General features: G+C 35.6%; 1 protein-coding gene and 1 pseudogene across 20 annotated transcripts; both read left to right on the top strand.

Moving 5' to 3' along the window:
- Positions 1–3,347: 3,347 nt before the first annotated feature.
- Positions 3,348–5,115, top strand: LOC108407691 (dynein regulatory complex protein 8 pseudogene; annotated as a pseudogene).
- A 36,904-nt stretch (positions 5,116–42,019) lies between these two features.
- Positions 42,020–248,925, top strand: MBNL1 (muscleblind like splicing regulator 1). 20 transcript variants are annotated; one of them, XR_005058489.2, is made up of 12 exons: positions 63,507–63,694; positions 94,380–95,366; positions 203,348–203,518; positions 212,090–212,290; positions 228,882–229,139; positions 230,303–230,356; positions 231,218–231,371; positions 239,133–239,168; positions 239,840–239,934; positions 241,737–241,800; positions 242,863–242,937; positions 245,527–248,925. XR_005058489.2 is itself a non-coding variant. In XM_017677209.3 (11 exons), the coding sequence occupies exons 2-10, from the start codon at positions 95,193–95,195 to the stop codon at positions 242,917–242,919; spliced, it is 1,200 nt and encodes a 399-aa protein (XP_017532698.1). In that variant the 5' UTR covers positions 42,020–42,115; positions 94,380–95,192; the 3' UTR covers positions 242,920–242,937; positions 245,527–248,925. The 20 variants fall into 20 exon arrangements, 18 of the variants coding, with proteins under 18 accessions (XP_017532698.1, XP_017532713.1, XP_017532697.1 ...); XM_017677209.3 differs by lacking the exons at positions 63,507–63,694; positions 241,737–241,800 and adding an exon at positions 42,020–42,115; XR_005058490.2 differs by lacking the exon at positions 239,133–239,168.
- Positions 248,926–269,661: the final 20,736 nt, after the last annotated feature.

The following is a 269,661-nucleotide window of genomic DNA, read 5'->3' as shown; positions in this document are numbered from 1 at the left end:
AGAAAAGGAGTCAGCTTTTGGTGGAATTCTCCTGTAAAGGAACACATTATTTGTTTACAATCTGCCACACGTACACAGCTGGGGGCCAGGAGGTGTGGTCAGAGTAGTGACTGCGATTAGCGAAGGATCCCTTCAGACACGACTGTGAGCAGTGCGGCTTCTATTCTTCACTCCTGTTTGAAAGATCGCTCAGCGTTTTTTAAGGAATATGTAGAAACATGTTGGAGGTGTAGCATGTTCTCTTGTTTTGTTGATAAAGAGTCTCTGGCATTAGCCAAACAGACTTCTTGGAACAGTGTCTATTTTTAATGGCAAGCTACCATGTCCGCTAACAGAAACCGTCCCTTCACATTTTCTCCTTAGCAGTTTGCTTATTTCCCTGTTATGTTTACTTCTTTCTTCAGAAAAACCTAACAAAAAAAAGCCTTGCATTTTGGCAAAGTGAACTAATTTCATTTTTTTGGCTTCTAAATTATTTAAAACAAATAAACATTGACTGCTTACACTTTCATTTTCATATCAATCAATATGCCTGATCTTTTCAGAGGCACTAATGTTTCTGAAGGTGCACAAGGGCCACCATTTCAGTAATAAAAAAAATAATAAAGCATGACTATTCATTATTTTCAACTACCAAAATTTGTAGCAAAGAATCAAAATGTGCATATATCCAACCTGAAAAATAGCTGCAGTTAAAATATAAGCTGTTTAACATTAACTTTCAATGTTAGCAACCTTGCAGATGCCTTCTCTAAAAGCCAGGGCCTTGCCAAAAGCCATAAAAGGGAAGGAATATAATTTTGTTTGCTGGCACTTACTGAAAAGCTAAAATAGAATAGTAACAGATATCATATTTGCCAGCTCTAACTGAAGGAGTTGTGAAACATCATCTCAGAAGATTCTAAGTTATTGTAAAAATGTTGTAGTTACCATGTTATTGACTATGTTTTATAGGAGTTGAAACTTCTGTCTAGCCAAAAATTATTCAGAGCAACAAACAGCAAGTAAGTAGCATAGAAAGATCTAACTATATTTTGCAAAGTATATTCTACCCAGTGATGTGGAACATTTTATAATTTAGCTCTAAGTTGAAATATGATAATCCATATTTTGCTCCCTGATGGGAATTAGTGTTTTTGTAACAAGAGTTTGCAGTATGGTAATATGGTTTTCAAGTAATATCTTTGATAGCATTTACTTCTTTTTACAGTTGATGGGCTGGCAGGACAATAAAACTGTAAGTTGTTTATTTCATAAATTCTGAATTTTTAAAGCAAATTTTGGCATGCAAAAGTTAGCAGAAGCACGCTTGTACTAAGAAATGGTTTGATTCTAACTATGAATTATTCCTTTTTAAAAAGTTGATCATTGGCTATGGCTTCAGTAACATAACCCTTTAAAGTACATGTATGTGTTTACAGAAATTGAACATATTTTGGAAAATTCATAAGCTTTAAGTTATAGGTTTGTGTATTGAATTGTGAAACACATAGGGAAAGTTTGAATAACATGCTACTTTGACAACTCTAAAAAATCAGTGCTATCTCTGGGGTCTTTTTGCTGATGTTACAATAACACACACTTCAGTTCACCTTAAAAAATGGCTCCCTATTGACTACTGGATTATATCATTATATTTTTGTGTGGATTTTCAAGTGTGTGAGAACTTTACAGAATTATTTTTCATTCCTTTTTTAATTACAATTTTTCAATCTATGTAGTATCCAAGAGAAAATAACAGGAATGTAAGTCAATTTTTAACTCTGTGGGTTTTTTTAATAAAAAGAATAACTAAAATTTTCTGACATTTTTTTCTGAGATTGCTTTCTTACTCTGTCTGAAAAACAAATTTATCTTAAAATTTGAATTCAAATATGAAGTCCCTTGCCAAGATACGCATTTAGCATTTTTTTCTTTCAAAGAATTTTGTTTCCTATAAGGACAATTTCTATTATTTGCAGCTCTAAGTCCCAAAATAATTTTAAAGTGGAAAAAGTGGCTTTTAAGGAACCTAAATACTCATTTTTGTGTCTTAACTGAGTTTACTAAAGCCTGTCCTCTTCCTTCCACTGCATTCATTCACATGTACTTCAAGGATCGCACCAGTCAAAGAATCCGCACACTCTTTCCTCCCTAGATCAAATGCTTTGCAGGTGCCTGTGGGTTGTCCAGGGTCTCAAATGTTATGCAGATGAGTCCCTGGGATACTTGTTAATAAAAGGTATACATACAGTGTAATGCTATGCACTAGCTGGCTTCTTAGTCTCCAAATACTGAGCTATGACAGGTTTGCAGAATAGATTTAGGCAATAGATGAAGTTACATATAGATCCATGCTCTGTAGGGAAATATAGTTGCTTCAGAATCAGCAAGGCAATGCCTGGCTCTTCTAGAGCTAGAAGAGAAAATCTTGACCCTGCCTATTTCCTTATTTTACCGGTTTGGCTAATCAAAGGCAAACACCCTCAAACTATTTGGTGAAATAACTTCTTTTACCAGTTTGGGGACTTCTCTAGACTTTTCTTTTATGTGCTCTCCACCTCTAAGATGCCACATTTCCTGGTGTCTTCCAACACCTGAAAAGGCACTTCTCTGCTTTCAGTTCTATGTTAGCTTTTTGTCACACTAGGAATTATCTCTCAAGGTCAGCTGCCATAGGTTTTTTTCTTTCTTTCCTTGGTTTTCCACCCATGATATTCCTTAACTTAATTTACCACTTTGAATTTCTATATGATGACCATTCATTTCCTATATATTTCTTTCCCTCCTCACTCTTCACTTTATCTGTCACTGTATCTGATGCCTACTATTCTTAAAAGGATGAGGGAATAAGATATATAAAGCTCTTATTTTATAAGTAGAAATTGAGAGGTTATTTTAAATCTCAAACAAGAAAATAACTGACCCAGCTGGTATGAATGTATACACTCAAGTATTCAAGAAATTACATATTATTTATGATCATAATTTAAAAAATTTAATTCTGACTCTGTGACCCTTTCCCACTGGGATAACAGGAAACTCAAACCCAGCCATCCTCAGTACTCCTTACCGCCCCTCCCAGAACTGTATTAGGGGACAGAAATCAAATGAGATGCAAAGGCAGTAACAGTTGGTGCCTTTCAAGAATTTGCTCCCCCCTCACTTAAGACCATCTAATTATTGATCCTGCCTCAACATCTCTTCTGTGTTTGCAACAGAAGCCATAAATCTTAATTTTTATGTGAATTCTCCCAAATTGTAAATGTTTTTATTTAAATAGTGAAGTTTAAATAGAATACAGCTTCGAGCCAATTCAGACTAATGACCACTACTTCACATCTTCTGTTTTGGACTTGATAAGTGTCATGAGGCACTGGACATCAGGATGCTTCTGCTTCCTGCGCTGCCTGAAGGCAGGTAGGTGGTCAGTCTGGTTATCTGTTTCTAAATTTTTCTGGGTCAAGGGTCTCAGTAGAAATATTCACTTACATAACCTCCACTCTAACCTTTGGTGATTATTATTTATTACAAACACTTTGTGCTTCTGGATTTTTCTGATGCTAAAGCATATACATATAGGCACAACAATAATGAATTAACTCTATTAAGTAATAGGCATTTCATGAATTCTTAAATTAAAAAGTATAAATGAAACAGAGTTAAACCATGCTAACAGTGATGGCATTTGTTTTGCTATCAAAGTTCTAAAAATGGAGCACTGCCCCAAAGCTATTTGCAAGTATTTCCAGTAGTTCAGCAGTAAATCACAAATTTCAGTGGCTTCTAGGTTCAGATTGATCTACACCATGTTCATTTTGAAGGAATTAACTTGGTTTATTTTGGGTAGTAGGAATACTGTTTTCACAGAAGAGATACCAGGGGTAAACAGATACCTGGTTATGCAGGTGACTTCCAAAAAAGGGATTAGCCTATCCAGCGTGTTTAGGGACAAAAATTACCAAATTAAAGTTGAAGTAGGAGATTCAGGAGAGGGAGACCCTGGCACATACAGATAGGACATTGTGTTAGTATTAATGGGGAATTGTGCAAATGTAAAATAAGCCAGTACAGTTTCTCTGAGACAGTAGTTGCTCAACAAAGATTTGGTAAAAGGAAAGAAAAAACTTCATATCAGGTGGAACCAGGTAAGTGTTTGCCATATTTGTTTATTCTTTGCAAAGATTCCATAATTTCAACACTATGGAGAATATATTAGTAAAAAGAGACACATTAGAAGCTGGGACCCCAACACATGATGTGTTTCAAAAGTCCAGCCAAGAACTATCAGGTGATGTTTGAATCTCAACACGGAGGAACGGAAGACCAAGTTGCAAGACATAATGCAGAATAAAATGTATAGGATTTGGTACCAAGACACAGAGAGTGACTGGGGAGAGCTGACGAGATACAGATGTCTGACTAGATATAGATGTTTAAGTTTTAAAGACTGAATGGTTAGGAGGACGAAGCTTCCCTTCATCAAAATTTTGGTAAATGAATAGTTAGTTTCAGAGGATCTATAATCTGTTCTATTTTGGACTAATCATATCATGAAGCTCTACTTCTTAAAGGTCTCTATTGGGTGTCCCGGGGCTGGAGGCATCAAGGACACCACTACGGGCTAAGATGGGCTCCCCTAGGAGGCCGGCCCCGCAACGAGGTGGGGACGGATGAAGAAAGGGAAGGCGCAGAGGTAGCAGTAGCAAAATTTCACAAAAAAGTCAAAGATGCTTTTGAAGTGTTTGACCATGAGTCGAGCAACACAGTGAATGTGAGAGAGAGTGGAACAATTCCAGGTCACTAGGATGGAGAGGGGCATGATCTGCAGACAGGAAGAAGAGAACCCACTGGATACACTGGGTACAAGAAGCTTCTTCCAGTCATGACCGAAATACTACAGGGAAGAAGATACAGACCAATTCAAGAAGATAGCCTCCTTCGAGTTTTTGAGGTATTAGATCAGTCTAAATATAGGTTTCTTTCTAAGGAAGAACTCATCAAGTATATGACAGAAAAAGGTAAGCCTTTTTCTCTGGAAGAAATGGAAGAAATGTTGCTGCTGCAATTGATCCAGAATCAAATTCAGTTCATTACAGGGACTATATAATAATGATGGTGAAAGATGATAATTAAATGCTCCAAAGACTTAACCACTAATTGAAAGGATAATTTTTTTAAAAAAGTCTCTGTTGGCTTCCTAGTACAAATGGACAGATTTTAACCTCTAATACTTGGTCTCAAAAGTCCTTTAATATATGACCTCAAACTGCCTCTCTAGTCCCTAAAGCACACACTGAATGCACTAAACCTTTTTACTAAAAATTTTGGTGTTTCCAAAATACAGCAGGCAAGTACCCCAGGTCTGTTGTCTCTGCAATGCCTGCCTTTCTCTTCTCCAGCTAGCAGAGCTGATCACTCCTTCTTCCCTCTGCTATAATAACTCGTGTTCATAACTTCAGTTGTGTATTCCATCTCTAATCCATGGGTTTCTTAAGGAAAGGGACCATAGAATATTTATCTTTGTATTACATGTAATAATAGTTTAAACATATTTTTTAAAAAGATGATTTGGATACTTGAGGAGAGTGATCTGCAGTATTAGAGTAAAAATTGAGTAGTTTAGGGGAAGACATAAATATGGGGATGTGTGTGGTTATCTGGGAGAAAACTGTTCCAACCGACCACGGAAGGAAGTCTAGACTCTGAGTTGAAGAGAGAGAATGCCAGGGAAGGAACAGGGAGCAGAAAGAACAAACTGCCTTCTAAAGAAGTCTGCTGTGAAGTGAGAGGGAAAGAAGAGGGAGGGCTTCTTAGGTTGAAAGCAGTAATGAGAAAACTGCTCAGTTTGGTGACAATTTGGGCCTCTCTTTTTGAAGGAAAAGAGAGACAGACTGAAGAATGAAAGTGAAGGGAATTAAAGGAACTGGAAACAGTGTGTTCAGGAATTGGAAAGAATTGGGCTCAAAAATCTGTGGTAAGGTTTCACAAGGAAAATGGAGAGATCTCTTTTATTCTGAAACAAGAGCAGAAAGAAAAGGATAGTTGGGATGAGGTCCTTTGATGTTACAGGAGAGAAGTGAAGAATTCATATTAAATGGCCTAACTCATCTAAATTTAGGGGTGTAAAGGTCACCTGCTGAGAGGGAGAGAGTAGGAAGTAAATTCTAGGTAGATATCAAGCAATAGTGAAGTCAGTAGAAAGTAAATAAACCAGTAAAATAAAAAAAATATTACTGAGAAACAGTGAGAACCCAGCTGAAATTTGTAATCCCTGCAGTCCCCATCACTAAATGAAGTCTTGAGCAATATGCAGCCATGGAAGAGGAGACAGTAGATTGTGGAATGTGTTCAGGATTGGGGATAGAGTGAAGGTACTAATCAGAGCAAAGCTGAGGCGGTTGACTATGCGATCCTTTACTGGGTAGTGAGGCCGAGAAGGAGGAGCACTTTCTCATACCGGAGGACAATCCTGAGCGTGAGAAACCAAGAGCCATGACAGGAGCAAAGCACCAGATCCCACAGGAGCCCACGAGGTGAGGGGGAGGGTACTGTGGACTGAGGGCAGGTTTCAGAATTTGGTATCTTGAGGGGCCAGTTCTGAGTAATGACCAGGGTATGTCTGCCAGAGTTGAACAATTGGGCTGAGAGGGTTGGAAGGACCACCAATGATCAGGCTGGTCGGAGATGGAATGAAAAGAGCTGGAGTTCAACCTAGGTGATGAAGCTGTAGAACTCAAGTCTCTGGGAGGCTGGTAAAAAAAGCTTTATGGATTTGGGTCTGGGAGGCTGGTAAATGGCAGCTGTAAGGAGAACAGTAGTGACGTAGGGGTTTCAAAGGAGAAGGGCTCCACAGCAAGGCCTGCAGAGCCATGCAGCCTGAATGGGAGTGGGAGGCATGAATAGCATCTCGTCCTTTGGGGGAGTAAGACAGGTGTCATGAAGGCAGAAGGGAAGTGGTGTCATGAAGGGAAACCAGTCAAGCTAAAAAGGAAGAGGGATAGTGTTTTAGCAAAGTTTATGTATATGAATTAGTTGTTCACAATGAACACACATTAAATATGTACTAAGGTTAATATAACTAAGACTAAAAAAAATAATTTCCCATTCAGAGGTTTCCAGTTTAAGACATAAAATGTTTGCAAACACAGGAATTTGTGGCTGCATATTTTGTTGATAATCATAGAACACTTTAAAATAAACTTACATCCCAAAGTGTCCTGTAACTAATAGTCGTAGACTGGGACTCATTTGATTATCAATTCATGCTTTATTTTAGATCATAATTTGTGGATGCTTAAACTGCTTAGAAGTCCTCAAATAGACAAGATAAAATAATTCACAGTTGTTTACTAAATTTAGTAGTTTGCTAAATTTTACGAAGTATATAAAATATATACGTGGTACTGTTCCGTGGACTGACGATGTTGTCAGTGAGAGGAGTATGCAGGATCTACTTCCTTTTTTTAAGAATGCTGAGGTTTTGAACTATTTTTTATTTAGTATAAGTATGCAATAATATTTGAATATAATCAAAATTTGGTGACATTTAAAAAATAGATTATTTTGAACTTTAACCTTATTTTAATATATTTACATGGTTCAAACAAAAACAGGATTAAGATTACAGTGCTACTTTAGAACATTAAAATATAATGAAATTATAGTGAAATTCTGTCACATCAAACTCTTGAATGTAAAGCATTTCATCCTGAATGTACTTATGCTCTGAGAAGATTTGGAAAATCTAGGTTTAGGTCTGTCCTATTTGTAATTATTACTGTTTTTTTATAATCTATATAAACATTCAGAAATTTGTTTGTTTGGGTATAAAGTAGAACAAACCACTGTCTTATATGAAACTTCTGAAATATTTGTGATTTTTATATCATCAGAAGATTTCATATATTTTCAGCTTCCAGGATAGTCTAAGGTGAAAAACAAAGTCACTGAACCACCAAAAAAACCCAGTTTTGAAATACAATTCTTATGGTGGATATGGAAAGCAATCTTTTGCTTATCATATAATTGTCCTATTGGGCAAAAAGCAGCAAAACTATTTCATGAACCACATCTTCTTTATCCGTTCATCTACTGATGGACACTTTGGTTGCTTCCATTTCTTGGCTATTGTAAATAGTGCTGCAATAAACATAGGGGTGCATCTGTCTTTTTCAAATTGGGCAGCTGCATTCTTAGGGTAAATTCATGGAGTATAAGAGCAAAGAAAAAAACAGAAGGAACCAAACAGCAGCAGACTCACAGAACCCAAGAATGGACTCACAGTTACCAAAGGGAAAGGGACTGGGGAGGGTGGGAGGGAAGGGAGGGAGAAGGGGGGAAAAAAAGGGCATTACTATTAGCAGACATAATGTGGAGGGGGAGCATGGGGAGGGCTGTACAATGTAACACAGAGAAGACAAGTAGTGATTCTACAGCATCTTACTATGCTGATGGACAGTGACTGTAAAAGGGTATGTTGGGGGGACTTGGTGATGGGGGAGTCTAGTAAACATAATGTTCTGGGTAGTGAGGCCATTTGGTACATTAATGATACCAAAATTAATTAATTAATTAATTTTAAAAAAACTATTTCATAATTAAACAGTGACCAAACAGCTGTTTGCCCTTTCCTATCTTTCTGGAAAGTCACAGGTATATGGCTGCCAGATCACAAAGAGCCACAGAAAGGTATAGACAGGACCAGTGGGGAAGGACTGTGAGGAATGCTAAGGAAGCTGTTTTCATTATTATGCTGGTCGCTGCCTCTCTCAACTGGGTCACTGTAAATTAAATCCACCATGTTTACAAGTTTTGTTATAGACAGCAATATTTCTCCACATGCTACAAGAAGGCTGAACTATAATGTTCATTTTTCACTTTCCATGATTATTTTACCCCCAAAGCTCTCTACTTCCAGGTATGCTTTGTGACATCGGCATAATGAGTCTATTCAGATGGGTTAGTGTGTGCCCAGGACGCTCTGGGTTTTAACTCTTGCCAGGACATCCCCCATCCAGGTCCTTTGAAAACAACTTGAGGTTGTGCGCACAATTTTTTGTCATTTGACAAGGCCTTTTTTTAGGCTGATAACTGAATCCAAGGGAAATGAAAATTCTCTACTACATTTTTACTAGTGGAGTGGCTTTGAACTAAACCTCTTTTAATAATAATTTAGAAAGATCGGGATCCTTATTTCAAGCATTAAATGAGACTACGTTTATATAGTAGATGCTCAGTATATGTTAGAGTCCAATTAACTAGTTCACTATTGGCCAAAAGATTTGAGGCCACAAAAGTACAGGGCATTGAAAGGTGGAAGAAAAAAAGGAAAAAGGAAAGTACAAATAGTTTGTCTGTCCAAGAAAGTTTCTTTCAATGCCTTTGACTCAGAAACTTGCCAGGCTTTTCTCAGAATATTTAAAACATGTATTTGTTAATTTAGCAAGTGCTGGGAGTATATATTTATTTAATAAAATACTACTTTAATGGAAGAATTTGGATAGCTTTATGGATTTGGGTCTCATATTCTATTGTATTAGAAAGCTTTTTTAGAAAGTGTTTCTCTTTGTCAAAAGTCACTCCTAATACTGTATTTCTGCACAAAGTAAACTTCCTGACAACAGATAGGATCAGGGAAGTGGGCTATAAACATGCTTGAGGATATACTTTATATTTCTGTGCTTCCCAAAAGATTTCTCAACGGTGAACTATGATAGCCATTTTTTTTTTTTTCTCAATGGCAGTTACCTGCATTTTGAGAAATAGGAGAGAATAAGTTTGTCCTGGAAACAACCCTGTACTCTGACACAGGGAAGAAAGGAGACAGTCTCTGTCTCCCTTTGTCAGGATTTCAGCCTTAGTCCCACCCTGTATTTGCTGACCAGCTGTTCCTTGTCCTGCAGCTCAGTGCTGATGCTTACCTAACAGTTCATTGCTAGATGCATCTTGGTTCTCACGCTCATATCTGGTTTTAACTTGACTGAGACCTGCCATATTCTATTCTCCTTTCCCCAAAGATATCGCATGCTCACTTCCAGCTAATGGCTGTCTTGTGCCCAAAGTCATCTGCCACCTATTCAAGCTTCCCCACCTCAACTCTGTCTGGAGAATCGGATTCACAAATCCTCCCACACATGCCTTTACCACTATCTACTGTGCAACCCCTCATTCTTTCCACAAAACTGGACACTCATAAGAAGAGTATTTTAGGAAAGATTGTTGATGGCTAAGACAAGTTCAAAGATATCCCTTGCCTCAACGTAGGACTTAATTTAAATAATCTCAACCAGACTAAGCACCTCTCTCCCTCTCCATCTTTCTCCCACAACCCACACCACTAAAAATCATGTCTAAAAGTGATAGTGATTAGTGATGCAGCTCTTACAGTAAGGTGGGCATTTGTAGTCACAAGATATAGGGTTTAATCGGTTAAGTCTTTGTACCAAAAAAGACCTTGGAATGAGAAGGTGCTTACATGTGCAAATAGGTCAAGATGAAGCTCTTCAAAGGGTCTGTCAGGAGGAAGCATCTAACAGCAGAGGTTGTTAATGAAGGTGGTTCATTTGTTCCCGCCCTTCTCTTGTCCTATCACTCGACAGAAAGGTTCAGAGAAAAAAGTCACACAGCTTTCACTGTAATTCATTCCAGTGACTCTCCTAGCCCTGTGGCTAAGAGAGTGTAGTTTTTTGAAATGTCCATCTCCTTTCTTCCTACAGCCATTAGTGTCCATTTACCGTTTTGCTGAATTCATGGCAGCTGTTCAGTCTCCCACTACTTCTGCTTAATCATCTTCGATAGTGTTTGATGTGTTCATTATGTCTAGCTTATATCAATCCTGTTTCTTCTGCTTGCTTCCTTAGACACAGTCTCAAAGTTTTCATCATTGTTCAACTTTCAAGATCTCCATTGTAGTTACCTGTGTACTTGATGTATCAATTAAGGACTTAGACTGCAGATATTCAGAGTCTTAGAAGGAGATAACTTTTTTTCTCATGTAACAAGACATCTGCAGATAGTTACTGATACTGGTCCATCCGCTCAAAAATGTGAGGACTTAAGTCTCTCTGGTCCTCTTGACATTTGTGATACAGGATGTCTGCTCTAACTTTAGTCCTCAGATCCAGGCAGGACAGAGGAGGCCAGCGAAGGGACCAGGGGGCCGCATGCCAGCTGAATCAGCTTGTCTCTTTAAAGAGTTTCCCAAAGCTTCGCCCTATCACTCTGCTTAGATTTCGCTGGCCAACAATAATTTACTCTTTTAGATAGGTTCATTGGTCTTCACACAAAAATCATATGTGTTAGGAAGAGGAGAATTAGGATTAGGTAAGCAACAAGCAGCACATGCTACACTGTTCCTGCTGTGCTCCCGGATACTAAATAAACCCTCATTCACAACAGACAGAGCACAGCACTTGGGATTAAGAACCCTGAGTGTGATGGTTAACTTTATGTGTCAACTTGGCTAGAGCACAATACCCAGACATTTGGTTAAATGCCAGTCTGATGTCACTGTTAAGGTACTTTCAAGATGCAATTAACATTTAAATCAGTAGACTTTGAACAAAGCAGTTTACTCTCTGCAATATGGGCGGGCCTCATCCAGTTGGGTGAAGGCCTTTTAATAGAAAAAGACTGAAATCCTCCAAGGAAAAGGGAATTCTCCCTTCAGGCTCCAGCTGCAAAATGAACAGTTCCCTGGGTCTTCAGCCGACCAGCATGCCTTACAAATTTCACACTTGCCAGCCCCCAGTCGTTTGAGCCAATTTCTTAAAATAAATCTTTCTCTCTGTCTCTCTCTCTCTCTCTCTCTCTCTGTCTCTCTCTCTCTCTCCCTCTGTCCACATACACACACACACACACACACACACACACACACCCTTTTGCACTATTGGTTCTGTTTTTCTGGAGAACATCGACTAATACACTAGGCTTGAGTTTGGGGTCCCAGACTTATTAGTTGGGTGACTTTGGGCAAAGTACTTGGGACTCAGGATTAGTTGGAATGAATCTGGGATGTTAAAGCTGTGCTCTAAAGGTTTATGGGGCTGGGGAGTGAGGGGAGGAATCTTGGACCTTCTATTTCTGTACTCTTGATTCAACTTCACCTTCATTTCTATTTAGTTGTAGGTTTTTTAAATTGATCTTCCCCATTAAATTCCACTTGAGGAAGTAAATTTACTGATTAAAATAACATGCCACGTGATCTTTAAGTTTCATTCTAGTTCTAACAAGTTTCATAATTAAATGGATTCAGCTCAAGACATGCTGAGATCCTCAGCAGGTGAGGCCAGTTGGGACTTTGGCTGAGGGAACGGATCCCCAAAGTAGATGAGCTCGTCCAGAAGTATACAGTGCCTCCAAATAACAGTGCCCTGAGAGGAGCTGCAAGCCTAGTCTAGATTAGTATAAATATACAGGGGGTTCAGTCTAGTGTATAAGGAACAGCAGTGAGAGTTTGCAGACAGTGGTGACGGTTAAAATCAGAAAGGTTAAGGTGCCATGGGTTAAAGCCATTGTGGAGTTTGATCTGAAGCTAACAAATAATTTGCTACCTCTCTGCCTGATATACTTGCTCCTGATCAGCTTGCTTTAGGAACAAACGGTTAATCATGATATGCAAATCCCCGTTATCACGGGAAGCCTGGCTAGAGCAAGTAAGATCTGACACTAGCCCACATGACCCTTTTATTGTCTGAGACCCCTTGCTCTCAGAAGATACTCAGTAAAACTATGTTAAATAAATAAATCCTCAGCAAAGGACACCATCAGCAGAACAAAAAGGCATCCTCCAGTATGGGAGAATATAATCATATATGACAAATCTGACAAGGGGTTAACATCCAAAATATATAAAGAACTCACATGTCTCAACACCCAAAAAACAAATAACCCAGTTAAAAAATGGGCAGAGGATATGAACAGACACTTCTCCAAAGAAGAAATTCACATGGCAACAGGCACAGGAAAAGATGCTCCACATTGCTAATTTTCAGGGAAATGCAAATTAAAACCAAAATGAGATGTCACCTCACACCAGTTCGGATGGTCAACATCCAAAAGACAAGTAACAACAAATTCTGGTGAGGATGCAGAGAAAGGGGAACTCTCCTACACTGTTGGTAAGAATGTAAATTAGTTCAACCATTGTGGAAAGCAATATGGAGGTTCCTCAAAAAACTAAAAATAGAACTACCATTTGACCCAGGAATTCCACTACTTGGAATTTACCCTAAGAATGCAGGAGTCCAGTTTGAAAAAGACAGATGCACCCCTATGTTTATCGCAGCACTATTTACAATAGCCAAGAAATGGAAGCAACCTAAGTGTCCATCACTAGCTGAATGGATAAAGAAGATGTGGTACATATACACAATGGAATATTATTCAGTCATAAGAAGAAAATAAATCCTACCATTTGCAAAAACATGGATGGAGCTACAGGGTATTATGCTCAGTGAAATAAGCCAGGCGGAGAAAGACAAATACCAGATGATTTCATTCATTTGTAGAGTATAACAACAAAGAAAAACTTAAGGGACAAAACAGCAGCAGACTCATAGAACCCAAGAATGGACTAATAGTTACAAAAGGAAAAGGTGAGTAGGGAGGGAGGGAGAAGGGATTAAGGGGCATTATGATTAGCACACATAATGTAGGGGGGCCATGGGGAAGGCAGTACAGCATGGAGAAGACAAGAATTACTCTATAGCATCTTACTATGCTGATGGACACAGTGGCTGCAACATGGTTGAGGGGGGGACTTGATAATTGGGTAAATGTAGTAACCACAATGTTGCTTATGTGAAACCTTCAAAAGATTGTAAAGCAACGACGCCTTAATATAAATCAATCAATCAGTCAATCCTCTGTAACACTGCAGCTCCAAATATGAGCCCAAAGATCAGCACAGTATTTGAATGTAAAAATATCATTTCCATGTTCTTAAGGAAAAGTTTTCATTAAAGATTAGATTATTCCCCCCCAAAAAACAAGTCCTTATTTTTCTAGTGGTAAGAACATTTTTGGAGAAAGACTTTAAGTTAACAGGAGAATTGGTATATGGTGCTTTAGACCATCTTGCCAGGCTGTATGAAAAGATTTCTACAAGGAGAAAAAAATTTTTTAATCATAATATGGTGTAATATAATACAAGCTAAGCTGATTGTTGGAACTGACTCTGTTACTGACCCCAAACCAATCCTCTGTGAAATTTGACTGATCTGCTTTTTGAATTTCATTCATTTTGTTCTGTAATCAGAATAAGGTCTGCTTCCACTTTAATTTTGTGCAAAAGAGCATCAGATATGGTTTGAAATTAATAACTGAAAAATCTGTGCTAGTATAAGCAATTAAAGAGCTTTTTTTTTTAGCATCTGATTTCAAGTCCAGAGTCTGAAAAGCTATGTGACCTTGGACAATTACTTTGTCTGTGTAAATCTCACTTGTTAAATAAGGATAATAATAATAGTACCTACTACATGATCAATACTGATTTTGATGATTAAATGAGGAATTTGTGTAAAATACTTAACCAGTGCCTGGTACATAATACAAATTGGAAAAGTGCTAGGTATAATTTTTCCATTTTGAAAAAAAGTGATGGCTAGGTTTAATAAATATAAATCACCTCTAATTTCTAAACAGAAGTGAAATCTTGTAAGTAGGTAGTAATTGCAATGATCTATTTACAGGGTTTCTTGTTCAAACATTTAAAATATTGTCTTGATAGTATCATGGCCTAAAGTGGTCTGCTCACTCTGACTTATGAAATGAAATGAAAAGTCATGCTTCAGATTAATCAACATAGGATCAGACAGCAGAGGAGGTGGGAAAATCACCCTGAAGGATAAGGAGTGGGGAGGGATGGGGAAGAGAGCGAAGAAGGATGGTAGAGAGAGAGGGAGAGAGAGAGAGGGAGTTGCTTTGTGAACAGTGTAAGCAACTGGTTTCTGGGTAATTGGAACTGAACCATCAGCACTGGGGCTGATTAACAATTGCACCTCAGCTCCCCCTCCCCAGAGACCTTCTCCACAGGGCGTTGCTACTGTTCAGGCTCTCTTTGTCCTAGTAGTACCCATGGGGTTGTCTCAAGGTAATAGCACATGAGCTACTTTCAAAATACCTGGAGGTTAATAAATCACAGCCACTGCTATTTTATTACTTACAATTAAACAATTCAAATGTTATAGAGTCACAGTCAATTGAGAAATGGGAGAGGTAGAATTAACAAAAGATATTAAACTTTCTTAGGAACAACCAAGTGAAATTTAATTCAACAGCCTGTGGATAAGTTTTGAATTGCTAAGTACTATGAAATGAGGCAACTAGTTTTTAGCCAGAATCAAAAGGCTTAAAGCTAGGACCAAAATCAGAAAGACTGCCTTCTGGAAAGAGAAGTCACGAACAGGACTGGTCAAGGAGACCTGGTTGCATTTGTGAAGAGGAAGTCGATTTCAAGAAGACTCGTAATGTTGGCATTCCTTCAAGCCCAGAGGCAGGCTGTGGCACAAGCTAGGATTCAGAATCTCATCTATACTTCAAGAGCATCTTGATCAATACTTCTAATCCATTCTGCTATTCTTTCTCTGTTTGATTATTTAGCTTTCACTACTCAATTATCAATACCAAAGTTGCTCATAAGTCTATATTTAAGTAACATTTCCTGTGTATTTTTTCTCTTCCTTCTTATTCTACTATCAGAAGCAGCATAAGCGTTAAGTTCACATCTATAACTAAGGATACAGCATTTCTATTTTTCAGTTTTTTCCTTTTGTTGTCACTTGTTCTGGTGCAAGCTTGTCATCTCACCCAGAAAGAGGGAAATGTTCAGTGACTGAGGAAGGCAGCTTTCAGTCCAAGTGGGTGTTTTATCTTGGAAAACCCTTAAGCAAGAATTTTGTAACATACATGAAAAAGTCTCAAACTCTGTGTATTGAATACTAACATTTGAAGCTTCTTACATTATGTATGCCATTGCTATTGTTATTTTCCTTATTTCCATTCTGAGTGATAGTGTGATGAACTGGAAAGAACATTAACTCCTGGACCACACAGACAATGTTTGAATCCTGATTGTCCCACTTATTCTAGTTGTAACCTTGGGCAAATGTCTTCATCTCTTGGAATATCAATTTTTCTTGTGTAAAAGTGAGATACTGCCTATTTTGGAGAATTGTTAGAATGAGATGAGATACATGGAAAGATCTAGTGAGTAATAAACATTCAATAAATTGTTGTTTTTATCATCCTTGTTATCATTAATCATATTTTCCTCAACTGTCAAATCACCCTAAAATATTGGTGTTTTGCATATTTTCTATGAAATTATCATACCTTATGTGACTTAGTCATTAGAACACATTTGTCACTAGATAAGTCTCCTGAAAAAGGAGCACTTCTACAGCACAGGATTTATAGACTTTACGTAGTTGTGATGGTGATCTTTACTTTCAGAATCTTTGTACTGAATTCTTCTCTTTAAAAACGTGATCACCTAACAAATGCAAAGAAAAATACAATTTCTGTCCTCAGGAAATATAAACAGTATAGAGTATGGATGAAACACAGGGGAGAAAAATCCAATGGATGCTGTAAACATGACCCAGAGTAAAGAGAAAGTTAGGTAGATAGACCAGAAAGGGCTTTGATGGCAGAGAAATAATTTAACATGGGCACATGAGGAATGGGATGAAAAGCAGGGAATTTCTGGTGAGGAAATCAGCATGATAGTCAATAGAGAAAGTTGTGGGATGTTTTGTGATAAAAGTGTAGCATGTTGTAAAGGAGCTTTTCCCAAATTCTTTTAGTAGATCAGAATCTTTTACAAATAAAATTTTATGCAGAGCCATAATGTGTAAAATATTTCAAAGTAATGATTAGTTGAAAATATTCTGTAAGTTTAAATTTAGCACAATTACTCCTGTGATTCTTGCTGATCTAATAACATGTAGAAATTTGAACCCCAGGGCAATAGGCAATCATGTCAGTCTCAGCATCCATTGCATTTGAACCAAAATTTTATGTAACTTCTGAAGCACCTCTTTAGATCATTAGGATTCCAGAGAATTCATTCGAAAAACCACTGGGATAGAGGGATTTAGAATACTGCCTGACAGATTTGTCTGAATTCAATTAAAAATGGGATCCTTTGAAGGTTTCTTAGTGTAGGAAAAATATAGGGTGGCACTACTCAAGAAAGACTAATCGTATAAAATGAATAGGATAAGCAGGAATAAAAAAATAGAGGCAAGGATATCTTTTAATTATCAAGCTGCTGAAATAGTGTAAAAGGGGTTGAACCAGGGCCCAAAATTAGGGTAGAGTGTGAATGAGGTATTCATTAACATTCTAGTTTAAATTGGAGCTTGATTTTCTACTAAGAGAACACTATTTTAATTTCACAGTCTGAATGGTATTATTGCTATTATTTCTTCTACAGTAAACAAACAAATTTTGTTGTTTTCTAAAAGTTCAGTTCTTTGGAAATTACCTGTCATGTAGGAAATGGAAACTTTTATAATTACTCTAGGGGCTAGATTTTTGAATACTGTTTGGTTGAAAATGCTGATCTATAGATTTTTCCCTTTCTTTTTTTTTGTATTTTGTTCCTTGAGGGTTTTAGCTCTTAGTTCAATCTTTCCAGTGTGAGATTAAATTAGATATAAATCATGTCACTGTTTAAATGTGTAATATTTTTAAGAACTTGGTTTAAATGAATCCAAACCCTTTAATTTCTATTTTTAATTTTTGTTAACATGAATTCAACAAAACAGGATCTTAATTTTCCTTCAAATTTTTCCTAAAGAGTAAGCTTTTCACGAGACTGGAATCAGAGTTTAGAGAGAAAAGTTTATAATAGCTTTATTGCAAGGCTTTATAAATCAGAGGTGAATATATTGAGGATATAGATATGATGTCTTAAGTTTGTAAAATGCCTCATTTATCAATCATCATTTAAAAAAGTAATATTCCATAGAATTGAAATTGTTATCCTGATAAGTTAATTTTAGATCCATGGTAAAGACAGAAAATTGAGTTTCAGAGAGGTTATGTACAATGTCCAAGCGCACAAAAGAGAATGTAGATCCAGGATCAAAGCCAGGTTTATTCTCTCCTTTGGTGCTGCAAACAGCATCCTCATGTTCCCTGGTCTCACCTTACATTGCAAAGAAGTCAACATTTTCAGAAGCAGCTGGGCATTTTCCTGAAAGCCCCCCCTGACAAACTCTGCCCTCTCTAGTTACCAAAGCCTTTTTCTTCCAGGTTCTGTAAACCTAGGAGGATTAAAGTATTAGGTTACAATAGCTATATATGGAAACCAGATTGATACACAGCAGCCAGGAATTTGCGTTTCAGTAATGAACTTCGGAAACACTAAAAATTTTCAGGAGCATGCTGGGGTTTCAAGTGCTATGACCAAAATCTTGGAAATTATTTGGGGACAAGGATATTTACTGGAGACCCATCAAAGGCAGAGAGCTGTTTCCTGAAGTTTGTGTTATCCAATCTTTTCTAGTCATTGAATGACAATTTATAGTTAATATTAGTGGGAGTGGAAGAGTTGTTTTATTTAGCATGGATGAAAGATATGGATAGAAATTGTTGATGTCTCTGTATTTAACGTGCAAACTGAACAGGAAGATAAACCATAAGAAGTAGAATGCAGACAGGAGGATATGACAATTGAAAGAAATGTCAGAAGAAAAACAAACGGGATAGATTTTCTTTTCACAGAATAAGTTTCCTTACAATAACAAGAGACAGAGGGAAAGTAAGATTTCATGCCTATAGATGACAAGCAATTTTCTTCAATTTTCAGTATTTCACTAGTGTAGGGCTGTCCAGGAGAATTTCTGTAATGATGGGAATGTTTTTTTTATCTCAGCTGTCTAATGAAGTATCCACTAGCCACATATGGCTACTGTGCACTTGAATTGTAACTGGTGCTACTGACTGATCTTTTAAACTTTTAATTAAGTTAAATTGAAAAGCCTCATGTGGCTGTGGCTACCATATTGGACTGAGCAACAGGCAAAATAGAGATTGAAACCATTTTTCCACTTTTCATTCCTGTCAGATTAAATAAGATGACTTTTGTTAAGTTTTTATGTTTTCTAAGTATAATGAAGGATTTGAGGTTATATTGCTGGTAGTACAACTTAGTTTTTACCTGTGAGAAATCTGAAGTGAGATGTCTCAGATTTCCAAGCTTAGGTCCATAATTTCAGCTATCACAAATAGTGTTATTAAAATCAAAGTAATTAGACAAATATATGTTAGTAATATCTATCCAGAAACAGGGCATGAAACTCAATTACATAAAATAGCATAGAATTTTAAGGAGTTAAAGTGAAAAATATTCAAGATCATAGTTCCCTTGTGAAGAACGTGCAGTCTAGGAAAACATCAGCCAGTGACCCAAAAGTCCTTCCTGTGTGGTTACACATTGAGAGGAAAGGAGGAAGGAGTAAAAAGAAAGGTGAGAGTATAATACAGGTTTTGCAAACTAAAGCATCTACAGGGCAAATCATGTAAATATGTTCTGTGCAAAGCCATGCGAAGGGAGAAGCAGAGTGCTGCATCTCCGCTTCCAAAGGTGTCTTACTATTACACTAAGGTGCCACCTGTTTGCCCAGTGTGCCCCCAAACTGCCACCACTCTGCCAGTCCTCTCGGAGCAGCCATCTGGCCTCTTTCCAGCAAGTTTAAGCACCACTGCTCAGCTGATATCTGCTTGATGATTTTTAACATTTCAGTTCTAGCACCCTTTGATTCTAGGATTATCAATCCAGTATTTTCAGTGGGGGAAAAAGTGAGTCTTGTTTTAATCGAAATGCTGTATATTGGATTTTTGATGCATAAAGATAAATTTATAGCTAACACAAACATTTCAGGGGTACAGATTTGGAGATTATTGCATGAAAAAATTTTTCATATGTAAACTACTATTTACTGTTTATTTGCACACCAATTGAGAGCCTCCAAATTAGGGGACTGCTGTGAACATAACCTAACTAGTAATATATGTGCCTTATAGATTTTGCAAAACACCATCATATGTCCACCCACCAACAAGTCTAGGAACATAATAAGTGCTCAAGGAATGTTTAAGAATGTATGAAGCAGAGATTCCTATAAATGAACATTAATTTTTTTCAAAAGAGTAATTACCCAACATCTTGATACTGAAACATTTCTAAATTCTTTGATTGTGTCAGTTCCTGACATCACAGTGCTCATTTCAGTATGTGCTTTTGATGTAGTTTATGGTTCATTATGTAGTGGCTTGATTGCTTCTCTTTCAAAAGGTCCTTGGGTTCCTATTTGAATGCTCTAAAATAAAAATTAAAAGAAGATACTTTAAAAATGTAAAATTTGAAAATCTTCATGAGCCAGGTAAACATACTCAGTAATTTGAAAATATGCATATTTAGTGGTCCACAATTAACAAATATCACCAGGAATTTATTGGTGTATATGGGGAGTGGTAGGCATTACACCTTTTTAGAAATAAATATTCCTGAAACACACTAATCATAATTGTCACTAATATCTCAGAATTACTGAGTTGATTAGGTCCTCTCCTCTAAGAAGAGAGAGAAAATGGACAAAGAGACAAAACAGATTATTCTGTAAATGTAAATTCAGGGATGAAATCTGAAAAGAAAAAAATTGCTAGCAGGGTGGGAGTTAGGCAAGGCTGATAACATCCTTTCCTTCTAGTTTTCCTAGGGCTTGTGCTGCATATGTGCAAAGAAGAAATCAGGACAAAAAAGGAAATTAGAAATTATATATGCATTACAGTTATGTGAATACTACAGTGGGACAAAATAGAACCAGATTCCCTATCTTCCTTGGACAATCTTAACAAGTAACATACCTTTAGTATTTATAATAATGCCACCAGAAGAATGAGTGGTTGATTTACTTCTAAACTCCCAAGTGATTTCTAGCAATGGTTGGAAGTTACATTAGATACAAGTACATTTGGTATTTTATATTTCATCTTAATATACCGAGAATAATCCTGAAGCAGTGGAGGAAAGCCTAGGATTTTAGATAAAGAGTACAAATAAAAAGTGGTAAGTAAATAGCTCTTATTCATTATTAAACATCATGTTTTGAAAGTTTTGAAACACAGATATTGATGATACTATTTTTTAGATTTGTGAAATTAATTAGAAATTATTTTTAAGTTCAAAACTTATTAGAGCTGTTGATGATCTTAGAAATAATTAGTCTCAATCCCAACTTTTTGTAAGTGGAGGAATTAAGCCTCAGAGGTTTGAAGTTGACATGGCTGGTTGATGGCAGAAACCAACATAAAGGTCACTTGGCCAGCTCCTCCATCCAGAGCTCATTCCACACCATGTGAAGCCTCAGCCACAGTTACTACTCCAAGAGGTCTCATCAGCGTCTGAGATGACAATGTTAAGTATACTCACGTGGACAATCAGACCATATGTTGAACACATGGGAATATGTAAACCTCTGAGCTCTTTTCCTTTGCAGCACATGATCTTTTCAAGTTCCTATATTGAAATATGTCTTATCTTAAATGTACTGCCCAGCTCCCAGCTATATGTCTCTTTAGAAAACATGCCCTACCCCTACCAAGAAGTAAGCATCTCCCACCAAGTTTGAGTGGGGTGAGAACGCTACAGTTAGATAGAAGAAATGACATCTATCAGTGATACTCATTTCTCAAATGATTATATTGTTATAAAACTTCTCTGTATTCCATTTTTTTAAAAAACTGTAAGTTACATAAAACACTTTAGATGAAATAGTTTTACATAACTAGTTCAAACTTATGGTTAATTTTAGTTATTTCACAATAATATTTTATCAAAGATGTGCTGAGCTACTTAAAACCTCTAGAATATGGATTATTTCAACCATGATATTATTCATTTAATTTGAATATTTTGACTAAACTACACTACAACTACACTAAAACAGTAAACTTCCTTTTTCTGTAAACATACCAGGTCACTGGAGTTCTAGTGATAGCTCCTGCTGAGTCCATGGCTCATGAACAGTTAGTCCTTTATCTTGTTGTTGAGACCTTGTGGCCTTCACTTGCTGACATAACCCCCTGTCTTCCCCACTCTTCGTTACAACAGACCCTCTAAGTCTCTGCCACCTCCAGACTTAACCCCTAGCCTGTCCACCGTGAGAGTCTAGTCCTTCCTCATCTCTTGCCAGTGTTCTTATGGCTAGTCTTCCATCACCCCAAGGCAAAAACCTTGGGATTTGTGCCTGCCACTTGTCACTGAGGGAAGCTTTGGATATGTAACTCAAGATATCGCTGCTCACTTAAACCACAGTCCAACAGTATGAATAGCATCTAAATGGACTAAGCTATCCTTTGGTGGCCTGTAGCTTCTCTCATCAACCCTGGGAAATCAGGCCACAGTCTTTTATTCTGTGAGATCTTTCCTACTACCCGAACATTTTTATGTTTTCATGGAACTCCTACCTCCAACTCTGGGGCACAGCCAGAGTCTGAACCTGAGGGTTCTCCTCTTCGTATCTCTCCCTGATTAAGTTATACCTCCTTGAAGTTCTGTTGCTTGTCTTTCCTGGTGGGTGGAATTTCATATGCCCCCTTTTCTTTTCTCCAGCATTATGCCATATCCTTAGTAAAGAACATATGAGAAGAAAGAGAAGTGAAATACAGAGTAACACATCTAAGTGAGAGACTTTGATTATGTGAAAGAACACAGCATTATTCTGCATATACAAGGAATACTCTCCTGACGTGGTAGCTCAAAACTATAGTAAATGACAAATGATCTATAGCTTGCCTCCATCCCACTCTCTGCTCTTTCTCACAATCTCCTTATATCCTCAATAAACAGCTTTGGCTGTGTGTAGTATATAGATTTTTCTCAACTGTATGTTAAGTAGCCTCAATTTTGTTCATTTTTAATGGCAGACAAAAATAAATTATGCCAACAATGAAAGTCAGTGTTAAGAGTTTTACCTTCCTGTTGTAAATTCTCAGAGAGTGGCAGTGAAATGCTTCAGTAATCTGGGGCTTAGCTCAGTCCTAACCCTAACTTCATCTCCTTAACTACCTCTGTATTCATCTCCACTCTCAGACATCAATTTTTAGTAATTTGCTTATATTATATGTTGGGATAGTCTTCTCTGTGTTTATTTTGTTTAAGGATTGTGAGCTTCATGGATCTGAAGGTTTATAGTTTTCAACAAAAAGGGGAACTTCATCTATTATTTCTGTTCCCTGCTCAAACCTTTCATTCTGGGGTCCAATTACCTGTAAACTAGACTGCTTGATATTTTCCAACACATCCCTAGAGCCTTGTTTATGTTTTTCAGTCTTTGTTTTTTCTGTATTTCATTTGGATAGCTTCTTTCGCTGTGTCTTTACACTTACTCTTCTTTCATTTACATTTTACATTTCTTTTCTTCTGAAATGAATATACTGCTATTAATTTTATCCTGTGACTTTCTCATTTCAGACATTTTAATTTTCTTCGCTACAAGTTCCATTTGTTTCTTTCATATCTTATATTTGTATCTTCATTATGTTCATGTTTTCCTTTATGTCCTTGAGGATGGGGAGCATATTTATAACAGATATCTTAAAGTCCTTATCAACAATTTCATCATTTATTTAATTTCTGGGATTATTTCTACTGACTGATTTTTCTTTGGGTCACAAATTAAATTTTTATTCTTCATATGTCTAGTAATTTTTTTTATCAGGTGGAAGACCTATAATTTTAAGGTTGCTAAGGGTGAATTTTATTTTATTTCTTTAAAGATGGTTAAATGTGGCCCACATTTTAGAACTTTGATCCTTTGAATCTTCTTTTAAGTCATTGTAGGGGAAACCTAAAATAAAATTTACTCTGGGTTGCTTTAGCCCCACTTCTAAGATACAGGTTCTTTCTGTGGACTCTACTGGATGTTTTGTGCATTCAATGAGGCATCTCTATTCTTGCTGATGGGAACTTGAATAACTCCCAGCTCTGTGAGAGTATTGGGAATTGTTCTTCTTAAAGCTCCAGCATAATTTTTCTTTCCCTGGAATAAGTTCCTAGTTTGGACTCATGAGGTTTCATATTACTTATGTGTATTTGTTATTCAACCACAGACTCATAGGGCTCCCTAGTCAGATTGTTGGAGCTCTTTATCTATAGGGTTCCTTTATCTCAGATACTTTGTCCTGCTAATTCTAATTGCTGCATCCTCCTCAAATTGGGATATCTATCTCCCTAACTCAGTGAGAATGCCAGGCTCATTTTGGTTTTCCCATTCTTATATGACAGAAATTACCTCCAAGCAAGAAGCTCAGCTCATTTATTTCTTTTCTCAGGGGCCATTAGCTACACTGCCTATGGTCCAGTTTTTTTAAATAAAATTTTAAAATATTTTGCCCAGTTTTCTGATTGTTTATGGGTGAAGGCTAATTCTAGACTCTGTTACTCTATCAGGTCCAAAAGCAGAAATACACTGCTTTTCAAGAATGACTTTCCTTTTATGCTTGTGATTTCATTTCAGTTGCTTTTGACATACAATATCGTCTCACCACTGTGCATTTTATGTGTACAAAATGGCATGTTCCTGGAGTAGTGATTGTTTTCTCTTAGATTGTTGTCCTTCTATCTTCTCAAAAGTTTCTAAAATATTTTCTGATTTAAATTTTTGACTGAATATATGAAACTACTTTGGGACAAGAGGCATTTGAACACTAGATGGAGAATCAGATGGAGATGTATGGGAAGACAGAATTGGTCCTGTTCACTCTTGACTCCAGTATCAGTAGTGGTGCCTGGAGGTACAGGCTGCCATTAAGAATGAATTTTAAACCTCAGTGAAAATAAAAGTTATGTCACATAGATTTTTATTGTAATTAATTTATTGTAAGATACCTAAGAGAGGAAATTTTCCCTTGATTATTGACTTTTATTTTCTATTCTAGGTGTTATATGAACCTCTAGGTTTTCAGTGAAACTCAAGATGATATGACAAAGTTTTTGTATGAAACATTTTTGAAACCTGGTTTTGAATGTAATTGTGAAGTTAGGCGATTGCTATTCATTCCAAATCAGGAAGAGGAAGTTGCTGCAGATCTAGATAGACAGAAATCATCATATTTTTTACTCTAGGAGATGAGAAATATAGAACTATTACCAAAATTGATCTTACAAAATTGTCATCATAAAGCATTAGTGAACATATAACAATAACTTCATTCCATTTGAATCAGAAAATTCACAGGTTTTATGGGTTTCAAATGGTACAAGGATTATATGGTACCAGTGCTTTTATATTGTTATTCATAGCTCTGTAATATAATTCAACTGAAAAATGATTTTAGGTGCAGAATTAAGGTATACTATGGGCCTAGAGGGAGAATAATAGTAAAATGAGTTTTGCTATTGACCTAAACCTTTATTCAAGGATATTCATAGTTTAATAATAATGTTAAGTAGTATAAATCTTGTAAATACATAGAATCACATTTTTGTGCATAAAAGCCATCCCACATAAAATTACTGATTTATCCAGGTAAACAACAGAGACCTTTTTGCAACATATTTCAGAGTGCAATAATCCTGTGATTTTTTTAAACTTCAAACATTCAGCAACATAAACAATGGTAAGTTTGTTTGAGACAATTTGGAAAATTGCCTGGACAGTCAGGGTACTGCAAATTATTTTATCCAACATGAAATCTATGAATTGGAGAGCTGTAAAGCGCTGTGCACATGGGTACCACCATTCCCATCTCCCTTACATTTTGTTACAGGACTTCCCTGTAATAATACCCCTTTCAAATAGAACTATTATAATGTATAATAGTTTACTGATTCAATCACATTTCTGGTCTTTTGTAGTACATTTCAAGATTTTATTGTTTTCGTGACTAAAATAAAACAGATGCAAGTAAATGAGAAAAAGATGTGAATTTGGCATATGACTAGTCAGACAGTAGAATGATTGTTTCTTCCATGTTTAGTTAAGTGATGTTAAACATACTCTGTTATGGTGAACAAGGGGCTATGCTTTTAGTAGCAAAAACTGTTCAGTTTGCCAATTCTGAAATTTGTAATAAAATTGAGCAGTAGAAAAAATACAAGAGAAATGGACAGAAACATACCAAAATCTTGGAAATAAACAATAAGAAGACCTACTGGTCTCAACTTAAAGTATCAAGTGCTAATGACCATATTAATTCAAAAATATTATTACATGGGAACCTTATCCTTTAGCTTTGAGCAATTTTAAAGTTAACAGGATGGCTCATTCATTAAATCAGCCATTCAACAATATCTATTGAATGTGTATGTGTGTGTGTGTGTGTGTGTGTGTGTGTGTGTGTGTGTGTGTATGTGTGTGTGTGTGTGTGTATGGTGTGTATTTCTACATATATACATATAATTGCAAATAATGTTGTGCTAAGCAATGTGGGGGATGCAAATTGCATTTAGTCAAAATGTAGCCATCTTAATTTTCATTCTGAAGTGAAAGCAAAACACCATCCAGTACATGACAAAGCAGAATTTATTTTTAACTCTCAATACATTTACATTTGTATTTTATAAGAAAAAAGAATAATTTTAAAATGTACCAAAATGATCAATGTTCATAAAATTAATGTATGCATAAGGTCAGATGTTTTCAAGGGAGACAAAGTTTTAGTCAAAGACAATATAGCCAGTTGATGTTTAAGTTTATGGACTGTGATGTTCTTGCTTATCCAGAAAATCTACATATAGTACAAAGGCAAACTGGAAAGATACTTGATTAGTTATTGAGCATCTATGAGAGTTTAGATGGGACACAAATACCATTTTAATTCTAAGAATGGAATTTCTTTAAAAAATGTATTCTGAACAAATCTTTCAATATTGATATTCTATGCAAAACTTTACCGGGATATATGAAATCTTATTATATCAATTTTGCTTTTATTCTTAACCAGGTATTTCTTTATATGTTAGTAAAATTTGAACATTAGATAATTTTCTTCATTTTTTTCTTTCAACACAATTTCAAGTGGAAAATTATGATGCATAGATTAGATGTATGATGATGTTTAATACAGTTTTCTGATATGAATAGATTGATAAAGGAGAGACAGAATATCAAAATTATTCATGAAGAAATTGATTAATATTTACAATATAAGCAGGGAATCATTTAAGAAATATTTGTTTAAAGTTTTCTTTCTAACTGAAGGAAAATGTCTTGTTTGTTATTTTTCCAAATAATTTTTTATGTCACCATGGAGAAAGACTGATTCATCAACAATTCAGTACGTTTTATTAGGGCTCTGTGTAACATTTATGAAATTTTCAAATAATACAGCTGAAATTCTTACATTTAAAATATACTTTAAAATATTTCTATCCTCAATATTAGTATCTAATAGTAAAATAGTAAATGTAACTTGACAAATTACAATTTTTAACCAATACTCATCAATTGAGAGTAGTTAATTTTTCCTGTTTACTACATGTTAAAGAACCAAGGGATTTAATCTGTTGAATGAAAAATTAAAATCGTTTCTTTAAGATCAAATAGTAGACAATAATCGATTTAAAATTTAAATAATATTTCCTATGTACAAATTTTCTACAGTTTTTGAAAATTTTCCACAATAGTTGGCAGGGAGTCACTGACGAATTTCTATTTTCTTAAAAATATAGCGTCAATAGATACCTTTATGTATACATGTACATATATTTGATGGATATATGTATATATATACATCTTAACCATTAACTATTATTCTCAAAGTGGGAATAAATCGGGCTACTTTATTTAAAAGTTGGAAAGTATCCAAGTGTTTTAGTGCAATTCCATCAACAAATCAAAAAACCAAAACCAATTATGTTGAAGGCAGTGGACTACATGCTATTTACAAAATTGTTTTAAATTACCTGCCCATGTTATCAGCATCACATTTTTTATCCTTCTAATCTGTTTTATTAAATTCTTGAATTATTCAACTGTTGTCCTTTTACCTGTTTACATGTAATTGAAGAACAGTCAGGAACTTAAGACATGGTGTCTTCTAAACCCTCTCATTTACAGATATAGAAACAAAAGTCAAGAAAGACTATGTGGGTTTTTTTTCATTATATTTGAAAGTTTAAATGTATAGAAAAGTTGAAAGAATAGTACAATAAACACTGTAACTGTACTATTTTTACAATTGTAATTGATGTAATCTTCATCATTGTCAACATTTGACTAACTTGTTTATTCTCTCTCCATACACACATACATATGTATATGTTATGTGTATGTATGTATGTATGTATGTATATACATACCTGCTGTTAAATGTGACACTCCTGATTAGGACATTCTCCTATAAAAACACGCTACAGTTATTACCCTCAAGATTATTTTTAGTAATTCAATTAAAACATCTATTGTACCATTCAATTCAGATTTTTTCTCCAACATGTCTTTTATAACTTATTTTTTTCAAACCAAGATCCAATCAAAGCTCACTTATTGCATTCATTTATGTCTCAGTAGAATCTTTTAATCTAAAACAATCCTTATCCTCTTTAGTTTTGTTTTTAATGCACTGAATTTTGTGGGAGTTCAAGCCAATTGTCTAGTAAAATGTTACATATTTCAGTTGGGTTATTATTTCCTTATGATCATTTTCAAATTAAGTGTTTTGGGAAAAATTTTGCATAAGTAATAGTAGATGTCATTCCATTAATTAGGATTCACATAAAGCTAGATTGTCTCACTATTGGTGATCTTAAATTAGATAGTTCTGTTTAGATAGTAATCACAAGACCTCTCCATTATAAAGATCCCTCTGTAATTGAAGGAAGGCTATCTGCAGGTTGATAGTTTATATTTTTGTAAGATGTTACAGAATCATTAACTGTATTCTCTTAGTGCGTATTTTTTTAACTAAATTTTTCTTTTAATTAAGGTATTGATATACAATTTTATGAAGGTTTCACATGAACAACGTTGTGGTTTCATGTAGGGTGATATTTTAAAACTGAGTGAATATTGTGTTCTCTAACAAACTTTTACCAAGTGATTTGCATATCTGTGATATCCTTGCCTAAATTTCATGTTACATTGGGGACTACATAATGGTGATTTGCTAATTCTGTAACTCCTTCTACATTTATGCTAACTCTCTTCTGTCTGGAAGACAATTCTTATTTTTCAGGTCTCCTTATTTCCTTGCCCCTTCCAACTATTGTAAAGGATCATTTGATTACAGTCATTCCTTGGCCACAGAGCTCTGTCTCATACTCCTCATCTTCAGCATGGCAAATGCTCTAGTTCATATCTGTGCAATAACATCTACCATCCTGGCCATCCCAGATATGCCTGGAGAGCCACTCAATCCCAATTTCCTTCAGGGCTCTAAAGGGGTGAGGAATGACTAGATAAGGGATACAGAATAAAGAAAGGACCTAGGATATAACTTTATATTCAGCAAGATTACACCTTAATGACATCCAAAGTTGGGTCTCAAGATTAAGGCCAAGGGACATATTATTTATTTATTTAAATTTTTAGTGTACATTTTCAAACATAATAGAATCAGAAAGGATAGTAGAACTAACCCCTAAATCTACAACATTCAGTTCCGATAACTCTTTTTTATTTTTTTTATTTTTGGTATCATTAATATACACTTGCATAAGCAACATTGTGGTTACTAGATTCCCCCCATTATCAAGCCCCCACCACATACCCCATTACAGTCACTGTCCATCAGTGTAGTAAGATGCTATAGAGTCACTACTTGTCTTCTCTGTGCTATACTGCCTTCCCATGACTCCTCCCACATTATGTGTGCTAATCATAATGCCCCCTTTTCCCCTTATCCCTCCCTTCTCACCCATCCTCCCCAGTCCCTTTCCCTTTTGTAACTGTTAGTCCATTCTTGGGTGCTGCTGTTTTGTTCCTTTGGTTTTTTCTTTGTTGTTATACTCCACAGATGAGTGAAATCATTTGATACTTGTCTTTCTCTGCCTGGTTTATTTCACTGAGCATAATACCCTCTAGCTCCATCCATGTTTTTGCAAACATGGGATTTGTTTTCTTCTTATGACTGAATAATATTCCATTGTGTATATGTACCACATCTTCTTTATCCATTCATCTATTGATGGACACTTAGGTTGCTTCCACTTCTTGGCTATTGTAAATAGTGCTGCGATAAACATAGGGGTGCATATATCTTTTTCAAAGTGGGCTCTTGCATTCTTAGGGTAAATTCCTAGGAGTGGAATACCTGAGTCAAATGTTATTTCTATTTTTAGGTTTCTTAGTAACCTCCATCCTGCTTTCCACAATGGTTGAACTAGTTTACATTCCCACCAGCAGTGTAGGAGGGTTCCCCTTTCTCCACATCCTCGCCAACATTTGTTGTTGTCTTTTGAATGTTGGCCATCCTAACTGGTGTGAGGTGACATCTCATTGTGGTTTTAATTTTCATTTCCCTGATGATTAATGATGTGGAGCATCTGTTCGTGTGCCTGTTGGCCATCTGAATTTCTTCTTTGGAGAAGTGTCTGTTCAGCTCCTCTGCCCATTTTTTAATTGGATTATTTGCTTTTTGTTTGTTGAGGTGCATGAGCTCTTTGTATATTTTGGATGTCAACCCCTTATTGAATATGTCATTTATGAATATATTCTCCCATACTGTAGGATGCCTTTTTGTTCTACTGATGGTTTCCTTTGATGTACAGAAGCTTTTTAGTTTGATATAGTCCCACTTGCTCATTTTTACTTTTGTTTCCCTTGACCATGGAGATACGTTCATTAAGAAGTTTTTCATATTTATATTCAAGAGAGTTTTGCCTTTGTTTTCTTCTAAGAGTTTTATGGTTTCATGACTTACATTCAGATCTTTGTTTCAAGTTTACTTTTGTGTATGTAGTTAGACAGTCACTCATTTTCATTCACTTAAACGTAGCTGTCCAGTTTTACCAATACCAGTTTCGACAACTCTTAATATTTTACAACTTTGACTGCATCTATTTCTCAGTGTATTTTTTGTTAAATTATTTCAGAATGCAGGCATCTTGTCCCTTTATCCTTACATATATCAGTATGTATCATTAACTGATAGGCTTTCTGGTAGACAGAATTCTAAGATGATCCCCCTAGATTCTTGGGCCCTAATGTACATACATCTTTTTTTCAGTTATTCAAACACTAACCTAGGCACTACTCTAAAGGATTTTATTTTGCAAAAGCAATTACGATCCTAAGTCAGTTCACCTTAAAATAGAAAGATTCTTCCCTGGTGGGCCTGGCCTAATCACATAGAGCCCTTTAAATCTAGGTCTAGAATCAGAACAGAGGAAGTCAGAAATTCAACCCACAGGAAGGTTCTGACATGTAAGATATTCTCTATCACTAGCTTGAAGGTAGAAAAGGCCGAGTGGCAAAGAATGTGGTCTTCAGAAGCAGAGTGTAGCTTCTGGCTAACAGCAAGTAAGAAAATAGGGACCACCAGGAGGTGAATTCTGCCTACAGCTAGTGTGAGCTTAGACCCTATGCCTCAGATGAGAATAGCAACCTAGAATGTCACCTTGATTTCAGCAGTTTGAGACTATGCTGTGTCAGATTCCTGATTCATAGAAACTGTGAAATAGTAAATTTAAATTGTTTTAAGCTGTTAAATTTGAGGTAATTTGTTATGTAGCCATAAAAATTAATCTTTTCTTTTTCTAAATATAACCACCGTAATATTATTGCACCTAATAATCACTACTTACTGTGTATGATGTATGAGGGGTCTTAAAGGAGCCAGGGACCTTGGCTGTCATGCTATATGTTAAGTAGGCTTTTATGAACCATTCAGGAAAACTAACAACAAAGTATAATCTTACAGCTGTCAGGGAACAAATTCAAACAACTAAGATACAAATACACTTTTGGATCACATCCCAATAAAACTTAGAGTCTGGCTATATATCTGAAATTAATCAGTTAAAGAGCTGTAATCAAATGACTGTGGAAACTAAATTACTTAGTACATGTTAAATCATGTCATAGTTAACCTTCCCTCCTTGATGAGTCTCTGCAATTTTAAATAATTCCAATGAGTCATTTTTCTTAAAGTTTTTTTGAGTGTGTGTCATTTGCATTACATATGAGTTATTTCTCTCAAAGGTCTTTTCCCTTTCCACTCTCTCTTATAACATCTCCAGTACTTTACTCAGCCACTCCTTGTACTTTAAGGCTTGGTTTTTAAGTATATAGGAACTATATAAAGAAGGAAATACCTAACAAAGAGATATCCAGGTGATAAAAAATTTTTCTTTCTAAATACTCCTTCTGCTGCTTCTGACATAAATTCTTTTGTGAATTTTGATCTCCTGATCATCCTCCAGAATGTAATACTCTACAGGTTATTTCTTTGAGATTTTGGCTATAGATCTCCCCAAAGTCCCTATGTGTCCAACTGACTTCCTTAAAGTATTATCACTCTTTATTAAAAGGCCTCCTCCAGATCTTATCTCTTTTCTGAAGTTTTCCTAGAGTTTTGGAAAGAAATTATTGATGCATCTCACTCACCTTTAGCATAAAAACCACTAAATACTTAATTCCTGAAGTCACATAATTACATAATCAGATAGGCTGATTCCCAAGCTTGTCTCTTGCAAGTCAAGGCCTATTCTGTTTTGTAGCAAATATTCCACGTATGTTTGTTGATAACAATAGAAGCTATGGTAATTAGAACTGCTTTGAATGTAGAGCAATCTACACAGCCATGAAAGCTTGGCTTGTTATAAGATTTTAGTTGGTGGTTCTCAATGTTTGAAACATATTTTTTAATGAAAGGTCTCTAACTCATGCATCCACAGTTTTCTCAGTAGCCTGGATATATATATTTTGCAAGAATATGTGCAACTATCGTTCAAATGTATGTAGGTGATATTATGAATAAGAAGTGTTATTGAATTTGTAGTAGCATTGTCATTATATATTTTTTCCTAGTCTGAAAACAATAAAAATTGAAATATTTGTAGGATTCTGCCATATTTTTATGTAATCCATTTCTTTAAAAAGTATATATATGAATATGGAGGTTGTATATAAAAACTAAATACTAATAATCCCCAGCTGATGGAAATAAAGAGTGATCCTTATTGTCTTCCTTATAGTTTTATGATAATCTCATATTGTTTCTATATCTCCCATCCATCCCTCCAAAAAACTGATTTATATACATATATCTCCAAAAAAAAGTATTTCCAGGAGACAAAAGTGCATCATCATGTCTTGTCACTCAAAAAACATCACAAACCACTGATTTAGTTGAGAACACAGAATAAGGGATTGAGCTCTAGTATTTTTGTGAATTTTCAGTCATTGTTAAACATAATTGACTTCTTTTGAAACCTTCTAAAAGCTGTGTAAATGCTGGTAAAATTGACTTTTAGAAAGAACAGAGTGCATTAAAGCTCATGTAACTGTTTTATAACAAAACAGCACATTGTAAAGCTTTTCAGTATGACCACCAAGGGCTCAATCAGTAGTAGCCAAAAGGATATCCAAACTTGCTATCAGCTGTCAGAACTGGTCTTCAAAAGTCAAAAACAGTTAACTCTGTTGACAAAGACAGCTGCCACCAAAGAGCAGAGATTAAATCCCCCTCACCCCAAAAAATAACACTTCTCTTTTTGATTCTTACAATCTCACGAACTGTGAAGTCCCACAACATTATTAAATAGGTATCTCATCAGTGCTTCAAACAATCAAAAAGCAAATTAGTGAAGCAAATGTGTAATTTTATGGGCAATTCCAACATTCTATAACACCATTGTTCCCTGGAAGTTTTGTTCTAAAGGCAGTCACAGCTCTGCCACAGGCACTGTGATTTGCTGTGGCTGACCCCAATGGCTGTTGCTTTGCCATCTCCAGGTTGAGGGCCAGCCAGTCCTCAGCAACTGTGCTCTTTCTTCTTGACCTGATCCTTATTTTGAAGCCTGTTCCTCTGTTGCAGCAGTTGTGTGCTGTTGAAGGAGAACATATCCTTTCTTTGTTTCACCATGGAAATAACAAACATGGCCCTCAGGTGTCAGAAACAAGGTGTTTCACTAATCACCTGAAATGCCTGTGCCCAGGAACTTAAAGCGTTCTTACAGAAAAAGGGTATTTCTTACACAACAAAATGTTTTGTTAAGCAATTCATTTGCTAGGATTTTTAGAATTCATATAATCATTTGATTCAAATTGCAATGAATGTTCCAAGAATGAAAAATATGATATTTTTAAGTCGTTACGTTTATGGAAAGTGGAAAGAAAATGTAGTGGTGATCAGAAATTTAATCAAGAAGTTATTCAAATATGCTAAATAGGTTAAAAATTGGAAACTATCTGTAAAATGTTCTTTTTATTTTATATTATTTATCCAAGAAGAATTGGAGGATTATTATTTGTATTTTTTAATTCATTAGTTTCATTAAACAAATATAGTTTTTTTACAACCTACTACCAGCAAGAACTAGGATGGGACAAAAACAAAGTAAAGTATATTTTCCGCTTCTAGAACTGAGAGAATATAGTATGCTTTCTTTGCTCTAAGATTCATATTATTTCCCCATTTGATAGATCTCAAATCAGGACTGGCCTTTTAGTTAATTCACACATTATGGAAAAAAGTGTTTTAATCATTTCTGCATCTAACATTTGACTCTATCAATCCACTCTACCTGGTAGTCTACAGGAGAAATCAGAAGTTGGCATACCACTTAATGCCATGGGAATGCTCCAACTCTCACTAGGGACAAAGGAATACATAGGCAAGTTCTTGAGAGAATCCTGCTCAACAGCTGATTATTTTTCTGGCTGCCTTTCTCAAAATGGATAAATGTTTCTGCCCCTAGGGAATTTGGTGTGTGACTTTATGACTCCATGCAAGAGGATTATAGAGAAAGGCATCATTAATTTGACTGGCAAATCAGAAAAGCTTTAAGGGTGCCATAACTTACAGATTATTTTTTACTGAAGCATTATTTTGCTTACGTCATTTCTCTGTTCAAAAATATTAAACATTTCCCCATTCTAAGGCCTCGAATTTGACTACAGCCTCAATTTCAACTGCACTTCTATTGATTCCTGGATCTTAGTCTGGGACTGTGCCATCCAATACTATTGATTACTTGAACTGTGGTTGGTGTGACTGAGGACTGATTTTTTAATTGCATTTAATTTTAATTAATCTAAGTGTAATCTAAAAATTAAACAGGTTACAATTTTCTATATTGATTACATGTTGAAATTCTAGTATTTCTTTATACTGAGTTAAAATTCTTTATTAAAATTGATTTCACCTGTTTCTCTTTGATGTAGTAACTAGAAAGTTTTAAATGATTGTGCAGCCTGTATTGTATTTTTCCTGGACAGTGCTGGTTCAGGGACAATGAAAAAGCTTCTTTTCTTTTTATTTTATACTTAAAATAAAACATGCCTCCTCCTCCAGAGTTTCCTTCATGATGTAAAGACTATTGTGGTTGCATATGATATAAATCTAAAATTTTATTGGTTAAATAAATGAAAAGAACAGAGATAAAGTTCCAGGTATAGTTGGAGTCAGGGACTTTGATGATGTTATCAAAACTCAGTGTCATAGCTAGCCAATCCCAGCAAAAGCAGAGTTTAAAATTCTAGAAATAAGTCTCATTGGCTGGCTTGAATCACATGCCTGTCTGAATCAATTACCGTGGCAAAGGAAAAGGATTAAACTTATTAGCTAGACATTGGTCACATGCATTACAAACATTAAGAGTAAGAGTAAGGCCTGTTCCTCAGAGAAAAACCATAAAACCTGTTACCAGAAGAAAGAAAATCAGTAATGGGGATAAAAAATACACACCCCCCAAACCGTAATTACCCACACTGAAGGGTTTCGTATTAGTGTTTTCTTCTCTTTCTCCTTCTCCTTCCTTCTTTCTTTTCTTCTCCCCCCTCCTCCTCCCCTCTCCCCTTCTCCTTCATCCTTCTCCTACCCCTCTCCCTCCCCTTCCCCTCTCCTCCCTCCACTTCCTCCTCCTCTTCTTTTTGTCGTATTTATCATGCTCATCTTCTGCTGCCTCCTCTCTGGCTTTATCTGTTACTCTTCATCATCCCTTTTCTCAACCATCCCAATTTATGCCTCCCGATCTGCCTACTAAATGCAGCTCCATGAATATGATGCTCTTTCTCTGACTTCTATGCCTTTTTCAATTTGACCCCCACTCCTGCCCTTCCAAATACTCAAAAGTCCTACTCATTCTTCAAGTCTCAGTCCAACTATTACTTTGAGATATTTCTTGTTTGCCCTGGCTAGGACATGTTTAATGATTTTCCCACCTTGGTGTTTCCTCTGATGCTGTGTGCTTTCCAATAGCACTTTTGAAGTAACATGTACAATTAAATGGCATGATAAAGAATAAGGTGAATATTGATCGTAAGTTCTGCCTGAAATGGTGTATTTAAAGAGATCAGTTTCAGCTAATTCAAGTAAGGGATTATTAGTGTTGAAATGATTAGGCGTCAACCAGGTATGGTCAAGCATCCAGGGTCGGCAATGGTAAAAAGCTGTTACCTAGAACTCAAAGGCAGAGAAAGACCATGTTACTGGAACTTGGAAGAGAAGCAGCCAGATAGGAGCGAGGATTATAGGGAGAGCAAAGCAGCTACTTCCCAAATGGAGCCCTGACAGGATGACGGGAATACAAGAAATACTCCAGATCTTCTCTCTCCATCTCAAGCTGGTGCAGCTTTAACAAGGCTACAGTTAACTAGATGGAAAAGGGCAAAGAAACCTAGTATATGGTGTGTAGAGATCAGCTTCTAGGCAAAAAAGGACGGCAGGAAATGGCAGATAAACAGGAAATAATCTGGAGTACAATTGTTTTTTTCTGTATTCCCAGCTCCTAGTATAACTCCATACAGCAGATAATAAACACCAGTGGATGAATGAATGAATGAGTGACTTTCCACAAGTCTTCTATATTCCTGGTTCCTTTCATTAATTTTTCTCATTAAAGAACATAAATGTAATATAAAAGTAGAATGTGATTTGATATAAATATGTCATAATCACAAATATGAATAGTAATATAAATGTAGGTGTGATTTAATTTGTAAACTGTAAATTTAAATTGTAATTAAATAAATCCTCAAATTAGAATAATTTTTTTGTCCATTTGTATGTTCTTAAATTAGATTTGGAAATCATCAGGATCCTATTTATCAGGAAACTTACTCTGCTTGGTCCTTTACATGTGATATTCATTTATTCACTTAATCCTCATAGCACCCCATTAAGTTGGTATTCTTATCGCCTTTTACAAATAAGTAACTGAGGGTCAAAGGTATTTGAGAATGATCAGATAAGGCTTTCTTCTTCAATTCTCTAACTTCACAAAGTAAAACAGAAAAAATATATGTATGCTTAAATATTAATGCCACTTCTTTAAAAAGTTAAAAATAAAATCAGTGAACCAGAAGTACCTCTCTCATTGCTGAGCTATGCAGGTGGCAATTGAAATATTGCTACTTCAGTAATGTTACAGTGGCCATGAAAATGTCTTGGGAAAAAATGGTGGCTAAACCATGAATATATTTATTTTATTTTGATTGAAATCTGTTTTCAAGGACCTATGGAGAGATGCTTGCTTACTCTTAAGTGATAAGTGCATAATAACAAAAAAGAACTGAGAGATTGAGAATCACAATTATAAATACAAAGGAAAAATATGGAAACTGGTAATAATTTTCCAATCTACATGATTTTTGAAATGTCTTTGGAGGGATTTTTTGAAAGTTCTAGATGCAAGATATGATAATTAGTGTGTTATTGCTTTTCTTTATCAAAATGCTTTTCATATAAAAATAGTGGAAAATTTTTATTTAAAAGAAGGCATTTTCTTGTATCAGATGTATTATTCTTAAATTATTTGAATGCAAAGTATGATAAATATTAATGCATATTATGAACTCCTAATAGATGTTTGAATATATATTAAATGTACTGCTTGGCATATAGAAAGAACTAATATTGTATTAACTCACTGTTAATGCTTATGATAACTCAGTTTATTCCTAATGCTAATGAAGAGTACCTTTCTGTGGCCAAAAGAAAAAAACCCCTTTTTTCCTACTAAAAGAAACCAAGTTCCTTTAAGATAAATGGCTAAGTTCAGGTCTGGGGTAGGAAATACACAAAATGATCCTAGGCCATCTTGTGCCAAAAACAAGGAGATTATCAAAGAATGTTAGAGTCATGTCAAAAGCTACAGTAGCCAATTACTGGAGCATTAAAAAAGAACAGTGATTGCAATACACTGAAGCAGAAGGTAAATTTAACCCTATAAATCAATAAGAAGCTCACAATTATCCAATAAGCAAATATCTGGAAAAAGTGAACAGGCAATTTACAAAATAGGAAATATAAAGGAGGACACAAATATTAAAATATGTTCAATCTACATAGTAACCAGGGAAATTTAAAATATAAAGACATTATCTTGCCTATCAGATGGGCAGATATTTAGAAGTTTGATTATATCAAATCCTGAAATAGAGTAGAAGAAAAGGAAATGTTGGGAGTTCAAGCTGGGAAAGCTTTTTTGACTGGGCAATTTGGCAGTAACAATTAACATTTTAAATGTATAGACCCTTTTTCCCAATTAGTCTACTATCGTATCATCATAAAGAAAAAGTTGCACATACTTTTAAAGAGGCATTTACAATGCTGTTGACAGACTACACTGTTTTTAATAGAGAAGTTACACAAATTTCATCAATGTGGGAATTGGATATTTATATTTATGAATTAGTTCAGAAGAATAACTTGGGGATATCTTCAAGCTATATTGTTAAGTTAAAAAAAGCCATACTGAAAAGTAGACAGGGTCATGTCATGTATATATTTAAAAACCCACAGAATTACCTAATTCCATATGTATCACATATATATATGTGTAACTACACAGACAATGGGCCTATAAAGATACACATCAAACTAATAGCATTGGACACCCATGGGGAGAAAAGTCAAGTTAGAGGGAAATAGGATGGACTTTGGATTTATCTGCATATTTTATATCATAATACAATAAAGTATACTTAATTTTTTTTAATGTTAAGGAAATAACCTTCCAGTAACCCTCTGAGGTGTTCATTTAAGGCCCCATTTTACAGGTTTGGAAACAGGACTCCAAAATGATGGCTGACCTGCCCAAGGTTAAACAGTAATAGAGGAGAAAATGTAATTCAGGCTCATCTTGGGGCCTCATCACAGTCTTTTCTCTAGATCACAAGTAAAAATGATCTTGTATTTTGCACTAGTCAAAATTTCTCTAGGGAGGTAACTGGGTTAGAGACACAGATCTGGAGCAGTAAGTATTTGCCAGTTGATACCATGAAAGTGTATTGAAGAGGTTGTAGGTAAGATCAGGCCCAGAACAGAATCCTGGGAAGTGGCAACATTTAAGGCATGAACACTGTTAAGGAACCCTATAAGAAAGCCAAAGAAGAAATTGCTATATGACCAGGTAACAGTGAAGTCAAGAACCCAAGCACAGAGATGCACTTCCAAGAAGAGAAAGTGGTCAAGCAACATTCGCCATAAAGAAGTTAGGTAAGAGGGCTTTGAAGTGTCACTTAGTTTGGTAACAAGGTCATTTAGTGACTTTGATAAAAGTCTCTGTGAAAAGGAGAAGCAAGGACCAGAATGCAAAGTGATGAAGTATAAGGAAGGCAGGAGGATTTAATAGTATGGCAGGGCCTCACAAATTTAAATCCAGAATTACCATATGTGATCCAGCAATTTCACTTCTGGGTAAATACCCAAATGAATTGAAAGCAGATGCGAACAGGTATTTGCACACCCATGTTTATGGCAGCATTATTCACAATAGCCAAAAGGTGGAAGCTACCCAAATGTCCATCAAAGGATGGATGAATAAACAAGATATGATATATACAGACAATGGAATATCATACAGCTTTAAAAAGGAAGAAAATTCTGACACATGCTACAACCTGGAAGAGCCTAAATGAAATAAACCAGCATAAGGTTGAATGTCCTATGAACCTACCCGTATGAAGTACTAGAGAAGTCAAATTCATACCGACAGAAAGTAAAATGGTGGTTGCCAGAGACTGGTTGGGGGAGAAGGAGGAATTGGGAGTTTTGTTTAATGAGTAGAGTTTGAGTTTGATAGGATGAAAAAAATCTGCTGATGGTTATACAACAATGAGCACATACTTAATGACTCTTGACTGTACACTTAAAAATGATTAAAAAACAGATTTTCCTATTTTATATCTATTATGTTTTTAATAAGTATGTATTTTATTTTTTCTGTATTATAAATTTGTATTTTATATTTTAAATACATTTGCACACAAAAGCTGTGAGTAATTGAAGGAAATCAGTGATGACAACTTTCTCAAAAATGGAAGTAAAAAAATGGGAGAGTGGGTCAGTCAGGGAAGAAATTTTTAAGATGGAAGTGCCTTGCACATATTCAGGAGCCTGGAAAGGATCATTAGAGAAATAGAGATCCGTATCCACCATCCAGGTTAAAGGAACACAAATATGAACTAGTACATTAAAGCCATGCATGGATACTACGCTTCCAGTAGTGTGCCTGGGTCTTTGGGGGGCGGCAGATGGGTCTATTGTTTTATAGTAATACTCAAATATAATACTATTTAAAATTTCTGAAAATGTGTAGCATAAGCAATGTTAATTACACTTTTTCTTCAAGGATTCTCTTACAAATATCTCGTTAAAGAATTCAAATCAAAATTTGTATTTGACTGACAAAATTTGAATTTGGCATTGGTGGATTTTTGTTCATTTGGGGTTATTTTTGTGGGGGCAGCTTTCTTAATATTGTTGTTCATTCATTTTTACTTCCTGCAAATTCATTTTAAGTATGAGATTAGGTGAAATGGAAAATGCTTCCATTTTTAATCATCCCCTAATGACTCTTTATTGCTGTTTTAAAAATATGGTTAAGTTAAAAGCAGAGTGTGATACCCTGAGAGCATGATAAAGTTTGTAAAGTCCAGAATGTGGTTCCTGCAATGTGTAGAGGTTTGCATAATTACTGTTCTTGCAATCTACCCCCTTCCTCTTCCCCAATGAGCAGGGGAGGCTGGGAGGGACTGCCACATACAAATTGCAGCTACCCATTTGCTCCTATTAACTACTAACCTGGGAGAACTATATATATATATATATATATATATATATATATTTTCTTTTATATGAAGCTGGCAATAGTATTTGCTTTTATAATCTGTTTCTATGTTCTTTTTCTACCACTGTCACTACTGTTTGTAAATATTTTCTAATACTGCTCCAAACTGTTAGAAATGTAACCAGTTAAATGTTCAGCATTGCAGGATCTGCACCTGTTTTTTATTCTTGTAGCTGAAGTTGAGAGAGACAGTAGTTCATGGATAAGCAACAGTTTCAGTTTTGCAATGCTTTATCTATATGTAACAGGCAGCTCTTCATGAGAAAGGAAGTTTAAAGCTTGTAGGTAAAAAAACCACTACCCAGATTCCAGGAAAATGCCTGTTTACTGAAGTATTTTTTTCTTTTACAAGCTGTCTGTAGGCAGATTAGTATTTAGGTCATACTCCGAAGACTTTAAGTTAATCAGCTTTGTAAAAGCAAGTTTATTCCTCATGTATCAGCTTGACAGTTTTCTTTTGCATATTGCAGTATTTTCTGTTTTTCTGTGATTATCATTTAACCACAAAGTAGATGTTTCCTTATGTATATGAGCATTACTTAATCAAGTTTAGATTTTGATAATAACTATTCTAAAATTTGTTCACACACTTAAATATGTGTATACATTAATTGTATGTGTATACACACATATATTATATATAGCCTGTTACTATAATTCCAAGTGTAACCTTGTGAATAATTTTCTAGTCTCCATAGAATTTATAAAGCATAATGATTGGTGTTTCACAACTTCCTCTTTTGGTAGATTATCTTTTGCAGAGGGGAAAAAAAAAATGTGACTAGAGAAGAGAGCCGAGCAGAGAACTGATCTTTCAACGGTGCTGATAGTTAACTCAACTATTTAAGCAACTTAACAAGCAACCGTAAATAAGACATAGAGGTAAGAAGACTGTGTTACTTGCTATTTTTCATTCTATTATTTGGATTGCTATTTATAGGACAGTGTAAATGCTGGCTGGATTATAAAGTAGATTAGATAAACCTGATACCTCTCTCAAATAAGTAGTCCATGTTTTAAATGAAAAGCGTAGTAAATTTACAACGTTTCAATTTCACATACAATCTTTTTAAACATTGGAAATTTTTCAAGTTTCTATTGCTCTCCAAATTATTTTAACTGAAAGTAAAACACTCTGTTTTTCATACTTTTGTACACAGTTTAGTGCTGAAAGAACTTGTGTATTAATAATAAATTTTGAGAACATTTTTCTTCCCCTAGCTCCAGTAAGTTTCTAACATTTATAAATTCTCCTACATATATTAATTTTTTAACCTTGCATTGCTCTCACCCATTGTGAAAATATATTGTATTATTTAAAATGTGGCATTTCAATATTATTTTTCATATCATCATATTATGATGATTTTTAAATACTACTCTAGCAATTTGTAGTGTAGATAGTATCATTTAAAAATATAAATAAGGTAACTGAATCTAATTTTAGAAACTCATGTTTGTTTTAAGATTAATTTGCAATTATAGCACTCCAAAATGGAGCAAGAACTAAAAGAGCATTTGGCTTCGTAATTGGGGATCAAGCTAAGCTGAAACTGATCTCATTTTAAATTCTAAAGTAATCTAATCCAGTAGAAATTATTTTTCTTGTTTGTGCCAATCTAGAGTCTTTATACATATTAACTATTTATACATATTTATACTATTAAATACAATGTATTCATTATAGAGCAATATTTAGATCTTCCTTTTAAAAGCAGTTGGTTTGAATATACTTTGGTAAAAATATCACAGGTTAATTTAAAACATCTTAAAAAAGAAACAAAGCATTAAGTGAACTACTTTGGTTGTACAGATGGAAGTTTGGATAATTTGCGGCTAGCAGTTTTATAACTTACTCATTTTGAGAAGGTGGCACACGTTGCACATTTGCTTTATGAGATTTGGAAATAACTCAAGTTATATGGGTAAATAGAAAACATATATTCCAAAGTATGTATATGTATATATACACATATATAATTATATATGTATATTATTACATATATATTACTATATATCTAATATATATTCAAGTAATGTATTTGAATACTTAGTTCAGTTTGCTTTTTTAATTAGAATAATCTCATAGCTTCTGAAAAAGTAAGTCTGTATCATTCTATCAATTAATGGATTGAATTTTCATCAATTTTGGTAAACAATACTTTCATACTGGTTCTACTGCATTATTCAGAAGCAGGTTTTTTTAAAAATTATTTTTATGCAGTGTGCTGTAAGAAGAGCTACTGTCTTTTGATTATAAGGGAGAAAATTGTTAGTGTTATAAATTCAGGAAATTTATACACTGTTGACTAAAATATGACATCCTTAACTAGATCAAAACTTTTCAGTAGATAGTTGTGACAGATCCATTGTGCATCTCCATCTTTATATATCTCACACTAATTAAACACAGCTACTTTCATCAGAACTTATGTTCTTTGCAACAATACCATTTTTGACGCTATTTTCTTTTAAAAATACAGAAGTATTTTTAAATGTTCAAAATTTTAAGTATGAGATATTTTGATTTCATCAACTACAAAGTGCTGCGGGTGTGTTCTACATAGTGTGGTATTATGCTGGATAACTGATAACAACACAGGGAAAACATAGCCCAGAGCGTTACAGTCTAAGCTGACCCCCACTGTAATTCAGAATGGCAAATGAAGGCCGAAGAAGTAGAGAAAATGCTAACTTGCTGGCAAGACAAATGTGTTGATGTTTTTGACAATCAGTAAAGTCTCTGAGTGAACAGTTTAGTTCTAGATTATGGAGAATAAGATTAGAATTTTTCTGTCTTCAAGAAGATTATATTTACAGGAGAAAAAAAGATCAGTGCCAATCTGTCTGAGTTTCCTTGAGACACAGATTGTTGAAGGGATCGTTCTTGTCATTATTGGGAGAAGAGGAGGACACACTGAATATGCTTTTTCTTTCACATACTGTCATAAGAAAAAGCATTTAGAACCTGCCCCCAAGTCCAAATTATTAAAGTGAAATTAGATATAGTATTGTAAATAATTTATAGCTGGAAAAAAACAGTTTTGACTTTTAAACTTATACACATGTATTTTACTATGTTTTATAAAGATTATATCCATATGACACACCAACACAAACTTTCATTGACTCCAGTAAAAGTTGAAAGTAGATGACTGCTGTACAGCATTGTGAAATTTTATATGTCTTAATAAGATAGAGTTGGCTGTGTGGCATGTGGGTGATCATGCTAAGATCTGTCAGACCGCTGACCTCCAGGGTGGATCAGCAACCTCACCACTTAGTGGGTGTCTCCCTCCTTCCTCACGGTAGGAGCTTTCCAAAGCTGTCCACCTGTGGAAGAGAATGACCTGCTTGTAGTGGGCATTACCCACCCTGGCAAATATCTTTCAAATAATAATTTCACTTTGAAATAACAATACTATTTTTTTTTAAACATAGTATGACTGAACTTCCAAAGGAACTTTTGGAACATTGAAACTTGTTCTTTTTCCCTTTGTTTTGGCCATTTTCCTGTGTGCAAAAATAAAGACCAGAGAGTTTGTTGCCTAAAAGAAAGATTATGGTTTGGGTGCAGTCTAAGAGGGATGGCATGTTTTGAATTCAGAAACAAAGATCCTCTAAATCTGTATGATGTGGGTCTTCCAGCCTTGCAAAAGCAAATATGTGCCTGCTACATCCCTTGATTTTCTATTTGTTTTTAATGGATGTGACTTCCAAATAAGTGTCATATGTGGCATATTCATATTTTTTATATTAATAAAAATGTGTTCAATAAATGGGAAAATTATTGTGTCCACAAAAATAAGCACTGTGGGAGTACATGTGCTATGTAAGATAGAATATGATTCTTATTTCCATACAAGAAATCATTTCTGCAAATATTAGGAATAAAGACAAGTCCTTTTACATCTCTGAATATTTCCATTTAAAGATACATTATATGGAGTCTAATTTGCATATCTCTGCTTACAAAATAAAAACATTTAAAATTTTAAAATCTTTAAAACATAAATTATTTTTTGAGAACGATTATTATATTTCCAACACTTTCCTGGCATCATTGATATTTTTATTATTTTATATGAACAAAAATTAAGCACTTACATTTGGTATTTTCCAGATTTCTCCCAAGTTTGTCTTTTCATCATTCTATACATGTACAGAAAATAGGTTTTAATCTTTACAGTAATTAGGAAAATAGTAAATTTGGATTTTAATCCATATTTAGAGAAATGACATTAAAACCTTATTTAATATTGGAACCACAGCAACTAGATCAGAAATGAAGTTAGCCTATTGGTTTTTACTGCATGAACTAGTATAAACTGTCACAGTTTATTATGATTCTTTACTGTAAACTTTTAATTTTTAAAAATATTTTGTAGTTATCACATACTCAAAATTTTTCTACCTTTGAAACAAATATAAATAGCAGTATGATCTCCAAAATAAAATCACCAGTTTTGAATCTGAAACAAATAGAATCTCTCTTTACACATACCTCAGTTTAATTTATTTTCACTTTGCATACAAAAAAACTTTTAAGCAGGATTCTTTCATGCTTTTCCTATGTTAGAGAACACATTTGAAGTAGAGTAATTCTCTATGCAATTAGGCTTCCTTCTGAGCAAAAGAAAATCATTTATCTGATGCCAGTGGAGTTTTTAAGATGTTCACTAAAAGTGTTTGTTATACTTCATTTACTTAATTTTTTATTTGGAAATGATTTCAAGCTCAAAAAATGTGAAAATAAAAATAGTGCAATGAACACCCAAATACCCATACCTAGATTTGCCCAATCTTAATATTTTGCCCCATTTGCTTTGTAATTTGCTCTCATTCTTTCTTTTGCTATGTATTTTTACCTCCATAATTTTTTTCTTTTCCCTGAACCACTTGAGGGTAAATTATAAACACCATGGTCCTTTAACTTCAATGTGTAATTGCTAAAAATAGAGGTAGTCTCTTATGTAATCATCACATACAATTATTTGCTTCATAAATTTGCACTGATACAAAACCTTTTATCTATTATTTGTCCATCTTCTAGTTTTGCTATTTATCAAATACCCTTTATAATATTTCCCCTCCCAGTAAAGGATCCAATTGAGAGTAAAGTATCACATTGAGTTGCAATGTCTCTTTAGCCTCCTTTAAATTGGAACATTTCCACATCATTTGTGTTTTATAAAATTGAAAAATTCAAAGAACACAGTCTATCTGCCAACTTTTCTTTTTAACAGAGTGTTTCTCATTTTGTATTTGATATTTCCTGGTGATTAGATTGTGGTTCTGCATTTTCTGCTAGAATATAGTATAGGTTATGTTCCCTCTCCTGCTATCATACCTAGAGCCACATGATGCTCATCTGCCCTACATCGATGATATTATTTTGGTTGCCTAGTCAAAGTGCTGTCTGATTTTTCCATTTTATAATTACGGCCCCTCATGAAAACGTCCCTTGGATTTACTATGAATTGATGATATCATCTGATGCAGTCTTTACTATAAAGCACTGTAGTCACAAAATGATGATTTTCGAGCGACAGCACTCCTGCACATTTGTGTCAGTCTTTTGGATTCTACTGTCAGCAAAAGAGCTCCCATCTTTCCCATTTATTTAACTATTAATTTTTATGTCTTTCTGATACTGATATGAATCCATGAATTTCTGTCTTTTCAGTGGCTTATAATTCATTACTGCCCTTATTCTTTTGGTGCTTAGATTAACCACATTTGACCCACGAAGCTCCTTCATTCTGACTTCTGTGTTCTTAAGACATGTACCATCATACTAGTGATCACTTTCTTACTTTCTGGCAAGAATAGATTCTCCAGGCTGATTTGGTACTCACCCTGTCCCACCCAGGAATCATTCATTTCTCATTACTTTTAGTGGGCAGGTATTAGAGGCCAAGATCTGGGTATTAGATATACTCACCACCACTGGAGTATTTCTATTTCTTGACACTTTCAGCAGAAATACATTAATACGTATACATATACAGGGACACAGACATACAAGTATGCATAACAAACATATATGCATGAATACGTAAAAACATTTATATACATACACACATATTTTGGACACCATGAGCTCATCTGACACCTCCAATTCCAATTCATCCCCATAGGATTCTTTCTTGCCCTCCCCTGTACCACTTTAGTCACAGTGTGAGCCCTGGATCCTAACAGCATAAACATGTTTTCTCATTTGTTCAATTCTACAATGCATCTAAAATGATTTTGAGTTATTTAACCCAAAAACACTACTATAAACCTACTGAAAAAAGGTTTAGGGCTTTTGTGAACTTCCTCCCCGCCACACGCATACCCTGCCAAATACCATGCTTGCAAATTACCTGTACCCTCCCTCCCTCTCTCTTTTCCTCCCACTTTTTCTTCCTTTCCATTCAGGGGGTTATCATAGTATTCATTTGAAATACTGGTAGGTTCTTTTGTTTCAGTTTGGTCCCAGTTTTAGGATTTTTTTTTCCCCTTTGCATTCTTACTGGTTGAATTAATTTTTTTAATTGATTTACTTTTAATTTTTTTTTCTAAACCATGGAGATTAAAGGTTATTTGCTCCAGCAACTGCTATTAAACAAACCTGATACATCCTAATTCAAATGTTATAATACAGTTCAGAAACACTTATTTGAGTTACTGGTTGAATTTTTATATTTATATTTCAATTCTGCTCAATGTACATTTAGTCTAAAGTCAGATATTCTCTTAGATATTCAAAAAGTGACAATTTCAGAAAAGAAAGTAGATATCTGTGGTATTTGGTCAACCTTCTGAATGTATTATTGCATAGGGATTTTTTAAGTTAAGTGTGCACATATCATCACATTTACAAAAAAAATAATTAGATGACGTAATGAAAGAAGCAATCGTGCACTTGTGTCGTCCATTTGCACTGAAAAAAATTCTCAGCTTTTATGTAAGTGATTCTAGAATGTTCCTGCCCTAGCACTCTCCCATATTCTACTGTAATGTCCCTAACCCAACACTCTGTCTCCTTTTACCCCATTTGAATTTTCTTGAAAGCACTTAATACTATTTAAAATTTCATCTTTCTTTCTTTATTCACTTATTTCTCCTGGTAAAATATAAGTTCTGTGAGAGCAGGGATTTATTCTGTTTTGTTTATGCTATATCCTCAAGTATATAAATGCATGGAACGTAGTAGGTACTCTAGTGATGATTAGGCAAGAGGCCTTACCATTTCAGTGCCTCAGATACACTAGAACGAGTATAATAAAAATATGGCTATTTCCTGAGGTCATCAGGAAAAGGCCAGAGTTATGGTAGTACTCTAAACTGCCATGCAGTTGGCAGGGGGAGATACTTCTGTTAACACTGAATGAAAGGAACTGAAACAAAAAAGTGGTCCCTGGAGACAACAAGTAGACCAAGATGTTCTCTTTTTTTCTGTTGGCTCTTTTCCACTGAGCTAAAAAGAGCTAAGTTCTCAGTGGCTGCTGCTCATCTCTGAGCATCCTGGGGGGCAGTCGCTCTCCACTGCTGCCCCACTGCCTTTGCATTTGTGTGCCCTGCCCTCCCCGAGAGAAACGTGTGCCCCCTCTTCTGGGTTCATCGTTTTCCTCAAGCCAGAGGGAAGGGCAATCCCCTTTCAGAATACTTTCCTGTTTAGCATCTGCCTGCACTGGCCTCAGGTTATGCCTACGGTTCGCGTATTGTTTTGTAATTATTTCCTGTTTCTAATTTTGGTCTTGACATGGATTATAAAGCTACTCTAGGAAAACTGGTGTTTTTTTTATACATCCAACATATCAAGTTTAAGGTTATAAACTAATGACTTAGTTCTTGAGATTATTAGGCCCTAAATAATGATGATAATGATGATATGATAATAGGATAATGTTAATAATGATAGCTTTACTATTACATTTCCAGTACTAGTTTTCAGTACCATTTTATGTCATTTTTTAGTACCAGTTTTTAAATACCATTGTATGTCAGGTGCTTCACAGGACTGACTAATTTAATACCTTCACCAATCCTGTAAAATAACTTACTGTTATTACTATTTTACATACTCAAGAAAAAAGAAGAGAGACTCAGAGAAAGAGAGGTAGCTTGATAATGGTCACAAAACTGACCCCGGTGTGTCTGCCTGCAAGCTGGGTCTTTATCATGTTATTATACTTCCTCTGCTACTTTTTTATTGAGAAGCAAGGTAGGCAAAAGCTGTGGTTTAGGTGCTTAGAAATTTATAGATTATATGGTACTGCCCCTGCCTCTACACTCTAGCAGGAAAATAAGAAAAGGAGAGGATTTTCAGTCACAATAGGAAAAATGTAAGATGTCATCTAAGACACCAAAATAATTGAGTCATACTTCTGGGTGCAGTGATAGCATGAGGCTCCCTCAGGGAGACAGCTTTAAGCCATCAACATTTTCATTAGCTATAAAAGAGTGAGGATAATAACTTTTTGAAAAAGTTCAAAGAACTGAAAAAACATAATATTGCATGAATTGAAGCCACTCTTTTTCTATGCTCTGGTGCTACCATAGGAGGTATTGGTGACTCAGACTTTGTGGTTCTCCTCAGGAATTGGGTTATGTGAAGAGTGGATTTTTAATTCTTGTGAGGAGCTTCTGTTTTCATTTGGAAGCATGTCTATACATGTATTCATATATCAAGCATTATGCTTTGAGTACTGTTCTAGATATTGGGAAAACAGTGAAAGACAAGACCAGGGTTCCACCCTCAAGGAGCTGAATTTCAGTCTAGTGAGGAGAGACAATAAGTAAACCAGTAAACATGTAAATTATTTAAAAAGGAAATTTCGCATGGCAATAGGAGCATGAAGAAAATTAAGCAAGGTAAAAGGACAGAGAGGTTGAGGAGGAAAGCTTCTTTACCTGGCTGGCCTCTCAAGGTGGCCTCTCTGTAATATGTAAGCAAAGATCTGAATGATGCCAAGGTTGAGAGTGCCATGCAGAAGACCCTGGGAGGCACGGCCCAGGAAAGTGGTGGACAAAGGCAGAGACAGAAATGAGCTAGCACATCTGAGAAGCAGAAAGGAGGAATCCAGGTCTCAGAGGGTAGTGAGAGGTGAAGCTAAGGAGCTTGGGTTGACAAGCAGTCAGGTCACCTAGGCTGTAGGCCAAGGAAAGGAACTGTACATTGTGAGCAAGCATTTGCAAGGACATGCACGTGTGTGAACTAGCAAGAAGAGTGCAATGAATGACCCATTCATTACCTGTGTTTAACATTCATTATCTGTGTTTAACACAGGTCAGGAAAAACCACTATTTGAAGAGAAGCAGGATGTACTACATAGGTCCAAAACTTTCTTAGGGGAAAAATTACAGTATTTAGATAAATTTCATATAAGCTGAGTTTACCTTCAGAGTTTAACTACATTTTCTTGCCTTTACATTTCCATATAGGTATGGGTTGATACAAATGAGAAGGGCTCAAATATATTTTATGAGACTGATGCACTACATACTGCACTAATGAGGCACCTTCAAATATATTTTAAATTCGTCAACTTAAGACTTTTCAGCAAAATTGCTGTGGGATAATTGACCCTAATCATGGCCATTAAAAATAGGTACACTGGTGTCTGGTAGTGGAGTCATCAGACACCTTAGTTTCTGCATGGATATGAACCAGAAAAGATGAGCAAGAAAGCTGTTTTCCAGTCTGCAGAGACAACAGATGTTCCCTTATTTATTCTTCTCAAATCCCAGCACCAATGATGACAGGGATGCATGCAACATCAACCTGTTCCTCCTGTAAGTAGCAGGAACTTACTCTGTATTGTCCACAGTAATTATACATTTTCTTTGATTTATTTTTATTATCCCAAGAGATCTAAGTGACCCAATTAGTACCTTTTAAATCCCAGAGTTAAGTGTACATGACTTCTGGGGGGAGTTGGGAGGTTGAATGTGATTTGGGAAGGGAATATAGAAGAGCTTACTGTAAAGGACATTGTCTTTTTTCTGAGCAAACAGACTCAATATCTCTGAGGGACCACAAAACAAATGACTCCCTTCTGTACTTAGGAAGTTAATAACAACTAATATGACTTCTTCTATTTCTGGTTTGGATTAAGAGCTGACAATGAAAAAATCTACTAGTGGTCTTGGACGGAGTGTGCACTTAGAAGGATGACAATGGCTGCGGTGGAGAGGAACAGGCAGACATGATACTGCAGGAGACGCAAGCTAACTGAGTGCTCCTGACAGTGTTTCAATGGAAAACCATTATGTTACTGGTACTGGGAAGTATGTAGGGGTATATAGATGACATGTGCTATTTTAGTGAGGCAGTCCGTCCTACCATGTAAATATGTGAGTATGATGACTCATGTATTATCAGATAATTGCAGTGTGAGCTGGTGTGTGATTTCCAAGTGCATGTGTGTGATAGAAGAAGAAATGCATAAATACTTGCAACGTGTGAATATTAGAGAATGTTCCTGAAACATGAAGCCAGCTTCCCTGACCTGCCTCTTACTATAGGTGGGCCGATTAACCAAGAAGCAAATCTACTCAAATTATGAGAGTAGCAGGTTTCCTGCAATAAGTGTAGAACACGTTTGTTGACAGGAACTAGATTCAGGAGGAGAGCATAGAAAGTGCACATGGGCCTAGTGTATGACTCTATTTAGTTAGCTTAGGGCTGATGATCGCCCTCCAGAATTAGATGCTAAGGATGCCTTCTCCAGAGCAAAGAGGCCTCTCCTTCTTCCTTTTTTGGCTTTGTTCCTTTCGTTGGTGACCTGTCATGTTGGAAAAGAATCTCTTTCAAAAGTGTAAATGTTCCTCTTTCTGAGGGTGATGTCATCATTCCTGTGGCCCAGGCCTTTGTTACTAAATAGTACTTAACAGCACAATCATTTTCTCCTTTTGGGAGTTCTGAGCATATTTGTTCTGATGAAGCTGAGACATAGAATAAAAGCTGAAAAAGGGGCAACTATGCCTGTAATGATTTCTGGACTTGTGTTACTTAAAAGAAGTGAGGAGACAACTACATTTTTATTCTGTGGCAACAGCACTGACTAGGTTAAAAAATAAAAAAGGAAATTTACATACAGCTCTCAGGCAAGTCTTTTCCTTGCTACTTTGCATCATATACTCTTCTTTCAAATGGTAGATGCTTTTGCTTGGCTTGGCTTGTCCTTCCCCTGGTTTCCTTGTAAAGTAGGTGGGGAAAGTTGGACAAAAGAAAGCTGTACACTGGCCAATTAAGAGTGATGTTTCTAATGTGCCTATTTATCATTCCAGGGAACATCTAGAATTCCCTTTTAATTACATCCTACCTATCTCCTCATAAAACTGTAAGAAGATCTGTCTTTCATCTTGTAAAAATTTGCTGTAAATTTCTTAAAGTTTTAATTTGATTTTACTCCTCATATTTTAAAGGGACCTAGAATTTAATGTGAGTTTATTTTTGAATATTCTACATTTTAAAATTCATAATTACTATCCATTTTAAGTATAACAATAGCTGTAATTTATAGGCCTGACCTATGTTAGGTTAATTCTCATGAAGTCATTCACCATCACAATTCTGTGAGGTAGACATTTTAAGTTTGCAGGAAACAGACTTGGAGAGATTGTCCAAAATCACATCTCTAATAACAAACTCCACTGACTGTCTTTATTCACAGGAGCAAAGGCACGGGTTGAATAGCACCTTTTGAAATAACATTCCTTTGCTTTTTAACCTGATTCTTCTGAAAGGTGTGGTGTATACCCAGGCCATTGCTGCAAGCTGGTGGGGGGCAGTGGGTGCGCCCTGTTGCCAGAGCAGCTAGCAGCATAGGCAGACGGGCAAGGTTGCAGCAGCCACAACTCTTGCCAAAGCAAACTAGCCCATGTATCATATTTGGCATGTGTATTCCTGTTGCCAATAACCCCAGAGTAGACCGTGTTTTCCCTTTAGTCACTGGGTAATTTAGTCACAAATGAAATAGATTCACTTCAGTTGGCTGCTTCTTCCATCATGGTAAAGAAAATATCCCAAGTTGTACCAAGTATCACCCACGAGCTACTTTTTCCTAGTACTTGATTTTTGTCTGCCTCTTACAAATTGGATATTTGCTGCCAAATATGCCCTATTCCACAACTTCAAGTCTAATTGAACAAAGTTAACACCTTCCAGGGTCCACGTAGAGATCTCGATATCTAGGGATACTGACAAACTATTTACAGCTTCTCGATAATACAGACCAACCAGAATGATGAAAATAAACAGACTTCAAAGTTCTCACAAGGGGAAAAACTGTTCTGGCTAAGTCAGTAATTTAGACTGTTTAGAGAAGAATGATTTCATGAAAAAGAGGCCCAGAGTGGCCAGCTTCTTTTATATAGTTAACTTTTTCTTTACTTAATTGTAAAGAATAAATGACAGGTAGGAAAATGTTTTTGCAGGAACGTGGGAGTCTAGAAGCTGTGAAAGGAAGTTACACTGTGCATAGAAGTAAGCATGTGGGTAGGAGTTATAGACCACTACTCTATTGCTAGTCAAGAATAGTCACTTATAAACATCTTTACAATGGCAACTGAACAGAATTAATAAACTATTAAAGGCACTTGATACATTATTTAAAATAAGCATGTATTACCTTTTATACCAGGAACAGAAAAAAAAATAATTTTACATGTGGAACAAAGATTTTTTTTTAAAAAAAGCCTTTAGCTTTGACAAAGCTAAAGATAATACAATTAGATTTTCACATGTTAATTCAAAAGTTGACATGCTGTATTCTCTGACAGTATGAGAGAGAAGCTGGCTTTGTCTGTAGATGTCATAGCCTTAAAAGACTAAGCCCAGGAAACAAATAAAAGTAAACAGCAAAGAATACAGCAAGGGCTACATAGTAATGATTAGTCACAGATTTCTTCAAATCTTGCCCTTAGGGGCTGGACACTGCATCTTAACAGAAATAAAATCACTATTTCATGCAACCAGTAGTAGAATTAGGTCTTGTAAATGATGAGGAATTCAGGCAGTGAAGGTACTCTGGTGGCTCTCAAATGGCTAATTCTAGATGGCTGAATTCAATGAACAGAAGGGGAGATCATAAAAATAATGATAACTGCCTTTTGGATTTAGATTCACCTGTCCACACACTCATTCTTTTCTTTCACTACACTTTGCATATTTATAATATTCATTTCATTGATTATAATTGTTTACTCTTCACATTTATTGTCCCTGCAGGACTGTATGTTTCAAGAGGCTTGATGTCTAGTTTTGCACCCCCTACGGCCTCCGATTCTAGGAAAGGCCAGAATTACTCCAGGTGCTCAGTGACTATTGGTGAACCGGATAGGGAACTTGGTAGCAGAAAGATTTAGAGTGGAAAGGTAACAGTTACCGGTGAGCTGGTGACCCACAGCCAGAAAAGTTTGAAAAGGGAGAAAGCATGTTCAACATTATCTAGAAATACATTCATTACTAGGAAGGTTGGATGGGATCAGGCCCTGTCAGCAGTTACTCATTGCTAAGTGTGTGGCAGAAATATGGGAATTCAGATCCATCCAGGTGTGGCCAGGAGGGTCATTTGGACTGATGACTCATTCACCAAGACTGTAAATTAAGATTTCTAGCATTACCTGTAAATGAGATTCAAATGAGAAATGTCCTGTTAATTTATTTGTGTTTATGATTTAACTGTGATAATTTGTTGCATGAATTTGTAAAATAGACTAAAATTTGCACAAGTGTTTTCATCCCCAAAGATATTGTATATATATTTTATGCACGTGTGTGTATATATATATATACATATATATATATAATATATTCTCTAGGCATATACATTCTATAGTATGTATATATATCTGTGTGCATATCCAAAGGGCAATGGGCCAGGACACTCAGGATCTCTCAGGAGGCCCTGTCGTCACTCTCAAGGGGTGTTCATGATCACAATTTCCTAGAAAGAGCCAGGGTATGGATTTAAGCAAACAGCAACTAAGCATTATAGAATACATAGGATTATTCTCTGTGTGGGCTTGACTATTAGTCTAGTTTGTTTTTAAGCCCACAGGCCACTGATGCTTACCTGGTACAAAGTGATGAAACATACTGTGGTTACCCAAGAAGCAACCTGTCCAACCAGGTGCGTGACAAAGATGTGCCATCATCTCAGCCCCCACAATTAGTCTTGACTGCCCGTTTTTAGATGCATATGGACACCAGCTTACCGAACTAACTCTCTGAGACAGAGTTTCCTGTAGAGAACACTGCTTCTATTGATCCAAATAAACTTCACTTGCCAAAGGGAGGACACAGAGCAGGTCAATGGGTTGCCACTGATTCTGGGCAATTTCATTTCCTAAACTCGCTCAGTGGTAGGAAACCTTTGCTGCACATTGGAATAACCTGAGGAACTTTAGAAAAATACTGATGCTTGGTTGACAGTCCCAGAAATTTGGATTTAATTAGTGTGGGTTGCACTCCAAGATGGAGCCAAAGTCAAGAACCGCTGCCCTTGTTACAGCCTCCTCATTCCTAGGTGGGTTCATAAATCCTCAGATGCCTCTCGTGAGGGTTCAAAAAGATAGTGTGTGTAAATAAAGTCCCTAATATTCCTGGGTTTTTTTTTTGAGGTATAGCTGATACACAATTTATACACTATGTTGTATACTGGTTTAAAGTATACAACATAGTGATTCAACAGTTATCTACATTGTTAAATCCTAACCTGACTAGTGTAATTACTATCTGTCAGCATAGAAAGATGTTTCAGAACCAATGACTATATTCTCTGTGCTGTATGTTCTGAATGCACTAGATTCTCTCCTTTCTTTATCACAGGAGGGAAAATAGAAAGGGGAAGAGGTGGGGTGGGGAGCCTGGGAAGGTGAAGAGGAGGGATCCCTCTGCAGGGTCCTCCAAGTTCTGCCAGTCAGCAAGCACTTCATTAGGGTTAACAGACCTTCCTGTGTCAAAGCAAACACTTTTGTGAAGGATTAAGCCTCATTCTCACCTTAGTGTGAATGACTTTAATCAGATAATCTCCTATCACCAGCTTGAGGATTTATGATAGAAGGTCTGGGGAAAGCAAGGAGAAAGTTGTAAGGCCAGCCTGGGAAACTCTGAGGGCAGGGTGCTGAAGCCCACTGTCTGGGAGCCCCAGAATCTGGGAAATAGAATTGATGGATTAATGTCAGCATGAAAAATAAAAAAAAGGAAACTTTCTTTTCACATTACTAGGGCAATGGTTTATTCTTCTTATGAGTAAGTTGCTTGTCTGTCTAATGGCCCTTCATGACTTTTCTGTGCTTCTCTTTCTCTCTGCCATGAAGCACTTAAGTCATACCAGGTAATTTTACCATTTGCCAGCTGCTTTAGAGTCTGTGAGGAGCAAGGCCTGGATCAGCCCTATCCTCCTTGCCATCTGCTTGGCACATGGTGAGCACACAGGATGTGTTGAATTTAATTGAATTGTTTCATTTGCCACCCTCCTTTACAAAATGTCGTTTTTCCATGCCTGTCCCTATCAACTGGACCAGACTGTGAGCACCTTGAAGGAGTCGTGATAATTTCTGTACCCCAGTACCATCCACAACTCTGGGCATTTAGTCAGTGCTCAATAAATATTTGTTAAATAAATTAAAGAGCAATAGTCAGTGCACAGATGCCTTTGTTAAGATATTAGAAACAATGTATGACTGTACTGCTCTGTTTCCACACTTTTAGACAAGGCAAAGGGGGAAAGAAAGAAAAAGATGTGTATATGAAGCTCCCACTATTTATTAATGTAACAAAAATCATTCTGATTCAAAAGTCTCTTGAGACATTATCTGAAGGTGATTTCAGGAAACGAGGTAAGAAGGAATGAGAGAAGTTGACAAGAGATTCAGAGACGGAAAACCCACACACTGGAACGGAGAGTGATGTGGAATATCAGAGAAGCCAAAAGAAAGGAACTTGAAATGAGTGGAGAGATACAGCAGACATCTAGAAAAAGAAAAATCAACCTTGCTATTGACATTTTTAAAAATGTGTTTGTACTTAGGAACAAATAAGGTGATGGCCATGTTTTTCAGTTGCTTTTATTCTAAATGGAGCAGAGTTAATACATAGAAATGTTTGCATTACAGTATGTAAAATAGGTACACTTTGACATTTTATGCTGTAAGGCCAATTAGATACCATTTTTAAATGATTACAGAGGGATTCTGGGCTAAGCCACAGCATACAGTTTTATGTTATGGTAGAAAGCATTCCATAATATCACATGTAATTGTATATTATAGTCATAGAGAGGTAATAGGTCCACTTTGACATTTTGGCTACACATTTCATATTTATTTTTGTAACTTTTATTTATTAAAAGACCATTATGGTATATTTTCTTATCCTGATGACTGTCCATATTAGAAGATGTGCATATCCCAGATAGAGTTTAGAAATACATTACACTTAGACATGTTAATTCAGGATCTGGCCTATATGCTATGAGACCCTTCTCAACGGGGCAGGAGGTTTGAGCCCTTATTAGCTATGAGACTTTGGTCAGGGTCTATTCACCAGTCTTTGTTACCTCATGTGATGATGAGGATTATAAAAAATGACATGGGGATGTCATTTATTTTATAAAGTTTACTGTGAGACAATGTGAGAGAAAACAGAAAACAAAATTACACATATAATACAATATCACCTGTGTTAAAAATGTGTCGAGAAATGCTTGGAAGGAAATAAAATGTAATCTTATTAGTGACAGTCTCTGGGAATTGTAATCACTGCTGAACTTTATAGAAAATATTCTATCTTCAGTAATTCTGAACTTTCTGTACTGTGTTAAATCACACACACATGCACGCACGCACACGCACACACACACGCACATGCACATCACACACATACACACCACCTTTCTTACTTCCCTCAAGGCATGGAGCTGTTCATTTTATGGATTCTCTTCAGCTCTGAGACAAGATTCTAATGTTTACTGTATCTCACTACTAGTGGTCGTCAACCAAATTGTTTTCTTCTGCCACGCCTTCAGCCAGCCATTTGCTGTCCTTTGCCCTTCTGCCATGGTCCACTTCTGTTTTGGTACACTTCCTGCATTCTGTTCTGAGATTAGACCATTAGCTTGCACACAACAGTTAAGATGAACCCAGTTATGTCTGTGAAAAGCAAGTCTGAATCCTGTGCTATCTCCCACCTCCACCCTCGCCTCTAATACAAGTGAACACTTCAGTGGTTCCCATTGACTGAAAGCATCATGATTGTACCTTTGCATTTTGAGTGTGATTAATCTGATTATGATTCCTTGTTTCTCACTTGACTGTAAGATCCTTGAAATTATGTATTGTGTCAGTTTTTATTCATTGCTGAATTTCCTTAATGTGAGCTCAGGGTTCAAAGCACTAGACCTGCAGTTTCCATTACTTTGAATGGGATGTTCCTCAGCTATCCCTCCCCACTTTGAGGACTCCACCTGTCTCTGACCATCAGCCCTTGACTATCCCCTTGAACACAACTCCTCCCCAGCTCAATCCCTCAACCTGCTTTCTTCAGTTCATAGCACTGATCTCCGCCTGAAATTGCCCCTTGGTTTGTCTTTTTCTTTGAATTTATTGTTCCCTTGTTCAGTGCCTGTCTCCCCTTCGCAGACTGTAATCTCCATGAGGGAGGTGCCTGGGCTGTGTTGTTTCTGTAACCACAGTACCTGGAACAGGACTTAGCATGTTGGATGTTCAGTAAACATTTGTGAAATAAATCAAGGTATTGTGTGGAAAGTGTGTTCTGTATGGAAGGAAGGAACGAGGATGGCAATGTGGAAAGAAAAAGAAAAGAAAGAAGAAATAGAGGTAGAAAGAACTATACTAAAAATCAAATATCGCTCCTTTCACATTCAACTTTGGGAACGCTTATGTCTGTATTAAAGCTTCTTGTTGCCCAAATGTCTTTCAGAAAGCAATGAAAATAAATGGCCTGAGAGAGTCAGAAGATTTTGATGCCAGTTCTGCTCTGTTATGATGCCAGTTTACTTATACAGTGTTTTCTGGTCTAACAAAGGAAGAGGCCCATATGGTCTCTAATGCTCCATTCCTTACTAAAATTCTGTGGTTCTAAACTTTAATTCTGAAATATATTTTGCCTTCTAATTCCCTATTGGTAGATGTCAAAATAATTACATTGAAGATTTAGATTAAACTTTTAGGTAAAATAGCTTAATTGAGAAATGCACAAATGAATATTTTAACTCAGTTTTAAACTTTATAAACATTTTAAGACATATATATAAAATATATGTATTTTATATATTTCCACATTTATGTGATTTATATATTAAGTGACACGTATTATATATACAATATGTTATATTCCATAATATACTATATTTACACACACAGTATAGAATAAAATATATATTCTTTATATTTAAATAGTGGGTATAATTTTTAAAACTTATTTGTTGTGTGAAATATATAAAGGTCCTTGAAAGTAAATTAAATTCATGTAATTCTATCAAGTATATATATTCAGGTATGTGAAAAGTTAAGAGTCCAGGCTACAGAAGAATATCCCCCCATGGTCCCCACTATGAAATTTAATGGAGATACATTCACAGCAGCTACTCACAAAGGATTCTCCATACAAAAGTGTTCCCAATTCTTCATAGTCTTTCAACAGCTCCTTCCCTTAACCATCTATATTTAAACATACACTAGAAAGCAAGGGACCTGAATTTGGGTCTCAGTTTTGCCACTGACTTGCAATGGATTATTTTTATCCTGGTGTAACAAAAACAGCATTCCTAGATCAGCATCAAGACCTTATTGTATTTTCACTTTTTAAAAAAGCCTACTACGTCTTAAGTAAAACTTATGGAGGTATTGGGATATTTTCATCTAGATGTTTGTTTTTTTGACAAGAAAAGGCAAATTATATTTGGGAGGCAGTGGGGGCTTATTGAGCTATAAATGTGGTATGTAAGATAAGAAAGATACTCATAATTCACACACATACTCCCATTTGAGTGAAAGAGATAAATGTTACCATTTCCTTTATCAGTACTATTGGTAAACCAGATACTTGATGTTCTAAAAACCATATTCCTTAATTCTATTTCTACTGGGATTCTTTGCGGAATTAAGGCTTGAGTGGTCTGAAATATTTCAGGAACTTGCAGTGAACATTCTTTCCTTTATGTGAAAAGGTATTTTTATTTCATTTGAAATTATTTTCTGTAGTTTCCCACTCCACCCACAAATGACCTTCTTTTTATACTTATGGATATACTCACTCATTAACCTGGGACTTTAAGTACACTTCATAGAAGTAAGAAAAACCATAATGTTCTCCTGGCACTGAGGGAATATTAATGGTACTCTAAATGGGGAACTCCTTACTTTTTATTACTATAATGATTTTAATATAATTTCCACAATTTGAAATGTGGTTAGAATGCCACTGGTAGTTAAAGCTGGAAACATGATTTAATATTTGTAACATATAATCTGGTGTTTGTTACAGTCCTTCAGAATTTTAAATGTCATTATTCGTGTTATAATATTATCAATGATAATAAATTAAGCTAAACCAGTGGCAATGAAGTTTATATCACAATTTATTTTGACTCATTTTTGAGTCCTACATTGCCCAGTGTTTTATATGAGTTTTCTTAGTCATCCCTTTTTTTCATTATCTAATGTAAAACAGCACTATCTTCTCTTCTCTGTCATTTACTAGGATGTTAATTCTATTGTTTTTAACATTCAAGGGTCTTTCTTGTATTCTTTTTTTGTATTCTGTTTGGTGGAGCAGAAAATTTGTCTGTTTCAATTTCTCTTTTGTTCCCAGCACTTCCCCCGCTCCTCCAGTGCTGAAGTGAAAAAATCATTTCCCCTCTTGCACCATACACAGGCTCAAAGTCCTGTTTTTCACCCTGTTGCTCCAAACAGCAAATTTTCTATCCCACAAGAAAAAAAAAAAAACACCAAAGCTCTAACTTGGAAGTCTACAAGAGTCTGAAAATAAATTCCGACACCCAGGATTAGCCTTCAGCGGTTCATTGGACCTCCTGAGGAGGGGCTCAGGGATGCCAGCTAGCACACTAGCCTGATGGCAGATGCCTAGGTGGCCCAGTTCAGAAGGCAGGGTTCCTTGTTATGTAGAATGAGAGGCAAACTGGAGAAATTAAAAAGCAAGTAGCAAACAATCCAGTAGGCTAAGGACTCCTCCCTTCCTCATTCCCTGCATGAGTCATTTTTCCAGTCTGCCCACACCCTTTCACCCTTCTTCCATCAGCCTCCACCCCACACCCCCATTCACCCTCAAGCTCCTGCCGCAGGATCTTTCTGAAATACAAGTTCAAACTCCACCTATCCCCTTGCTACTAGTTTATCATAGTTTTCAGAGCAAAGTTGAGACTCCTTGAATTAATAGGACCGTCTTTTAGCTTATCTGCCAATCCCCTACATTTACCATCTCTTACTTCTACGAGAAAGACTAGTAGGTCCTTTGTATTTGCCAAGCTCTTTTCTCTGCTGGACCTGGACCCATCTCCCTTTCTCTTGCTAATTTCTACAAACATTACGAGGCACCTCTTGAGATGACTCTTCTAGGAAGGCTTCCTTGACTCTCAGGACTCCTTGGGCTTGCCGTCACCATTTTAACATTTATCCCTCAGGCAGAATTAATTGGTTTATTTGTCTCTTCCCTAGTAGAGGTATTATCCCTGAGAGCTGGGACTCTGTCTTATCCATTCTCACATCTCTGGCATAGCAGGCACTCAAAGTAGTTGTTGAAATGAACACTGAATTAGAAGAAAGGAAACCCTCACAGCTACTAATTGGCAGATAGAGAATACCCATTCCTGTTCTTTGAGAAAGTGTCAGTGTCCTTTTAATTTGCTTCAACTGTGTGAGCATTTGGGTATTTTTTAATGATTGACACAGAAGTGGCACCATTTAATTTATTTGTTTGGAAGGGCACAGCGTACAATATTAACTCAATGTTGGGGATCTAGCCAAGGGTCAAGAACTCGTCTGTTATTAATGCCTTTGGAAGTATTTCTACACATTAGCACCTTTTTTGATGTTATTCCTTCTCCTGTTAAGCCAGCCCCACCCTCTTTAACACGACGAAGTTGTAGGAACATCAAACCATAAGTAGCATTTTGTCCCGAACTGTGTCCAAAACATGGAAGAAATGTTTTTAATTGGAATCATCACAGAGCAAAGTATCAAAAATTTCTTAAATCCAAAGGCAGTTCTGCCCCTGAATCTCCAAAACGTTATCACTTCACTCTAGCCGAGGACTCTTTTACATTTAAAGTGAGGCCAAGTTACTTATATCTTATATCACCCAGTGAATTATTTATTTATTTATTTCATTGGGGCACCTTCTCAAGGAGGCCAAGGTTATGACCAAGCTCCGAAAGTACAGCCTTGACAAGAAGAAGAAGAAGGCTTTTCACCCAGTGAATTCTGATTTGGGTTTGTGGTTTCTTTGGCTCCAACAATACTATGACTTATTTTCCTTAGAACATTCCACTATTTCAGAAAATGATACTGTATTTTTAAAGAGGGGGCTCTGCTTTTTACAAGTCTCAAATTGCAGAGTCGGGAAGAAAGGGGGCTTTACATTCCAAGTATTTACAAACTAGGTGGTAAACTGGTATGTGAGTGTGCTTGTGTGACCATTGGTTTTCCTAAGAAATTCCAAAACTGTGGATAGCTTATTTTGATATACTTTTGAAAGATCCACACTGGCAATCTTGCGGCTGTTTTTCCCGCCTGTGAGCCATCCAGGTTCAAACACTGTGTGGTGCATTTTAAGGAGGCAGCACCATCGGATCCCACTGTTTTGGTCTGATTCTCCCCTTCGGTGTAACCTTGCCGGCTTCCTTACAAAGCCCCTTAAAAATCGAGCCCCTGTGTGTGCCCAACTGGTCGCCAGGAGCAGAAAGTAGTAGGAGTGCGTCTCGTTTGCACTGTAGCTCGGAGGTTGTAATGTGGAACGTCTGAGATGGAAGATACCACCGCCTGGCTGCGGGGATGCACCGCGTCGGCGCCGGCTCGGGTTTCCTTTGGCTCCCCGCGCCGAGCCGCGGGGGCTGCGACCACTCCCGGCGCGCGGGGCTGGGCCGGGGCCGGCGGCGGGCCGGGGCGGGAAGTGGTGGAGCGATTTTCCGCCTCCGCGTGCGTCCCGAGCTCGACGAGTCCGCCCCGGGCTTCCTGGTGGGGCTGGGCTGGCGGGGGAGGGGCCGCGCAGCAGCAGCGGAAACCAGACCTCGGCGATAAGAGGCTGCACGGAGACATGCAGCAGCTCTTTCACTGCAGCTGAATGAGTGGTGGCGCCCACAATGCTCCCGTGACCGGGAACTGACAAGTTCAATTTTAAATCGCGGGCCTCTCGGAATCAGGACTCCCACAATGCCTTGGGCACTCGGTCGGCAGTCGGGCCGCCTCTGAAAAAAAATGTGAGAGGTAAGTTTCCATTTTCACAGTTCGCTCGCGCTGCGCGGCCGCTCTGCATTGTTCGCACTCTTTCGGGGCTGTACGTGGCTGAAGGAGGAAGTGAGAGGAGGCTTTCGCCGGCTGCGTCTTGGGGCCGCGGGGCCCGGCTCTGCGAGGCGGCGGCCGCCCTCCTGCCGCACACCGTCTCCAGCTAGAGCGGCGCGGGCGGTGGCGGCTGCAGCGCGGCCCCGGGCAGCCCTTCCCGGGTCCGCGGCCACTGTCAGGCTGGCAGCCTAGGGAGAAAGAGAAAGGAAGAAAGAAAAAGAGGGGGGAAATAAAAGAAACAGGTGCGTGGAAGTGTCCTTACAACTTAATGACCTTTGTGGGGAAGATGCGAGGCCATCGGGTGGGAGGGTGTCTCCCGAGAGATCCCGCATCCCTGTCCCCGGGGCTGCCATCCAGCCCGGTTTTCATCTGGGCCAAATATGTGCACGCAAAGGTTAATTCTCTGCCTGCTACCCATAAATTACGCATGACATGTTTAGCTGGGCTTCCTTATATGGAGAGTGCTGTATTTCAGTCCAGTTTGCCTTTTGCCAAGTTTACAGGGCGGAAGACGCCCTGCATGAGAGGGCTCCTTTTTTTTTTCTTTTCCTTTTTTCCCCCTCTTTTTGTAGTGCGTCACTCAAAAACTAAGAAAAGTAAGTATAGACGTTCTCTGGGTGGAGCCCCAGTTGGTTGACTGAACTGCTTTGATGAAAGGTTAAAAAGAATAAAAAGTAGTTAGTACTTGGGTTCTGGTTTTTAGACAAAAGCAGAACAAATATGTAGCGTCCTGCCCTCCCCCTCCCACTCCCCGCTTTTTTTTTTTTTTTTAAACAGAGCCAGAATCTGTTATTGGTAGTAATGTGTCATGTGAGAATACTTTGATTCCAGAGCTTGTAACACGAGCAGGTATATGGTGGAGCTTATGCTAGCCCCTCTCAGCACTTTACAACTACAGGGGTGTTGCTAGCAGAGTAATGGTGTTCTTAAGTCACCCCCGGGCAGAGAGAATGGGCGGCTGCTGGCATTCTGTGGTGTATTTCCGTGGAGCGTACTTAGCTAGGATTTAAGATCGAGTAAGAAGCTGCCAGAAAGCTTATTGCCACTGTCATTACTTTGTGTGCCCACCAGCACGGGCACAAACGATAGCAAATGAATGGTAAATGTTGCTGTGCTCTGAGGAATGCCTTCAATTAATACACTGAGGAAGAAGTCATAATTAATGCCTTTGGATCTGCAGGCCCTCTGCAACGTGCTTTGAAATCCTACACCGGTGGACGCGGTGTTCCTCCCTCCTGGGTTTGAACACAGTGTCTGTTTATACACAGGGTATTTCGTACATAACTTTCTATACCAACATGAAGTGATCCACTCAGTGTTCTCTGTGTGGGTTGCTGAGAGCGTTGGTGTTTCTCCTAGTATTGCTGTTGAGATAAAATATCACTGAGACAAGTTAAAATGGAAGTTTAACGACCGTGAAATTCATATTAAGAGTATTTAGTTAAATACTTAGAATGTCTTCGGTGAGAATGATAGCCAGAGATACTGAATACGGTTATTTAGTAGCTCGAGAATGCACATTGTTGTCACTCTGTATCTTTGCTTAAAGTTAATGCCAAGGACAACTCAAAACTGTTTTTTTAGGAAACTCCTGCCGTGTTCTGATTTTCATCTGTGTTATATATTTTGCATTGGGATGGAATTTCTTTTGTATTGTGATGTTGTTAGGCCTTTCAAAATGTGGACCTAGATTTTAGTTTTATTGTTTAATGGGGGGGGGTTCCTCATTGAGGACTGCAAAAGTTGCCTTTTGTGTTTTAGGGAACAGGTTGGGCGAGCACCAGAGAACCTGTTCATCTGTCCATCTGTAATTACAGTGTCACTTTAGACATAAAAGTCAGGTTTTATTACTGAGAAACTGAGAAAACCTCACATGTGCCTAGTTTAATTTTTTTTTCTCCTGTGACTAAGAACAAATTCTTGTGCAGACAAACATCAAGCGTGGTACTCTGTGCAGCCTTGCCAACAAGAGAATCCAAAATGTTTTATGGTTTGAAATACTGCTTTTGTTTACATTTCCACATTTGAGGCAAACTTAGATTCCAAGTTGAATTCATTAAATTTTGTTTCCAACATTCTGTTCTTCCTCTGGGCACAGAATTCCTATGAAATGAAACAGTAGGTTCTGTTCCAGAACAAGAACAGATATCTCAAGGTTTCTCCTGGCAGGGTGGGGGCAGGGTGAAGAGTAAGATTGAATTTCTCATTGAGGAAGGGAGTGTTACTTTATTGTATAAAATTTCCGTAGTCTTCATTGTGAGCAAAAAATTGTCCTTGTATTTATCATTGTTGCTATACATTAGACCTGTATTTGATATATCTGTTTATGGAACCAGAATAGCTTTGCTGCACCTTTTGGCTTTCTTCTTGATGATAGAAAATGCATATATTAGAGAATGTTTCAGACCTTGCCTTACAAGAAACTGACAAGAATAGGTGATTGGGGTTTCTTTTACTCTAAGAAAAAGGGCTCAGGATGGGCAGTAGATGTGAGGGTCAAGGGAGTGAATAAAGGAAGTGAAATATATTCTTTAAAATATTTGGCTCAATATAAAATCCTAACAGCAATACCGATCACAGAGGATGTTACATAGGATAATTTTGAAGTGAAGTGTGTGGCCTTTCAGGCCAAAAAGCTTCATATTTTTGGAAATCTAGAATGTGCTATTCAGTACAGTAGCCACTAGCCGCATGTGGCTATTGAGTACTTGAAATGTAAGTCAGGATTGATGTTTGTCCTAAGTGAAGCATACATACTGGATTTTGAAAACTTTGTACAAAGGAAAGGATGTAAAACATCTGATTAACATTTTTATATTGATTTTGTTAGAATGATAATAATTTGGATATACTGATTACAGTAGAGTATATTTTAGATTAAGTTCACCTCTTGTTTTTTTTTTAATGTGGCTACTAGAAAATTTAATGTAACACTGTGGCTTGTGATATCTCTGTTGGACAGTGCTGTTCTAGAATTAAGCACTGAAGTAATATTCTGGGATAAAGCCTGGAGAGTTTGCTGCCAAAACGCAGTAAGACAGACTTCTATCTTTACAAGCTGAAAAAGTTTATTATATGTAGAAATAGTTCATCTTTCTTATCCGTTGTAACCAAAACTTGAGAAGACACACCACCTAACATCTATTTTTATTTCAAAACTACTATTTAGTTTAGAGATTTAATGGTGAGGTAGTAATAGCAGAGAAAAGGCTTATAATTAGGGGATGAGTCTTAACACCTCTCAAAGGCCAGAATAGAGTATGATTGCTGCTTAGGAACATTTTAGAGACACCGTAGTTATCATTGTACTGAAGTTACCAAACATAAACGAGTTACTAAAATTTATTTTGGAATAGAGTTTTCAGTAAATGGCAGTTATCTTCAGATGCTTAATATTTATTTTTCCTTTGCCATGACTTTCCTTCCAGAAAATAAACACACAGAATAAATGCAAACAAATTCCTCACCAAATGTTAATCCAAGAATATTAATGAATTCACCAGAATGAAAGATTTTCACCTGTAGGGAATAGGGCAGTTTTGAATGTTAGGAAAGGGAAAAAATACATTTCTGTGGTAATGTCATGGGCTTTAAAGAATTCCTATACACAGAGACATTGTCTTTATACTTTGAACACATTCTCGAGAAAGCATCTGACTGGTAAACAAAGCACAATGGCATAGGTCCTGGAAACATTCCTTTCAGATATTTTCATAACTGAAGTACGTTTTGCCATGCACAGTGTTAAGCTGAAAAAATGCAGTTCCTTTCCATCCATATAAAGTATGCTTACTTTTATTTCCTTGAAGGATGCCAAAGATAGAAGACAGGACGGATGTAGTGGGTTCTGTTGTTGGTGGGAGGTGGTGTGTATGTGTACAGATTTCATAGAGAACCTCAGAAGAGTTGCCTCCCAGCTTGCTGCCATCTTGAATCTGTCTTTTATTATAAGAGACATAACTGCCATTAAGTGTCAAGGCATGTGTGGAGTGTTAAGGGGAACAGTGATCCCCGTTAACTTTGTATATTGTTCCTGATGAGTCATGGAACATAGTCGCTAATGGTTGGAGAATTATTAACTGCAAAATAGAGGGCTCAAGAAGAACTACTGACGTCAGGTGTTAAGTATCTCTAGATATATTTTGTACTTATATATTGAAGTTAGGGAAATGGGTTTTTATGTAGTGTCTTTCATATTATAAAAACATGCACTTATACAAGCATTATAGTAGCTCTGTCCTTGAAAAACCACTTAGCAAATACATGGTTACAGTTTTCTACAGAATTACTAGTGTTTTAGTGATTCCAGTACATCTCTTTCAGATAATAATTCATGTTTTGTAAGAATCATCTTACCACATGTGCTTACGAAGTTCATAAAAGTGAAGTATCTTAGAATATTTATGTTAGAGTATTAGGCATTGTGTGTTTTGCACTTCCCCCACTATTTTTGAGATCTTACCTTAGGTTTCTGTGGTTATCCTTTGTTAAAACAGTTCAGGATATATTCTTAAGATGAAATGTAGCCATATTGGATACAGTGGAGAATTACCTTTACACTGAGATGAGTTATTTTAAAAAGGTGAAAATGTTTCTGAAATAAGTATTATGGTTCAAGTAGTGTATATGCTTCAAGAGAAAAACTTGGCATCTCTTTTGGCATTGTTTTAAGAAACAGAGATGTATCTTATACATACCCAAGGAGGTGAATAATAGTTGATTAGGTACATACTCCAATAAAGTGTGGACACAATTTGTATGTGAATGTATGTATGAAGACACCAAGATTTCCCAAGACAATGCCAATTAAAATTATCTGGATGTTAAATAACATCATATTATGATAAATACTGTATAATCCAAAGGCTGATACCCATACAGGTATCAACTCCATTCCTTAAACAGTTCAGAATATATTCTTAATCATACTCCTTGCGCTAAACTTCTAGTATCTTATTGAGAGGTGTTTATTCCTCCAGAGGATTTTTTCAAAAAATCTATATTTGACACTGGATTTTCTCTGTATTTTCACTTTTAAAACAGCTTGGGGAGCTAGTAACTAGGAATGAATTTGTTTTAACAAGCTAACACTATTCTAGGATCATAAGAACAAGTTTAATCACGGGATATAAATATTACAGTGCTGATTTTGAGATATTTATTTTGTAAAATTGATTTATAAGTAAATACATATTAAGGCAAAAGGAGCAAGCTAGGCTGAGTGAGATCTACCAAAGTTAATCATGATACACCTTGTCTTCAAAGAGGTGGCAGTATGGTAGGAGAAGTAAGAGTTTTGAAAATTGTGATATACCTTGTCCTCAAATAGGTGGCAGTCTGGTAGGGGAAGTAAGAGTTTTGAAAATAACTGTAAAGTAGAAAATGATATTTCATAAGCAATGGCTAGATAGCATAGTGTGGAAGTTCAGACAAGGAAAGATAAATCTTGAGTAGTTCTGGTGAATACGTGTACTAATGGGAACAGTCCTAATGCATAAATCATGGCAGACAAAAGGTATTCTTTATTTTCAACCTTACAAAAATATTCTATTAAGCAACATTAATTATATTTATTCAGTGATATTTCCATATTTTTCATATGTTTATATTTAATATCCGGACACAGGATTTTTGTATGTTCTTGTTTACTTACTTGGTTCATTTCTTGAGTAGAAATATACAGATTTCCAAATGGCTTATACCAGAATGTTGATAGCTTTTGTCATTAGTGTTACTGTTGAGTACTATAAAATACCAGCTTTCTAAGCCATCAGATAGTTGCAACTGTATCAGAAAACCGACGTGGGTAACTGAGGTGAACAGTGAATGCAGAGAATTTGCCCAAGAGAACATTAGATTGAAAGAAAACTGACTACTGCAATGAAGTTATTTACTAAAAATCCATACATTAAAGTTAAGCAGTAAAAGTAATATTAAAATATACCAAAACAGTGATTTCATTTTGGGAAAAGAAATGTATAATACATAATGAATAGCAAAGACAAATATATATTAACAAGGAGATTTTAATGAGAAAACAGTATCCAATTTAATGTGACATTGAGTAAAAGACAAGTAAAGAAATAAAAGTATAGCTGATGGTTTCAGACATTGGTTAGAAGCATCACAATTGTGAATCCAACTTCATGGGTTTTCAAAAACAACTCATAAATAGTTTAAGTACATAGTCTGTGGAAGATGTGGTAACCTTGGGTATACTTTCTGTACTTAAAATCCTGCATACTAACATCTGTTTACAATGATTGTGACTGAATAGACACTTCCAAAAAATGCTAAAAAGCATGATAACAATAGGACATGCAGTGGGAGTGTGAGGAAATGTAAGCAGTTTACAGTTTAATAGTCAAAACACATCATAAGCCTGTTAAATAGCAAGAATGCCAAGATAAGTCATTAAGCAGTTCATATTATATTTAGAACATCAGTAAAGACATTTCTGAACATGACGTACTATTAGAATTTACAGACTGTTCACTGCATGTTCTATCCAAAATTTCAATCATGTATCCCGCAAATCTGTTTATCAGCATTGTTGATGATAGCAATAGTGATACATTCATATTTTATTTGTTGCTGTCTTGTCTGATTACAAGAAAAGAATTACCTTTACAATGACCTTTTAGCCCTCTGTGTAGAATGATAGCTCTGATCCCAGCAGAAAGGTAGTCAGGGGTGGGATGGTCAGGTGACATAGAGAGAATGGGAGGGCATCGGGCCTGCTGTGGGGGAAAATTGGTGGGAAAAGCCCTGAGCCATTGACTGTACTGCAGCTCAGTATTCCCAGCGGAAGAACCCCTCATTGATATTTCTATTTACTAGACTTTAGTTTCAAAAAGGCAAATTTTGAAAAGATCAATTCCTATAAACACTGTTTTTTAGTTTGTTTTGAAATTCTCATGTTTGTTGCAGTGCAGGTAGAACAACACAGACCTCCTTGGAAATTAACATGTTTTGAAAAGTGGGTTACTTTGTTAGAGGTGGTAGCAGTTTTGTTGCCATGTTTAAATGATTGTATCTTATATATTTATTTTGATTTTGTCTCTATCCTGAAAGGAGTAATAGACTTTGGGGGGCAGAGGCATAGAGAAGCTCCACAATATATAGATTTTATTTTACCATGCCAGATCTGATTAGAAATGTGGCCTAGGAAAAAAACATTTGCTCTTCCTGTCTCTTAAATTCTATGTCTGTGAAGTTATGAATGTGTAAATAATAGCTAATAATAGAAATTGCCCCTTGCTATACATTTCTTTACAAAATATCTCATTTAATTTTTTTTTACTGCTGCAAAATAGGCCTTAAAGATTACTTAGCATGACTAGAAAACACTTCTTGTCATTTGCAGAGCTATGAGGCTTGTTTTTTTCTTTATTCCAGTGTCCATATTTTTTTTTTTTTTTTTTTTTTTTTTTTTTTTTTTGAGAGGGCATCTCTCATATTTATTGATCAAATGGTTGTTAACAACAATAAAATTCAGTATAGGGGGGTCAATGCTCAATGTACAATCATTAATCCATCTCAAGCCTAATTCTCGTCAGTCTCCAATCTTCTGAAGCATAACGAACAAGTTCTTACATGGTGAACGAATTCTTACAGAGTGAATAAATTCTTACATGGTGAACAGTACAAGGGCAGTCATCACAGAAACTTTCGGTTTTGATCATGCAATATGACCTATAAACCATCAGGTCAAATATGAATATTCATTTGATTTTTGTACTTGATTTATATGTTGATCCCACATTTCTCCTATTATTATTATTATTTTTATTTTTAATAAAATGCTGAAGTGGTAGGTAGATGCAAGATAAAGGTAGAAAACATAGTTTAGTGCTGTAAGAAGGCAAATGTAGATGATCAGATGATCAGGTGTGTGCCTATGGACTAAGTATTAATCCAGGCTAGACAAGGGCAGCAAGACATCCACGGATGCAGAAGATTTCTCTCAAAGCAGGGGGGGTGAGGTTCTGAGCCTCACCTCTGTTGATCCCCAAATTCTCACCTGATGGCCCCCCTGCGACTGTGCCTGTCTTAGGTTGTTCCTCCCTTGAGGAATCTTACCCGTCTCTGGCTAACCAGTCATCTTCCGGGGCCATACAGGGAAATGTAAAGTTGGTAAGTGAGAGAGAAGCCATATTGTTTGCAAAGGTTAGCTTTTTACTTCTTTGCAGATTTATGCCCTGTGGCTTCTATGCCCAGCACTTGTCTCGAGGTATCTTTACCACCTGGAGGAATTATGATACTCGGTAAATTCGATATGAGGCCAGTGTCCATATTTTTAACCAATTTTTTAATCTTGCCTCTAATGGTATATGAAGAACAATAATGAAGATAGTGGCTGTACCAGTGATTACTAGCATTTTAAACTACTTTCTCTGTGTCAGGGTAAGGTTTATGAGTTCGTGTACTCCCCAGAGTATCCCTAGGAGATGGGTACTGTTAATATCTTAGTTTCATATTTGTGGAAACTGAGGCACAGACAAGTTAATTGCCCATGGTTGTTTAACTAATACATGGCGCAGCAAGGAGTTGAACCAGAGTAGTCCCATTCTAGAACCCGTGCTTGTATGTAAGAGACTAAAAGGAGATTAAACAAATACTTTTGTGGGGTGCTAATAAGACACTGAGATCATAAACATTTGGGATATCCCAGAAGTGTCACACTTTCTGCCACATTTGAGGAGACTCTAGAAGAATGGGTAGAAAGTAGGAGGATAGAGAGAAAAAGCATGGGGGAGGTGGGCAGTTAATAGGGTAGGAAGAGAGGAGGAGTGAGTGGCAAAGGGAGAGTGGTGTTAGACTGAGAGGGCAGTGAAGAGCAGGCAGTGAGTTTGAGGCACAGTTGAGCGAACATAAAAGCATTTGGCTGCACTTACGCTAGTGAGCATTTTGTAATTATGTAATTGTCTAATCACTATGTGCACCTGAAACTAATATAATATTGTATACCAACTGTACTTCAATTAAAGACGATGTTTGGCTAAGCAAGTGACCTTATAAGAGGTGTGTTTTAGTGCCATTTTATAGAAGAATAGGGCACACACAGATGAGTGGAGGCTGCAGACTAGAGATGAGGGAGTAAATGAGGTTACGTAATGACAGGGGAATGAAAAGGAGGACATGTCTACTAGGGAAAGGTGACATAGGGTCTGTAGGCTGGATAGAAAGTGATTAGATGCAGACGTTAAAGGTGATTGGAGGTATTAACAATTATTTTTTTTTTTGAGAGGGCATCTCATATTTATTGATCAAATGGTTGTTAACAACAATAAAATTCTGTATAGGGGACTCAATGCACAATCATTAATCAACCCCAAGCCTAATTCTCAACAGTCTCCAATCTTCTGAAGCATAATGAACAAGTTCTTACATGGTAAACAAATTCTTACATAGTGAATAAGTTCTTACATGGTGAACAGTGCAAGGGCAGTCATCACAGAAACTTTCGGTTTTGATCACGCATTATGAACTATAAACAATCAGGTCAAATATGAATATTCGTTTGATTTTTATACTTGATTTATATAATTATTTTTAAAATATAGTAATAACTTTTAAAATTTTCATAAAAAATTTCTTATTTAAAACAGTAGTCTTTAATGTTAACATTGTTCATCATATTGCTCCTTTTGAGTTCTTTTAGGCTATAGAATAGTATTTTAAAGTATCAGTGAGAAAAACACGACTATGTTTTATCAGGAACTATGAATTAATTAAGGAGAAGACACATGTTCAGTTCTTAAAACATTTCATTTCTGTGTCAAGCGCTTTTAAAGGAGAGGATCTGTTGAACTTACAGAAGGTCATATTATCCCAAAGTGGTCATTCTGAAGTAAGCATAATTTCATCTGTAGCGGTGTATTGTTATGTGCTGGGAAATGTCTCTGTTGGCTAGGCAGTGCTGGTCCCTTATTAAAGTTCATGTAGAACACTTGTGTAAGCTATCATTAGTGATAAACCAGGTGGCAGATAGATACATGATAAACAGGTTTGCAATGTGCTCAATGTGGCTGACATTTACGCTTCTCAGACCTTGCTATTTTAGGGAAGGTATCAGTATAACTGTGATACTCTTTTTCCTGGAAATAAAAATCCTTAATAATCAGACACTCCTATAAAAAGAATGATTTACATACAGAAATAAATAAGCAGTTGCATTGAGTTAAGAGTTACTTGGAGTTGTGAGGATAGTTACATTTCCTGTAGAACAGAAAGCTTCACAGGAATACTCATAGGCCTTTTCACTTTAGGTTCTGACATGCTCCTTACAAGAAAATGGCTTAACATGGTTTAAGCAGAAAATGTCAGAGCAGCGATAGATTATGTTGTATTTAATATACTTTGAAAAATTCTCGTGAAATCAAGACAGTTTTCTAGAGATTCCATTTATAAATATTTACCACATATTTATTTAGATGGCTTATATCCACACAATATAATTTTAAAGGATTGCACTGTTTATGTCTTGAAATATAGCATGTTTATATAGAGCTGGAGAAAATAATGTTAACAATGCTTTATTTTGCCTTTTGTTTATATGTCTGTTAGTATTATGTGAAAGCCACACTTAGTACATGCCTTTTCCTATTATTAGACTTTTTCTCCCCTTGTCTCGTTTTTGCCTTGTGCTATAAAGATGTGGTAAATACCTGTTTTATTGTATCATTAAGATAATGCTTAGAAAATGTTCATTTTTAAGTAAGACTAAGTAGTGTTCAAATTAGAAATTCATCTTTGCCTTCTCTGTTAATTGGGCTAATTTTAACTAGACAAATTTACTCCACATTATTTTGAACCATTATTTGAATTTCATCGCTTCAACATTTCAGGTAAAGCTGTATTGCCAACTTAGTAGGGTTCAGAAAGGCCTTTGGTCTTAATACTCCAGCTGAAAGACCTTAAGAGAGTTGATGAGAATATCAAAGTGAACCATACAGAGTACCCGAAAATCTCTGACCCAGGTGTAGAGTCTCTCTGAGGTACTTCATGACCTTTCCAAAAAAGAATTTGAAGTGTCCAGAACAATAATTGAGACTGTTGAAACACTGTATACTTCAAATAGAATTCTGCATAATGCTTTCTGAGGAACCACATTTACTGAAAGTTGCATGTGGGAAATGACTCAGAGAAATATAGTTTTGAGGCCTGGATTTTAGAAGTAAATACTGTTTGGGGAGCAGTTATTATCGGAAGAAGTTATTGTTTGTTTCTCAGTCATGGATTAAAGTTTACCAAACTCTGAGGTCTTTTCACTTAAGAAGTTATTTTACTATGTTAACAATAGGTGCTATAGGGAAATCAATTCATCCTTTGTGTTCTGCCGAATAATCAATTAAAGAATATATGTTGAGCACCTATTAGAGTTAAGGAATTAGAGTAGGCCAGGAGAGGAGGATGGGAAGGAGAATGACATAGTTTCTATTCTTCTTTGACATGTAATTGAGTTGGGGAGAAAGGTGTGAAAAGTTAATAGTACAATTGGGTATTGGCACTATACAACTAAGTACCAAAGGAGGAAATTCCAAGGAGGAAGGAAATTTAAGAAAGGAAGTCTTTGTGGAACTGAATGGTTAGGGCATGCTGTGTGGAGAAGGTGGCACCGAGCAGGCCTGGAGGCACCTTTCAGCATGAGTAGGGAACCAGTCTGAACAGGGTGGAGGTAATGAGGCTAGCTACCATATTTGAGCATCTTCTCTGCGTGAGATGCTGCTTGCTCCATTCGTTTCAGGAAAACAACCTGGTAAATGGTGCTATCCAGTTAGGGAACAGGCCTGTGTGTTCCCTAGGAAGCACCGTCCTCTTGGTAGGGATGAAACAAGAGACTCAGAGACTTTTACCTACTTGCCTAAATTCAGCTGGTGAGCAGCCGAACTGAATTGAAACCAGATCTTTTCTCACTTCAAAACCAGCATTCTTTGTTTCCCTTTTATGATTCTGTGGGGAATCAATGTGGTATAGTTACGACACAGTAATTTTAAACTTTCCCCATAGGACAAAGGACATAAGTCAGGAAGGTATAACTTTAATTTAAAAGGCTGGCAAATTTTGTGTTTTTGCTTTGACTTTAGATTCCAGATGGCATATAGTTTGACAAATGCTTCTAATCTTTGTTTCTCAGATTTATAAAAAACAAAGCGAAACAAAACATGCTAGGCCTCCTGTCTCCAGCAGATAGAAAGGCTTACAGTTGTGTGACCTGTTGTAACACTGTATTTGGCCATCTGGGATCCTCTCAGAGGAAGCTGTGTGAAGTTTTGGAAGATAGTGTACTTTCACAGCAATAATGTGATGCCATAAAATCTTCACCAAGAAATGATAGGGGTAACTCCAGAGCGCCTGCTGAATTCATTTATCATTCTCATGTGGTTATTCTATGCTCTCATGTTGCATCATTTTCACACACCAGTCTGTACTCTGCCTCTGTGTGGCTTAGCTTATGACTTTAAAAGATAAACTATTAATTGGAAACTTGTTCTGTTGGATATGTGTCACTTTGCTAACACTTTTCTCTCTTTATAGAGCTATTTAGAACACATACCGAATAAAGTTATATATTGTTTAGAGAAGGAAAATGGAAGAATCTTAGGCCATTGCTTTGGACCTCAAAGGAAAGCAGTCTCACTTAGCAAATATTTATTGAATGCAGTTGTCCGTGTGCTGCCTATCCAGCTGTGTCCTTCAGAGAATAAAGAGATGAGTAAGATATGCCCTCTTCTCAAAGTGGTTTCCAGTGTAAGGTAGGTAGATTCACAAGTAATGTACGGGCAAAACAAAGTGGGCACAGAGGAGCCAAGAATAGGTTGCTTGTGGGCAGAGTGTGGAATTTGCCTAAAACTATCCAGTAGAAACATTAACTGTTAATGTGCTTTGTATATTGGAGAAGAGATAAAACCAACTCATAATTTGCTAAAATTCTGTGGTTCAGTATTTCAGCCATTTGTTTTCTGTTAAGTATTTGAAAATAAGGATGGCCCAAAAGTCATGTGATCATCCTAGGCCAGATGGAAGAGATGAGTTTGTTTCTGATGGCTCTTCTGGAGAAAGGTGGGGCCGCATAATTCATCTGAAGCTTTCTTGCACTAACTCCCTAATTAGGAAGTGAACACACTCAGTATTGACAGTTTCAGAGCCTGCAACTTTTATACTAGCAGAAAAGATAAATTCTTGAGAGAGGTGAGCTGTATTTAACTCTTATGACAAAGGGTTTTAGATACACACACAATGCCCATTTTCCTCTAGCTTTTCTTTGTGTGTAGGAGATAAAGCTGTATTTTGTAGGCTAGCTTCCAAACTTTCAAACGGCGAAAGTGCAACCGTGCATATTCTGTAAGACCCCATTCAGATGTGAAGTGTTTGTTCCTTGTTTCCAGGATTTAATCTGCATTCCAGTTTGGAATATTGGGAATTTTTATTTTATTGCTTATCCCCAATCATTTTTTAATCATAAACATGGAGTTAAAAGCTCACTGCATAAAAAGATTCACAAAAAGATTTTGACTGAAATTTTTAAGAGCAGCTCAGGATGTAATTTGTGCTTTTCTGAAGTTTATGGCCTAAAAAATAAAAAAGGTCCATTCATAGTGAAATAATGAAAACTAAACAAGAATGCAAATGACCAGAACATTAACAATCATAATAATTATAGAAATAGCTACTTACTTGGTAGACAATCTCTTACCTGTGTGACTGTACATAGTTCTCGCATAGAACAGTGAGATTTACGGGATGCTACCCCTCTCTCTAGTTCATAGGTGATAAAATGGAGGCCCGTCAAGGGTAAGGTCAGGAAATTTGGTCGGGGTTCACATAGCAAGGTCCGGGGAATGCTGAGAGCTCTGGTCAGCAGTTTGCTGTTTGCTTGTCCGCCTGTTTATTTCCGTCGGTGTGGTACAGAAGGGCATATACACCCATGGCAATGAAAATTTGAGGCCTGATCTAAATTAGTTCTGAAAAGACTTAATGAAGGAGGTAAGACATGAAAGACAGGTTTTGAAATCTTGTGGTCATAAAAGCAGAGTCAAAGGAACAGACTTCGAAGTTTCACCAGCTTGGAACGGAAGGGTGTGTCACATGGTCTCATCTGCCTGTGTGGTTTGCATGTTGCTAGTTGTTCTCACTCCCAATACCCACTGTCCCAGCACTCACCAAGTTTAGCAAAATCCACTTTTAGACTAAAAATCATTACCACCTGTGAAGTTTCTGATGTTACTTCTGAATGACATAGTGCTCTGCCAATTGATCGGTTGGATGGCTTTAAGTGGCACATTTTAAGAAGTTTCTTGAGCCCAAAAGAGTGTTGCAGATGCTATCATCTATTCAGCTGCAGTACTGAAGGCATTAAGGTAATTCAGTTCATGTCATTAAAAAATAGAAATCTGTTGCCAACATCGAAATAATCAAAAATGCCATGGAGAGTGGATATTCACGTGGAGATTTCTGATGGACTTTTTTCACTTTCCCTCAAGTCTCTAGTCAAGTAATTAGAGCATGTCCCTGTGTGCGTGTGTTGTGTGTGCATATACAGTGACGTCCATGCATGTGCATTCCATAAAGGACTATGAAGTAGTGCCTAGGTATAGCTAAAAATGGAACAGAATAAATGTATAAAGTTAAGGGGTACTATTCATCAACCAATGTTTATAAATTATGAAATATTACATTTGTACTGATTACAGGTAGGACTCGTATGAGAAAGCACAGTGTGCTGTAAACCCTAAGTAGGAACAGAATAGAAGATATTCTAATGTACGTGTGTAAATTTAAATATATTACTCTCTAATAGGTATTAGGCTTGAGATCAAATAGTTGATAGATACTATTACTAAGAATCTTCATTTGTCTTAATGAATTGATTTCCATTGCTCTTTTCTTCCACTGATATTAAACTTTAACCCATTCACACAGCAACAGTTTTCTGTTCTAATGACCTAATATTAATGGATTTGAAAAATATTTTCCCTTCATGTACCAAGAATTTTCAGGCATATTTTTAAAGAAAAAATATGCTATTCTGATTGTCATATTTTTTTTGGCAAGAAAATTAAGCACCTATAGTTCAGTTCAATAATGCTGTAATAAATGAAGTATAATTAAACTTGCAGACTCTGCAACATTCGCTTAAATATTAATTTGGGTTCTTTTACATTCTAGGCACCATGTTAGGTATTGAATACATAATAGTTAACATAAACAGATGCAATTATAAAAGTGCAATTATAAAATTTAGATGTCTCTCAAATTGGCTATTGCAGAAATAATAGCATATTATTATAGTTGTTGCCACAAAGTTTAAATAATCTTTTAAATAATTAGAAATATTATTTATAGATGTCAGTAAATATTTATTTTAGGCTTACTGTGTATAAGTGAAGTATTTTGTTTCCTTGTAAAGAAAAGTTTCATTTTATGCTAAAAATTCCTGCTTTACAGTTAAGCAAGAGAAATAACATTACAGAGTAATGTAGAAAAAGAGAACTCACTTTTGAGTGGCAGCGTAATATTGTCAGTTTCAAAGGTCAAGCTGGTACAGGAGGCTCTGGTTTTGCCACCCCGCGTCATGCAGAATGCTGTGAGAGCCAGGGCTGATACAGCTCAAAATATCCGCAGCCTTGGAAGCCTTGGAAGTTTCAGAAGGTCATTTTGGCATCGTGGCAGGAACAGTGATTCACAGGGAAGGTCAAACTGGACAGCCAGGCAAGAAGATAGGTTGCTGGCCACAACAGTTGTAGATTTTAGAGCAACTGTCAGCTGTAGTCACTGAATATCTTGATTCGATGTGGCCATCTTTCAGTGAAGTGTAATAGAGGAACAAGCTTTTGGTGGGTGAATTTTAACTTCTCTTTCTTCTGAAAGTGTTGCATCTACAGCCTTACCTGGTGCCAGGACAAATGTTACTTTAATTTTATTTGTGTATGATGTATGCTCCATCAATAAAGGATATGAGTCGGCTTACAACAGTAAAGTGCACTTAAGATAGGGCTGTAAAAAAAAAAGACATAACAAATCAGAAGGAAGAGATGAAACAAGTACTTGACATGAAATGGAACACTAAATTTATCTCTTAGTTTCTGGTAACCAAAGCAAAAGCTTTAGGAAGTAGAAAAATCCTGAGTTTATATAATAAGATCTCTTCATATCCTATATACAGTCTTACTCTTAGCCCTTAGGGTATTTAGTTAAAAATTCTGACTATGCCTTTGAGTGAAATCTTGCAGTGGATGAATTCCAATTAAGTAGAGGCTGAATTCTCCAGCCAGGCCTTAGGGCCCTTACTACTGATTTGGTTCTAGACCCAAATTCCAGCTTTCTCTCCTGCCAGCTCTGCTGCGCATGAGTGCTCCACATAGACCAGCGCCCACGTGTCCATGTTCTACGTTTCCCCACATATCTGCCTTTGCTCTCTGCACTCCTGTAATCAGGATTGTCCCTCCTTTTAGTCTCTAACCAAATGTACTCAAGCTTCCAGGCCCATCTTAGATGGCTTATCCATCACAAAACCCCCTTGACCTCTGTCTCCTCTAACTCACCAAGCTTTATTTGTCTCTCTCTTGTGTGCTTCTCACTTTCTTTTTCATGTACAGTTATTTGTGTTTGTTTTATGTCTACAATTAAGCAGTAAATTCCTCAAAGCTGGATTCATGTATTCTGTTTCTAGGCTACATGTAGAGGGTCTTCAATAAACAATGTAATCAGTGCATATGTAACTTTATGTGTTCCTTATTTTTAATGAATATATTCATTTAATAAGTATATGTGCTGGATGTATTTGGATTTAAGGGAAAACATTTTTCTAAGATTGTGAGAAAATGAGAACTTAAAAAAAAGATCAGAAGCATAATTAGAGGAATAACACCTGTGATTTTTAGCAAAGGAGGAATTCTGGGGTAGTGGAACTGGAATTGTAGTTTTTTTTTTTTTTTGACTTCGGGCTTTCATATTAGAACACAGCTTAATATTTACCATTTCTCTGTGCCATAAGGTAACTAATAGAGAACGGATTTGTTACATGTAAAAGAAAAATGCCATTTATGACATTTCAAACCATCACTGCTTTCTCTAGTATACTTTTCTATGGTTTGAACAGCTGTCAAAAGTCTAACTGACTGCACATGGCTTGAAGGGTTGCAGACAGCTACTTCATCTCCTTCACTGCTTTACAAACACCATTTTAGTGACTGATACAGATGAGGCTTCGCTATATGCATTCTTGCTTAACATATATTCAATTGTTTTAGAGCATTCCATTTTACTTTTGTGGAAGGTTTCTGCTGATACATTTTCAGCTGCTAATGAAAGCGCTGAAGAAAATGTAGGCTCTTCTTGCTCAAAGGGCAGGCAAATAAAAATAACATCATGCTCAAAGACCCTTTGTGAACAATAGATCTTTAAACCAGTTACTGAGTATTTAGAACTCTGTAATGTATTAATTGCTAGATGAATATGATTAACAGTCTTAAGAAGAAGCTGCCAGATGTAGTGTATAATATTCACATCTCTAAGTGCACATTATTAATGTCTTGTGCAATCTCATGGATGTACAAGGACAATAGCATCCATCTCCCAATTGTAAAGGGACCATCTTATCTCCTTCAGTATTTACATGCAGACTTTGTCCTTCACTTACATCTCAGGACACAGCACAAGTGAGTCAGCCAGGGCCTCTCCAGTGTATCCTGCTCCACCTGCAGCCTCTCTGTTTATGGCTTTCCTTATATTTATAGTCATTGTCATTTCCACAGAGTTTAGTATTGACTTGCCAGCATGTATTGTGAGTGAAATTTTAAATTTTAAATCAGAAGACCTGATTTTTAATCTTGATTCTTCCATTTAATTAGCTTAGGGGACTTTGGTGAGTCACTTAACAATTCAAGCTTCAATTTTTTTGTTCACAAATAGGAAAGATAACATAACTATCTCTTAGATTTGTCAGAAACAGATGGCAAAAGTCAGTTGAAAGTAAATTATATACCAATATGTAAAATATTATTTGCTATTGTTTAACAAAATAGAATGTATGAGTTTTGGGGAGAAAGTAAATCTTTCTACTTGGCTCTTTCAGTAGAAACTTATAAAGAACCAGATGAATACCTTGCAGATTTTATATATAAATCAAAAAGAAATAATAGCATAAGCCAATTTATCAAAAATTCATCTCTTCCATGGTTACTACTTAATTAAGTAATATAATTTATAGTTTTATCCAAAATAAACTGGCTCTTGTTGCAAGAAGATTAGGGCATTATTTGTCTTTTGTTCCCCTGTTAAATTTAACGCAAAGGTTTTATTTGAATTTAAATAAAGAGCTAGGTTTTAGTCCTATATAAAGAACATAATTTGATGAATTCCTATGTAAAAGTTTTTCCTTATTCTTTGAATGCACACACTCACGCCAACATACATACGTATCTACACATCCATTCATTCTTTAATCATTACTTCACAGTTTATAGTATACTAACAATTGATTTTATATTGAGTAAGTACTTATTTTTCCATCTTCTTGCAAAATAATTTTACTATTACAAGTTATAAATAAGAAATAAGGAGACTGTTGCTGTCTCCAAAGTTTATTTCGTGTGTGTGTGTGTGTGTGTGTGTGTGTGCATGTGTTTATGTATAAAGGTGCATTTGACATTTAAGTGGTAGGAAGATAGGAAGTCTTAAGCTTGCTACATGATTACTTTTTGAATTTATCCAGTGTATTCCTTCAGCTGTGCTGGGGAATATTTTTTTTACAAACTAAGTAACTTTTGCATGCCTACTTGGAGTGAACATTTGACCAGGACCCAAACATAAGCAAGCGGTTTGAGACACAGTGACTAGTATATAGTATTAAATACTAATGAGTGGTATCTTAGAGTGATGTGTAGAGGCATGCATGGTGCCTGATTTAAAATATTTAAAGAAATGAATGTAACAGAACTTTATGTAACAGTTTGCAGATATGTCAGTTTTCTAAAGTAGTTGATACAATATAGTAAAAAAAAAAGCATGTCATGAAATCTCAAACCAGACATCTTTTCAGGGCAAATATTCTGGGTTCTTAGGAAATTATTTGGTAGAACTGCAGTGGGAGTAACATTATAGCTTTGCTAAAATTTAATGAGATTAAGAATAACTTGTGAAGTTTGGTTAGAATGTAGATTCCTAGTCTTTACTGTAGATTGGTGGTAGGTCCCAGGAATACATATTTTTAACAGTCGCCTCCAAGAGACAGATTCAGATAGTTCAGTAATTTTTCTGGAGCATCAGTATCCCTGAACAGAAAGCATTACCATTAATAGCCTATGGCAGTTTTCTAAGTTTATTAGCCAGTTCCCAGTGCATTGTGATTTTCTGCAGAGAGCTGGTCATTGCTTTTTAAGTGCATATGATGCTGATAGAAATACATAGAACTTTAATCACTGTCTCATTAGAAGAGTGCAGTTGACTCTTTGGATTTCCTCATGTGTTATAGCTTCTCCAGAATGCACAGAACCTTATAGGCAATTAACATAATTAAGAAAGGATCTTTTTCTATTTAGCAAAGGAATCTAATGTCAAGGCTCTGTATTAGTTTGTTCATAGTGTGTTCAGTATGTTTACTCTTTTGGAAAGTATGGAATCCTAAAAATAAAAACTTTGATCTCATCTCCTGAGAAGGGTAACTTCATTTATACTCTAGTCAAAATGGAAAAATTACATTGTCAGAAAGAGAATAAAAACATTGGAAATGCCTACATTTTGCAACCAACCACCTTAAGTCTTTTGAAAATCAGTTTCAGGTACTTTTTTATTATGTGAATTGTTATTTAATAACTAGAAAGAGTCTGAGGAGGGCAAAGAAAGGGGAGAATGCTTTCTTTTCTAACTAGACACGTGTCCATTGGCAAAATCATCTAAGAGTTAAACCGATCTTGGTTATTTTAATTGGAAGTGCATGCCACTTCATGAGAACACTCCACTCCAGGGTCAGAAACGACTGCACGAGGATCCCCAGCCTCAGGGGAAATTACATAGGAAAATGTGTTTGTGCCTCCATGAGTTCACCAGAGTTCTATTGTGCTTCAGCTACTTTGATAACACGATGCATTATTTATAGCAGTTGTCAGAAACTGTTTCCTTTAGTCAATTAGTGTCTAAAAAAGGAGCGGGGAAGGGGGAGCAGGATATTTTCTGAACATTGTAGAAATAATGTATAAAAAAAGCATTTTCTTAATCATATGACATTGTGCTGTCAGAGATTTTCCAAATATAATATGCCCTGCAGACTCTGTTAACTGCATGTTTTGTTTTTATAAATAAGAGAAGAATAATAAGCTACATACTGTCTACTTTGATACACTGTCAACCCAAGTATTTATTAAGACTTCCAGCCTCTGTTTTGTGGCAAGTAATTACAAAATATATTATAATGTATTAGTGATGAAATAGTTTATTTTGAAATAACAGGAGTTGAAAAACTGATTTTACAAATGTTTCCATTGACTAGCTGCTGTATAAGGACTAACAGTTGAAAATATTTTCCAGAAGGCATTACTTTATACTTCTAGGAGAAAAAACATACCTTTGCCTATTCCCACAATAGAAATTTACAATCTAGATTTATGGATTGTATCTTTTTAAGGTCTAGAATAGATTAACAAATACAGGAAAGCATGTCATACATATTGTTAGTAGAAGCACTACTGGTAAACATTTTCTTGGAAGAAGTCTGTTCTAGTTCAGAGTTATTATATGCATATACTTTATGTTCTAAGCATTTATATTATTAAAACCACTCAAATGTAAACCTAATTGTGTACATACAACTGCAGCATTGTTTACAATAGTGAGAAATTGGCGTTAACTTAGGTGACTACTAGTAAAGAAATGAACATGTAAAGGAGTAATACTAGCTGTTAAAAAGTATTTATGTTGGTCTATTTATATTGACAAAGAAAGGCCATTAACATATACTGTAGAAAGCAGGCTCAGAACAGTATGCTAAGTATATTTTAATCATATCTGTAAAAATGATAAACTTTGTGTGCATGTGTAGATGTGTGTATGTATATGTGAATTCATAGAAAAAGGACGAGACACACCATACTAATAGTGATTACCCACAAGATGAGAGGGAGGCTGAGTTGGTAGTAGAGGGGAGGAATTCAGCTGGATTTTCATTAAAATCCTTCTGTGTGGTTTAAGTTTATTATAGCAAAAATACATTCATTTAGCAATGTCTAAAACCAAAGAAAGAAAAAAAGGGAAAGAAAGAGAAGTTGTGGAATGAATGGTGGTGATTCATATAAATTACTTGATAGAGATGTCTATTCATCATTTGAACTTTTATTTTACTGTCTCTTTCATAATTATTTAATAATATTTATATATAAGTAATAGCCTTGTAATTATAAAACCTATACTTCTCAACACATCAAAAAAAGTAGAGCCATTGTTAAGAGTACAAATTGTTAATTCTTTGACTTTGAAATACTTTAGATTTTTATAGTCACTGTGGAGATGTGGAAATCTAGATACGGGGGGAGAAAAAGGTTTTTTAAAATTGAAATAAACAATATTTGGTTCAAATTTTAATTTGTTTCTGAGTCTTTACATTTCTAATATGAGAGTATTTTTTACAGTCCTAATCACACCATATGGTAAGTTTTTATTTTATTTTATTTTATTTTACATCTCTTTCTGACTGTGAGTTCCATGAGGACATGGCATTTCATGTATATCTACAAAAGTCTCTGAATGAATGACTCAGAGATTCCAGATCTACATTGTCATTTGATGTATATGTAATGGGATTTTAGTTCATAAATATGTTAGAAATTCAAGGAAATAGAATTGTAAAATAAGAGTGTGGTGAGCAATTTATGTACAGGTTGTATAGATATAAATTTAGTTATCCTGGAGACAATTTATCTTTTTATCCAGTTAGTTTTATGTGTTGAGACTTGTAGAATTTTTCAGTGTTTTTTCTTTCTTGTAAGTTAAGCCTTATAAGAAATACTAAAGTGGGCATGAACAAAGTATGCCTCCATGTTACTACACTGAAAGAACTGTGCATCTGTTCTATGCTTCTGCAATTTTAGGCTTCTGCAAAATACAGTCTGAAGCTCCATTATTATATGGCAATTGCAATAATATTAGCAAAATATTTGTTCAACATCTCAGACCTAGTTAAGTACATGAATTATATGGAACCTTCCCCAGAGGATACTTAAGCTACACTGAAGTGAAAATATGAGTTGTCAACACAGGTCTGCATTTTGTAACTTAAAAAAAGAACCCCCAAGTTAAACTGAGACACTAACATTTTAGTGTTATTAGGAATAAATTTATTTGACACACTGGTATATTATTAAGAGTATGTATGAGATTATTTGTTAAAAAGGTAATCTTTAAGGTCAAATATGTAAATTAATAGAAATATCCAGAGGATTATAACATGAAACTGTGAAGTACCTTTGTGCCTTGAGTATTTGCAAAGTTTGTAACAAGGGATATGTTTGTGAAAAGATAGGAACTTTTACTGATTAAATGGAAAGGAGGAAATGTTCGTGGTGTTGTCATGAATGGTGAAGTTCACTCATTCATTTAATTGGATGCATTCAAGTAATACCAGACTATATTCATAATTGGTTTGAGTCATTATATTCTGAAGGATAATTATTTTAGATTTATTTACCTATAAACATAGACTTTACATACTTTCTCATAATGATTAATAATTAATACATTTCAGTCAACCTTCAATAGTAGTAAACCAGGGAAATTTACTGGATTGAGGTTACTATGTTAGATTTTTAAATAAGACATACAGAAATTCAAGATTTATCTGTTAAGATTGAAGCTTTTGTGCTCAGATGTAGTTGCTAGTAATGCCACATTAAAATTTTAGGAATTGTGGAAAGCGTGACAGCTATGGCTAGTCTCATCCCAGTAGAGATATGCTTTTTATTTTGGCTAGTTTTGTTTTTAAATTGTATTTGTTGTTTCTTTTCATGTTCATTCTATAACTTAGGTCAATTAATTGAGTCTGCTCAAATGGAAAACAGGCATAGGTTAATTATGGAGAAGACCTTAATGACTACGGTTGTGAGAATGATTTCTGCCTTGAAAGGAAAGTCGGAACAGTGGGGCAGAGAGGTGCACATGCCGTGAATTTCACTGATGGACAGTGTGCCGTGTATATATTTCCTGTTTTTTCAGAATGAACTTCATAGTTATTTTTGTTTGTGCAGTAGTGTTAATAGGGAAGCATAGATGAATTTGCTACCATTCCTCAAGCAAGGAAGATCATATTTTAAAAAGGTTTTAGGCAGAGGTACTATTAACCTCATAAGAAGTTAGGTGATATTGTTCAGAAGATACAAAGGTTGAAATTAAAGCTAAGATTTTGGACCCCAGTTTATATGCTAAATAAAATAGAACTCATTTAAGTCCATATTTATGGTGTTGCATTTGGGAATAAGGATCACACTGTATTGCATCTATTTAGCAGTCATGTTTTTTTCATGCTTATTTCACATTGGCAGCTTCTGGTTGGGTCAGTGTACCATTCCTGCAAATTGCCAGGAAAGTGAGATTTATTTCTTCTACCATTTAGCCCTTGAGCACATACCAGCTTCGTTAATTTTGTTGTAGTCTGTGTTCTGAGTGTCTTACCATTTATTATTTTGAAATACTAAGTGATATGGACAGATCAGAAATGGCTACCTAAGGCTAACAAGGTAACTCCTTTGTGTTACACACAGAGTAAATAAAATACTAAATAGAGTAAGTGCCTTCTTTTGAAGCACAATAAAGTAGCATTCCCAGTGATATGTCATTATGCTTTCTTGTAGAATAGAGAGAAATGATAAAAGACTGCCTGTCTGAATATCATCAAGAAAAATGCAAATCTTCCCTTCGTTTGCCAGAATTGAAGACTGATTTTGTCAGAAATTCTCAGATAATTATTTAAATGTTTTAAATTTGCAAAGCCACGTGTAACTTTCAGATTATTCTGCGAATAAAAAGAAAAGATCTTGCACCAAGTGCACAGTTAAGGAGGTGTATCACTACGGTTCTGTGACGTTGTCGCCTCATGCTCTCCTTCCAATGAGTGGAGTTTGAGGCTGGTTTCATTCAGTGGTAAAGGTGACATGGCTGATGTATTAAACTGTGTATCTGTAGTGTAGGTACTGTAACTTGTAGAAGATCCTTATAAAACGAGCAGTCAGATATGCTAAGAAGTATTCACACTTGCCACCATTATCGGTTGTTGGTCTAGGCTGGACCAGCCCTGTTCTGGTGCTGGCTGTTCAGTGGAGAGCCAGCCTCACAGCCACCTCCTTTCTCTCATAGAGCTTGCCTTTTTGTGGCAAAGGTAGATGATAAGCCGATAGTGAGATCGATACATAATATTATGCCAAATACTGACAAGTGCTATGAAGAAAAATAAAGCAGGGTAAAGGTCTGACCAGTCTGGGCAAGTGTTGAGAGGAACAGAAAGTTGGATACTGTTGATAGTGGGCTGGGAAAGCTTCTAGAAGATACCTTTGCAGTAGGGACTGGGTGAAGGCCTATTTAGGTACAAAGTTGGTGACCTCTATATGTAGTTCAGTGAGCCATGTGATATTTATCTTCTGATAATCTTAAGACTTTTAAATATTTTTATTTTGCCTGACACAGGTATCAACTTAAAATTTACTTTTAAATCATTGTCTGCATAGAAACATCATGTTTTATTTTGTTTTGAGTATAAATACTTACAGGACAATAATCATTTTCCAATTTTAGTACAGCTTAGTTAAGTTGCTTTTGTATTTCTAATCTTTAGCAATAGGGTGTCACCTAACCACCACTCCTTCATTTTCCTTCCAAGGACAGACCCCTTGATCAGAGGGAATCCAGACTAACAGAGATATAAAGGAGTGCTTTGAGAGATCTTAGACTATTTGTTTGAATTAGTAAACAACCTTCCCTTTCTTGGCAGCAGCTTGTCACCCTTAGTGCAATGTGTCAGATCAATAGGCCATGTTGACAGGTGCTGTGCCATTTGGGAGGCTGTGGGGTTGAAAGTTCTCTTTTATATTAGCCATATTTCTAAAACCTCAGTCGTTTGCATATCTCCTTCATGACTTTTGCCAATATATTTACTTAGTCTTGTTCTTTAAATTCTTCTCATGAAGCTTTAGCCTCTTCCGAAGCAATGGTATCCATGTATTCCCAGGGTCGAGGAGCTGGTTTTAGTGTTCTAATGCATCTACGACAATTACGTTGTTTCTGCATGGCTTAAAATCACCATGGGTGCCTCCAGTTGTGTGCTTACCCCTCCCTGAGAAACTATGATCTCAGCTTTTTGTTATATAGAGTTGAATACTGCTGAAGACTGCATTAACCCATTCAGACCAGTTTTTCCATATAATAAATAATAGCTTGTTACTCTAGTTAGTACCTTAATAAATGGAGAAATGGCTATACAGCCTCCATAAATGCTTAGTTGGTCATTTGTAATCTGAAATCTGTTAATATCTGGGACAAGCCCTGGGCAGAATTAATTTGCTGAAGCAATGCATTGCTAATCATGGACTTGTTGACACCAATAAGCCTGAGGCAAAAAGTCATGTTTTTGGGCAAGGGGCTTCTTTCTGTCAGGGTTAAGTCATCTATCTCTTCCAGTTAGATTAAAACTGCTTAGTTAAAAAAAAAAAAAAAACCTCAAGTAATTACTCAGTTAACATCCTCACTATGTAACCTATTTCAAAATCAAAAGCTTATGAAAAAAGTCCCCAAAATTCTCAGCTGACTACTATGGGATGTAATAGGACTGACTTGCCTATATTTAGTCTAGAAGAACTTCTGAAATGATTAGTAAACATATATGACTAAGAAATTTAGCCTTGCTTATAGAAGCCATCCGGTTCTCCAAAATAGAATTTTAGTCTCAGACCATGTAAGCATCTATTTATCCTCTATTGTAGTATGTATGCGACTCTTAAATAGATATTTATACAAATATATCTGCAGTTTAATGCTAATCTATTCTATATCAATTGTTATAAGAGTAATTGCTAGTAATTTCCCATTTTGTTTTTTCACTTTACCTGTGATTCTGTTCTCCAGATTCTTTTCCTTTCTTTCTATCTCCCATATCTTAAAGTAGAAAATAATGTGATTTTTGATTGCATTCAAGGAGAAATTTGTTCTTAGTTCTTGCAGCAGAATATGCTTGTTTGTAGGACTTGTCATGTTTGAGGAACTCTATAGCATTTGGAATATGACCAGTAGATAAAAGAGGGGTTGCTGTTAGGCAGGTTTTAAAATGTTTGATTTTTTTACCACAAAACTGATAAATTCCCCAGTTATTTGTTGTTGTTCAGGGAAGTTTATTATAATATGTCAAGATATAGGTCAGAAATTTACCTCTTAAACAGTTTACCCATGAGTAAATATTTTACTGTGGAAATATTTCCTTCAATAATTATTTACAAACAACGTGTATTTTTAGGGCAAATATGTTTACAAGAATTCTCACAATCTGCATGTTACCTGCACACTTTTAAACATTGTCTTTGTCAATGGAACAAAATCAGTGGAACAAAAATCCATTACTAATGGAAGTCATATTTGGGGAATTCGATATTGATCCAATTCCTATAAAATCTTAATTTACCAAAACACTCAGTTATGAAGATTTCCAGTATTCTCTGAAATTCTTCTGTTTGGACAAAGAAGAATATTACAAGACAATAATCTGATATAAGCAGTTTAGTCAAATAAATATTATAGGACACAATCTGAGTTCATTAACCCTAGTGCTATATATATCAAGGACTGGAACACACATTACCAGGTGCAGCTTGACTAATAATGCATAAATGTCAGTGTCCATTCCAATTGCTCAGTGTCCATGCCTGGCTATCAATATTTTGATTATTATCCTTGACCGTATATTTTATAATTAAATTGTATTTTCAACTTACAAATATTTATAATTCTTTCAATAATACTTTTTGAAGTAAATAGAATTTTTCTGCTACAGAAAATAAAAACCAGAATAGTCATTTGGAAACATTTTAGTTATAAAAGTTTATTTTGTACTCAGGTGGGACTAGGCCTGTAACATAGCAGAAAGGAAAAATAACTCCAGGAATTGATTTTGTAGTTGTATTTAGGTATAACCACCAGACAGTGAAGAGATTTCTAATGGTACTTTCCTCATATTGTTTGAACTCTATAGGTCATGATGAAATAATTCCTTGGGGTTGGTGGCATATCCTCATATACATGTTTATTCTTATTCATTTGAATAAAATTTTTTCACTTATCAGACATATTAAAACATCTACTGTTTTCCAGGAACTGGCTTAAAAAAAAACGGTGATACACCCTGTTAGGGAGTTTATAACCTTGGGGGCAAAAGTACCAGGAGGTACAGAGTACAGAGAATGTTCAGAGTTGGCACGTTTTAGCATGTTGGCCCAGCCTTATAGAGAAGGTGATACATGAAGAGCAACTTAAATAAGGAGAAGGGATTTGCCAAGTTGAAGGGTGAGGAAGTTGAACTGGTGTGTGTCAAGCCGAAGGGGGTCAGCATGTAACAAGTCCCATGAGCTCACAACAGTGTGGATATGCCAAGAGGCCTGGGCAGCTCCTGGCAGCTCCCCTCAGTGAGGGAGGATACTAGGCGTGCAACCCTGGGAGAGGCCAAAAGGATAAAGTGTGTCAGGTCAAGGGAAGAGGAAAGATTCAAGCAAAAGGGAGTTGTAAATGCTGTTAGAGGTCAAGTAAAGAAAGAACTCATATGGTCTTTGAATTTGGCTCTTAACGGGAGCTTTGATGACTGTTACTAAGTAATGGGTGCAGAGATAACAGGATACAGATTCAGAATGAATGGGAGAGGAAGAGGAAAACAGCAGAAAACGGAAAAACAGCACATGGAAATGATGCTTTAGACTTTGGGAGTGACGGATTAAAAACATGTAGGAGAAGAGGATGCTTAGCCAGGCAAGATCCCCTTCCTCCTGCCATGCCACCCCCTCCATTTTGGAGCTACTTTAACACTTTGAGGTCTAAGAGAAAGAATTGTGGGAAAGGCAGGGAAAGTTCATATGTAAAGGGAGTATGAGGGGAAAAAGTTTTGAGAGTGAGAAAGTAGATGTGGAAGTTTAACCATGGGCAGTAGGGCGAACTGGAGACAGAAGAAGAGAGAGAGTGCAGAGATGGTGGCAGGAAGGTGAGAGAGAGTTCATGCCTGAGGGCCACTATTTTGACTATGAAATATTTGTGACATACAAGATTATCTACTGTTACAGTGAGAGGAACGTGAAGGAGGGACTTGTGATGAAGTTTAGCGAAAGCTGCTGTGTGGAAAGAGAGGGAGCTGTCCTGGACTAGACAGTGGGAGGGCCCAAGGGACACTGGAGTACAGGAATGTACAGTATTGATGGGAGTTTGTGTGTTTTCAGGTATGTGTTTGAGTGTGTCCATATGTTGTGTTCATACACGTGTTTATAGGAATGTGTTCATGTGTGTGTGTGTGTGTGTGTGTGTATTTTTGTGCCCTAGAGGTAATTCCAGTCCAGATGTAAAAATCAATCTTCTAATTTACCAAAATTTATGGAGCTCTATTTTCTATCACTATGCTAGGCATGAGGTTTACTGAGATGAGTAAGATTGTCTCTGTCCTTGGGAACATGCAGTCTAGTTATCTGACATAACATAAGGAAATGAAACACTATATAGGGATGCAGAGATAATTCAGAGGAGGCAGTGTTAATATATGTGTGGGTGGAGATGGAGGAGGTGATATCTTAGAAGCTTCTTGGAGGAAGTGACATCTTACCTGGTTTCTAAAGAAAGTGAAAGTTGAAGGTGAGCCACTTGAAGATTCTAGAGAAAAAGATGAAATTGTTGACCACAGATGTGGTACATGCTCAAGGCATGAAGTAGGTGAGAAATTCTTAACACAGAGCAAGGATTCTGGAAGGTGGATGAATCTTTCAGTTTATGACTGACTTAACTATTTTTATAGAACCAGGAGTTAGGACCAGAAAAGTTTTGAAGATAAGATTTCTTGAGCATTTGTATGAATTGGTTCTTTTTCATCTTTCTCAAAAGTTGTCTTACTACAGTATTTTCCAAACCTAGTATCTGATATCTTTTGAAAAATAAATGTCAAGTATTGACAGCATCATTTCTAAAATAAATTTTTTAAAATTATGTTAGATATCCATGATATCTGCTATAATACCTACATATATATATTCTATAACATATGTATTCTGTGTTCTGATTTCCATATTATAAATGTACTGTGTGCCAACTGATCATTTTTGGCCCTTGAAGAGGTCAGTTTAATCAAACACTACTATACTATGTCATTGCCTATCTGGGGTGTGAAACTTACAGTTGCCTTGTTTCCTTTGTTGGAAACATTCAAAAGGAAAAAAAAATTAAACTTTTGTTTCTGTAACTAATAAGCATTTTTTGAAAGTTTTCCATCCTGATTGAAAGAGAAAGTAAGTTGTTAAAAGAAAAAATGCCCTGGTATAAGGAGCAGTGTTGTAGTGCCAAGTTAATAGATTGTTAGGCTCCCCCCACCCATCCCCAGCTTCGTTCATACCTCTGAAGTGCATTGCGCTGCCCAAATCAAATTGCTCACTTAATATTTAATGTTTCTACGATGGAATCACTTTCTCCCTTGAGGTTGACTTCAGATTTGCCAGACACACTGACAACACTGCGCTCCTTATTTTCCCCACATGACCTCAGCTTCTGCTTAAAAAGTGTTCGAATAAAGGATGCTTTTGTTCATATCTCGCCTGCCTGTGATATATTGACAAAGTGAGTGCCGGCTGAATGGAATAGTTTTACAGTATGAGTGCTGCTTTCAGTGAGGGGCAGGACTTGGGCTTTAGAAGGAAGTGAATTGGATAGGTCAGGAGAACGTACCATTTGTAAACACCCCTTTCCGTTTTTATTCACGTGTCAGGACAGCAGGAGCAGGCTGTTCAGTGCCCGTCCCTGCACAGAGCTGGAGAGAAAGCAGCTTGGAAGTCAGCTGCAATTTTTAAACCTTGCTTTTTATTCTCTGATCGTGATCTTCAAGTGCTTGGACTTGTCTTAGACGCTGTTTTGAAAGTAACATGGTTTAGTCCACTAACTGCATGTTGGGTAAATTCAAAACCCACATGCTCGTCCTCTTGCAGTGGAATAAGTCACATCTGATGGACATTTTTGGTGCTTATAGCATAGTAATGAACGTCTGACAGGCGCGACCTTTCATAAGACAACCCACACTATTGGCTTTCTGCCCAGAATATTGCTGCAACACTCTCTGTGATTGGTTATCTCTCTATCATGCATTGCTTCACAAGGGGAAACGGCCCCCTTTTTTAATAAATCTACGATGGCTGGCTGCAATATGCCTCACTGTAAGTACTGTGCATGTGTGTATGTGTGTGTGTATTTGTGTGTGTGTGTGTGTGTGAGAGAGAGAGACAGAGAGGATTAGAGAGAAGCTGACTTTAATATTACTTAGTCTGATAGCACATGGCAAGGTTGTGATACTGTAGGACATCAGTGAAGTGCTACTTAGTAAATCTTAACATATCTCTTTTTTCTACAGGTTGGTACTAAGAAGTGCCTTTCCTGACGTCTCTGCTGCTTGGAACCGCTTCTAGAGCAGTCTCTGCTTTTGCCTTGCTTGCTGCCAGCTAGACTGTGACGACAGCACATCCACCCTCCACCTCTAGCCCAGACACCCCCATTTCTACTTATAATCAAGAGAAAAGCTCTAAGTATCTGGCATTGCCCTAGGCTGCTTTAGTTTCAAAAGAAAAGTTTGCTGAAAAAGTAAGATACCTTTTCCAGGAAATCAAGGAGGAAAAAAAAATCATTTTCTCGATTTTGCTCTAAACTGCTGCATCTGTCTATGCCAAACTAATCAATACCGATTGCACCACCAAACTCCATTGCAAATTCAGCTGTGAGGAGATTCCCTTTCAGACAACTTTGCTGAAAGCAGCTTGGAAATTCGGTGTCAAAGGGTCTGCCACGTTTTCATGCTTGCATTTTGGGCTCCAAATTGGCACTGGGAAGGGGTTACTGAGAGCACAAGGCTGATTCGAGGCCCTTCTTTTAAACGTTCATCTACTTACGATCGTAGTATTTCTCTAAAAACCAAAACTTCTTTGAATTAGCAGTTTCATGCTGTGAGTTTTTAGTGGGAGATCTTTTCCTTGATATTGACAACACAATTTTCCATGTACTTTTAAAGCAGGGAGTGGGGGAAAAGTATTTTGGAGGGGACATTTTCATCATCATTTTACAGTTTTATCAGTTCAGCGTTTTTCCTTTTTTGGGGGGGTTGTTGCTGTTTTTTGGGGGGGTTGGGTTTGTTGGTTTCACTGAAAAATTTAACTACCTGTAAAATCTAAAAATGGCTGTTAGTGTCACACCAATTCGGGACACAAAATGGCTAACACTGGAAGTATGTAGAGAGTTCCAAAGGGGGACTTGCTCACGGCCAGACACGGAATGTAAATTTGCACATCCTTCGAAAAGCTGCCAAGTTGAAAATGGACGAGTAATCGCCTGCTTTGATTCATTGAAAGTGAGTAAATGCTATATTATTTTAAGGACATGCAATAATTGAATAAAGAGGTTATGGGCTTTCAACCCACTGAGTTTGGAATTATGGGTTGTTTTGTTAATAGTTTAGTTATAAGCTATGTTTTTATTGATGATGTTGGGGTGGGGGACTTTAATAAGAAGCAATGGAACCAAGTCTGGCCAAACTTTGTTTGCTATGAATAACTTTATCAGTCCTTTAATGCTATGATTTTTTTTTCTAGAGCAGAAAGTTGCAGTGCACTTTTTGCTTAATAATAGCAAAGTCAGTATCTATAGGAATAAAAAATGTAGATACATGTGTTTGTTAGCATATGCATAGATTATATACAAGGCCACGGCAATAGCTGAATGAAGATGATTTATTTTTGTTTGTTTGTAAAAGTGCTATATGGTTGTATAAGACTAGCAGATTTTAAGTCAGTTAAACTTGGATAGGCTTTATTAATATTTTGATATTATGGATTTCCTTTATATTGTATGAGCATATTATTGTAAGGTCAGAAGCAATGTATTTTATAGAAAATATAACTAGAAATAAGGTTCTGAACTCTGCTACAGTACCCTGAGGAGTAAACTTTGTTGAATGTGAGTTTCATAAATAAATAGAAACTCTTGGGTACTATTACTAATTGGATTTTTTAAGCTTCTAAAATTCTAATGTGAAGTACCTTTGCAGTTTATTTTCTGACTTTTTTGAATTTGTAACAGTCTCAGGTGGAAGTGGGAAAAGTTAGCTTTTGTGGGCATCACAGTACTAAGAGATTCACTTAAGTATATCTTGACATTTAAAAGTGTCATTTTTTGACACAAAAATTTTCATATTTCAAGTTTTAAAATGGGTCTTTTAAAAGGCAGTATACGTGTCTTTATTTTGACATGCAAGGTCAAGACTAGAATTGTGAGGATTCCTGGGTACTCTACCGACTTGTTTTAATTAAATTGCCTTTGAATAGTAATATGCTGGTGTAATTCACTCTGAGCCTTTGAGGAGGGTTGTCACTACCATTTCTACATGTATAGAGAGGTAAAAGACTCACAGGTCCATTTTGTCCTTTGCAAAAATAAATAGCGCTGTAATAATAATTTCTTTAATTATGTAAAAGTGAGTTAACTGAAACAGTTACCTCACAAGTTAACTTATAACTCATCTCCATGCTCTGAGTTACTTATGAGTTAACCGTTTCAGCTAATTGCTGTTTGGTCCAGTTTGGGCTTCTCACTTTGCTAAAGTTTTTGCCAAAGACTCAAGGATATTAACTTCAGATTAAGATGTAAAAAGGAGGTATCAACAGCAACAAAGGTATCTTAACAATGTTTGATTATTCTTAATGCTATAGCCCTAAAGATCCATGAGCAAAACTTAAAAATTATCACTGGGCCCTTTTCTTTCCTTTGGAAGGCCTTGATGAAGGGCACATGGTTGTACCTTTGTGTATGTGTGTTCCTTTATTCCTGCCGACGGAACTGAGGTATAATTAGAGACTAGGACCCATAAAATGAGGGGCAAAGGGCTAATTACACTTTTTGGTAACCAGCTGTGTCCATAAGTAACCCTGTTTTGACCCAATTACTAGTAAATCCAATTTTTAATCCCACAGACAGTTGATGGTACTTTCATAGCTGCAAAATGAAGGACATTAAATTTGGCTGTGACATTGAGTGGTTTCACAGAAGACCTGCCTCCACAGCATTTGGAAACATTGTGAAACATTAAAATTCGGTTGCTGTTTTTTCATCTCAAAATATTTTTTTAACTGCTGCTCACTCGTGGACACAGAACAGGCCCCTTTTGAGTAAAGCACTAGCATTACTTAATGACATGCTATGTGGTTAACAAGATTCAACTGCCACTTCAAGGGCTTTTTTTTTTTTAATAAATAATTTCAAGATTTTAAATTTGCTTATGAAGTCATTATAACAGCTAATCAATGCAAATTTTGTTAATGTTCTTTGTCTTTCTAAGAGAAATGGAAATTTAATTTACAGTGCCTAAAACTTGGCAAAGTATTTTGATTTGAATAAGAGGAAGAAATAAACAAATTCATTTATGCTGGAGCTTCATATTCAGAATAGCTCCTTAAATGTTACTGAAATAGCTGGGTTAAGAATTAATTTAAAAAAATTGAATATATAATACATATGTTTAAAAAATATTTCTTATGTATTTATATGTATTTATAATTACCCCATTATGTGATTCTTACTCCGGTATTTAGAACCCTACCTTTTAGATAGTAGGCTTCCTGTGTTCAATTTTGTGGCTAAAATAGATCAAAAACATATTTTAAAACAGTTAAAGTAACTCTGTGACTCATGCTTGAAGTTCTGAAATTTGGGAGCATTATGAGGTTTCCATGCCAGTAAACTGCTAGATCATTTGTATTGTCTGAGAGAGTAAACGGAAGGAATTTAGAAAACTTGTAATATCCTGACTTCTTTAATAAAATGTGTTCTATGTATTACTACACTCCGTAGTCCAGCCTTTTATGAGTTCTTGAGCCATGAGATGGAGGTAGCCTGTGTAATCTACTATTTTTAGCAAGTTAGGAAAGCAAACCAAATACTCTCTGAGAGGACCCTATGAAATGGCTGTCCCCTTCAGCTGTGCTGGTGCAGACTTTGGCCAGGCTCCCAGGTGACTTAGGTTTATAGAAGACTTCTCCTTAGAAGAGAATTCATTTGATTAAAAACAGAAGTCGAACAGTTCAAGGAAGTATTTATGTAAAAGAAATCAATCGGCATATTACTAAAGGAACTAGGAAGAAAATTAGCTGATAGTATTTTAGTTGCATATATTGGTGATTTTGAAGTTTAAATAATGAACTTAGATGTTCACTGTGTGAAAACAAAGAAGTATGTTGCTGAGTAAAGTGAGAATACATGGTAATGAATATGTGTATATTAAGTATTGGAAATAGAATGATAATTCAAAAGAGCAAAATCTGTTATAGCTATTTTATAAATGAAACAACTATTTTAAGCACTTAGTTCTGCTTTTACACTTGCAGTTTTAATTTGCCACAGTCTAAGAGTAGATTCAAATTGAGAATTAAATTGTTTACAAACTATAGATTTGATGTTCTGGTAACTTCAGAAGTCCAAACATGTAAAAAGGGACATTATTTTACACTGGAGAGGATTTTCTTTTTTATGGTTTGTGAAAGGCGCACTGAAAGAGAAAAATTAGAAGTAACAACAATGCAAGCTGCCGTTAAATATTCTTTAGAAGTGATGGTTCAAATATTAGTTAATTCCAAGTTACCTGTTTTGTTCAGTAACAGTCTTTCAGCTGTAATTTAGGTAGTTGATATAAACAAAGCCTACAGATTGTGTTTTAATGTGCTGCCAAGTTATTTGTATTGCCAAAAAATAAGCTTTTGCTATGTGCTCAGCAAAAATTGAGTTGTTTATTGAATTCTTCCTTTTCAAATATCCATTCATCTTTCAGTTGGTGTGGGAGGAGGATATAATCTTTATGGATACTATCTATTTTCCAAAAATCTAGCAAAAATCTTTTTACCTTTGAAAACTTTAGTGACATGCTGTCTTACCAAAATTAGGCAATTTTAAGACAATTAAGCACTTATTTGACTATTATATATGCTGTGTATACAGGTAGCACAGCTGATCAGATTTGTCATAGGCACATCAGAGATCAGATTCCACTGCAAAGTGGCATGGGCTCAAGGGTATTGAGTGAGCTCATTAAAAGTGCCTCTGAAGGCCTTGCCTAATATACTGAAGTACAGAAGTCAGCTAGAAGACACACAAGTATGTAAACATCCAGGTAAATAAGCCACTAGAAAACTTAAAGTCAGTAAAGCAAATCAGATCTCTTAGATGATCACATAGGTAGAAGGTGGCATAAGTGGACATTATAAAGTGCTCCCAAAGGTGTTTACAGTTAAATTTAGAAAAGCCTGCATTGCTAACACAGTGAATCTTAAAGTGTCAGTTGCCTGTGTGGTGGTTGCTCTGTCCCTAGCATAGGCTTTTCATGACATCTCTCAGACCAGTTCAACTGATGATCCTAACAAGATGATATCTGCAAATTTCAGACTAAACATCTAATTTTGAATTAAAACTTTGATCTGGTAGACTAATTGAAGTAACTCTTAACCAAGAGTTTTGTTGTTATTGTTTTGTTTTTCTGCTGATGGCATTACCCATGTGATATTAGAACTTTGACAGATTATTTTATTATATTTACTGGTAGCTCTATAGGTAACAGGGTGTCTTTCAGTGACAGGTTAACCCAGGTCTTCCTGTTTACCACCAACGATTTAGGGTATGAAGTAACTGGTGACTTGTGTAGCAATGTGTATCATGTAAAAGTTCAAACTCTGTTCCCTAAGCAGAAACTCCACAACTTTGCAAAGAATACCCAGTGAATGTTCTGTGATGTCATCAACTCTGACATGAACCTTTCCTTAATGAAGCTGTTAATAGCTGCAAATACTTCAGTAATACTTAAAACTTTATTTGCTTATCTATTTATATTCTTATAATTAGAAATTTTTTAGAAAAATAATTTTGAGTAAGGATTTTTAAACTTTGGGGCAAGTTTCAAGCAACATTTTGAATTATGCTACCTATGGCACTAATTCTAGGACTGGTTATTTTGTTTCCTTCTATAAAATCATGGTCCACCACTTCTGTTTTTCTCATTAAACCTTGCTTCAATTTGTGAGTGTGACCAACTAAAAACAATATAAACCTAAAGCAATGTGGCACTTACAATTGAGTTCAAACTTTTATTGTAATTCAGACTTCTAAACTATGCAAAATTCTGATTCTATGACTAGCTTCAAAACAATTCGATGTATAGGGCTGCTACTAATTTAAAAGAGTCCGTGCAGTTTGGGGCAAATCTTCTATTCAGGAAGCATACAACATACGACCAATTTACACAAGAGGCGGGAAATTGAATGTTTCTCAGACTCATCTCAGACACCTAGGGACCTAGTTTGGGAAGCTTATCCTGTCATTTTCCTTGCCAGTGATAAGTAGAGGATTTCAGCTATCAACATCTCTATAATCTTTTACCTTTCATGCTGAGCAATGTCTCTGCCTTCCCACAGATTTAGACAAAGCTTCTTATTTTCTAACAAAGAGATACTATTGAGGAAATTTTGAGCCTTTTTTTTAAAATGGTAGTAGAAACACATTCCTCCTTACTTTAAGATAGGCAGCAGTTTTCTGTGTTAATGGGCCAAAAACAATGACAGTGGAAGTGGATAACTGAATAGATGGCCTTTAATTTAGCACTAATGATAGTTATTAAAATATAGAAACTTCAGTAAATGCAACTGGAAAGGCTTGTTAGAAATACTTCTTTGAACTATAATAGATCATTAGAATGGTTATTTCTTTGTGAACTTCACTATAAATGAGAAATTCTAGTGAGAATGTCTTATTGTTATATTCACTTGTAACTAACAACTGCAGTTTTTATATATAATACTTTATTTTTATGCAAATAACAAATGTGCATCATCTATTACATTATTCATACTCTGCATATTTTTTGTAAGATTTTCACTTCGAGATAAAGTTTGATTTGTTGTTAGAGAGAAAGCTTTCTATAAGGACTTGTGTTTTGAAAGTACTGATAGTTCTGACCCCTTATACTTTATGATTTGATTGAAAGGCTATCTCCTGGATGCTTTTGGGTCTTTGACCTCTATTCTCTTTTGTTATCTCTGGGTTCTTTCCAGCTCTTTTTTTTTTTTTTTCAGAACTGTTGGTTTGGATGCCTCTTACCTATCTCTCTGGAGTCACACAGAAATGATTTAGGTATTTTGTCTTTAATAAATTACATTTGGTATTGAGTTAACAGAGACACCTCCCCTCCCCAGCAGCATGTGGCATAAACAAATAAAGGGTTTATATTCAGTTTTCCAGGCCTATATGATAATGCCACAGTTACCAGAACACAGGTTTCTTCACTCTTAGTTCCTGAGGAGCACATAGCTTCCAATTTAAGGATTATTTCAAAATTGCAGTATGGCCACTGCAGCACCAGCCATCATATATCTGCATTCCAGGAAGCAAAGGCAAGGGCTAAAGAGATCACAGCAAACTCCACTTAGGCTTTTTTTTTAACAAAGGTCCTCTAAGCTTCACCCAGTGATCTATCCTGGTCTCACTGGCTGATTTTGGTAGCAAAGATGGCTTGGAACTGTTGTCTTTTAGCTGTTGCCTTGATTGAGATCAGGCCTCTGAGTAGGTAAGGTAGAAGGGGAGAATGCATATTAAGGAGGGCAGTCATGGGGATGGGAGAGTTATTTTATTTTCCCCAAAAAACTTTCAGAGTGAAGCAACTCTTCCTGAAAAGCACTGGGAATAGGAGTGAAGGGGAGACTACTTTAAGAGAAATTTATCTTATCTTGGCAAACCTGTCATCACTTTTCTGTCCTGGTTAACCAGAGTTGTCCTTTTTTTTTCTCCTTTTAAATTTTATGATCTATTTAGTCAATGAAACCTGACATATGACAAATGGATTGATTTTTACTTACATAGAAAAAGAAAATCATTCCATTTTCTATTTTTCCTATTGCCAGTGCATATTTACATATAGTTACATATTTATAGCTGGAATATAACAGGAATGCATATAATAAAAACAGGTCTCAAATGATTTTATTTGACAAAAGAATCTGTAGTTACTCTAACATCTATTTCTGCTGCTTCTATAGATTAACTTTATTTTTATTTTCTCTCTAAGAAATAAAATAAAATGAGTCAGTATATTGAAAATTAGTATATCCTGGTCAGTATTTTCAGTGTTATTTTTTTCACTTTTTATCTTTATTTTATTTTCTGTTCACAAAATCTCTGAGTTACTGATATTACTACCATTTTACAGATGACCAGGTGAAGTACAGAGAAGTTAGATGATACGTACAAGGTAAACCAGTAAAATGTGAACTCCGTGCCTGTTAACCAGATTTCATAGCCTGTTCTTTAACCACTTTCCTGTAAAACATTGCTTAATTTACATATCTATATCCTAAGAATTTGATAGAGGAAACACCTGAACAGCAGTGTTTAAGAATAAAAATTAATACTTAAGGCAGATTTACAGCACAGGGCCTAATCCATTGTATATTCAAAAGTAATGATTAAGTGAACAAGTGAATCGACAGGTGAACACAAAATTGCAGCAAAAATGTTGCCTCCAACCTTCAGAAATTATATACTGTAAATAAATTGCTACATAGGAAAAGGGTTTTAAATTAATCATCTTAAATGAATAGTCACTGTATAAACTGTATAGCTGCCCCCACCCCACCATCTATAAAAAACCCATATTCCAAAGTTTTAATTGTTTAAAAACATTTTCTCACAAAAGCAATGTGGTTAAGTCATCAGGCCAACTCTGGGAATCCGAAGTAACCTATAGGATGCTTGAGTTACAGTCCAGTACAAAGAGTGCCCTGGAAACTCTGGTTATTAATTAAGTCCAGAAGGTTCCACAGAAGCATTATGAGTACCGTCTTACCATACATCTTAAGTACTAGTGCGTCGCTGACTCTAACTGCTTTTGTCAAACTGTTTTCTGTGAAAAAGATGTATTTAAAGTTTCAGTTTGGAGCTGCAGAAATTCATCTGGGCTTAGTGCAGGGGAGGTGGTCTCTCCCACATTCCTGGCATACTTTCTACAGGCCAGTGCAAGAGGTTTCTCCAGTTCTGTGTTTAGGCTGCCTCTTCCTGCAACTGTCTTCCAGCAAGGCAAAGGTTTGGAATCAGCAGGGACTAAAAGCATGGTATGGGGTGAGGGGCTGTAGTTCAAAGCCTCCTCAGGGTGGGAGGATGTCATTGTCAGTCAGTCTGTCTTCAAGTAACCTCTTCTTTTTTTCTAAGGACTCGAGGGACTTCCTTTTGTAATGTACAGCTTCGTGGTCCTGAGTCTGCTCCACTGCGGTACTTAATATTAGTGAACAGCTTCTTCCCATTCTGTTTCCCTTCTGAAATTTTCCAAAGTATAGCTGTTGTTTTGGTACTGTTGCTCTCCAGTTACTAGTAGCAATGGGGAATAGGTGGATAGTTAAAATATCAAGCTAATTTTTGTTTGTTTCCTGGCCATTTTATTACAGGATATAGTTAAGGGATCAGCAATAAAGAACCAGATGTGAGAAGAAAGACATTAAGGACAAATGGGGTAGGGATTACACAATTAAGGGAGTATAACTTAAATACCTCCAATGCCAAAACTTTGGGAAGGCAGATATTTAAAAATGCAATCTTCAAGGGACTAATTGCTAACAGGGACAGCAATGTGTTAGGTGGTGGTGGCTGAGTCTGGAGGGGATGCTTCTCCACAGCAACTGGAAGGTTGGTGGAAAAGTAATTTTCCAGAGGGAGAGAGAAATGTCTCTGGTGGTTTATCTCTTCTTATTTCTGTCCCTTTGCCAACTGTTAAATCTGAGACTGAAAGTGGGAAGAGAAGAACTAGAGGGATGGCTCAAAGAGTTCCTGTAGCCCCAAGCTGCCACATTGGGTGGCTGTCCCTGGATTATCTTTGGTCAGTTGGGAACCACCTGCATTTCAACCCCAGGTCCCAATTTTAGGTCCAGAAGGAGTCCTCTGAAGCTATTTTATTTTATGCAACAATATTTGTATTTTAATTTCTGTTACTGTTAGGTTGAGACACACAGTTTTTGAGTTCCAACACTCTGTTTTCTCAAGATTCCATATGACTCCAGGCATCTTCAGTTAGAATTTATTTTTCTGCATAAAATTCAGACTTGGTCTGTAGGCTTCTGGATTTCAGAATCACTTATACTTCTGTCCAGGCTGTTCTCAAATAAGCCAAGAAGCATCTGCTGTTAATAGTTGACAGTAAATTGCACAATGTAAAACATGCAAAATTAAAGTTAGAAAAGCTGTGAAGCTTTTCTATCATTTTCAATTTTGTGCACAAGCGTGGACATAATCAGTATTTAGGATCTGCTTGTGACAGATAAATTACATCTGTAATTCATTCTTTTCCATGTTACTGCATTCAGACAGTAATTTGCTTTCAGATATCTTTGCTCATCTAATATTCTAAAATCGTTTCATAGACTGAAAATAAGTCTAGTAACATTTTCCAGTCCCAGGAAGCTTTTATATCTAAAGAGTGTTAGTTTACCAAATAGGCCAAATTAAAAAAAAAAAAGTTTTAGAGAAAAACAGAGCCAAATTTACTGTGCCCAAAATAAGATTCCTCTTTGGTAGATGACATTGCTTTTCATAAAACAATTCTCCTTTAAAAAAGGCAACCAATAAATGAAACATGAAGAAAGAGAGAACTAAGGAATTCATTATTTATATAAAGAATTCTGTTAAGAAAGATCTGTGTTCTGAATGAACATTCTTCACATTATCTCGTATCTCTTCATGGCTAAGTGGAAACTAATGAAATCTAAATCTAGCCATGAGAAAAGATTATCATCATGATTTTATTTATTGAACTTTTTTTTCACTATTATGAACTTTTGCTGCAAGACATTGCCTTCCATGAATCATAGTGGAGTAATGAATTGAAAACAAATGTCCACATAAGAAAACCCAATATATTAAAATAGAAAAAACAAAAACTCAGATGAACTAAGGAGTCATCATCCATATTACAAGCTTTTCCATGGTGAAATCTATTTAAGTAGCTCCCCTAAAGCATTTAAACTGTGATTAACATACAATAGCTTAATGCATAACATGCCTATAGCACATTAAGTAACATAGGAGAAGTGCAAATCATTCCTATTTTTAAAAATATTTATTAGCTACTTCCAGATTCTGTATTTCCCATGAATAGTAAGTAATGCTGAGGGAGAGATTTTCACTAGAAACAGTTATTTTTATCCTGAAAGTTTGAGAATTTAAAGAAATGGTAGACCAAAGTATGTGCTACTTCTGCATTTGAATTAAAGGAAAAGAATTCATTCTTCCTTCCCCTTTCATCATTGATTCCCTACTACGTGCCAGACACTGTGATAGGCAGCAGTGCTGCAAAAGGTGGAAGACAAACAGATGTTTTGGGTGTTGATAGACTTGTGGTTACTATACATTTTGAACTTCTGATGACAGTGAAGATTAAATTGATCATAGAATAATAAAACATTGTTTTAACTCTTCTGCTCTTCAGTTATAAAGTGTCCCAGCAGAACACAAATTCACCCACATAAGACATGAGTAGGCATTACATGTCCTCGTGTGTGTCAGAGAGGTGTCTTACAAAAAACACTGGAAACCATTAGGTAGTCTGTGTAGGAAGAACACATGAATTTCATTTAAGTTTATGTGTGCTGCGGGAGAAACTGTTTGCATTCATCAGAATGGGTTTACTAAACCCCTGATGTTTATGTGGTAAGAAATTTATACCAGGAGCATCATTGTATTCCATAATTTAGTAAGATAAACCTGAGTCAGATTGATTTTAGGGAACACAAGTAGAAATGGTTATTCTTACTCTCCTGATTTGATCATCACTATTTATTATATGAAATAATAAAGCCTCAGAATCATTAAATAGCCTATGTGAGGTTGCAGTCAGAATGTAGTTGAACTAGGATTCAATACGACCCTGTTCTGAGAGCCTGTGCAACCTTCACTCTAAGTTTAACTTGTTTAAGCTAGCAATATTACGAAGCACTGCGCAGTGATCTTATGCATACTGAAATACAGTGTTAATTAGTGAGTGAGTCTGCTGAAATATTTTGAGTGATGGACATACTTAGGCAAGTATTTGTTAAGTTGCAGTAATTGCCTGAATTTAAGACAATTACACTTTTACATGATAACTCAAACATTTTATCTTAGATCAGAAAACCATCCCTGAATAATTGCTAATAAGATTTTTCTTTCACTTAAGATGGGAAATTTACACTAAGTGTTGAACCGGAAGTCTGATAATGTAGAGTATCTAAATCTTAGGTCAGGAAGAATTTTGAAAGTCATGCCAGACTGAAATCAGTATAGCAAATCAGAATACGAGGCTGTTCTGGGAAAAAAACAAATGAGAGTTTCAGAATACCAAGACAAAGCTTGAAGTGAAGGCCGCTGGATATGGAGGGTTTTATTTCATAACTACCCTTATGATTTTTTTTTTGTGTAAATTAGAATATCTTTTCTGGCTAAAGGAAGTATATTTGATACTTTTCTAATGCACAGAAGCATGAGACATTATTTTGTGAGAGGCTAGATTTCATTCTCACTTCTTGATGTTTATTGGTCATTTATAATAAGGTTGGGGAGGGATATGCTTAAAAACGTCTGTAAATCTTTGTTAAGTTGTATTACATGGAACTAAAATCAAGATGAAATCATTCACCTACCTCTTTGGTCATGATTTATGTTAAATGCTTCCCACTGTATGTCACACTTATGTGTTTGTGATGACTATTCATGTTATATCTTAAAATTAGCTATGAATAAAATTGTAGCAGTTACATTTAATTATTTGTATATCTGTGTCATGCTTAATAACACTGAAATGTTTAGATAGAGTGAGGAAGTTTTTTCACATGAATACCTTAATTTAAAAGCACACATCCTTTTTAAGACATTAGCATTATATGTAATTGAAATAAAAATAACTTATTCTTCTTTAAATCTAGGAATCATAAATGTCATTTGTTCACAATATGGCCAAAAGGACATGTTTGGTCCCAGAAAAACATGGAATCAAGAATGTGACATTCTTGGGCTTACTGGGTATTTAGTAAATATCAGTTTAAATTATAATCCTGGACATTTGAGATGTATCTTAAATATTAGTGTGCATTTAAAAGATTTAAAGTGCTCCATGGGAAATATGAAATTATTCGCACAGAGAAATCCATGTGGATGAATGATAGCTTGGAGAAAAGGAAACAGAAAACCTTTAACATCAATAGCTTGTGTTACAAGGATCCTTTCCTTAAATGATTAGAACTCAATGTCTTTGGCCATTTTCTTGAAAGTATCAGGATAGTCAAACAGCCAGCTAGAAATATTTTTAACAAATTATCTCTGAAGTATAAATTCAAACTTGGTATGTAAATCAAACTTATTTTGTGTCCAGAACCAATTTGATCAGTGTGGGAAAAGTCAGTGGTATTCCATATCCATTGATTTTGTTTCCCTGGGCATTTATTTCATTAGTTTGCTTTAGTTTTAGCTTTACTTTTTTTTTTTTGGTATTTACTGAGTGTCTAGATTTGCCTCTATGCTCTCTTCCTTGGTAATAAATTTACAGTGAATATTATTTTATAGCAAATAAATATTGGTGGCAGGAATAAAGAGAATGTGATCATTGGTGGTTTTCACTTAGTCTCAATGCTACCTTGGAATTTTTAACCAAAGTAGGATATTCAGAATAATTGCAAATAGCTCTATGTAAAAATATATAAATAAAAAACTTTATGGCAAAGTCTAAGACTAGGTCAAGAGCCCTAATCCTGAATTCTGGGTTTGAGTCCATCAGTCACTTTCTAGTGACTTGGCACAAGTCACGTTACCTCCCCAAATCTGTTTCTCTCTCTATAGAATGAAATTTTTAATAATACCATTAAGGTTTGTGAGGATTTGATGAGATCATTATACAATATAGGTCACTTCATGCAGAGTCTTGCTCAATATAAACACTCCACGAATGGGAGCTGCTAATGTTGTTCTTGTCTGAACACTGGAGTTCAAAGTTAGCTTTTCTCTTTTGAGAACTTTGTCTTATGTCAGAGTAAATATCATGTCATTTTGCATATTTTATTACAGGTATCTATTCATTCTTTGATTTAAAAAATTAAGACTTTTATCTGAGATGTGTATAAATATGCAGTATCACGTAGCAGCTTATGTACCTGCATGTTATCAAGAGAAAACAACCTCTAAGTGCTTCACATGTGTACAACTTGACTTTAAGCTCATTGGGGTAGTAATAATAAAATAATTTGGTATTAATAGCATTGTCTGTCCCTGAGAACCCATTTCATGAATGCAGTTTTCCATGAATGGGAAAGTGGTTGTAACCATGTTCCAAATTTAATTTCATTTAAAACAAGTGCCACTTTAGTTCTATGCTGGTCTAAAATAATAATTCACATTTGATATTTCAAATACTGTATTATTTATGTAAATTCCTTCTTAAAAGACTCACCTAAGACTTTTCTTCAAAAATAAAATTGATATTTATTCACTAAAGTACCTGTACAGAGTAGAAGGTTAAATATTAAATTCCATTTTTTTTCCATGATTTGCACTATTTCTACTTTGTTTTTTTAAATACATATATGTATAAAATTTACTTACTTGGGAAAATATCTGCCACTTACTTCTTCAAGGGTGTAAAGAAGCATTGAAATCCATGGTATTCTATTTATCACATCCTCATTTTCTCTCTTTTCACTATCACTGAGATTTGATAGGGATCCAATTCTAGCCCAGTAAGCATGTTCTTTTGCTCCTGGGTATATAAAGGTGTTGGCCTTATTTACAAGATCAAGATTTGAGTTTGGTAAGAAAGAGGAAAGTATATACTTTTTGCAGCAAGGGGTTAGGGGACTCTTAGCTCCCTGACTTTATTGGTTTTTTCAGAAATAATATAATCTAGAAGTTTCTAAGGGCTAGCTATGGATTTTCCTGTGTAGTTGTGTAAATTTTGTTACATTCTAAATCTCAATATGAGTTGTGCATTTACTGTTTGATTTACTGAACCATGCCACTGCCTTCTTGTTAAACCTATTGATTATTGCCCATTTTATTCTGCTATGTATTGACTTAGTATGTGGCAATGAGTTAATTGTATTACTTGATGTTGAAGGAGGGTCAAATATGTGTTCAAAGGAAAGACTTGTGGCCTGTTGAATTGAGTTGGCCAGTTAGGTTTTTAACATGTAGGAGAATGTACAGAAAGACCTCTAAGGGCAGGGAACATAAAATTTGTTTTCAGCTTTTTAGAAAATGCCAAAAATTGGGTAGTAAAGTGTTCCTGGTATTAAATGGTCAATTGATATTTAGTTAGCAGATTATAAAACCCAAGATTCCCTTCCCACCAACCCCATGGCTTATTTCTTTTAAAAATTATGGGAGGTAGTACCCATAGTCATGATTTATTGAGAAAAATTCACTTCTCTTTAAGAGTGATTTCATGTTGAAACTATGTATTATTGGATGCAAGTAGAAGTAATAGGGTGTGCATGTATCTGTGGGTGCTCAGATTGTGGGAGGGATCGTGGAGATAGAAAATTAAACTAAATGACTAAGCTAGGAGTGAAATGAGTTCTTTTAAACTACTGTTTTATTTCACATGTCATGATTAAAAATATTTTTCCATGTAAATAATAATATTTAAGTTAAGGCTGATAATTTTCTTTGATATTAATTGTTTGAGTTTTTCAAGTTTTAGATAATTCACACTTAATGTAAAAAAAACCTTCAGAATGAGATCATGGTACCATGGTCCTCTAATGAATGTTACCTTTTGTTTTAGCAGCTCAGTTGGCTCTACTCCATGGAAAAGTTTTTATTTCCCATCAGCTCCAAGGTAGGAGCCAAACCAAAGTTAAAGAAACATTTTCCAGTAGACAAGTTTCTACAGATGATATCAACAGACAAAGAGCATGCGCTCGTGTCTATCCTCTCTCTCTCTGTCTCTCTCTCTCTCTCTCACACACACACACACACACACACACACACACACACCCTCATGGAAATATTAGATCAGGAAAAAAAATGTAGAAATACTGATAATGAAAACAGCTTTTATGCTTAAGACAGTCCTTATTAATCCTAGTCACATTATGGCTTCAAAGTTTCAGTATACTTTTTCAAAATATACTTTTTGAAAATATATTTGGTTCAGGATGATTGAAGGAGGACCACTCTCTCCCTGTGTTAAGTTCAAAAGTCCTGGAAGGTATTTTGATCTGTAATCTTTTGCCACTCTCTGATTTATTTGGCTAATGTATGATTTTTGAATGAGGGAACATAATCAATTATGAGTAGCTTTTTTGAAATTCCTATTAAAACCTTGGCCTCAAAAGACTTTGCAGTTCAGACATTTAATAGTAGAAATGTGAAAGCTCAACATTAAAAGTGGAGAGTGTATAAGAGATGGTGCCAATTGGACAACTTTTCTGAGAATACCTGACTAGACCCAAAACTTTCCCTTTCCTAGCGAGCAACCATACTACCAGTAGGATCCAGTTAACTGCATGTGAGTCAACAGCTTACCTTGCATGCTATCTGCATGACAAATGGCATCTCAGGTACTTTTCTAGGCTTCCTGCACAAAGCAAAAAAGCCAGGGAAAAGTATATTTTTTTCCCCACCACTGAGACCTACTCAGTTGGAATCTCTAAGAAATGTGACCAGATACATATTTTTAAAGTTATATGCTCCTAGTTAACAACCACTCTTTTAATATTACTGAGAGGCTCAGGGAGCGGAGAGTCTTTGCCATGATTTCTCAGTCTGTATAGAAAATGTGTTTTCCTCTTAAGGATTAAACCATCTGGAAATCTTCACATGCTCCAGACACACACGTAGAACTGGCTTTGTTTAGCACTGTGGATGAATATTAGAACATAATTTAAAAAACTGAAATAACCTTATCACCTAATTAGTAATTTTTTATTCATAGTTAGAAGGTGAAGTCACTGTTCATTAGGTCATCCCCATAGGTTTCTGATTGAGAAATAATTTTTTCTCTCTAAATAACATTCCCTATGACTTCTGTTTCCTAAAAAAAATGCTTGATATATATTGATTGTAATTAGCAGGTTTCCATTTATTATGTATTTTCCATTTTACCTCTTTCCTCTATTATAATAAAGTAGGCAATTGGTAAAAGAATAAATGTTACTTTTAAGATTGTTAGAGTATTTATACAAATATGAGTTCCAATGATGACCTGGCTGACCTCATAACTATTTTATTTTTGTAAAGAATTTCATATTTTTACCTGTTTTATGTCATATTATCTCCAAATAACTTCAAATAGCATACTTTCCAAATAATTTTATAATCTTCTCTTTGAGTTTCTAACTAACCCTTATGCAGCATTAAAGTTTTAAGAAAACAAAGACTCTGTTATAACTTAAGGGCTTTATTTTATTCACTTGACCTTTTATCTTTTAAGTATAATGGATTTAAATGTATGAAATTGCATAAGTGGTAGTCCTCAGGCATATCAAGTGAATAGATTAGCCTGTGTGGATATAATTTTGTAAATTGTCAAACACATGAAAGTGGTCCTGCACTCCAAATGCTGTTACTTTAGAACTTCATGCATAAATTGGATGTGTTGTGCCAGGAAACAGGGAAAATTGATGGTCAGCCTTAGCCTGTAGTATATTTTGACAGCATGAATGAGTCAAGCAAGCAGTTTTCCAGACTGTTTAATAGTACAAAAGGAAAGGTCTCCTAAATACGTCATTCTTGTGAGTGGCTCAAAAATATTTTTCTTAGTAACTGTTACAGAGAAAAACAAGTCACTATTGGAGAAAAATGAAATACCAAGTTACATGCATTCTGAAAGTGATCTGATCACTAAAATGTGTTTATATTATGACAAAATTCCTTAAAAGGATACTGCTTCATGCATCTACAATTATTGAATGAATGTTGTCTTGAAACTCAACAAGAAATTATGTTAATACCACTACACATTTTAATTTAACCATCATAGCAGAACTTTGGCGATTCCATTTGAACTGTTAGGACTTTCCACTTGAACTGTTGTTTTTTATTTTAGGAGCACAAATATAACTATATCATCATAAAGTTAAAGATAAAATATTTAAGATTTATAAAATTCCTGCAAATTTATTCCACTGTGTGATTCTAAGCTGCATTTGAATGAAGATAGGCCTTGATTGATGGAAAGTCATTTGTGGGTTCACAGATTCTATTCTAGGTGATTTGAAAAGATGCATTGTCCAGCAGCAACTCTTCACCCAGTGACAGTGTGAGCCTGTAAGGATTGAGCTCACTGTGAGCTCACTCAGTATGGGCCTGAAGGGTTCCAACCACTGGGTTTATCATTACTGCATAAATCTCTGAAAGGACAGGCTGCAAATCTCATTGCTAAGTCATAAGTAGATCTTACATCAATTTGAAGAATAGAAATAAAATCAATACAGATTCAAAAAAAGACTGGTCATTCATAGACTACAGCCAGCTTTCAAATGGTAACATCCTGGATAGTTAAGTACCCTTGGTTATTATGAGTTTTCAATATGAGGTTAATATTTAAAATTGGGGATATAACCTAACTTTATTTGTACTGTTGGAAGTATTTCTAGCAATTTTGAAATAAACTGAAAGAAAATCGAGATTCAGCTGTGCTTCCACTTAGGTTTTTGCCGGAGTAGTTGTTATAGAGGCACATCGCTGAGTAGTCAAGCCTCCTTTACAATGAAAGCTTTATAACAATTTTAAGAATGAAAACTTCAAGGGCTAGGACTTTCCATGGAAAACCTGATTTTTTTCCTTGCCTAATTAAGATTTTTCATTTATGTAATGTTAGGAGTTTTTGCTTGATATTTAGAGGTAACTTTTTAAATGAATTTCAATTCTGAACTCCTGAGATCCATAGGTTCTTGGGATTGCAATTAGAGGAGCCTTTAGAAATGATGTCACGTAGTCCATCCATTTTACAAGTTAGGGAACAGAGAAACTACCAGTGAGGTTAGGGCTCAGTCATGTTGATAGAGATCCTGAGATCACCAGGATACTTCAAATATGCCTAGTCAGTAGGGCACAGCAACAGCTGGAGTATGCTGTCTTCATTTCATGAAAATGGCATTACTGCCACACCTGGTTGATGGAAACTTTTATTAATGTCAAGTCACTGCTGTTCACTGCCATTAAGGTAAATAACTTTCTTGACTATTCTGATGCCTTGATTATTGGTAGCATTAAAGGTTTACAGTGTTGCTGCTTAAGCAGGCTCTCCAAAAACAGGAAAGGTATGCATGTATATACCTAAGCTTAGTATAAAATTTACAAATAAAAGGGTGTATAGGACACAATTTAAAATTATAATAAAATATACCAATTCCCTATATTTTGAATTCTGTTTAACCAATTGATTCTTACAGAATACCTTTTTTTTTTTAATGCTCAACTCTTGTATCTGTAGCCAGCCTGTGGTTGCAGTTGACACAGAAGTTATTGTCTTTGTGCTCTTACTCATAAGAGGTCTGCATTATTCTATTGTCTAATGAGATATACTTCATGAAATGGATGATTTTTCTCTACATTTCTTTACTATTTTATGTATCACAGAATAAATTCCATTATGTCTGATAGTATAACTCATTTCTTCATGTGTATTTTCCCACTAGTTTATGAGCTCCTTAAGAAAGGGAAGCTTATGTTAATCACCTCTATATATATGGTGCTTTGAATATCTGTGGCATTCATTAAGTGTTCAGTGATTCGAAAGCAACATTTCTTCCTGACCATGACTAAAGATTGTGAGCAGATTTTATGTGCTTTTAAATTCAACTTCAGAAAATTTTTTTTCATGTAATGGGACATTTGTTGAATAGCAACATAATACTTTTCATAAATAGTTCTCTAAGGAATCCAGCCCACTTCATTTATGGTAGGACTCATCCAGTAAATGGCTGTGGCTCTATAATGGACTATTTATATTCTGTTGATGTGAATTTCTGGAACAGGCCTTAATTTGCACTTATGCCATGTTTTGTATGTCTTGTGCAGACAGCACAGAAGGACCTGGTCAGGCTTCCTGATATGATGCCTGTATATTCAGCCCACGACTCAGAGGGTGCATGATAGCTGGTCACAGTGGGACAATACACAGTCATTTTTCTAATATTAACTCCCTGTTAGTAAGAGTGATCTGTTAGAAAAGTATTCGGCTTACATAGATTAATATTTATCCTTCAAAGTTTGAAAAGGGAGAAGTGATAGTTCCAGGACAGAAACATTATGTTTTCTTTCTCCATTTTTTTTTTCTCGTCCCTAAGGAGAATATTGAGAATAGCCTTGATTAGTATTGGTGTTTATTGAGAGAGGAGCACTCTGGGAACCAGACTACAACTGTAATTATTGTGGTTTTACTACAGAACGAGTAACAGTAACAAAGATATATGAGACTTGTAGAGAAGATCCATTTATCTCTATTGCACTTAAATTTCTCCCACTCTAATTTTAGAAAAAAAATTAAGTTTTATCTCCACAAAGTGTGAAGACTTGACAGTTTCACACTTCTTCACAGTTTCACACTGAAGTAGAAAAGAGTCTGAGCTTACGAAAAGTATAAATGCTGAGGCTCTGTCACTTGTTAGCTTGCTCATTACTTGTTCCCTTTAATAATTATTTAGAAGCTGAATGATATTAGCTATTTTAAAAAGAACTGAAAAGTCGTTGAGAGTCAAAAATGTTCCTGATTATGTGCTGGTGTCAGAAGTTCTAGCAATTAAGTGTTTGATTGAAAAGAACCTATATTTATCTACTTTGAAGAGGATCATCAAGAGGGATTAAAAATTTAGTAGTTTAGGCTCATTAAGGGTTAGAGTGGAGTAATTATGTAGTTGGTAACAAATACTACAATCACCACTTGAACATTAAGATGTATTTCTCATTGAAATTTATTGGCCTTCTTCAAGGAGCATCGTAGTATGTAAATGTCATCTATTTGGAGAATAAGTTCAGCTAGTCCATTAGATTGGCATGTTTTTCTGCAAACAGTGTGTGTTTTCAGAGAAGGAAAAGACCTTGATTATGATCTTAAGATAACGGACTTTAAAGACTATTTCCCCTTGGCCTGAAACATTACTTACCCTCTTGAATAATGAGCCTTTTCTTCATACAATGCTCAAAAAAGGTGAGTGTAGAGAAGACCTTTGTGCTACATTTATTTTGTTTGTTGATGATTCTGAGGCTAATCTAATTTTCTAATCTTGCAAGTTGGGAAATAATTAAAATGTTCAAGAAACAGCAGATTGAGCCTGCTGTGCCATTCTTCATCATCAAAATTTTAAGGAGTTTTGTATCAGCACCTGCGTTTCTGTATTTCAAGTCATGCTCCCTGGATAGCACACAGTGACATGTTAATTTCCAAAGTACATGTAGTCCGATCTTTTAAAATAACTGAAAAAGATAGTGATATTTGTATTATCTTGAGATTTGTTTTGTTTTTTTGTTTTTTAAACAGTTTTAATTTCTAACCCAGTGTGTATTCATTCTTGTTTTAGATATGATTCTAATAAACCCGGTAATATTACTGTAACATAGAAATGAAACATATACATTACTTACTAGGTTACTTTACTGCATAAAAAATGCAGTGATAGGAGAGATATATTAGAACTCTGCCATGCTCTTAGTATACACCATTGTTTGAGGTTTTTACCTCCATGTTCCCTGTCTGGAAGATTTTTAGAAACAGAGACTGTCTTAGTCATCTGTGAATTTCTAATGCCTATTTGTAGGCCTGATACATGGTAAGCTTCCAGTAAATATTATTTCACTTGTATTGAATTTAAAATGGATGAAATATGGAATGCCACCTGAAAAATAGTAGCTCCTGATCTATGCAGTAACCTTCCTTTTCCCTGCACCCAAGATTTACAAAAAATAAAACTAATTGTAGTCATTACAGTTGTAAGTTAGACCATACATTTCATGAAAAAGTGGTAGTCACCTCTTTCAAAGGCCTCTTTCATTAAAAAAAATGAAAACTAGCATTGCATATAGAAAACTAAAATTATTTGACTTGAATTTTCAATTCTCTAATTGTGATATCACAAAGATAAAAATGTATACCTATGCTCTCATCTCAGCCATAACTGGGCTGAAAAAGTGCCAGTTAATTAAGTAACAAAAGTGGTTGTTTGAATTATTTTATGCACAAGGCAATGGTGGTGTTTGATTTGTTTGTTTTTTTCATTTTAAATCATTTATTCTTTGAACTTTTCTTAAGGCAGTGGACTGGAAAAGTGACATTTTTCTGCCATTGGTAGTTATTATAAGAAGAAATCAATAGTTGAATTGATCCAGAAAAAGATGCCTGGGACTTACTGTTGAAATGAGAACAGTAGAAAGCAACATAAAGAGTCTAACAAGGCCCAGAAGCATCTTTTGCATTTGTTTTGCTACATGTATTAATAGCACAATACTGTGCTAATGAATTCCATTTTTTTTTGTGAGTCTGTTTAAGTCAGGATTCTGTTAACTAATAGATAGGCTGCAGGTTCATGAGAGCCAGCTTCAATAACAGGTCATCAACAGACTTTCTGCATGCCAAAAAGGGGGGCACATTGTTTTAAGGTTGCTAGACCTCTGAGCAAATTTGTGTAGAATTTATCTTTTTTTGTTTTGCTAATCATTTATTGCTTCTCTTTAACATTGTATTTGTATCCTGTGTGAAAAATAGATTCCATATTTCATTTAAAATTTATCTAGATATATTTATTGGATGCTGATGCTAAATAGTAAAGGAACTTGATAAAGAGATCAGATCAGTATGATATTAATAACTCTAATTCACTTTTATACACATACAAAATTCATCTACTGTGCTTTTCATTCAGCACTATTGTTAAATGAATAACTTAAAAGAATGTTTTTAAAGCAATGGTGTGAATACACTAATATTAATAATTTGAATTCCTTTTATATACTTACATCTGTATATTCTTTAAATATAAATAAGACATACATCTATATAAGTGTAGTTCTGTGATTCTCTTTTTTCCTTTCTTCCTGCTGATCACTATCATTCAACACCTTCATATGCCAGGTAATTTGTAAAGCACAGGCTATGCAAAAATAACCCTCCCTTTTGAGGTTGCAGCATCTGTAGCTGACCCAAACCAAATAGTTTCCTTCAACTGTGCTTTCATTTTCAACTTCTCTGGTTAGAAATAAATCCCTGAGGGAGGAATAGTTTAGCAGGAAATCACGTACTAATCACAGTTCATTCATCACATAGAAAGAATACTTTCATAATGTCGGCTCTGTCATTCATAGAAAATGTATGTTTCCTTGAGAAATCTCTATGAAATACTTGTTCATCCTCATTGCCTTGTATACATTTCATTATACTCTTTAGGAGTTCACTTCTTTTAACCATAATTGACTGCTACTTGTATACTGAGTCCTGTAAACAACAGAGATAATAGTTGCAACTTTTCTTTGACTTGCTTGTTATTCTCTTGGTCATATAATCAGCTTGTTAATTTAACACTCTTCCTGTAAAGCTTGAAGGTTGTGGGTGATGGTAGACAGAGCTGGCCACAGCTAGAGCTCTTCCCAACTCCAGGTTAAGTGATGTCATGTTGGCCACTTGAAATTGGCTGTGATGGGAGTATTTACACCATGGAAATTGGTAAATGCTACAAATTAGGGTCCTCCCTTCACTGGAGAGCCACTTACTTTTTGTTTTGTTTTGTTTTGTTTTTGTTTTTATTTGTTTGTTTATTTTTTTAATGACAAACTGATTTAATAAATTATGGTACATCCATTCAATGTATGAACTTGGAAAGGTGTAGAAGACATACTGTTAAGTAAAAATAAGCAAGTGGTAGAATAATATAAAGAACATATCACGTTTTTGTAAAAAGCAAAATGAAACTCTAAATAGATAATTCTTTGTTTGCATAAGCATAGGAAAAGTATGGAATGATACACAATATGCTAATAGCAGTTATGTAGAGAGGAGGAAGAAAGGATTTAAAATCTTTCTGTAATTCAATTTGTTTAAATTGTTACAATGAGTGTGTATCATACTTTTTTTTTTTTTAGAGGGCATCTCATATTTATTGATCAAATGGTTGTAAACAACAATAAAATTCTGTATAGAGGGGTCAATGCTTAATGCACAATCATTAATCCATCTCAAGCCTAATTCTCGTCAGTCTCCAGTCTTCTGAAGCATAACCAACAAGTTCCTACATGGTGAACGAATTCTTACATAGTGAATAAATTCTTACATGGTGAACACTACAAGGGCATTCATCACAGAAAGTTTCGATTTTGATCATGCATTATGAACTATAAACAATCAGGTCAAATATAAATATTCGTTTGATTTTTATACTTGATTTATATGTGGATCCCACATTTCTCCCTTTATTATTATTATTATTATTTTTATTTTTAATAAAATGCTAAAGTGGTAGGTAGATGCAAGATAAAGGTAGAAAACATAGTTTAGTGCTGTAAGAGGGCAAATGTAGATGATCAGGTGTGTGCCTATGGACTAAGTATTTATCCAAGCTAGACAAGGGCAGCAAAACATCCACAGATGCAGAAGATTTCTCTCAAAACAGGGGGGTGAGGTTCTGAGCCTCACCTCTGTTGATCCCCAATTTCTCACCTGATGGCCCCCCTGCGACTGTGCCTGTCTTAGGTTGTTCCTCCCTTAAGGAATCTTACCCGTCTCTGGCTAACCAGTCATCTTCTGGGGCCATACAGGGAAATGTACAGTTGGTAAGTGAGAGAGAAGCCATATTGTTTGAAAAGGTTAGCTTTTTACTTCTTTGCAGATTTATGCCCTGTGGCTTCTATGCCCAGCACTTGTCTCGAGGTATCTTTTACCACCTGGAGGAATTATGATACTCGGTAAATTCGATATGAGGCACGAATTCTATTTAAGGGTTGTAATTAGGAAGGAAGAAGAAAAGCTATAGAGGTAGCATATGGAAGAAAAAATGGGAGGATTGATTATTTCTTTGACATATCTTCTTGTAGAGTATCTTAAGCATGTATAGGTTTTAAACTACTAACTAACTTGCGCTCACATATTAACATAATAGGAATATAGTGACATAAACAAAGCAAATCTATAATTACCATCCATCTCCAGTGAACCCAAGAAAACCATTTAGGCACCCTAAGCATTTGTGAAAATTTGTCTATTATATGATGGATATTGTCCAACTGTACTTGAACAGTCTGAGAGAAATCAGACAAATTAAAGCAACCCATTTCTGGGATCTGTTCACATCCCATATGTTCTTTTAACCGTAGATAGTCTATAGTCATAAGATTTTGGAGTGCTACAACTTGCACCCCTCCCAACTCCTGGTTGAGTTCCAACAGTACAGATCCGGTCAAATTCGTTGTCTCACTGTATGCACATGCCAGCCTAGACATCTCCCTCCTCATTCTTATGGCAAGTCCAGGAGATGGTGGGGTGGATGCAGCCACAACCGCAGCATCGTCTGGATCCCTGTGGAGGCTTTTTGATGATCATCTCCCAGCACGAGTCCTCCAGAGAGTGCTGATGCCGGAAGCTCCTCCTCATATCGTATCTTAGTTCATTTTCTGGGTATCCAAGCTAGGCCTTGATCTTCTGCATAGAAACAAACAGACCCTTTGCCCACACTTTGACATGCCCTCTATACCACTGTGAGGAACTCATTGGAGGTCAGCACACAGGAACTGCTGTTAGTCCATTTTTGGGTTATTTGTTTATTTTTATTAAAGTTTCATTGATATACAATTTTATGATGGTTTCAACTAAACAGCACTGTGGTTTCAACATTCACCCATATTATCAAGTCCTCACTACCCACCATTGCAGTCACTGTCTATCAGCATAGTAAGATGTTGTAGAGTCATTACTTGTCTTCTTCATGTTGTACTGCCTTCCCTGTGACCGACCTATATTGTGAGTGCTAATTATAGTGCCCCTTAATCCTCTTTTCTCTAGCCATCCACACAGAGAGCCACTTGTTAAACATTTATTAAACCACTTATTTAGCAGCACTTTATAGTGTTGTCACTTCTTCTTTTAATCATTTGACCACGTAGAAGAGTCATGTAGAATTTTATTTCCAGGTATTTTCTTTCCACACTGTTTGAAACTCTGAGCACATCATTCAATACACCCACTTGCCAACTACTGACTGTTGGCAAGTTACTGAGGCATTCTGTGCCCCAGTGTCCCAAACTGTAAGATTGGGGTAATACTAATACCTACTCAGGGTTGATATGAGGTTGAATATGAAATACTCTTACTTGAGCATATTAGCAAAATGACTGATGCATAGTGAGCACTCAAATAGTGCTACCTTTTATGTCTCTGTACTTTAATTAACAGATCCTTATTGATTCCTTACTAAGTACTTAGCATTTGTTGAGTCCAGTGGGTCATTGATTGAGACTTGATGCCTGTAACATTGAATATTAGCCGTAGTGCCCTGTGGCAAAAGACTTTTCCTCTTTTCCTCTTCCAACTTAATGACCTTTTGTTCTTTGTGTCTTTCTGTTTAGAACTTTTTTCTCCTTAGATGAATTCTGCAGTTTTTTTCATATTTTTATTTATTTGAGACATTACCTTTTCTAGGAAGCTTCTCTTCATCCCTACTCTGGTCATGTTATCATCCTACCTCTTTTTTTTTGGAAATACATGCTATTCATATGCCTGTAACTGTCTTTGGCACATGAATCATAATTATGTATGTCTTGCCCTCTCTATATTTGAATACCTGGCCGGTGACTTAACACTTTTGTGTTTAACTTAATGAAATAACCTGACACATAGTAGACCCACTAGAAATATATGTTGAATTGCAATTGGTTAAAGAAATAAGTGACAAAATTTGCTCATAAACACCTGAGTACTTGGTTGAAAAGATAATACTTACCCATGTGACATAAAGGTGAATGAGAAAGTATTTTAATAATATCTATATTTTTAAATTTTTTAAAGTTTATGATTTATTTTCATATGTATATGTATGATTTTTTGAAGTAGGTAAGTCAGTTATTTACCTGTTAGGTATAGATATTTATGTTCACAGGTATAAGTAGATTTAGAGCTAACTCAGACATCAAATTATAAGAAGCAAAGCCTAACTTGTCAACCAGGTTTTGGACTCTGAATCAGAAATACAAAAGAAACTTTAGTTATTCTTCCAGGCATCATTTGCTCTTTTTCTTTCTGTTTTTTTTTTTTTTTTTGTAGTTAAAAAAAATTATTCCATCAACTTTCAAACATACCCAAATTAGAGAAAATATTGTAACAATCTCTATGTAACAATATGTATTTTATATGTATATAAAGTCTGTATGTATCAATCAGCATTTTATATGCATATATCTTGTCAGTCAACATTTTGCCCATCTTGTTTCATTTATGACCTGCATATCTTCTATCCGTAATGTATTTTAAACCAAATCTCAGACTCCCTATCAGTTTACCTAAAAATTCTTTAGTATCTCTAACAGATAAGAACTTGTTTTAAATATAACTGTTTCCAAATCTTATCAAAATTGATAATAATCTCATTATATCTTTTAATCCCACTTTATGTTCAATTTTTCCTGCTTGTCACAGCAATATTGTTTTTACAGGTGGATTGCTCAGTGGGCATCTGAACAAGATTTATTCATTCTATTTGCATATTCTATTTTTATGTCTTTTAAGATTCTTCTTATCTATCATAATTTCTTCTCATTTTTTACATTGTAATTTATTTGTTGAAATATTCAGGTCATTGTCCTGGAGAATATCTGAGATTATGAATTTAGCTAATGGCATCCCTGCAGTGTCATTTAACTCATTCCTGTAATTACCCTTATTTTCTGTAGACTAGAAGTTAAAGCTAGAATTGAGTTAGATTTTAATGTTCTTTATTATTATTTGGTGAGAATATTTCGTAGATGGTGTTGTATATTTCTGATTGCATCACATCAAGAAGGAAGAATTTTTATTTTATTTTATTTTGGTATATTAATCTACAATGATATGAGGAACATTATGTTTACTAGACTCCCCCCATTACCAAGTCCCCCCGACATACCCCATTACTGTCTCTGTCTATCAGCATAGTAAGATGCTATAGAGTCACTACTTGTCTTCCCTGTGTTGTATAGCCCTCCCCGTGCCCCCACCCTCATTATACATGCTAATCATAATGCCCCCTTCCCCCCCACCCCCCCTTAGCACTCCCTTCCCACCCATCCTCTACAGTCCCTTTCTCTTTGGTAACTGTTAGTCCATTCTTGTGTTCTGTGTGTCTGCTGCTGTTTTGCTCCTTCAGTTTTTTCTTTCTTCTTCTACTCCACAGATGAGTGAAATCATTTGATACTTGTCTTTCTCTGTCTGTCTTATTTCACTGAGCATAATACCCTCTAGCTCCATCCATGTTGTTGCAAATGGTAGGATTTGTTTCCTTCTTATGGCTGAATAATATTCCATTGTGTATATGTACCGCATCTTCTTTATCCATTCATCTACTGATGGACACTTAGGTTGCTTCCAATTCTTGGCTATAGTAAATAGTGCTGTGATACACATAGGGGTACATATGTCTTTTTCAAACTGGGCTGCTGCATTCTTAAGATAAATTCCTAGAAGTGAAATTCCTGGGTCAAATGGTATTTCTATTTTGAGCTTTTTTGAGGAACCTCCATACTGCTTTCCACAATGGTTGAACTAATTTACATTCCCACCAGCAGTGTAGGAGGGTTCCTCTTTCTCCACAACCTCGCCAACATTTGTTGTTGTTTGTCTTTTAGATGGTGGTGGTCCTTACTGGTGTGAGGTGATACCTCATTGTAGTTTTAATTTGCATTTCTCTGATGACTAGCGATGTGGAGCATCTTTTCATGTGTCTGTTGGCCATCTGAATTTCTTCTTTGGAGAACTGTCTGTTCAGCTCCTCTGCCCATTTTTTAGTTGGATTATTTGCTTTTTGTTTGTTGAGGTGCGTGAACTCTTTATATATTTTGGATGTCAACCTTTTTTTCGGATCTGTCATTTATGAATATATTCTCCCACACTGTAGGATGCCTTTTTGTTCTATTGGTGGTGTCCTTTGCTGTACAAAAGCTTTTCAGCTTGATATAGTCCCACTTGTTCATTTTTGCTTTTGTTTCCCTTGCCCTGGGGAGATATGTTCATGAAGAAGTTGTTCATGTTAATTTCCAAGAGATTTTTGTCTACGTTTTTTTCTAAGAGTTTTATGGTTTCATGACTTACGTTCAGGTCTTTCATCCATTTCGAATTTACTTATGTGTATGGGGTTAGACAATGATCCAGTTTTATTCTCTTACATGTAGCTGTCCAGTTTTGCCAACACCAGCTGTTGCAGAGGCTGTTGTTTCCCCATTTTATGTCCATGGCTCCTTTATTGTATATTAATTGACCATATATGTTTGGGTTAATATCTGGACTCTCTATTCTGTTTCACTGGTCTGTGGGTCTGTTCTTGTGCCAGTACCAAATTGTCTTGATTACTAAGGCTTTGTAGTAGAGTTTGAAGTTGGGAAGCGAGATCCCCACTGCTTTATTCTTCAAGAAGGAAGAATTTTTATTGTTCCCAATTTTAATGATGCTGAAATCTATCAGGGATTGGGTCAGCCCTATAAAGTTATCCATCAGAGTTGGACCCAGTGGGTTTCACCTCATTGATCATTATATGGCTCCATGATTTTTTTAGAATTGCAAAATAATGACTTTTAATTATATCATTCCTGATGCATTTATTACCCAGAATTTTTCTGTAAAGAATTTTTCCTTTGTAACTGATTGGCTCATATCAGAAAGGGAGAGAAAATGCATGATTTTTATTAGTTTTCAGAATAAGATTATAACTTCTTAATATAAGATCTAAATATAGTTATAGATATATTCAAAATATTCTAACAAACTTTTACAAAATTTCCCTTGGGGAAATTCTTTGAATTATCTCTAATTTTTTTTTGATTAATGCATTTTGATAACATTTCTTCTTATGATTCCAAGAAATCTGTCCTTCCTTTTCTGTTTACCGTAAAAATACCTCCATATAATTTAGCTTACTCACAATCTCCGATACTTACTGACCATCAATTTTTTATTTTTTTCACAAGCACTGTACTAATTGCTGGGGATGTTGACCTAAGCCTTGACTTTTTCAATAGAATATATAGTCTGGATTTGTTTTCTAGTCATAATGTAAAGACTGTTGAAAGGTAAGTTGTTCCTGCTCACCAGAGCGAAAATGAAAAGTCTCCCTATAGGGGACACTGTGACAGTGAAGGAAGTTTTTATTTTTATTATTTGAAAAAAATAAGAGAGGGAATAAGGGGATCTTCCAAGACTAAGAGTGAATGATTACAATCCTTTGCTATTTTAACAGAAGGGAATATTTGAACTTTATTTGACATATTTTCAGGGAGAAAGGGTGACATATTTGGGATATCTTTATCTTCTGTGTTTAAAGTGTATTTTGTCAGGAGTTTTAAAGGTTTTTTTGGATAGAAAATGTAGTTTCTAAAGCCTTGAGACCATCTTCTTGTGCAAATAGCAAGTGTAAATGTGATTAGTAAGACACCCCTTTCCCTAAGGAATTATTTGATTGTGAGGTAAATAATTTGGTATAATACTGAATACACTAAAAAAATTGCTATAAATATCTGAAATGATCATTTATGTTGTTTTGCCAGGCATGTGTTACTACATTGTAAATTTTAGATTATATTATTTGAATAATCACTATAATTCTAAAACTCTTCACAGATGTTCTCCCTGAAAAATAGACTTCTTTTACTCTTGTGCAGGTAGTATGATGTAGCCGTTATGATTGTTTCAGATTAGGGTAAAAGTCAAATTCTTGGTATATAATTAAATGTAGTTTTTGCCATTGAAAATTAGAAAGATGGAGAAATTTTACTTTCTGTTTATGTGTCTGTGCCATGGATATTATGATGTTATGGAGAAGTGCTGGGAAGCCCGAGGTCTTTAGAAGAAGTGGCATTATGTTTACTTAGCATTTCATCAGGAAATTTGAAAGGAGACAAAAAGCTAAATTCCTTAACTGTGGCATCTGGTAACTGAGGATTAGACAGAATTTAAATTTGAAGATCAACAAATGGGCATTTATATTCTGTCAACTGAAAAAATAATCGCATTTTGACAAGGAAATTGCTTAATCCCAATAGCACAAAAGTTGACAAAAAAGTTTGCTAATATATCAATATTGATTGTCTGTGAAAACAGAAGGCTACTATCAAGAACACAGTAATAAAATTCTGAAGAGCATTCGTGAAAAGTAAATGTTATGTAATATGAAAAGAATACCAGGGGAAAAACTGACTGAGTAGAATAACAGGAAGATTAGTCATTTCTGGAAGGAAAAAAAAAAAGTGGAGAGCGGGGGTAGAAATATTTTAAACAGGAATGTCAAACTGTAAGTGCCAATGCTAAAAGACAGGTCGCTAATTTAAGAGGGAAACTAGGCTTTAAGAAGAGGAATAATACTGTAGGTCACATTTAATTACAAAATATAAAGTTTGTATTAACAACAAACAAACAAAAGTAACTGGGTAAAATTTTCTGTTCAGGATTTAGAGACCCCTGTAAAAGTAGAAGAATGATATTTACTCCTTAGCTGAGCCGACTTGGCATAGGTCAGTCAGCAATGTCAAAAGTGCATAAAGAAAGTGTATTTCTTTAAAACAAGCTATTCTACTATTTCTAAGTACTAGATAAAGAAAAAGTGTCCTGGACATCTTAAAATATGTATGCTATTTGGTTTGAAATAATTTTCACGTATATATTTACTTATTTGGTGAATGAAGGAATAGCAATTTCCAACTATTTTAAGAATTACTTCTATAAATTCTTGAAAATGTAAATTGTAAATCTCTCCACATATCACACAAGAAATACATAGCAATCCCTGTATCAGAAAACAGGAAAGTAAACATCACAAGTGTGTGTGCACACAAATGTGTGTCGGTTGAATCCCATTAATCCCTAGTTTCTAACCAAGGTATTAGAAGCTTGCATGAAACAGATTTTGCTGCACACATTTTCCAGTCTCTCTGAGTGTTCTTATCTGTCAAATAGGATTAATAACATACCTGCCTCAAAGTTGTGTAATGAGGATTAACTGAAGTAGGAGGCACAGACATATACCTGACATGGAGGTGGCGTTTTGTCCTTTTAATTAATGGTCTTGAAACCAGATATGGAGCACAGACTTATATGATGCATTTCTAACTTATTAGGTGCACTAACTGACTTAAAGATGAACAGTTACAAAGGAAGATCTTATTGATACTCTGATAATTCAAAGTGTCATTTGATAGGTTACATATGTATCCATACTTGACAAACATAAAACTGTTACTTCTCTTGACCATCACTTAGTAATGCCAATAAATGATCCATTACATGAAATATATTAAAGTACATATCTCTAGAGTTTATATAAGTATGACAACAGGGCAAATCAGTCCAGACTTCTATCAGGAAAAAGTATGCTATTATTATTAAATGCAGGAAGTGGCTTATGTATACTGAAATAAAGATATCAAAGTAGTCAAGTTTAGGGATGTAAGACTTCGATTATTTTATGCAACTATATGAAATATATGCAATCAGATTAAGAATTTCCTGTTGATTTTATGATAAATTGCAATACTTTCATGGCTTATGTGCACATAACTTGCTGAGATAAATTCTAACTACATCACCGGTTTATAGGAACACCAAATACTTCTAAAAAAATTACCTCCCTCTCTCCTCTCTCCTGTTCTCTACATTTACACAAAGACACTCTTTCCCTAAGCGTGCGCACAAATATGTCCACACAGACACACATGTATGCACCCCCACCCCCACACACCCAGGCATAACTGCATAGGAAATATTTATTTTTCCAAAATACAGAAAACAAACGTTATCTCAAGACACTGAAAGTTCTTCCTTTTCCTGGTTTAGAAACACTAAGTCATACTGAATTGCTCGTAGATTTTCTTTAGCCAACATTTAGGTTTATTTAAAGCATAAAGTTGTGAGGACAAAATGACTCAGAAATTTGCAATGCACAATTAAGAGCTTTTCACTTTTAGGTCACCAGTTTATATTTGTCTGACTGAGTATTAGTTAAGGATTGCTTGTAGTTGATGCATTGTGTAGTTTCCAGAAGAAGCTGGAGAGCTCACTGCAGCCTTAGCTGTTTTGACCTAAGCACAGCCTAGGGTTAATGCTTTTTAATATATTTCTTTCCACTTAAAGCCAAGTTCAAGGAATTAAATAAAAGAGAGTAGAGCTAGTAAGAGTTGATGAGTAACATACTGTTAATTTATTCATCTACAAACATAACTTCTACTGACTGATATCTTTCTGAAAGTAAAGTCTGCTAAAATGATCAGAAACTTGTGTTCTGTGTTAATTGCACTGTTATTAATTATCACCAAGAAAAAAGAATTGTGGCTACAGTCAATAAGCTAATCAATCAGGAAAAAAATGTATATCCAAAAATATTTTTTTGGGTGACTGCATAAATGAGTCATGATCTTTTTTGTCTGTCACTTAATAGTGCCAAGGTCATAAAATTCATTTGTTTTAATCTGTCTTATGTAACAGCCAAAGAGATTACTTTGTTTTTCTCACCCAAAATGAATTGGAATGTGTTTCTTAGAATTTCTGAATAAGTTTTGTGTTATCAGTGTTACATTGAAGACAGATAAATTCAAATCTTGTCAGCTAAAGAGCAAATCAAGCTTATGCAGGTATAATATCTAATACTCAAGGAATTCCTCAGAGAAGATAGTTGTATAGAAAGTGGATAAGAATTGTCATCATCGTTCTATAGCAACTTTGATTTAAAAATAATTGAGAGTAAATAGACTCTAATGAATCATCTCAAGCTATGTCACATGGCACCTAAGTCTCTTCATGCTAAATGCCACCAAATGGCTGAATTTCTTACAGCATGTGGCTAAATTCTGACAGAGGGTAGATGCCTTCACCAGAACTGTATTTTCTCTCTGAAGTTTTCATGGTTTCTTGTGCTAATTTATATTAAGGCCAAAAAAGCTGAAGTTAGCCAAAATTAATCCAGAGAGGCTTGCTGCCAAAAGAAAGAGATACATTGGTTTCAGGATTCTTCATTCTTTTCTCAGCCTTATATTGGGATTTTATTTCGTTTGAATTGAGTTGTCTGAGATTTCAGAGGGCTTCATATCCTCAAGAGCGAATTCAAGGAAGGTCATTTCAGCTGCTGAATATTCAAGGAAGTATCTTGATCCGAGGTTGGTTCAGCCCATATCTCAAGGGATGATCCTTGGATTTCTGAAGCTTTCTCTTAAGTTCACAATTTTTGTCTTGGCCCTGCACGTAATTTATTTGCCAGGGATAGGAATAAAATATGACTGCCAGCAATATAATCCCCCAAAACAGAATGACTGTCACTGTGCTGGTGATAATGTTACTGGCTTGTTAGTGCCTCTGCAGATATTATACATTGAAAAAAAATATGAAAACTGAATTTGTCCTTGCCTTGGTAAAAATCTCAGCATCACATAAAACATTGGTTAGTTCCTTAAGTTAGTAAACATCATTAAGACAAATGTATATAGGATAATATGTGTACTTTATACATACTAAATTTTGAAGAGACAGGGATAGCAAATCCCCCTCCCACCAAGGTTCTGGCCAGACCTGACATTTCTTATTCCCTTTCTTACGAGTCTTTAACAAGCAATCAGCTTTCAAGGGGCAATGGAGGGTAGGTGTAGATGTGAAACCACAGCTTCTAGAGTTGCGTTCCCTGGATCCAAAGTTCCCATTTACCACTTAGTACTTTGGAAACTTACTGAATATACTTCCGATTACTCAGATATACCCCACTAAATGGGAGCATATCTACTTCATTGGGTTGTTGTGAATCTCAAATAACTTAATACATGTAAAGGACTTAAGGGATTTCAGTGTTCACAATAAGTATGCACACGTATTACTATTATTAAATATTAATTTTATATAAACTTTCTCTAATGTCTGACTTAGTAAAGGTAAACTTGAAATACATAAATGAAAAACAAAACTAACGTTGCAGTTTTAGGGAAATGTTTAAGAGCTCCATTTCTGGACCTGTACAGCCTGGGCTCTAATCATTTGTGATCTCTGTGACCTTAAATATGTGATGTAGGCTGACTGAACCTCAGTTTCCTCAGTGGCAAAACAGGGCAGTAATAATATTTGATCCGTAGTTGCTGTTAAGATTAAGCAGGTAACATGCAAAGCACTGAGAACAGTGCTTGGCACCATATGAATATTCAATATGCGTTAGGTATATTGTTTTTGTTATTTTGATGATGAAGTGAACCTGTGAGTTATTAATACATGAGAAACTTTATACTCACAGTCTGTATATGAAGGGTTTCAATTTTGCTAATGAGAATTGTTACTCTCTACTGTACAGAGAGCACTTGCCTTGGTGTGTATGTAATTCTTAGCTAATAAGTAAATGACATTTACTTCCTAGGAAAATAATATGTTTTTCACTTATCCTTTGTTGAACTATTTAAATTGAAAAAATCTCTAGATATCTTTTATATCTATAGAACTTTAGCTCTAGATAATCAGTTAAGGGAAGTAAATGCTTTTCTAAAATGTTACCTGTGTAACTCCTTTGTACCAGCTATATTCTAGCTACTCATTAAGTTGAACACCACTGGAAAGAAAAGCAACTCGTCAGTAACATGAAAATGTGAATAAAATACAGAAGCAAAGAAGTCATTGCTCCTTCTGTAAAACAGAGATCCTAAGACCTTGTTATTTCTCCATCTGTTAGAGGAGTGTTGTAAAGATTATGAAAACATCAGCATTTGCAAGAAGTAATTCTGTGCCAGGAAAGCAGATAGAATATTAGGAAATAAGTGACAAAAATTGCACGATGGCATTTATTTTATATGGTAACATCCTTTCTTTCATTAACAGGAAATTTTAGGGCAATCTATTCTTATTAGTGAAAGGGTGAATGAAAACTGAAAATCAAGGCTTCTTTATAATAACATAAACCTTTAAGAACATGTTTTCCATGTAGAAACTTAGTATTTCTTAGTAACAGTATATTCATCACCTGTTTGGGGAGCAGATTTTTAAGCATGATCACAGGGACACCTGTTTTGACACTGTGGGAAGGCGCAAACGTGCGGGCAGACTGTGTGGGCGCAGGGAAACCAGAACGCTTGGCTGGCGCCCTGCAGGGAGCGGGGCTGAACGTCCGCTCCAGCTTCTGCCGCTGCCGCTAGTGCTGCTGGGAAGGAAGGTGGCCGATCGAGCGTGTCTGTTTCTCCCGGTGCTGCAGCGGCCACTCAGGAGGTGTTGTGTAAGGGGAACCTTCCGGATCCTTTTCATGGCACCATGGCGAGAAGAAGCCGTATCTTATCTATTGAAGATAAAGCATGGAGTTGGCTAATGGATGCTGGTGAGTGAATAAGGCAAATGGGGAGCCAGTTTGCTCAGATACTGTTGTGGTGGGCCTGTTCTCTCAGGGCCTGAGATGGCGTCTATGGGAAAAAGGCCTCTGATAGTCTGAATATCAAGAGGCCGCTTCAGGAAGGAACATGAGTGACCTGAGCGGTTATCTGTATGTGCTTCATAAGTAAAGCTCGTATTTATTCCCAGCTTTACTACTTGGAGATACTAATCTTGAAGTTTGTTAGATACCATAGTATATGGAGCACAGTTTCCCAGTTCTCAGTCATTGTTTAATCTTTACCCTTGTTTTTCACAGTGATTAAAAAATAATGACTTTCTCATTCATGAAAAAAATTATGGCTCCTTTCAATTCTAAATGGTCACCTCCTTTTTCACAGCAGTAGAGTATAAGATTTTAATTTACAAAATTATTTTATATGCATAATTCTTACCAGGAATATTATTTTCAATTCAAGATAATTATGTAAACAAATTAGTAAGATATTGGTTATATTAGATAGTTGCACAAGATGGATGATGTTAGCAGTAAAGAAACTTCATTGCTAATGTATTTATCCACTGATACAAGGTAGTTTCCTTTATCAGTAAAGTGAATAATTTGAATAAACTCTCTCAATCTTTCTCACTCTAAAAATTTCTTTCCCCAAAGCAGAAGCCAGTTTTGACAAAGCCCGATATGGGATTTGAAATACATGTATATGTCTTCTACCTTGTGATTTATAACAGACATAAATATGTGTCAATTAATAACTTGTTTCTTTCATCAAAAGATTAGAATACAGAAATATTAAGTTTTCCATAAAGATGTAGACCATATTTTCCTAGAAAAATTAATCCATGATTACTGGGTGTTCCATAAAAGGTAGATGGTTCCATTTAGGAATTGCAGTAGCATAATTAAAGTCGCAAGAAATCATGCATGCTGACACCTTGTTAACTTCTCTAGCTTTTAAGAAATGCATATGACCAAAACCCCCTTCTCACCTTGCTCACACTCACATGCCTTTGTTTTGTTTTGTTTTGCTTGTTTATTTTTTATTGAAGTATAGTTTATATACAATATTATATTTGTTTCAACTATACAACACAGTGGTTCAACGGTTGCACATTATTAAATCCTCACCCCCACGAGTGCAGTTACTGTATGTAACATGCTTTCTGAGGGTGCCTTTTCCCATGTGGCACCCCATTCAGCCAATAAATACTTACTGAGCACCTACTGTGCTGCAAGGCTGATAACTAGGTTCAGGGATACAATTGTGAGCACATATGTCAAAAATTTCTCCCGTTGTGATGCTTAACAACAGAGAAACACTGGTTTACAAGAGTTGATATTATTTCAGTAAGATACTTTAGTACGTGTAACGTTTACTTTTAAAAGCCAGTAGTGATTTTTCTTATTTCCACTGAAAATAATCCTGATAATCATATAATCTGAAGATCTTTATGAATGAATATACTCTACCATTTCACACTGATAACATTTATTCACTTCTACATTATTTGTTTTGGTTTTTGTTGTTTAGATTGTTGAGACTGATTTTCATGAGTGGGATTGAGGACACAGGTCAGAAAAACAAACTTTTTTATATTTCATTTAAAGTTCAGGCTGTTATGTTAAAAAAAAAGTCAGCTTCCATTTGTCTTCTACTGTAGTGGCTCACTCAGTCTTTCCTTATCAAAACCTATCATGTTGACATGATTATGTTAAAAAAATAACTTTTAGCTCAAACCAATATCTAAACACAAACATTGTTTATAAAATGAAAATATTTTTAAAGGGAAATTCAGATTCCTTTTCTTCTTCCATTATCAATTCTCAATTTTAAAATGCTGCCTAGACATTACTTAACACATATACCTATATATATTATATAACATAACCATATATATATTACATTTATATATGAACCATTATTTACATATGTGTGTGTGATTACCCGAAGTCACGAATTATACACACACAACTGCTAGCAAGCAGTAGAATTTATTCTCATTTAATTCTAAAACAAGTATAAAATACTATGCATGGTTAATTTACTTCTAGTCTTGAAAAACAGATCCTAAATGAACTTGATCAGTCTTACTTTGATACATATCAGGGATTATTAAAGTTCTGTCAGACTTTATATTTAGTCTCTGACTTGATTTTATCCAGTTCATAAAAGCAAAATTATCTTAGGGTCTATCTTTTGCAACTGTTTAATATTTAATGTTCAGTGGTCTCCTTAACAAGAGTTTCTGAGAGCTTGTAAGCAGTTGAAGAACTGTGAATAATGATTAACAAGCTATAAGCATCTCCATGGAAAATTTAACACGGCGAAGCCAGATTCAGGAGAATCTAGTGAGTTTATCTGACAATGCACTAAAGACTACTAAATTAATTCAATTTTCCTTTCTTCCTCCTCTTTCCTTTTTTTCCTTTTCTTTCTTCCCTGTTCTCATTCTGAATATTTCTTTTCCACTTGCTGCTTTTTCTTCATATTCTCTTGCTTCATTGAATTCCTTCAGTCTCCCTCATCTGATCATAATAGAAGGTGATGTATTTGGTCAAACCTGTTGACTTAATTTAAAAAGCAATTTTAATTATTTCTCAATTTAAAAATAGCTCCATTTAACCTTTTTTCTGTTTTTTCATTTCCTCCAATAACAGACAACTTTGTCTTTTAATCCCTGTTGCCTTGTAGATCAGCACCCTATGAATTTTAGTATTTGTAAATTTCCTTATCTTAATATAAATGTTACAATGAAAGGGTTCAGGGATTTTATGTCACTTAATAGATTTTTAACCTCAAGTACAGTAGGCATACTATAATATGTCTTCCTTACTTCTCTTTCTAGAACTAGAGCTCCATATCCCCCCTCAACTGTGGTTTTGGCTTTCTTATGGGATGCTAGAATGGCCTATCTCCATGTATTTTGTTGCACTTTGCCATTGCTTCTTGTGTTCTGTTGGGGAATTTCGGTGATTCTTTTCAAGCGCTACCTGAGCTCTGTGCTAGTTGTACCCATTCCCCCAGGGTCTTGTGCTATGTGGTCATGTCTCCACTTCCTTGGCCCTGTCCATTGGCAAAGCCTTGGGTTCCCTGATGGCTGCCTCTAAACCCTTGTGAGGGTGGGAATATTCCTCCCCCTGCTGCTACAATTGAGCCCCGTGCTGGGTACCATGTTGCCTTCTACACCTGCTTTCAGTTGTTAAGGCTTCCCAAGCTTTGGCTGTGGCTCAGTGATCCTGCTGTCAAAACCCTGAAGCTTTCCTAGCCTCAACACTCAGTGGTAGCAGCAGGTGTTGGGATTTCTCCAAGCCCCTAAGACACTGGGAGCAAGAGAATGGCCGTTTGACATAGACCTCAGGACTTTTCAAAGCGCCAAGAAACCTCTCCAGAAGATATGTAAAGGTAAGATTCCAATTTCTCTAGGAAGCTGTTCTAGAAGCAGAAAAGACCTACAGCTATGGATTTAATGTAGCCTAAATAGCTAAAGAGTATCCTTGGGGAATTCTGTTAGATGATAGAAACAAAATATGGGTCTTAGATGGGGGAACTGCTTACTAAAAATACTACTTTTAAGAATTTGGTGTGATAATCACATTTCTATTTATAGTAAACTTGGCACATTGAATAGATTTTGAGAAATATTTTCTTCATTCTTTGAATTGGAATCTGTGGAGCACTTTTTTTCTCCACAATTTGCATTGTGTATCTAATAAAAGAAACCTTGTTGAGAATTGAAAGTTAAAAATAAAATAGAAATTATTTATTTTTCCAAACGCCTGTATTTTATTTACCCTTCTGCTAATGTTTAAAAACAGAAACAGTAAGTGAATAGATCTCCAAATCTTTAAACTCAAATTCCTAAATCCATAATTAATTCAAGAGGAATAGGAAGAACAGCTCAGATTGTGGTAGTGCTAGGATACATTATTGTCCTTTGTGAGAAATTACTGCTTAGCATTCTAAGTGGAGCAGACTCTTTTCTTTCAAGGCTTTATTTTTAGTTTTTAAAAAGGGAATTTTTGCCTTGGCCCTATTTTTTTTTGGAAATAAAACCTCTCAGTATGGGTGTGAATAACCTGGATGAAGGATGTATGTGGGGTGTTTGTGTATGTGTGTGAGGGGTTGGGGAGAGAAGTCAGCATCTTGGAATGAACACCACAAATCAGCTCTTCAACATTATAGCTTTTGTGGCAGCTGTTTATTTATAACCCTTTATTCCTTAACCTGCCTCCATTTGTAAGCATTAATCTGTGAAGTGCTATTAAGATACCCTTCTAATATGAGATTTTTGATGCCTTCTATTAATTCATGACTTCTTTTTTTCCCCCTTTGTTTTCTTTTCATATGGATTTAATCTGTTAATTGATTCCCTTATAGTTAGAATCAAGGCTATTAGCTTACTGTTACACTGAAACTTTTTTCATTTCAATAACCAAAAATGTAAGTGAGGTTTTAAAAGTGAGAAAGAAGGATGTTTACTAATAGCTGCACAAAATTAAGTATAAGGTTGATCCTTTAATAGTTCTTTAATGCTTTGATTTGTAACATTTATAATGAGTTTACAGTTTTATAAAATGTATGGCACAGTCTCAAACTACGAGTTGGCATTATCCTCAGGTTGGTCTATTGAGTGCATTTCCCTCTTTTTTATTTAGAATTCTTACAGTCCCCTGGAACAAGAAACTACCTATCTAATCTATCTGTACACACACACAGGTGTGTGTGTGTATGTGTGTGTGTGTATAAATTTTAAGTGATTTAACCAAATATTAAGATAGACTGAGAGAACTTATTAGGGACATTTATAAAATTACTTTAAAACTCTGAAATTACTTAAAAATCTTTTTAATAGAACATAGTGAATTATTGGTAGTCTTGTATTTAATGTTTTATGGACAAAGTCACTTCACATATGCAGGACACAATACAGTAATAGAGTAAGTATAGTGGTTACTTTTTTAAAGTGTGGAAAAGGTACATTGTATCAATGAGTAGCCATGCCATAAAGATCTCAGCAACTAACTGAATAGAAAATTTATTGAGAAGTAATAGAATGACCCTTTTACAAATAAGGAAACAGAGGACAGATAATTCAAAATTTCATAAGCTTAGGGCCATGACCAGAGTGCAAATCACTGAATTCTAATCCATTGCACTTCCTACTATGCAGTGCTGTTTATTGAAATTGCAATACATTTGAGGGGCCATCTTGCCAATGCTTGCAGAGCAATGAGTGGATACTAGGAATTAAAGAGACTTTTTTCTACAGGTGTGTCTGAGCATGGCTGAGAATCATGGGCTTACTTCTGCAGGATAGCTGACTGAGGCCTTTAGAATTTCTGTGTATTTCTGCCCTGTTTAGGGTGACTTACATTGTTTTGGGATTTGGAAAAGTACAGTATAAGAGTCAATAAAATATTTCTGTTTGAAGAGAGTATAGAACTTCTGACATGCCATTTATTCAGTTTATGACCCTGTAAACTTGGCAATTTTCTGAAAATTTAAATTCCTAAAGTTGAAAAGATTAGACCTATGTGCAAATATAGGCAGTTCCTTTTCTGTTTCTAAGTATTTTTAACTGACTTCTAGTGTTTCCAGAATTGAAAAACTCTTCAGCTCATATCTTTAAATGTGTCTGTTTATTTCTGATAGCAAAAAAATGGAAAGAATGCACATATTTTGTGCTACAGTAATTATATTTATGTGAAATGATTTGATATATTTATTAAAGGCTTTCTGATTGCTTGATAGAATTATTACTTAAAATTCAAAATTCACCCTGACTTTATGGGATACCTGCCATTACTTAATAGGGCCATGCCCATGCTCCTTTAATGTGATTCTTTGAGAGAGAAAATTGTAATCTTATTCTCTTACATGATGTCCAAGATGGACTGAAGACCCAAGGTGGACCTATGAGAAAAAGTGTGCAACTAAGAATGTAAACTTTGAATTCTCTTTTTAGAAAGTCCAGGTTAAGAAATTGTTGAAATATGTTTGGTATAGTAATTATAACACTTATTTCAGAAAAAATACAAAGTAGTTATTCACTGGAAGCCTTTGAAGTCTTAGGCTAGTTCTTGAAATAAAGTCTCAGTTGTAATGTTCCATGAACATTTGTGCCATCATTCAACCCATAAGATGCATACCTCTCCATTTGCACTCTTTCCTGTTTCCTGTCTGTTCCTTGTCCCGTCTTGGAGAGTATGAGAGCTGTCCAGACTCGTGGGCTGAGCAGAATATTTACAATAGATAATTGAGAAATGTCAAGTGTTAAGCCTTTTATGATATGTTTCCTTTATTGTAGCAAATAAAAGTTCTCAGCCTTGTTAGACATTCCATATAGGATACAAATAAAAGAACAATTTGCATTTGGTCTAGGGATGAGCCCAGATACTGACATTATTTATGCTTAGGAGAGTTTTACACTTCAAAAATGAAATATTCCAAAAATAAAATATTCTACAGGAATATTTTGAGTCATTATTGCATATAATGAATCATTATTCATTTTGTTGTGTGGAAATAAAGGCTTCCTGAACCAGAATTATTCAAAATTAAAATCTCTTTGCTTTTTATTATCTGCTCCTTTATTACCATTACAATAATTATCTCATTTATTCTTAACGAAAACACCTTGAGGTATGTATTGTTATTATTTTACTTTTGTTGAATGAGGAGACTGAGGCCAAGAGTAGTTAAATAACCTGTGCCCAAGGTATCACAGCTGGACACGGGAATTCAAACCTGGGGTGTACAGCTCCCGTGTCCCTCCTCAGAGGACCTTACTAATTGTAACCCTTGGTGATGAGTGCTAGTTTCCCAGCTCAGTCCTAGACTTTCTCATGGCATAGTGCCAACAAGGTTCTCTCTAACCGACCTCCCACCTCAGTCTGGGCTACAGTTTACTCACTGGCTCCTTGACCTTGGAAGGGGTACTTACTATTGTCTGTCATTCATGGTCCCACCCACTCCAAAATATGATTAATATTATCTCCTTGTCAAAGGTTTTTGTGAAGATTTAATTTAACTTAATGAGACAGTGGATGCCGAGCACTTAGCACAGTGGCTAGCATATAGAAAATATAACCGATCAGTTGTTAATGTTATTATGTAATTTTTCCAAGGTCACCCAACTAGAAAGTGATTCAGTCAGAATTCAGACCCAAGACTGTCTGACTGGAAAACTAAATGAGAACACATACAAACACGCACTTTCTCCACAAGCACCAGCGATGACAACAGGAACCAGAGAGTCAAAGCTCCTCCTGCCACTGAGCTGTGATATGGCCTCTTATACTTACCGATTCCTTTTATGATGAATAATCACTGTGTCATGTGTGCTGATGGGGAGAGTAACATAGTGTAGTGGTTTAGGGAAAACTCTGGAAGTAAGGCTTCCAAGGATTGGAATTCCAGTCTCATTGCTTACCAATTCTGTGCTATTAGGCAAGTTATGTAACCTCCCTTGTTTCTTTATCTATGAAGCTAATAATAGTACCTATTATATTGGGTTATTGTGGTCAGTAATAAACTAAAGAGCTCCTCCAGTAAATGACTTTTATTAATAATTGATAGGTTCACAGAATGAAATGCATGGTTCATGAAAATCAGGAACCCATGGAGTTTGGGAGATGGATAGGGTCTTTAGAGATGGATAGGTGGATATGGTGAATAATGGTCTCCCATTCTCCCAAGAACCTATATGCTTTCCCCGTCGAGGCTATTTTACCTTGGTGGAGGCCAGTGGAGAAAGGAGGAAACAGACATCAAAGATGGGACTTGACCCAGGTATGAGTGTTTGTACCATCGGGAAGGTGGGTGAACTTCTATCAGTCTGGGCAGATATCAGGATTGGCCTCAGGGTCACAGGATGGTGGGGATAATCCTGGTTAAGCAAATGGTAGACTTAGCATTCTTGTGTTGTCTTTTGAAGCAGAACCCAAACCAGCAGCTGAGGCTCAAGTCATGGAGACAGTGAGTTAACTGGCCTCAGCTGAGTATCAGGGGTTAGCCTTGAATGCTAGTCAGAGCAGGGACTTCTTGAATCCTTGCTGCTTAGATGTCTGCCATTATTACTGGATTTTCAATTCATTGAGATCAGGGATGTTTATTTTATTTATTTGCAATGTCTCTCACAGGGTCTGGAAAATGGTGGACACTCAGTGCATGCTTGATATTAAATTAAACAGTATAAATTCCAAAAATGGAACAGAAGAACTCATTTAAGGATATCATGACCACCAAAGGGATTGGAAAGCGAGGCTGCAGTTCAGAAAGCATGAGATTCCTGGAGCTCCCTCAGGGACAGAAGGAAGGGTTAAGGCAGATCCTAAGGGTGGGCGAGGGAGCCAAATATACATAGAATCTTTATGATGTCTTGTTTAGGGACCTGGCAGAATTGAAACTGTCAATGTAGCTTGACTAATGAATGTAGAAATTGTTTATAAAATTTCTCAAACAGAGAACATATTTAAAGAATCAAAAGCTATTGGAATCCATTTACATTAATCTTGCACGCAGTTGAAAGTGATGTTGCTGGCATTAAAACTCAATTTTGGTGCCAGAGACTTGAGAAAAAATGTAGCTGTAAATATGTCATTGATGTATATATATACCCTTCTATAAAGAAGTTATCAAAATATGGTATTAAATACATAATATTATAAAACTGATTTGTAATACATGAACATAAAATAAAGATTTTACACAGGTGATGTGGTAAGTCAGAGTATAATTCCAAAAGCTGAAATATTTATGGGGGATGATTGGTAAAACTTTTGAGTTTTTTTTTTTTAATTATAAATTTTACTTCTCTTTTGATGTGTATTCCCTGAAATAGTAAGAAGAAAGCATCTTTTGATCAAAGTCTGTATTAAAAACATAAAGCATACTAAAAAAAGAACAAAGAAAATTTACTATGCTTAGCATTAAACCTAACGGTTTATGTTGATACTTAGGTTGCCATCAAGGTGTTTTTAGGTAATCAAAACAGATATTCCAATAACTTGCCATGCTATATTTAAGCCAGACACATTAGCTCCTTGTATTCAAACCCAGGATATTGTGTGCTGGCACCTGAAGGACAGTTGTTTAGGAAACTTCAGCTGAGAGTTAAAATCACACCAAATGTTTCTATGAACATTTGTGTCTCCTTAATTTGAAAAAGACCATATGTTGCTGTAGTGCTTCTATAATATTATGATAGTGTGGAATTTTCCAGAATATCCCCAGAACAGACTCTTGTCAAATGCTAAGTTGTTAAACATTTTTTAAAATTTTACTTTGAAAAACACATTAATATGAAGGTGCACAAAACATTGAATGCAAAAATGGAAAAATTATCAGTATTATTAAATTATAATTGAATCCAAAAATGGGAAAATTAATACATGTATCTAATTATGTATAAAGTAAGGCCCTTTTGTGCTTTTATTTCCAGTGTGTCAGTGAACTTACCCTCCTTTTCTTTCTCTTGCTGTCCCCTCTAAATACTCTCTCCCTCTGTACACACAAACATTCATAGAGATGGAAGTACTCACACACACACACATACACACACTTTTGTTTTTACCATAAAAGATTTTTACTAGAACAGAAATTGCATGATATTAGCTCTTTACAATCCTCTTTAATAGTTAACTTTTATGGCTGGGCATCTCTGAATTATATATGGATCTAGCATACCATTTCTGTGTGGAAATACCTTACTAGTGTTTTTTTTGTTTTCTTATTTCCTAATGCCTGCTTTTAGTTTATTTTAGCAATTCATTATACAATTTTTAATTAGGTACTAAGTTTGAGATATCATTGAAACACTGTGTATTAACCAGTTAAGCCTATAAAATCCTTTATACATGAAATAACTTGGATACCTGAGTACTTTTTTATCTCCTCCCAGCCTTTTCCCCACATGTATTATTGGCACCTTAATCTGTTCTGTTTCACCCTTTTAAAAACTAAGAGGCAATTGTACAAATAAAATCAGTAGGATCTCTCCCTGAAGAGAGTTTTTTTTGGAAATAAAAATGTCAGTGCTAAGAAAAGAAATGTTATAAGTGAAATGAACAATGTTTGGTAATTGTCACCACTTTTGACTTCCTCTCTGGAAATGCCTCACATCCCAATTATTGCAGTAGTTGAGGTGACATTCTGTCTTAGGTCCCACATTAAAATTCCTAAACAAAATCACTTTAAGAAAATAAGTAGTCTATATTTATTATATTTTCAAAGTCTAGGATTGAGGATCAAGCTTATACTTTGTTTTATGTAATTACAATTTGGAACTGTGCTGACATATTTGCAAACATTTACTAACTCTCATAGAATAAAGGAGTGGAGTACCTAACTGTACTATATTAAAATTTCTGCATGGAAAAGGACCCCTTTAAGGACATCTCAACTGAGAGGAAAGTTTGATTTTAGGTTCATTATAGAGCCAAAATTATTTAGTGTGTTGAAAAGTAACAGATTGAAAAATAAAGTTAATTATTTAAAAAATAGTAGTGGAATTGGTACTTTATTTTTAATAACAGAGCCTCAGATTGAGTTAAAATTGTCCTTTAATTATAGTTATAATTTCCTATTTCAAAGATATTTTAAAACTAGATCCTTTTTTTAGCTGGCAAGTAGTCCATTTTCTACCTGTAACTCAATTATACCAGTTCTTATGGAATCAGGTCAGTTCCTACTTGAGATTGATAATTTTTTTGTCATTTTTGATGGAGGTCAGCAGGTTTATAATAAGACAAAAAACATTTAAGAACACTGTAAACAAAGCAGTGGACTTTGACTCGGTTATTTAATTTCTTGTGATAGGTCCCTATTTAATCACCATGTTACTTTGTGTGTCTGCCCTTGGAAGCATACCCGCCATTCTATCTTCCGGGAACTGAATAAAATCTAACAGAGATAATGTACTGCACAGCACCTTGTGTAAATTCTACTTTATCTTGTTTGTGGAGTAATTCATTTATCTGAAAAGCAATATAAATGCAAGTTTAAAAGTATACCATGAAAAGTCAATCTTTTCCTGAGTCCTGTCTGATATTGATACACATATATATTGCTCTCATGAATAGTAAAATTGAAAGTATAATTACTGCTTTTATAATATAATTGGCGGTATAAATTTTGATCTATTTAGAAGAGTGGCATGGGTGGAAAAGAGTCCAAACTCTTCTTTTCCTTTAAGATAAATCATAATTTGTAAAAGTCAAGATTGTATTTAAAAGATTGTTGAGGCTGATTTCTGTTGCCCAAAAGAATTTTACAAGAGAGAAAGTGAATATTACGGGAAGAAAGATGGTACAGAAAACAAGTTTCTTCCCTTAAAAAGAAAATGCACTTTAACAAATACTAGAGAACATAAAATTTGCTGCATCAGCAAAGCATATTATTTCCTCAAACAGCTGGGTAAGCCAATTTGTACTTATTGAATAAATGAGTGTATTAGTGAAAATCAGAGTGAGTGAGTGGATGAATGAATGGATAAGCTTAGTGGTAACTCATTCTTCTTCATGTCTGTTATTTTTAGGAAATAGTACTTATTTCAAAGTACTACAAATAATTCATCAAAAGAAATTGGGTGAAATTTTCATCTTCTCTTGTGATAATAGCCAGTTGTTAAAGTAGGCTGAGAACCTTTTAGGTTATAAGATATTGTTTATGTAGGTTTAATTACCTACTTTCATAGAGCGTTTGGGAATCAGTAGATGAGAAACCACAAATTATAAGCAAAAGGGCAGTTACTACTGTTCTAAAAATAAACATTGGTCCTTGTAATCACATCCTAAATAAAATAAATAGAAATGGATTCAGAAAATTACAGTTGTTTATAAGAATTTAGTGTTTTCTATCCCAGTTTTCATTTGGGTAATTGTTACTAAAGGAATAGCAAGCACACTACATATTTTTACACAGTTAGCTGTCTTTGCTGTAGAAAAGAAGAGCACTGGGTATGACACTGTCATGGCAGGTTTTTAACTGCTGGAGAAAAAGTTTTCAGGAAACAGGTTAGGTATCAGAATGAAATTAAGGCTTATTGGAAGTCTTGGGACATTGTGGAGAGCATAATAAACCTTCCTATAGGCTGGGAATGGAAAGATTGCAGAAATAAACTGGGTTGGGAATTTGAAGAGAAAGGAAAAGCTTTTGCTGACAGAAGCAAGCTCACTTGATCCTAAGTACTGGCTATCGTGCCCTCTCATGGGGCTCATTCCCCAGGAATGTGTCCCTTGTGCTAAATAGAGGACTTATGTAAACACACTGTAGACATTTGAAAATACTCGAATAACAATTCTTCAGGGCTTACTATGTAATTATTTCTAGCTGTTGCATTTATTTATCTTGGTACCAACTTCTTGAGCTCGTTTTTGACTTGTGTTACAGTGGCTTGTTTCATAGTTTGAAAAAGTACATAAATAACATTTAGAAAAAATGCAAACATTTGTGGCTTTATTCAAAATAATTATTTCTTACTATTTTATAAATGAATTGCTGAATGTATCATTATACCTATGACATGTTAAAAAATTTGAAAACAAGAAGAACGGTAGCTTGGACTTCAGAATGAACTGCTTACCAGAACACTAGGTTTTAATTTTATCTGAGCTTTACTGCAGAAAGTTTTTACTATCTCTACAAAGCATAGAGGAAATCACCGAAGTATAAAAGCTGAATATCATTTCTGACTAATCTATTAGTCATCCTAATAATAGGAAATCATTTAGTTTCTATTTTTCATAGTAGTCCATCTTGAAAAATAAAATTACATAGCCCACTCAGATATTTCAAGAAAATTGATACTATGCTTTGAAAAAAATTAGTACTTAAAAGTTATGCACAGTAAATGTTTCCAATTGCATCACTGTTTGATCACTCCTTTCTCAATTTATAGCTAAGAAAGTTAGCTGCAAATGACCTTGAGGTTTGTAGTTTGGATAATTAAGGGTAAGATGTTTTCATTTGCCAAGATGAGAAATACAGCTGTTAGACCTGATGTGTTCTCTTTTTTCCTAGGGACAATAAGCAGGTAACAGGTAACTGATTTGGTTAGGGATGGCTGAATTTACAGGAAATGCATCTGGAAGTTATTCACATAGAACTTTTAGTGCTGTTAATGGGATAATGCTGTGTTATATTCAGAGAAAGAATGTACAGTAAGAAGAAGGAATATAAAGACAAATCTTAGTGCATCTCTGTAATCAGCAGGCAGAAAGGAGAAAAATCAAAGTGGCAGAGAACAAAGCAGATTAATACATAGTAGGCAAAGGAGAATGGTGCATTATCAAGCACGGCAAAATAGAAGAGGAAGTAGTTAATGGTTCCAGGGGCCACAGAGAGGATAAGATGTGAGGAAAGGACTCTGACTCTGGCAGTTAAAAGGACACCAGTAACCTTTGAGAAAGCAATTTGAGTAGAATTGGGAAGGAGGAGGTAGAATCCTCATTGCAAACCAGATTCCAAGAAGATGAGTCAGTAGTAGTTGCAAGATATGTATGAGAACTCAGCAAGTTTAGACAACTCAAAAAGAAATTCAGCAATAAAAAGAGAAATGGGTGTCAGCTGGAATTCAGCAAAGAAAAGATTGTTGTAGAAGAGTGTAGGTATTCCTTCAGTGGAAGCATGTTTTTTTTCCATAAAACAAAGTACAGGGTCAGCGGAGAGGAAAAGAATGAGGATTCATTAAAGTAGGAATAATAGAAGATACTCTATACCAGGGATGCTGAGAAAGGGTAAAAAAAAGGTTGGTAGAGAGTTTGACCTTGCAAAGAGGGTAACTAAACTTCCTGGGAGTCAGACTGAAGGAGGTTACTCTCCCTGACATCACCTCTGTACCTTCAGTTCCATCTTTGTTGTCTGGGTGGCTCACTGCCTTGTGTTCCCACTCCTTTGTTATTACTTTTTAAATCCTTTAGCTTAACTTTTCTTGGTTTACAGCCTCACCCCTTCACTAGAAATTTTGTGAGGGTGGGGAAAATGTGTTACCCATGCATATATATTACTTACTGAGCTGCCTTTTCATGTGATCCCCTAATGTATTTTAGTAACCCCCAAAACCCATGCTATTAGGAGAGGTTTTGCAGCTCAGCCTGTAGTACAAGGCTGAAGGCTAATTAACTACCTGTGTGAACCTGAAAAGCTTTTTAAAAACAAATGTTCAATTTCAAATGAATGAGCAGGTTATTGTATCAGACTTTTTTTTTTTTTGGTTAAAAAATTTACAACATATCAAAACATAACTTAGAGCTCAGAAGTGGATACTCTCAAAACCAGATACAATATTTAACCATAATTCAAATAATTATAAGGCAAAAATTTGCCAAACAAGTAGTTGCTAAATGCTGTGGTTTATACCACTGTTTGTATCAACCAAATAAGATTAGTTTATGTCCTTAACTTTTGTCTGATCCACACTCTAGGCACAAATTCCTTGATTAGAATAGTTGAATTATGTTTTCTGATTCTTTCCTGGCAAAAATAATTCTAAGCAAAAGTGAAAAATGAAAGGTTCCATTTAGAAACATATAGTAAATATGTGTCTATTTTTTATAGTATGTTACTATTTACTTTATGGTTGCTACTAATCCACATTTTTTTACCTTTTACATAAATAATCCATGATCCTTTTTTTTTTAAAGTAGAGCTCCTTAGACCCAGAAAGATTATGAACTGGCTACCATTTTCATGGTTTTAGACCCTCTATTATACTAAAAGTGAAATCTCTTATTGTTAAAATTCCTAAATTATGTAAAGCTATAAAGCTTGTAAAGTAGTCTCTTGATTTTATTCCTCCTGGAAATAGTTTGTTTTATTTCTCTTTAAAATAAATAGAGATATAAAAATTGAAAAGTGAGACAATATATCCAAATGAATAAATATGGCCCATGGCAACTTTCATTTATTCATTTTTTTCTTGATTTCATTATTCTCCAAAATGATTTAAAACCATGACTGTTCCTGACTATTGGACAGGTGTACATACACCTTAATATTCTACTGGGAGTGCCCAGGAAAGCATGAGAAGGTCCTTTAATTGCACTGAAATTTTATATTGAAGCATGAGCTTGCCTTGGCCTATATAGGGCACCTCAAACCACTCTTCAGTCTAGACTCTCCTCTCCAGCCTCCTGGAGTTTTTTACACTGATCTCACTGTCTCCACTCATGCCTTCTTGTCATTCTCTCTCCTCAGAAAAACCTTCCCATGTTTTCTTAATTAACAACTACCCATCTGTCTTCTGGACTCAATACCAGCAGCAGTTCCTCTGGGGAGCCTCCCTTAGTCTTTTCATTCCCCAGGCTGGGCTGTGGGAGATAGCCCCGTAGCTCCCCACACTGGTTCCTGTTGTACTGTTTACTGATTTGGGTCCTCTGCCATGCAGCCAGGACGGTGATCCTCAGCTCTGGATGGGGCCTGGTTAGCACCATTGTATAAGTGCTCAGTGCCACTTAAGTAATTGCATGCAAGAATAACTGTTTTGTTTTGGACATTAAGCTAGGTTTTTTCCTGTTTGTTAGGAAAGTGCATGGATTATTGGATTGTGTTGTATGTCATTAAATAGATTAGTTTTAAGTCTAGTTTGTAATGAATAGTTTACAAAAATATAGAAATAGCCCTTGAAGTAAATAACTCTACCCTTTTTTTAAAATAAATGCTTATACAGATTTAAAACATGTCTGATATGTATGTATATTATCTTTATTTTGAGTGTCTCAGGTTAGTCTGTGGCTAACAAAAAAATCTCAATTTCAGTGGCTTATCCCAGCAAAGATTTATTGCTGGACGAAGGTGTCGTGCTTCGTCCAGAAATTTAGGGCTCTAAGTTGGCTACATTTTTCTTCAACATATGACTTCTGAGGAAGCTGAAGCTTGACAGAGAGATCAGGGAAGGACATTGGCTTCTCAGCATCTCTTCTCAGAAGTTAAACCACTGTTTAACCAGAAGTTAAACCAGAGACTCAGGGTCTCTGGGCTGGAATTAGTTACATGGCACCAACGGAGGCGGGAAAGGTAGCCTCTCTAGGTTCCTGCACAGAGAAAACGGTGCATAGAAACTGACCAAGCCTCTGTAGTTTCCTTTGTCTTTTTTTTTTTTTTTCCTATTCTTAATGGGCATGATGGGATGAGTGGATGGGGAAGAGTAAACCCCCCCCACCTCCCGTGTGAATTCAAATGTAAAATATAACTACCACAGCTATTTACTGGATCCTTGTTGTAGTGTATTATGTTCCTGAAGAAGAGTCTATCCCAAGAGATCCTAATCTTTATAGCTTATGGTCCATTTGGGAATCTGATAGAAGTTAGAAAATAGAGTGCCCATCAGCACTTACCCCTAAAATCTGGCAGGCAATTCAGGGATTTATGAATATCTCTACAGCTTACCTGTCCTAGCCTTCTCACAGGTAAGAGTACCTAGCCTATGCTACATAGGTGAAGTACGGGAGAGGATGAGAAAGCAGTAGAAGCATAAATTTTACCTGCCTTCAAGTACCCACAGGGAACCTTTTAAAACTGAATATTTTTCCCTCAGTTTGAATGGAAGAGGTAATTTCGTTGCTTCCTAAACATAGATTCATACAAGGAGAAAGATAGAGACAACAGACAAAATTGTTGATAAAGGCATAATTGGGAGTCAGGCCCGCTGATTGACAAATGTACAATAGCTTTTATTCATGGTCTCTCTCATCAGTCTGTACTATAAGGTTTAAATGATGAATGGATTAAGTTTTCATTTTTTAAATGACTGCATTGCAGAGAAGTCATGGCTTTGCTAAGAAAATATATATCTGAGCTTGAGGACCATATAGATTAATGAAAGGACTTGAAGATAATTCCATAGCTTAGTTCTATACTCAAGGTGAGTTCATTGTTTAAAATTATAACAGATCTCTTAAACTGGTATTTTTATATTCTCAATTACTTCACTCTGATTTTATATTTTGTACCATATGAAAAATAAATGTCTACCCCTAAGCCATTCATTTATACAGTGAAACAGGGCATATGTATACTGTGTAAGAGAAGTTAGTATCAAGTTGACATGTATTTAATTATGGTTTTGGAATTATTTATTTTTAGAAATAAATACTTATTATTTATGCCTATTTTACAGATGAAGAGAATGAAAATCATGGTGTTTAAATGATTTTCCCCAAATCTTTGCTCTGGTATAGAAAGTTTTATCTGTCATTTCAGCAATTTTCCCAGTAGATTTTAATTATTTCATCAAAAGTCTGCTCTTCTCACCAGACTTGGGACATATTAAAAAGCATACATTCTATATTATTGGTCATATTTCACCAGAGCCTGGCACACACTTGGATGCTAAATGTATGTTTGAGTGAACAAATGAGTAAATAATTATTTATAAAAAGGAATGGCAATCCTTGGCTAAGGGTCTGAGCATCAAAATAGCATCGTCATCTGTATCTGGGACCTCAGACCAGGTTTCCTTGGTTCAGATACGAGCTCAACCTTATACTTCATCAGAGAACTTGGCAATAACCTTACCTGTCTTTTAGTGTTGACATGAGGATTAAATGAGTTGGTATGTGGAAGTGCTTGGAGCAGTGCCTGTGTCCAGTTTAATTTTGATTTACAAGTTTAAACCCCAAGAAGCATGTGATTAGGACATGAATATTTAGATTTTTGGCTAAAATAAGAATCAGAATGAATATAATTTGACTTTGAATAAAAGGAAACAATACTTTAAACTGGTTTATTACTATGTATGTGCTAGTCTTGGAAATTGAGACTAAATTAACATTTTAGTTAAAGCATAAAATATATAAGTGTAATTTATTTTTAAGATATCATGAGGCTTAAAACACTTAACTTTTATAAGAATTAACCTTTTTTTTCCAGATTTTATTTTCTTTCTATGTCAAATGAGCATTCAGCATTTACATACGAAAATGCAGTCAGTTAGTGAGAAGAGGATGTAATACTGCTAGGCTAACGATGGTCCAAACTTAGACTGATATACTGGATAAAAGTATTCATCTTTTGTTCTCTTAAAGAATATATATTTTAAAACCAATTTAATTTAAGGATCATCCACTAAATGTGACTTTGTTTCCAAGAATTATTTAATCTGCTTCCAGCCAATTTTATTATTCTAATAGATTTAATCCAAAGTACAGAGTGGAGAAGCAGCACCAGATAATTTATTTTTGCCGTTTGTTGGCTTGAGTCATTCCAGAATATTAGAGGGTCATCATAGAGCTTGTTGGCTTAGCATAGTACCTGTTGCCCGACTGAATTGAGAAATAAAAACAGGAGTGGTTATTAATGTCCTGCAGCCTTCCAAAGCACAAAGAAGAGAAGAGGCTGTTTTTTTTCTGGTTTGTTTTTTGTTTTCAATATATACAAAATTGCTTTTGGCCTCAATTTCATGACACTGTTTCTCATGGGAAGGAGCAAGAATTCCAGAGTGGTGTTAAGTGGAAAGACTTTTTGCTTTCATTTGACTCATGTACCTTGTCGTCTAGTATAACAGAACAGCATGGGTTGGTGATAATCATGAGGCAAGCATCAGTTTTCACAGTTTTATGAAACTGCTTTCTGATTCATTAAAGTATGTGCTAAGAAAGACAAAATCTCCCTGACTTATGTTTTATTATGCTCAGATGCAATTTTTATAGTCTCAAACTAAAATAAACATATATCCCAGCACACTTTCTTTATATACACACTGCCCAAAGAATTTATTACTCTGCTCATCTGAGATTGATTTAACTTAGCGTCCTTCTCACTGTTGTTGGCCACCAACAGCACTAAACTGTTGTGAGTTTAAGTTTTTTGTCCCTTTATAAAATATCTTGACCACTATCTGCTCTTTAAAAGAAACAGCTCAGTCCTAGAATGTGCATAGAGACGAGGAAGCTTCTTAGTAATCCAGGTTTGCCTGACAGAGGACATCATTAAAATGTGTTCTGGTTTTAGATACCCCTCCACTTTTTTCTATATAATTCTTGAGTGTCATAAGTTCTCCTTTCCATGATACCTGGCCTAGGAGAAGTGGAGACCTCTAACAGGGCATATGTCTTAAAGTGCATGCTACCTGAACAACTGAAATTAATTATGTGGAATAAAATAATGTTGCTTTGCCTTCAGAACACTCACTTTATTATAGAACTGATTTTCTTTTTAGTTTTTAAAATTATAAAAATTCCATTATTTTTGTTCTCTGTCCTGAAGAAGGTGTGTATATGTATGTATGTGTGTACATGTGATGCTCTTACAGTTATCGAAATGTATTTTAATATAAAATCATACATTTTCCCTGTGATATTGCTATGTTTATAACCCCAACTTCAGTTAAGTCCTAGGTAGGGAGACAGCCAAGAAATACAAAGACCTTCTATCCCCATATTCACCATTTACTATTGATGTGACTTTTGGCCTTCACTTCCCACATTTCTAAGCAGAGATGACGCAGTCCTGGATTACAAAGGATGCCTTGTCTATCTCTCCAAGCTGCTAGGCGAATGTGATCGTAGAGAGTCCAGGACAGTATTTAGCCTATAGAGGCCCTCAGGAATGGTAGCTGTGATTAGTGATATTATCTACTATCCTGAAAAAAGACATAAGAAAGGAGGCCAGTCACTTTTCAGAAGCCCTGATTGTGGTCCAGGCCAGGCATTTCTCATCTCAAAGCTGATTTCCTTGTCTGTAAAATAAAGTAGTGGCATCTGCCTTGACGACTTAAAATGATTATTGTGCGGATTATAGAAAATCATGATGTATTATATAAACATAAACAGTGGTAGTTCTCACATACTGTCTTCGGTACTAGTTCCTATCCCTGAGATGGAGTTTTGTAGGAGCAGGGAGTCACCCAGAGGGTGTACATGGGAGGAATGCTTAAAGACTACTTCAAGTAATGTGATAATTAGGGTTTTGAGAGTGTGTGTGGTAGGTTTTTTTGGTGGGGGTGAGTGTGGAATAGGAGAAAGGATGTGTAGAAAACAGTATCAGAGAAGTTAAGTCTCAAATTGTTTCCTTCATTTTTCCACCTTATTCTTGCTTTTTTCTGTTACAGCTCCCATAGGGTACTGATTACAGACTGATCTATGAATGAGTGACATTACTGACTAGGGAAATTTAAGCTTCAGTAAGATAACATAAAATGATCAAGGAAATAAGATGCAGTGAATTCCAAATAAGGTTGGCCCTGTGTCCTGCATTTTCAGCATTTTAGGATATAGTAGTAGCAGAGGAATGAAGAAAACTCATGTTGAAAATAGAAATATGGGAATTCTTAGGGTTTAGGGAACAAGAAACACTTGAGAAGTAAAAAATGAAAAAGTATGTATGTAAATTAAGGAATGAGTGTTTTTGTAAGTTGTGTTTAAGGAAAAAACTATTTGTTAGCTTTAGAACATTAAATTTCACGTGCCACATCAGTGAGAATGTCTTATGGCATCCCATGAAAAGTCAAAATGTACACAAAGGAAGAATTATTTAACTTAAAAGTGAAATTGTGATTCATGGAGCTTTAAAGTCAATCACAAGTTTATTCAGTACCTATAAATATATCATTATCTTTGACTATTGATGTATTTTCTTAAAGATACCTTTCATTTATTCACACAGATGTGTTGATGAAGATAGTAAGTGTAATAATGTCTAATTGCTGGCTTCTTAAGAATTATGTAAACCTGATTTATGGGGGCAAAAGACATGATTAAATAGGAGAAAAGTAGAATTGAAAGTTAACCTTTTGGGGTTCAAGTGATTTGTTAGAAGAATAAAGGACAGAAAAGAAGGCAAGAGCTATTTGGGGGAAAAAAACTTAATCATTTTTAACTATCCAAGGTCATTGAGTCTTCTTAAAAATCTTAACTTTGCTCTTAGGAATAAAGAGAATAAGATATCTAAGTGATGGCATTCTTTTTTGTTTTATTTTCCTTTTTCTTTTTATTCATCCATATAGAGCATATTTGCTTTTATTCTGATTGTGGATTACATAAGAAGGTACTAGGTTAGCTGTCCTTTTCATCAAAGGAGTTGGGTCATCCATATCAGTTAGCATCTGAATTATAAAAGGTATCTATCATCTGATTTTTAAACTAATGCACCAGATATGTTATAGAAAAATATTAATTGCTTAAAAGTACATTAACAGATATATTGTATTTGTTATTCCCTTTGAAGGGAAAATAATTTTAACTCTTTCAAAAGAGTATACAAGTACATTTAGTACCTAATGAAAAAGACTAATTGTTTCCCTGGAGATTAAAACCTTATATTCCCAGATTAGCACAATTTAATCTTGTCCACCTGTTGTTCTTTCATTTAATGTCAACTACATATATAAACAAGAAATGATTTTTGCTTCCTTCTTAGTTGATATTAGCAGTAACTGTATACATTTGGACTTAGTAACTCAGGCAGGACAAATAGCATCCCAAGTTTCAAATCATTTGATTTATGAAAGGAATCCAAGCTTGCCAGCAGATTGTTGAGCTAAGTTTCAAAAATTTTCTGCAGGTCCCATGTAATGTTTATTTAAAATATTATTCATTCAATTTTTCAGTTGTTATTTATCATATGATGGTTGATTTCTGACCGTCTAGGTGGAATGGATCTAATGGTATGCTGGTAAATGTTGAACAGCCTGCTACCTGAGGGGAAAAAAAGAACCACCTTGATTTGTCATGTTTGATGATTTCTGTGCTAGAAATACTAACACCATGACTGATTTAGGTTACCACTATGAGGTCATTGAATTGAGAAGAGATACAATCAGCTAATGCCAACAGTGCAAGCAGGCTCCAGTATACCCCTAGAGGGATTAGCATTACCCAGTCACCAAACCTCTGTGCCAGGATTTGCAGGAGGAATAAAGGATGGGTTCTAGTTATCTACTGGTCGTAATTAATGTGATTGCTACATGTGAGCACCAGTTATGTGCTCCAGAAGGCTCCTTCTATTCAAATAGCAAATTCCTCTGATTCACAGTGAATTAAACTAGGAGAAAGGTTTTAGACATTAAGTAGAACATCCTTGTTTTACAGTTTCATTTGCAGTCAGACCAGACTCACACCATAAAACTCGAAGCAGAATAATACACAGAGCACATTCCCAAGAGAGACTTAGAAAATTGTAATCTTACTGCCTCTTGAAAACATTGGCCTTTTTGTCATTGTTCAGCTTCTCCCAGGATACCTGCTTGTCAGGTTTTCAGTGGCGTCTTTTGGCTTTGTCATGGCAACCAAATACACTGGCCAAGGCACTCATGATTTCCAAATGTTTCGTTATCTCTAGTTTCTGATGTGCTTGTTATTTTTTTTAGTATCTTCACTCTAACACTTCTACAATAGATCCTTGGCCTGTGCTTATAATCTGATTACTATTATATTACTCCTCCTCTCCTCCAAATTACCTTTCACATTTTTTGAAGTAAAGTCAGCACTTCTCTTATACCATAACATTAAAAACAAACAAAAAAGCCCTATACCCATATCCCAGACCCCTGTGGTTAAGATTAGTGATAGCTGAAATTGGACACTCACCCAGTAATTATCTATGGAAATATTAATACAAATTTTTACTTTTTTTAATTGATAGAATCCAATAGAAACAAACTTCCCTGCTTTTGCTATTTAGGTCATTCACTTATCCTAGAATCTCCTCCCTTTCCTTTTCCCTGTCTATCCTCCAAGATTCATCTCAGGAATCACCTTTCCTGTGAAGTCTTTTCTGATTAGCCTCCTCTGCTTTCAGATCTCATTAGGGGCTCCTTTGTTGTTCTTCCCCTTGGGGGTCCCATATAAATCTGTTAACTCTTCTATAAGTACCTCTGCATTTACTGTCATTGCTGGTATTTTCTTCCCAAAATTTTATTTTGAAAAACTTTAAAGCCAACAATGATTGCAATACTGGTGTCATAAATACCCATACACCAGTCAAGTAGATTTGTCAAGTTGGTATATGTATTCACATGCTTTTTTTAAGTTGCACATATCTACTCCTTTCATTACTCAGCTCTTACTGAGACACTCCTGTCCTTGAATTAATTATACTCAGTAATTTTTGAAGATTTATTTATTGATTTGTTCATCAACTATTTATTAAACAGCTATCATGTAACAGACTGAAGCTGAACCTTGAAGGTCCCAATAAGTAGATAGTTTGATTATAGAAGCTGTGTATAATTGAGGGTGGTTAGATCATAAGGAGAGGATAAAATGCTGTCATTGTACATGGGTGCATTGAACCAATATATATATATACTCAACTCTGTAAAAGCCCTATCATCCATCCATTTATTGTTTCAGTCATTCAGTCACCAACATTTATTGTCTGTTCTATACCAGGCACTGCCAGGGACTCTGAGTGTTCATAGGTGAGTCTTCTTACCCCTAAAGAATCCAGGTTCATATAAGAGACAGAGATCATCAGAGACTGAAGTGGAATTGCTCACCCAGGGTACTGTGGAAACAGGAAAGAGAGGGGCAGGGCAGGCTTCCTGAGTAGGTATTGGGTGCTTGGATAGCAGTGTGAAGGGTGGGGAGTAAACTAGGCAGACAAAAAGAGATAAAGCATATTTGAGACTGAAGCATCATCAAGCCAGAGAAGAATGAAACAATAAGGGATGTTTTAGGAACTGCTGACAGGTTGGTTTAACTGGGGTGGCAATTGTAAGGGGCGTTAATGAGAAAAGAGATGGCACAGGGCTGGAGGCTAAGGAACAGGCTAGGAGGGACTTAGTGAGTTCAGCTCAAGAGGCTGACTCTTAAAAGCTGTGAGAAACCATTGAGTGATTTAGGTAGGATAGTGATAGATACCAAATATGTGTTTTAGTAAACCTATCCAGAAAAAGGTGGTGAAAAGGGTAGATCTTAATATTTTTAATTTGGGGAGACTCAATATTGCTGTCCTGGGAGCTAACTCAAAGAATAAATAATTCAGTGGCAAGTTAGGTAGTTATTTGTTTTTAATAAGTAAACAAAATTATTGATACTTCAACCATTGTTTGCTACCCAAGAACCAATTTTATTTTATTTCAGATCCTTTCTCCTAAGATAAATCATATCTAACATTTTAAAAACGTATTGCTCACAGCAGGGAGTTAGTGTCTCTGCAGCTAATATCGCTGCCTGAAATAAAGAGGAAGAAGAGAGAGAAAGAGGAAAGGAGAGTTGCTATAATTAAACACCTGGCTTTGCACGCAGGATACTGGATGTCTTTTAAAGCATTTTATTTCTTGCTGCAAAGCTCTTTCTGTTGAGTAAGTGAATAGGAATTAATCAGTGCAAACATGACAGGGATTCTGGAGATTTTCTAATTAATATAATGTTTTTGTTTATTGGACCAATTAAGCCTGATTGACTTGCAGATTGTAGCAGCTCTGACAAAGCACCCATTGCTCACATTTCAATTCTCTGTGTTCACTGCAGTGCAGATCCCCTGGCAGGGTCAGCTGGCTTCATATGGTGTCAGAGCATTACGAGGGACCACTTGTGCAGGTGTTTAAAGTCTGTGATACAGATTAAAAAAATTTACCTAGCTGTATTAGCTTAAAACATCACATTGTGTTTATTTTAAATTCCTGTAAACAATCAGACAGCATAGTTCTTTAATGCCATAAAAGAGTGTATGAACTTGATTCAGAAGTGTATATTATTAAATAAACTTTCATGTAGACCAGGGTTTCTCAGCCTGTGCACTATTGACATCTTGGGCCTGATTTGTTGCATGGGGCTAGCCTGTGTATTGTGGGCGGCTGAGCAGCATCCTGGCCTCTATCCACTAGATGCCAGTAGCAGTTGCCTCTCAACTTTTAATTCTGTTAACTCTTCTATAAGTACCTCTGCATTTACTGTCATTGCTAGTATTTTCTTCCCAAAATTTTATTTTGAAAAACTTCAAAGCCAACAATGATTGCAATACTGGTGTCATGAATACCCATACACCAGTCAAGTAGATTTGCCTCTAGATATCTTCAGTATCCCCTGGTGGATACAATTGCCCCTGCTTCAAACCACAGATGTAGATATTTAAGGGTTAAAATAAAGCCCCCCAAAAGTTCAGTTAACCTTCCTGTGGGCTAACTGCATTTATTCATTTCTCAAATCCATGTCTGTATTTATTATACATATAAATAAAGAGGTACATACAATGTTTTGGGGCTTTGCTGCGTGCCCCAATTTAGAGAATATTTCATAAATGAATCTGAAATATCTATGGAATTATTTAGATTTATATATATATGTGTGTGGTGTTTCCATATTTTTAAACATAATGTAGAGAGAAAAGAAACTGAATCACAGAAATGCATATTATATAAAAAAGATAAAGGTCCATCCATGACAAATTCTGTATTTTCACAGAATAACAGCAGAATTAGTATTACATCTATAAGAATAGAATAAAAAAGTCCTTTTTGGTCATAGTTTACAATATTGGAATTTTACATTTGTTCTGGAATTTCATCGTTAACTGCAAATTTAATATGTATTTAGAAATTTTTGGAAATACATTATTACTAATGTCTGAAAATATCATTGAGAGATAAAAATTAAAATTGTTATGGGAATTCATCACACAGTAAAAACTAATTTTTATTCTGAAATGTAATCAGCTCAATGCTGAGTTTACAGATTGAACCACAATATACCAAGCTAAAAGGTGTTCAGGTAAGGATTAGTAGGGGTATACTACTACCATTAAGTTGAGTAGAGGTATTAGAATTCATTTAGCTAAATTCATAGAAGAACAATAAGTTTCAAAGAGGAGGAGGAGGATAAAGGTGTTAGATAAAGGAATAAGCCCAATAAAATTAATTCTTGTCTTAACCCAGTGTCAAGCTATTTCTAGCATTTTTTTTTTCCAGTAAGAGTTTACAGAGTTACCATCGTGCTGCCAAGTTAGGTGCCTACACTTTTATTATTTCATTCATTCTGTAAAGCACCACTTAAGCAGGTATTGATAGTCCTGTTTTAGAGGTGAGAACACTAAGAATTAAATGCTTAACACATATCATATAGTTGGTTAATATCAGAACCAAACATTGAGCCTAAATGCTACAACTCTTTCTTTACTTGGTAATATTCAACAAGCACCTACAGTTTATCAGGTACTTTGCAATGAAGAAAACATGTCAGTTTGTGCCCTATTTTACAGATAATAGTCTTCATCAGATTGCACACTTCATACTTTTTAATGCTTTTTCTGAACTGTAATCAGTAATGAGATTCATCCCTGGCACAGCTGATAGCCCCAGGGAACATAACCTGTATTGATACAGTAGCCTTGTTCCCTCAAAACATTTTCTGTAAAGAGTATATCTGTCAGATGACTTTGTTGTTCCCACAATATGTTAGAAATTCAAGATACCCTTATTCTTTATGTGCAAGTCTAGAATAGAGTTCCTTCTTTCCATAATTTGATTGCTTAAGTTATATAATTGATAGCAACTATAATACATCCTTGTTCAGTAATGCCTGAGTGTTTTATATTTAAAATTACTCAAGACAAGAGATGTCTGCATATAGTGGAGCTATCGTATGACTTATAATAACTTTGTGTTTTCATTATCTCAGCATGAGATCACTTGCAAGGAGACAAAGCACCCTTTGTGATTTTTCGAAAACACTGCATGCTTTTTTACATGCTAGTATCTGTACAGCATGGCAGAGGTCAGGAAGGATTAATTTATTACATGCCTGCCATCACTCTAGAAGCTACCTCCCTTTCCACCCACCCTCCCCAGTCCCTTTCCCTTTGGTAACTGTTAGTCCATTCTTGGGTTCTGTGAGTCTGCTGCTGTTTTGTTCCTTCAGTTTTGCTTTGTTCTTATGCTCCACAGATGAGTGAAATCATTTGGTACTTGTCTTTCTCCACCTGGTTTATGTCACTGAGCATAATACCCTCTAGCTCCATCCAGTTTGTTGCAAATGGTAGGATTTGTTTTCTTCTTATGGCTGAACAATATTCCATTGTGTATATATACCACATCTTCTTTATCCATTCATCTACTGATGGACACTTAGGTTGCTTCCATATGTTGCCTATTGTAAATAGTGCTGTAATAAACATAGGGGTGCATATTTATTTTTGAATCTGGTATCTTGTTTTCTTTAGGTATATCCCTAGGAGTGGAATTGCTGGGTCAAATGGTATTTCTGTTTTTAGTTTTTTGAGGAACCTCCATATTGCTTTCCACTGTGGTTGAACCAATTTACATTCCCACCAACAGTGTAGGAGGGTTCCCCTGTCTCCGCATTCTCATGAGCATTTTGTTGTTGCTTGTCTTGGATGCTGGCCATCCTAACTGGTGTGAGGTGGTATCTCATTGTGGTTTTAATTTACATTTCCCTGATAATTAGTGAGGTGGAGCATCTTTTTCTTGCCTGTTGGCCATCTGAATTTCTTCTTTGGAGAAATGTCTGTTCATATCCTCCACCCATTTTTTAATCAGGTTATTTGCTTTTTGGGTGTTGAGGCGTATGAGTTCTTTATATATTTTAGATGTTAAACCATTGTCAGATATGTCGTTTACAAATATATTCTCCCATACTGCAGGATGCCTTTTCTACTGATGGTGTCCTTTGCTGTACAGAAGGTTTTTAGTTTGATGTAGTTCCATTTCATTTTTGCTTTTGTTTCCCTTGCCCAAGGAGATGTATTCAGAAAAAAGTTGCTCATGTTTATATTCAAGAGATTTTTGCCTATGTTTTCTTCTATGGGTTTTATGGTTTCATGACTTACATTCAGTCTTTGATCTATTTCGAGTTTACTTTTGTGTATGGAGTTAGACAGTACTCCAGTTTCATTCTCTTACACATAGCTGTCCAGTTTTGCCAACACCAGTTGTTGAAGAGGCTGTCATTTCTCCATTGTATGTCTATGGTTCTTTTATCATATATAAACTAGCCATATATGTGTGAGTTTATATCTGGACTCTCTACGCTAGTTTGTTGATCTGTGGGTCTGTTCTTGTGCCAGTACCAAATTGTCTTGGTTTTGTAGTAGAGCTTGTAGTCAGGGAGCATTGTCCCCCCAGCTTTATTCTTCCTTCTCAGGATTGCTTTGGCTACTTGGGGTCTTTTGTGGTTCCATATGAATTTTAGAACTATTCTATTTCGTTGAACAATACTGTTGGTATTCTGATAGGGATTGCATTGAATCTGTAGATTGCTCTTAGGCAGGATGGCCATTTTGACAATATTAATTCTTCCTACCCATGAGAACGGGCTGTATTTCCATTTATTGGTGTCTTCTGTAATTTCTCTCGAGTGTTTTGTAGTGTTCACGGTATAGGTCTTTCACCTCCTTGGTTAGCTTTATTCCTAGGTATTTTATTCTTTTAGATGCAATTGTAAATGTAATTGTTTTCCTGATTTCTCTTTCTGCTAGTTCATTGTGAGTATATAGGAATGCAACAGATTTCTGTGTATTTGGCATGACCACTTTTGAAGTTTTAAGTATAGATCCAGGTTAGAACCTCAGTCACAGATGTGCTAGCAGTGTGGAAATGGACTGCTTTGCCTGAATACAGCTGTCTTCTCTCATATCATGGTCAACCTGACCTCTCTTTCGGGAAGCTCTTCAAATGGTACCAGTCACTGAATCTTTATGCCACCAGAGTTAGGATGGTTGCAGGTGGTTTATGTAGAAAGCATCTAATAATTACGCAAGAGATTTGAAATAAATCCAATTCATATCTTTAGTAAACTTAACACATGTAAAATACATATTGAGATAAGTTTCCTAGAGTAATCCAGAAATTGTCTTTTTTAACAGTTCATAAAATTAGAAAGTAAAATGGATATGTGGTCCAAACAATTTTCTGGCAATTTTTACAATTTTATAGTCCCTTTTATTATTTGGTTAGCTAAGTACAAGATTATTCCGTGACAACTTTGTAAGGTCTCAGCAAATGAAGAGAAAAAATGGTTAAAAGTTTGCTATTACCACATTACTGTATGGAAGAACAATTCATGTATTAATATTGTCATCATCATTTGTTCTCTGTTTTACAGCCCTTCCTTTTCAAAGTTTTATACTCAAATTGGGTGAAGGTAGTTGAGCTCAGTTTATCTTCCCTAATATAGAGATTGCTAAAAAGATGTACTGTAGGAGGTTATGTTGGTGATTATAAGCAGTTAATTCTTTTTAAATCAGCTTTTGAAAATAGCTTTACTTAATTTTATTCTGGTTTTAAGAACCGTTTGTGAAACACCTGAAATAGCCTTGAGGTTGGTGTAACAGAACTACATAATTTTAATTATACAATTATGTGAAACATCTTTTAAAAGGCTGAAAGTTTATGCATTTTTTTCAGAAATTCCAAGATAGTTTGAAGGGATTTTTTTATTTTTTGAGATTTTCTATTAATTTAAAAGGGGAAGGTAGTTTTATCTATATATGTGTGTGTGTGTGTGTGTGTGTGTGTGTGTGTGTGTGTGCATGTGCGCACGCACACGTGCATTCGTGTGTGTTGGGAGGGAGACGGAGATACCGTTTTCGACTCAAAGATATAAAGGAATCTTTCAAAAGCATAAACGAGGCAGCCTGTGTCAGGACAAACATAAACGAATGCTTAATTTGCTACCACCTAGGAGGAAAGCAAGACTGACCTTCATTTTACTTTTCTACAAATTCAGTGGCTGACTTAATGCTATTTCTAAATTCTGTTCCAACTCTAAGATCCCACAATTTATTAACTGCAATGAAAATTTAAAAAGGAGTAGTCTCAGTGATCACGATGGATCTAAAAAGCTGTTAATCCTAGCCAGAAGGTCTGTGGCTGTTTGAATACTGAGTAATAACTTTCCAACCTGGAATTTAATTACCATCAGAAGTGTCTTATTCTGGTCTTAAAAATAAAGATACCTCCAATTTTAAGACATTATATTTAGAGAAAGTACACATCTTTTATCACGTGTAATTTTTACCAGTTGATTTTTGTAGAAATTAAATTCCATTTCAACCCATTTTTCTTCTTATTTTGCCATGTGAGTCATCTTGCTGAGCTCTACAGAGTATAATGTAATATTCTCAGCACCGAATAAGCTGGAGATACATTTCCATTTTAATGTAGATACTATGGTAAATTTAACCGAATTAGGCTATAGTGCTTCACTTACTTTTAAGTGGTCTATGTTGGAAGATTAATGAAGGAATCTTTCAGTTTATTGTTCTATTTTGGAAATGTGGTAGCACTCTGATGTTTTAGGATGCTAGATTATGACAGGTGCAAGACTGAAATTTAAATAGGTAGGCATAATGAAGGAACAGGCATTGCAGCCAGTTAGGAAGGCTAACAAGTTTTTGAATCATGGTCATCCTTTGTTGTTATATTATTTGTTATGAAAAGGAGGGACATCAGAGTAATTGCTTACTGATGTCAAGTTATTTTAGGTGGTGAATTAAGACTAGATACCGTCTCATTTGGCCTGAATTAACAGTCAAGTAATAGTTTGCAGAATATTAGACATGAATAGTTTGATGTAACAAAGACAGACTAAAATGATACAGTGTTCATAATTCTATAATGGAATAGAGGATGTATTATATATTTACTTAAAATAATTAAAGCTTTAATGCTGGAGTGAAAATACACTAGGTATTGTTTATATTTAACTCTCAAGTGATTTGGTTAATTTAGGGAAAGTAGGGATTTATGCAAAACTCCATGTTTATGTATTTCTGAATAAATTTTATAAAAGAAGATTTTTAAACATATAGGAGTGAAGATGATAGTATAATATACTATAATTCAGTGTCAGTGGTTTTCAGGATTTGTTAACCTTGTTTCTGTCATCCCACTTTTTTTCTAGGGGGTAGGGATGGGCTCAAATTTTAAGGCAAATCCTAGATGGCATATCATTTCTGATGTAAATGCTATAATATGCATCTTTTACACATCAAGACTGTTAAAAAGTGTTCTCCTTTATCCTTTGTTCTTTAGAAACATACCAGTTTAAAATTAACTATAAATTAGAAGAATAGCCCAGCTACAGGAAGAGCACTTATAAAATCAGCTATTTTAAATTTCTTTGTACAGTTATTTTTATTTGAAAACTATTAAAATTTTAAAATAAGACACATTTAGTTTTTTTATTTTGTTTTTTACCTGTGAGAGGAGGGCATTTGGTAGAGAAGGGCCACTTTGATTTTTTGGACAGTGGGCACATGTAAGAACCTGATGAAAACAAAATGCTCTGAGGCATCTTTTTCTGGAAAACAGGTATATTACTTTCTGTAATTGGTGTCAGCCACCAGCACCTCCAGTGACAGTGCAAGTGGTCACTTTCCAGCTCTATTACAAATCATTAGGTAGCCACATGACAGTGGCCTAAGCCCATAGAGCTGATGGATGTGCCCTGGCATTTCCTTTATGTGTCATGACCATTAAAATCAGGGTGTCAACTTGAAATCAAAGCCGGCTAAAAACTGGCAAGATGTGATTATCAGGAAAGTGAAATTGATGTAGTAGTACTTGTGGAATAATCTAGATAAAATTTACCAAAGGAGATTAAAGTGTTCAGTGTGTATCTGAACATGGGAAAATAATTGGAAAAGTGGAGGAGGACTTCAGGGATGTTGAAACTATTAGTAAGTTAGATTACCCACCTGTCATCTCCTGACCACTATCCACAGATCTTTTGCATCCTCCTAGGTCAAAAGAGGACTGTGACAGTGGAACTAATCATTTTTCTTATGGACAGAGAAGAATTGATTTCATCATGTTATTTCTTAGAACATATCTCTTACCCTTATATCTTATTTATGTGACAAAGAAGATACCTTTTAGATGTGTTCATTATAGAGAGTTGAGGTTATTGGCTCCTTTTGAGAATAGTTGTGTTCTGCAGTGACTAAGGATGGGTTTGCCCCAAAGGAGTTTTTTTCTTCCTTAAGAAAAGCATTGATGTAAAAGGCTCTTCTTAGCAACCTGTTTATAGCTCTTCTCACAATGAATTGTGGAGAACTGAAGATTAATTCCATTGAAATCATAAATGCACTGCAGTCTGTAGATTATCAGCCAGTCAAGATAAACACCACTGATTACCGTTGAATTATGCATACAAATATTTACAACATCTTGAGTAATGAATTCACAAAAGTAAATAATAATTACAATAAGAGACTTAGTACTTAAATTTCCATATATTTATTGAGTTCTGAATGGAATATATTCCAACTGGTTAATACGGTAGTATAATTTAACAAGAGTAAGAAATATTTGCAGTGCAATGTGAGTGCCATTTATTGCCCTTTAGGCGTCAGAAAATGCAAGTTTAGATATCAAGCCTTTGTTTCCTGGAGAACTTTCTACATATTTTTATATTGTTGCTACAGGATACATCAATATTTTTATAAATTAAGAGTTTAAAGTAAAATATGGAATTATATTTTACAAAAGACGTTTTTAAATTCCCAGAAACAATTTTTAAATAAATCACTATAATAATTTAAAATAAAAAATGTAGGGGTTTTTCCCATAGCATTATATTCTCTTAAATTGTTCAGATATACACACATACTTGACTTAGATGTCTTAGAAAACATTCTTACACATTGTCTGAATTGAACTGCGTTTTGTTTATCCCTTCTGTTTCAGTATTTGGTTTCATACAGTGATAGAGTTCTGCCACTGTATCTCTTAAACTAGAGATTCCTTGAAAGTGCCATTGTTATTTGTGGTTTATACCTGAAATATGAAGCTATTTTAGAAGCAGAAGGAAGTGTTTATGGTGGATAAAACTTGCTAAGAGTTGTTTGATATTTTCCATTTGTCAAACTGTTACGTAGATGATTATATATTAGATCTAGCTGAGAGGAGACCCAAAACTGAAGGAATCTAAAATAACACTTTGTTGGCAATTAGTGTGTTTTAGGAATAAGAGCTTGTGAAAAATACAGAAGCATCATATCATTTGTCTCAAATCCATCTTAGCCAGTGATCAGAAAGGTGCAATACTGGAGGTCTGCATGCTGATTCAGTTCCCCATCTTTTCCTGGTTGTTTCTTTTTATTCACATCTTCTTTGCCTTATCTTCTTTTTTCTCTCCTTCCCTAGACTCAAAATGTAGTATGGTTTGGGGGTTGTGGTTGGTAATTCACATGCCAACTCCCTGTTAGTTTAATACAAAACCCCAAAACCATAGCAGTGAGGTAGTTGAGAGATTGTCACTGTGAGTAAGAAGCTATTAATAATAGTTATAGTAGTTCCTTTCTTCAAAGATGTCTTCCTTTTTGACAAGATGACATTTTACTAAGTTTGTGGAATCATGCTCAGAGATGATGCTTTTTCCACTAGATTGGACAGGTCTTTGTTCTTATGTGGGCCTTTGAATCTGGGTTGATTTAAAACTACCAACTGCTCCTCTGCTTGACCATCTGCAGAACTTGGACCTATAGATAGTAGAGAAGAGGCGCTGTAGCTAGGGCTGCTAGAGTGATTACAGAACCCAAGTTCAGAAGTTTAAACCCTACCCCCTCCATTTCTCAGCCACGTGACTGTTAGCCAATTACTCCACTTCTTTGTGTTTCAGTTTCAGCATCCTTTATCTGGGGATGATAATAGTGTCTACTGAATAGGATTATAAGGACTTAAATAAGTAAATATGTATGGAGCACTTACAGCAGTACTTAAGCACACACATAATGATAAATGTTAGTTGTCACTTTGTATCCAAGGACAAATTACTGATGGAATTAAAACCTGTGCCGTAGCATACCTGAATATATTTAGAGGTTACATTCATGATTCAGAATGTTTAGGAGTTACTCATTTTGAGTTCTTTTGCATTGAGTACATTAACTTCTTCTATAGTGCCCTAAATTTCTTTTACAATCAGAACTGTCACATTAGTTATCACATTATTTAATAAAATGTACAGCTATCAAATGCTGAGAACAGGGACAGAGTATTAAGAATTTTTATCCATACTTGCTATCCAAATGAGATATCATATTTATCAGTTGTTTTCATTTTATGATAGCTGTACTCAAATTTTATTACTATGAAGTAGGTATAGTATAATACAAACATTTTTTTGTTACCTCTCTGAATTTATTTAAATGTTTCATAGTATATTCTTACTTGATGTTCACCTAGTAAATAGACAGTTTTTGCAGAACTATTTTTAAGTGTGCCTGTGAAAGATTTCCTCTTTGAAATTCTTCAAAGCTTTTTAGTATTCCAATAAATCATACCCAATATACTATTATGTCATTACTAGGAGTTTTAAAAAATGTATGTTTGTAGTAGACAGAATACTCTAACAACTGTATTTTGATTTATAGTGTAATTATCCTGTGTGTTTAATATATACTGAAAAACTTAAAACTAGGTCAGAAACAATAACAATTAAATGTAAAGACTTGTATAAGAGATTGCCATTGACATTTCTGATAAAAAGCCTCGACTTTTCCTATGGAAGACACTAGCAAATTGACAAAATGTGCACTGAAGCAGGAATTCCTGTACATGTAGCTCTCTGCTACCTCTGAATGTAGTAATTTCTGAAAAAATTTTACTAAAATGTGTCATGTTTCACAACCAATAATCATTAATATTGGGTAATTAGTTTACAGCATTTTCTCTTGCAGTAGAAACCACCTGTGGATGTATGATAGCTTTTCTTGGAGACGCAAATATTAAAATAATTTCGGCTTTTCTGTCAAACTGTTGTTTTGGTTATACTTTATATTTTTGGCAAGATGTAGTTTCCTTTCCTGGGAACATTCCAAATTGCTCAGAATTGTCTTCATTAAATTTATTGGAGCGCAGATTTCCTAAATGACATTTTAATAATAGCTACAAAAAAGCAATGAAGAACCAGGAGGTTTTAGTAGGGTTATTTGTTTTTTTTTTTTTTTTTGATTGATTTTTTTAAAAAATTTGTTTTGTTTTGGTCAAAGTTCAGATGAAGAGAATTAAAGTACCTTGCCTTTGCTCCATCTGAACTGGTGAAGCACTCTTAATGTTCTTGAGATAGACTGAGGCTAATGACATAGGATGTTTGCACTATAAGGCAATTAAAGGCCTTCTAAATAGGTATCTTTCCAAAATAAAACAGCACTTAAAGCTACAGACTGCTACTCCCTACCTGGATACGTTAATATTAATTCTAAACCACAAAGATCTCTCTTAAAGATGTGTAAGTATGAAGATTTTTATACCAGTATTCAGTGATACATTTCAGATTGTATAACCTTGAGATCAAGAAATGTTCCACTATTATTCATCACTTAGTATGTTCCCTGTGTTGGAGAAGTCTCTTTGTTACAGATTTGAAGTTTAAAATATGTATCATGAAATATAAAAATAGAAAGTGCCCACAAAATCCAACATTAACTGTTGTAGAACATATTGGTTCTTGAATGCCTAAAACATAGTGCCTGAAATGATTAGAGGAAGAAAAAAGTTGGATAATTTGAGAATCTGACACTCCTTATCTCCCAAATTGCTCAGATTGGACTCTTTCCTTGCATCTAAACTCAAGGCTTAACTTCAGGTCTGACAGGTGCTGAGCCAGATAGAAAGTACAGAAAGAAATGAGGGCAATGGACAGGAAAACAAGTGCATGGATGGAAGAACTTTCACATTATTCATTGATTGCCAGGTATTAGCCTCTAAAGAGGTTCTGAAAGAGGTTTTGCCTAATCATCTTTGCTCCCAAAGGCTTGGTTAAATATATCCAGAGTACTCTGAAGTTGAATAAGTAATATTTCTAATACTTTAATATATTTATATTAAGCCCTTCATGTAGGAGATACTATATTTTCACATGCTATATTTTATGGCTTTTACACATTTTTCTATATTGAATTTATTTAATCACTTACTAGTGCTTATGTACTTCCACAGTGTACATATTCCACTGCACATTTCTCTGAGCATTGAGTTACTATTTTTTCCCTCTGAATATTGGTATGTTTTTGTTTGGCCTTATAGGGAGACTCTGAATAATCAAACCATTCATCAGCCAATTCCAAGTTCAGATTTTTTTATATAAAAGTAAGTTCTTATACCATAGCATTTGAGAGTACACAGTAAATTAAACAGGGGTGGGGGTGGGATAGAATAAATGACTTTGTATCAGTAAATGCTTCCTTGCTTTTAGACAAATCCAAATGGCAAAAGTCACACATTTATTCCGAAACTAAGATTTTATAATAGGTGTTTTAATTATAACAAGTTTTATATTATATTACATTTACATAAAGGCAGCTCTAAACTCTTTCTGTATTCAAAATTATTGGTAACAAAGCCTGGGTTGAAAGATGACACATCCGGATTTAGGGAAATGTGTGCAAATAAGGTTATATATGAGGGTAGCAGAAGTTTACAGGTTTCCTTGCTAAAACTATGTCTATATACCTTAGGCAGGGCATAGAGAAAGCCAAGAGTATTGAAATAGGATGTATCCTTACTTGCTAAAAAAATGAAAAAAGAAAGATACTCTACCTATCAATGCACACTATTTTTTGAAGAAAAACTCCTTTTTTTACAGTTTAAATATTTTAAATTTTAATAAAACAAAAATATAAATACATTTTCATTACTTATTGAAATATAGTAGAATAAGGAAATGTCTGTGTTGTTTAATGGAAAACTACTTACCGGAAAATCTATTTGGTATATTTGATAGTTAGCAAAACTTGATTTTACTTATCCACATTTATATTTCTATGAAAATTGGTCTTATTTTAATGTACACATAATTATTGTTTCCATTCACATGTGTTAATTTCCACATGTGTGTCTGTGAAAGTTGTATTTTTGTCTCATTAAAAAATGTTATCTAGTTTAGCTTTTTAACAGTAGGGTAAGAAAAGACTAAAGTTTGTGTCTCTCTAAAATGTTAACTTCTTTTCAAAATAATGAACCCAAGTTAAAGAGTTTGAAGGGTTTACTTTTTGATGTCAAATAATTGGTTGACTTACTACTTGTTTTTCAGCTGCTCTTTTGACACGCTAATCTGCTTCAGTGCAGGAATCATATTTTTTGAGGCTAGGCATGTATTAGATGTTTGGTGTATTTCTCAGTTGATTTAAAAACAACCTTAGTGTAACTAAGTAATCATAACACACTGTGGTTACCCAAATTAAGATATATTTAGACTTGTTTAGTAAGCAGAAGGAACAATGTTTAATCAAGTAAACAAATATAAGTATGAAATAGTTTGCCTTTAAACCCACATGGCTATAGAAAGAGGCAAATGGAAAGCCAGCTGATCATTCTTACCCTGTTTGTCTTATGTAGTAGTTAAGCTCAGTGCCACTCAGACAGTGAATTATTAAGGCAAAGGAAACATTTTCTTTCCTAAAATCGTAATATAAAATCATAAATATGAGAATACGTTATGAATGCATAATAGAATCCCTGCCCCTTGCCAGGATATGTCAGGTTGTATAACATTTTTAAAAAGCTGGAGAAATCATGCATTGTGTTATAGGAGGGACTGAAAGAGAACAGAAGGCAGGCTTTCTTGCTCCTTTCAGAAAGCTTCAAGCATTGTGAAGTGTGAAAGAGAAAATAACACTGAAAATTTAAAGTAAATGGGAATGCTTTGTTTTTTTTAGAGGCTCTTTTTCATTGTTATAGGACTTTGGCCCAGGGATGCTCCTGGATGTGTATCCCAGGCAATCATGCACAGTGCATTGTATATCTTTAATATTTTTCAGTTTGAAGATACTTGTTCTCAATGTCAGACTGTAAGTAGGAGTTGGATAGGTGTCTTTCTGTGCTGTCATCTCTTATTACATCAGGCAGAGGCTTTTTCTTATTTTTCTTCAAATTCAGTTCTTGTTATCCTAACAGTTTCTGCAAATTCATTTTCTGTTGCTTTAGCTTTTTCTTAGTTCTGTAATACTACTTTATTATTTTTTTTAACATTTCACATTTATGAGGGTGTTTCCATATAGTATTGAGTGTCCTGGCAACATCTCTTTCAAGGAGTGGATCTTACCCCAGAGGTAATGGAGCCATCTTTCCAGTCTCACAACCAGGAGAAGACTTGATACAAGTTTCTACTAAAATTTCTCTAAAATCTCTTTCTATTACCCAGTAAAAGCCTCTTTGTCTCCCTGCAGAGACTGATACTATGCAAACCGACTTTCTTTTGGGCACATAGACAAGTCCCACTTTCTGTAGTTTGCCAACTACTGCAGTGGTGGCGCTTAACCCAGGGATGCTTCAAACTGCACAGAACTCCGAGAGGAGTACACATCTTCACTGGACACATTCAAAAGCCCCAATATTTTATGTTAATTCCATTGCACGGTTTTCTGGAGAATGAGTCCATTGCATACAGAGGGGTCTGTGACCCTCTGCAGTTTAAGATCTGTTTATATGCCCTATGCAGAGCCAGAGAGTATCTGGAAATAACAAAGTGATCTGAAAACTTTGGTTATAGAGGAATACTGTTTCATGAATAGAGAATACATAAGATTAAATTAGATGAGCTCTTGTAAAGGATCCATTGTTAACAAGATCAACAAAGCTTTGTTTTCCCTGTGGAGTAGCTGCCATGGAGCTAATCCCCAAGTGACCACTCTCGGATTGTTTTTGGGGGATCCTCTGGGCAGTTCTGCATTGTATTGATGCTGAAGCTGAGGGATGAACACTTTTCAGAATGTAGATCTATTATGATATATTTCTAGGTCCTTTTACCTTGAAAACTATGTTGCTGTCATGTTGGAGAAAAATAACTTGTAAAAAAATGATGAATTGAGAGTGTGTGCCTTTAATTGGTGCCTTTGAGAATTGATGATTTCAACTTCCCCTTTTTATGTAATGCCCATTGAGCAGATCTGTATTCTACTCATAGCATCTAAGTAAATCCTTACCATTTACATGAGTTTTAGATATATTATTTTGTTTAGATTAAATGAGAATTTAACTTTGTAACCTGTGTTAATTATTTGGGTAACAAAGTGAAACTTTCATGTTACTTTTCAAAATGTAAAATTGAAATAATTGGTATTTGAATAATTATAGACCCCCATATATATAGTGTAAAACAGATGTTTATAATGTTTTATTTTAAGAGAAATTACACTTGGGAGGGGATGGTAGATGGAGGTAAGCTGTAGCAAACCCTGCCTAGAGGAAATGCTTGTGAGTGGGGTAGCTACCTGTCATTATGCTTTTTATTCATATATCACAGCACATAAAAAACTCTTTAAAAAGTCTTTTTCATATATATATGAAATAGCCCTTTCATATGTGTGTGTGTGTATATATATATATAAAATAGCCCTTTATCTCCGAAGAGTGTTGCTTCTGGGTTGTTGCCTGGCTAGATGAGTTACAGGAGAAAATTGAAAATAAAATGTATACAGTTTAGAAGAAATACAAACTTAAGTTCAAATGATTTTTAGAAGTTACATTTTTTAAGACATTGCACTTTACAGTCAATGTAAGAACCATAAAACTTAATGAAAATACTCTATGAACAACATGTCTTAGAAGAAGGAACTAAACAATAAATAGATTATAGTCACAGTGTTTAACATCCTTTCAGGCAGCCTGCCCATAGTGCTAGTTGTTGAACCAAGGCAGACGGGCATTGAAGTAGGTCATTTTCAGTGTTCACTGGCAGGTGCAGAGTTTATATGTTTGCTTTTCACCATTTGATCTTAAAACTTGAAAAATCTAAATCTGCAGAGAATCTTGCTTGATAAAACAGACATTCTTTGTGTTGCTTTGGAAATATTTAATTTAATAAACTGACGTTGTCAGGAGTTTTAATTCCTAAGTTTGTATCATTAGATAGGATGTGGTCCTGAGTCTTGGCTAGCTGTTATATGAGTATTGTTTGTAGTTTTGATTCTTTAGTGGGCATGTTCTCATAGAACTTTAGATAATTACTTACTCTCTAGGCCTGAAAAGAAGATCAAATAACTATGGTGTGATTTTCAGAATTTTTTATACTTTATATAAATAGTATAATATAAGAGGTTGCTCATCTCTAATAGAAATCTCAGAAAGAGAACTCTTTCTACTTGGTAGCAATGCTGTTTTGAGATGTGATTTGCTTCTTTGTTGTAATTTGAAAGACAAAATAGCTTAAGATTTTTTAAAATGAACTTGTAAGATATTTAAAAATATATGATTGTTTTAAAGAATATTTATTCTTGTATTTAGGACTTTCTTAACTTGAATCATCCAAGAGTCATTACTGCCTTAAGCAAATAAGGTGCCTGTAGTTCCTTACTGAGGCAGAGAAAATGTTCACAGGGGAGACTGGAATTTAGAGGACTGCTACTCTCATCTGCCGTGTATTATTTTAATTTAGGTGATCTTTAATGATGAAAATAAAGTCACCCTCCTCTTTCTTAACAACTATTTTCTTTCATCTAAGTATACTCAGTTAAAAGTACTCAGTTATATCAAATTGTACTATTTCTGGATAATCAATGGTATCCAATATTAATGTATTAATTTAAGTATTCTATTTGGCACCTTTTCCACCTGAAGGGTAATTCTCTGCCCAACTGATGAAGGGACAAATAATTTTAAAAATTTTCATTACTCATAGGATGACTTTATTTTATACAAAATGACTCAAGTCACATCATAATAGATTGGCCCTTGCAAAAAACAAATTTTAAATGTGTCACTTGCTTTTTGGCATGATTATTGAAATGAGTACAATCTGGGTTCTCCATAATAGAATTTTTACAAAACATTAATATTTATCTTATACCTGAAGACTAATAGCACTATGCCCAGAATTCTTTTCATGGACTATGTTAGTAAAACAGTAATAAAAGTGATAAAGTAGTTCACTATTTTATATCCTGTGGCTGGTTATGGTCATCCAGCTAGAGTCTAACTCATATTAATCCCTTGAGTCAACAGTCAGGAACATTCAATGATGTACTTAAAATACTTCTTAACATGTGGTATTTAGAGTGTTTAGAATGTCAAAGGATCCTTTGTAATGATCTTCCCCTTGAGTAGTTCAAAAGATATTTTTAGTTATTTTTCAAAGAGCACAGTGTTTGAAGACTTTCTGAAATTATAAATCTAGTAGAGTACTTTGGGGGAAAAAAAAAACACTCAGTTCTAGAAAAAGAAAATCACACCATACACTGAAGTGATATATTATTAGTCAAATAATCCATGAAAAATTCAAGAAACAGAGTATGTGTTCATTTTTGGTGGAGAAAGGAACTTCTATTTTTTTATGAACAAGGGAATATGTTTGATGCTCCCTTTGGGAGCTACACCCCTCTGTATAATTGCGTTTTTCACATTTTATGTTCAAATGTAAGTGACTAAAGAGAATGCATGACATGTTCATATTTTTCGTAGAACACATTAAAGCCTGTTTCTATGGCAACAACTTTAATTGGCAAATCCCATTCTGTCAGTGTTCTGAAGCTTGTTTTTCTTGGGTACATTTAATTGTTAGAAATGCTTCACAGAGTCAGTTAGATTTGTCATTGTTCTTTGGCATGAAAGATGTTCATGGTCGAAGATTTATTTTATTAAATAATTTTGCTGTAGGGTGTTTGTGTAGTAGATTGCTGAGAGATGATACCTCTCTCTCAGCACTGGGTTGCATGTCAAAATACTTGCTGAGGATTGGTAGACAAGCAAGCTTGCAAACTGTGATCAGTAACTTGCATTAATTCATTCAGGTTAGACAACTGTCTTACCTGGCAGAATAAACAGAGTTAAAAAAAATTAAATCCTTTTGGGCTGTGTTTCAGACCTCTAAAACAGTGTGTCTGTGGTTCCTTATGTCCCTGACTTCAGTGGTACAGAGCAGATTGGTTTATTAGAAACATAGTTTACAGCTTGCCTTTCATAATTTTTATCTCTTGAATCAATGTGCTACGGAATGTTGAAGCAGGTATTTAGTAAGTTGGGTTCTGCTACCGCAGTGTTATAAAAATAGATTAAGTAAACAGACACAGCAGGCCAATACAGCTTGGATTTTGAACTCTTCTGAGATCCAGTATAACTTTAATAGCTTATTGGTCTAGGGAGAAAGAAATAGGAGTCCCTGATATAATTTTAATATTCTATAATAAAAGAAGTATTTTACTGCATTGAAGCAGGTGTTGTATCCATTACAATTATTTCAAAGAGCTTAATCTGAAAGCTTCAGTTTTTAAGCCCTTCAGGTCTGCTATTCTGGTCTGCTGTGTATTTTCTTTTCTTTCTTTTTTTTCTCTTGCCTTTGCTATTTTTATATCACTGCAGTAGCATGACCCTGCAGCAAGCATGAGACAGCATTGCAGTTGGTGTTAAGTGTAAAACTGTTATTAAACGAAAGCTAACAAAGCAAATCCTTGGAAAGAAAGAAATCATCTACCTTGAAGACTTGCAATAAAAATTAAATTGTGAAGCAAGTAAATGACACTACATTTCTTCCTTCAAAAGCCATGATTCCATATAGTTAGAACTCAAATATGTTTTGTCACCCCTTTTGATTGTTCTCCACTGTTGCAGATTTTCTGTAATAATGAGTGCTCTTTTCTCATGTATCATCTTTGTCTCTTAAAACTGTTCTCATTGCATTTCTGGTTCACAGATGACATTGTTCTTTTCATCAGAAGTCACAGAAGGCATTTACCTCTGAAGACTTCAACCTTACCTTGTAAAATACCATTGTACCCTTATAACCCATAATTTTATAATCACATAGAAAGAACAAATGACATGTATTTGCTGTCTACAGCTAATGATACATATGATGTATACACACACACACACAGACACTCACACTTTGTGGATAGGTTTGACTATATTTCATTTATCACCAGCAGCCAAAGAAGAGATAAACAGGGTATTATTTAAGTTTTTTAAAGAGTTGTAAATCAAGCTTTCCAAGGCCATTCCATAAATAAGTGAGAAAAGTAAAAATAGGGATTAGGTGGCCTACAGCTCCCTCTAACAGTGCTCTGTACTCTTAAGCGTCAGGCCCTGAATGTTGTTTTATGTGCCAGTAGAATTTCACTAGATCTTATATATTCATGTAGTTTTTGAATATTCAGGAACAATCCCAAAGATACGTAATAGATTGTGTTGTTGCCTGGAAGGAAATTTAAGTCATGTGCTCAGAGCAGACTTGATGACTCAACTAGAGAGGGTACCTTGTTGGTTACCACCTCAATACTTCCTTGTTCACTGTTCATGTAAAAAATAAACAGCAACTCTGACAAAGGGGAGCTTTTTTATGATTGGAAATTTATAAAAGTCTGGGAGACACAAAGTTGTAAAATATCAAGGCTCTTTTTATACCGGTGCTGTACAGAAAGGGTTGGAAAAATGAAAATATCTAATGAAGATTGGTTATTGGTTATGTTTTAGATCTTCAGCTGTTATAATCCTAGAAATCCCTGTCTTGTAATTGAGTAGAACAGTGTTCTTCTATCTCCTCTCTCCCCTCAATTCCTATACTGAGAGCATCTATGTAGGTCATGGGGGCTTCAGATCCTAGTTCAGTTCATATGTCTGCCTACCTATATCCAGTCTGGGGTTTATGACTGAAGTTGTATGAGTGGATACATTATGTGAAAAGTGTAGGACATAGGGGGGAACAGCATTTTTTGGGAAGTGGCCAACAATTCTGGTTCAGAGACCAAGCATTTGAAAGTTAGAGCTGGAAATCTGGAAACGTCATTGATGGTATTCAGTAAGAATCCACTAAGCACATCTGATAATCTACATGTAGATTATTTTACATAGGTATACAGACAAATGAATTACCTGAAAGGAAAAGTATCTTCATTATATAAATCATGCTAAAGTAAGGCCAAAGAAGGAAGGTGATGGTGGAGTAGTTTCTGAGTTACTAGAAAATATGAATGTGGATGATATTAATAAAGACTGATAATAATCTTTTCTAGTTTAGAGCCTAATTCACTTACCAAGTTTAGTCTTGCAAGTTCACATGAAATATTTCATAGACCTTTAATGAGGATTAATCTGCATATGTGTCCTTTATATATGTACACACATTAATTTCTCTGTATATACATGCACATATATGTATTTATCTCTATGTGCATTTATATAATCATCTCATATATGTATCTCTGTCTCTCTCCACATACACACACACACACACACAAATAGATACATATTGGAAATAAGATACCTTGTCTTCTTTCTTGTAACGAGGAAACACACTGAAGTAGCAATAACATGATACTGGGGATAGTTGATTCAGGGAGAGGATCTCAGGGCCCAGGCAAGAACGCCCTTGTCTAGCAGTCTGTGGAGTGACAGAATTTTTCTTATTGTGGAAAGGCCCCACCTGCCAGAAACAATGAACTGAGTTCTTCAAAATGTACTTATCTGAGAAAGAGACTGGAAAATGTTTATCTAACAAATCCATATGAACTTAAAATAAGAACAACCACAACACTCTACTGGTGTTTTCTAGGTACTTGGTATGGCTTTGCACAAATTTTCATTTAAATCCTCATAAATCATACTATCAGGTAGGTGGTATAGTGATTCCCATTTTATTGATGAGAAAACAGATCCAGAGCATTACAAGATATGCACAAGGTCACAGGGTAGGTAAGTGGAAGAATTGGAATTTGAACCTGAATTTATTGTTCTGTTTTTTGAACTCTCACTATTAAGCATTGCTTTCTTTATCATTTTTAAAGGAATTTTGTGAAATAATATCAGACATAAAGTTGATCTGTTTGGGGGAAATTAAAATCTTTCCTGGAATGGATAATGGTGGTTCTAAGTTTGACATATGAAGTCTTCACAGCTAGGATCAGGTATGTTATGTAACTGCTTAAGCTTCCCCAGAATTTCTGACATTACCCTTCAAATTCCTGACCTTCCCACATTTCCTGTTTTCTTCTAGCATCTTATACCTATAAACCTTCTTCCTTTTGACTTGGTTATTTGCATTTGAAAATTTGGTTCATAGGACTTTCCTGAAAATCATGTGGGGAGCAGTAATGCTTCTTACAGCTCTGGAAGGCTTTTGGGAGGAAGGCTGACAGTATTTGGGGGCTCAATTCCATGTGCTTCTTTACTCTCTGTGTACTTCGTTCCTGCCTGACATGGTCTTATGTGTGCAGTGCTCTGCTAATCACACAGCAGTCATTGCTGCAGTGATCCTTCCTATATAGAACACTTTGGTATAATTCAAAATGAAAAGCAGTGTATGTGAGAGAGGAAAAATTATATTTGATCAGTGAAGTGCTGACGCCTTATTTGGGAGCAGTGCAAAGTAACATATAATTGCCTCAGGCATACAGAATCTGTTGTCCATCCTCTTCCCTACCCCAACTCACAGGAAAGTACATTTTAAAAATTCTGATGAAGGCTTTCCAATTCATTTTTGCTGTTTGCCGGGAATTGGTGATAAAGTATTGGCAGACTCTTAACTTTTATGATCTGAGTGAATTAGAAACTGTTTTTAAGAGCTTCTTTTACTGAGAATGGTTTACAAATAGAGGGAGCATCATTAAGTCCTGTTGTTTTTATTTTTAAAAGATATAATTACATTATAGAGAAGCAGTTGAAATTTACAAATACCACGTGGCATGAAGACTTCTTCCCTTTATACAATGCAATATAAACAAATATCAACAGCAATCCCTAAGATGAGATGGGCTTCATTTTTTTTTAAACATACTTAGGTAGTATTGTACCCATATTAATAGGTAGCTCATTTCTTTTTGCTATATAGTGCTTCTAATAAACATTTCAGAGCCTCTTTCTGAAAAAAAAATTGAGAACTGAAATTATATGAAACCCATTGCTGTGGTGTTAGTGTTAATGAGGGCAGAGTCCATAACTTGAGCCTTTTGTACATATTTACATTTCATGTGCTATTTCAAAACTCAAAAAATGAGTGGAATGCTTTTGAAAATTGGCGTACTTCTCTTACTTCTGTCTCTCTGAATAAACAACTGCCCCAGAACTTCTGCTTTTGTTAAGCAGCCACAAGAAGTACAAAACTTTCAAAGTGTTAATCCTTAATTTTTGTGTAATATATGTCTACTTTAACATTTTTTCCTAACTAACCCCTTTCTGTTTTTGGCAAAAAATATGTAAGACACACATGAAAAAGGAACATATTACAAAAGTAGCCTTTCAGAGTATTTCAATGCTCTGCCAGTACCCTCATACTCTTCTGAAAGGTAGCTACTCCCATTTTTTTGCAGTAAAATAAGGGAAACTTCATGTAAGATGCAAAAATATTCCTGAGAATTCATCCGAGTGGAAAATCCCAAGCCACTTTATCTGTTTTTAACAGGAAGCATGCCTATGCAGATGGTCTGTTGAATTTTCCAGCATTTTAGCATAATACACAGTTTGTTGCCTTAGATCCTAAGTTTCTAGAGTAGTGTTATCTTATCTTTTAGATACGATCTGGACTAAAAGGAGTCCAGAATCTCTTGCCTGCATGCCACAGGAAGGTAACAGAATTCCTATATATAAACATCTCTGTCCTCCCACCCAACCTCTAATCATCTGTCTATCTGTCTTATGTCATTCCTCCCTTGACCTTTCTCCATGTGTGCTTGTTTTCTTCCTAGCTCTGAGATGCTAGGAAGCAATAATACTGTATCCCAATAGAGGGGTATAGAAGGGGCTCACAGCTTTTAAATATGTAATGCAGGTTATAATCACAAACGATCTTGGGGCTAGAATCTATCCTAGGGGAGTTTTTGGTATCCACGACTGACCCCAGGTCCCAGAGTGCTTTCAGAGGGCATGATAATTCCAGTCTTTGACTTTCTAAGATTTGAACCTACCACAAAAATGGCAGCAAAGAGCTAAAAGTCTCCAGAACCATACCAAACCCCTCGGTAAAACGTCACTGACTGATCTTCTCAAGAGAATGAATGGTAGGGTGGAAGATGAGTCTTCCGACTTCATCTACACTTCCTTTTAAGGATGTTTCTCATGAAGTCAGCTTGTACTGATGTCCGCTACATCTGATTCTCTTTACCAGTAGGAATTACATTTTGTATTTCTTTTTTTTTTTTATTCCGTATCACCCAACATAATGATAAGCTAATAGACACCCAATATCTTTTATTAATAGCTATAAAAAATAGGATTTTAACAAAATAGTAGATTCAAATTCCATTTTCCTATGTATGCACAATAGCATGGCAAAATTTTAATATTTCTTATAATTCTAAAGTTCTTTGTAGAATTGTTTTCTCAAAAGAGTCATTTCTCCGAATTCTCATAGATATTACCACTTTTAGCAGGAGGTATGAAATTATTTTAAATAACTTTTTCTAAGAACCTTACTGAAAAAATGGTGTCTAATTTATAGAGCTTTTCTGAGTTACTGAGAGTAACTAATTTAGTATGAGTCTATTTTTACCACTGACATTCAGTTCATCCTACATGGTTTTACATGATGAACCTACAGCTTTTAAAACCAAGATTATCAGACAGATTTTCTTAGAAATTTCATCCAAAGTGAGAACCACTGAGACCTGCTGGTGTTTTTATAGTGGTAACACTAATACTTTGGGACAACATTGAGTTTTTCGCAAAGGGTAACATAGACAACTTTATGATTTGCAAACTGTCATAGTCAGCTTGTGTGAAATCCATAGTATAACTATGTGAGTACTGTGGTGATAGCTATGAGAAATCTGTCTTGACTGTATTTATCTACGATGAAGAGAGTTCTCTAGGGATTGTTTTCTTAAATTGCCGCATTTTAAACACTGCCGGCTCTTTGAATTTCAGCTTGATGTTGTCTTCATTCTAAGTATAGCCTGCCAGATTTGTTTGTGTACTATATCTGAATTAAGCAAATGAGTTCCCATTGTTTTAATTGTTCTTTGATTTTGTACAAATTATTTAATTTCACAGGACCTCTTAATCCTCATCAGCAGAGGCAGGGTGGTGGGAAGAGTGTGTAACAGTACTCTCCTCATAGAATTGTGGGGAGGATTATGTGAGATCTCTCCTTTCCTTTATTCACCACTAAGACTCACTCTGAGCTAGAGGAAACGAGGCCCCCCTGCTCTTGTGGATCTTCGGTTTCTAATGGAGTCAGTCAGTCAGTAAGTAAACATATAAATGAGAAATATAATTGCAGGTATGACCAGTGCTCTGAGGAGAATAAACAGGGGTAGCATCAGATGGACTCTGGCTCTGGAAGGACTTCAATTAAGTACCACTAAGTTGAGTTTAGTTGAGTTTACTGCTCTGTCTGGAAGAGCATAGACAATAAATGGTAGTGTTTTTTCCCTTCTTCATCCATAATTAATTTTACCTTGTGCTTAACTACAGTGTTTATAATTTATAAAACAAAAATATGGATAACTTTTTATTTTATGAGAAATGTTTTTGTTTTTATGAATTTAAGATTTCAGAGCAGATATCTTAGTGCTTCAGGCTTAATGACTAGGTACATTTTAATTTCCTTATAGGGTAATATAAATTATTTTAAATTCAGATAGCAAATGATAGTTCTGCTACTATTTAAGTCTATTTTTTTCATCTCTTCCATTCTGGTGTATAGTAAATTTCATGGAGGACCTTTGTACGCCAGTTTACCTTGCTAACCCACTTGAACAGTTTAGTGAAATTGTTTTATCTTAGATTGGTAGGTACTGTATAACCAGAAGAGCAGTGATTACTCTTGAATTTGTTTGTTGAGTGCAGTCTTTCTATATCCTTATGACTTAGGCCATCTTCACTATGGAGTATCTTCGTGAAATTCAAGTAGACCTCAGCAGAGACATTCAATGAATGGATTATCTTTGCTTATATTGTAGATTTCTTAACTAGGCATTCAAGTTACTTCCACTTACTTCACCTTGTCAACCTTAAAAATCAAACAGCAAAGGTTACTGATCAGCAGATCAGTTCGTTCAGGAATAGTAGAGGAATTACAACTCCAGACATGCAAAATATGGCGAACCTTAGGCATATATGGAGATGAAAGGAGGAGGGCATCCTTCTTTTATAGAGGAAAGGAGGAAGTTGGGAGGGCTTTTCCTGAACAAAAGTTCATTGGAGGAAGTGGTGGTGGCTTCTCATTGGATGTGGGCAAGGACAGCTTGCTGTTGCTAGACTAAGAGGAAATCTTCCTTCTTCCTGCTGAATTAGGCAAGCTGTGGGGAGTGGTAGTGAATTATCCCCCTTCATAGCTTCCCAGCTCCATTTTGAATGAGGTTTCCTTTATTCACAGCGTATTTCACAGCCTTAACTCCAAATGTACCTCCTGTGAACAAAGTCTTCATCTCAAGCAGGTGGTTTACTCCCTGTCTATTGAGTAGTCTGAACATTTTGACCTTTATGGTTTTACCTACCAGGACCTCCTGGCGTTTTTAGATTTCTGGGAAGCCAGCTGTGTTACAGAGGATATAATTCTCAGACTTGGTATCAGACTTAGATTTGAGACTTAAACTTTGTTTGCTATTTCTTTGACCTCAGACAAGTCATTTAACCTCTGTGAGCCTTAATTTCCCCCATTGACATAATGTAATTGATTACAGTTTCTCATATGGTCATTGTGAGGTTAATTGAAAATGTCGTGAAAGTGGTCCCCTCTCAGTCTGTTCTTCCTCTGTACTTTGTTCACTTTGGTATCACAGGACACTTCGTAGTAGTATCTATTTTCTGAAATATACCCTATATGATTATTTATTATCTGCTCATCCCACCTTTTCTTTTGTTGATAAGAGAAAAGTAGACTAAAATTCTTAAAAAGGAAGTTTGGGGATTACCTGTTTATTTGAATGAACCATCTGTTCATTTGTGTTAATGAAGTGTTTTATTTATGAAAAGTAAGATATAAGTAATGGTCTGTGGCAAATTAAATGTTTTTACACAGTGGACCCATAGAAATATATTAATGAGGAACACAGGGGAGTCTAACATGTTAAATTTGTCATTGGAAAGACCACAAAAGGAGAAATGGCCAAAAGTATAACCACAATAAGTAGTGAGCTGGTGGGACTATACAGAGAGAAAATACAGTAAGACAGTGCTGTTCAGCCAATGTAATAGTATGTGACGTTCTTTAAAAAATGGATGATCTAATCTGAAAGTTTCCTCAACTTTAGAAGATCTGGGAGATTAGAATATCGGCATTCCAAGGGCTCCTCAGTCTCAAATGACTGATAATATGTTTTAAGTGGAAATAAGAACGCCATTGATAATTTATAAACTTTTACTTGCATCTGTTTAACGCATTTCTTGGTTCTTTCATGGTACTGTGTTTAGTCTTTCCCTAAAATAACTGTGTTGACTAATACATTATAAATCTTTTCCTGCTGTATTATATGGACTCAAGTAATTTCACGAACTCACTCATGGTGAGGGCCACATGGCCCCCTACACTCCCTGCCACCATCCCATGTAGATACTTTAGCAAAACGGTGGCAGTTTATGATGTAGAATACTGGTTTAGAAGGAATTATTTTTTGTTTGCATAATCAGTCCATTTGATTATCAGGCTATTTTCTTCTTTTCAAGAGACTAATGTTAAAAACAAACTCCTTTACTAAATGGTCCTTTCAGACCACAATTGATTTAAAAAATCAACATAAACAAACCAAAAACAGTACACTAGTTACAATACAGAGAAATCTATTGTAAATCAGGGACCACAACTTTTAATGAAATTTGAAATGATTTTGATTTACAGGTAAGTGGTAACAATAAAAGAAAACAGACATCGTTTCAGAAATAGTTAAAAATAACTTCATGTACAGACTTAAACTTATTTTGGATAGCTTGGACCTTAATCACATAATTATGATTCACTGAAATAATTTTGGAAAAGCTGTTTAGCAGGTAGGAATATATACTGATTATCTTTTTATGTTACTACAGTTACTATACTAATTTAGCACAATCCCTTTTAACTTAAAATGAAACATTTTCTAATCTGAGTAATCCAGATTACAGTTATTATTTATTATTTTCTGATGTGGCTGTAGTGTGGAGTCCAGCTTTTATCTTGGTATTAAGGAAACAATGAAACATAGATTAAAAGACTAATGATTGTAAGTTGTAAGAAATTGGAAAATAATAAGGCTTATTCTGGCAATCAGTAAGCACATTTTTGAAACTATTAGATTTTGAAAACACTATTCTAGGTGTGTTTGGAAGTTAGACATACAGTTAATATATGTATGTATGTATCTATTATGCATATATTACGTGTGTATTATGTAACATAAATTCTGCTTTTTAAGACTGTCGTTTATTTTCCTATTCAGTATTAACACTTATTATGAGCTTAACATTAGTCTAAGTGTTCTCATTTTGGTAATGCAACTGGAAAATAAACAGTTATGATTTTACCCTCATTGAGCTGGGTCTAATGAAGGAAATAGTCAGCTGACAAGCAATTATGATAAGGTGTAATGAATGCTCTAGAACCATCTAGAATAGTATTAAACAAAGACAAACTTTTAAAAACTTACTGAAGGAGGTGACATATAAATGGAAACTCTTAACTCCGACTTCTCTTAGGCAAACAGGAAGGGTGGAATATTTGGAATATTTTAATAACTGCCATCCCTGTCCTCTTTCAGTGACTCTCCTTGACCTACAAAAAGACGTAGACAATCTTTTAATCAGTTTTTTAAACTGTCCCCAAGCCAGAATCAGTCTATGTTTCACTTATATTCCACTCTGCCCTTATTGCACAGTTATTATTTGTCATCAGTGCTTCAAATTATGCTGTTTCCTCTACCTGCATATCTTCTAACTCCTTATGTATAAATTCCATGTCTTCTTCAAAGCTGTTATCTGATTCTTCTAAGTAAATAGAAACACTCTCTTTTTCCCTCAAATTGTAAGAACTCTTTTATCTGAATGCTCCTTTTGACACTTTACCTTCACTCTTTAGATTACAGTTATTGATGTGCGTGCCTTATTTCCTTTCAGAATATGTCTGATTCATTTTCTGTCTATACTGCCCCAGAGCACTGAGCACGAGAGATCACACCAAGTAGTTGGTGAATAAGTATATTAATGAGTTATTCTAGAAGATACTCAGATTTAATGTGAAGTATATTCAAGGTGAGACCACTTCAACATTTATTTTTAGTTTTGCCTCATCTATTCATTTCCTATCTTCTAGATTACTTTTTAGGTTAGATTAGGAGACAATGAATCTATTACTCTGTTTTCCTTTCTCTTCCATCTATGTGCATGTGTGTGTGTGAGTGTGTGTATACCCACACTATTTTTCTGATCTAGATATAAATCTAACTCTTAGAGTAATTCATAGATTCTGTATGCTCTGGTATTATTGCAGAAACACAGAAAGGTCCTTATTTAATTTTTGATGATTTCTAATAGGGATAACATATCAACTTTCAATTTCTATTCCTGGATTATAGTGAAATCATTTGTTATATCTGAGAACAAACAGCAGCAACAAATTAAAGTTGTCCTCAGGACTTAGATTAAGTCATCTATATCCTGCAAATGCCATGAAGAGTTCTTATCTTCTTACTTGAAAATTTATAATATGCCAGTTAACATTTACAGCAGCTACGAATATTTTAACTTGAGCATAGGCAACTTGTAATTTATGAATTGCAAAAGCAATACTGTCAGGATAGCAAGGGAATCACGAAAGATCTGTAGACCTCAATGGATGAGGAAAAAACAAAATTGTATAGGATTTGTTATTACTTACCTAAAATGCTATGAATGTCATTGATTCATTCTTTCTTTAGTGTTCCATATATGTTGAATATATTTAAAAAAAGAATACTTAAGGGCTCTCATAGTTACATTGATGACATGGATTCCTTAACCCTCTTTTTCCCATGAGATCTTTTGCTTCCTATGAACAGGGTTTCATAACCATTGCGCTGGGGCTATATTGATTTTTATGTGAAGTCCCAGGATAGTTCTGATGGGCTGATCTTTAAGGCCTTTGTGTGAGAAGCTTACAAGCTTAAGAAACAAGGCATTGCCAGTCTGAGACCTCATTCTAGGACAGTATGCCCAAGAGAACAAAAGGCAGTAGCTGTTTGGCACAGCCCTCGACCCATGAGCAGCCTTTCTCCCCACATATAGGAAAAAGGAGCTGTGGAAGAAAGGGCAGTTTAGATACCCAAGTTCCAGGTAACTGACAATTAGATAACATTGGTAGTTATCTTGGAGTCATTGGCAAACACTGGGTCTAAGAGAACTCTGGAAAAGGTTGTGATTGATGTGTGAGTGAAGATGTGCATTGGTGTGTATACATATAGACTAAGCAATGGTGCTCAGAGGAGCAGTCGCTAGAATCATCTGAGAGCTTGGCTGGGACCTAGCCAACATCAGTTGATTTAGAATTTCTGGAGGTGGAGGCTGGGTATAGGAATTTTTTATTTATTGTATACAGTCATGATTGTGGACTGTACACTGTTGTCTCAGTGACATAATAGCTGGAATACTGAAAATGCCCTCCTATCTCCTAAATTGCTTATTCATCCTGTAAACATTTACTAAAAATGCTTAAGTTGCTAAGTTAGATTTAGTCCTGACTTTAACAAGTTCTTAATCTGGAAGGGTAAACAGATTTGTAGGATTTACCTGTAGTACAGTTGGACAGGTTCTGAATTCACTACTTGAGTTTTTCCACCTGTCAAGAAAGCAAAGAGGAAGAAGGGAGGGAAAGTGAGAGAGAAAATGAACACAGAAAGTGACATTTGAAAAGGGTCACCTCTCATAATCAAATTGAATTTATGAAAATAATTCCCTTTTATTATCAACCCCTTTTAAAATACAGATGCCCTGTTTTCTAATGGTAAGATAAATGAGCATTAGAGATTCTTACCTTGGGCACAAGAAAAGCTTTCTCACAGCTGCCCAGGAGTTATGTTACTTGGATACAGTTTCACAGATGAAGGCACCGTTTGGACTAGGAGGTTGAGTACCTGTGGGAAGTCACACAGCTAGTGGTGGAGGAGCTACAGTGAATCCAGCTCCCCTGGGCTCTTGGATAGGTGTCTTTCCCACTGTACTGTAAATTTGTCATCTTTGACCACTAGAGGCTTAGTGTGAGTTAGTTTTTAAAAGAGATTCTAATCTCATGGGGAACTGAATGACTCTGACAAAGGGAAGGTTGAATGAAGAAGAGAAAGGATGCTTTCAAGAATGTCTAGAGGAATGGGTCTGAGTGATGGAAATAGGGCTTGTAAAGTTCCAGGGATGTGAAGAATGTGCTAGGAGAGAGAGAGCGCCCAGTGATTTCCATTTTCTCAGTACCAGACCATCATGGAGGCCCTCTGTACTTTCCCTCACTTAATACTTACATTATCCCTAGGACGGCATTGTTATTTTCACTTGTATAGAAGAGGGAGTTGAAGATTGTTGAGGTTGAATAATTAACCCAAAGTCGTACTGCTAATGAATATACAAGTTGGCATTTGAACAACCTTGTGATTCCAGTTGATGTGATCTTAACCACTGAGCTGGGGCTATATTGCTTTTTATGTCAAGTCCCAGGATAGTTCTAACGGGCAGATCTCTAAGGCCTGTGTGTGAGAAGCTTACAAGCTTAAGAACACAGGTAAGTCCAAGTGACTGTATTTCTCTCTGGGTGGCAGCAGAGTCCAAAGTTGTGTTTGGACAACAGTAGTAAGAAGTTACCTGAAAATGGAGCAGTTTGCCTGGCTTAGGCTGTGGACACAAGGCTGAGGCACAGCCTCCTTCAGGAGGCAATTGACATTGAGAAGACATGTAAACAATGTGCAGTAAAGCCGTCTAACCCTGTTAGGAGAGAGGCAAGGAAGTCCCAAGGAAGGTAAAACAACTATTCCTACTAACAGGTACCTGCTTTAGCCAGAGGTAGACAATGTAAAATTGGCACATACATTGCTTTACTCATTTAATGCAGTCCAGCCTGGTGTTTAGCAGATCCGGGCTTTCAGCCTAAATGTTGTTGATGTGATAGCAGGAGAAAAAACATCATGTGATGGCTGCCTGTGCCTTTCCCACTTACACTCACATTCTGGCTTATTAAAAAACAGTGTTGTCATGGCTGACGTTCCTGTGAGGCCCAACATCTCCATACTTGTCACCTTAAGTAAGCACTTAAGAATTCACTCTGCAACTTCTGATTGCTGTTTGGAACAGAGCACCTCATGATGATAAAGCTTTTTCAAGTGCCTGTGTTTAAGAGTGTCCTTCTGCCTTAGAGACCCATCTTATAGATGTTTTGTGTAAGTTCTATAGTTGACAGACATCTATTCTCAGTTCCTTTTTTTATTGTTAATATTGATCTTTTCCCAAAAAGCTGTTCAAGGATACTACAAACATACAAATTCTTTCTCAAAATTCTGAGACTTTCTGTTTTATTTCCAGTGGTAACTTAAGTAACTTTTGTTGAATGTTATTCCTTCAGATATTTGGTGATCTGCTCCAGAAAGCCATTGGAAGTCTCTGGGGTGGGGTGAGGTGGGGCTCAGAGAAGAGGCCCAGATAACCTGGGTCATGTTACTGCTTTTTTACTTCAAGAGATTTTTCTCACTCTTGCTGCCTACGCTGCTGCAGTCAGCATCCAATTGAGATGTTCTGGGCTCACAAGCCATTGTCTTTCTCCTCACTGAAGCCTGAAGTCTGAGAGAGCGCGGATGGCTGTGCACAATTTTAGCAAATTGTCATGGGGATGTGGGGGGAGGGGAGTACTTTCCCCACCGGAACAGAGCCAGCGTCATTGAGCACATACTGTTCAAGTATCAAGTTGATCTGTCTGAAGGAGACAGTGGTCAGCAATAGTGAGGACCTTTGTCATCTCACCTTTTCTTTGTGCTTGTCATTGTTTATGTGAAGCAGTAGCATTTAATGGCTGGACTTGAGGCAAAATCTGTGAGGTCAGAAAGCAACAACTTTTGTTTTCAGTTAGGGGAAACCCAGAGGATTACTGAGGAGCTCAAATAAGAAATTGGGGGAAAGGGTCAGTCTTTGATATTTGTAAGAGACAATGACATCTCTAAAAGATTGTACCTCAGTGTAATATAGTAATTTCAGCATATAACTGACAGACAAAATGTTGGACATCTGTTAAGAGTTTAGAAATCACTTAGATGCTAATCATATGCATAATATGTATTATACCATCTAGTGGACATTTACGCAGTAAAATTTGGAAGATTTACAATAGAAATACTGAAATGGGACTTTGAAAACTGAAAATACTATACTTCAAAGTTTATCATAACAATAAATGTTATCATTTTAATTATGCAAAAACAAGGCTTATTTTTCTATATTTATAGATATTTGTATAGTCTATAAGGTACAAAATAGCACATGCTTCATAAAAATACAAGGTCATGGTGTTACGATTCTCAAGCTGACTTCTCCAAGATGTTTTACCTCTTTCATTTCCTTTAATTTCTATTTTTTTTTTTTGAGAGGGCATCTCTCATATTTATTGATCAAATGGTTGTTAACAACAATAAAATTCTGTATAGGGGAGTCAATGCTCAATGCACAATCATTAATCCACCCCAAGCCTCATTTTCGTCAGTCTCCAATCTTCTGAAGCATAACGAACAAGTTCTTACATGGTGAACAAATTCTTACATAGTGAATAAGTTCTTACATGGTGAATAGTACAAGGGCAGTCATCACAGAAACTTTCGGTTTTGATCACACATTATGAACTATAAACAGTCAGGTCAAATATGAATATTCATTTGATTTTTATACTTGATTTATATGTGGACCCCACATTTCTCCCTTTATTATTATTATTATTATTATTATTATTATTATTATTATTATTATTATTATTTTTAATAAAATGCTGAAGTGGTAGGTAGATGCAAGATAAAGGTAGAAAACATAGTTTAGTGTTGTAACAGAGCAAATGTAGATGATCAGGTGTGTGCCTGTAGACTATGTGTTAATCCAAGCTAGACAAGGGCCTTAAAACATCCATGGATGCAGAAGATTTCTCTCAAAACAGGGGGGGTGAGGTTCTAAGCCTCACCTCTGTTGATCCCCAGTTTCTCACCTGATGGCCCCCCTGCGACTATGCCTGTCTTAGGTTGTTCCTCCCTTGAGGAATCTTACCCATCTCTGGTTAACCAGTCATCTTCCGGGGCCATACAGGGAAATGTAAAATTGGTAAGTGAGAGAGAGGCCATATTGTTTGAAAAGGTTAGCTTTTTACTTCTTTGCAGATTTATGCCCTGTGGCTTCTATGCCCAGCACTTGTCTCGAGGTATCTTTACCACCTGGAGGAATTATGATACTCGGTAAATTCGATATGAGGCACGAATTCTATTTAAGGGTTGTAATTAGGAAGGAAGAAGAAAAGCTATAGAAGTATCAGGTGGAAGAAAACATGGGAATATTGATTATTTCTTTGACATATCTTCTTGTAGAGTAACTTAAGCATGTATGGGTTTTAAGCTACTAATTAAATTGTGCACACACATTAACATAATAGGAATACAGTTACATAACCAAAGCAGATCTATAACTACCAGCCATCTCCAGTGAAACCTAGAAAACCAGTTAGGCATCCTAGGCTATTTGTGAAAATTTATCCATGATATGATGGATATTGTCCAACTGTACTTGAACAGTCTGAGAGAAATCAGACAAATTAAAACAACCCATTCCTGGGAACTGTTCACATCCCATATGTTCTTTTAACAGTAGATAGTCTGTAGTTGTAAGATTTTGGAGTGCTACAACTTGCACTTCTCCTAATTCTTGGTTGAGTTCCAACAGTATAGATCCAGTCAAATTTGTTGTTTTACTGTATGCACGGGCCAGCTTAGATATCTCCTTCTTCATTCCCATGGCAAGTCCAGGAACCAGTGGGTTGAATGCAGCTACAGCTGTAGCAGCACCTGGATCTTTGTTGAGGTTTTTTGATGATCATCTTCTGGTATGAGTCTTCCAGAGAGTACTGATGTTGGAAGTTCTTCTTCATATTGTATCTTAGTTCATTTTCCGGGTAGCCAAATTAGGCTTTGATCCTCTGTATAAACACAAACAGACCCTTTGCCCACACTTTGATATGGCCTTTATACCATTGTGTAAAACTCATTGGAGGTCACCACACAGGAACTGCTTTTTTTTTTCTTTAGAGAAAGGAATATTATCAGAAAAATGTCCCTCTATAGCCGATCATCTCACACCCTTTAAGTGATCAAAATTAAGGATATTTAAAACATGCATTAATCGTTGATTTACAGTTAGTTTTATCCTATCAGGGAGTAATCCCCCTTTTCTTTCTTTCTTTGTTTTTTTTTTGTTATCATTAATCTACACTTATATGAAGAATATTATGTTTACTAGGCTCTGCCCTATACAGGGTCACCCCTATAAACCCCTTTACAGTCACTATCCATCAGCATAGCAAAATGTTGTAGAATCACTACTGTCTTCTCTGTGTTGTACAGCCCTCCCCTTTCTCCCCCCCATTATGCATGCTAATCTTAATACACCCCTTCTTCTACCCCCCCTTATCCCTCCCTACCCACCCATCATCCCCAGTCCCTTTCCCTTTGGTACCTGTTAGTCCATTCTTGGGTTTTGTGATTCCGCTGCTGTTTTGTTCCTTCAGTTTTTCCTTTGTTCTTATACTCCACAGATGAGTGAAATCATTTGGTATTTCTCTTTCTCTGCTTGGCTTATTTCACTGAGCATAATACCCTCCAGCACCATCCATGTTGCTGCAAATGGTAGGATTTGCCCTCTTCTTATGGCTGAGTAGTATTCCATTGTGATATGTACCACATCTTCTTTATCCATTCATCTATCGATGGACATTTAGCTTGCGTCCAATTCTTGGCTATTGTAAATAGTGCAGCGATAAACATAGGGGTGCATCTGTCTTTCTCAAACTTGATTGCTGCGTTCTTAGGGTAAATTCCTAGGAGTGGAATTCCTGGGTCAAATGGTAAGTCCGTTTTGAGCATTTTGACGAACCTCCATCTGCTTTCCACAATGGTTGAACTAATTTACATTCCCACCAGCAGTGTAAGAGGGTTCCCCTTTCTCCACAGCCTCACCAACATTTGTTGTTGTTTGTCGTTTGGATGGCAGCCATCCTTACTGGTGTGAGGTGATACCTTATTGTAGTTTCAATTTGCATTTCTCTGATAATTAGCGATGTGGAGCATCTTTTCATGTGTCTGTTGGCCATCTGTATTTCTTTTTTGGAGAACTGTCTGTTCAGTTCCTCTGCTCATTTTTTAATTGGGTTATTTGTTTTTTGTTTGTTGAGGCATGTGAGCTCTTTATATATTTTGGATGTCAAGTCTTTATCGGATCTGTGATTTACAAATATATTCTCCCATACTGTAGGGTTCCTTTTTGTTCTATTGATGGTGTCTTTTGCTGTACAGAAGCTTTTCACCTTGATATAGTCCCAGTTGTTCATTTTTGCTGTTGTTTTCCTTGCCCGGGGAGATATGTTCATAAAGAGGTCACTCATGTTTATGTCTAAGAGGTTTTTGCCTATGTTTTTTCCAAGAGTTTAATGGTTTCATGATTTACATTCAGGTCTTTGATCCATTTTGAGTTTACTTTTGTATATGGGGTTAGACAATGGTCCAGTTTCATTCTCCTACATGTAGCTGTCCAGTTTTGCCAGCACCATCTGTTGAAGAGACTGTCATTTTGTCATTGTATGTCCATGGCTCCTTTATCAAATATTAATTGACCATATATGTCTGGGTTAATGTCTGGAGTCTCTAGTCTCTTCCACTGGTCTGTGGCTCTGTTCTTTTGCCAGTACCAAATTGTCTTGATTACTATGGCTTTATAGTAGAGCTTGACGTTGGGGAGTGAGATCCCCCCTACTTTATTCTTCTTTTTCAGGATTGCTCTGGCTATTCGGGGTCTTTGGTGTTTCCATATGAATTTTTGAACTATTTGTTCCAGTTCATTAAAGAATGCTGTTGGTAATTTGATAGGGATTGCATCAATCTGTATATTGTTTTGGGCAGGATGGCAATTTTGGCAATATTAATTCTTCCTAGTCACGAGCATGGGATGAGTTTCCATTTGTTAGTGTCCCCTTTAATTTCTCTTAAGAGTGACTTGTAGTTTTCAGAGTATAAGTCTTTCACTTCTTTGGTTAGGTTTATTCCTAGGTATTTTATTCTTTTTGATTCAATTGAGAATGGAGTTGTTTTCCTGATTTCTCTTTCCGTTGGTTCATTGTTAGTGTATAGGAAAGCCACAGATTTCTGTGTGTTAATTTTGTATCCTGCAACTTTGCTGTATTCCGATATCAGTTCTAGTAGTTTTGGAGTGGAGTCTTTAGTGTTTTTTATGTACAATATCATGTCATCTGCAAATAGTGACAGTTTAACTTCTTCTTTACCAATCTGGATTCCTTGTATTTCTTTGTTTTGTCTGATTGCCATGGCTAGGGCCTCGAGTACTATGTTAAATAACAGTGGGGAGAGTGGGCATCCCAGTCTAGTTCCGGATCTCAGAGGAAAAGCTTTCAGCTTCTCGCTGTTCAGTATAATGTCGGCTGTGGATTTATCATAAATGGCCCTTATTATGTTGAGGTACTTGCTGAGAGTTTTTATCATGAATGGATGTTGAATTTTTCAGCATCTATGGAGATGATCATGTGGTTTTTGTCTTTCTTTTTGTTGATGTGGTGGATGATGTTGATGGATTTTCGAATGTTGTACCATCCTTGCATCCCTGGGATGAATCCCACTTGGTCATAGTGTATGATCCTTTTGATATACTTCTGAATTCGGTTTGCTAATATTTTGTTGAGAATTTTTGCATCTACGTTCATCAGGGATATTGGTCTGTAGTTTTCTTTTTTGGTGGGGTCTTTGCCTGGTTTTGGTATTAGGGTGATGTTGGCTTCGTAGAATGAGTTTTGGAGTATTCCCTCCTCTCCTATTTTTTGGAAAACTTTAAGGAGAATGGGTATTATGTCTTCCCTGTATGTCTGATAAAATTCCGAGGTGCATCCATCTGGCCCAGGGGTTTTGTTCTTTGGTAGTTTTTTGATTACTGCTTCAATTTCATTGCTGGTAATTGGTTTGTTTAGATTTTCTGTTTCTTTCTGGGTCTGTCTTGGAAGGTTGTATTTTACTAGGAAGTTGTCCATTTCTCCTAGGTTTCCCAGCTTGTTAGCATATAGGTTTTCATAGTACTCTCTAATAATTCTTTGTATTTCTGTGGGGTCCGTCATGATTTTTCCTTTCTCGTTTCTGATTCTGTTGATTTGTGTTGACTTTGTTTTCCTCTTAGTAAGTCTGGCTAGAGGCTTATCTATTTTGTTTATTTTCTCGAAGACCCAGCTCTTGGTTTCATTGATTTTTGCTGTTGTTTTATTCTTCTCAATTTTATTTATTTCTTCTCTGATCTTTACTATGTCCCTCCTTCTGCTGACCTTAGGCCTCATTTGTTCTTCTTTTTCCAATTTCAATAATTGTGACATTAGACCATTCATTTGGGATTGTTCTTCCTTCTTTAAATATGCCTGGATTGCTATATACTTTCTTAAGACTGCTTTTGCTGTATCCCACAGTAGTTGGGGCTTTGTGTTGTTGTTGTCGTTTGTTTCCATATATTGCTGGATCTCTATTTTGATTTAGTCATTGATCCATTGATTATTTAGGAGTGTGTTGTTTAGCTTCCATGTGTTTGTGAGCCTTTTTGTTTTCTTTGTACAGTTTATTTCTAGTTTTATGCCTTTGTGGTATGAAAAGTTGGTTGGTAGGATTTCAGTCTTTTGGAATTTACTGAGGCTCTTTTTGTGACCTAGCATGTGGTCTATTCTGGAGAATGTACCATGTGCACTTGAGAAGAATGTGTATCCTGTTACTTTTGGATGTAGAGTTCTGTAGATGTCTATTAGGTCCATCTGTTCTAGTGTGTTGTTCAGTGCCTCTGTGTCCTTACTTATTTTCTGTCTGGTGGAACTGTCCTTTGGAGTGAGTGGTGTGTTGATGTCTCCCAGAATGAATGCATTGCATTCTGTTTCCTCCTTTAGTTCTGTTAGTATTTGTTTCAGGTATGTTGTTGCTCCTGTATTGGGTGCTTATATATTTATAATGGTTATATCCTCTTGTTGGACTCAGCCCTTTATCATTATGTAATGTCCTTCTTTATCTTTTGTTACTTTCTTTATTTTGAAGTCTGTTTTGTCTGATGCTAGAATTGCAGCACCTGCTTTTTTCTCTCTGTTGTTTGCATGAAATATCTTTTTCCATCCCTTGACTTTAAGTCTGTGCATGTCTTTGGGTTTAAGGTGAGTCTCTTGTATGCAGCATATGGATGGATCTTGTTTTTTTATCCATTCTGTTACTCTGTGTTTTTTGATTGGTGCATTCAGTCCATTTACATTTAGGGTGATTATTGAAAGATATGTACTTATTGCCATTGCAGTCTTTAAATTTGTGGTTACGAAAGGTTCAGGGTTAGCTTCTTTATTATCTTACTGTCTACCTTAACTTGCTTGTTGAGCTATTATAAACACGTTCTGATGATTCTTTATTTCTCTCCCTTCTTATTCCTCCTCCTCCCTTCTTCATATGTTGGGTGTTTTGTTTGGTGCTCTTTTTAGGAGTGCTCCCATCTAGAGCAGTCCCTGTAAGATGCCCTGTAGAGGTGGTTTGTGGGAGGCAAATTCCCTCAACTTTTGCTTGTCTTGGAATTGTTTAATCCCTCCTTCATATTTAAATGATAATCGTGCTGGATACAGTAGTCTTGGTTCAAGGCCCTTCTGTTTCATTGCATTAAGTATATCATGCCATTCTCTTCTGGCCTGTAGGGTTTCTGTTGAGAAGTCTGATGATAGCCTGATGGGTTTTCCTTTGTAAGTAACCTTTTTTTTCTCTCTGGGTGCCTTTAATACTTTGTCCTTGTCTTTCATCTTTGCCATTTTAATTATTATGTGTCTTGGTGTTGCACTCCTTGGATCCCTTGTCATGGGAGTTCTGTGTACCTCTGTGGTCTGAGAGGCCATTTCCTCCCCTAGTTTGGGGAAGTTTTCAGCAATTCTTTCTTCAAAGACACTTTCTATCCCTTTTTCTCTCTCTTCTTCTTCTGGAACCCCTATAATGTGGATATTGTTCCATCTCAATTGGTTACTCAGCTCTCTTAGAATTCTTTCATTCCCGGAGATCCTTTTATCTCTCTCTGCATCAGCTTCTCTGTGTTCCTGTTTTCTGTTTTCTAGTCTATTAATGGTCTGTTGCATCTTGTCCATTCTGTTTTGAAGTCCTTCCAGAGCTTGTTTTATTTCTGTATTCTCCTTCCTTAGTCTTGCATATTTCTCTGCAAGTCCACCAGGATGGTTATGACTTTTGTTTTGAATTCTTTTTTAGGAAGAGTGGTTAAATGTATCTCCCCAGGTTCCTTCTCAGGAGAAGATGTAGCAGATGCCGAAGCTGTCTGGGTTAGTCTTGTCTGGATCATATTTTTTTGCCTTTTTATGTTAATAGGTGCTATTGACTGTCAGCTGGCGGGGCCAAGCTTTCCACTTGCTACTGGCCTTTCTTTACTGGGACAACTGCGACCCCTTGTGGCTTGTGTTGGGCAATTGCGTGTAGACTGCGTCTTTGTGTCTTGCTGGGCCGGTATGGAGGAAGCCCCCTCTCTGAGGGCGTGGCCAGCCTTAGGCTGCTTCTCTGCTTTCGCTATGCCCCGGTGGGGTAATGGACGGGGTCTGTTTGGCTGTTTACCTCTGTTAGGGGTCTCAGAGCTGTTGCTCAGGGGGTGAGTGCGCCCGGTTTTCCCTGTAATTTCCAGCTACTGGACTGTGACCTGTGTTGTTTCTGTCCAGCTGTTGCATCCCTCTCCCTTTAAGACTTTCAAAAAGCACTCGCTTTTCTTTGTCACAGGGGCATCAGCTTCGGGACTCGCTCACTGGTCCTGCTGCCCTGTTTCCCTAGTTTCCAGGACCCCACCCATGCACTGTGTCTGCGCTCTGGTCCAGATGGCTGGGGCTGGGTGTTCAGCAGTCCTGGGCTCCCTTTCCCTCCCCGCTCCCACTCCTCTCCTCCTGCCGGGAGCTGGGGGGTGGTGTGCTCGGGTCCTGCTGGGCTGGGGCTTGTATCTTACCCCTTTCACCAGGCACTGGGCTCTCGCATGTGTGGATGTAGTCTGTCTGTTGTCCTGTGTCTTCTGGTCTCTCTTTTAGGATTAGTTGTATTTGTTGTATTTTCAAAAATATATATGTTTTTGGGAGGAGATTCCTACTGTCCTAGTCACACCGCCATGTTGGCTCTGCCTCCTTTAATTTCTCTTGTATTGCTGAATGAAAGACTTATACCATAGAAACCTACCATCCTCTCTATATTACTATTTAACTTTATATTCTTCCTATATGTATTATTTTTTTCTCTATAAAATTGACTTTTCCTTATCTGTGATATAGCCAAATCATAGAGCCCAGATCAGTGGGATCCATAGATAATCCAAGAATCTCTTGCTTTTTTGGGTCTCTTGTTGAAATAGATAATATGAATCAAAATTTTAATTTGATTTGATCAATAATTTTCTTTTCTTTGATTGATCCTATATTACAGTGCTGGGAGAAAATGTGAATGACAGATAAACTGAAATTTATAAGAGAATTTAATTCTTTCCATTACACTTTGGAAATGTTACATTGGATTCATCTTCTCCGAAAGCTGTTGTTTGTATTGTGAAACATCTCTTCCTTTGCAGAACTCAAAGAGGGTGGATGCACCCATTTTGTTCTGACCTATTCTTGTTAAGAGTTACTAATGTTTTAGTATGGGCAATGATTAGAAAACCATACATACTTAAAGATGATCAAGTGGTCATCAGTATGAATGCATACCTTTAGCACAATGGTGAGGAATTGCCAACTCTGTAGCTGATTGCCTGGGTTCATTTATGTGTCCTTGGGCAGAACCACACCCCACCCTTTGGAGGGGTATTTAAAAGAGACCTTTTGCCTTGTCAATGCACCTGAGCTAGAATAGGTCTGTAAAGAGCTGCTTAAACAAGTGTTCTAAAAGATCATGAAGGGAAAAAAATTATATGCATTTAACTTAAGAAGTTTATCTCCTTTTTAATCCTCAGGAAATCCCTGGGAATATAATAGAGACAGTCATGTTGTAATCTACCTAACAGTGGTATGATGATGAATTGGCTACTATTTTTAAATGATTTTGTATTTCTTCATTGAAAGGCATGTGCTACAAATAGAGCACTACATTTTATTATGTAAATGTTAGGGCTTTTAATTATTAGCCAAGATTGAAGTGTGTCTGATTTGGATGCCATAAAACTTCAGAAATGTTTCTGCTATACACAGTTTAGAAGTCTGGCAGTTGCTTACCAAAAATGAAGCAACTGAAAAAAATAATATGAACATAGTGATTTGGCATTTCCAATTTTATGTTGCTATAAAAAAGCAGCCAGCAAATGTTGGACTGTTTAATGATCCTGGCACCTACCAAATGTCACTGGGCTTTCACAAGGTCATGGAGACACTGGTTTGGCTCAGGGATGCTGGCCAGACCCATCTTTGGAGCTCAGGAACACTGTGGAACAGGGACAGAGAAAAGGTGCCAATTAAACCTTCCATAGCACTTCATAGATGGCTACACACTTCTGTGGGATTCTGTGGGACAGAGGAGGCCATAGGTATAAGGAAAAAGTGAGACCGTGTCTTCTTCCAGCATCCCATTATAAGCGACTCTAAACATAAGATCCTTGTGGGCTCTCAGTGAGGAAGCTAAGCTCTTCTCAGATGACTGTCAGCTAAAATTGTGTGCTGATATAATTGCTGCTGACATAGTTGTGTATATATCTGATCACTCACAGACAAAAGCTGCTGGAGAAAGGAGTATTTTTGTAACGAGTGTGTATGATTTGCTGCCCTTTTCCCTTTCTCCACCTCCTTAGCAGTAGCTAACCCGACTCTCAGGCATTACTTAATACTTACATAGATGTGTAGAGTTTCAGTTATGCCATTTTCAGGATGATTAATGGGAGTTGTGCAATTAAAGCTCCTAAGTTCTCTGGGAAAAAAGTCATAGTATCCTGATGTTTGAGTTAGTGCACGTTGAGTTTGCATCAGCATTGAGGATATTTTGGGATATGGTAAATGTCATTATTGGTTTTAATGTCCAAGAATCTTCGTAATCAAATTTAGGAATGCTCTATAAAATAGTGTCTGTAACAGCCATTGAATACTGGAGAGGGCACTTTAAATAGCTAGAAAAGCCTACCCTGAAATCTCTTTTTTGAGAAAAGATTAGACTTGGTGACAAAAATGTTTAATGACATGAAACAGTCTGTTACGTTCTGAACTCAAAAGATATTGTATATATATGTGTTTGTATGTTTGTGTTTTCCTTTATTTTACTGGAAGTCAATAATTGTTAAGCCACAGTGTATATGTGAATATGAACTTTTTGTGGGGTCAGAAAAGGATAAAATCTAAATTTGCCCTATATTGTATTTCATTTTAAAAGATTTTATATCTGTGGTAAAATAGTTTAAACAAATTGGGACTATTTCAGTGGCAATACATGAATAAATCTCTGTTTCTCCTTTCTGTCTGTCACTGATAAGAGAAAACTCTCCTAGCTCTTGCGTTGACCGGGGTTCCAAGCATTGGCCTTATATTGATTGAATGAAAAAATAGCAATTTATACCTAGAAACTTATGCCTTAAATATTAGTATTGCATTATTGAGTTCATGATAATTTTAGAGGACTAGATACTGATTGCCTAGCAGAATAAGAGGAGAATTGACTCCTTTCTTCATGATATTGTTTAATTATGTGTGCCCCTTTTATTGGTTGATTGTTTCCCCCTAATGCGTATGTTCATGCTTTATCTCCAGTGTGGCTGTATTTGGAGATGGGACCTTTATAGAAATAATTAAGGTTAAACTAATTAAGTTAGGGTCATAAACATGGAGCTCTGATCTGATAGGACAAGTGTCCTTATTAGAGACACCAGGGAGCTTGCTCTCTATGTGTGTGCTCACTCCAAGGAAAGGCCATGTGAGGACATAGCAAGAGGGTGGCTGTCTGAAAGCCAAAAAGAGAGCTCTTACTGGAAACCAAATTGTCCAGAACTTTAATCTTAGACTTTTAGCTTCCAGAACTGTGAGAAAATAAATTTCTGTTGTTTATACCACTCAGGCTATGGCATTTGTTATGACAGCCCAAGCAGACTAATACAGCTCCCAATAAATTCCACTAGATACAAAGCAGTGGTTGACCATCAGCTGGAGATGATTTTGCCTCCTCCTAACCCCCCACTGATACTTGGCAATATTGAGAAAATTTTGATTGTCATAATTGCCAGGAGTGCTGTACGCAGCTAGCAGGCCAGGCGCACCACTGAACACTCTGTGATGCATACCACAGCCCCGTACAAGAAAGACTCACCTGGCCCCAGATATCAGCAGTGCTCAGGTTGAAAACTTTGAACTTCTTTTTAGGATGCATATATTCTTGTAGGCTCACTCAAGTGCTTTATGGAAACAAGTGAATTGGAAGGAAACTTTTAAGATTTTAAATATGTAAGGAAGCATTTGAGTATCCTTTTAGATACAATGAACTTACTTTCAGCATTTGCAAAAGGCAATACACTGTAATTCCTGGAGCTAACCAAACTCATATCTACCTAAATGAAAACAAAACACTGAGTATATATGTTTATGCATATTTGCATATATAGAGAGAGAGCATATTTTTTTCTTAAAGTTGATCACCTTTTAAACAGCTGTGAATTTCCTACAACTAGATACTTGTAATTTTAAAATAAATATTATATGTATGTTAAATTTATTCATCCTAGCATTAGAATTGATCAGTAAAAAGTATGGTAGAACCATAAAAACATCTTTGGAAATGTGTGAAACAGTATTTCCTGATAGCCAACGTTTTTTCTCCCCCTTCTGGCAAATTTAAGATTATTGCATCATCTTAGTTGAGAAAACAAACAAATCAACACCATTAAGAATTTTCAATGGGAATTCCTTTGCCAGAGTTCTGGCCAATATCTGAGCAATGAATACCTCCAGAAAGTGCTTCAATAGTACTTGCATATCTCATCTGTCCCAAAGGAAATACTCGTTTTGTTTTAACAATTGAAATGTTTGCAATTTGAACAGTCTTACCAGAAAACCAGTATTTCCTATGAAAGTTGGAAACAACTTGAGTACAAGGTGGTACTCCTAAAATTTTTTCATTGGCTCTTTATTTCCAGAGTCTACCTAAAATAAGCCTCAGTAAATCTTGAATCCTACCATTTAGTTACCATTTGGCAGAGATGCCTTTTTTATTCTGACCTTGTAAATCACATTATTCCTTTTATTGTAGGTGGAGGAAATGTAACTAAAGTAGAAATTTGTTTTTCCAGTTTTCAAATAAAACTTTTTGTTTTATTAAGCTTGGCCAACTTCTAAGTAAGATGTTTTATTTTTGATTAGTTCTTAAAGTAAACATTAAAAGTAGTTAAACAGTTTTCTCATATCTCTATAAATTTCCATCTGGTTTCATTCAGTTTTATCTTTATTGTACAATTTATATTTCACTATATATACATCTATAGCCATCAGTTTTAGATGTGTACCATACACTCATACTATGTAATTATTTAAACGTCTCCTTTATTAAACTATAATATTTTAAGAATTAGACACTTATTTTAAGGTTCAGACAATCTCAACATAGTCCTCCCTTGTTATAAAACAATTACAAACTATGAATTTCAAAGGCTAATGAGAAAATCCTTAAATTCACAGTTGAACAGTGTGTAACGTCAGAAATTGAGGACTTGATGAATTTATCTCTTGAATGACCATTATTGGTTTCATACAGGCTTTTAAAACTACAAGGGGAAATTTTTTACTTTCTTGGACAGGTTCTTTAAAGATGTGGAAAGATTATTGGAGAAAATGGACTCAGTCTGGATCAATATTGTAGTGAACTTCTTCCATTCCCTTAAAAGACGCAGTATATACATTAAAGTGATGTCTTTGGAATCTGTGTTGAGTTACCTATAAAAAGACATTCTGAATGGAGTCTAGGCATTTATGGCATAGGTTATATGGAATGGCCTGCTGGTTAGCTGGGCAGCTCACTGAAAATGAGATTTCAGTGCAGTCAACAAAAGCAAACCACAGAAATCTAACACTGCACAAATGTCTTGAAATATCATTTTTTTCCTTAGTGGCAAATACAAAATGATGATTTAGGGCCAAACTTATATTACTGATGATTGACATGCGTTGTGACTGTGTTTTGCTACTTGTATAATTTTTAGTACTTTTTAATAGATATGGTGCTAAATTAAGCAACTGCTGCTTGTTATTAGCTTGAAGATTTAAGGAAAGAGAGAAAAATAATATCTATCAATAAACTGTTACATCAGAAACCCTGTACGAGGTTGGATCACTCTCTTGTTCAAACCTCATGATCACCAGTGAGAAGAATTGCATTGTTACTATTCTACAGGGAAACTGCCCACTCCAAGAATTTAACTTCTCCTGGGTCACAGAGCAAGTAACAAAGCTGTTATTTGAACCAAACTATGTTTGATAAAATGTATAATTATATGATCAGAGGTGGAACTACATGTAACAATGAAAACTGAATAACAATTTTTAACTTATACCTCTGCATTAATCCAAACAACCCAATTTAATGTATCTTGAGGCAAAATTTCTGCATGATTTAGAATAGTACTTCCTTCACAAAAATCCTGTATATGTGAGGGCAAGATACTGACTGAATATCTGTTTTTAGATTTTTAGAATGTATTACAACTGTATAGATTCCATGATGTCAAATTCATTGAATCTCTACACAAATCTTTCCTCCCTGGTGAAACTTACAAGCCTTCTGTTAACCTTTTCTCCCTTTATTGCCCAAGATTTATCCTGTGTTCAAACTACTGGCCTCTGAATAAAAGCATCATTAGGTTAGTACAAATCAGAATCAAAGTTTGGTATTTAATTTACATTTTATTCTACTATGTTCATTGTCTACAGAATAGAGTTAAAGCATAATTCATCTTTAAGGTTTTGGTAAGAAGCATTCACTCATTCATTCTGTAAATGCTATTGAGATATGGTACTGGGAACTCAGAGAGGTACTGTCATACTTACCTTAACTCTCAACAGAAGGTATGCCGCTGATGGTTCTTCTCTGGAGCTTTAGGCAGTCTTCTAGAAGAGGATGTTTATTCTAACTAATTCTTGACCTTTTTATTTGTCAAACCACAGTTAATTCCACAGCACTGTCAGCATTAAACAAGTTTGAACTTCGTAAGAAGCTGAGTTTACTGAATGTCAATTGCAGACTCCTCTGTTATTTTTTCTACCTGTGTCAATGAAAACTTCATGTGGCTTTGCAGAATCGTGTTTTGTAGTGTTTGCTGCTATCACAGAATAACCTGGCATTCTGTTAAAATGTGCACCCCTGGGCTGCCAGACCTGTGTTCCAGTGACTTTTGTGGAGGAGCCTTGGTAGTCTGTGGTTTTCAGAAAGTATCCTTAGTTGATTCTTAGGAACATTAGCTCTTTGAAAGTGAATTTCCAATGCAGTCAAATCAAGCTGAGCATAGAGAGGTAGCATATGTATGAAATGAGTAGAATAGCATTTTTCCTGAGTAGGTAAAGTAAATAGAAAATGAAAACCAAAGGTCTGAGCTTCTATTGGAAGTTTTGAGATGCACTGAGATAGAATATGTGATCAGCACATATGATTTCTCTTTTATTTTAATTGGGGCTGTATCTTATAGGTAGGAGACTATGTGGTTTGTGTTCAAGGGGGGCACTAGAAAGAAGTGCTTAGGGAGACCAGTGTTAGTGTCAGCAGGGCCAGTTCAAAGCCCAGAACTGTCTCTGTGCTGTTTTTGAAACTATAGAAACTGATCTGAGTGAATTGACAGTAACTGAATACTCCGGGTAGATATAACCTTGCTTATTTGCAGTTAAGTAAATCCAATCTTAGTAAGAAATATGACGTGGAGCTGTTGAGCACCAGGATTCCTCTTACAGCCCAGTTGTTCTTTGCATTGAAAAAGCTGATTTTCTTCAAGAGACCCTAATTGAATATTCCTGAAATCAGACCATGTGTCATCCATGAGCTTCTTTATGTTGGTCAGTTTTTCTCTGTGGTATAAATCTTGTGCCTCTAAGTGTTGTTTTTGTAAAAATGGCTTTGCATCCAGATGCTTTTAAGATAATGACATGCCCATGATCTCATCAAATATGAAGCATGGTGATTTCATATGGAATAAGTCAGATATGTGAAAGTTACTTTATTTGTGGACATATCAATAGCTATAACAAATAGATATTTTTTAAAATGACCTTCATGCCAGTATTTGTTTTTTCCTTTGTTGGATGTACAATTTAAAATGTGGTGGTGGTGGTGATAAGAGCAGCCCTTGACTTTTACCTTGCTCAGAGACTGCCATGCAGTGCCAAGGGCAAGAATTACCTTTATATATATTATCTTCTTTCATCTTCACGTGGTATAGGTTATATAGCAGTTTTGAAATGGATAAGAAGTCAGAGGCTTAAAGAAGTCTTTATGCAATTCATTCAGCTGATGAGTGGGAGAGCTAGACCTTCAACCCAGGTTGTAGGGTGCTTGCTATCAGCTATTGTCCTCTACTGCCTCCTGATTTAAAGTAGTATTTGAAATGTGTTAATAGCAAGCAGTATCCTCTGTTAGCCCTGTGTGAAAACTGATTGCTAAAAATTTTATTCAAAACAAGCCAGAAATAGATCATTCAAGTTAGAATTGTGACATATTTTATCACAAACATAAGCATTAGTTTTCTCAGTCAATTTACCAAATAAGCTCAAATTATAATAGATTTTTCTTAGAAAAATGAATGGAAGCTTGAGAAGGTGGTCCAAAAAAAAAAAGAAAGAGGGTTTCTTTTACTCTCACAAACAGTTCTAATCAGATTTATTGGTGATAGAAGTTGTCAAGGTAGTAATTGATGAGACCTGTCACTATCAATATGACTTGACAATGTATTAGAATACTATGGGCACAATCCCTCACATGATACTGCATACTACAGACGTTAATATATATTTTTGATGAAAAATATAATCCCAAAGAAAGGTATATTCACATTTCTTACTTCATAGTAATTTATTTTGTTTCCCAATTTTACATGTAAACATTTTTGGAGGATAAATATTCCTATTTATATTACTTTATAGACTACAAATGGAACTTTATAGAATTTATAGATGTACAGAATGGCAATGGAGACCAGATTTATCTTTGAAAGGTTAAAGGCTACATTTTTCCAGTTTCGCTATACTTACTAATCTCTGTATACATTGGGAACATGGGGATTTTCTTCTTTTCATTTGTAAATTTCTTAATACATAGGCTTATAACGCTTGATAGTTTAATTTTATTTGTTATAAGATACTTGTAAAGGTGTTTTACTGGAAGATACAGTGTGCTTTGAGTCCTCTAAGTATATTTCCTTAGAACTCAATACAAGTAAAAATAGATGGTAAAACTTCATGATTCTTTTATGTTCATTAAAGTTAACCAGCAGATAGTATGTAAGGAGCCTATTATCCTTTATTTGTTATTCTGTGTTTTAATATTACCCTGACAGTTTGTAGATTTTAAAGCTTGAACCTAGAAAAATTAATTCTAATGCTAAAAGAAAGGAACTTCTTAAAGCTTTAAGATGTTTTGAAATGTCTTAATGCCGCATTTTGATAATGCGTTTGGATAAGTTCATTACTTCTTCTAAATGTACTATAAAATGATATGGGCAATACATTGTGTGAAAAACCCATAGTAGATTCAAGTGGTAGGCTTACATTACCTTTATTTTTTAAGATTTGCTGATTTATATTCTTTTCTAAGGTGCTATTTTCTGCTTTTGTTTTTTAGGGTCGTTGCTCCAGGGAGAACTGCAAATATCTTCATCCACCCCCACACTTAAAAACACAGTTGGAGATAAATGGGCGCAATAACTTGATTCAGCAGAAGAACATGGCCATGTTGGCCCAGCAAATGCAACTAGCTAATGCCATGATGCCTGGTGCCCCACTGCAACCCGTGGTAAGCAGGTTTTCAGTACTCATTCAGTTTCTGATTCCAAGTGCTCAGTTTCAATGTTAAAATAATATTGTACTAGATAAAGTGAACACAGGTAATAGTATCAGTTGCCTGGTGTTTTCTAGCAAACTTTTAAGTCAAACCTTGAAGTAGTTTTCACATTGTGAAGTTACTCATCTTCTCACTAAATTATGTGGAAATTTACATTATAGCATGTTTTTCCCTAAATTTCTCTTGAGATTAAATTGTATGACTTGCAGGTGTTAAAAGGAGCATGACACTCATCAATATAGTCAATGTATATTTTCAGACCACCTTTAAATGGTAATAATAATTTTTAAAATTGGTATTGTATTATCTTCAGTTCTGAGGAATAATATGCCTTTCCATCCTTCTTGAGAAGAATTTGTGTAAGTTCTCTTCCTTACAAAGGAGGCTTTGTTATTCTTTTTAAACTTAAATTGAAATTATTTCATAGTTACAAATGCTAGGAAAATTATGACAGCAGTGAATCATAGACATGGAAATATCATCAAAGGAGAACTAATCAGGAGAGGGGAGAAAAAACTAAACTTTATAAATTATAGATGGTCATATAGATTTAATGTTCACTGATCATGGTATGTGGATAATTTCTTACTCTAATCACATATATTTATTTGGTTTTTGGGAGGAGGTGTATGTGATACATGACTTCAGTAATCTTTACTCACCTTTATCCATTAAAATGTATAAGAGATTAATATCATAATTTTTAGTTTATGAAAGGTGTTTTGATATTAATTGTGATATAGTAATTCTGTATTTAAGTGCATGTTGAAATTGTAATGATCAGAATATATCTGTCAGTAATCTATGTCACTTATGTGCAATATTATGAGGTCATGGGAATGACCCACATTCTTTTGAAATGCTAACTGTAGCATGTATGCTAACTAATTTTTTTCCTAATATATTTTAACACCTGAACTCAATGTAATTATTATTCTCTCTTAGAACTTAATGCACCAATCATTCCAAAAAAGAGGGGGGGATTGCATTTCGAGGTGGGAGGGATCTCCATATCACATCGGCAGTGATACCAATTATCAGTACTGTACAGTTGAGGTGAGAGAATATTATAATTCTGTGTGTGTTTTAACCTGATATTTTTTTCCATTATTGCAGGCTCAGTTAACTATATGATATCTTAAATTTATTTTGTGACATCTGCTAATTCCACATGTCTGTATTAGGATAGCATTGAAGATTTCCATTTAGTTTTTTAAAAAAATTTAGTTATAATCATATTTCTAACAGAAAATGTAAGACAAGAGGTCTCTTTTAGCCTTGGCCCTTACACATAGTTTTAAAGATCTGATAAGTCCTTGGGGCAGCTACTACTTTAGTTGATGTAAGATCTCTCCTTGATGTGAGATACTTTGTTCCACTTAAACATATAAAGGCTGCTTACCACCGGGCTCTACTCGCTCGGTGACCTGGGAGCAGCACCTCTGATGCCGCATGTGTTGTTCCCAGGTTGCAGAGAACAGATAGCTCCTCATTGTGCCGTCTTGGCCCATCTCTGGAGTGAGTCCTGGAGCTTTACTCTCAAGGCCATTCAAGGTTCATCATATGTATAATCCTGGGATAAACTGTAAACAACGTTTATGCTCCTGTCTTTGAAATAAGTAGCAAATATATGTTATTTATTAAGTCATGAAATAAGTTTCTGGAACCATCAGAAAAGTCCAATTTTCTGGTGTTTTTGTGGGAAAATTCTCTGCTTAGACAAAGCATTTGGTACTGGATGTGTGCACATTCAGGTTTTATGTTAATTTTCCCTGATAAAACTAGAGTTGAATGTGGAATTACTTTTCTGCTAAAGGCATCCTGAAATCATAGTCTAAAAATATATTCTGTTCAGACTGACATTTTTGTAATATGTATGGAAGTCAATTTAAAGAGTTTGGGATTTTAATGACTGTAGAGAAGGCTTCAATACAGGAAATTTGCCTTCAAAACCCCACCTGAGACTTTTCAATCCTTTTTGTAGTTAGCCCAGTTTTGATGAGGGTAATGATAAGGAGATTCAGAAGTAACTGAAATGTTCATAACTGCTTCCTGGAACTTTAATGCTGGGTCTACAAAACAAATAAGGATTGTAACTGGGCTGGAAGCAGCCAGGTGACTAATTTGGAAAATGGTTGCCACTGAAAGAGGATGGCCAATAGCACAGATAATAGTGTTTGAAAGCATGGCATAAACTTGGCTGCAGCCAGTAGTGGTGATACCAAAGGAGATAATACTGTGAATAGATCCATAATATCAAGAGTGAGTAGCAGGCTTATCTGAGCAGTGATAGTGTTTATGGTCACGTAGGTGAAGCATCTTAGTTCTCTAGAGCCAATCAGTTTGGCACCCAAACTGTAGCTGGAGAAACATGAAAAAGGGAAGGGGCTAGAAAAGTCTAATCAAATCCAGAAGCATCAAGTATTGTGCCTGGCATGGAGCAGAGATAAAAAATTGCTTCATGAGTAAAAGAATGAATGAAGGAAGGAGTTCCCAAACACAAGAAAAACAGGCAGAGGTTCACAATAGCTTACCTGCCCCCAGATTCCAAAGTCATAAGTAGGTAACAGAGCACAAACCCAGTTATAGAGTCTGCAGCATATAATGGGGTAGAGAGGTGGGGTATGTATAGCGGACAGCAGGGGCAGCCAGGGGCTTGATGAGAGTATTGCTGAGGACCATGAAATAGCCTTTGTGCACTCAGTTTGGGTTGTCATTTTCTCATAAAGTTTCAGAGATGGGATCTATGAATTTAACATCTTCAGAATATGACACTGGGCTGACTTGAGGACTGCACGGATTTATAGGAGAGTTTCTTGTTTCCATGGACTTTATTAAACTTGTAATGCACCAAGCCAAGAATCAGAAGACAGCATTTGGGGGGCAAATACAGTACTCTGAGGGCATTTACTACACTGGGCACTTTTTGCTCATAAATCCTCACAACCATCCTAAAAAGTAGGTAATATTATTTGAACTTTAGAGATGAAGACTCAAAAAATCAGAGGTTAAATAATATGCCCAAGTTACATAGCTAGTAAGTGGCAGGGCCAGGATTTTAGCCAAGGCTTGTCAGATTCCAGTGTCCATGAAGAAACCCTAATTGAAGACATACCACCAACCAACTCTTGGTTGATTCATTTAAAATCTCTGAGCTTCTTCAACATATAGTGAATAGTTTAAAATATATTATCTGGAAGGTTCCAACAATCTAATAAACATAATTATTCCCATTTTATAAGATGAAAAAATAAGTAGTTGAAAGTAAGTGAATTTGTGTGTTCACTTCCTAAAATTTGCATATTAAACTATTAAATAACTGGCATTAGTTCTATTATCATTTCTGAACCACTAATAAAAATGTAAAAAGATCATTTTCTCTCTATTTTATGATCTTAGAAGATAAAGACCTATAACCCAAATTAAAAAATATAAAATATTTGGGGTTTTTTCCTAAGTATGACTTAATAAAGTTATTATTATTGTGCTATATACTACCTGATGCAAAGGTAATCTAACAAGAAATTCTAAAAAAAAAAAAAAGAAAGAAAGAAAATGAACTAAGATAGGCTGCACCTTGTGGCTCACATCTTGGAGACATTTGGTATATTTCTTTGGTCCATCCCAGAGAGATGTCTTTTAGAAGTTCTGTTGATTCCAGGCTCTCATCAGTGCTTTTGGTGCATAAGCAGCAGTTATGAAGAACTGTGTCTGAGCTCAGGGCTTCTGTTAGCCAGGTGCCTTTCCCTGTGCTCCCGAAGGTTAGCCTTGGCCATCCGTACTTTACAGTGGCAGCTGTCCTTAAGGTACATACACATAGCCACCTAAATATACATAATTCATGTTGAATTCTCTGTGCATTTCATGAATTTGAAGTAGCCTAGGGTAGAGAAATTCAAAGTTGCTGTATTTAGAGTCTTAGGGGCTTCTTTGCCAACTCACCTCTGTCTGTGGTCATCTCATCTTCCAAGCATTTGTTGGAAGTCATCATTCATCACACTTCCAGGAACACCAAGAATTCTTAAATTATTTTTTAGGACTTGACTTTCCAATTTATCCAACAAGTGGTTGAGATCAGGTTACTGCATTTCAAAGGGTTTCTGGTAAAATGTGTCCACGTCAGTCACCCTGAGCTTCCTCAAGCAGCTTGAGAATGGGCCTTCAATTGTAGGGACCAGGCCAATATTTGTTGATAACCTTTCTCCTTTGTGGGTTAGAAGTGAGTCTTCTTTATTTAAATGTTTATTACTTTGGTAAAACTGGATTGAAGGACTAATTGAAGTTAAGAGTAGAGCAAGTAGTCATTTGATTTACCCAGTAAGAAAGAGTCTAGAAGCAGAGTTTAAAACAGTGTTTCTTATTTTATGCAAGTCATATACTATCTTCTTAGAATAAGGACATTATAATGTAAATTTGTTGATGACTCCCATTAGCTTTGCATTTTATATTTACATTCAAAATAATTGTTTGAAGAGACTGTTTTTAGGTCTTGTATAGGATTGTGCCTACCCAGAAACATGGTTTCAGGCATGTTGTGTGCTGTTAATTTTTGAAAAAGTAAGCTTTATATTTTACTGCTTGAAAGTTTAACTTTTACCGTATACAGCACACCACACAAACACACAAAGGTTAAAGTCTGGAAAAATCTGACTTAAAATTGGTATTTTGTAAATCCCAACAGATACTGATTATTTATTACTTATTATATATGCTCCCCATATAAATCATATATGCAAAACAAACATTGTTTCACATAATGTCTTAAATAAATTAGAGCCCCTATGATATTTGCAACATTACAACATGATAACAATGCATTACTGAGACTTTAAAAATTCAGTATAAAAAATTGCAAAACAAAAATGAAACTTTCAAGCAAGCTTACCAGAAAAATTAACAAAGTTTAAGTTAGGAAATAATATTAAATCTTTTTTTGTAATGTTCAGATATCTATATTAAAACATATTTAATGCATTTGCTAGTTAGTTTATGGTTGCAGAGAAGAACAGCGAAATAGCAAATCCATTAATGTATTTGTTAGGCAAATATATGTTAAATAAATATTTGGTACGAGAATTAAATACAGTGACATAGGTAAAGCACTTAGCCCAATGCCTGGCACATGACAGAGGGAATTATACTAATAATCATGTTTGCACACATTTAACTGGGGTCATCATATGAATTGAATAATGTTTTCATTTATAATAAAGCCTGATTACTTTAGTATTATCAGTATGTCTCATTTAAAACAAGTGATTAGCGAGTAAATGCACCAGCATTAGTAAGATTGCAATTTGTTTTTCTCTGTGAAGGATGTTCACTGGTGAAAGGCAGTCGTAAACTAACCTTCCTTATACCTTCCCAGAAACAATGATACTTACAAATTATTGTTACCAGGATGTGGTCAGTATCAAATATACCAATTACATAGTTATATCTTATACTATGGATTCTTCAGAGAAAATAGTATGCCACTTGATAACACCGTAGTGTTAATAACCATCCTTGCAATTCTGCTGAGCCCTTTTCAGGATGGCTTTTTGAGTGGAGACCTAGCAGTGCAGAAGGTTCAAGTGCTTTACTAATCTGATTAGGGCACTCTGACCAGGCCAGCAGTGAACTGCCTTTCCAAGGTGCTCTTTGAAAAAGGGATGTAACAACTTCACAAAAACTCCAAAGAAATGAAATAATGTTGCACTTTTTTGGGGTTATGCGGGTGGATCTGCAGGTTTGTGAATTTAAGTTTCAAAGTATGAGCTATTACTGATTGCCTGTTTAGCAAATAGCTCTGCTTAACTGGAGAAGGAACAATCTGAGATAATGCTTGCTGAATAGTTGATGTTTCAGGTATTTTAAAGCTGCTACTACTTAAAAGTGCCCTAAAATTCTTCAGATTGGAATTTGCTGAATTAAGTCATAAAATCAGTTCATGTGACAACACTATAGAAATAAATCCAGTGGGAAAATTTATAAGATAAACATTTTTATCTAATAAAAGTATTCTTTCATCTGCACTATGCAACATCTGCATCATATATATTGTAGGTTATATATATATATATACTTATTCAGTGAGATTTAGAAAAACTGAAATGTGTTTGCCAATGGTCTTATCTTAAAATAATACTCTTCTTCCCCCCAGTTTATTTGTTAAACTTAACTTTTGCTCCTAAATAATTATAGGAAATTGTATACAGTGACATAAACATCTCAATAACTTTCTGAATTATACATTAAAAATGCATTACCTGGGAATACCTGTTAATTCATTGCAATAAGATACAAAGAGGAATGATACTGGCTTCTGTCCTCTGTATTCTAACTAGACTTTTAGTCTTCTGCTAAATTTCTTATGATTCTTTAGTATCTAATCGAAAAGTTAGAGTGCTGATCTGGCTGAAATTTCACATATTGTATCTGACAGCATGTAACTGGAATTTTAATCTGAGTATTTCTGAATAGAAGTCCAAGTTCAACATGGATTCACTGTACATGTTAACCCAGCCAGAGACAGTGGAGCAGCATAAAATCAGCTGTAATTAAGTAACTTGGTTGACAGAGAGTGCCCTGGGCCCCATTTTCTGACAGGTTATTGATTGTTAATATCTGGAACGCTTGAATAGTTTCTTCTTGTGAATGGGTAGCTGCTTTGGTCTGGAATGGGGCTGGAAAATGGAGGTATTACTTTAGGCTACTTCATCAGGTAAGAGCCACCAACCTGGCAGGCAGCCAAGCCAGCAGGTTGAGAGGTATAATTGTTTTAACTTGACAACAATCATTGGAACCTATGGTGTATTGTTTGTTCTCCCAAGTGAATCAAATAATGTATTAAATATTTAATTTTTCACAATCTTCTTGGTAAGAATGTGTATGCTCGCTGCCAAGATTTTGTCCTAAAAGATCTGTGAGGTCAAGAGAAGAGTGCATCTTTTAGGACAGGGATTTTCAGCCTTAGTACTATTGACATTTGGGGTTGGATAAGTCTTTGTTGTGAGGCTGTGTGTTACAGGATGCTTAGCAGCATCTCTGACTTCTACTCATTAGATGAAATAGCACTTCAGCTTTGACAACCAAAAATTTCTCCACAGACACTGCTGAAAGTCAGCAGTAGTTGAGAACCACTGTCCTAAGAAAGAGGGAATACTTGAGTTACAGTTTACTCTTCTAACTACAAGATGTGCCATGGCCAGACAAGATAAAGGATATATTTTATTCTTTTAAATATATTTGTTTTGAGTTATAAGAATTACTTTTGTAATATATATCTTAATTGTGTAAAATGGTATCCTACAGATCTCTTGAATACTATGTAAACTCTTGAATCATCTAACTTCTTATTCCTGAGGGAAGAATTAACTACATTTTAATGTCCCTTTTATCCTAAAAAATGTTCTGTCATTCTGTTCCTTACCAAAGTTAGCTAAAGAAAATAAAATGTTAAATTACCATAAGGAACAGGATCCATTTAGTCCATGTGTTTTTGAGTTTGAGAGGTAAACGTTATTGCATAGGCATTAAACTTCAAGGATTGAAACTGTTGAATTAGGAAGTTGAAAATATACCACCAATAAGGTGGAAATTGTACTAGATTATTCTTTAAAAACTGGAAAAGCTAGATTTTTTAAAAATCTGAAGTCAAAGTAGGTTTCAGGTAAATTATTTAATTCTACTCAACAGGTATTTCCTGTCACCAAATAGATAACCATTCTCATATATTCATGAACACATTTCAGAAACGAAATTCTATCTTGCAGAATTTTATTCAGTGCTACTGTATGTATTTCCTTGAACAATCATGTAGCAAATTTTTAGAAATGTTCTGTTTCAGAGTTCTATTTCAGAATGTTTCTCCCTAGTAAAGTAAATTCATTGTTAAATATCTCACAAGGATGTGATAGTCCAGAAAAACCTGCAACAAGTGAATATGCCAAACACTTGAGCTTTCTTATGTGCTCAAAAGGAATGGTGTCATCATCATCTTTCACATATCCCATGAGGTTTATTCACAGTTTACACTGACTGTGAAACTCTGTTTATCCATTGGGAGTTCTGCTTTATTTATTCCACATAATAGGACATTTGCAACCTATTAAAAGTTGTAAACAGATCTGTCAAGTACATGTGACATACCAATTATGAAATGTATTTCTTAGATTAGGATTAATTCAAGGACAAGGATGGAGATTTGGTGACCACAGGAACTTTCTATATTGAATAGTTTATCGGTTGTTCAAGAGGAAATTTTATAAGTATTACAGACCCCATGCTCAAAATCCAGTGTAAAATTTAATGATAAATTCCTATTTTGGAAAAACATTGATTTTATGAATGCTTATTTAAGAAACATCCTGAATGAGAATAACTAAACAAACACAGAATTAAATGGAGGAAGGGAGGTTAGGAAGGAAGGAAGAATGGATTATGGATGGATGGGTGGATAGATGATAAACATGTATTGTAGGGTATTAACTTTAAACCAAGACCTGTGTATTAAATGTTGCTTTTCATCTTATTTTTCAGCCAATGTTTTCTGTTGCACCAAGCTTAGCCACCAATGCATCAGCAGCCTTTAATCCCTACCTGGGACCTGTTTCCCCAAGCCTGGTTCCAGCAGAGATCTTGCCGACAGCACCGATGCTGGTTACCGGGAATCCTGGGGTCCCTGTACCTGCAGCTGCTGCAGCCGCTGCACAGAAACTAATGCGGACAGACAGACTTGAGGTAGGAATGACTAGTTAGTTAACGCGATAGAACCCCGAGCTGTGACAATGAAAAATGTGGTATATTCCATTCTAATTTTCAGAGTGTGCTGTTTATTTCTTGCATAGCCATAAAAGTTAAACGAATTCAAAGCAGAGATTTTGGCTTAGTGCTTGGAGCATTTTACTAAAATATGATATGCTGTATTTGACCAGTGTAATGCTCATAGAGCTACAACATCCACACTTAGGACAGTGACTGAGAACTTGAACTCAGGGGTCAGAATGCCTGCTACTTTGTTTTGCCTTAGTTTCCTCATCTTTAAAATGGAAATAATAATGGCACTAACCTCAGAGACTTAGGCAAATGTCTGACACAGCAAATGTTTTTGTTTTTGCTATTAAGAACAGCCCCCTGATACTTGTTCACATAAAGGTGAGTTTCTTAGTTGCTATCTATAAAGCGTTTTAAAATGTATTATTGCAATTTCCTCGTAAGCCTCACAGTGCTGGGATGGAATAGCAGGGCAGTTTTGTGCTCTTATAAAAGTTTTTTTTAATTGGAAATTGTGTGATGCTTACGTCCTATGATCAGATATATGTGCTTTGGTATTGTTACATGAAAAAGAAATTAAAAATATAAATATTATATTGAAGTGGTTGTTCAGAGGTTCAGCATGGCTGTAAATTTATGGATTTGGTAAATGATAGGTGAAGGCAAAAAATGGCATTGTGATTGTACATTGAAACTCTAAAACCTGGGCTGGTGTCTGACTCAACAACAAAGTGACTTTTTCCTCTTTTCCCTGGTTAGGATGAGGCAATACTTAGTGCTGAGAAGTTTTGCCTGTGTTAATTACTGCAACCATGGCAAAACAAAGCTGTTTGTGAACATAATTGATACTGATAAATTAGCAGGAACTTACTTAATAAGCACCAATTCCTTGTTAATTATTAAGTCTCACTGCATGCATTACAAAGGATCTCAGATTTCAGCACAGTTGTCAGTGCCACTGCCTTTTAGATAATAAAGATAATTTCTGTTCAATGGATATTTACTGTCTACAAAACACAGTCTGAACCTCCATGCACATCACACTGTTAACCATCATATGTAGAATATCCTCATTAACTCCATTTCACAGGACAGTAAATTTAGGGGGAGAAATGTGACATAACTTTTTCGAGGTCACATAGGTAAGATGTTCCAGTGAGTTGTGAACTGAGAATTCCATTTTGAAACACTGTCTTACTCTCCCATTCCCATACAGGTAATAGTACAAAGAGGAGGCAGCAAATTTTCACTCCTGTATATTCTTTGGAGTTTTTTGTTTTACTCTTATTTCTTACCTTGCATGGAACATTGTGGAAAAAGCTACTCATTAGGAGAGTGCAGTAAGAAGTCAGAAAAGACACTGAGACTTACCTGGTCACACAGCCTCTGTGGACCAACGGCTCCTCTATTTGCTAGAGATACACACCTTAACTTGAGGATGGGCTGTCCAATGCTCACCAATTAACTAATACTGCCTATAGATAAATTAGGAGGAAATTTAAGCAATTTAAAACATTTAAAAGTTACTACGTGCTCAACATGTGAATTACTCCCTCCTCCAGTCTTTCGGAAGCAAACTGAGGTTTCATAATGCAAATTGTTGATTGATTAATGGGAACCAACTAGGCAATTTGATGTGAAATTTAATTAATTAATTATTACTAGGAGATGATATTCCAAAAGCCAAGAAAATTCCTATCTAAATATCTTGAAAAGACTCTCTTTAGAAAGCTGAGCTGTGTGGTCAAAATTCTTCTAAATGAGTCCTCACACAAATTTAAGTAGTCTGGAATTGGTTGGTTTTGTATAGCATTTAATTAAAATGAACACTTCTGGCATTTTGTTTTGTTTTCCTTCTGTGAGGAGCTCCCTTGTGTATTTTGTCAGTCTTCTACTATAGTCACAACACATAACAAATGGCTACTGCTATCCTGACTGTGATTTGCCAAATTCCACTTAATCTAAGTGCTTGATGATAGGTCAGCTTCCTGTCTTTTTCTTGTTAACAGGGTCTAATCCAATGTCACAGTTATAGCATGTTAGGATATTGAAATGTGAAGCTAACGGAACGTCTTTCTGCTCAGCACTTGTGAGTTTAGACATACCTATCTTAGGTAACTTCCTGGCATGGCAATTACATTACATATTGGAATCCAAAAGACCTGGCAGTGAGTGCACACACTTATGTACTAACTGGCCACATGCTTTGCTCTTTGGGGTTTAAATCTAGACCCTATTTTTTCCTCACAGAACTCTACATTTTTCAACTTGGAGTTCCTTTTGAGGTGAAAAAAATATTAATCAGTTAAAATATTGATCATCTCTTCCTCATTTTTCTCTTTGTTAAAAATTCTTAGACCATAAAAAAGTTAAAAATACCATGGATTATCAGCCTTCTGGTTCATTTGTTAGAAGAACATCATTACAGCCCCCAATGTGATGCTATAAAAAAATGCTAAATCGAAAAACAGGAATCTAAGAATTAGTGCTAGAGATTTCACTAGTAATTACGTGAGTAAACCTGGTTCAAGAGTCAAGATTCTTACATTTTATGAGCTCCACACATGTAAAAATAGGGGATTGCATCAGATAGTCTGTAAGATTATCTCCAGTTAGAACATTCTGGGGAAATTTGGGTAATTTTCTTGCCTGTAATCCCAGCCACAAGCTATTGAGAAGTTCATGAAAAAAAAAGTATACACACACACGCACACACACACACACACACACACACACACACGCACATATATATAAACACATAACCTTTATAACAATATATTATCCATTCTTTGTTGGCTATCTTTTAAAAGACTATCAGATGCATACTTTCTGTACTGTATAATTCAGTCTTCATGGTTTTCTCTAAGAAGAAGTAAATTTTTTTAAATATTATCCACTGAGATGAGGCTTTTAAAACTCCATTTTGTGACCTTGAGATGCCTTTTTGTAAATTCCAAGCAGCAGCTCATTTTCAATGATTATTTTAAGAAATTGTTAAAATCTGTAGGTCCTAGGAAGGACTAAGATTTTTAGTCATGTCCTTACTTTATTATGAAAAATTGGTAATTAAGGAAGTGATCGTTTGACTTACTTTCAAGGTGCACAGTAATTTTTCATGCTGCAAAAAGGATCCATAAATGCACTCATTCTCTCATTTTTTCAACAATAATGGAGAACGATTGAATATCTTTCAAGCAAAAAGTGTTGTGGGGAGTATCTTTGAAACCTTTTACTGCTGTTTTATCACTAATGCGAAAAGGTCCACATTAGAATAGTGCCAGTCTCATGATTGTCCAAACTTGTTTAATGAATGAATAAATGAGTCAGTGAAAGAACCAGTTAATCAATTAATCACAGAAAGTTACATGCACTTACTCAGAGTTTAGGGTAATCCAACAGAGGAGATAAAACATGACAAATTTTTAACATTCGTTAACATTCTTCTTGTGAACATGGTTATGTTTTGAGCATTCCAAATATAAAATATGGCATCATATTCATGCCCCTAGTACTAGAGCAATGGTTTTCAATCTTTAATGTGATTAGAATCACTTGGAAAGATTGTTAAAAATGCAGGGCCTCATCCCCACAGGCTGATTCAGTATGTCTTCAGTGGGGCTCAGGAACCTTTTCCACAATCTGCCAGATGATTCTAAATGTAAATAGTCTAACAAGTAATTACTCCAGAGGGTGCCAGCTCCTGTTATTTAAGTCTTAACTTTTTCAGCATTTATCTCATGTACAGCTATTTGTGACTCTGAATTAAAGATCTGCTTCCTCCATTGTGCTTAACATTCTGCATTTTGTGAAGTGGCTGAGAACACAATGCACAGCATAGTGAAATATTTTGAGTAAACTGATGATTATTTAGATAATTTATATGACATAACAGCATTAAATAAAAAACAAGTGATGGCCACATATTTCAGATGCTGATGAAGACACTAGATCACCATTTGGCTAACTGATTTTAATATCCACGGTCTATATGAGAAAAATGTAATAATGTATTTCAAGAAAGGTGGGCAAACAGGGATTCTCAAGATGGTGGTGTGAGTAGGGTGGTGAAAATCTCCCAAAACCACACATATTTTGAAAATACAGCAAATACAACTATTCCTAAAAGAGTGACTGTAAGATACAGTTTACGAGCCAGGCTACATCTGCGAGAGCCCAACATCTCACGGAAAAGGGTAGGATACAAACCTGTGACCCAGCAGGAGCCAAACACTCCCCGCCACCCCAGCTCACTGGCAGGAGGAAGGGAATCAGAGTGGGGAGGGAGTGGAAGCACAGGACTGCTAAATAACCAGCCTTCATGGTCTTCCTGGGGAGCACAGATACACATTGCATGGTGCACTGGATATTGGAGGAGCAGAAAAGCAAAGTCCGAGATTGAAACTGCGAAAAGGTTCCCACAGCTGGCTGCCCTGGGACAAAAGAAAAGCAGGTGCTTTAAAAGTCTTAAAGGGACAAAGGTTTAGCAGGTGGACAAAATTATCCTGGCACAATCAGCCCAGCAGGGTGGGAACTTTAAGGAACTTAAGGTGCCCTAACCTCCTGGGTGGCAATGCAGCTCCGGAGCCCCTTGTGGCAATAAGCAGCCTTCCATTCCTTCCCCCACTGCCAGCACTGCCAGCAAACCAGCTGTCCCGCCCTTGCTGTGGAACAGCAGGGGAGTAGCTCTGCCTATAGCAAACACACAGCTTAGCACAGAGGCTTCTCCCTGCACACAGCTAACCAGCCCAGACCCAGAGGCTGCTCCCTGTGCATGGTTGACTGGCACAGACAGTGGAGGCTTGCGCAGAGTCCGGGAAGCATGAAGAGGCCCCATTCTTGTGGCAGAACAAACACTGCTCGCCTGCAAAACCCACCAGTGCTCTAGTCCATCCCAAGGGACATCCCACCCATGGCAGCTCAGGGGATTAACCCAGAGGGTGGTCCCTGCCATGGTTGATCGGCATGGACAGCAGAGATGGGTGCAGAAACCGGGAGGCACAAAAGGGGCTTTGCTCTTGTGACAGAACATGTACTGCTAGCCTGCGACCCCTGCCATTGCCCTTGGCCATCTCGAAGCTGCCCCTCCCACGGCAGCTTAGGGAATTAACCCAGAGGCTGCTCCCTGTGTGTGGTGAAATGGCACAAACAACGGAGACAGGCAAGGTGACCAGCAAGCAGGAAGGGACTTTGTTCTCCCAGCTGACACACACACCACTCGCCAGTGACCACTCCCATCACAATGAGAAAGGCAGAAGAACCTGGTTCAGTCCAAAGTCCCCCAAACACCAGAGAGAGGACTTGGTGAGACAGAAATCACCAATCTTCCTGAAAAAGAATTCAAAATAAAAGTAATAAACATGCTGATGAAGCCACAGAGAAATATTCAAGAGCTAAGGGATGAATTTAGGAGGGAAATAACAGAAATGAAACAATGGAAGGATTTAAGAGCAGACTGGATGAGGTGGAAGAGACTATTAATGGAATAGAAGTCAGAGAACAAGAATACAGAGAAGCTGAGGCAGACAGAGATAAAAGGATCTCTAGGAATGAAAGAATATTAAGACAACTGTGTGACCAATCCAAACAGAACAGTTCACATTATAGGGGTACAAGAAGAAGAAGAGAGAAAAAGGGATAAAAAGTGTCTTTTAAGAAATATTTGCTGAAAACTTCCCCAATCTGGGGAAGGAAATAGTCTCTCAGACCATGGAAGTCTACAGATCTCCCAACACAAGGGACCCAAGGAGGACAACACCAAGACATATAATAATTAAAATGGCAAAGATCAAAGACAAGGACCCAGTATTAAATGCAGCTAGAGAGAGATAAAAAGATTGACTACAAAGGAAAACCCATCAGGCTGTCATCAGACTTCTCAGCAGAAACCTTACACACACAGACCAGAAGGGAATGGGATGATACATCAATGCAATGAAACAGAAGGACCTCAAACCAAAAATACTGTATCCAGTAAGATTATCATTTAAATTTCAAGGAGGGATTAAACAATTCCCAGATAAGCAAAAGTTGAGGGAATTTACCTCCCAGAAACCATCTCTACAATGTATTTTAAAGGCACTGCTCTAGATGGAAATATGCCTAAGGCTAAATAGCTATCACCAGAGAAAATAAAATCACAGCCAGGAAAGTAGACCAACCAAATACTAACTAAAGGCAAAATAAAATCAGCTATCCACGAAATCAGTCAAAGGAAACACAAAGAGTACAGAATAAAACACCTAACATATAAAGAGTGGAGGAGGAAGAAATAGAAGGGAGAGAAAAAAAGAATCATCAGCCTGTGTTTATAATAGTGTAATAAGTGAGTTAAGTTAGAGAGTTAGATAGTAAAGAAGCTGCCCTTGAACCTTTGGTAACCACGAATCCAAAGCCTGCAATGGCAATAAGTACATATCTATCAATAATCACTCTAAATGTAAATGGACTAAATGTACCAATCAAAAGACACAGAGTAACAGAATGGATAAAAAAGCAAGACCCATCTATATGCTGCCTACAAGAGACTCACTTCAAACCCAAAGACATAAACATACTAAAAGTGAAGGAATGGGAAAAGATATTTCATGCAAACAATAGGGACAAAAAAGCAGGTGTTGCAGTACTTGTATCAGACAAAATAGACTTTAAAACAAAGAAACTAACAAGAAATAAAGAAGGACATTATGTAATGATAATGGAGTCAGTCCAACAAGAGAATATAACCATTATAAATATATATGTACCCAACACAGGAGCACTGACATGTGTGAAACAAATACTAACAGAATTAAAGGGGGAAATAGAATACAATGCATTCATTTTAGGAGACTTCAACATACCACTCACTCCAAAAGATAGATCAACCAGACAGAAAATAAGTAAGGACACAGAAGCATTGAACAACACATTAGAACAGATGGACCTAACAGACATCTACAGAACTCTACACCCAAAAGCAGGAGAATACACATTCTTCTCAAGTATACATGGAACATTCTCCACAATAGACCACATACTACTCCACAAAAACAGCCTCAGTAAATTCAAAAAGACTGAGATTGCACCAACCAACTTTTCAGATCACAAAGGTATAAAATTAAAAATAAATTGTACAAAGAAAACAAAAAGGTTCACAAACACATGGAGGCTAAAAAACATGCTCCTAAATAATCAATGGATCAATGACCAAATTAAAACAGATCAAGCAATATATGGAGACAAATGACAACAACGGCACAACGCCCGAAATTCTTTGGGACACAGCGAAGGCAGTTCTAAGAGGAAAGTATATAGCAATCCATGCCTATTTAAAGAAGGAAGAACAAACCCAAATGAATTGTCTAAAGTTACAATTATTGAAACTGGAAATAGAAGAACAAATGAGGCCCAAAGTCAGCAGAAGGAGGGACATAATAAAGATCAGAGGAGAAATAAATAAAATTGAGAAGAATAAAACAATAGAAAAAATCAATGAAACCAAGAGCTGGTTCTTTGAGAAAATGACCAAAATAGATAAACCCCTAGACAGACTTATTAAGAAAAACAGGGAACCTACACATATAAACAAAATCAGAAATGAGAAAGGAAAAATCATGATGGACACCACCACAGAAATCCAAAGAATTATTAGAGGATACTATGAAAATCTGTATGCTAACAAGCTGGATACCCTAGAAGAAATGGACAACTTTCTAGAAAAATACAACCTTCCAAGACTGACCAAGGAAGAAACAGAAAATCTAAACAGACCAATTACCAGCAATGAAATTGAATTGGTGATCAAAAAACTACCCAAGAACAAAACCCCCAGGCCAGATGGATTCACCCTTGAGTTATATCAGACATTTAGAGAAGACACAGTACCCATTCTCCTTAAAGTTTTCCAAGAAATAGAAGAGGAGGGAATACTTCCAAACTCATTCTATGAAGTCAGCATCACTAATACCAAAACCAGGCAAAGATGCCACAAAAAAAGAAAATTACAGACCAATATCTCTGATGAACATAGATACAAAAATACTCAATAAAATATTAACAAACCAAATTCAAAAATACATCAAGGGATTCATACACCACTACCAAGTGGGATTTGTCCCAGGTATGCAAGGATGGTACAACATTCGAAAATCCATCCACATTACCCACGTCATCAACAAAAAATAGGACAAAAACCACATGATGATCTCCATAGATGCTGAAAAAGCATTCTACAAAATTCAACATCCGTTCATGATAAAAACTCTAACAAAATAGGTATAGAGGGTGCATACCTCAACATAATAAAGGCTGTATATGACAAACCCACAGCTAGCATCATACTTAACATCAAGAACCTGAAAGCTTTTCATCTAAGATTGGGAACAAGGCAGGGATGCCCACCCTCCCCAATTTTATTCAACATAGTACTGGAGGTCCTAGCCATGGCAGTCAGACAATACAAAGAAATAATAGGCATCCAGATTGGTAAGGAAGAAGTCAAACTGTCACTGTTTGTAGATGACATGATATTGTACACAAAAAAAAATGCTACAGAATCCACTCAAAAACTACTAGAACTAATATCTGAATTCAGCAAAGTTGCAGGATACAAAATTAATATACAGAAATCTGTTGCATTCCCATACTCTAACAGTGATCTAGCAGAAAGAGAAATCAGGAAAACAATTCCATCCACAATTGCATCAAAAAGAATAAAATACATAGGAATAAACCTGACCAAGGAAGTGAAACACCTATACCCTGAAAAGTACAAGACACTCATAAGAGAAATTAAAGAGGACACAAACAAATGGAAATTCATCCCGTGCTCTTGGGTAGGAAGAATTAATATTGTCAAAATGGCCATCCTGCCTAAAGCAATCTACACATTCAATGCAATCCCTATCAAAATACCAGCAGCATTCTTCAACAAACTGGAACGAACAGTTCTTAAAGTCATATGGAACCACAAAAGACCCCGAATAACCAAAGCTATCCTGAGAAGGAAGAATAAAGCAGGGAGATCTAACTTCCCAAGTTCAAACTCTACTGAAGAGCTACAGTAATCAAGACAATTTGGTACTGGCACAAGAGTAGACCCATAGACCAGTGGAACAGAATAGAGAATGCAGATATTAACCCAAGAATATATGGTCAATTAATGTATGATAAAGAAGTCAAGGATATACAATGGGGAAATGACAGCTTCTTCAACAGCTGGTTTTGACAAAACTGGACAGCTACATACAAGAGAATGAAACTGGATCATTTGTTTAACCCCATACACAAAAGTAAATTCGAAATGGATCAAAGACCTGAATGTAAGTCATGACACCATAAAACTCATAGAAAAAAACATAGGCAAAAAAATCTCTTGGACATAAACATGAGCAACTTCTTCATGAATACATCTCCCCGGGCAAGGGTAACAAAAGTAAAAATGAACAAATGGGACTATAACAAGCTGAGAAGCTTCTGTACAGCAAAGGTCACCATCAATAAAACAAAAGGCATCCTACAGTATGGGAGAATATATTCATAAATGACATATCCAATAAAGGGTTGACATCCAAAATTTATAAAGAGCTCATGCACCTTAACAGACAAAAAGCAAATAATCCAACTAATAAATGGGCAGAGGATCTGAACAGACACTTCTCCAAAGAAGAAATTCAGGTGGCCAACAGGCACATGAAAAGATGCTCTACATTGCTAATCATCATAGAAATGCAAATTAAAACCACAACGAGATATCACCTCACACCAGTTAGGATGGCCACCATCCAAAAGACAAACAACAACAAATGTTGGGCAGGATGTGGAGAAAGGGGAACCCTCCTACACTGCTGGTGGAACTGTAAACTAGTTCAACCATTGTGGAAAGCAGTATGGAGGTTCCTCAAAAACTCAAAATAGAAATACCATTTGACCCAGGAATTCCACTTCTAGGAATTTTTCCTAAGAATGCAGGAGCCCAGTCTCAAAAAGACATATGCACCCCTATGTTTATCGCAGCACTATTTACAATAGCCAAGAAATGGAAGCAACCTAAGTATCCATCAGTAGATGAATGGATAAAGAAGATATGGCTCATATACACAATGGAAAATTATTCAACCATAAGAAGAAAACAAATCCTTCCTTTTGCAACAACATGGATGGTGTTGGAGGGTATTATGCTCAGTGAAATAAGCCAGGCTGAGAACGACAAGTATCAAATGATTTCACTCATCTGTGGCGTATAAGAACAACACAAGAATTGAAGGAACAAAACAGCAGCAGACTCACAGAAACCAAGAATGGACTAATGGGAAAGGAACTGGGGAGGATGTGTGGGAAGAGAGGAATAAGGTGAAAAAGGGCATTATGATTAGTACACATAATGTAGGGGGTGGGTATGGGAAGGCAGTATAGCACAGAGAAGACAAGTAGTGATTCTGTAGCATCTTAGTACACTGATGGACAGTGACTGTAATGGGCTGTGTGGTGGGGGCCTGATAATGGGGGGAATCTAGTAATCATAATGTTGCTCATGTAAGTGTATACTAATGATACCAAAATAAAATAAAAAAAAGAAAAGAACGGTGGGCAAGGTACTTTGCTTCTGATATTTTCAGTTGGGCTTTGCTTGTTTTAAGTTGAAATTATTCTTGTCCTGAAAGGTTCATTCCATTGGAGGAACCATAACATGAGTTTCTAATTGGGGCACTGAATGCTTCCACTGCTTATTGACACAAAAGAGTCTCGTGAGTTTTTTTCACATAGACATAAAAAGTATACCTACTGACTACATAGAAAAAGAGCATTTAAGGGTAAAGGAGGATTCATGTGCTGATGGAAGACATGCCTAGGTTGAGATTTTTATAGGACTTAATGGATTTGACATGATCTTTTGCAAATAAAAGATTCAATTGAAAATAAGATTAGAAAAGCAAATATAAGAAAGGTTTATTGATAGGATTATTTTAATACTGTATTTTTGTAGAGGGGGTTTGGCCACCTCTTATATGATATTTTAATTTCTTTAGAAAACTGCCAAGACATGTGAAAAGTTTTGTGTACCTAGGTCAATGTAGTTTAATTTTTTCTTTTTTAATGTGTAGTATGTCCTGAGAGTGGCTCTTTAACATGTAATCGCACCTCCATTTAAAACACCTGGTCTCTGTTACTTATTTCTGTCAGTGATTAGTTTGAGTTTTGTTTTTGTGATGAGAGTTGTAAGTTGTTTAAAATAGGATAAATGCTAAACTTAGCTTAGCCACTCATTGTTGGCTGTTCTTGCGCTTATTACTTATCCCAGTCAAAGTTAAAATGTCCCTAAAATTGGTGCACCTGTTTAAAAAGAGTAATAACAGTAACTATAGATTTAAGCATTTTGGCGCATTCATTAGCTATTTTCAGAGTTGTTTGTATTTTCATGTCCTGTTGGTTTACAAATTCATTCATAGGAAAGGATAAATGAAAACCTGGAAGTGTATTTAATGGGAAGTTTTCTTTAGGTGTTCATTCCTAAATAGTCAGATACTTTGATATGTATATTTGATATTTTTTATTACCTGTGGTGAAGAGACAAATTCTGAGCTATTTCCTTTATAGAAATATGCTTGTGTTCTCTGGCCTAATGGTAATTTGCCTTTCAGATTTTAATGAAAACTCCTGCTTAATCTTAATGGAAATCCTCCAAGGTGGCTAAAATTGGTCTTTTATCCTTCAGCTTTTTAGAAGAGGGAAACCAAAGTTCAGATGGACCAAATTAGTGCAATTATTTGATAACAGACTGAAACTGTATATCACATCATTAGATATTTTATCTTGGGAGGGTTAAACATGCAATCACCAAAGATCATTTCTCATAATCTCCAGAATTTTAAAATGAGATCTTGATCCTTTTTGAATTGAAAATACAGATAATTTCTTTGCATTATACTATATACTCATGAACATTATGCTGTAGATACTTTGATGAAATCATTGATTATCCAGTATTCCTGTTTTAAAATGTTGTGTAGCTCAAGCTTAATAAAAAGCCTATGATTCTTATTGTTGAATAACAGATATGTATATGTCTTAGAATAAGTTCCTTAATATTTGTCATTACGGTTTAAACTGACTTCCCAAAATATTAAAATAGACAAGTTCCTGTTCCTATTATATAATGAGCTCTCTGCTCCTGTCTTTGGATATTATTCTCCAAGGAGGGCTGAGTTAAATATGGTGAGCACAAAACATATTACTTCAAAAGGATCTCTTCTTCAAGATCATGCAAATGCTGTCCAGTTTTGAATAAATTCAAACATTGACCTTAATGTCTTTAGAACCCCAATGCCTTCACTTTCCAAACATTGCTGAATTTAATCCAACTCCTAAAACCTATTATTATTGTGACCATTTTGAAATATGTTTGTCTTGTTTATAGAAAACTAGAGATCAGATAACAGAACTGTTTATTTTAGACAGGTTTGTATTGTGTTTTAAACTATCTATACATTATCTTATTCAGTATTCACGATTCCATAACTAGTAAAGTGGGTACTAGATAGGACCCACAACTTTTGGTTCCAAACTTATCCCCCTTTCCGCTATGCTGCTTCTACTTAATTAACAAAGGAAGGGTTATTTAGAATTAATTCATATTCTTTGGGAAGCTTTCTGAATACTTTTTAAAAATTATTTAAAGTTTTATAGATTGATTCACAGATGTTTCTGGAAAAGGAATTTAGTATTTAAATTTTTCAGTGAATATCTATTGAAATGATGGTTTTACTGTACAAACTACCTCTTACCTGTTTTGTATGAAAGTTTATAAAACTTACCTGATTTACAAAACAAATCCTTCCTTAATATCAACTTACAGAATAAAAGACCCCACATTTTTCTTTATTAAAACACACTGTTTAGCTAAGTAGATAGAATTATTTTAATCTGTGTTTGACAACCATTTTATCAAACTGTAAAAAGTACTTATATTATTTGTTGACCTACTAATGTTATTTCTGCACATTTAACCTTAGAAAAAAATGGTTTTAAAATGTTTATAGTCATTAATATATTCTTAGCAATATTATTTGTAATATAAAATATTGGAAATAATCTAGATGTTCTCTGAAAAAGTTATATATTATGCACAACTATTTGATTAAATTTGATGCAGCCATCAAAAATGATCACTCTGGACACTATTTAGTAAAATGAAAAAATGCTTATGCTACACTGTTGAGCAAAAACAGGTCACCAAGTAGTACCTGTACTATAATTACAACTATTTGCAAAATGTGTGTATGCAGAAGACTAGGTGGAAGTAGAAAGAAGAACCATAATGTTGTTAGGATTTTCAAATTTAATTTTACTTATGTATTCCAAATTCTGTTTGGTAAATCATACAATTTCTTATCCTGATTTGAATTATGAGATTAAATTTGTTGACATTTTATCAGTTAATTATAGTCTGCTAATGTAAAACTAAAAGATCTCTTTTCAAAAGATTTCTTTTCAAGATCAGTATGGTCTAAAGTTTTCTTGAGTTTATCAGCAAAACCTAGCCCAACCCATTTCCTCCAGTCAAGGGATAGATCCCATTTTACTGATGTTGCTTAGCAGAGAAAAATGTGTTATAAAGGCTTTGGGATTTTGTTCTGTTCACTTAGGTACCAACCATCCAGATGTACATCTAATGCTTGGCAAACACCGCTAGCCTCTCTGGCCTGTAGCGCTTACCAGTATAAACTTCACAGTAGATTTTCTATTTCTTCCTTATTTTTTCAAAGACAGAAATAATGGGAGAACAGCTTTTTCAGTATATTTCTTCAGTCCCGTTTCCCATGTCAGAAGAACCTTAAACTGGAAAAACATAAAAATACAAAACAGTCAGAAGTATGTGTCATGTAAAAGCAGTTGATTAAATTCTTTGAACCTCAGAAAAGGCTGGTTTTAGGACAGATTCTTAGCTAATTGCTAATTATGTACTCTGTTTAAATATATTTAGAATTCTCCGTAAATGCATCCTGCAAAAGAGTACAAAGTACAAAATGGTAATAAACACACATACATATGCATAAAGCAAATGGAGAGGAATGAAAAGATGTCTTAGAATGACTTTTTAAAGTATTTTTTACTATAGTTGTTATACAATATTATATTGGTTTTAAGTATATACAACATAGTGATTCTACAGTTATCTTCATTATTAAATGCTTATCCCAACTAGTGCAGTTACTATCTGTCAACATTGAAAGATGTTACAGAACTATTGTCTCTATAGAATGACCATTTTTATGCAACCTGAACCTAAATTTTCATCACTGAAAATGGAAAGAATCTTGAAATGGAGAGAGAAATAGGAAATCAAAGTCAGCCTAGTAATCAGGTTGTATTTTGGGAGAATGACACTCAAATTTCTGGCACAGTCACCAGCGTAATTGTTTTTTTGGAAAACAGCAGATCTTGACTTTAATAGTTATTAAAGATTCTACAAATAGACTACCTATGTAGACCTTCATTCTTGCTAACGTGGCAAAAAGTCAGATAACCTGGAAAATAGAGTGTTAATTCACCTGCTGCCAATTTTTTATAAGCATATTTGAGAAAGCTACTGAAGGGCTAAGCAGTAGGGTGAGACCACCTATAGTTTCCTATTTAATGAGGATTGACATAGATTTGCTTAACCAAAAGAGTAACCTTTTTGTTTATGCCATACTATAAATGTAGCATAAATTTTTTGTACATACATAGAAAATTTCTGTTTCATTTGAGTGTCTCTCTTGCTGTCTGTTTTCATGAACCTAATTGAGTAAGTTGGCTTTGTGTGGAGAATGAGGATTTGAGGTTTCAGAAGTGCCACAGCTAATTTCAATGCTCAACCAGAATGAAGGACAACAGTTCTGGATAACAGCTTAATCAGTTTTGCTTTTCCAATTATAAGTTCCTGGTTATCCTTATTTTCTTCTGTTCAAGAAGATAAATGCAATGATAAAACAAAATAGGGCCTCCTGTAACTTCCTAAGTTTTGTATTCTTAATTCCCCAGAGTGTTTGGCACGCATAGTAGTTATTTGATATTATAAATTTTATAAATTAAATAAATGGAATGAGGTGATGAAACTTGAGGTTTCCAAATAGTCCAAAATATCATTTGTAATGCTCTTTTAAAGATGTAGCATGATACAAATCATAGAAACCCTTTTAAAAGGAAGCACTTTCCTTAATAAATGGGATATGAATATAAAGGGAAAAACAAAATTCAATGTGATCATTTTATATATACAAGTAAGTATAGGAAAACCTTTGCTTTTAAATTCTCACAGGGTTCCTGTTTCTCTTTCTTGCTGAACTTCAAAATAAAGTGCTCAGGGTCTGTATTTACACAGCTTATGAAAAGATATGTGGAAAATAAAAACTGTTCCCTTGAAATATAAGTAAAAGCATGAAAATACTAGAAAGGCATTCTGTATTTTAGACGGCCCTCTTGTGGTGAAAAGGTCAAACTATCCCAAATGAAGACAGTGCTGTCAAACTTGTGATAGGAAGAGGCACTGTGACAAGCCTTGATACCAAGGATCAAAATCGAGCAGATGAGTGAGAAATAAAATATTTTCACCTTTTACCCAGGGACCCCAAAGTTAATATATATAAAACAAATTGATAATAACAAAAACTTATCTTTTCTGTCTGCTTTGTAAAGCTACTAACTCAATGTCTAATGATAAAAAAACTCTTAGAAACATCTTACTAAAATGCTGTCAGATTTTACTTTTTTATACTTTGCAACTTTTGTGCTAACTGAAATGATTTACAAGTATAAAAGCAGAACTAAGAGTTGCTACCTATCCCTCATCCCACTTACCTAACTGTTAACATCTTACCTAACCATATTATCACTTAAAGCCAGAAAATTAGCAACGAGATGCTTCTCTTAACCCATCTGCAGGCCTTAATCAAATTTCACCAGTTGTCCTACCAATATCCTTTCTTTGACTCTAGGATCATCCAGTCTGTGTCTGTGTTTTAGTCTTTGTCTTTCATGACCTTGACACCTGGTCAGGTACTTTTTTTTGGAACAGCACTGATTAGTCATTTTATAAAACATCCTTCCACTTCAGTTTGTCCTATGTTTCCTTATGATTAAATTTGGGTAATGCACTCTCTGCAATAATACATCTGCAGTGATGTTGTGCCCTATTTTTCATAGCGTTCTATCAATAGGTACATGATGTCACTGTATCTTACTATTGGTGACATTAACTTTGGTCACTTGGTTACAGTGATATCTTCCAGGTTTTGTCACTGTAAAGTTCCTGTATTTCCCTTGGTAATTAATAAGTATAGCAACATAATTAAAATTAAATGCTTTACTATAATTAGTATTATAAATGCATTTTCTCCCTCATGGACATTTTACTGAAAATGGGGTCATAAATTGTATCCTAGACTAGGAATTTTTCCAATTCTTTTGTGCTTTTCTTGCAAATTATCTTTTCCCCTTTCACCTGGAGCCTTCTATCACCAACTTTGCACTTTGTTAAATTCCTCAGAAAGATTCTGCTTGTCCATATTGCCTGACCCCCATGCACTTACTGACCTCGTAGGTATGTCGAGAGTACCAGCGTGGAAATTGCAACAGAGGAGAAAACGATTGTCGATTTGCTCATCCTGCTGACAGCACCATGATTGACACCAATGACAACACAGTCACCGTGTGTATGGATTACATCAAAGGGAGATGCTCTCGGGAAAAGTGCAAATACTTTCATCCTCCCGCACATCTGCAAGCCAAGATCAAGGCTGCCCAATACCAGGTCAACCAGGCTGCAGCAGCGCAGGCTGCAGCCACTGCAGCCGCCATGGTGAGTAGACATGAGCTCTCTCCTTGTTGGCAGTCAAAAAGACAAAGTGAACAACTATATCTGACTACAAGCTATTCATTTATTAACCTCTTTTTTTTTTAAGTTTTGCTGAAGATATGTTTGTTCAGGTATCCCAGACAATACATAATGAAGTTACCATTCAAAGAAGTGAGCGTAACTCCTCAAATGGTTCAGATTGCTTCTACCCTTGGCCTAACTCTTAATACTCTGTCTTATTCTGAATGTAGGGTTTCTGAAATTTCTGCTTTGTAAAGAACACCTGTCTCCTTTTTGATTTAACGATATTGCCATTTTTGGTCCTCTTATTTCTGTGTGCCATCTAATCAGCCATTGTTTTCCTTCGGTGTGTTCTTTTGCACATCAAGGCTCTTCTCTACATTTATCTTGCTTTTGACAATAACATAATCTGGAACTGTTTAGGAGAATTGCTTCAACAAAATTGTGTTTAGAATGAGCTACAAGATTTTGAACAGTATGCTGTCTAGATTGTCTTAAATAACATTGTGGCATAAACAGTATTGTAAACATAGAGAAGCCTGACTATGCCATTATATAAAAAAAAGAAAGACAGGTACTCAAGGAGTTAGAAATTGATCATTAAGAACAGAAACTAAACTACATTATTAAGGTAAATTTTAATGTGATCTAATAGCTGATTTTAATGAGTCCATCTTTGTTCTTTGCTTACCTGTTTTAATGTTGTCCTTTTTTTACATAAAAATATGACCTAAGCATTAAAATATTCATAAAAGTCACCTTGTGGTATCACATAGCACAGTAAAATAATCACGAGAGAGGTCTTTTCTGTGTTACGGATACTTGAGCAAAAATACAGAAGGCAGACTCTCTCCTCTCCTCCTTTCACTCTTTTTTTTTTTTTTCTGTTAGAGTATCTTGTTTGTAATTAACTACAAAGAGGAGTTATCCTCCCAATAACAACTCAGTAGTGCCTTTATTGTGCATGCTTAGTCTTGTTATTCGTTGTATATGGCATTCCGATGATTTGTTTTTTTATTTGTTTTTTCTCACCTACCCAAAAATGCACTGCTGCCCCCATGATGCACCTCTGCTTGCTGTTTATGTTAATGCGCTTGAACCCCACTGGCCCATTGCCATCATGTGCTCGCTGCCTGCTAATTAAGACTCAGTCGGCTGTCAAATCACTGAAGCGACCCCTCGAGGCAACCTTTGACCTGGTACTATGACCTTTCACCTTTTAGCTTGGCATGTAGCTTTATTGTAGATACAAGTTTTTTTTTTTATCAATTTAAAAATATATATTCCTTTTTCTGTTATGAAGTTGTAAAGTACAATGAAAAACTGAGTGTGGTTTCCTGACAAAATTGGTGGAAAGACTATAATATATGTACCTGGACGGATATCGTGCAGTGAAAGATTCTGAAAGCCCAGCAGCCCACATTCAGTTTAACTACATTGTAGAATGTTCTAATGAAATACTTTACGGACATTAAGAATGTATTTTTGACTGTATATTTATGTACCTGTTTGGTTATTAGCATGGCTTAAGTGATAGAATTATTTACTTTTGAATATTTATAGTTCAGTGTTTAAGAAAAAAAAAACTTGCATGCTCTGGGACATTTGCATGTCTAGGTTAGATCCGGGGGAGGAGCAGAGTGGGGTTAGATTTTATTTGACCTGTTTCAGTCACTCTACAATTAACTATTAACATTGCTTATACTTGTCAATCCTCATGGAGCTCGCAGTGCAGCTTTTCTTCTTTTCCCAATCAGTGGCTTCTCACAGAAAGCCTGAAGCATTATGGGGCTAAAAACACTTTAACACATTGTAACATGCTCTCGTACTGGTGGGGTTTTATCTCTTTTTTTTTTCTGGACAAAAATAATGCTTCCTTTAAAGCTTTTATCTTGCTTTTTTTAAAAAATTTTTATTTATTGGATTTTTTATTCCCTTGGGTAGTTAAGTGCTCTGCTGCTTGCTTGCTCATGCTTCCTAACAATTTTAGCCTTCAACTGATTTTTTTTTCTTTTTCTCTTTTTACTGGTATTTGTTTTTTATACTCATTCATTAAACAGGGAATTCCTCAAGCTGTACTTCCCCCATTACCAAAGAGGCCTGCTCTTGAAAAAACCAACGGTGCCACCGCAGTCTTTAACACTGGTATTTTCCAATACCAACAGGCCCTAGCCAACATGCAGTTACAACAGCATACAGCGTTTCTCCCACCAGGTAAGGAGTTTGCATTTGTTCGTAAATGAATCTGATGAGGTGCATAGAGTTCTACCAGTAGAGCAGAGAAATGAGGCCCCAGTTTGCTGTTAGTCATAGATAAGGTGGAAGGTAAGGTCAACTGTGGAGCCTTATCTGAGATATCTCCTGTGGCTTTCCTTAAAAACTACGAATTTTAGCTTAATGAGAAATGAGTAAAGAGCAGTGATGTTTTATATATTTATTTTTGTTTGTGGAATTTGGAATTGAAGTACAGTTCTCTTCTTTTTCTCTTTCCTCAACACTGTTATATGTCTGTCAAGCTATTTTATGACACTTTCCTGCTGTAAGACCCCTTTGCCTTCATGATATTGTAGAGGTCATTTAAATTATATAAAATGACACTTTTAGTTCTGATTTTAATTTATCAGCCTTTTTGTTTTCAAGGTGGAAAATAAAAAGCTGACTTTGTGTTCTAGAGCTCTTAAAAAGTGCTCTTCTCAGCATCAATCAGTGCATTGCTTAAAATCATTATTGCTTCTGACCTGATAATGAAATAGCCCTATGTACCCAGTGACATTTACATTATTGTTGAGTTAAGCATTTGTGGTTTCAGCTGATTTCATCTAGTCATATAATCATATTCTAGAACTATCCCCAAGGACATAAAATTAAAAAACATAATCAGCCATTTACCTAGAAACTTATTATTTTCACTCACTCTTCATTTACTTAAGCAAATACATGTTAAACTCCTTGTAATCTGGAATTAAACTAACATGTTAAACTCCTTGTAATCTGGAATTAAACTAACCAGACTCTAATCCCATTTTTCTCTTCACCTCCTAACCTTCGTAAAAAAAATTACCTTGGGTTCATAGATTTATTTAATAAAATAACTTTATGTCATTAAACTAATAATGACTAGGTATATATGTCAAAGATCTAGCCCCATTACTACATTATTCCATATTGCCAGTATTTACAGTTCAAGATGTTCTTAATGCCATGAGGGAATATGATAATTGTTTTTTGAATAATGACCAAAATGTTATATTCACATTCATTTTTATTACTAAGCACAACTTTTTATACAGCGCATTTTTGAAAACTGACCATCATTATATAGAAATGTAGTAACATTCAGTGAACTAGAATACTCCACTAACTGAAATAGCCTATGCCCTAGGCACCTTTGATAAAATGATATTTATATTCCTGAAATAGTATCTGTCAAGTTGCAATTTACCCATTTTAGAATAAAAGTTAAAACACTTTGATCAATAGGCCATTTGTTTCATTCTGAGGGAAAATTCCCATTTCTCTTGTTTTATAAGATTAAAACTTCTTAGCAAATATAGTTTTTCAGATACTTCCAGAAATTAATATTTTTGCTTCTGTATGTTTATAAATCTCCATGTCCCTAGATTTATGTTTTCTCCAACAAATAACCTATCAATTTTTCTATAGTTGGATGACTAGACAGCTTCATTGGAGTGCAAGTAACTACCATAATCTGTTGGAAGAAATTTAAAAAAATTTTTTTGGTTTATTCTTTTTTAATTGAAATGTAGGTGATATGCAATATTATATTGGTTTCAGTTGGACAACATAGTGATTCCATAATTATGTAAATTACTAAATACTCACCATGAAAGTGTAGTTACCAGCTGTCAATATACAAAAGATATTACATTAACTCTATTTCTTAAGCTTCTCTTATTTTTGTCAGTTTATTTCGTTAAATAAAATATTACCATTAGAAATGACAGTTTGCTTAAAATCTAAAAATGAAAACAAGTCTAACTTCTTCCATATATTATTTTAAGAAACTTAAAATAATCTGTTTTATCACGTGGTTTTGCATTAGTTTCTCCAGCAACATTCAAATGACAAAAGACTTCTCTAAATGACCGTTCATTGAATGATATGTATGGCCCTTGTTTATGACAATAGTCTCTCCCTACAGTGACTGTTAGTTTGTGCATAGGACAGAGCACAGTGCAGAGGTAAGGGGCAAGTAAGGGAGAAACAGTAAACAACTCAGAAATGAGAATCGTGTTTGTCTCTCCCTCATAGAAATTAGGCTTTGTTAGTTGAAATAAAATGTATAAAGATACATTTGCATTTTTATGATGAGTTTTGCATCAGAGATATTTTGTTCTTGATATTTATAATTAACATGATATGAAATTATTGCAATAGTAATATAAAATAATATGTATTTGTACCCTAGTTTTAAAGGTCTTAAGCTTCAACTTAATGTTGATTAGTCATATAATCAGAAGTAGGTAGTGTCGCCATTATTCTGTAGAAATATTTTCATTATTTATCATATGTGCCTGTGTGCACAAAAACTGGCTCTATGACATTAGTGGTGAAAATGGACAGCCCATCTTTACTTCTGCCAAACCACTTTCTCAGACAGCTAGAAGGAAACTAATGCAGAAAATGTAAACTCAGATTCCTTAGGGGTCAGGCAGGAAACATGAACAAGTGAAGCAAGAAATAAATTAGGAGCTGAGGGGTCTGGAATACGTGGGAGAGCCCAGGCCCAATCTAAAGGGGGCAGCCAATGTTCAGACTTAGACTTTTGTTGCCTGAGAGGAATATCTGCCTGGCAGGTTATACCAGTCATGCACTGAATACCCTTTGTGGCTCTATGTACATCATAGGGTGCTTTTGTCTATGCCTCCTAGGGTTGTTGGTTCAGACCCTTCACAACTTAATGCAGTGGCCCTCATGTTCAGTGTTGGCAGATCTTAAGTTTTTCCCCCAGATTTTCTGGAAACATCATATGGATGTTTATATGTGAAAATTTCTCAATTTAAAAATTTTATTCACTAATTCAGTTTTTCTAAATACCCTTTGAAAACTGTAGGAAGTCCATCTTAACACAAATTTGTATGTAATTTCATGTATACTACCTCTGAGAAAAGTTGATTTTCCAAAGTCTAGATTATTCTGCAGACATACAAAAGAATTATATGATCAGAGCAGTCATCAGAATACAATATAATAATTTGGGATGTATATTCTGAAGGCTTTATTAGAACTGAGAAGAAAATGGAAATCATTTATTTTTTGCAGTTTAGAGTTTAGAGCTCTGTAGTCTGTTGCTTCCTTAATGACTTTAGGCATATGCAGGTCTACTTCTTTGAAGTTACAGTGAAGCATGGTTGTCTAACTCCTTAGAGCAGGTGGCTATATATACACACTAGTTTGCTGACAAAGTCAGGGTTTTTAGCAAGCCCCAAGCAGCTAAGAAAAATTTGTACCATGAATTTGAAGAACAAAATTGGACTTACGTGGCATCTACTCATTTACACATCATCCATCCATGCCCGTATCTACCCATCCATTTATCCATCTATCTTTCCAAATATCCTTCCCTCTCTCCCTCATTGCCCCCTTCCTTTCTGTCTACTTATCTCCTTCCCTGTTTTCTGTCTTATCCATCCATCCATCCATCCATCCATCCATCCATCCATCCATCCATCCATCCATCCATCCATCCATCCAATCAAAATACATTTGTTGTATGCCATATGTTGTTCCAGTATTTACACTAGAGACTGCAAACGATGACCCAAGGGTTAATTCTAGAATCCAGAAATATTTGTCTAAGAGTGTTCAAATAAAAAGCAAAATATAAATTCTTCAGAAAATATACATACTCTCCATTTGCAAGCCCCACATCTCCATGTTACTTTAGGCCAAGTTGTTCATATATTTCTTTCAAAACGGCTTCCTTCAACGAGTGTTTGCTCTGTGCCATGTTGCACTGGATGTTTTATATTTATTCTCTCACTTTTTCTTACAACATCTTGAAAAGGCTGGCATTAATATCCCCATTGTACCAATGAGTAGTTTTGTGCCCAGAGAGATCCAGTGATTTTCCCTAATTTAAATGGCTTGGAAGGTTTAGACAGAACTTGAATTCAGGTCAGGTGGTCTTGGATCAGTGTGTGAGCTCTTTAAATGAAGACCTAAAAAATAATTTGGGAAAATGGAACTAGCCATGGCTAGTGCTTTCCACTGTCCATCTCTTTTAAAGGTAAATACAGGTAGTAGATTAAGTTTACATTCAAATTAAAAAAAATTTTTTTAGATACATGCTTTTTAAAAATCATCACCTTTTAAGACTATTGATTTTTCATACAGACTGTGCATAGTCTAGGGTCTACTTAGGTTGTAGGTGTGAATTTCACCCCCAAAACTAGAGTGTATAAGAAAAATCATTTTTAATTTACATCAGTTTATTTTCTTGAATATAAATTAAGTCTAACTAGTCTAAACTCTATAATCTCACTGTGTTCTATAGAAATAGCAGATGTCACTGGGATTCCAGACCCCATCCTCACATCTCCTCTTCATGCCCACCCCTACCCTCAGAGAGAGGTTTCTGTGGTCCAGTAGTCTCAGGTCTCAGGCTCTCTGCCTTCATTCTTCAGTCAGCACTGGCCACTGATGGTGTGATCACTGTCCAGGTTTACAAGATCTCTTGGAGGCAGGTACCCCAGCAGTTTAGTGGCTGCTTTGGGTACAAGCATCCTTACTGAAGCCCCTTACCCTCAAATGCAACCCATTCCCTTGACAGCCTGCTGCCCACAGGGCTGTTGTAGAAGCAAGCAGGCTGCATCACGACTACCCATGGACCCTGTAGAACACCCCATCTCTTCTGTCTTGTGAAATTCTCTGCTCTTCCTCACCTTTTTTGCCTACCTGTCACTCTCAGAAGCACACCTCACTTCCCTCGTCCTAGCATATTGCCCTCAATCGGTGTAAGCTTATGATTTTAAAAGATCCATAGTTAAATTTTCATTAAGCAGCTTCAGCTTTATGCTACAGTTCTACCATAAATAAGGAAACCAAAAGCCAGGAAACTTTCTTAGAAGGTGGAAGTGAGAGGGAGATGCAGGGGGATGGGGTTGTTTTTACAGAAAGAAAAGAAAAAAAAGATTTCCAGCTTGTCACCTTTATTATAATCAATGAAATTAATGCAGACAGTTTACTTGAAACTTAGTATAGTGATTGTAAATCAGGCTGGGAAGTTTAAACCAGCTTTTCCACAAGTTATGATCTCTCAACACCTTCATTTTTTCAACTGTAAAATAGGGAAAATGGAATTATTTTGTAGGGTTTTGTTTAAATGAGTTTAAACATAATTTGATAAAACATTCCCTGATAGCACTTTTATAGGCAGGTCTAAGAGTTTAGAATAAAGCCTGGAATGTAGTAAGCACTGTTTATTTTGTTGTTTCTTGAATTCGATAAGTAATAGAATGGAATTCAGTATACTAAATAAAAAGAAATAAATTACATGAGGCTTTTGGCTTCTTTGGATATCAATTTTGAGAATCAACTGATTCAGATGATTGTCAACTTTTTGTCTTATATGATACAAATCACTTACAAATTACTTTCGGAAGACCTAAAATCAGCTTTTTATTTCTTATCATTATATACCTAAATAAGCTTGAATTACCATGTCTAAATTTTGAACCCCTAGCCAAATCTCCATTGTAATTTTCTCTCTTCCACTTCTTTTCCTTCTCTTGCACACATCTCATTTGTAAATAACCTTCTTAGTTATTTTTCCTGCATCTTCATGTAGCTCAATTAAAAAATTTTAAAGTCATGTAATTAAAGTAATGCATACCTTAGAAACACAGTATTCTGCTGTGCAGGTATCTTCATAGGGGAAATTTAAATTGACAGATACATTCACTTAAATTTTGCCTTGTACTGAAAATTCAGGAAAAATTTGTATTGGCTATTTGTGCATCATTATTAATAAATCAACCCATTTGATGTAAAGATGGATATTATGGTCATTTTTAAAGCAACTTTTGTTTTTGGTAAGCGGGTCCTACAGCATTATATCTTCCTGTTTGTGAGTTATTGCACCCTGGCTAGTGTTTCCATTGCTGCCTTATGTTTATTTGCTGCAAACCCCTCTCAAAACTGTGTGCATTGGTTATAATGGTAATGACGATAACTCCAACTAAAATTCCAATCATAAAAGCTTTAGGGTTTCAGAGAGCGAGGAAAAGGTTAACTCATTTTCAGCATGTGCAGGCTTACGTATGCATGGGATGGAATATAATAGGCAAATTGCAGCATAAAAATAAATAATAAATTAAAACAACCTGTACCATATTTAAACTGACTTTAATATTCTTTAAATACTATGTTACTCTTTGTTCTACACCTTTTCATTCTCTTACCCAGTCCTCCCACCCTCCCATTAGAGGATAATGACTGCACAGGCTCTAAACCCAGTATTCAATTTTGCTTGCTCTACTGTCTCAGATTAACGTCTTTGTCATCACTGGTGTGTTTTTGTTGTTGTCCTTCACAAGTCTTGGACTCAGTAGTCATAGCAAATGACAGCTCTTCAAAGTGTTAAGTAATGCCTAGGAGGGTGACATAACTCCTGAGAGGATGCCTCCCTGGCTCCATTACAGAGTGTAATCACTGATCATTGTGCCCACAGTCTAATTGTGATAACAGACTAATTGCAGCTGTTACAAGGATGCCAGTTAAGTAATCCGTGTTTCTCAATGGCAGCTTTGTTTTACAGTGCCATTCCTGACAAGACTCAGTAGGCAGATACCTTTCTAACAAATGTTCATCCCACATGCTGCAAGTGTTTAAATAGGATGCGCCAAGATTTAGATAGAAAAACAAAATCATTTTATATTTTAAAAACTAGAATTTTAAAGTAATCTCATAGAACAGTAGTTCTGTATGTGGGAAAGTGCCCTGTACTTGGTAAAATGAGTTAGACTTTTCAGTGTTTATATGTCAAAGAGAACAGGAACTATATATGTAATATTCATTTTAACATCACGGGCAATTATGAACAGTAATGCTAACACCCCATATGTGATAGTATGTATCTTCTTATCTCCCATTCAAGGTTTTTATTGAAGTCTAATTAACATTTTCTTGATATGTGAAATTTTGTACATTTGCTATTTAAAGAAGTTCTCAGGTTCTAAACCAGCAATGAAAACCAGTCTGTTTTCCCAGCTACCTACTAAGTAAACCAATTTAAGATTTACAAGAAAGTATACCCCCTCTAAATGTTTATCCTAAATTTAAATTCCAAACTAAGGCAATTCAGAAGTTTCACTCTCTCTTTATGCATAAATTTATTGCTTGGTATTCTTCCAAGTAATATTCTTGTATGGGTGATCACAACCCTTTCAATGTCTGTGTGGTTGCTACTACAGTGAACAGGGAAATAAAACCAAGGGAATTAAAATGAATGTTTTGGTTTCATTACATTGTTAAGTCAGTTTCATGCATTGAATTATTTAGCATTTTTAATAATAAATAATTTCTCTAATTATTTAACATGTGCTCAATATAAAGAAAATGTTAATACATTCATATGTTAAGTCACAAATAGCAAAGCTGCCAGATGGCTAGCAACCACATTAAAAGAAAACAAGTTGCAATATTGTTTTTAAAATAATTAATTAAGCAGGTTTAAATTATTTCCAAAATACTTTTATTTATAGGCAGCAATTAGGAGAAACAAAGTGTACCAGCACACAGTTAAACTGGCTTTTATTCTTTACTTGAGACTAGTTCTAATTGATCACTGTGCTATTGTATGATTTGATTGTGCTGACAGTTACATGCCACTGTTCCCATAATAACAATTTTTCTTCTTTGTTCAAATGAATTTCCTAATTACACGTGTGATGGGATGTTTTAATTCTTTTCCCTTTTCAAATCCACCTTCCTGTTGCAATGCATGATGGGCAGGCTCAATATTGTGCATGACACCCGCTACAAGTGTTGGTAGGTGCCAGCTTTGTTTCTTGATTATCTTAAACCTATGGTGCATCTCACAGCCCCTCAAAATCCACTGCTAAGTTTAACTTATATCTATTGGGCAAGTCCATTTCCCTTTTACTAACACCTGTCAATTAAATGCCATTTTCTATTTAATTGACATGGACTCACATAAATGTTTCCTTTACACACAAGTTTCCTTTAGTCACCTTTGGTGGATTTTGATTGGACTATGAGTTCTGGTGTGTAAAAAAAAATCTATCTCATAAAAGTAATATATTATATGTTTTTATAATCGTAAATAAATAATTTCATTCAAACAGATGACTGTATATGTGATGTAAATACCTGTATTTTGACTTAAATTTTGAATGTGTGACTGTGAACACTATATAAAATTCTTGTGTTTAACTTAGCAATTAAGCCTATTTGTGTTGATTTTCTTGATGGTAACAAGCTTTTTTTCCCCTTTTTTTTTTCTCTTTCATCCCCTTCCCCCTTCTCTCCTGGAATGTTGTCCCGCTTTGCGCTGTGATTGCATGTCACTCGCTGGTGATGATATCCTGTCACATGGCTTATTGCTGTGATAAATGCCCAATTACTTCCTCCATGCTGCCATGGTTTCCATATCGCTACACTCTTCTGTGTGTTTGCTTATATGATTTTCCCTCCGAAAGTTCCCATGGTGCACGGTGCTACGCCAGCCACTGTGTCCGCAGCAACAACATCTGCCACAAGTGTTCCCTTCGCTGCAACAGCCACAGCCAACCAGGTTTGCTAATTTACAGCTTTGTTTCTTAAAAACCAACTCTAATAGGGCTAAGTCCAACAGCCCTTACGCACAAGGATGTCCCATTGAGGTCAGTGGGAATCGTGTGTACGTGAGGGCTGTAGAGGGTGCTTTAATAGCATGGGGTTTCAAAGATACCTCTTGTTGGCCTACACATTCTCTCTATGATGAGCAGCAGAATGCTTTTATGCCATTTTTAAGTGCTCCAGAATTGTCGCAGCTCCATTTCTAAAGCTACTAAAATGATTTTACACAAGCAATTCTCATTTGGTCTCAAACAATCATGCAAGTATTTTAACCAATCAAAAATGTAGGTCATTTTAAGGTTTTTGTTAAAACATTTAGTGTATACAGTTTCTCAGTTGTTCCCTCAATTCTCAATAAAAAGCAAAATATTTAAGTGTGTTACATATGCCACAAATGACCACTCTTGTAAATGGTTTGTTATAAGTTAATTATAGTTTTATTTGTTTGATAAACAGATTGCATATTCAAAGTAAATGTGTGTCCAAGTTCTGATTTTTAAGTGGAAAAAAATATCCTAAGTGCTCTTATCTCTATAATTGCTCAACATAACTGTTATGAGGAGAGTTATGAAGGGAAAAAATGTTATCAAATATGGTAAATTGAGCTGTTCTGTGCTCCATACAAGTTTATGGAGTAACAGTTTCACAGGATACTTTTAAGTAAAAGGAATCTGTTTTAGTAATTTATATTTTGTCATATATAAGACTATTTAAAAGAAAATGATTATTAAAATATTTAAAATTTAAAAATTGTCATTGGTTTAGCCAGCATTTTCTGACCTTGTTTACAATTGTCATAGAAAACACTGTTTGAATCAAAGTCAAACTTATGGAAGGCAGGTTTTGGCTTTAATATATAGATATATTTGTTATGAAAGCAAAGTCGATAACAAGATGAATAGCATATGAAAAAATTTGGAGCAAAATCAAATTTCAGACAACCCACAAACTGAAGTTAAATGTAGCCAAATGAATCTCAAAAGAACCAGTTTTGGATGGCAGTTAATATGTTGCCCCTTAGGAAGAGAAAGAAGCCCATCTGAGTCTGTAGTTACTGCTATAAGGAGTAGCCACTGTTATTTCTGCAATGAGCCAGGTACTGTTGAAGAAGAGCTGTAAGCTATTAGTACAGTCATTAAATCTTTCAGAAGCAGCATAATAAGGTGTAGGTATAGTTTAGTTTCAGACAAGCCTTAAACATTTCTTGGCAAAGAATCATTAGTTTTTCCAGAGCTTGTCAAAATAGCCCTGGATTTATGCTAATACATCAGACTCATTTACAAGAATGCTAGATTGTGCATATGTGGCATGTGAGTAAGTAATCTATGGCAGAAACTTCTTAATGGATTCAATGCAGTCCATTTATGGTGCAGACCAATGATGCCAAACCTGTGTGTGTACCATGTATGACTCTGGAATTGCTGGTGTAAGTGGAACTATAGCAAAGCAAATTTCAACATGCCTTTGGCCATCTGGGTTGTAGGGGACACTTTACTTTTTGCATTGTGCTGTGACCATTTCATGCATAATCTTGGGTCTTCATACTGTTTTACAATGGAAAGAAAGAAAAGGGAATGGATATATATATACACACATATATTATATCTACATATACATAGATATGTATATGCCTACAGTACATTAGCAATGCTGGAAATAGCTGATGCCACAAAATGCAGCCTGCATGCATGCAGAAGTTTATAGCTGGCCCTTCATCTGCATCGATTGGTGTTGAAGGTCCTTGGTATGTTTCGACAGCCCCATCCTTGATGCTGCTACACTGTTGGGTGCAACATCCTGTCCTGCAGCAGCAGGAAAAATGGTATGAGAAGCTTCATTATGCTTGGAGCACATTTTCGTGCCATTTGCCAATGCTGTAAAATTGTGTAAAGATGTCAGCTGAGAAATGGAAATAAAGTAGAAACATATTTATTTAAATTCCAGATGTGGATTGTAATATGTTGAATTAATCTAGGACATCTAAATTGGAACAAAAAAATGCCTCATGTATATTATTTTACTCATCTCCCATGAACCTTGATGAAATGGGATTAGTGCCATTTTATAGATGAAGAAACTTAAGCATAAAGTAGTTAAGTGCTTTGCTCAAGGTTATACAGCCTGGAAAGGGATCATTGGTGTCAGAGCCCAAGCTTTCAGTGCTGTGATAGTCTTACTCTACTGTGCTGCTTCTCCTAGATTAGTAGCTGTAATTCTGGGTAGGAGGAGAATCAGGCCACAAATTGGAAGCTCTTGGCTTTTGGGACTACTGAAATAAGTCACCTCTATATTGGTTTCTTATTGTATTTTTCTATCAAGTATTTAAATTCTCTTGCCCATTTAAAATACAATAAAATGTGCAATCAGGATTCAGAAATATGTACTGAAGTAAACTTATGTTCTTATCCAGTTCTTTTGAAATACTCCTTTATAATTCTTAGCTGGTATTTTTAATTTGGGGAAAAAGTTAGAAACCATAAGTTGAACGAAAGTGGTAGAAATTGGTTGCACAAAAATAGGCAAGACACTTCCTACTTTGACTTCCAGGTTACTAAATAGCTGAAACCACAGGTGTGTGTGTGTAGGCCAACAAAAAGGGCTTCTTTAAATTACTGCTGTGCATGAATTTTTGATAGTTGGACTTCTCTTATTTCCTAAAAACTGATAACATTTATAGAATAGTATTTAACACAAAGATTTAAAAAATGAGTTGCTACTTGGGCATAAAGTTTACATTAACTGACTGTTGTGTTGACCAGATAAGAACTATCACCTCACAACTGAATTTCACTTTTCTTAAAAAACTTAATATTAAAATGTTTTCATCTCTTCGTTGTTGGCTTGCCTGCATGGATCATTCATTAAATAATTTTTTATTTGCTAGATACCCATAATATCTGCCGAACATCTGACTAGCCACAAGTATGTTACCCAGATGTAGAATTTTCATCACTAAACAGTAAGTTCATTATCTAATATGTAGTATATATTTGTGGTGGTTTTTAAAGAGAACAACTGTGTTGTTCTTGGTTTAGCAATACTTAAAGTATTATAAAATTTCAGAGAAACTATAGAGAGCTCACATTTTTTTATCTTAGATGGGTTATAAGGAACTTTCATCATACATTTATAGTAAATATGTTAATATCACTTAAATATACATAATATTTTGGGAGAATAAATTTTTCTTTTACTTCATATTAGAAATAAACGTAAGTGTGAAGAAAAAACATGACTTAAAACTAAATAGAACACATAGATCAGGAGTCGGTAAACTCTTAAAAGACCTTCTACTCTATAGGAAGATAGTAAATATTTTTGGCTGTGGGCCATATGGTTTCTGTTGCCAGTCTTTCCTGTTGCAGCCACTCACCTCTGCCATTGTGACAGGAAAGCAGCCAGACAACATGTAAAAATGAAAGGGTGTGGCTGGTTCCTGATAAAACTTTATTTTTACAAAAATAGGCAGCAGTCTAGATTTGGCTCATAGGCAATAGTTTTCTGGTCCCTGGGGTAGATCATCATTTATTTTATTTTTAAATTTTTTTGCCAAATCCTAAATGAGAATATGAACCCATTTCACGTTTCACTACACAGGGTCATTAGAATATACATTATGACTTCCAATAAATATATGTACACACTCACATGTACACATACACACACACACACACCTACGTTTCACTACACAGGGTCATTAGAATATACATTATGACTTCCAATAAATATATGTACACACTCACATGTACACACACACACCTACATATCCAAGGGTGCTTTAGGTACTTCAAAAGAGTCACCATGGAGTATCATATAATTCTGAAAATGTTGCCATTGGTCAAAAATGGTTGGAAGTCTTATGGTTTGCCTTCAGACACATTGACTTAGATACTTGCCATTTTTCATCCTTGGAGGATGTGTTATATTCAATATTCATGTGTTCAAGTTATATGTACTCCAAAGTATCTTAGGTATTTATTTTTATATTTAAAAAAAGCCACAACATTGAAAATGGAATCTGGTAAATAAGATGGGTGACCATTCTTTGTTGCTTCCTTTGATTCATTTATCTGTTCATTAACAAATTCATAAATGATTTTATGGTGCTGCTGTGTGTCAGTTACCATGTCGATGAGATAAGATATAAATGTCAGTACACTATATTAACGAGAAGTTTGAACAAATTTCAAACGCTTGGAGCAAAAATGGAGGAGCAGCTCTTCTCAGCATCATAAAATAAGTGAATTTGGACAATGAAGATTGTTAGAGAGGAAGGAGGGATAAAAGGCCTTACAAAATAAGGGACAGTGGTTCAGGTCAGGGGGTGGTGGTGATACAGAACCAATTCAGAAGCCCTTACAGTAATAATATTTAGTAAGAGCTGGACACAGGCTAAGCCCATGCAGAAGAAGAAGATAGACAAAGTTTGTTAGCCACCATATAAGAAAAACATGATAGACTCAGTCTGACAAAATACTACCAGTTGTGGTGCAATCATGAATTAAACTATTGATATCGCATTTTGTCTGTTTCATAAGCTTTCTCAATGTTCTGATAATAAAACATTATTCTGAACAATAGCCATATGTTTTAATGAGCACATTACTTCATATTATGTAGGTTTGGAGGAAGAGTTCTCCTTTTGACATGCTAAAAATATCTGTTTCAAGTTATATAGTCAATTGGGTATGTTTGGGATATATATATAAGTATGTTCTATTTCTTAGCAATAATCGAGGTAAAAAAAATTATACAAAATGACCATAAGTCCGTCAATTAGCAAACGAGTGGATTTGTCTGCATTGAAACTTTGGCGCTTAATGTTCTGGTTATTTCACAAATGATTGCTCATTTTCATGAGGAATTGCAATGCTATAACTGGTTTTTGAGTGCAGCAAAATGGTGATTTTTGTTGTATTTTCTTTTAATAATATAAAGATTCTCTGATAATAAATTTCATGTAAAAACAAACTATTCACAGGTGTCATTGTAATATCTACTCAACCTTAATTTGTTAGGAGCATAGGAACAATTTTTTTTTCTTGGCTTTAGGGGGAAAAAAATACCAAACTTTGAATTATCCAAAACAGCCATTTAAAGTATCATTGTCTTTTTTTCTCTAAACACACACTGCGCTAATGACTCACCCAAATATAGTGAATTGTGTTTAATACGAGTTATTGTTGCATGGATTTTAACTTTGTAAGTCATATCATTACTCTTGAAGCCTATTTAAACTTTAGAAGAGAAACAATAGTGCTTAAAAATAGTTATACTATATTCCCCTTGATTCTGCAAATATTTTATACTTTTAACTTAGCATTGAGTGATATTTGAGCAGAGTTTACAGCTTTATTAAGCATGCATGTCATTTTATTCTCATAAAAATGATAAATTGAGATCCATTTGTACTTGTTTCTTGTTTTTATATGAAGATATACATGTTCACACTTAAATCAAGAAATACAGTTTTCATATTAAATATGTAATTGGAACTGCTTTTAAATATTATCTGTTTTAACAAAGATTATCTCTTTTTCCCTCGTAGATCATACTAAAGAGGAAAAGGACAGTGTGCTTGGTTAGAGTAAAGGACAAGGTCATTAGCCATATTGTATATACCTTCAAGCAACACACACAAAAACCCCTCAGCCACAAGACATCCACATATTGCATGTTAACCAGAAGACAAGACAACATGGAAATCCACTGCACACTGTTGCCTATACACTTTGTACATTTAATTGATATTTGTGCTGAGGTGATATTCCCGTCTCAAAGAACAACATTGTCTTTCTTTTCTAGCACAGAGTTATGCATTAAAATATGCATACCTAATTAGTTTCCTATATATTCATGCCATCTTGAAAAGACAGACTATGGTGTAACCATGATTCTATTATGTATTGGTACGTCTGTAGACCAAGATATAATTTTTTAAAAATAAGTTTATTTCTTTCAAGGTTTACAAATAACAAAGGTGCACCTTGTATTTAAAATTGCCATTATAGATGAGAGCGTGCATGCACAGTCATTTTTGTTTAAGAGTAATATTTTTAATGTAATAGATTTTAAGAAGTGGTGAGGGAGGGATCTGACAGAGATGAATGTGCCAAGCAAAACCACAACTGTGTATCTTTTAAAGCACATCATGGCTTTAAGTACCATGTTGTTAAGGATTCTCATGAAGTGCCATAGACTGTACATCAAATTAGAGTATTATTTCTTCAGTGTTATGTTTTCAGAGCCACATTTTGTTGCTTATTTGCTATTACTAATCAGTCAAAGGGCACCATTCTCTTTTTTTTGAAACCAAAGCTGTCTCAGAAATGGCCAATTTAACTTTACAGTAACAATAGTAGACAGCACAACACAGTCTCTCTCAATACAGATAACTCACACCTACTGGAGATAAATATAATAGATGTAAAATTATTTCAATGCATTATAGTGTAATATTTATGCATACTATACCGTATAACCTGTTATTCAAAAGGGATATGCCATTTCTGAGACATGATAACAAAAAAAGTTTGAGGAAATTATTTTGCTTCTATTTATAGCTCTGTCAAAAGTCAAAAGACTATAAATGCTTTGCAAAAATGGTTTCACATTTGCTGAAATGCTTCATCACAGTCACATTGAAAATAGTGACTCTAAACAAGAAGAAAGCACTGTCATCAGATGCATGATAAACCAAAATATGACAATGGGAAATGTTTAATTAACCAAGGAATTGGGTGGGTTAATAAGTACATGGGTGAATTTTATATGTGATTTGTTTTGTTTTTGTTTTGTTTAGATTAACTGCTTATAGCCTTAGAAAGCCTTTTACAAAATTAAAAAAAAAATAGATGTGCATTCAGTTTTTAAGAATGGATTCATCCAAAGGAATTCCTTTTTTGTGGTTTGGATGTTGCAGCTAGTAAAGGATATTTTTGCTCTGTTCAGCAGTTCTACACATTGCTGAAGTAGGGGCCAGGTCACTGGTAGTTATAGTATGGAACGGGAGAAGTGAAAGTTCAGTTATAGAACTTTCCATACTTCCAAGTTTACTGCAAGTTTTTATGCTTGAGAGAGATGCTTTCTAATATAAGACTGATGTGTTGATTTTACTGATTGTACTGTACATCTATTAAAGCCTTAGATTATTACATTACGGGTTGGAACCCATACCAATGTAATTTCAATCATGTTAAGAGAGTAATGGTGACTTCACATGTTATTGTAGTTAGTTACATTATAGAATATTACTTATTTTTCTTGTTAAAATGTAGTTTTTCATTTCCTACATTTATTAGATTTCATTTTCTATTAACAATTGAATACCATTTCAGTTTATAGACTATTGTTTTATTAGATTTTACTGATGAATTTTTCAAAATACAAAAAAAATTAGTTTTTCCTTCATAACATACTCAGTTTTGAATTACATGTAGTGTCATATGAATACTCGTATTATTGTTAACTAAATGATTTCTATTTTACTGATTTAATATTAAAGTGTAAGAATGTCAGTCATTGTTAGTTCTTGTCTAGTTTTCATTAAAAGAACAAAGATCTTTTATATGGATATCTTATAAATATATAATCATTGCTAAGTAAGAAGTTAAGTTGTTGCTATCGCAACAGTCCTGGCAGACAATTGAGTAATATTTTGATGATTTATTTTGTTTGTAATTAGTTATTATAAGAAGATCTAGATCCTAGATATTAGAATAAAATTTATTTTCTACTGTATCCATTTCAAATGTTAAAGTATTGTTTAATATTTTTGAAATCCCTGATTATCAGGCCTTGTTATAAATAAGCTGCATAATCAATAAATAGAACAAGGGACTTTTTGTTGATAATCCAAATACTCAAAGTTTACGTAATAAGAATTATAGCGTGTGTGCAAACTCTTGAGGGTTGATTATGCTGCAATTTAGCATGTTGGAACGTCTAGAGAGAAGGTTGACTTTTTGCACTTCTGTATATAGTCAAAAGAGAGAAACCTGTATAATAGTAAGATCTTATTTTGAATAAAAACGTCTATAATTACAAGGAGTTTTGTTAAGGCTAATAAAATGACAGACTGAGCAAAATTGCTTGCAAAAGTGGCACAGAGTTAGCACTCCATACCCTTTAAGACATGTTGCTTTGCTTTTTGTGGACAGCTTGTAGTTTGCCAGGATTTTTTCAGCTGGAAAGATATGCCATCCTTCCGAGATCTCATGACTGACAAAAACTCCATTGGGCCAAATCTGCCTGAAGATCATTACCAAAAATAGCAGGTACTTCAACCATTAAGGTGAAATCATGGATCAAATATTCCTTACATTTTTTTCAAAATGACTGCATGTTTAAAACTTCAACAAACAAAAAACAGAGAGAAAGAACTATACTAAGGACATATATTATTCAAATCAGTTTCTGCCAATTTCAGTGGTTTATTGTTCACACACACAAAAATCCTTCAAAACAAGTATTGACTTTCACGAAATTTCAGCCATGAACAGGCAAACCAAACAGTACACCGTAGCTATAGTTGTTAATGTGATTGTTTTAATTGCTGTAGGAGCCTGTTCTTTCAGCAGGTGAAAAGGTACAACACAGTTCAAATTTCACGGTTTTAATTTTCAACTCAGAAGCACTTGAAACAGCAAATGTGATAATGGGCACTTGTTTAATGAATAAACGTATCCAGCCTTTGTTCCAGCTGGTTATACCGTTGCACTTATCAGCAACCCTACCTACCACCTTCATCTGCTGAAAGGACAGATTTGCTTGGTTTTACTATTATGTAATCACAACTTAATTTCTGCTTGTAGTTGCTTCAAATTATGTATTTTTGTCTTGGGCTGCAATTTGTTTTATGCTTATTTTATTATTACTGCAGTAGTTGACTTTGCTGTATGGAAAAATAAAGTGAAATTGCCCTAATAAAACTTCTCTTTCCTAAGTATATTTGTGTATCTGAGCTTGAAGAGTACATCATTTCTGTGCGTTTCAAGTGTTCACGCGTCTGTCTTTTGGAACATGATAGGAAAATTTGTTACCCAGTTTTAACTGACTGCAAGGAGGACATCACCATGCTTTTCACTAGCTGTCCTCTGATACTGAATGAGAACCTGAGTCGTGATGTGGCCATCCTGCACCCAGTGTTTAATGAGAAATCTTGCCTACCCCTCTTCTGAAACTTGAAGTGCTGTTTGATATTATTTTAGGTGTGGGGAATGGGGAAACTAGAAGGAAAAAAAGAAATTTTCATAAATTCTAGATCACTGTCTCTCTGTAAAAGGAATATTATTTGCCTGACTGCCCCATGAGACTAGCACTGAAATCAGGCAATCTAAGGGACTATTTGAATAATGAAATAATGATGATGCTTGATACAGAGGGATGAAAGGGTTTCTGCATAGGCACAGCTGAGCCAAGCCATGACATAATTCTAGAGTGTGTATGTGTGTGTGTGTGTGTGTGTGTGTGTGTGTGTGTGTGTGTGTGTGTGTGTGTGAATTTTTTGAAGCGTGAATTAAAAATTTGTTTAAAGTGGAGCCTGGTATCCACATAGCTTTTTGCATTTTACAGTTACCACAATATAGTGAAAAGCAAAGTTTCAGTGTGAATAAATTTGCTCATTTCATAATTTAGTGCCGCTTCATGTGACTGTCATTTGGTATTTGGTCAAAGACTGCAAATTCTCCTTTGTAAGCCAGTGCTTTTTCCCTAAAAGTAATTGCAATAAAAATAAGTGCATTATTTAGAAATAATAGAATTCTGTTACTGGCTGAGTTCTAGGGAACATTTCTGTTATTGTCAGTGGGCCCCAGCTATATGAGATGGCACTTATCAAAAAGAGAGTAGAACTGCCCTGGAGATGATTATCTAAAGCAGGGTTACAAACTTTTTTGTGTAACATCAAAACATCCTGCTCTCTCCAGTGGGTGACAGTGTTTTGGGTCATCTTTTAATTTAAAAAAATGGATGATAACAAAAAGCCATTGTAACATTTTTAGCCTTTAATTGCACTTTTTAAATGTACGGAGTATATACATGCATCCTAAACATGGTGTTTGAAGTATTTATTCATTCTCCAGACAAGGCTTATTGTTCCTGAGTTATTACTACAGGGACCACTAGGGGTCCTCAGCTCACAGGACAGGACCCTGTCTTGGAGTCAGTTTCTTTTTCATTTAGGGAACAAAATCATTTGCTAGAGCTATTATTTCGTTATGGACCCTTGGCATTCATGGAGTTTACACTTGGAATGGCCCTGAAGGTCAGTGACATGTGGTGACCTATAACCTTACTGAGGCACACTTCTGAATAGTAGCTTCCTCCATACAGGAAATAGGCACTTAAGTGAGCCTGTGGGACATCAGCAACAAAATGTTGTTTCTACTTGTTTTTACTCCACTCTGACGTCTGAGGAAGTCACTTTAATATTTGGGGCACTCTACTATATGTTCTGGAGAAAATACTGAGTTGTTACATTATTTAAGAATTTGGAAACTTTTGGAAGCCTAGAACATAACCACTTTAAATGTACAAAGTCTGCTATATTAACATCATGAAGAGGGCAGAAAAGGTGAAACTTTGATTTAAATGTCAAAGGATTTGTTTTGAGTTCTCTTGAGCCGGCAAAACAACACTGAGCCTCATTGCAATGACTGTAAAGTGGCCCTGTGCCGTGGCTGGTGTGGCCCGGCCTCCAGGACATAATTCTTGCACTGCTTGGTTCCAGGCACCCCTACAAGGAGCCTGGGTGCCAACAGCACTTGGGGTGGGTGGAAAATGAAGCTGCATTCAGGTTATGGTTGTACAATGCCATTGCAGGACGCTACCCCTCAAACCTCTTGGGAGTTGGACTCTAGGTTCTTATAGAGTCCCGAGTGCTCTGAACCCCAGAAGAGCAAAATCCATATGTATACTGGGGCTGACCTGGGCCTAGGGCTTGGGAATTCTCTGCCTCCAAGTCCTACTGCCAGGTTTCCTCAGAGTTGTCTGCACTTGCCCTGGACACCTGTCATCCTCCGCTGCCCTGTCCTACCCGCATCCCAAGGGTCTGAGGCAACCAAGGGGGAAGAGCTTAACCCTGTCGTCTTCTGAGGAATCTCACCCTCAGTTATATATACATATATCATGTTAGGGAATAGAAAAGTTATGCCTGGCCTTGAATTTGCCATTTTTGGAAAAAGTAGCAATGGCAGATTAGTACATGGATAAAATCCATTACTATTAAGCCCTGTTTAGATCTTTCAGAAACAATTTGTAGAAGCTAAAGCTGTCAGTTTCTTTTTCCCTAATTGGGTTTCCTAGTGACAAAACAATTTCTTTTATAACAGATAAAGAATAAACCTTAGGTTTATAAGCCACTAGGTTGTTAATGTAGATTCTAACTGCCCCTTTCAGTTGCATGTGCCTCTTGGTGGAGCCTGGGATGTTGAAGAGTGCAGTGGGCTGGTTTGAGTGCAGCCGTGAATGGGCATGTGTGAGCTCACTGCTAGGGGCACAGGTTCACTGGAAGGAAAGTGGAACTCTTGCAACTGCTGCCTGTGCTGTGGTTATGAATACATCTAGGAAATAAAGCAGCTATGGAAGAAAATACGTCCTCCACAGGCGGGTCCCACATCTATGTGGCTCCTCAGGCCCACGTGCCTAGATTATTAAATCTGTCCTGGCACTAGATACACAGTTGCTGTGGGGTAATGAAATAGCCAGAGAAGTTACACCCTTCAAGTTACAGCTGAAAGGCAATTGCTTGGACCAGGATACCATGACCAATATTGCCCATGCCAACAGGACACTCACAGAAGGGCAAGTTCATGATGGACTTAGAAACCAGAGGTCAGGGTGGCTCTGAAGGCCTGGAAATAAATGAGCAGGCCACAGTAGTACATACTTAAACTCAGAGCAATGAAGTGCCAAAGAACCACAAATTGAGCCAAGCAGACCTTCAAAGTCTGTTGAGAATGTCACATGATGTAGTCCATTAAGAGATTATAAGGCTCTTGCCTACATGGGATTGGCAAAGCTAAGTGGAAAACCTAGACCTCTGAAGTCCAATTATTTAACATGACTTTAAGTTTAGAATGAAAGTAGAAAGGTATATGAGAAGCTAGAAGCCTGAAGCAGAGGCTGAGCAAAAGAAACCTTAGTAATTGACATTTAACAAATTAACAGTCAAAATCTGGACCCTGTGAATAAGGCCTTCATAACTGGAAGAACCTCAATGTTTGCCCTGACTTGATTTACTACAGGGCCCCGTTCTTTTGCAAATACAACCAATTTCCAGACATAGAATTGAGTCGGCTCTAAATATCAGTAGAGTCATAACATCTGGGGAGGTAAACGATTGGCACAGAGAGAAGTGCCATTTTTTACAACCTTGTGAAAGGTCAAGATGGGCACTACCCAGGGAGACCAGTATCGCAGAAGTAGTAGGAAGTAAACCACAGAGGAATAGATTATGACCTAAAGTGACTCTTTCAAAATGTGCATTGAAAATTTCTTTTAAGTTATAAAAACCAAAGCTAGTCATTAGAAATGGCATTAAAACATTGGGGAGGCCCTGCACTGGTCAAGACCAAGGGCTCTGGAATCAGACCACCTGGATGCATGTCTCCACTTTTTAGCTATTTGAAAAGGTAACTTTACTTCTCTTTGACTCAGTTTCCACTTAATAAGATAGAAGGAGTAACAAGAATATTTACCTTGCAGGGTTATTGAATAACCAGGTGTTGCTACAGATTGGAATTATCTGGGGGAGCTTTAAAAATTATTCATGCTTGGTCCCTATTCCCAGACATGACTGAATTGCTATGGAGGCAACTACTGGGTTAATATAAATAAAGTGCTTAGCACAGTGCCTGACATATAGAGTTAACAACTGATACAGGGTAACTATGATTCCTGTTTTATTATTATTCATATTACAAATTCTTCCACCCAATCTTTAACTTTCCATCCTAGTTCTTAGGTTACATATCCCTTTTATAGCAAGTACACATTTTATCCTTTTGGATTACCTGTAGTATTGTCTTCAGCCTTCAGTCATAAGACTATGTTCCTGTGATTTACCACCACAGGTCCTGTTCATTGCTGCAATTTTTTATTCTGTTTCAAACCAGAGGTCTGGTTTGATTCACTCTGCAAATTTATATTTCATGTTCCAGCATGATACATGATCCCAGCTCATACCTAACCAGGTCAGTTTTAAAGTGACCATTAGACATGAGATATCTAAGCTTAACCATTTATTCCCCATTTAAATTGTGCTCAAGATCCAATAGTAGAGTAGATGTATTCATCATCATGAAAATTGTGCAGTTAAAGCATGTATTGAAGATATTTATCAAAGGAATATTTCTAATTACATTTGAGTGGCACTAACATTTCTGTGTCATATCTTATTGTAGGTTTGTTGTAGATGCTTCAGTTAGCACTGACTCAGCTCCATCAACAACATTAAGAACTTAGATCTATGTTCCAGGCACCAGGCCAGGCTCTGAGATATAAGGTTAAATGGCAAGAACCTTGTAATGACTAAAACAAGATGTACAGAATACTGAGGCCACATGACTCTATTATCCCTGACCTCCCACACCTGTGCCAAGCCCTTTAAATGTATTAGAAAATAATTTAGAATAAGATTAAATGAAAACTATTTCTGAATATAATTATATGACTATTCATTATCCTAATTCATTTTATCCTTAAAAAGTAATCTGAAAAATGAAAAAAATACTTATGAATTAATGTGTTCATTGCAGCATTTTTATAATAGCAAAAGCCAAGAATAATCTTTATTTCAACTGTTAGGAAATAAGTAAATTATTATATAGACTTACGTATTTTAAAAGCATTATTTCAAGAATGAATTAGTGGAAAAATAATTTTAGTGGTAGGATTATAAGAGACTTTCAATTTATTGAGTTTTAAAATTTCTAATTGTTTTACTAAGCATGCATTGCTTTGTACTTAAATTGCTTCATATCTTTTTCCTTTATTTTTTACTTTGAATTCATTTACATAGTTTCTTAGGCCATTCACCCACTTCAGTGAATCAGTTTGCCAAATTCAGAATATTAAAATATTTTATAAAACACGCACTTTACCTATCATTGTTAGTTGAACATTATATAAAATGTCTTGGCAAGTCAGTGAAATAGGTATGTTGATTTAGGGAAAACTAGTAGAAGGATATTAATTAAAATCTCTTCTAGTATAATCTTTGGTCTTGTTCTTTAAAACTGTAACTAGTTCCTGTGTGATTATGTCATCCTTAATTTGCATTTTACTTATAGCATAAATTTCTATTTCAAATGAATTAATGAATCTGTTTACTTAATTATTTAGGTGGGCACCCTCCCTGCCCTCCAAAAGATACCCTGATTCATCAAAACTGATTAATATATATTAATTATAATTTTATTATGTGCAACACATGTTAAGAACATTTGCGAGCCAGGGTAGCCAGGGAGATGAGGGTAGGGTGACATTCGAGAGACCTGCACGAAGTAAAGGAGGCATAGTACCACCTTGGTGCCATACCCTTTTCAGCCACCTTTCCTGTTGAATGCCGATTCATCCTTTCTGTCAGATTAAATGTGACTACATCCAGAAGCATTCCTCTACCTCTTGACACCATGAAGGTGACATTATTCCTTGCTCTTTTTTCTCAGGGCTTATTGTTTTATGTCTATTTCAGTGCTTACTCTTCCTGATAATACAGGGTTGTAGTTCACAAATCCGAAGCTCTCCAAAGAAAGGTGCCTTCTTACCAGGAGGAACCAGTCATTCTCATCCCTGTGTAGCGCTCAGTGCCTAGTCCCAAGGTCTATATTTATAGGCACTGGTTGAATGTTTCTTTACTTGAGTTTTAATTAAACCTGCCTCCTTGCCTTGACTGCACGTGCAGATCAGGAACATACTATTGAACTTTGCTTTTCAGGCCATGAAAACAGTGCGGCCACTGAATATCTGGAAAGATTAATAGAATCTCAATGTCTTCCCTTTTTCAAAAAATAGTCTGGAGAGATGAGCTGGTATTTCTCAGCCCACAACCTACTTTGAACCCCTTAACTGCACCACTAAATAGAGTCATTAGGATGTGTTTAATTACAACTTCCCTCTCTTCTTGAATACAAATGATTCCCTAAGTCATTATCTATGGAGAGCAGAACGTAGGAAGGAATGTTCTGGTATGTGTGGTGCACCTTATGAAAATGTTCTTTAGAGTCAGTGGTGAAAGAGAAAACTCTTCAATCCTTCTACATCCTTTAAAATATTTCGAGTTCTGATACTGAGAGTCAGTTGTCTTGCATGCAGATCATCGCCTTTCCCTATCTGCTGAACTGTTTTTATTTATATATTTGTCCCCTTTCCCAGACACCTCAAGCCTGTGTTAATTAGCATCAACTGTAGAGCATAGGAGGAACCCCAGCCTTTTACTTGTGAGCGAAGTACACAAGAACTACAGTGGAAATTGGTTTGTACAGAATAACACCTGCAGCCCAAATGCTTTTAAATATACTTACCTTGTTTTAACTACTTGGTTTCTTTTTCTTCTTCTCTGTTACCTTTGTATTCTTTCACAAGGCTCTGAGCTCCCATCAGTATTCCTGGCTTTCTTGGCTCCCAGCAGAACCATCCCTATGAAATGGTATCTTGAGTAACTACTTCATCTGTTGTTACTTGAGAGGGTCTGGGAAGCCACCCCATCCCTCTGTTCACTGGTGATGAAGGAATGCTAAATGAGAGATGCAATGGCCCACTCTAGAGTCAGTGAGACTTAAATTCTTTCGGAGTCTTTGTGGAAGAATGACTCAGGTTCATATCACATTACTCTCTTTCCTCACTACCTGTGCCCATCCCTCTCTCCCACACTTCCTTCACCTTCTTTCTCCTGTTCTTTCTTCTGCAAGAATTTATGGAATGCTGATCTGTGCCATGTGCTGTGGTGGGCATTGTGGATAACACAGTTAATCTGAATCAGTCTTCATGCTCAAAGAACCCAAAGAAGAGTTGGAAAGATACATGTGTCAACAAATAGCTGCCATCCAAACAGCTAATTGACAATACGAACTGGACTAAGTAGACTGCTTTGAGGAAGGTGAGAGAAAGGTTACTGATTGCTAAGGAGCAAAAGCCAGAAGAGAAGTCTATAGAACACAAACTTCCCCAACTTTACACTTTTCCCACTGGTTTTCAGTGTCATATAACTTTCTAAAAGCTTTATCACACTCGTGGGGATTAAGGAGAATATTACTATTTGCCTTCTGGAATTGCAGTACCCAAACCCAAAGTTTGGTAAAAAATGTAATAGTCACTTGCTTTTTGGTCCCACAAAATCTGATATTACTGTTTCTTTGACTTGAATTTATTGACAAGTTGGCATAATGTGGCATGATCTTTTTAAATTCTCTGATTTGTCAATATCAAGTGCATACCCACCACAAGCATGGGTAAATGGCTACAATTTTAAAAAATAAATATAAGAGAAATTATTAAAATGCTTACTTCATTGCATTTTTCCAAAATACCAAAAGACAAGACTTAGCTTATTTAGTAGTTGTATTTCAAATACGAATACATAAAGAGGAATGAATAAATTCGATCTCCACAAAATTCAAACCTCAATTTAGTTATTGGGGTTAACATTGGTTTTATTTCCCTTCAGTGTTGTTATTAATAGAAAATTGGTTGATTCTCATGTGGTCCTATTTTCCTTTTCTCATTTATCCTTTGGTGGATGTTCCCATAACCTGAACTGTTGGAAATTCTGGGCAGCCATCGATTTAGTTGTGCCATCCCCCAAATCACAAAAACTTGTTCTCCAATATTTGCAAACCACTTGAACAAACTAATCATATTTTCTATATTAAGAGTTTCTGAAGGTACTGAATTAATGAATACTAAAGTGTAACACTTTCAACTGTAAAACAAATATTTATGGGCTGAACATGTACCAGCACTGAGTCAGTGGTGAAAGAGAAAACTCTTCACAATCCTTCTACATCCTTTAAAATATTTTGAGTTCTGATACTGAGAGTCAGTTGTATAGAGATGAATAAGGCAATAATTCTGCCCTGATGAAGGTCACAGTTCAGTTGAGAAGGTACAAAGATAGTAACAGAAGCCCTAGAAGCATTAAGGGGTAGGGCAATTGGTGGGATCAGGCAACAAGCCCGGCTCGGGGTGATCTGAAAAGTTCTCCTGAGAGGCACCAACCAGATGAGCAGTTGTATCTAGGCAAAGAGGGAAGGGCATCCCAGGCAGAAGAGGCCACCTTAGTTAAGGTGCAGAGGGAAAGTGGACCAGACACCGGTGGGCGCCTTCAGCAAATTTGATGTCATGGTCACAAAAAATGTGAAGCAGAGAAGGATAAATGGGAAAGCTGGATGGCTAGGCTGGCATGGGATCATAGAGACCTCACAGCCCTCAGTAAAGAGTTTATACCTTCAGAGGACAGCTGTAGACAGATGGAATGTTCTGCTTGTCACTGGCAGAGGATTTGTGAAAGCAAAACTGGAAGTAGGAAAATCAGCTGTTGGTTATGAAACACTGATGTTAGGATCAGGATAGGAGCACGGGGGCCTTCCAGGGGGCAGATGCCAAGATGGATTAAACATGCAAGAGACTTGTAGGGAGGGGAGCTAGATACAGTGGGGAGAGCCTCAGAGTATACTATAGATCCAACACCTGTGAAAGAGGGGGAGGGAAGGCGGGTAAGGTAGGAAGGGCTGCAGACTGCTGCACAGTCCCAGGAGCATCTCAGCCAGGCCAACAGGGAGGTGCCCAGCCCAAGTGGCCTATTAAAGAAGCCCTGTATCTTGCTACAATTCATCTGCCTTTGGGTTTTGGTTTTGGCCTTTGGGATTTTTTTTTCAGGATGAGAGGCTTTATTTCACTTTGTGTTGGCACTTGGGCCAGGACTGGGCTGGGACGAGCTACCACGAGGCCTGCTGGGAAGAAGAAACTGAGTCCCTGTTAAGACCTAAACCAGTGGGGGTGGGGTTGAGAATTGGGTCTGGAGGAATGGGGGCTCTCTCCCTCCAGGCTGCAGGTGAAGCCCTGGTCCTGTCTCACTTTCCTTGGATGGGGCCTCAGTCCCTCCTGCTGGCAGGGTCATGTGACCTGCAACCTTGCTGCACCTGTACCGAGGAGGGGCTAGGCCAGAGAGGGCAGTGGACAGGCTGCCAAAGCACTAGTTGGGGCCCATGCTGGGTGGAGGAGATGGCAGCCACCTGGGTGGTAAGTTCGCAGCAAATGATCACAAAGAGAACCATACCCCCAGGGTGATAGCAGAGGCCCCAAACAACCACTTCCATGGGATGGACCAGGCAGGCATGCCAGGGCACTGCCAACATTTTTAAGCACAGGGCAGTCTCCATGCTCTGCTGAGCTTGGAGAGTTCTGCAGGGGTCATCCTGGTGGAAGGCTCCAGCTTCAGGGCTGCCCTCGGGATGTGGAAGGCCTTGCTGTACTCTCCTTGGTGGGCCAGCACCTTGCCCTGGCAGAAGAGTACCTCAATGTTGTGAGGCCAAGATGTGGAGAAAAGCGGACCATTGTGCACTAATGGTAAGAATGTAAATTTTCTTCAAAAATTTGAATTTTTTTCCTAAAAATTTTAAAAGTAGAACTACCATATGATCCAGCAATACCATTTATGGGTACTTATCCAGAGGAAATGAAATCACTAAGTTAAAAAGATATATGTACCCCCATGTTCATTGCAGGATTCTCTACAATAGCCAAGATGTGGGAGCAACCTAAGTGACCACTGATGGATGAAGGAATAAAGAAAATGTAGTATATACACTGGAATATTATTCAGCCATAAAAAAGAAAGAAATCCTGTTATTTGCAACAACATGGATGGCCCTAGAGGGTATTAGGTTCAGTGAAATAAGCCAGGCAGAGAAAGACAAATACCATATGATTTCACTTATATGTGGAATTTAAAAACAAAACAAAACAGAACTCATAGATACAGAGAATAGATTGGTAGTTGCCAGAAGGAGAAGGTGGGAGGTGGGCAAAATGGGTGAAGGTGGTTAAAAGGTACAAACTTTCAGTTATAAAATAGATGAATCCTGGGGATATAATGTACAGAATGATAACTATAGTTAATAATATTGTATTGTATATTTGAAAGTGGCTAAGAGAGTGGATCTTAAAAGTTCAAGTCACAAGAAAAAATAAATGTGTGGTGAAAAAAAAATAAGTGTGTTGATGGATGTTAACTAGATTTATTGTGGTGATCATTTTGCAATATACACAAACATCGAATCATTATGTTATAACCTGAAACTAAATAATATTATATGCCAATTATATCTTAACAAAAAAAATTTGATTAAGAAAAGGAATAAATATAAAAAGACCTTCATTTTTCCACCGCTTTACAGTGCCAAATGAGGGGAGTGGGTGGAATCTCACAGGAAACATGGTCCTGGGATAAATCGTGGTGGATTCAGGAGGGAAACAGCTAGGACTGTCAGTCAACTGTGCTTCCTATGCAGCTGGAGATCTGAGAGGTGCATATCCTGGCTGCAATAGGGATGCACAGGAACATATAATGTATAGAAGTCTCTAGAAGAGGGATTTGTGATTGAATATGGAGGGGAAAGAGAAAAAGGAAGGACACCAGGGTGGCTCTGAAGTTTCTGTGTGACCCAGTGGAATGCAATATGGTAGGTGGAGGGAGAATGAGGAATTTAATAGTATTTAGATAAACTCTTCTTCATCAGATTGAATCCTAAATATTTTGGAATATCTATGGGTACCATCAGCTCAGAACTGGGAAAACATAACTGAAGATGAATGGGTTCCCAAAGGGCCTTATCTCCACCCTCATCCTTAGCTATATATACAGATTTCTGTAAGGATGAAGTTATTTGCTTGCCAGAATCACAGATTTAAGAAGCATTCAGTCTGTAGTCATTTATGTGCCTCAACTTTACAAATTTAACTATGTTAAAATTAAGTAATTCTGATTAACAAAAGATAACATTAAGAAACAGAATAGACAAGCCAACAGAGATAAAATTAGCATATTTATTTTTAAAAACTTCTGGAAATTTAGAAGAAAGTGACTGACAACCCTTTAGGAAAATGAGCAAGGGACTTTTACAGGCACGTTTTATAAAAAAGGATACTCAATGCAAGTTAAAAACAAAATGAGACTCTGCACAAAACTACCCCAATTACTAAAATGAAAAGTCTGACCATAGCAGATATTGGCAAGAATGTGAAGCAAACAGAACACTTGTTTACTGCTGGGTAGAATGCAAACGGGTACAACCACTTTATAGAAAGATTTCGTGTTACTGAAGTTGAAGACCCATATAATCAATGATCCAGCAAATTCACTCTTAGATTAATGTCTAACACAAATGCCTGCAAATGTACTACAAGGTATGCATTGGAATACTTTTAGAAGCAATAGAATTAGAAACAGCACCAAACCAGAAATGACCCAAATATCCATCAACAATAGATTGGATCAACAAATGGTGGCATATTCATAAAATGCAATAATATTGAGCAGTGAAAATAAAACAGAGCAGCCTTCAACAACAAGGACAAAACTCACAGAATGCTGACTGCATGAAGCCAAATAAAAAGAAAACATGCATTATGATCCCATTTATAATTAAAATCCCAGCAACACTATAGTATTTAGAGATGCAAACTAAGGGGTTAAAATGTAAAGAAAAACAGAAATGTGGATTGTAATTGATAAAGAGCAACTAGGGTAGGGTTTTTGTAAGCATGTTGGCGATGTTTTATTTCTTGATCTGAGTGACGGTTATATGACTGCTCATTTTATTATAATTCATTAAGCTCTACATTTATATTTTATATAATTTTTTTATATACTTGTTATGTTTTACAATAAAGAGATAAAAAACCAAATAGCAAAAGGAAGAAGATAAATATCTTGTTTTCCAAAAAAGAAAGCTTATGAAGTAAACTTAGAAGAAAATTGTACAGCATGGAAAATATAGTCAATGATTCTGTAACATTTTTCTATGTTCACAGATAGTAACTGCATTAAAGCGGTAAGGATTTAATGATATGGGTAACTTAAATTACTATGTTGTACATTTGAAACCAATATAAATTGTATATTGATGATACTTCAATAAAAATAAATAAATAAATAAATAAATATTTTTATATATATGCACATCTCTTAACAAAGAAGACTCATTCTAGGAAATTAGGAGTTAATTTTTACAGGTAATTTTCAATATACAGATTTTGGGGTTTTGAAAATAAAACAAAATAATTTCCTTGAGTCACAAAACTTTTTCCAAAAAGTTTCAACAAATAGGAATAAAGAATATAGAAATAAATATTTCACAACATATTATACTTAAAATTTATAAATAAACAAATGGAGGAAAGTATATTTTTCTTCAGTTTGACTATTCCCCAAATACCTAATTATTATCACAAGTGAGACAGCAGAAAGTAAACTTAGGAACACAGGTAGAATAATACAAACCACAGCAAAAACACCATTTGTCAAAACTGAATTTCCGTAGCCATGAAAACTGAGGTGTCAAAATGATTTAGTCTTTTTTATGAATCAGAAAACATGAACCATGTTATCTATGAAATGTGATGTGACAATTAATTGAATCCCTCATATGCAGAGATAGTTTTAAAAAAATCGAATATACTTTGGGGGCCATGCTAAAGGTTATTTATGCAAGAATCAGTAACTCAAGAGTCATAATTCTATCACCATGGTTATCTCCAAAAATTTGTTAGTCAGGATTATTTTCTTAATAGAAGAAATGCCCAAGATTGTTCAAGCTGACATTTTCTTGATACATTCCTTGTTTGAGTTCTGAGATAGTTTTTAGTAGATTCTTATCACCTTGTTTCTGTGGATGTTTTTTTCTTTTTACCAACTGCATGCAATGTGGGCAGTGTGCATTTCCAGCAGATGTCAGTGTTGGTGTTTGATGTGACCCAGGAGGCCCTCCAAACCCGGGAGCTCACCTTAATGATGAGAAGACAACTGCGTAGATCCTCAATTCCTGTGAACTATGGAAGGCAGTCTGTAAAATAGTTTTTTTGTAGGATATTTTCTTCGGAAGTATATTGCTGTAGGTTAGGAAATTGATATGGCTTCAACAGTATTTTTCCATCTCTTTGAAATTCAATTTGTTCTAGTTATACATGAATTACATTCACTTGTTCTTCCTTTTGCTCCAAAAAATATATTCACTATCTATTCCTCTCTCTGAATTCGTTCCCAGAATGATAATTTTTTTGGCTTGAAGAACTTCAACATGTTTATGTCAGAAAAATATATTTAGCATCAACCATGTACCAAAGAAACAGAATAGTCTAGATGCCTTTAAGAAAGACTTATAATTATAGGGTTAAGTCTAACAAAAGGTATGAACAAGTTACTGAGAAAGCACAGAAAACAGGGCAAGAAATACTGCCTGGAGGAGGAGAGGCTGGCTTTACTGAGGAAGGGATCTAGAACCCTGAAGGGTTTCCAGGGAAGGATTTTCAAAGGAGAAGAAATAATACCCCAGATTTTAATGAATGCTGGTCATTATTATAACTGCAATACAAGTGATTTAGATCATAATCCTAATTCTTTGGGGACTACTTGAAGTATATCAAGTAAATCAGAATAGTTTGAGACTACAGGCCATTTTAAAAGTGGTTAAGAGCACAGAGTTTAGAGTCTACCTACATTCAAATTCTTGCTTCCCAATTGTCAGGTGCTGATCTAGGAAAAAAATTTCTTTTGCATCAATTTCTTCATCTGAAAAGGGGATTAAAATAGCGTCAATATCTCATAGGACTGTTAAGAAGATTAAGTGAAATAAATTAAATCACTTAGTACAGTATGCAGTGAAGAGTAAGTGGTCAATTGTTAGCTATTATTTTGTAGCTATTTTATCTCAGTTAGAAATAATGAAGAAACATACAGGAATGTTGACATTGAGCAGATTTTTACTGAAGAAGTAAGTAAAGAAAAAACAATTTTTAAGCAATAGCTCACCAATGTTTGATATTTACACATAATTTGCTCTGTCCTATAGGAAAGAGAACATGTCAAAACAGGCATTTCAAGCAGTTGTCTATTCTGCATGTCTTGCTGTATGATTTTGAATCATATTCATATGTCATCCATGAAGGACCAACTCAGGTTTAAGAGCATTTCAAGAGAAAGATAGGCTTAAAAAGTAGAATACAACAACCGTGCTCAAGCAGAGAAGATTAGGATTATTGAGGACTTTGTCAATATGAGCCTAGAAGCCAACATTCCACTTGAAAAGGATGATCACCCAGCAATCTGTTTTGCTTCTTGTAACCATAGAAACTCCCTTTCTAAGTCAGAACAGCTAAGAATGAAATACATTGGTTGAAGAAGGGAATAGAGGTCATATCCTTAGCTTCCAAATTTATTGATGGGGTTTGTTAAAGTTGGGTTCATGTTTATATTTATTTCGTTAATGATATGATTCAGAAAATAAGATTAAATAAGAGAGGAAAAACAAGACTTATGGAAGAAAACCAAATGCTCAAACAATAAGAATGAAAAGAATTTCAGTGACTCAACAGATACACTGATTTTCCAGGCAATCAAAGTGAAAGATGGGCAGAGTTGAATACTTGCATAAAAAGAGAAACATATGTCTATAATCTGATTCTGAAGTTTATATGAAGAGGCAAAAGATCCAGAATAGCCAACACAATATTAGAGAAGAAGAACATGGTGGGAGGCTTGACATCACCCGACCTCAAGACTCACTATAGCACCACAGTAATCAAGACACTGTAATGTTAGTGACTGAATAAACAAATAGATCGGTGGAATAGAATAGAGAGCCCAGAAATAGGCCCATGTAGATAGAGTCACCTGGTCTTTGACAAAAAAGTAAAGGCAATGCAATGGAGCAAGATAGTCTTTTCAACAAGTGGTGTGGTGCTGAAACAACTGGTCATCCATATGCAAAAAAAAAAAAAAGAAAAAAACAATGACTCTAGACACAGATCTTATACCTTTCACAAAAAATCAGCTTAAAATGAATCACAGACCTACAAATGAAATGCAAAACCATAACATTCCTAGAAGACAACAGAGTGGAAAACCTAGAAGACCTTGTGTATGCTGATGCCTCTTTAGAAACAACACAAAAGCCATGATCCATGAAAGAAATAATTGATAAGCTGAACTTCACTAAAATTAAAAACTTCTCCTTAGTTAAAAGACAATTCCAAGAGATAGAGCACTGACTACAGCTTGAGAGATATTTTCAAAATATATCTGATAAAGGATTGTTATCCAAAATATACAAAAACTCGGGAAATTCAACAAGAAGAAATCAAACAATCTAGTTAAAAAATGGGCCAAAGACCTTAACAGACATCTCACCAAAGAAGATATACAGATGGCAAATAAAAATATGAGGAGACGTTACACATATGCCATATGTGAATGCAAATTAATGTAACAATGAGATACCACTACACACTTACTGGAATGGTCAAAATCTCCAACAGTGACAGCACCAAATGCTTGTGAGGATGTAGAACAATGGAAACTCTCATACACTGCTGATGGGAATGTAAAAAACAGTATAGTCACTTCAGAAGACAGTTTGGTTGTTCTGTACAAAACTAGCCATTCTTTTATCATACGATCCAGCAGTCATACTCCTTGGAACTTACCTAAATGCAGTGAAAACATGTCTATGCCAAAACCTGCATGTGGATGTTTAGAGCAGTTTTACCTGTAATTGGAAAAACTTTTAAGCAACCAAGATGTCCTTCAGTAGGTGATTATTAAATGGTGGTGCATAATGGAATATTATTCGACACTACAAGGAAATGAGCTATCAAGCCATGAAAAGACAAGGAGAAAGCTTAAATATATATTATTAATGAAAGAAGCTAATCTGAAAAGGTTATATTCTATATTCTATGAGATTCCAGCTATATGACATGATGGAAAAGGCAAAAGTGTAGACAATAAAAAGCTCACTGGTTTCCTTGGGTGGAGGAAAAGCATGGATGAATAGGCAGAGCACAGAGGTTTTTTAGAGCAGTGAAAATACTGTGTATTATATCATAATGATGAATACATATCATTACACATTTATCCAAACCCAAAGAATGTACAACACCAAAGTGAAGCATCAAAACAATTACAGATTTTTGGTGATTCTGATGTGTCAACGATGGTCCATCATCCATGTCCACAATGATCCATGAAAGAAATAATTGATCAGCTGATGTTTCAGCATAGGCCCATCCTTGGTAAGACATGTATCCCTCTGGTGAATCATGTCGATAATGGGGGAGGCTGTGCATGTATGGAGGCAGAGGATCTACGAGAAATATCTGTACTTTCCTCTCAATTTTGTTGTGAACCTAAAACTTCTCCAAAAATATATATCAAGTCTTAAAAAGAGAGAAATGTATCAGTGTCAAGGAAAGCCAAGTATTTACAAAAGAAATTTGTCAGTGAGATATTGTATAGAGAATACTGAGTTATGTAATTAAGAATATTCCCAATGATTTCATAGTAGTTTTCCTACATCTTAGTTTACTTGATGAATATTTGGATAAGTAAGATAGCTCTGAAAAGTTTTAAACACACCTTTGAGTGCTTCTTTTCTTAGAGTCAGATTCTAATTATTCATATTGAGAGTAATATTACCTTTTTACTTATTTTTTTGGCTGCCTACTATCTTCTAGCTATATGAACTTGAATGAATCATTCACTATGAATTTGCACCATTTTACACATTCAAAATAGGAACTAATATTAGTCATTCTTGGGTGGGATTTTAGCAGTTTAGTAATTTTCCAAGAGGAAGTAATCTCTCTAGTGCTGTGATAAGACTAAAGATGTTAGTCTTATCACTAGGTCCAGTGAAACAAAGAAGTTTCACTGGACCTAGAAAGAGTCAATCAACTCAAACTGATGAGAAGCACTGAAAATTAGCTATACATCTTTTGCTTTAAACTTTGAAAATATGAATTATTATGCAACACATGTAACTTGTTTGGTAGATGAAATCACTCAACATAGAGCATATGGAAGAATAAATAACAGTCATCAAATTAATGGGAGCCTGAGTTCTGAAAACTGGTGTAATTTGGGGGTAGAAAATATAGGCTCTGCTATGACTTTCTGGCCTTGGCTTTGGGTAAGAATCCTGGCTTCTCCCATGCTGGTGCCAACAACCTTCCTGGAATAGCATATGTGCAAAAATGTACTGGTTTTTTTTTCCCCTACAAATAAATTTTGTTAATAGAAAAGCGCCATTCTGCTTGATGTAAAACAAAAACAAAAAACAAAACCTATCTAATTCTAATCACTTCCAGATAAACACAGTCATTTAATGATTGAGCTTTCACTCTCCAGTTTACACTGGCATATTTCTGTGATAACTGCATCCTCATTAAGTCTCTGGCAAGGACAGTTTTGCACACATCTGCTGACCCCTCATCTTGCCTGGAGGAACCAACTGCAGGCTTACATTAATTATCCCCTCTCTTATCCAACTTAAGTAGCCTCTTTCTTGGACACTGAGAAGTCTTGGCTGTTCTCACACACCTTTCTCTGGTGCCCAGAAAGTACAATTTGTGTTTCTAACATTCCTCACAGACTTCCTGATTCTAGTTTTCACACCACTTGGTGGGAGGACATCAGCAAATCCAGCCATCACCAGACTCCAAAGGGATTGTGACTTATGGGTCTTCTCAGCTCTTGAATCATCCTTGCATAGTTCCAAGGAGTTCAGGGCTGCTCCAGAGTCCACCCAGATACATCCTGGGGTGACGATGGGACAAAGGCATAGAGAACAACCAACGTCAATATGCTCTCAATTCCTCTCATCATTTTATAGGAGTTTCACTGGTCTGGAGCCGGATGGAAGGAAGAAAGCTAGTTCTCTCTGTTAACCAGTCACTTCCTATATTGTCCTGCCTTAAACCTTGATGGTAGGTGTTGAATCAAAAAGCTAAAACATGTCCATCTTTGATCTCCCTCACTTTCTTTCTTTTTTTAGTTTTTAAATTGAAGTATAGTTGAAATACAATGTTATATGGGTTTCACGTACATAACATAGTGATTCGACAGTTATATACATTATGACATGCTCACCCCAATTACTATATATCAACATAGAAAGATGTTACCTAACTATTGATGATGTTCTCTATGCTTGTATTTTCATCTCCGTGACTTATTTGTTATAATTGAGATTTTACCTCTCTATCCTCTTTACATATTTCATCAACCCACTCCAGCCCATCCCCCAAGGTAACCATCAATCACTAATCAGTGTCTGTGAGTTCATTGCTGTTTTGTTTATTTTGTTTTGTATTGTTTTTAAATTCCACAAATAAGTGAAATCATGTGGTATTTGTCTTCCTTCACTTAGCTTATTTCACTGAGCATAATACCCTCTAAATCCATCCATGTTGTCCCCAAAGAAAGATTTGTTTCTTTTTTGTGGCTGAATAATATTCCATTGTGTATATGTACATCTTCTTCATCCATTCATTTACTGATGGACACTTAGGTTGCTTCCATATATTGGCTATTGTAAATAATGTGGCAATAAACATGGGGTGCATATATCTTCTTGAATCAGAGATTTTGATTTCTTCAGGTAAATTCCTAGAAGTGAATTTCTATTTTTTGTTTTTAGAGGAATCTCCATACTGTTTCCCATAGTGGCTGCATCAATTTACATTCCCACCAACAGTGTAGGAGGATTCCCTTTTTCTTTCCATCCTTGCCAATACTTCTTATTTCTTATCTTTAGGATGGTGGCCATTCTAACTGTGTGAGGTGCTATCTCATTGTGGTTTTGATTTGCATTTCCCTGATAATTAACAAAAGATGTTGAGCATCTTTTCATGTGTCTATTGGCCATGTGTATGTCTTCTTTATATCTATTTAGGTGTTTTGCCCATTTTTTTAATTGGGTTACTTGTTTTTTTTGGTATTGAGTCATATGAGTTCTTTATATATTTTGGACGTTAACCTCTTAACAGATATATCATTTACAAGTATATTCTCTCATACTGTAGGTTGCCTTTTTGTTTTCTTTATGGTTTCCTTTGCTGTACAGAAGTGTTTTAGTTCGATGTAGTCTCACTTGTTCATTTTTGCTTTTGTTTTCCTTGCCTGGGAGACATGTCCAGAAAAAAATATATGCATGCTTATGTTCAACAGATTTTTGCCTAAAAGTTTCTCCTAAAAGTTTTATGGTTTCATGTCTTATACTTAGGTTTTTAATCTATTTTTATTTTACTTTTTTGTATGGTGTTATCTTCTTGGTTTCTGATACCTGTCCACAGGGCCAGATAGCTCATATCTCTTAGCCCAAAAGACCATCTCAAATTATTATTCCACTAAATTAGTTTATTAAAATTAGCCTGGAAACTGGCAAAGTAAGAATAATCTCCCATATTAACAAGTTGAGCATTTTGGGGACTTTTAGAAAGGGGAAACTTTCTGAAATTCAATTGTATTTGGCATATGCTTTGGGACAAAAGCTTTTTAACTCATATATAATAAATTCTCCATAAAATATTGTATTTCCTACAAAAAAATCATCCTCAGAATAGGAAGAATTGGTATTATTTTCCTTTCCTTTGGTGTTATCATCTTTGTATCATGTGCCCCTAAGCATTAAAAATAAGAGACAGAGGTAAGTATAAAAGATACACACTTGAAACATGTACAAATGAAACAGGATTGAAAGTCAGCTAACTATGGAAATGACATCTTAGTTCAGAAGTAGAGAAAAAATGCCCTATAGTTTTAGTATTAGCCAGAAAATGTGCTTGTACCAGAATGAGAATTCTGCCTAACTACTACCTGGCACTGTGAACTAGGCAATGTGCTCTGCTTTTTTTCTGAAAATTATTTCATTTAAATTAATTCTCACAACTAATCTACTGAGGTAGGCATTTTTATCTCCATTTGGGAAGTGGGGAAACTAAGGTACAGAGAGGACAAGTGCCTTGCCAAATACAACATTCATAATTAACCAAGAATTCAGATGAGGTCTCTCTGACTCCAGAGATTTTGAGAAAACCTTGGGCTTCTCAAGACAAACGTCATTAATTGTAATCAACTTCAAATTCTGGTTAGCCTAATTTATAATTGTTTTATTATTTTGTAATAAAAATTTGTTTTACAATTATTTAATCTACAAATACATTAATAGAAATTATTCATCTGGCTTACTGAGTCAGCGTTAGTTTGGGTTAAGGGATATATCAGGCTATATCATCTGTTTTAATATTAATTTCTCTTCTTTAGGGAAAGAGCAAGTAGAATAATTAATTTTAAATATTCATTGATTCATTTGGATCCTTGAGTACATTTTGCAAGAAACCACTTCTAGTCATTTGAATTGTATCAATTGAAAAAAATTACTTACAAAGAATAATTAATGAAGGAAAAAATCCATTAATCATAGATATGTAATATTTTAAGCTTAAGATAATATTTTTCATTTTCATATTTGACAATGTGAAACTGTTATTTGTAGCTTTTCCTTTAAAATAACTTTCTAATGTTTTAGCGAATTTGGGTGAGGCAAGTTCATTTTAAGTTTGAATAGTTTTTGGTATTGGGTAGCCCTAGGGAGCTTCCTCATCATGCAAAATATTTGCTCTCATA

The sequence above is a fragment of the Manis javanica genome, chromosome 3 (assembly GCF_040802235.1).
Source record: "Manis javanica isolate MJ-LG chromosome 3, MJ_LKY, whole genome shotgun sequence".
Classification (NCBI taxonomy): domain Eukaryota; kingdom Metazoa; phylum Chordata; class Mammalia; order Pholidota; family Manidae; genus Manis; species Manis javanica.
The sequence above is the reverse complement of the archived record's forward strand: the minus strand, read 5'-3'. Positions and strand labels throughout refer to the sequence as shown.

Bases quoted from the DNA above. Each gene is read 5' to 3' on its own strand.
- MBNL1 (XM_017677209.3), top strand. From the start codon at position 95,193: ATGGCTGTTAGTGTCACACCAATTCGGGACACAAAATGGCTAACACTG. The intron at 230,357-231,217 runs GTACTATGACCT...TTCATTAAACAG, and splicing joins TCGAGGCAACCTTTGACCTG to GGAATTCCTCAAGCTGTACT. The intron at 239,935-242,862 runs GTTTGCTAATTT...TTTATTTGCTAG, and splicing joins CAACAGCCACAGCCAACCAG to ATACCCATAATATCTGCCGA.